Source organism: Heteronotia binoei, chromosome 6 (assembly GCF_032191835.1).
Source record: "Heteronotia binoei isolate CCM8104 ecotype False Entrance Well chromosome 6, APGP_CSIRO_Hbin_v1, whole genome shotgun sequence".
In the NCBI taxonomy this organism is placed as follows: Eukaryota; Metazoa; Chordata; class Lepidosauria; order Squamata; family Gekkonidae; genus Heteronotia; species Heteronotia binoei.
The window spans coordinates 78348999-78633018 of NC_083228.1; the positions used below are offsets into that span (position 1 = coordinate 78348999).

Genomic DNA, 284020 nt, shown 5'->3' on the forward strand with positions numbered 1-284020 from the left:
ATGTAGAGTGTAAAAGAATAAAAGAAGAAGCCAGTGGCTGATCCTCTTGCCATTTAAAAATGGTGATTGGAATGATGAGGCTAGAGGCAAGCGGGATCAGAGAGCAGCCGCCTTCGCTGACACCCCTGATCTACTGCTCAAGCCCCCTGCCTTCCGGAACCCTTCCTGGGCCCCAGAATCGAGTTGTCCTTCAGGGGTGACTCCTCTTCAGACTGATTTGGAAGCAGCTCTGGACACGTCGGTCCAAGCCACTTCCAGCCACGTGTCGCCAAAACAGGAAGTCATTTGTTCAGGATTAGTCTCTTGAGGAGTTTATAACAGAAGCTCAGAAGGGAAATAGGACTGTAACTTTCTGCCAGAAGTTTTGGTTTTCCAGATTTCAGAATAGTAACTACCTATGCATTTTTGAATTCCCCTGGGAGTCTTTGTGTTCTCATGTCATCTGTGAGAAACTTTGCAAGCCACTTCTTAGTGAATGTACTGCTGTTGATCAGGAGCTCATTATGGATGCAGTCAAAGCCTGGTGCTTTTCTGCTCTTGATGTCCTTCAGTGCTTTGGAAATCTAATTAGCACTTAAATCCCCTAACAGCTCACAGTCTTCAGGACAGGTGCGTTTCAAAATCTGGAGTTCTTTTTTATCCTTATTGTAAAATCTCAATCCTTCAGAGCTCTGGATAGGAATACTAGTAGGGCTGCCAATCCCCCAGTTTGGAGGCCCTCCCCCTGCTTCAGAGTCATCAGAAAATGTGGGGGGGGGGGCATAAAGAAATGACTGCTGGACACTCTATTATTCCCTATGAGACCAGTTCCCATAGGGTATAATGGATAATTGATCTGTGGGTATCTAGGGCTCTGGGAGGGCTGTTTGTTGAGCTAAAGGCACCAAATTTGCAGCATAGCATCCAATGCCTCCAAATACCCTCCACATTTCAAAAGTGGGTCCAATTGTATGAGCCCAAAAGAAAGTGCCCCTATCTTTCATTATTTCTAATGGAAGGAACGCATTTAAAAGTGTGCAGTCACTTTAAATGTGATGGCCAGAACTCCCTTTGGAGTGTAATTGTGCTTGTCACAACCTGGCTCCACTCCCAAAGTCCCCAGATATTTCTTGAAATAGACTTGGCTACTCTAGGGATAGCAGCTTGGGGATGGAAAACCTCTGGCACAGACAGTTAAAGGCTTTCAGGCTGCAGAAGCAGCTAAGAAAGATCTTTCAGCTCCAGGGATCCTGGACAGCCACTGCCAATCAGAGCAGACAGTACTGAACTGGATGGATCCATGCTGCACCATCAGCTTGGAACCCATCAACTTCTGATATTCATGAGATCTATTAGGCCATAGCTCAGCAAATGGTGGGGGGGTGTCATTCTCCAAGCACGGTGTTCCTGCACCGGTGGCACCGGTGACATCATAGCGAATGAAGGTCACGTTGCCCTTCGCGTGAGCTCCGGGCCCGAAGAAGGGGTCAAACACTCACTCCTCGACGCACGCGCAAAACCTTGGAGAGCGCACGTGCAGATTCTGGACCTGGCATTGTGAGCATGCGCATTATGCGAAGCTTACTACACGCCCGGAGACGTTTAGGAGCCGTGGACGCCTGCGTAGTGAAATCGTGTGAAGGCTGTGCTTCCGACGCATGCGCTTTGTGCGGCAAAGCTGCTTCTGTCCTCTTAGCGCGGTGAGAGAGAGAGAGATAGAGTCTTCTGCACCTCTTCTGACCCGATTTGTTTCCGGCATGGCGGCTGCGTATAGGCTCGTTCTCATTCGGCACGGCGAGAGCACCTGGAACCTCGAGAACCGGTTCAGTGGCTGGTACGACGCTGACTTGAGCCCTACGGGCCAAGAAGAAGCACAGCGCGGCGGAGAGGCGCTGAGAGGTGAAGGAGGGGCGGGAGGATGGAAGCAGGGAACGAGGGGAAGATGCTCTGGCAGCAGGATTAGCCACTGCTGCGCTATACCGGGGAGGAAGGCACTTGAGCGAGGGTTGATGTCAGCTTGGTGGTGGAAGGAGGGTGTCAGCTCTGATGAGTAGTGCGTGCTAAAGGGCCACTGGGGAATGGTGGCTCAGGAACGATACTTTCCTTTATTCTTTTTCAGCCACGTGGTGGCTTTCTTTTCTCTCGCGCTCCGTGCAATGGGAGTGGGCCACCTGGGGTCTTCCATTGCAGTTGTTCGCGATAAAAGCCCTGCGCTAGTAAGTCCCATTGAGTGTAATAATGAGACTTGTTTTGTAGTAAGAGCGCATGAGGTTCAGCGCGTTGGTCAATAGAAACCAGTTTCGTTGGGAACGATGCTTTCTCATCTTGCTGTTGCACATTTTGTGGGCGACGATTGGGGAGGGAGGAAGTCCCCGGATTTCTGAGGCGGAAGAGAGCAAGATAGGCGAGAGAGAGCTAACACTCAGGCTCTTGCCCAATAACCCTCTTGCTGTGGCCCAGACTCAGAACCTGACCTGACTAGCGGAATCTCTTTGCAAAGCAGAGAGTGTCTTTCCCCCTGTGCGTGCGATGTTCCTTGCACTCACTACTCTGAACTAGATTCAGGTGGGGAAGCTTCAAAACAAAGTTTCGAGTCCAGCGGCACCTTCCCATGCCTGGAGCTGCCACCTCCTCTTTCAGCTTATTTGTCTGAAATGGCTGATGCTGAATGGCCATTTCTGTGCACAATAGGCCCTGCTGTGGGTTTTTGGTATTAGTTTACCGGCTCATTCCTCTAGGAAGTAAGAGAGGGTGGCTGTGGAGATGTATTGCATATTTTCTCTTCCAGGGTTGCTTAAGTAAGAGGCACATCCTATTTTTTCTGTGTGTTGATCAGTGATAGCCTCTAGGTATGTTCTGCAGCTGTGCCACTGTCTGGTAATAATATTGGGTAGGTCACTTTCCAATCTCTCCAACAGGGCATTGTTTCTGCCTGAACTATTTGCATTGTCTCCGAAGCCCAGCCATAGCCTAATATGGTTTGAGATGTTCTTGCTTAAGAAGCAGCTGAACATGTTTCTCCTTCCATCCCATGAGGTAGCCTGATGATTTGGCTGAGCCATTCTGTGGTGCTGGGCAAGGGAGAGGGAAGCTCTGTACAATTCTTGCTTTAGGAAATCATGGGAGACAGTTGCAGAAAGCAGCTAGTGACTTTGTCTTCTGCAAGGTCACCAAACCTTCCTGTTTTTTCTTTGCTGCTGGTGTTCCAGGAAAGGGGCTAAACTGATCTTAAACCAAGATTAACACATCCTAGAAAGGGACAGTATTGATTAATGCAGCTGTGTTATTAAAGGGATCAGGTATAACAAGTGCCTGATGCCTGCACAGTCCACTGCACTCCTGCCTTGCAGTTCTTGCCTTCTCCAGTGCAACAGCTGGCACTTCTGCACAGAGAGGGGTGATAGTGCACATGAGAACAAACATTTTGCCACATTCTTTCTACAAGTTATTACAAGGAACAGAGTTGTTAGTGCTGCTCTATAAGATAGTATTGTAAGAGAGGAATGACTGGTTATTTCCTTTTGCACAGCATGGCTGCTACTAAGGGCAATCCCCCCCCCCCCCCGGTTATATAAGCATCACAGCTTTCTGCTTCACTGGGTCGCTGTGTAATCTGCAGGCATGATCTGGCTGAATTATGGTATAGCCTTGTATGCTGCATGACCGGGGATGCTCAGCTGTTTTGCTGGGTTAGGTTCATCATTGGCAGTGTGGATACAAAGATGCAAGACTTCATAATATTGGTTAACTCACAGAGTAGTGGGTGCCTTATCCACAGTACATTGGACAGTGAAACATTGAATGCACGGATGTGGAGCTTCTGCAGTGAGCTTCTATTCCAGATGTTTAGGAAGCCATAAATCCTGAGATTAACTGAAGAGTCTGGGTGGGCTGCTAGCACTAACCTACCTCACAGGGTGCTAGCTGTGAAAAAGTGGAGGGGAAGTTATTTTTGTTTTCTTGGCAGTTTTTAGATACCACTGGAGAGATGTGGGATATAAAGATGTGCAAAAAATACCATGCCTCTGGGATGGGGTTAAAATCAAATGATTAAATGTTATAATTTCTGACGTTCTAGATGCTGGCTATGAGTTTGACATCTGCTTCACATCTGTGCAGAAGAGGGCAATTCGTACCCTCTGGACTGTACTGGATGCTATTGATCAAATGTGGCTGCCTGTTATAAGGACCTGGCGTCTCAATGAGAGGCACTATGGTGGCTTAACAGGCCTTAACAAAGCTGAGACTGCTGCTAAACATGGAGAGGCCCAAGTGAAGATCTGGAGGCGTTCTTTTGATGTTCCACCACCTCCAATGGAGCCTGACCATCCCTTCTACAGCACTATCAGCAAGGTGAGCTGAAAATGTCCTTACTATAACTTTGTATGGAAGTGGGGATTCTTTTGTTGTGTGAGTCAAATGGATTCTTTTGAAGTGGTGACCAAGATATAACTTCATACTATCATTGTTTTGCTGATTCCCTTGCAATGGAGTCCACTGGGCTAATTTCATTCATTTTCTCCCACTGTTCAGCTCTTGCTCATGAATAAGCTTGTAATTTTTGGAAGCCGTACAGCTGACCTTGCTGAATGCAGGTCTGGCATGGGATGGATTGGTTTGTTGTGTAAATGTAGCAGGACTTACTTGCTAAGGAAAAGAGGTGGTCTCTTCTGTGCCATTAATCATTTATGTTGTGTCCTTTCATGGATATTTGTATTGCATGATGATGGCAGTCAAGGTTCTTTCCAAAGTATTTATTTTCAATTTTTATCCTGCCCTCCCTGCATGCAGGCTCAGAAGTGACTTTCAGCTATACAACATTTGTTAATGACTTAATTATGAAAGTGACCAGACCATAAACCCTAAACAAGATCTTATAAGCCTTATACAATATTGTATTCCAGATTGATATGAACAAGCTAGTAGTATATTGTTCTATTAAGGTGCCAGTTATAGGCAATGAAAACAATATCATTCACACTTTTACCAGATGAATTGATTATAGTTGTACTACTAAAGAGGCACTCAGATCTACCTTTAAGTGAGCCTAGGTATGCATTCTTAAATGGGTGCATTTTACTAAAGGGAAGACGTTTGTAGCTCAGGAGGGCCAAGGCCCAAAGTAATATTCATAGCTGTATGTTACACCATGATCACAAAGGGAAGAATCCTGCCCAGCAAATGTTCTATTGATGAGCACCCTAGTGTTGAACAAAGGCACTGTTGGAGTGAAGGGCAACAGTAAAGTGCCTATTCTAAGTTTTCAAATACAGCAGGCAATTTGTGAGCATGGGCATTGCTGGACTGCACTGTAGCACAGGCCAAAGAATCAACTAAAGCAGCTTCTGAGATGAGGGTTTTCCTTAGTTAAAGCTCAGCAGATGGTTTTGACAGACCCCAAGAAGCAGGAGTAAAGTCTAATGAGTGCCACTGCACATTCTTTTGCAGGATCGTCGCTATGCTGACCTCACTGAAGATCAGTTGCCTACATGTGAGAGCCTGAAAGACACCATTGCTCGTGCTCTTCCCTTCTGGAATGAGGAAATTGTTCCTCAGATCAAGGAGGGCAAGCGTGTGCTCATTGCTGCCCATGGTAACAGCCTCCGTGGCATTGTCAAACATCTAGAAGGTGAGTTTGCACAAGCCTGTTCAAGTCTCATGGTAAACTCTCAGGAAGCCTGATATAGCCAGGTACTTTGTAACAGTTCTTGAGAGCAGCAATAGAGCCAAGCTCCTTGAATGATTCATCCTTCTTTTTTGCAGGAATGTCTGAGGCAGAGATCATGGAACTCAATCTGCCCACTGGAATCCCCGTAGTCTATGAGCTGGACAAAAACCTGAAGCCCATCAAGCCCATGCAGTTCTTAGGTGATGAGGAGACTGTTCGCAAGGCCATGGAAGCAGTAGCAGCCCAGGGCAAGGCTAAGAAGTGAGGGTGGGGCAGCCAAGCAGTAGAAGATCCCCCTCCTTAACCCTTTTCCTTCCCAGCACACATCTGCCACAGCCTGAGGAATGGGGTTCAAAGAGCCAAAGGAGGTAGTTTCTTGGGACCATATCCCTACCTTTAGGACCAATTTCCTTTCACATTCATTCCTCCGTTAGGTTCTGGAGAGATAACCACAAGGATGTGGTCCACCAGGGGCTCTGGAACTGCATCTAGTCAGTCCATGTGCAAGGGACTACAGTGCTTCTAAAATCAGGACAGTAGGACCTCTGGCATTTCCAAGAGAACTAACCCACCTTTATTCCACTTCATGCAGCTGCTGTCATTAAAATCACTTCATTTAAGTGTCGTTTGACTTGATTTGGGCATTCACAGCTGTGATAAGAGTAGGGATGCTTCAGAGCACAGTGGTGATGCAAGGACCACACCTCTGTTGCAGCTTTGTCTTGTGCCATTGAAGGGCCATACCATATTTTGAATTATCTCGAACTATTGGTTCCATGTCAAGTAACAATTGCCAACATATTCCATTGCCACCAAACCAGTATGAAGCAATCAGGCTAGGGAAGGGAAGAGTATCCACCCTGGAATCCTCAGATGTAGTCCCATAATCTTGCTATGTAGTGCCAGTAAATCCAAATACTATGTATCATTCTGTATTGCTTCTCAGCCCCACAATCTCCGTGGTATCCAAGCCTGTCATAGGATGGGTCTGCACTGGAGCTCACTTCACTGTACAATGGCTGAATTTGCCCTAGTCTCAGTAAAATAAAGGAATTATGTGCAATATCTACTGTGTCTATGTCACTTAAAGTATGGTTGAGATAGCCTTTACCATACCAATGAAAAAAGATACCGCAAGTACTTCCAGTTTACAGCTCAGGCTTCAAAGGTTAAGTGAGAGAGAGCTGTAATAGAATTGAAATATTTGGTTACCACTTGCCCTCCCACTAGGAGACTTCCCTGCTCCTTTTGCTGTTTAGTTGGTGGCATACTGTATTCACTTTAAAAGACAACAACTTTGAAGGATGACTCCCTTAATTTCATACACAAAATACTGGATATAGCTTGTATGTCAATCCACAGATAACACTACTAGAAGAGCATACCCTTGCTCAAAACTATACCAAATGTAATTTTTAAATGTAACTATTAACACCATTCAATATTCAGTCAGCTCAAAGGCTTTCTGGAATAGAAACAACTTCATCTTAGTCTAGAACAGAGGTGTCAAACTCATTTGCTATGAGGGCTGGATCTGACATAAATGTAACATTTTATGGCACATATGGCCCAGCCCAACAAAGTAACACAAGATACTGGAGATACACGGTAACTTTTATAAAGGCGATTTCAGATGCTGAATTACAATAGCAGATTTGATTGGATTAGGTGTGATAGGCAGAGGGGTAGTAGGTGAGATAGCCAGCATTGGTCATGAGACAGGAAACCTAGGTCTCAATTCCGTCCAGGAGGATTCAATCCAGAAGGATGCAAAGAAGACATGGCGCTAATTCTTACATTAGAAACCACAACATTCAGTTGCTGACCTAAGAGTAGTAGTGACCTTAAAGAAATTAGACTGCTGAGTTGCAGTTGATAATGAAGCTCAAGACAATGCATCCTCCTGGACTGAACTGAGAGCTAGTTTTCTTGTCTCATTACCAATCTGTGCTATTATCTTTTGGCATCTGAAATAACTCTCCAGGATATAAGACCAATCCAAATGTTCTATTTCCTAATCAGGGTCTTTTTTTGAAAGAAAAATCCAGAGGAGGTAGGGGCCTTAGCCAATGGAAGAGCTCGGCTCTGTAGTTCTACCGTGTGATTGAGTTTGCCATGCTCAATCACACTGCAAAGCTACCGAGCCAAGCCTCTCTTCCTTCTTGTAGCTGAGGCTTCTTCCTCACTCATCTGGGGAACGAGGGAGAATCTCCTTTGCCCAGTTCCGTTGATATCACTGGAGAGATACAAAGAAAACAGTTGTAAGACCAGCAACATTTTGTTCAAGGTATGAATTTTCGCCTTGCTACGGAGAGTGTGAGTGTGTTTTGTTGGATTTGTTATGGGTGCAACTGAGTTTGCCTACCCCTTTATTCATGCTCTCATGATCCAGTCTTAATAGGAAAGCATGCAGACTGTTTAGAAGAAGAACAAGAAGCCAAGATTAGACTGTGTGTCCAGACCAAGTTTACCCAGCACATTTCTTCAATCAACCAATCATTTTATTTATATCCCGCCCTCCCTGCCGAAGCAGGCTCAGGGCGGCTAACAACATCAAATACCGTAGAGTATACAATAAATATTTAAAAATAGTAGCTAATTTTAAACAGTCTAATTTAAAATTTCTAAAATTAACATTCTGGTGCTATTTCAGCATGACGGTAAAAATCGCTTGGGCGAGTCCCTCTGTCATTTTAATCGGTGAAGGCCATCCCAAAAAGGATGGTCTTGCAGGCCCTGCGAAACTGTTCAAAGTCCCACAGGGCCCGCACTTCTTCCGGGAGCTGGTTCCATAGGTGCGGAGCTACGATAGAGAAGGCCCGCATGCGAGTGCTCTGCAGTTTTGCCTCCTTCGGCCTGGGGATCATCAGTTGGTTCTTCCCTGCTGACCTCAGTGCTCTCTGGGGTTCATATGGGGAAAGACAGTCCCTCAGGTAGGCAGGTCCTTGGCCATATAGGGCTTTAAAGGTAATAACCAGCACTTTGTAACGAATCCGGTATGTAACTGGCAACCAGTGCAGTCCGCGCAGCCCTGGCTGTATGTGCTCCCACTTCGGGAGCCCCAATAACAGCCTAGCCGCCGCGTTCTGCACCAACAGCAGCTTCCGGATTCGGCACAGAGGCAGCCCAATGTAGAGGGCATTACAGTAATCTAATCTCAAGGTGACCGTTGCATGAATCACTGTTGCTAGGTCCCGATGCTCTAGGAAGGGGGCCAACTGCCTTGCCCGCCTTAGATGAAAGAAGGCTGACTTGGCGGTGGCTGCTATCTGGGCCTCCATTTAGAGTGAAGGCTCCAGTAGAACTCCCAAGCTCCTGACCCGGTATTTCCCTCCCCAAAGCGCCACGACCTATGCAAAGGACCTCTGTCTTCGTTGGATTCAACCCACTCAGCCTTAGCCAAGTTGCCACGGCCTGCAGTGCCAGGTCCAAATTCCCTGGGACGCAGTCAGGCCAGCCAGCCATTAGTAGATAGAGCTGGGTGTCATCTGCATATTGATGACACCAAGCCCGTGCCATCTGGGCAAGGGGGCGCATATTAAATAGCATCGGGGAGAGAACTGCTCCCTGAGGCACTCCACAATCTAGTGTGCGCCTCTGGGACAGCTCACCCCCAATTGCCACCCTTTGTCCCCGACCCTCAAGGAAGGAGAAGAGCCATTGTAAAGCCGACCCCCTAACCCCTACGTCGGTGAGGCGGCGGGTCAGTAGCTGATGGTTGACTGTGTTGAACGCAGCCAACAGATCTAACAACATCAGCACCGCCACGCCACCTCGATCCAGATGCCGCTGGAGGTCATCTGCCAAGGTGACCAGTACTGTCTCCGTCCCGTGACCTGGACGAAAGCCGGCCTGGCAAGGGTCATTTCTTTTGATTTTTCCTTCATATATTCCTTTGATTGTGGATTTTGAACTTAGGCTTCCCAGACAGTAGGCTGGTACTACCCACTAGTTGGCTTGTCTCTGTTTCTGCACTGCCTCATAACAGTTGCAGTTATTTTTCTAGAGAAGACTACAGTTTTGTAAATAAACACAAAGCCCTCAGTCTGTGCCATGGTGCCTTCACATGTTCTTGACCAGCACATGAAACAGCTTATGTACAAAAGCACACGATGCCCCAGCCATCTCATCTCATATTTTCCTCTGGGTCATAGGATCAAATCATTGACCATGAGATTTCTGCAATGAATGTCAAAAAATCAAAAGTAGGTTTGCAACTCACAGATGCACACCTGAACAGCATATTCAGGATTGCTACAGCTGACAGTGTCTCCAGTTTCCGATGCAATAATTCAGAGCCAGAGGTGTCAGTTATCAGAAACTGTTGAAATATCGCAAGCATGCTAATGTTTTAAGCATGTCTTATTTTAAGTAAAAAATATTTGTTTGTCTGTACCCTTTATAAAGCTTATATCTGTTCTACCTGGCATTACATTTTATGACACATGGCCCAGCCCAATAACGTCTCATTTATGTCAAATCTGGCCCTCATAATCAGTTCGACACCTCGATCCAGAATGATGAATAATGTAGTGGCTAAGTTTGCAGATGACACAAAATTATTCAGGATGCTGAAAACTAAGGTTGACAGTAAAGAGCTCCAAGAGAATCTCCATAAATTGGGTAAGTGGGCAGCAATGTGGCAAATGAAGTCCAGTGTTGGTAAATATAGGAACAAAAAAAATCTCAACTTCAAGTATAGGCTAATGGGATCTGAACTTGCTGTGACTGAGAGGAAAGGAGATTGTGGGGTTGTTGTGGATAGCTCAATGAAAGTGTAAACCCAGTGTGCTGCAGCAGTGAAAAGAGCAAGCTCTTTGCTGGGAATTATTAAAAAATAAAACAGCCAATATTATATTACCCCTATATAGATCTATGGTGTGGCCTCATTTGGAACACCGTGTGCAGTTCTGGTCACCATATCTATCTCAAAAAGACATGATGGAAAGTGCCATAAAGTCACAGCCATTTGCCATCCTCTCAAAAGGGACATTGAGCTGGAAAAAGTATAAATGAGGTTACCCAAGATGATTAGGGGGTTGGAGCACCTTCCCTGTGAGTACAGGCTGAAAAGTCCAGAACTTTTTGGTTTAGAAAAGAGAAGACTACAGAGGGAGATGATAGTTTTATATAAAATTATTCACAAGGTAGAGAGAATTGACAAAGAACTCTTTCTCCACCTCCCAAAATATGAGGTCTATATATAGGTCTATTGCTGGCTGCCACCCCTGGGGATTAAAGAGAACCTCCATGTTCAAAGGCAGTCAGCCTCTGAATCCCAGTGCCAGGAGACAACATCAGGTGAAGGCCCTGGCATCTATGCCTTGTTATTGGATTGCCAGAGGAACTGTTTGGCCGCTTAGTGAGAGAGGATGCTAAACTAGATGGGACTACTGGTCTGATCCAGTAGGGCTCTTATGTGACTGAAGGTAGCACAGACAGTATATTCTCCTGTTATGCCTGGGAAACAAGTTCCTAAGAAAGTCCATAGATATCCATTTCAAAGTTTCTGTTATCCATATCTAGAAATAGGGCCTGTCAGACAGTCTTGCCCAATATCAAACCTTTGGAAAATAGGCTATACCAGTAGTCCATTAGTACTTTCCCTGGTTGATGTTCCTGGATGCAATTCTGTTCCAGGCACTACTGCAGTAGGAAACTGGAAACTACAGCAGAGGTTGTGAACATTATAACACAGGTTCAAAGGCTGGAATATCAGCTTCAGCTTCCTCTGGAGAGAAGATCTCCATATCTCTTGAGATTAGTCACTTACAGCTAAAGGAAGAACAAACATAAGCAGCTACATTCATTAACATTGCTATGGCTCCAGGAATTACTAGAGCCCTACAATTTTAGCCATGAAAGTGTAGACACCATGGAAAAGAGTTTATTGGCTTATAAAACAGTACAATTATGACATAAAATAGAGGAAAAGGGAGTAGTTAGGTCCTTTTTCTCTCAGGCCATTCTGGAGGTGGACGTGTACGTGGGTGTTTCATTTCTGTCTTGTACACTTAGCAATAGTTCAAAAAAGTTTCCTTTCCAGTGTCCTTTATCTCTCTCTCCCCTGAGGTAAGCCTTACCAGTACTTGTACATCTTGGGGTATGTACCATTTAGGTCTGCAGAAATTGTGGCTGCACCCGGGCTACCTTGCGCAGTTCCTTGGCATGTGTACTGGGACACTGCATTTCACACCAACTGATCGGCACCATCTGTACTCCTGAGAGCAAAATAAAAGTAATTAACAATCTAGGTTATGTTTTTGATATTCCTGCAGAAGCAGGAGTCCTCTACCAATGAAAATAACCTATGACCAATTCCTGCCACAGCTCAAGCTACCTTGAGGGAAATTTAACTGCTCTGCTTCTGCAAAGCTCTCAAAACTCTGCACCTGCCTCATTATCATAATTATTCTATTCAAATATTATTCTATTCCTACCAATGCTACATTACTACGGCTGGCAGTGCTTTCTATATAGCCATGGGTTTAAAAAGTTGTGGCCTAGAAGACTTTTTGCAATACATTTCAATCTGTGCAGAATGAAACTGTTCTTACCTGCTTCACTATGAGCCACCACTACCCCCAGCTCATTTTCAGCTGTTGTCAGCAAGTAGTTGGATTGTGCATCTCCCAATGAGATCTAGTCCCACAAGCTAGGTTAAAGAAAACTGATTAATGGCTTTCACTCTAACTAGAAGTTAACAGATTCCTAAACTGGGCATAAAAACGACAACAAAAAAAGGATACAACTTTGGCCAGAACGATGTCTCCTGGGCGGAAACTCTTGTAAACCTCTACCTGCCAGTGTGGGGGAAAGAAAGACAGAAGATAAACAAAGTTGTAAGACTAGTACAAGACTCTTATGTCACAGAGAAAATTCATGGAAGCAAGCCTACACTATGCATGAAAAAAAAATCAAAGAAATTAATGGGATCTGTGCTAAGATACTCTCAACAGTGGAACAGCTGAATAGCACCTTATTCCACATGGGTTGAGTTTTCATTAAGAAATTTTCCAAACTTCAAAAATAATTTGGGGGAGAGGGTAAGTTAGGTGATAGATATTCTAATAAATTAATAAAATGTGTAATAGTGTCAGAAAGAAATGCTCTTGGCTCCATTTGCATTAGTGTGCTCATCATATGCTGTAATTGAGATGCTTATTCCACTGACCTTGTCTTTCTCTGTAGCTCGGATATCTTCTCTCCTGTAAAGGGAGACATTGAGACCTTACCCTTGCCATCCCCTTTTCTGCCTGCTGTCTATAAGTGAATTGTAATGTGATTAGCTTGCTTTAAAAAGAAGGGTTAGCTAACTTAATAGGTAACTGCTCTGGAGTAAATAAACCAGTGACCCCCAACTAGGTGTGTACGTATTGGCAACATGCCTATGTGTTTCTAGGCGCCTGCTTCTTCCCCAGAACAAAGTGCCAATCCTGACTTTCCTCCAATTTAGTGGACAGGAAATGTGGCAGAACAGCCCAGAAGGCATCACTTTTGCATGTTTTCAGCATAGTAGGATGCTTGGGTTGGAACCTCTGAGCATTTTGTCATTGGCACCAGCCTTCAAGGTAGCCATTTTGTGTTCGCACCTCTATTTTTCAAAACATCAAAAGTGCCTACAGGTTCAGCAATATTAGGGGCTTCTAAAGTAAACAATGAACTGCTGACAGGTACGGAAAGTAAAAAATCACTGATTCCTTAGTGTTCATCAGCACTCAAGTGCAAATGATGAGAATAAAACATGGTATTTATAAAGGATAGAAGCCTAATCTCGCCTTGCCAAAAATCTCTTCCTACCGTATTGTTCCACGGAAGGGGGATTTCAGTGGTGTAGAGCTGACATACAAGATGTGGACCTTTGCAAAACGTGAATTAATGCTGCAGACCTGGGAAGAAGATTGAGAAAGAAAAAGGCCATTCACGTTTACTTTCAGGTTAAGCAAATCCAAACTAGTCAATTCAGGACATGACACACTCTGTAGAAGGAAGATGTGCCACATCTTCTGCTTAGCATCTTTCTCATTTTTCCTGTTCCCCCTCCCCTTCTGCTGAGGACAGATGCTTGCCAGGACTCACTGAGTCCATTGGAGAAAAAAATTCAAGGGCTTATAGAAAGCCTGTATATGAATAAACCACAGCAAAGGAGACAACACTGCCCATACACAACAATCAAGTTTGCAGCACTCAATATCTTCTAGTTCGTTCACTTCCTGGCACATTAATAACCAAATTAAGGATGTTTCTATCTAATCTAGCAAGATCTGCCAATATTACCTTGCATGTCACCGTGGCCCCCACATCAGGTAGAAGTTGAGAATCTGCATCCCTCATTACAGAGACTACTGGCAGCTGCAAAAAAGCAAAGAAAACTGGTCTATCATCCACTGGTCGCATTGCATCAGGCTGTCTGCTGGCACAATAAGCCAACTTTGTCTCTGATCTCTTCTGGATTTCCAAAAGATCACACACTGATTCTTGTCCCACTCGTGCATCAAAACATACAGCATATCCAAGTGAACTTTGCTTCATTTTTACCATGCCATTTTCACTTTTCTTAATGAAACAACCAGCTAGAGAGGCAAATATAGAGCCATGACGGGTGTAGGTGCCACTGCCGGGGGTTCCTTCTTCTAAGCTGCAGAGTCTCTCTCCTGGGGAATACAATATAAAGGTGAAGTCAGTGCTGGAACTCCAAGTTTGTCTGCTTGTGATAGACTGTATGCCCAGGCTCTTCCAGATAGTATCTAACAAAACATAATGTGTTGGTGGAATCAAAAGCAGCATTGTGAAATCCGGCCTATATAGTGATCACCACTGGGTTTGCATAACTTCATAAACTATTTTAAGGCCACAGTAAATGAAACAGGTAAAGTTGGTGCCATAGTGGAAGCAGGATCAGCCTAGGTGTCCCAAATTTGCCAAGGTTTCTATTGTATTATTCTGCATGTTCAGATACATCAGGGAAAAATATCTGTAAAGTGCTATTTTTTACCTCTTCCCCCAAAAACCTTTGCAATGGAAGAGGGAAGGCTTCCTGTTACTAGGAAAATACCAAAAGCACTGACACTTCCTTGAGTGATGTATGGCTGATCTTCCTCCTTCTCTTGGCTCTCACAAAGGTGGTGGTGGGGGAAGAGACAGCATGCCCACCATCTATAAGAGTGGCTATAGCAGCTCCTGAACCAGGATTTCAACAACTTTCAATCCAACAACTTGAGCCGGACCACTCTATGCAACATGTACATTTTCTGGACATCCCTAAATAACTTTGCAGTTGACACAAAAACACCACTTTATACTGAAAATCCATTGTCCAGCATATATGCCTGCATGTTTCTAGTTATTACCTGGAGCAAATAAAACAATTCATTGCCTATAGCCAGCCACTACATTACAATCTCATTTGCTCCAATCCCTCAGGGACCTGAAGGATTTACAATACCCATTCAATAAAGTAAAAAAGTTGATCAACAAAACCAGACTGTCCCCAACACTAACCTGCTACACTACAAGCCCAAAGGAGAAATAATAGAACATCACTGATTGTCACCTACAGCTCACAACATAAACCAGTCCAATAATGACATTCTCTCATTTGGGTGGCAGACCTTTCCTTGTTAACCCAAAGCAGCTTCTCATTAAGAACTACAGACTGCTTAGCAGAGACTCAAAGCATAAGAACCAAATCCAGCAACAAACCTAGACACCCGTTTTGCCCCCATGCATACTCAGGCAGTATTACAGCTAATAGCATCAGTCATACAACCCTGGGGACATCCTTCAACTGAATACATGCCATCAGGTGTCAACAATGCCCTACTCCATCTATGGGACAAAACCTAAAAACAAAAAAAGACCCCCCCCCCCCCCACCCCCAAAAGCCTCAGAAACAAGCAACAGGCACATATTAACCTCACAGCGCATACCGCGGGTCTATTTCACTCGGGTTCCTAATTATTCTCAGGATTACAGAGCCGAGTCTGAAAGATGTACAGCTCTCTGCGTGTTTTGCCTTGCCTCCTTTTAGTCCGTTCCTGGTATTTTCTTTTGCATAGCCATTTATGCTTCTAAATTTGCGCTTGCACCTCTACGCTGGCTGCCTTAGAGCCGCATACACATGGCCACCTTCTTCATCCGGCCCCTTTCAGCAACTTATTATTTCCGCTTTTTAGTACACTTCTCGCCTCCGCCCGACGGATCCTACTTACTGCCAGCCCATCTACCGCTCTAACCTAAACTGCGGCTGTTCTGCGCACGGCGAACTACACGTTCTAGGGATGCCAGCCTCCAAATGGGACTTGGGATCCCCCAAAATTACAGACCACAGAAATCAGTTCCCCTGGAGAAAATGGAAGCTTTGGAGGGGGAACGCTACGGTATTGTACCCCACTAAAGTCCCTGTCCTCCCCAGATTTCACCTCCAGTCTAGGAGTTTCCCAACCTGGATGTGGTAACCCCCGGTGGCCACGGGGTACCTGGCAACCCAAGCTCCGGCAGAATCCCCTGAGAGAAGTTCGATTTTCAATCCAACTCAGCTTTCCTCCCCCACAATCCCGTACACATTTGCCGCCATTCACCTACCAGGAATGCAGTGTCGCGTCGGAGCCATGCTGTAGTTATGGAGGACAGAAGCTGCAAATCCCGCTTCCCCCTCAATTAGACCTCCTACCACTGGGGGCAGCTGTAACCAGTCACATCATTATTTAGTCTTGCTGTCACGTGTTTCTCTCCACGCGCTCCTTACTGTTGGTTTGGGTGAATTGACACAGAAACAAGTACGTTAGAAGGGGAAAGTATGACGGCGTCGCGCGATACCTGATGGGATTTGTAGTTCCGTTCGGGGAAGTGCATGCGCAATAAGGTTTGGATAAGGGTGACCAAGACGAGAGATGTCTGAGTGGATGCGGTGACTGGAGAGCTGTTCGCCTCGTCCCAGAGAATGGAGGCGTCGGGTGAGAAACGGATCCTTCTCACGCTGTGTTCCTGCGGTGCATGCTGTGGTAGGTTGTCTTTAGCTCGGCATGCTTTTCCCCTGCCTTTCTCCATTGCTGTTAGGGGCACAGCCTTTTGCTAAGACCTTGTTATCTCCCCCCATCCTCTTTTTTTAACGTTTCTGTGAGTGCTGTTGTGTGATGTGCTGTGTGGGACACAACAGGAAATCAGTCCCCTTCGCTCCCGCAGAAGTTGCCTAGCTTATTCCCCCTGCTATTCTGTTACTATACGTTCAGCGTTGTTGCAGCGGACCTCCTTAGAATATAAAGCTCTGGGTTTATAGAGGCACTCCCTTCAGTTCTCAAGCCTACAAAGGTTGGTGGAGGATATGCCCCGGCTTCCCTCCCCCGCCCCGACTATGCACTCAGCAACCGTTATCAGGTTTGTCTCATGCCCACGAATCGGAGAAGAGAAACGGGGTTCACACAAGGGTGGAATTACAACACTGGCTGGCCTTTTTTCCATAGAGAATGTTGTGACTACAATGCACCTCAGGGAGGTCTTTCACTACAAAGTGTATTCTGATTTTCACCCACGCAGGTCTGATGAGCATTTCAGTTATGTTCTCCCCCCAGTGAAGATTGTCTGTGCTGCCATCTGCTAGAAGGGTGATGCTGGTTTTTAAAAAGATTGCCCTTAATCTGTGCCTAGGAATTATGCCAACTCTGTCCAGCTGGCAGAGGACAAGCTGGGTGATTTGGCTGCTCTCAACAATGTATATGTATATTATTATGTACTGTAATCTCCATATGAATAGACTAGTGGAGCTGGACACTCAGCATCTAGCCCAGGGGTGGCCAAACTTGCTTAACATGAGAGCCTCAGAATAAATGTCAGATGTCTGAGAGCCGCAAGACATGACTGCAAGATGTCTGAGAGCAGCAAGACATGAACATCAGATGTTTGAGAGCTGTGAGAAGAGGGAGGAAGGAAGGCATTATAGATGTGGGTGGGAGGAGAGAGAGGTGGAAAGAGAGCAACTTTATCTCTGGCTTGGTTGGAGAAGTGATTTAAAGAGAGACAAATGCCTTCCCCAAGCCAGCTGATAGGGCAGTGGGGATTTCAAGAGCCACACAATATGTCTGAAAGAGTCACATGTGGCTCCCAAGGCACAGTTTGACCACCCCTGATCTAGCCCCATGTGAACCTGACCCCTGAAACTATGCTTCAGAATATTTCACTGTAAAAAAACTGAGTGACCACATCATTATGTGTTTTAATGTAAGAAACTCTCCTATGTTATGGGAGAATTTTGGGAAAAGGGACTGGTGTACTGCCCATGAAAAACCTGGGCATGGGCAGAGCTGGCAAGAATTTCCACTATCTATAGCCAAATGCTACTGAAGTTTCTGTCATTTAAGAATTAACAGGCTTCAGACCAATACAGGTCCACACTGACCCCTTTCTTCTAAAAATCTGTTAATGTGTTAAAGGCTATGCAACAGTCCTATCCTGCTTAACATTGTACATTACTAATGGATATCATACTGGTGTTTTAATGGCCTGCTGAATCTCTTTGTCTTCTTTTGGATGATGCGTCCTTGAGATGAACCAAACAGCACTGCTAGGTTTCATATAAGAGACTAATAAAAGAAAGTATGCTCCCTTTTGATAGCACAATAACATGTTTTACCCAAGCTGGAGTAGTTTCAGAATAACTCTTCTAATGTAAATCAAGAATTTGAAATGAATAGATGGTGTGTGTGGGGCGGGGAGAGACTGCTGTCCCAAGAAGACTGAGTGAAGTCTGGAAATCATGTTTGCTGCTGAGCTAGGCTCAAGCCTGCTAGCCTACTCTTGTGAGGTGTGCTATTCTGTCTTGCCATTCTCAGTCCCTTTGTGCTGTTGCTGCCTGCCACACCTTGCTGGGTTGCTCCTTGCTTAAGGCCACCACCCCTTGAGGTTCATAAGATCACCGTTGGTTAATATTAATTGGCCAAGATCAGCTTTCTCCAGAGCTGGCCTAGCTCAGGTTCCTTCTTGCTCTTACATTAGTTGCAGCTTGACAACAGGGTTCATGCAAGCAGGTAAGCTCCATCATTTTTTCAGCCCCTCTGGCTTCTTATTTGAATCTTTCTGGCTGTGTCAGGTACAGTAGGCTGGTTTAAATGGGATAATTGTCCCATTTTAAGAAAAGAGACCAAGGCTTTAGGCGGAACCCCCACCCCACATGACTGAACTTGGTTTTGGGAATATTAATGGCTGTTTTGTCCCTTCCTTGCTTGGTGTGTTTTTCAACCTGCAGAGATTCTGCAATAGTGAAAATGAGCAGAAAGGGATGGGAGGAAGGATTCAGGCCATCTCAAGTATTCAGATAGCCATCTGAACTGTACATGTGCCCAGCTCTGTAACACATTATGTATGTATTTATTTATCACTGACCTTAATTCACCTCTTCTCCTTTCCCTCCCCAACTCTGGGGACTGCTAACAGGTCTTGAGACTTGCTTAGTGTGAATACTGTCCATATCTCTAGTTTCCTCGGTGTCACTTTTGTCTTTCCCTTTATCTTGATTGTCTTTAGTTAATTCAATAGGTTGGCTCATTCATAATGTTTTCTACTATGGTGACATTTTCCACCATTGTAAGAGAGTCTTCAGTTGGCTCAAGGCAAATTAGCAGAGAGGTTCTGTAGGATCCAATCCGATGACACTTGGGGAAGGATCCCAGAACTTACTCTCACTAAATATGCCTCTTTGGCACATAGTATCTGGCCAGCATGTTATCTCTTGAACTTAATGTGTGTGTGGCCGCACAAGATTTGCTGTTCCATTTGGGGGGGAGAGGGTAGAAGGAAATGTTAGCAAAGTCACACCTAAAACACTATTCTGGGTTGGCAGTGACCATTCCTTGCCCCTGCAGCACCGGTTGGCTCCTTTTGTTGTAATGCCAATGAATTAAGTCCAGCACAGTCTTCTGAATCCCAGGCTTCAAGCCTTTGCTCACACTCTTGAAATGTCTGAGTTACAAAGAGGGTGGTGTTAATGAAGCTGCCTCCCTCTTTCCCCAGGATTCGAGTGACAGGAATGAGGACTCGCCGGTGGATATTCTCTGCTGTCATGCGCCTCTTACTGAGGTGCCTGAGAATAGGTCAGCGCCACCGGTTCTGGCCAACCCAGAAGGTGTGGCAGCTGTGGCTATATGGACGTCTGTGCCTGCGCTCTCTGCTGTACAACTCTTTCACTGACAGTGACACTGCCCTTGATGCTCTCTTTGAGCCTGTCTACTGGCTGGTGGATCACATCACCCGTTGGTTTGGAGTGGTAAGTACCCTTAGGAAGAGGAGTGGAGCCTAAATTCCATGAGAGGCAGTTCCAGCTCTTGACTAGAGATCCTTCCCCCAGCCATTTTGAGTAGCTACTTCAAACACATGAAGATGCCCTAGACTACCAAGGCCAACATTGATCACTTTGACTGGCAGCAGCAGCGTCTCAGCCCAGTTTTTCATATCACCCACTTCCTGATTCTTGTGATGACTACTGTACGCAAAGGAGATGCTTTCCCACTGAGCTACAACCTTTTCCACCAAGCAAAGGGGAGATACAGATGTGGGAGGAAATGAAATTGATTCATGTAATCCTTTGTTTGCTCCCCAAAGTTGTTGAGCTCTTTGGGCTAATGGGAGTCCAAGTAAGCTTTATCAAAGGGATTCATCCAGCAACACTGTGCTAGTGACTCAGTCCTTTCCCTGATCTGTCTTAACAGGTGTTTGTTGCATTGGTGATTATTCTGACCAGTTCAGTGGTGTGCATTGTGTATGTTTGCCTCTTGCCACTCATACTGCGGACCTACCCTCTTCCCTGGATCTTCTGGCACTTCATCTATGGCCACTGGAACCTTGTCATGATTGTCTTCCACTACTACATGGCCATCACTACTCAGCCCGGTTGCCCTCCACAGGTAGGGCAGAGGCCTCAATATTTCTGCTTCATTCAGCAGGGGGTGCAGGATTTTGATGCCTCATAGAGGGTTTTTTATTCTGGTATCTGAAGCAGAGCTGCTTGGCAGGATTTCCCACCATTTCATGCCTTGCAAATCGACAGAAGTCAAAGGAGCTACCCTTATGTGGGACTGTTGAAGTCCTGGGTCCAAGTGTTCTTGACTCCGGCTTGTTCTGAGTGAGTGTAAGGTGGCAGCATCCTTGCAACAGAATGCTGAAGAACCTCTGCTGTTTCCTTCCTCTAGCAGTCGAAGAGTGACATCGCTGCTGTCTCCATCTGCAGGAAATGTATTGCCCCGAAGCCTGCCAGGACCCACCACTGCAGCATCTGCAACAGGTGGGCATTCTTGCTATGTCAGAATCAGTGCTTCTCACTCCTCTGGCATGTTGTGACTTGTGCTTGGACTTTAAATAGCATCTCATTATAACACTTCAGAGTAATATATGAAGCAGACCTTAAATCTTTTGCAAGGTGTAGCTGCTGAATTTAAAATAAGAACATTAAAAACAGATAATGAAGACCAATTGAATATATATCTTTGGATAAGCTAGATCTAAACCATGGATATGAGCATACGGAATTGCCTTATAGTGAGTCAGCCCCTCTGTCCATCAAAGCCAGTACTGTCTTTTTAGACAGGCAGTGGCTCCCCAGAGTCTCAATGCAAAGGTTTTTCAAGCATGAGTACCTGAAATACTTTTCCATGGACAAATTCTTTACCACTGAGCTTCCCACAGGATCTGCAGGTTGCATTTTTTATGTCTGCATCTGGGGTTCTTGGAACATCCATTATTAGCATGCTGATAGCTAAACTGGTTTGTCTTGTACAATTATATCTGCATGTTTTATGAAATCTGTTGTAGAAGCCTGTGTCTAGTACACATTGCTGAGGATTTTAAAAATCTTTTGACTTCCATATTTCCCTTCCTGTACTGCTGTCTTACCTTTCAGTTTTCTCCAGCAACTTGCTTCAGAGTAAAATGAGAGCAACATGTCCCTTTTAGTCAATACATTCTGCTTAATTTTGGCCATGAAATTTGAGTTTCCCCCAATGCAGGGCTGAATCCTATTTTATGAACAACCCATGCTTTAGAATTGAAGTACAGTGGAAGTGCTTAGCAGATTGCCCATGCAATATGTGTTCTCTGCTAAGAATGTGGCTAGGCAAACTAAGTAAGTGGGTCATGTTGCAGTTATAGATCCATCTGATCCTCTCTTTGATAGGTGCAGCTGTTATATAATACAGTAGCATTAGTTAGTACGGTTGGATCCACTGTCCCTCTTCCCTGAACAGAAGGGTGCTTCTACTTGTTGGAAGAAGCATAATTTTTGCTAATTTTCCCCTTTCCACTATAGACAGTGGGTTCATACACACTAAATAATACACTTTGCAACTAGATTTTTATTGTGAAAGAATGGCAAAATCCACTTGCAAATGGTTGCCATGTGAAAGCATCCAATGTCACATCCCATACTGTTCCTGATGGTCCCTAGCTGTCAGGAGTAGCTTTTTACAGGCAAGAAGGAGGAGGGAAAAATCTGCTTTATGAGTTGAATTCCAATCATGCTTTTTAAATACACCCATAGTTTGTCCTTGGAGCTAGGACTACTCTGCAGAGATGGCATAGTATAGGAAAAACTGAAAGAAAATTCTGTAGCACGAATATGCTGTGCAAATCTAGTACAGCTGCATTTTGTGCAGTTTCTGTAAAGCAGGCAGGGGATGAGGAGCTATATGCAGCACTGAAGCCTTGTTCAATGATTATCGGAAATCTGGATTAACTTTCCTTTGCCCTTTTTGGTTTTCTTAGGCACTGCCCACAAATGTTAAAGCCTGTAATACCACTAAAAGTAATTAAGTTTTTGAGGCTTGCTTTAATTACTATTTGTAATGCAAGCTAACATTATCAAGAAGTTGAATTTTGTGCCAGATGTATACATGTTGTACATTTACAGATCTGCAAAATACCTGTACTCCTAGCTCTAGGAGTGTTCTTAGATCAAGTAGTGTTCCCCAGGTAGTACTCCCGAAGGAAGTAGAACTAGGGGCTTGTATTGATGGCAATTAGGAGCCTAACCTAAGTGGAAATCTACAGCTTGCTTGCATTTACATGATGAAACAGTACCCACAGCAGCTGATCCCCTCTTCCATTCCTTGCTCCCTGTATTGCTGTGCTACTGCAGTAGATACATTGTGGCTAACCATTACCTTAGCTGTGTTGCCTTGTCAGCATTCCCTTTTTCATTTCTATCTCCTGTGCAACTGTACTCAAAATCAATGCTTACTTCCTCCCACAGGTGTGTTCTGAAGATGGACCATCACTGTCGTATCCTTCCATCTCACTGACAAGCTCATACTTTGAACTCAAGGGAAGGATTAGTCCTGCAGTCCAGGAGAAACTGGGCCACCTGCTCCTGGAGACAGACTGACTCCTTATTAGTGAAGCGAATATAGGGGTCTCTGAGGCTGAATGTCTCAAAGAGGGTGTCCTGCACAGTCAAAGAGGAGGAAGTTTGCATGGTGTGAGGCACAGTTCGCCAGAACTTCAGAGTTAACCATCTGTACTACAGGAAGCATCAGCCTAACTAGGTCTGGTCTCACACTTGTGATGCTTCCTCTATGAAACACCATCCTAGAGCTTCCTTCTGACTTGCTGGATTCTGGCTTAAAAGTGCAGCTCTCAAAACATGCCATTAAGTTATTGTTGCTTTTGCAAAGCAAAAAGAAATGCATTTACTTATTCATTCAGATATTTAAACCCAAAAGAGTACATTGTATTCCTCCCTTCCATTTTATCCCTATGACTCTATGAGGTGCATTTGGCTGAAAGTAAGCCCATGGTTACCCAGCAGACTTCCCTGGCAGATCTGGATCCAATACCACTTCCATAGGAACAGGATGGGATGGAGTGATTGGTGGAAGCCTTTAACTACAGTTGTCCTTAGTTGCCCTTTTGGGAGGGTTGGCTTTTTGCTTGCAGTTACAGACCTTTAACTCCAAGGGGCAGCATGGCTGAACAACTGTGTTGGGCACTTCAACCACCGGTACTTTTTCTCCTTCTGTCTCTTCATGACCATGGGTTGCATCTACAGCAGCATCAGTGGCTGGGACATGTTCTGGGAGGCCTATGCTGCCATTGAGGTGAGGTTCCTGGCTGAGCTAAGGCCTGGGGTGTTTGCCGGGGGCAGGGGCTCTTCATTTCTGGTTCTGGTGCTGCCACATGCAGCTGGGGTGAGTAGGTCAAGAAATGAGTGTGTATAACTGGCAGCCTGTTTTCCATCCGATAGAAAATGAAACTGCTTGCCAAGGAGAGACTGCAAGTGACAGCCAATCAGGTGGGGTACCTGCTCCTCATCTGCTCAAGTCAGAGACGGGACAGAGCATGGTAGAGGACCTTCCTGTTTTTCTCCCAAGAATGAATCTAGAACATTGGATGTAATGTCAGATTCCCTTTACTGGGCAGAAAGATTTCTTCCTCACAAGAGAGTTCCAAATCCCCATATGTCACTCATTAAAGAGTAGCTATGTTCTGTCCCTATTTAGCCATGATGGGAGGGAAATCCCCAGTCCTGGTCCCCATGCTCTGCCCAGTTTCTGAATCATGTTCATTGCAGTCCCTGTCTCTTAAAAGGTAGCTGTCTGCTTAGTGTGCAGTTTGTCTGGTTGTTTGTTCTAGAAAGCTGCTTCTACGTTTTGTCACTTTTGGTTCCAGTCTTCTGAGTTTCTGCATCTGAACAGGGCAACATGTCCTTTACTTTGCAGACTTATGGTCAGACACCACCACCTACTTTCACCTTCAACCAGAGAGCTTTCCACAAGAGTGTTGTGTATGCCTGGGTCCTTTGCAGGTAACTGACACGGTCTTTTGGTTGTGAGTAGTGATGGAGGAAAAGCCCTTCCCAGGACTTTTTTTCTGGAAAAAGAGGTGCCAGAACTCTTAAGTGGAAAATGAAGGAGCCCCTCATGAACTTTTAAACATTCTCTGAGAATTGTTTCCTCAAAGAGGTTCTGGAACTCCATTCTGCCTCATTCCCCCAGAAAAAAAGCCCTGGCCCCTCCCAAAGCACTTTCTTGTTCAGTTCACCCTTTGCTAAAGAGGATGCACTTAACTATATCAGTATGAAACTCTTGGGTGTCTTCATTGTGGTTATATTAGCCTACTTGTTTTTGCAACTTTCCTCTTTCCTTCCCAGTTCAGTGGCCTTGGCCCTGGGAGCCCTCATGATCTGGCATGCTGTCCTCATCACCCGGGGGGAGACCAGCATTGAAAGACACATCAACCGCAAAGAGAAAAAGAGGCTCCAGAAGAAGGGCAAGGTGATGAGGGAGGCAGAACTGTCAGCTGTTCTTTTGTCTTTAGTGCTATTCTATTTGCATTTATTTTAGTGTGCTAAAAAGACTACAGCAGGGGTGGTCAACGGTATCTCTCCAGATGTTTTTTTGCCTACAACTCCCATCAGCCCCAGCCATTTGCCATGCTGGCTGGGGCTGATAGGAGTTGTAGGCAAAAAAACATCTGGAGAGATACTGCTGGCCACCCCTGGACTACAGTTTTATATAAAATGGGTTGGACATACACTTTAATACGAAGTGAAGAACATGGGTTGCTGCACAACTGATCTGGCTGTTTGGGGGGCTTTAGCCATGGCCTTTCTGAGCAGGGACTGCTATGCTAAATGGAAGGGTGCCTGTGTTAGATGCAGCTGCCCAAGTGCTACTTCATGACCCATCTCCCTTGGCTCTAGGTGTTTCGAAATCCATACAGCTATGGACCTTTGGGCAACTGGAAGGTGTTCCTAGGTGTTGAGAGAAAGAGGTATGGTGCTGTTGAAAGGAGAAGAAATCTGGGAGTGGGGCCCTACATTACCTTTAGCTGCTTTCCTTTTTCTGTGTTCAATAGCAGCATCATAATCTCTTTGCTAGTCTGGGGTATGTAAACAAGCTTCTATATGTCTGTCTGAAGTTATCTTAATGTCCCATTCTCTTTTGCAGGCATTGGGTCACCAGAGTTTTGTTGCCCTCCACTCACTCACCTAAGGGATCTGGCTTGAACTGGGATACTGCCCTCTATGTTTCTGAACAGAAGACAGAACTCCTAGCAATATGAACTGAACAAGCAGCACACTGTATCATGTGTGGAAGATTATAGGTCACACCTTACTTCCATGGAGAAGCATAGCAGAAATTTCTATCCCTTAGAAAATGGCTGGCTGAACCACATAGTGGCTCATCAACATTGACCTGCTTCCAGCGGTTTGAGGAGGAAGGCAGAGGAAGCCCCAGCTGCAGGCAGCTGTGAGGGCAACAGGGATACTTCTTGCCCTCCCTGTTTAGTGTCCAAGCACATACATTCTAGCCTGCCTAGAGTAAATTATTGGCATTCCAGGGTCCTGCTGCTCTCCTTGTAAGAAGGCAGGGATTTTTTTAACATTTAAGAATAAAGCCATTTTAATATTAAGATGTCTTCAAGCTTGATCTCAAATAGAAAAGGAAGGTGATGGCAACGGGTGAGCAAAACTTGCTCAGGGAACTGTTGGATCTCTCTCTAGTTCATGCAACTGTGTTGACACATGCCTTGTAAGAATGATATACAGTCTCAGCTTGTTTTCTTGTTTGAATACTTCTCAGACACTAAGATGGTAAAGTAGTTACCTGCTGGTGGTTGTATACAGCAGCTGCTGATATCTTTCATTACTGATCCAACTGTTTTTTGCAGGCTCCTTTCCCCTTTAACTGACAAGAACAGACATTTCCCCCCATAGTACAGTTAAGAACAAGACTCTTTCCTTCTCACATGAGTTGTGTGTATACACAATAAGCTACCACTACTCAGCTGGAACTCATTGTACAACAGGGTGAAGGAAGATACTGCTTTCAGAGCTGATTTATGTCCAACCACCACGGAATCTGGGTACCTAAAACTTAACAGTTGTGCAGTTTATGTGAAGCCATGTATATATCTCTACCTCATAACTCCCCTACCTAATGACCCCACATCTATGATGGAGGTTAACTAATTTTGAGACCCAGCACTATCATATTAAGTATCATTACTAACTTGATGAGACAGGAAGAGCAGGGTTCCAAAGAGAAGAATTTCCTGCCTGGTACTCTACACTGAATATTCTGAAAATAGTCAAAGTACTTTTTTTTTTTTTGTAGTGCATGTTTGCACCTGAAAGTCATGTTGACCTCTGGTGACAGGGCCCTGGAGGATATCAAGGGGGTAGCTGAATAGAGCCTGTCCTTGCCTCCAGACTGGGTATGTCTCAAGAAAGTCTCCTATCCAAATACTAACCACAGTCAACCCTGCTTAGCTTTTAAGATCTGATGAGACTGGGCTTGCATGGACAAAATAGTTGATGTACTTTCAAAAGTAAACTTACATGCCTTATTCCAAGCACAGAATGTATGCAGTTCAATTGACTCCCTCCTGACGCTGCAGTCAGCTCTATGTCATTCTATCAGAACTGACATTTATATAAAATAGACCAAATTATAATTATCTAGAGCAGTATTATTTACTCCTCCTATAGCCTTAAGTCCTCAGTCAAGGGGGTCTTTCTCTGACACTACATCCCAGGATATTTTAATGAGAAGTGGCAGGTTTTAACATGGAATGTTCACTGCAAAAAGAATGAACTGTATTACTGAGGTGGAACACCTAGCTGTCAACACTCCACCAACATACCTGTACCAGGTCTGCAGTTTCACTCACTCATCTTCTACAGCAGTTCTATGTTCTTGAATTTATTTTTCAAAACAGGAGAAATGTAGTCCTGTGTACCTGATGTCTTTTGTCATATATAAAATTCAGATTAGCACTAGTAATGCTATTTTGAAATATAATCCCACAAAGTTCTCCCCCCCAATTCCTTAAACTAGACTTGACATGCTATTCAGCAGCCCAGGTAGTCTTTATTGCTCAGAAGAGCAGGTAGATATGACAGACTTATCCAGAAAGACACTGATCTAGGAAAGTGCCACAGAAGATCAGTATCTGCTGCCAGTTCTATCATATAATACTACAGTCTTACTCCTGTAAACTGAGCCTACAGAGAAAAGGACTCACTAGTCCAGGGTCTCTTTAACCAGTTTACACATTCTGCAGCCAATATAGCAGAAGATGGCAGAAGTAACAGCAAGCTTCAGACATACCCAAGCAATGTTCCCTCTAAGCTGCAGTCTTGTGAGCAAATATTCTACTTTGTGAGCTACTGCATAAATTATTGTGCTCTGGGGTCATCCTTCCTGAGCTAAGACAAAAATGTGTGAGCTGCATGCTAAAAATCTGAGCTAGCTCACGCTAACTCAGCTTGGAGGAAACATTGTACCCAAGTTCAGCTCTTGCCACTCACAGCCTAAAAACACTGCATACTCAAATCATGAAGCTGTTTCAAATGACTATCAGCCAGTATTTCTCAGGGAAGAAAACACAACAGTATTGTAAGGGTCATCCAACTGGGTAAAAACGCCCACTAACTTGGATGCGTAAATAGGATTTGTCTGAAAAGCTGATGAGGGATGAGTTATGCTCTAGCATCACATGAAAGGGCAAAAAACAATTTGACTTTTGCTAGACCACTTCTAAGGATATGTTAAGACTGTGTCACAACAAAGAGGGCCATTCTCTTCTACTGCCTTTCCTCTACAAGAGGCACCTCCTTCACCAAGGTTGTTAACAAACAGGTGTATTTATTCTTCTGACCCCCACACACTGCGCCCTGTTGGGTCTTGGCGCCTCCACATACTACTGCCCTGCAGCAGGAACTGTGGCTAGCTGCTCCATCCTACTGGATGCACATGTTGCAATTCATACTCTGCCAGCGTGTGAAAAGCAAAGTCCTCCTCCTTAGAAGTTTCAGTGCTTTGCAGAGACAGCTAGCCCCCCACTGCCATCAAGGCCAATGCCTTAACAGGGGGAGTGGGGACAGGTGAGATTGTCAGTCAGAATTGTCAGTGCAAGCCTTCACCTGCCAGGGGTCCCAAGAAGAAACCTGCAAAGAAAGAATAACTGAAATTAGTCAACAGCAGAGGGATAAGGGGAGAAATCCCAGATCATGAATTCAAACCTCTCTGCTCCTGCAGGATTCTTGCATGCACATCACCACACCTGCACTTTACATTTAGACCATCACTCTTTAAAGTACAGGATGTGCTTTAAACACTGAGGGATACTAATCATACAGGTATGTATCTTACACACAGATATGTAAAATACATAATGCCTCAGTTTTTCCACTGTCCTCTCACCATTCTCCTCGTGCTGTCACAGCTTCTTTTCGCACTAGCCGCTTCTTGTCATCCAAAGGTTTAGCCAGTGCCCGGATCACCCGTGGCTTGTAGGGGATCACCTGGCCATAAATTGAAAGATGTATTAATGAGGATCCTACAATATCTGCCTCCTCAAGGTTCTCCAAGTGAAGGCAACAGGACAGAAGCAGATACAGGTACCGCAAGCCCTATACATGAAAGGAGAATATATCACCCAGGGAGAGTGACCAGCATCTTACTACCCATAGGCAGCCCTACCACTCACCACTGGAGTGGGCAAGGAAGCAAGCGCATGAAGGCACTGAAGTGCAGCAATGCGAATTCCCTGTAATGCAAAAAACAGCCGTTAGTTATACTTTCAAGGTGGAAAGGGAGACTCTATGACTGCACAAGGGGGAGAAATCACCCAGGACTTACCATGGCTGGGCTGTCTGTCAGGCTGAGGAACTTGCCCACAAGTGTGTCAACATGCAGACTCACAACCAGCGGCGCATCAAGCAACAGTGGCTGTAGACAGTGCAAAGTTGAGAGCTGGACCACACAGTCAGGACATGACAGGGCTTCTAGCAATAAGGGGAGCAACTGTGGAGATAAGAAAAATAAGATGGGAACACACCACAATTCCCCTACTACAATAGGGCATATCCAACAGATGGTTCATGAACAAACAGCTATTGATTGCTCCCATATACCACAAAGAAGATGGATCTAGACTTTTCCCTCCTTAAACCTTTATTTCATAGGCATTTTCTCTGTTCTGTGTAGTGATCACTTCATTTCTGGTACTGTTTCTAGTCCATGCCCCATTTTTAGGACAGAGCAAAACTTGGTAACATGCTGGCAGGAGAAGAGTAGCTGGGGACATTTTACTGTACTCAGAAGTAGCTCTCAGTAAAGAAAACATGGGCAACCCATATAGCTACATAACTCATCAAAGACAAAAACTCTTCGGACCTGGATCCCCACATTAGCCCCACTTACGGTAGGCAGCTCTGTCACCAGCACTGGCTTGGGCAGGTGGTTGAGTATATGTGAGAGGCCTTTCAAGTAATTTGCTTTCACACCTAGGAAGGACAGACAGGCAGTCACTTACTCCTGCAAGTGCATGGGAGACCCTGCCAAAAGGGATCTGACACAGAGGTAACCCTAGGCACATTTGGAACTTGCAAGCATTCTCTTGATTCAGCAGCATCTGAATATTGCAGGACTAGATGTGCCAAGGTGCACAAGTTGAAGGGGTGCAGCCTACAGTGGAGAGGAAGATATACCAGCAGAGTAAGAAAGTGAAGAGGGAAGCCCTGCTTTGTTTTTTTGAACCTCTTCTCCCTTTCTCCTGTTTGTTGGTATTGTAAGCTGGTTTTGGTCCCCATGGGGGAAAAAACAGGCTATAATGAAGAAGAAGAGATTGGATTTATACCCTGCCCTTCACTTGGAGTCTCAGAATAGCTTAGAATCTCCTTTCCCTTCCTCTCCCCACAACATATACTCTGTGAAGGAGGTGTGGCTGATAGAGCTCTCCTAAGAACTGCTCTTGAGAGAACAGTTCTGCTGAGAACTTGTGGCTGACCCAAGATCACACCAGCTGCTGAATGTGGAATCAAACCTGGTTCTCCCAGATTACAATAGGCACACTTAACCACTACACCAAACTGACAAACAAAAAACAAATTAAAAAGCAGGTCTAGAATATCACACTAGAAATTCATAAATTCCACAGATGAAAGATTAGTGTTCTGATCATGTCAGACTGTTCTGAATATTTAGCATGCTCTCTAATTTGACAAGGAAAGATAACTAGGGAGGTTCTCACCAGGGGCAGCTGTGTGGAAACATTGCACCAATTGTGGCACGCACTCTGTGAAGAAGCGTTGGCGGAACATGAGGCGCATGTCAGCATGGCAACTCTTGCCCAGCACATCTGGAGAGTCTGCCATGAGCAAGGCAAAGCCATCGCCCACTGCTGGACCAAGGACTGTGTCGCCCAAGAGCATGAGGAGCTGTAAGGAACAAGAAGAGAGCTCATCAGATGAGCTGAGAGAGTAGGAGTAGGGCTATCAGCCCTCCATTCCCTCAGCTCACCTTGTCAGTCAGGTGTGTGGTTAGTGGGTGATAGCGCAACAACAAAGCCTTGCTCACCTGCAGAAAGAGAGAAATACACTCATCTCTGTCCTAGCAGCACAGAGAATGTGGCTGAATGGTGGAGACTTACCCATAACAGCAGAATGAGAGCCTGGCTTCTGTGGAGACCCTCATTCAGGCCTTGCTCCAGTTTGTCCATGGCAGCTCCCAAGAGCTTATCTAACTGAGGCCCTAAGAAGGGCAGAGGAAAAATGACTGATTGTTGTTCCCCATAATCCCCTACCAGCCAGAAAGAACATCAACCCAGCCCAGCTCTGGCATTTCCCATCCATCACAGCTGTGTCTCACCTCCCGCCTCCATTAGGACATATGCTATATCACCAGGTGGTTACCTGCTGGGTGCTTGTTAACCAAGCCTGCAAAACATTTGGCAGCAGCTGTGGCAGTGAAAAGACAGTCAGAGGAGCAGCTCAAAGCTAGCAGATCTCGTAGTAATCGGTCCTGCTGAGGAATTGGCACCTGCAGGGAAACCAGAGCTCAGGGTGACAATGAAGAGATTAATGGCAGCCCTACAAGTCAGGTAGTTGAGAATTATACCATCCACTGGCTCCTGGCACTGGCTGTCTAGGCTTCAGGCAGAATGCAGAAAAGCCACATCCAGCCTTATGACCCCCTCCCCCTTTCCCCCATTCCCAACACTTACGTTTCTTGGTAAGGAGCACACAAAGGCCATGAGCAGAGCAACTAGTTTTTTCTGGGTTTGACCTAGGCACTGCCCATCCTGTGGAGGAAACACCATTATTTTCCCTACTGAAGCCACGCTGAAGAAGCAGCCACATTCTTCTATGCACACATTCCTTCATGCCTCCACTCACCCAACCTACCTGGAAGGGCTGGAAGGTGCTCAGAAAGCTGTTTCCAGGGAGGAAAGAGAGTTCTCCATCGAGGAAGAGAGGCACCACTTTGGAGACACTCTGGGCAGCCAGCCTGGGATGGAGAAAAACAGGAAGAATATTGCCTCAAAAGCACAGCACAAGCACCCAGAAAAGACAGAGTGACTGCCAGCACACACCCTAACTCACATCAAGCTGACCAGTAAGTCAGGGTAGTGCCTGACCCTGTCTAGAAAAATCAGGGAAACTGAGACAGGGAACTAACTGCTCATGCTGGTTGATCAGGAGACAAGAGGGATGGAGGAAAAGACCTTTACTACAGTCAATACTCACTCTGGGCTTAAGTACATACAAGCAGCGCTGATGACCAGCACTATGGCAGATAAGGCTTCCTCCGTCAGCAACACTTTGCTTAGCATCGTGTGAGTGTTTTCTGAAAGCAGTCAAAGAAAAATGGATGAGTCAGGAGAAGGATGCACTTGGGAATCTCATGCTTTCCTTAAGGGGTGACCTGCTATTTGAATAAAGGTCACTTGAGAAACCAAATCAACCCACGGGTCTATCAAGGTCAGTACTGTCCAACTCTGACTGGCAGTAGGGCCTCAGGTGAGTGACTGCCAGCACCCATCCTAACTCATATCAAGCTGACCGGTAGGTCACGGTAGTGCCTGACCCTGTCTAGAAAAATCAGAGAAACTGAGTCTTCCACATAACTCATTATCTTTTAACTGGAGCTGTCAGGGACTGAACTTGGGACCTTCCGCACGCCAAGCAGATGCTCTACCACTGAGCTACAACCCCTCCCCTTGAGCTCCACCAACAGTAAAGGCCCTGTGCCATGGAAAAGTGACTCCAGGTGGGTAAAACTATACTCTGTAGGGCAGGAATGAAATATAGAAGCTAACATGGGATGCTGGGAAGAATGGATTTAGATTATGCTAGGTCTCTCCTTTGCACTCTGGGCTCTGAAGCATAAAATGCAATGTGCTTGCTCCCAGACTCAGGCTGTAAGCATGGTCCAATTCAGGGAGCGTAATGGCTTGGATCCTGTGCTAAATATTCACTAATGGCAGGCATTTCTATCAGCAGACCAAGATGTCCACACTTCCCCCACTTCTGCTCCCCAAAATGCTGCTGTTTTGGGAGCTGGGGACTCCCAGGAACAGCATGAGGGCCCCACTGGGGGCCTGCAGGAAGAAGTTAGAAGGACACACCTCTTCCATTAGTGGAAGTTTGCTGTGGGATCCAAAGCCCAATTCTCTGCCCATTCATTGACCTTACCTTGCATAGCAGCCTGTACTGCTAAGCCCATCAAGCATGGCACCACAGCCTGGTGAAAGTACCAGTAATTCTGAGCATTTTGTTGGCACTGCAATGCCATCTGCTTCAAACTCTGGCACACAGACACCACACACTGGATACCTGCTTGCATGCTGCCTGCAAATTAAAATAATGTATTAAAAACATCTGTGAGCAAAGATGGAGGTTCTCTAAGTTGCAGCGGCCCGGGAAGGTTGATCCCTTTACCAACATTTGCTGGGCTGCCACTGATGCCAGCGCCAAGGGTTAAGAGCTTGGGAGTGCTCCTGGAGTCCTTCTTAACTATGGAGGCCCAAGTAGCAGCCACTGCCAGAGCCGCTTACCATTTTTGGCAAATATGGCAGTTGTTCCCCTACCTTGAGTGCGGTGACTTAGCAATGGTGATCCATACCTCAGTCACTTCAAGAATTGAGTACTGTAATGCCCTCTACATGGGGCTGCCTTTGACTCAGATTCAGAAGCTGCAGCTGGTGTAGAATGCTGCAGCCAGGTTACCAATGGGGCTTCCCCAGCAAGAGCACATTCAGCCTGTGCTGCACAGGCTGCCTGCTGGCATACCGAATCTATTTCAAAGTCCTGGTATTAACCTTCAAAGCCCTATATGGCCTAGGACCTATCTATCTGTGGGGCTGCCTTGCCCCACATGTTCCCCAGAGAACACTTCAAATCAAGTTCTCAAAATCTTTTGGTTGTCCCTGGGCTAAAAGAGGCTAAGCTAAATTCCACCAGAGCAAGAGCCTTCTCAGTGGCAGCCCCAATAATCTGGAACACCCTCCCAGAAGCCGTCAGGTCCCTGCAGGACTTATCGCAGTTCTGCAGAGCCTGCAAGACTGAATTGTTTCCAATAATATCTGACATCTAAATGGAAGACGGCTGCCACCTCACCTGGATCTTATCTTGCATTAGTACCAGCTGCTTAAGATCCGACCGCTTTGAGGAAAGGAAAATACTATATGATCCTGCCTGAATAGATGAAGTAGCATCATTGTGATTTTATCTGATTGTTTAATGTTTTAATATTGTTTATTTTATGTTGTTAGCTGCCTTGAGTCTTTGTAGAATGGGTGGGATATAAATCTAATGTAATAAATAAGTACCATCAAGTTTCAGCTGGCTTATGGCAACACCATAGGGAATTTAAGGGAAGAGATGAACAGAGGTGGTTCTCCATTGCTTGTGTCATGACCCTGGACTTCCTTGGTGGTCTCCCATCCAAGTACTAACCAGGGCCAACACTACTTAGCTTCCAAGACCTGATGAAATTGAGCCAGCCTGAGCTGTCCAGGTTAGGGCACATTAAAAATGCCCACACCAACCTGACAAATCATAGTAATCACCAATTCCTTAAAATCTGAAGTTACCAATATACAGTCTTCATGGCCATTTAAGAATATCAAGACATCACAGCACCAATGGGAGGTAAGCTGTGACTGGGACAGCCAAAGGCCATGCCAATCCAGACTTTCCAGTAACAAACTTGGCCAATCTGTCTCATCTTATTTAGAAATTAGAAAGTTATGAGGCTGGAAGGGACCTACAGGTCAAAGTCCTTGCCCTGAGAAAAGAACTATACTTGTAAATATCTCTGACACAGCTCTAATCCATTTCCATATTATATCCCTATTACCCTTCTCCATTAGGAAACAAAGTTGCTCACATTTGTCCTATACAACTCTTGTGTTACCTTTCTGCACTTTCTGGAGATGCTGGAGAAGAACTGGGACAGTCTCCTTCGTGATACTTGGGTGGGTGGACACTGCTGCCAAGGCCTGCAGGCAACGGTCCTGATGGAACTGAGTGCTGTCCTCCTGCAGTTCTGAAACATGCAGCACATAGAACACAGCAGCCAAACAAAACATTCATCTGAAAGAACAGACCAGCAAAAGGCCACCACAATCCCCTCCAGAGCACAGATGCGAGGAACATAGTCTAAAAACTCGTCTGCCCATTTGATTTACTCCATATGCTTCAAACCAGAGACACCCTACAGAGATGCAGGTGAAAGCCACAGTGCAGTTAGTACCTGTAGTCACTAGGATAGATACCCCACATTTCTTAACACATGTTCAGTAAGGCAATGCAGAGGAGGAACCCCCCTACCTCCGCTGAACCCACCCAACAAGCATGCTATACCTGACTGCAGACCCTCCGAGAGCTTCTGAACCAAGCACCTGCTGAAGGCTTCTGGGTAGAAGGGGGTCAGGGTGCCTGCAGCCTTCATGGCAGCCAAGCTGTATAGGGATTAAGAGAAAGATTAAAAGGTGAGAGCACAAAAGAAAAAGCTAGAGCCAAACACTCACTGCCAGAGTCAAAGAAAACAGCTCCTTCAAGAGACTGAATGATAAAAACTAAAAACACAATTTATTGGGCATCTTCTTTATTGGGCATCACACACATTAAAAAAGCACTAAGTCTTACATGAAATTAGAGGGCTGGGGTGAAGGGCTACATATCACACATGTAACCCAAATGTGCTGCCACCTTAATTCATTTTATCATTTTAATTATGAGTTTTTATTGTAAACTGCCATAGTTCTTGTGGCTAAATGTGGCCTAAAACTCCCAGGGGGAGGGGAGTAACTGATCTGTCCTCTCCTGTCCTTACGTAGCAAGTCAATTTTACTGTAACAGGATAAATGACAATCTAATTTTTGAAAAGTTGAATATTGTGTTTTGTATGCACTGGATTTTGTGAAATATTTATTACAAGTACTTTTGGGACAGGATGATGGGTTAGACAGTGATGCAGATTACTTGGGCTTTTCTGTGCTTGTTCCAGTGGAGTTCATCTGGGAACCAGTCAGGGGATGGGCAGGGGTATATTCTCTCACTTCCAGAGACTAGGAAAAGGTGTCACCAAATGTATTTGGGAGCTGATCTACGACTATCAGGTTTGGACACCCTCCAAGTCAAGGGCTGGACAGGAGCTTTAGGTCAGTATGTGTCACAAAGAGCCAACTTGTAAAAACCTAAAGAAAGAGGTTCAAATTCTGAGCAACAGAATGGTTGAGAAGGTGCTGTGCAGTCTGCATGGTGATGCGTCATGGACTCTGCTTAACCATCAGGGCTGGATTTTGAGACAATAATCATATATAGCACCAACTGTCCATTAAGGAACAAAAGCTGGAACAGAGAATAAACAGTTTAGGAAGGAGTAAATATTTAGGATCACCAACTTTGTTTATTGTTCTTGATAGTATGATAGTGTTAGCATTCTTTTTTAGAAAGAGAATGTAAATGTTGGATTTGTGTGCTCATTTTAATAGTAAGTCACATCTCACAGGCCAGGCCAGCTTATGACCAATTACAAAGACAACACACACTATAATGAGATATTGTTGCTATCAGGGGTCATTTTGTAGAAAAATAGGTGGTGGAGCTCATCCAGGGATTGTTATGCAGCTGCAATACTATTCAATGGACAAGGAGGTGGAACTCTCAGAAGGAGGAGGAACTCTCAGAAAGGTTCAGGAGCTGTGCTCCTGTGAGCTCCCACTGAATCTGAGGCCTTGTTATTGTTATTATTATTGGATTTGCTTAATCGCCCCATCCCAGCTAAGGCTAGGCTCTGGGCAATGTATATCAGTAAAATAAAAGTTAAAAAACATAAATACACAGATAAAATAAAATGATACAGATTAAGCAAGAGAATTACAATAAAAATTAGCAAGATGGCAACATTATTTTTCCAAAATATTGGACCATATGTGTGTGGGGGGAGGAAATCTTCCAGGGGAGGGTACAGGAAAGGTGCCAGCCATTGCTGTCCTCAATCCAAAAACTGGGGAAACATCTCTGCCTTACAGGTCCTGTGGAATTGCCTATGGTCCTGCAGGGCCCGGTGTCATCTGGCAGAGAGTTCCATCAGGTTGGAGCGAGGACCGAAAAAGCCCTGGCCCTGGTCAAGGATAGCTGGCCTCTTTAGGGCCAGGGATCACCAGCAGATTGTTACAAGCAGAACGCAATGCTCTACCAGCATATACTCATAACATCTTGGAAGTGACCATGACAGTCTAAACCCTTGTTAATAAGGAAGAACATAAGAGACATTGCAGTTGTTAACCGGTTTTTTTAAAGTAACAGAACACAATGGTAGAACAAAATAGGAGTCAATTGCACCTTTTAGACCAACGTAAGCTTTCGTGTGCATGCACACTTCTTCAGACGAGGAATGAGGTACAGTAAGCAGAGCCACATATAGCTGGTGGGGTTTGGAATGCGAAGTGATGTAAAATTAAAAACCAATAGCAGAATAGTAAAATTAAAAAATTAGAAAACCTTTGATCTGGGGTCACATTAGCCTGGGAAACCATAAAACAGTAACATGTCAATATGTGAGAATGCCTGTTAATTATTCTACTGCTAATAAACCTGGGTATCAGTTGTTAGGCAGGAATCAGTCCCAAACTGTAACACCTGCTGTTCCTTCTGACCACAGCACTAGGCCCAAATTTGCCCCTGCCTTTCACCTGGTCTGGGAATCTTCCTCATGAAGGATGAACTGTGCCAGGCTGTCCACAACTCTGTCCATGTCTGGGAGGTCCAGGAGCCCTGAAATAGGAGAGACTGAATTCATGTTTCTTTCCTTGCCTATGCAACAGAGCACTGCTTTTTCTTTCTTGCTGTACTGCACTCCACCTCCTATAGTTCTTGTAGGGCCCATATCTGCCAACTAGCATAAAGTGGAAGAGGATCTAAGTGCTTGAAATTCAACTGTCTCTGGCTATACACACATAGCAGAACATTCCAGACTGTACACTGCAAGTATCTGTAAATATGAATAAGCCAGAAACACACCAGAAGAGAATTTTTTTCAGTAATAAATAATGCTTTCTGAGGGCACCACTCAAGCCACACAGAGAGCCACACACCTTGTAATAATCCTAAAAAGGTCAAAGCTTGGATCCCAACCAACTGCAATTGCACGTTGGGCTCAACAAGTGCTGAAAACACCATGGAGCACAGAGCATCTTTAGAGAAAAGCAGGGGACTCTTGTCTGGAAGAGATGGAGAGAAGGAGACAGTTAATGGGCTCCAGAGTTCTAGGAACTAATGTTATGCTAGAAGTTACAAGCACCAGTACAGATGTAACAGGAAGCCAACTCTCACCATCTTCCTCAGGACCCCACTTTTGCCGCAGCTCCAAGAAACCAAGCAGCACTTCCAAGATTGTCCTACGCTGGCTACTCTACAAGAGATCAAGAAGACACAGGCTGGATTAAGGAGGTCAAGAGCATGAAAAAACAGTCATGGATCAAGGCCAATGCTCTACGTAGGCCACAAGCCAAAGCAAATATTGAGGGAAGCTGCGGAAGAGGGACAGTGGCTCAGTGGTAGAGCATCTGCTTGGTAAGTAGAAGGTCCCAGGTTCAATCTCCGGCAACTCCAACTAAAAAGGGTCCAGGCAGGTAGGCATGAAAAACCTCAGCTTGAGTCCCTGAAGAACCTCTACCAGTCTGAGTAGACAATACTGACTTTGATGGACCGAGGGTCTGATTCAGTATAAGGCAGCTTCATATACGCATATGTTCAAGAGGCTGCAACCAAACTTTCCCTAATCTGCAACTGGGGCTGTTCAGTTCCAATGCCATGACTCTCCACTCCAATACAGGCCCATTCCACTCACCTGCAAATGCTTATTATACTGCTCCACCAGTAACGGAAAAACACTGCTTGTGATCTGGTAATAGGCTCGCAAGGAACCCCCTGCAGCCGCCTGCAGGAGTTTTGCACTCGGCCACACCAGCTTCATGTCAGGCTCACACAGGTGGTGCCTACAATCTAAATAAGACAAAAATGAAGATCTCAGAAGACCCAAGTCCCTCCTAAAATTCCACCAAGAAACAACTATTCTAACAAGATGCTGTTCATCTTTTCAGCATTTCAAAGCTTAGTAGAGAATTTATTCTCTGTTCCTTCTTCTCCAAGTTAACTCCAGAAGTGGTTCCCACCCCTTCCTCTAAGGCAGGAGAGATGATGTCTCCTTCCTCTACATGGCTATCACTTTCTCCAAACAGAATTGTGTGAATGGAGTCATTCAAGTGGCTGTCCAGTGTGTATAAAGTATTTATATGCTGCTTTTCTTCCCAATGGGGATGCAAAGCAGTTTACAACATTGCTCTCTCCTCTGCCATTTTATCTTCACAACAACCACCCTCTGAGGTAGGTTAGGAGAGTGTGTGTGACTGGCCCAATGTTACTCAGTATGTTTCCATAGCATAGCAAGAATTCAAACCTGGTCACCCAGATTCTAACTGAACACTCTAACCATTACACCACACCATCTCGTCGAAAGGCATACTGATCCAATTACCCTGCAGAATGCCTCTAAGGAAGGAATCCAGAAGATCTTCATCATCTGAGCTGAGCACTGAGCGAGACAAACATGTCGACAGAGCACGCAAAGCAGACAGACCCTCTGTTTCAATCCGCTCACTTGCTGTCTGGAACACCTGGCCCCAGGAGTAAGGAAGGGAAGGAAGGAGAATCAGCTCTGTACTTAAGAGTTTGCCTTGAATATAAACTACACAGAGAATGCAACTCCAGAACTCAACTAGCATTCCAGCAGGTCCTTAGGAAGCAAACTGTATTCCAGAAACATAGTTATTACACTATACTATATATCATGCTGAAATGCTCCTTTGAAGACATTTTTAGACAAAGAGCAGGAACAAAGGCCACATACACTTTCCCATAAAACAAAAGCCCACCCCACCTCCTATACAAAACTAATTCCTCTCACCTCTCTGCGCAAGGATGACCAGAGACTAGGGAGAAAATCCTTCAGCTCTTTCTGCCCATAGATCATGCAGGCAGCATTCTGTAAGAAAAAGTTGAGGGGAAGGGGCCACTGAAGGAGCTACTGTAGCTGGCAGAGACCTCAGACTTTGAATTATCATGAAAGATAAGCCAACACTGAAGCAAGGGGAAGGAAAAAACTGCATGCTTGGTCCTGAGGAAAGCTGAAGAAGCAAGATAACCCAGTCCCTGACTTGGTATTGATTAATAGCTTATCAGTTGAAAAATGACATTGTTCAAAAAAAATCCCTATTACAGGAAATTGATGTCTTTTAAAGATTTGTAGGATTATTTATCTATTTAAGTCAATAATATAGCCCAGTGAAAAAATGTATTAGCAGGCTTTTTTTTAGCAGGAACATACAGGAATGCAATTCCAGTTGGATTGGTGTCAGGGGGTGTGGGCTGATATGCAAATAAGTTCCTGCTGGGCTTTTTCTACCCAAAAAGTCCTGCGGGAAACAATGCCGATGCCAGGGGGTGTGGCCTAATATGCAAATGAGTTCCTGCTGGGCCTTCTCTTTATTAAAAAGCTCTCTGTATTAGTACTGTGTAGCGGCCCCATGGCGCAGAGTGGTAAAGCAGCAGCACTGCAGTACTGTGGTCTGAACTCTCTGCTCACGACCTGAGTTCGATTCTGGCAGAAGCTGGATTCAGGTAGCCGGCCCAAGGTTGACTCAGCCTTCCATCCTTCTGAGGTCAGTAAAATGAGTACCCAGCTTGCTGGGGGGGAAAGTGTAAAAGACTGGGGAAGGCAATGGCAAACCACCCCGTAAAAAAAGTCTGCCATGAAAATGTTGTGAAAGCAATGTCACCCCAGAGTTGGAAATGACTGGTGCTTGAACAGGGGATCTTTCCTTTCCTATTAGTACTGTATAGCTGAACAGACTGTAATAAAGTGAAATAGCAAATGCATAACAATGAGAATGAGTGTTAATGTTAAAGGAAAATAAAATTAATTTAAAACCAAAAACATTCTCTGACTCCAGTTCTGGAGCTTGTTATGTTGCAGTAGAGCTCTTACCAGTGTCTGCAGGGAGTCCATTTTGGCACTTTGTACATCAGAATCCATTTTCTCAATAAGAAGTGGAAGCAGGAACTGAGGGGAGGGGGAGAAGATGGAAACTGCAGTGTACTTTGTGGTAAAAGATATCCCAGAAGACTAGACCACCATGCCAAGGCAGGGCCCATAAACAATATACAACCTACAGAGTGAGGTCATAATCATAACTTCCAAACTTTAGTGTAATCTGTGGGATGGGGGAAATATGTACCCACCCACAAAGCACTTTTATTGCACTTTTAAGAATCCCAGTTACTCCAAACTCTTTTGAAACAGTGATTTAAAAAATACTAATTGCACCCTATAACAAAAAAAAAAAACCTTGCAAGGCATGATAGCTGTATTTTCAAAGGAGTTGATTCCAGCCACACAAATAAGGGAAATAATCTCTATAATATACTTGTTCTTAGCTGTATATTTGTTGTGTTCAGCTGTAATCATCTCTTCCCAGTTTGTGAAAATATCTTAAGTTAGTGTAGAAAGCTGCACCTCCTTCTTTTGATGCATTCTGAATGCAGTTCATAGAAATCAAATTATGAATATCACACCCTATACATTTTGTTCTACACTTCCTTCAGGAAGCTCAAGGAGTGTTCATGGTTCTCCCAACAACCTTTTGCAACAGATTGAGTAAGGGCAACTCGCCCAGGGACACCTGGTGAGTTTCGTAGCTGAGTGGGGATTTTCAGGTCCCTCAGGTTGTTGCCTAACCACTGCACCACACTGCCTCTACGCTCCAGAGCTGAATAAAAGTCAGCACTGCTAAAAGACAACTAGCTCACAGTAGAAAGAACACAGTAATCCCACAAGGCCATGGGACAGATGTGAAGAGGGGGGGGAGGTTCATCTATTCTACGTAACTGTCCTACCTCAGCAAAAGCAGGCGTGGAGGTTAGCACTGCCCGCAGGCTGGCAATCAAGTCTTCTCTCTGGATTCCGTGAGGATCATTTAGAGGCTGAAAGAGAACCAGAGGCTGAAAACTCTGCTCATAAAAGCTTCCCTGTTACAGACTGTGTTTCATGGAATAAATCTCACCACAGGTACCCTCAGCCCCAGGCATCACCAGTCATTCTGCTGCAACAGCTACAGCCCAGCAGGCAGGGATGACTAGAAACAAAGTGTGACAGCACCAGATGAACTCACTTACAGGAATAAAGTCGATAGGGAAGTAGCAGGATGTCACCTCAAATAGCTCCTCTACAAAGGGCCCTGAAAGGCAGATGGCAGCAATGTGAGTCCTCAGTATGTGCAGAGGTTGTATACTACAAAATCAAAATGAACCATAGGGTGGAGGCTGAGAAAATGTATGACCTGGCCTATTCATTTGCAGCCCACCCGATGTATTGGCCTGGGTGACACCACCTTTGCTACATGCTGGTGGCTTAGTTGTCCTGGATCCTGAGAGAGGACAGTATTAGCCGCTCTCAGGGAAACTTCCCACCCTCTTAATAATGCTTATTTTCAAAACCTGGGTTGTTTCTTCCCCCCACTGGAAGCCAGGTGCAAGATGGCCTGGCTCATCCAAGTATTGGGGATAGCTTAATTAATCATTCTTTGGGCTTGCAGCCAGCATATAGGGTATAAGATGCCTAGTTTTAGTTACGCTCTTGGTCTGGCTAAGCTTCACTGTGCATAGCCTGAATCTACATTGTTAACTCTGAGGCATTATTAAAATTCTCGTAAGTAAACCCAGATCTCTTGTGTGGGTTCTCTGTGAACTTCTGTGAACCTATGGAGTCTCTGGCTAGTATCCATAACATCTGATTCTACTCTTATAACAGCCAACAAATAGGGTGAAAAAGTAGTTCAGGGGCTTGAAAGCAGTTCTCATGCCAGATGCCTCCACAGGCATTTTACACTCAAGTTCTGTGCTTTCACCCCCACCCCAGTCTTACACTAAACAAGCATGGGCAAGAAGCCTAACCAACTGACTGTTTGCCACAGAGGGCTCTCCCTTAGGCAGCCAGCCAGCCTGATAAGTAACTTACCGAGCGCATAGCCCTTTACAATGATGTCTCGCACAATCTGAAAGGCTACTAACAGGTTGCGAGGGTCCTTCTCCCCATCCATCACCTGGATGAATCCAAAGGTGAAATCAGCACCCAGACTCTTCAGCTCTATGGAAAGAAGCAGCAGATATAGAAGGTGTCAAGGTGCTCAGAATGAATTTCTGCTTCCAACTCAGCTCCTTCCCACAGCTGTCTGTCTCACCTGCCTCTCGGCTGCTCATGAAGTTAGTGATGATGCTATAGACTGTATGGCGATCCAATTGCAGCAGAGACTACAAGATAAACACACAGATGAGGAATAAGTTATTAACACAGGCATACTGTCTTTTATATTGAGGTTTGTTGTGTTGCTTGCATTTTATAATTTCATTTTATATTTTACCTAGGTACCCATTTGGAAGAAAGGTGATCAACATAAAAGTTAGTTCAAATTTCTGTACACACAGACAATCAGGCACATGCATGAACGGACAGTGTTCTGATCTGTAAACAACAGAATGCTTCATCATGCCATAACATCCCCTCCTTGCCTTTATTTTTGCTCTTGCTAAGAGAAACTCTAAATCTCTTACTATCCTACAGAAAATCCAAAATTTGTCTGGTAATGATGTGAATGGAGGGTAAAAAATTTTCTGCTTCAGAACCTGTACACACCACTACACAAATAGGAAGTTTCAGAGAAAGTGAACACAGCCATACCTTATCTATCAGAAACAAACTACCCTCTAAAAGGGTTATGATTCCTTTGAAGGGAGTAGGTTGGTAATCCCCATGCTGGAACCACACCTTCACAGGATGCGGGGGTTGTGCATGACAACAAAGCTGAGAGCAATACTGTAAGAGACTCCGTCTAAACACCTAGCAATGTCACCCCAGGCAGAATTGTTACAGCTGAGACACCAGACTAAGATGCATCTACTCCCTGCAGGAATCAATGGCTACAGCAGCAGAAGAGAACAGACAGCTCCCATGTTGATGGGAACAGAGAATCCTTGAAGGGTAGCTACAGGGCAGGAGCAATACTAGTAGTAGACACTGGTAGAGGATCTTTCAGAGACAATGGCAGTGATGCCTCAGGTAATCCTGGATAGTACTACACAAAAGAAGGCAATGGTAAACCACTTCTGATCATCTCTTTCCTCATAAACCCTATGATGAGACAATCTAAAATGGAAAAAAAAAACAGTGCTAGAAGAAGTGTCCCTAGGTTGGATAGCACTCAATCAGCTACTGGGGAAGAGCTGAGGAAGAGTAGCAGTATTTTTAATCAAACAACTGGACTAAAACCAAAAAGACATTCAGTTGTTGATGTGAATGGATGCAAAAGGAAAGCCCAAAGCTGTTTAATACATACAATAGGAACGTGGAATAGAAGAAGCATGAATCAAGGTAAGCTTGAAATCGTAAAATGAGAAATGGAATGTTTGAACATTTTAAACCTGGGAACAAGTGGACTAAAATGAACTGGATTAGGCCATTTTCAATCAGAAAATTACAAACTGTTTACTCAGGAAAGGAGAAATATGGAAGAAATGGAGTTGCTCTGATAGTGAGGTGAGATGTAGCACAAGCAGTCGGGAACTATAACATGAAGTCTGATTGAATAATATCAATTATGATGTGAATGGAGGGTAAAATTTTTATCAATCAGACTTCATGGAAAGCCTATCGACATAACCATCATTCAGGTTTTATGCCCAACTGTAGATGCCGATGAGAAAGAAATGGAAAACCATTATGTAAGTGTCTGTGAAGAAATTGATCACACACCTAAACAAAATGTGCTATTGTTGAAAGATTTGGGCTAGAAGCAGAAAATGAAGCAGTCTCCAACCCCCCACCAGCTTTGTTCCCTTACGCTGAATGCCTTCCAGCTTACTGACATCCTTTCTAAACTGTGGCACCGAAGACTAAATACAGTACTCTAGGTTAAATCAAACAAGAGCAGTATACAGAAGTACCAGTATCTCACATTTTATTTGCCTGGGCCAAATCCTCCATCCTATCCAAGCCCATCTGCATCCTATTTCTTTGCTCCATGCTCCCTCTGACATAAGTACATACCTCCAAAATCTTGTGGGTCTCTAAGGTACTACTCGATTCAAATTTAGATCTTCTACTGCAGACCAACACAGCTACCCTCTGAAATATCCTCCAACGTAGTATTAACTATCCCACCTAATTCAGTATCATCTGCAATCTTAATGAGAATATTCTGAACTCCCTAACTGAAGTTGTTGATAAAGATGTTAAATAGCACGTGGGTCAAAATAGAACTCTGAGACACAAAACCTGTCACCTCCCTCTAGATTGATGGGGAACCACAAACGGTCCCCGCTTGAGTAAGATCTACCAACCAGGTCTTAATCCACCTAACAGTAATGGAAGTCCAGTCCATATTTCACCAGCTTCTCAACAAGAATATCATGGGGCACCATGTCAAAAGCTTTGCTAAAATCCAAATAGACTACTTACATCCACAGCACTCCCCTGATCCCCCTAGTAACTGTATTGAAAAAAAAAGACCAGATTGGTCTGACATTACTATTCCTAAAAAAAGCTACACTGAGATTTAACAATCACAGCGTGTCTCTCCCAAATGTCCAGAAACAGACCACTTAATAATCTATTCTAAAACCTTCCCTAGAATTGACATCAAACTAACTAGCCACTAATTTCTTAGATTGTCTTTCCCCCCTTTCTTAAAATCATGCAATTATTCCCTACTAGGGGATGTAAAACAGAAGTGCAGCTCAGAAGGGGTTATAAACAAAGAACCTCTACTGTGGAGGCCAAGGAACAGAAAATTAAAGACATGGGATAATCCAATCAAAGGCTCTGGGAGCATCCAAGGTTCCTTGCACCTCAGATTTCCTAGTGTTGTCTCCACACATTCCAGCAACCAGCAGAGAATGTTCAAAGGCTACAAACACCAGTTCTTGACCCTTATGCCTCAATTCTCTTCATGCAGAGAGAGAATGGATGAGCAAGTCCCAGCAAAGAATGGAAATGCTTACTGCCCTGCACTGCAGGCAGCAGCAGGCAGAAATCCAGATTAAGCTAATTCACATGTATGCTCTGGGATCAGTAAGGAAGAAGCACAGATGAAGAAATTTAAGTCCAAATGACCAGCCCAACAAGGCTCACCAAACTCACCTGGACATGAACCTCCTGGAAGATGGCTTTGAGAACAGATACCGCCAGGCCTGATGCCAACTCTGCACTCATACTCTAGAGATAGATAGGAAACATCACAAAAATTCAGGGCTCACCAATATTAGGGAATAGGTATCTGCAGCAGTTCCCAGAATCCTCGAACACTACTTTGCAAACTACAAGGACTGAATTCACCACCCAACGCCCTGGGCACAAGCCAAGTGAATCAGTTGTTTAATCGGCAATGTGAAAATGTCCCACTCATGAAAAAGGAAACAACCAAGCACTATGAAGTCTGAGCTCCATGTCCCAGGGGAGAGACAGAAAATATTACCATCTCAGCAGCTCCCAGCACCTTTATGTTACTGGGATCACACTCTCCAATCACTTCTCTTACTGATAACATTTAAATAGGGTAGACCTGCAGATATGCTGTCCTTCAATTAATGAACTGCTTGAAGCTTTTCTACTTTTGGAGAAAAGGCACCCCAACTACAGTGACAAACAGACCTGACAACCTCCCAAGTACTGTCATGCATTTTAGTGCATTAAGAGTGGCAAGAAGAACAAATTCTTACCAGAGCTTTGAGTCCCTGCAGCACAGAGGGAATGACAGCATGATGATCTTTCAGTCGGTTCTCGAAGAACAAAACCAGGTGGGTCACTGGAAGAGACAAGCATCATCAGATGTGATAGCAGGAAGTGACCCTCAAAATGGAAAATTAGCATGGAGTAAGCTGGCATCTCCACTAGCAAGAATGGTTGACAATACTGGGCCACTATAAGCTGTCCAGCTATTCTCTTCCCCCATGGTTCACCAATAAGACAGAAAATTCTTTGACAGATGGAAGATTAAATGTGCAATTGGTATCATCATGACCAAAGAAAAAGGGTGAAATCGGGCATTTTTGAAAGCAAAATTACAAACTCTGTTAAAGTCATTCATCACCTAGAACATTGCTGAGTCCAGGATGTCAGTTCAGGTCACCTCTAATCACCTGTCCCTAGGCCTAAAGGGACAAGAAACTAACCACAGATGTGTTAGCATAGAGCTGTGAGACGCACTACAGTGGGGAACCTTGGGAAAAGCACTCACTGACTGGCACCAACAAGGACAGCAACTTTTAAAACTGAGGCTAGCCATACATATATTTACGGGAAACTCAGGCAAGGGCTCTGGTGACACATAACATTCATGCAAGCCTGCCCTCTCTGTCCTGCCCTAGACTCTACAATGTCACATCAGACTATGATCTGGGGGACAAGACTCTACAGACTCTACAATGTCACATCAGACTATGATCTGGGAGACAAGACTCTACAGACTCTACAATGTCACATCAGACTATGATCTGGGAGTTTAAGTCTCCACACTACCATGGAAAAACTGCTCTCAGCCTAACCTACTTCACAGGGTTGTTGTGAGGATAAAATAGAGGAGAGGAGAATGATACAAGCCACTCTGTGTCCCCACTGGAAAGAAAGACAGGGTAAAAGTAAGCAGATTAATTTTTTTAAATGACAAAAACTAACAGTGAAACAGATTCCTAGCACTCATAATGACCCTTCTGAAGTTTCTGCTTAAACCTCTTCCCCACCTCCCATCCCTAACAAAGAAAATAGCTTTTTACTACCTATGTAAAATAACAGAACACTCCATCCTTTCAACAGACCTGAACTGCCGCAAAGTCAGTAAATGTCTCTGCTAAACTAACCAACAAATATAAATATACTAAGGTTTTCAGTAGAATCTGCTACACCTCTGTTGCTCACGTGGACTACATAGGATATGCTGGTGCTGCCTTGCCACTGAATCACACCTGACTAATGTCCCCAGATGCTGATCACCATCTTTGGTGCAATCCTTTGAGGCTAAGACTTGAAGTAGCTCTCCCCCTGACTTGCAAGGAATGAGGAACCAGTTCAGCATGAAGACATCGTATATGACCCCACCTTCTTTTTCTTGAAGTAGGGAGTAGCATTGTAGCAGGACTTCAGAGAGCATCTGAAGGCCCCGTGCACGCATTTGAGGGTCTGCATTCTCAAGCGGAGATCTGTGTTGGAGACAGAACATAAAGAAAGATTTCAAAGACTACATATGGAAAAGAAAAAAAAATAGAAAACAAGTGAGGGACCCTCATTTTTTTCTCTCCTGCCATTTCCTCTTTCCCTTCTCTGAAAGCCTCCATAGTCTGCTCGTTCCCTGCTTCACTCTCTCCTTCTCACCAACCAGCCAAACTACCTTTATGTGCCCTGGTCTTCAGCTTTCCCTCTCCTTGGGGAAACTCTGTTCAGTTCCAGCTAATGCATGGTGCAGGCCTTAAAGCCCAGCAGGGAACCTGCAAGGACTTGCTAGAGGCACCTCACTTTCTCCTGTATCCTTCTTCCCCACACAGCTTCCATTTTTTTTTCTCTCCCCCTAATAACCCCCATTTGTTCACCTTTCCTTGCTTACTTTTTTTCCTTCCCATCCAACCCAACTTTTATTTAGCTGTATTTATTATTTACTTCATTTATATCCCTTTCTCCACAACGGAGATCCAAAGCAGCTTACAGCATTCCCCTCTCCTCCATTTTATCCTCACAACAACCTTGCAAGGTAGGTTAGGCTGAGAATGTGTAACTTCCCCAAGATCATCCAGTGAGCTTCTACAGCAGAATAGGATTCAAACCTGGGTCTTCCAAATTGTAGCCCAAAACTCTAACCACTACACCACACTGCCTTTTGTGGTGTGACTGCTGTTGAAGAGAAGGAAGCAGCCAGTCCTGGATAAGTCATGGAAGTGAGGTGACAGCAAGTTCCCTGGTGTTCACTAAAGCGCCTGGCTTCATGACTCATCGTCATCATCATCATTTCTGAACCATCCTTCTCCAGAGGGCTCAGGGGTTACATGGAATAAAAACTTCAATACATAAATAAATCCATTTAAAACCAGCTAATCAATCTAATAAAATCAGTAGAATCAAGAACCTTTAATCTAGGATGGCATTCTGCACATGGTCACTCTAAAGGTGGGGTCATGGACTGGATGAGACAGAAAAAAACATTGCTGTCCTCAACCATAGGCCTGATGGAACATCTCTGTTTACACACCCTACAGAACTGTACAAGGTCCCAAAGGGCATAGATATCTCCAGATAGATAGTTCCAATGGCTGGGGCAGATGGGTGTTGTAGGCAAAAAAACATCTGAAGAGCTACTGTTGGCCACCCCTGGCCTATAGGAATGCTGAAAAGTGAAACTGATCTCCACTCCATTGAAATACACTGAAGCACACAAAAAGTTTCAAGGAAAATGTGGAATAGATTTTCCATTATGGTGTCTTCCTTGCAGCTTTTCTTCTTGCTGCAGTCAGCAAAGACAAGGCAGAAAGAGCGGAGACTTCTGTCAGCCTCAGAGCTTCAAAGGATGAGGACAGAAGGGGGAGGAGGTGGGGGGAAGAACTCTGCAGGACTGATTAAAGCCCCGGGTGAATCAGTTCTGGCTCATGGGCCAGACATTTGACACCCATGATTTAGGGCTTTAAAGGTTAAAATCAAAACCTTGAAGTGGATCTGGTGCTCAACTGGGAATCAGTGCAGCTGGCAAAACACAGGTACTATTATAGGGGTGCCTATCAGCACCCACCCCACTACATTCTGAACCAGCTGCAACTTCTGGGTCAGTTTCAAGGACTGCCTAACAGACGCCACCTAGGGCACCTGTTTCTTCAATCTACAGATGATGCTTCTATTATTTTGGTGGGCTTAACCTTCCTCTTTTTGAGATTTCAGATTTTCCTGCAAACTTGGGGTTTTTCTCAGGTTTGTAGAAAGATCTGTCTTGTCTGTTCATGGCTCTAATGTCTGGATTTAAGTATCCACAGATGGATCAAGAATGAGATATTTTGATATTGTGTGTGCAAGGTCTGAACACTGAATCTGGTTTAGCAGCCAACCAGTGGCATGCATCCTACCACTCCGCAGAACAAAATTTGAAGGCTTTTTCTACCCAAAGGATATTTCTTCCAATTTAGCTCTTGCATTGGAGGAAGGGCCACTTATGCTGGAGGAAGACCCTCCAACCTAATGTTAAGCAAATGCCATATTTTTCTAGGAGCCAATAGCAAAGCTCACACCAAACACAGTATCTCAGCATCAGAGCTGCTAAAAGATTTTCTTTTCAGTGCAGGATTTCAGGAAGAGAACAGATGGGAGGCTGATTACTCAGCAATGATTAACAAGGCTTGGTATTGTTCACTATAAAGGAGTGGTTTCATGAATCTTGAGCTTGATCATAATATGGACAATGCATTCCCTCCACAGAAATTCTTCCTCCCAACAACACTGTGAGATGGATTAGATACAGAATATAGAACACAAATATAGATATGACTGGTTCAACATCATCTACAGTGTAATCCTGTAAGAATGCTTTACTGGGGCTAAGGCCAATCGAACAGACATTAGGATTCTAAATAGACCCACTTAGAACTGCTTTTTCAAAGAGCTTTAACCTATGCATGCTTACTCAGAGCTGAGCCTGCACAGATGAATAAAAAAGACATAATCCTGCTAGCTATTTCCTAGGTCCTGCCTGCCCATGTGCCAAACAAAAGAGTGTGGGGAAGATCAGGAGCATGCATTTCACAGAGATTCATGAGACATGGAAGAACAGAAATTGTAAAGCATTCTTACAGGATTACACTGTAGATGATGTTGAACAAAACTGTGCATTTTGTTCCAGTGTCCAATGCAGATTCCCAAGATCCCTCTTTCCAAAAACAGAATGACTGGGCTGATGGATGGGGAGAAGTCACTTTCACCTTCACTCACACAGACTAACAACTTGACCTGTGATATCAGCCATTGAACCTGCTATACCAGGGATATACAAACAAAAACCCTAACAGTCAGCTACTCAACCAGAACTCTTTGATGCTCAGCTAAGAATGGCATCATACTCAGGCGTTTCATTCACCCCCTTTGCTTTTGTAATTTTCCTTAGTCTGGTACACTCGGCTGAGGAACATCAGCATGGATGCAAGGATCCCCTCAATCCTCCTCTAATTCTTTGACTCTGTCATGACTTGGATTCCACTACACTTGCCTTCTAACAAAAACAGAGATTTCTGGAAACCTGATCATGGGTATCACACAAATATATTTACTGCTTTGTGTAAATAAATGACTTTTCTAAAAAGAGATTATGTGTTTTTGTTGCCTTTTCACACAAGCATAACAGAATAAAAGAAAGCCCTTCAAAACTAACCATCTGCATGCTAAAAAGGCCATAGATAGGGAAAGTTTTATGGTGTTTCAATTTGGAGGGGGGTTGTGTGGCAGAATTGTGCAATTCCATTTCTCTGTAACATAACAAACAAAACTTGAAATCATTTATTTGCAGTTTTTTAAAAAATTATACCTAAAGGTTAGTTCTGTGCAGTACCAGAATACTTTTCTGCAATATATAAAACCCTTCAGCAATTAAAAATGTTTTTCGGCACTCCTAGGGCGAATCTTGAGGTTTATTTCATTTGTGTGTGTGCATTAAAGGAAATACATTTCCAGAAGAACCTTGGACTGTGACATGAATTCCACTCTAGTAAACATTTACAATTATATAGAACCTCAAAACCGGGAGGGGGGGAATCATAAGCATCTCTAGAAATCTGGAGGAGTATTTGGTGGAGATTCAAAATGTCTTGAAGGAAGAGAGAGTATTTGTCAGGGTCTAAGGCAGACAGCAATACTCTTCACTTTGCTTGTGTTGGCTTCAGTGTTGTTTTTCAAACTTACGGTAGGGAGGGAAGAAAAGAATATAGGCTTTGAGTGTTAACACTCCTCCTCTTGGAGTCAGTAAAGAAGGCTGAGAAAGCAGTCACTTCCTTGGCAGCTCCAGTCACTCCTCTGCCTCTTTGTTTATTTAAAACTGGTGAATATATTTGATGCTGTACAAAACATAGATGCAGGCATTGTGTGATAGGTACATGGGGATACTCTCCTTTCCAACTGTAAATACTCCTAATCATATTGAAGTGCTTCAAATTGCTGCCACAGTTTCTCCTCTATATATAATTCATCATTACAGAATTCTGGTTTCGGTCTCCTATTTTCTCATTAGTCCTTTATTTCTCATTATTTTAAATAGCACAACAAGCCTCAGAGGTGCTTCTCTTGCTGGTGACAAGAAAAGCCAGCAAGTTTGTACCAGAAGGCAACATTTGAGCCAGGGGCTTCTAGGCTCAGAGCTCTCAGCTGCCTTGATTCTGGGCTCCACCACGCAAGGCAGCCAACAGCTTATCCCTCCAAACAATCCTGGAGTCTCTCTTCAAGGGAGGAGCTAGTACCACTATGTTCTTCATCAAGGTCACCCTGGTGAGGGCCATGGAGACAACCTCACCTCCAAGATAATTAGGGACATACTGGGAAGTTCTAGTGAGTTCTAATGAGCAAGTAACAAGAGGTCTTGGATTATATAATTCAGCTAAAATTCATATTAGAATCTGGTCAGCCAGATGTTACTTTCATCAACAAGTCCAGAGCCACAGTGAACGCATCTCCACTCTTCAAGCATTTTATTTACACAGAACTTTATAGCAAAGTAAGAAGTCCTCTCTTGGGACAATGAATTGGCTGGGATCTCATAAAAGTTCCACTTACCCCAAGGTTTCCACAACATCCAGTATGGTGCAGGTCCCAGCTTTCACACCTAAAAAAGGAAGATACAAGATGAAATTCTGTCCCACAGCTTATTGTGCTAAAGGTGGCAGCAGTTCCTACAACAAAATTTAGAGATGGAAATACATGTAGCTCAATGCAATTTATTGCCTTCCCTGCTTTCACAGCTCAGTTAAAATTACTTCTACCTCAGACCTTGGAAAGCTGCTGTCAGAGCAGCCAATAATGGCAACATGGGTCAAATGAAGAAAGCTTCATGTGATCATGAGTTAAGAAGAATTTATCTCAAGGCAATTTCAAGATGGGAAAGTGACTTGCTCCTTCCCTAATCATTTGGTGCCCCTGGCAAGAACAGCACTGCAACCCTATTTCAGATGCCTGGGGTAAGGCTGTGGCTCAATGGTACATCATTTGCTTTACATGCAGACGGCCCCAGGTTTAATTCCTGGTATCTCCAGGTAAAGGTTCAGATAGCAGCTAATATGCAAGACCTCCATTTGAGACATTGAGATTGCTGCCAATCAGAGCACTAACTTGAATAGACTTGGAATAAGGGAGCTTCATGTGCTACTGAACTGAGATACCCTTCAGAGCTCCTTCTAATCACAGAAAATAAGTGCTGCAGCAATAATATTAATTGTTGAACATGCTCTCTTTCTCCTCAGGTCCTTTAAGACCAGAAACAATGATACAGGACTATCCCAGCTGACTCTCCTGGCTACAAAGGGAGAAAACAGACAGGTAGGATAGTATTATAGTACAAGAAAGCAAAAGGGCACATGAATGGTGAGGAAGGAAGTGATCCATGGCTATTTCTAAAGTAAGTCTAATGACATGAGTGAGCTATACAGGGACTTGAGGACTTTTAACTAATTTTTCTGCCCCATTTCCAAGATACCAGGCTGATCACATTACCTGTGTGGCTCGTCCAATCATGCATTCAAATAATTAAACTGACAAATTATTGAATGCTCCTTAATAAACACAGGAGCCACAAAAGTGATAATGGCTTCACTTCCTAAACTATAAACAGAAGCAGCTAAAATATGCAGTTCACACCAAACTTCCAATTAGTTCCTCCCTGAGGTTAGAATGTCTTCCAGGAAAGTAGCTTGCCGGATCATTGTTCATGCAACCTCTAAAATTCAGGCTCATGTAGGCAAACAGGAATCCATATCAGATTGGCTTGCAAGTTTTTATATCTTGAATTGCAAGACTGGGATATCCAGGAAGCCTAAGGCAAGCAGACACCCCCCCATGACAACATTTCCATAATAATCTACTTTCCATTTACAGTGGTAAACACAGAACAGCCATTCACATCCATTTACGGTACTTATTTTGCACCAGTGCTTAATTTAAACAACTGTTGAGAAAACTTTTAATTTTTAAAAAAATACTGATGCCGAAAGTGAGTTTAATTTGGATTATTTCTCCAAACTCAAGTTTCATGCAAGATTTTAAAAACCATATTTTAAGTACCGTAGATCAAAACTTCAAGTATAGAAATTTCAAACCAAGAAAAAAATAAAATAAAGGGCACTAATATGCCCATTACACCAGAAGCATGCCATAAAAACTTCTTAGCTGCTAAACAGTGAATAAGATCTACCTCATTCGAAGTGGAAAAACTATACAGGGAAAAGAAAGGAAACTAAAAGCAAGCATGAAATAGCTTGTCACCTGAAAATACAACATAAACAGACAGAGGAGTGGGCAGATTGCATAGGCACAGTACAGCATCTCTTCAGTTACCCATCAGCCTGGCACAACCAGCTGTTAAAGAACTAGAGGAGCAGCATGAACAAACCAATGATAACACATTTTATCACTGCCTTGCTCTCAAAAGCACAAGATCTTCAAGATGTGTTTTCTTAAATTGCCTCTTGGAAACGTGGCACTCTTGGTTTTCAAAGAACACCATTTCTGTACTTAAAGGTTGGTCCAGTGCTTTCTATGGAGAGCTTTCATTTAAAAGAAAAGGGAGAAGAGACATAACCAGAGCACTCTGTCATGGAACTCCTTACTACTGTGCCTCCTCCATCTCTTCTGTGCAGGAGCACAGTCTACTAAATAGTGCAGAGGAATGTAACTATGATCAGCATATCACTCACTCAATTAGCAAAACAGGTTGTCCACTGTACAGAAACACTGGGCAACAGAGCAGCCTTAAGGAGAAGGCAGAAAAAAATGCTTGCATATTGGGACATAGAAGGGCTCTTCTGACCAGACAGGGCTGGCATCAGCACAGCCTGAGATGGGGCAGCTACAGCGTCCACTGCTTCCAATGCCCCCTGCAATAATCACTTACTAGTGCTCCACAACACATGTTCTCTGATGCTTGTGCTGCCCAGTGCCACTGGGGAAATGGCTGAAAGCAGCTATGAGCATGGGTAATGAAAGGGCGCACAAGTGTGTGGTAGTGAAGAAGATGAATCAGCAGGGGGCCTAGTGGTAGGCAGAGTATGGGAGAGAGTCTTGGGAACTCCCAGGGCCCCCCAAAACCTGGAACCAGCCCTAAGTAGACAAGGAGAGCATAGACCTATTCTTTGTACTGTTTCTTTTTGACCCTCTCCACAGTTTTGTGTGTGCAGATAAAAAATGGTAAAGGTAGTCCCCTGTGCAAGTACCAGTCATTTCCGACTCTGGGGTGACGTTGCATCACGACATTTTCATGGTAGACTTTTTATGGGGTGGTTTGCCATTGCCTTCCCCAGTCATCTATACTTTCTCCCCAGCAAGCTGGGTACTCATTTTACCAACCTCAGAAGGATGGAAGGCTAAGTCAACCTTGAGCTGGCTACCTGAACCCAGCTTCCACCAGGATCAAACTCAGATCATGAGCAGAGGGCTCAGACTGAAGTACTGCAGCTTTACCACGGGGCTCTGTGTGTGCAAATACACACAGTATTTTTAATCAAAATAATACTCTATTTAATTTATTGTAAAAAAAAGTGTGCATGTGTGTGTGAAAGAAGGGGTATAATAAAAGTATAATTAAAACACTTTTTCCAGGAGTCTAGAATTATACTTACTATTATAAATCTGGGTAGTGTTAAAATAACAGAATGACAGAGTTGGAAGAGACCTCCAGGGTCATCTAGTCCAAAACCCTGCAAAATGCAGGAAATTCACAAATACCTTCCCCCAACACACATCCCCAGCGGCCCCTGCTCCATGCCCAGAAGATGGCAAAAACCTCCAGGATCCTTTGCCAAACTGGCCTGGAGAAAAAAATTGCTGACTGACCCCAAAGTGGCAATCAGCATTTCCCTGGGCATGCAAGAAAGGGCCATGAGAACTAAGCACTGATGCAACCTTTCCTGCCCTCCCTCTCATGATGTGCCCAATTCACAGAATGAGCACTGCTGTGATGGCCATCTAGCCTCTGTTTAAAAACCTCCAAGGAAGGAGAGCCCACCACCTCCCAAGGAAGCCTGTTCCACTGAGGAACTGCTCTGTCAGGAAGTTCTTCCTGATGTTTAGCTGAAAACTCTTTTAATTTCAACCCGTTGGTTCTGGTCCAACCTTCTGGGGCAACAGAAAACGATTCTGCACCATCCTCTACATGACAACCCTTCAAGTATTTGAAGATGGAGATCATATCATCTCTCAGTCATCTCCTCTCCCAGGAGAGTCAGTTTGGTGTGGAGAGCCAGTTTGGTGTAGTGGTTAAGTGTGCGGACTCTTATCTGGGAGAACCAGGTTTGATTCCCCACTCCTCCACTTGCACCTGCTAGCATGGCCTTGGGTCAGCCATAGCTCTGGCAGAGCTTGTCCTTGAAAGGGCAGCTGCTGGGAGAGCCCTCTCCAGCCCCGCCCACCTCACAGGGTGTCTGTTGTGGGGGAGGAAGGTAAAAGAGATTGTGAGCCACTCTGAGACTCTTCGGAGTGGAGGGCGGGATATAAATCCAATATCTTCTTATTCTTCTAAACATACCCAGCTCCTTCAACCTTTACTCATAGGACTTGGTCTCCAAGGAATCCCTAGTGGCTCCTGTGCAGAGTATTTTTCTTACTTGACTTCCCCTAACCTTCATTGAGCCTTCATGTTAGTTGGTTTTATGTCCTTCCTTCTGCTGTGTTGTACAGGAGGTTTAAGAAAATTCCGTACTCCAACAGGTTTTGTGTTTGTGGTTTGAAGCAGGGCTTTTTTTGTAGCAGGAACTTTGTTGCATATTAGGCCCGACTGTAAGCTCCAGAAGGATTGACTACATCAGGGGATGTGGCCTAATATGCAAAGGAGTTCCTGCTACAAAAAACCCTCTGGTTTGAGGGATATAGAAAGTACTGAACATGTTCTCCTGCCCTGTACATTTTATTGTGATATTCAAGCCATTTACTTAGATCCTCTTCTTCAAAATCATGAAGGGCAATCTGATGGTTGCAAGGCTCTCTTCCTATTATCCACTCATAACTCTGAGATCACTGAGACTGAGGCTAAATTTCTGTGTTGTGCTTCTAAGAGGAGAGGAATGTTTCAAATGCTGGAGTAATGGATGTTTTCTTCCTTGCTGATTGTGCAAATTTATGCTGTTTTGCCAATAAAGGCAGTTGTTGACGTGGTCTCCAGACCCCTCACCATCTTCATTGCCCTCCTCTGAACATGTTCCAGCTTGTCTATTTTCTTCCTAAATTGTGGTCCTGAAACCGAACACAATACCCCAGGTGAAGTCTAATCCGAGAAGAGTAAAGCGATACCATCATGTGATCTGGACACTACACTTCCGTTGATACAGCTTAGAATCAAATTTGCCTTTTTAGCCATCGCATCACACTGCTGACTCTTTAGAGGGCTGCTTATGGCTTCTTTAGGCTCCTTCCATTTTTTCCTTCTCATAGGAATTGTTTGTGATTGTCCCTTCAATATTTTGCTTTTAAGAAACTCCCACCCCTTCCTTCTCTTTAAGTATTTCTGACCATGTGATTCTACCCAGCATAACTTTGTCAAAAAGTCTGTCAAAATTTGCTTTTCTGAAGTCCAACCTATATGTTGTCAGCGGTGTCAGAAAGCTATAGTTATAACGGCACTGAGCACAGCATTGTCACAAAAACAAATAAGATAAGCCATGCATAGTATTATATCAGAAACAGTGATTAGCACTGCTTAAGTACTTGGCCTTGTGAGAGTCATATGGCCAACTGCCCCCTTCTTTTTAGTTGAAGAAAAAGAGCTCTTCTTTTCTGAAGTACTATTTATACATCAACTCCTTTTTTAGTTGAAGAAACAGAGCTCTCTTCTTTTCTGAAATACTATTTATATATCTACCACATTCTTAATTTTGTTTCCACTTTACTCTGAGATGATTACAAAGAACCCAAACCACACAGGACGTACTGCTTTCTGTATTATTCATTACCAGTCCTTTGAACTGACTACCACCTGATCTTGCTAACTTATGTATTTTTCTTTACTGGCACAAACATATAATTCCCTGGTGAAAAAAATAAACTTACAGACAAGTCAGAGCAAATAAATAAACGGGGGGAGGGGAACCCAATACTTCACCTGTCTTCAGATTTATATTTCCATAGGTTCTTTACAGTATATTCATTTGCTCTGCCTATGGACAGTTAGAATAGCAAGTAAGCCCTGTGCAGGTGTACACCAAAGATACATTGGCATCAAGTGTGCCAGTGTTTGGCTGGTGTAATTCTGACGTGCCAGTGTAGAACGGGGTGATATCAGGGTTTTTTCAGGGGCAGAGTGCGGCTAAGTCACCTTCCTAAGCTTTTGTAGTCCCAGCTGTTTCCCTAATGCCAGCATGTGATGCCCCTGAAAACAAACATCCCACAGAGACTGATGCGTATGAAAATCCAGGTATTCCACCTCATCTTCAAGGCCGCCCTCCCTTTCAAATATTAGTGCAACTTAGGATACCGATTAAGTCTGTAGTCTATCACAGTCCTTCAGTGAACTACATAAACCCCAGTCAGACTCCCATAGCTCAGATAGGGCACATTGCCTAAGGCTACAGCATAATGTCAAGCATACTTAGAATACCCACAAGAGGATTTTGATGATAGGAACCCCACAGATGGGCACACTGCACAAAAAGGGAACATTAAGCTCAAACAGCCAATGTTGTTGTAGCATATGTCTCACAATGGCATTCCATCTCAAGACAGAAACTTTCAATGGAACCCTCCATGCTTCCCAGTAGAGATGCAAGGACAATATAACCCACAGGGGTAATCAAGGAACAGAAGGTTACCCTAAGCTGTGGCAACAACCCACCTTCCCTCAATGGCTGCTTGCTTGTAGTGCGCACAATGAAAACAAATGGGAAGGAAGCTTATAAAATATGCTGGCAGATAGGGTTGCTGACAGGTCTATTGTGGCAATCCCAGCAGCAAGCAGCAGCAAAGAGCAAGTGAGCATCAAAGGTCTATATATGGTCCACCTGCAAGGTATGCAGTTTTCTCCTGTACCCTGAAGGTTCCCATTTCTTGTAGCGGAACTGTGCCTGTTCTGACTGCTGGGGCTGTGATTCTGCAAGGCAACAGGCATCTTGGGTGCTTGGACAGCAGTAGTTCAGATCAGAGCAGAGTGGCTGCTATCTATCCTGCACCAGTAGTTGTGCTCCCTGTATCTCCTACTTGCAAGGGTCTTTCACTGGTATGACATCTTGCTGACTGCATGGTGTTCTATGTAGAATGTTACCCATTGCTGTCCTTGGATATTTTTGGACTCTTTGCAGGCAGCCATCCATTAGGGGGAGATAGTACATTGCCAACCGCCTGCCAAGTCTACCACACTGATAACAGCCATAATGACCAGTGTACCTCCACCTGCCCTGCCGTGGGGCTGCCAGTTCTCCTGTTTGGGTCTAGCTCTTGCGTCACTCCAAGCTGCATAACAGAGTGCACTAGCTGGCTGTCTTAGTCTACCTATCACAGAGTGGGTAACTGGAGGTGTGGCTGCTATGGATTCTGTTGCACCCTGCTGGAAGAGTTTTTGTCACATACCTCCCGCAGTGGTGGAGACACAGGATACAGACTAGTGGTGTCATACTGGTGTGTTGGTTGTCTTAGAATTGGGCTATCAGTCACTAAACAAATTTAAAATTATGCAAGCTACTTGCAAGTGCTGGTCTTTACCAGTTGGGCTTTATGACAGAGTCAAGTCCAAAACCACTTTTATAGACCCATTTATGAAACCAGCCCATACAATCACAATGCATTTTCTCTTAGTTTCCAACTCCAAATGAAGCTGCTCACTCAGGCAGGTTTTCAGTTTAAACAGCCAGCCAGATGCAAGTTACTGCTGCCAACTCTCTTTTAAGCCAAGCGTGGGTTCAAATGACTGTTAAGGACATGATGGAGTTCTTGCTCTTGCAAGGAGAGTCTGTAATATCTGGCCAGATGGTGAGATGAGCTTCACTGCACTCATGCAATCTGTTGTTGTTGTTGGGGGAATGATAAAACCCACCTTACAGTGTGACTGGATGCTATGACTATCTATTGGCAATCCCACAAACTGAAAACACAGGGTAGCAGGAGCATGGTAAAAGCTCACTTTACTGTATAGCTAGATGCAACAGGACAGCTATCTATACAGTTGCAGTCAAACCATGATTCATCAGTGGTCACTGTACCACAAATAGTAATCTGAGGAAAAATAATTCTGTAACTATCTTAGAGAAGTAAATGGGACAGTGCTTCTAAGAGCAGAAGAAATGCATGCTTACAAAATGAAGGAACAGAAATATGGGTTAATCAGCCTTTAAAACTCTTTAGCCTGTTATGTTCAAAAGAAGTTTAAAGGGTGGATCTTCCTTTATTTTTTAAGTGTCAAAAGGCAAGTGAGATTCAAAACCATATTTGTGAATTTGAGTACAGAACAGAAACCATAGTGAGTTAATTTATTCAAGGTAAAGGGGACTAATTTTGAGTTATGTCGGTTCTCTGCCGATCACATCCTGGTGAAGCAAACGCTGGGGCAACAACACACATTCAATTTTCATCTCTATGTGGTAGCAGCAGCTAGAGCACAGCAGCACATTCATACCCGCCTTGCTCTCAGTTTCTGAAATCATGGAGGGAACTCAGCTTGCCCCTAACTGCTCATGTTAGGAATCATACCTTGACATCTCACCCCATAAGCACGGTGCCTCCACTCACTGCTAAACCACAAGTTACTAGCAATAATTAGTCCGAGCTGCTTCTTGATAGTGCAAGCACTCTGTGGTCAGGGAAAAGCACGCTGTACAAGCTTCGATGCTTCATTACTTTACGTGCCAGAATTCCAGGGATACACTTGGCATCAGTCTGAATCTCAGACAGCCTTCCGCCTCATACAACCCCAGCTCCGGTTCTCCCCACCTTCCAATGGCTTTCTAAACTCCGCCTTCCTTCCGCTTTTCCCATCTCCCGCACCCCCAACAGTCTTCTAACCAGCCTTTGCGCCGCCACTTCCTTCCCTGCAAGCCCCACCTCATTTCCCACAAACACCGCAGCAGCATGCTGTCTATTCTCCGGCCCGTTTTTGCTTTCGGCTGCTCTCTTCCCCTTTCGTCCGCATGCCCATACCTTCAGCCGCTTCTCGGGCAGCGCTTTCCTGTTCCCAAGATTGCAGCTGGGAACCAGGCGCGCCTGCATCAACATCTGCCCCTCCAGCCGCCATCATAATCTGAAAACGGCAAGGGGGAGGAGAAGCGCAAAGTGCGCGTGCGCATCGTCTCCATCACGTGTGAAGGGATAAAGGTAGTGGCGGACAAGATTAGCCGAGTGTACAGCTCCAAAACAGGCGTGGCCTGCGGGAGGCAGTAAATAGGACTATCAAAAATCAGAGCAGGCGTTTAAATCCGATTGGGAGAGGATCTAGGTTTTACTGCAATAGTTTAAATGCTCGCCTTTACTAGGCCCAATTTACAGAAAAAGCGAAAATAAGCCTTTTTTCTTTCTGCCAATATAAGTGTACAAGGAATTATCATAACGGATTTCAAAGCGTCAAAGGAATGTAGAGATTCATATGGGTAGCTGTGTTGGTCTGAAGCAACTGAACAAAGTTTGAGTCCAGTGGCACCTTTTCAGACCAACGAAGTTTAATTTTAGGTATACACTTGTGGTACAAACATGTTCCATATTTGAAATGCAATTCTGCATCCATATAAATCATGACAGTGTAAGAGACACCCCCTCCATATTTAAGTAATTAAATATTATTTGATGCTATACAGTTGAATTGCTTTTCATTGACTCATTTACACTGGGCAAACCTAAAAATGCCAGACAAACAGCAGTGAGGAAAACCTAAGTCCAAGGAAGGAAACAGATTCTTTCTCTGTGGAATTCTTGCCCCAGGTGCTGTGCAGGCACAAACATAAACTGTGACCAGAGGGAACTGAAAGACACTTGGAAGTGTGTTGCAGGTAGAAAGAGGATTTCACAGCTTGCAGATGTTCCTTCTAGCAACTGAAATTTAGTATTACATCTCTCAAAACTGCTACTTGCTGCACTAACCATGGAAGCTGCAGAGAGCCAGAAGGAATGCCCTCCTTCCTCCTTCCCTGGATGTAGGGATGCCACCTTCCAGTGGGACCTGGGGATCCCCCAGAATTATTGCCTATCTCCAGACTACAGAGATCACTTCCCCTAGTGGAAAGGACTACTTTGGAGAGTGGACTTTATGGCATTGTGCCCCACTGAGGTCCCTGTCCTTCCCAGACTTCACCCCCAAATCTCTAGGAATTTCCCAACCTGGAGCTGGCAACCCCTATGCCTGTGGCCAAGGGAGACCTGCCAACCCTACCTGGATGTCTGGTTTTAGGAGGAAGTGAGCAGCCCTGTTCTCTTCTAATACTACTGCCAAATAATGGCCAGTCCACATATTCTTATGCAGCTGTGTTCACAAACTGTGTGTTTTGCTTGAAGAGATGGCTGCCAGTTAAGTGGTGGAGATTGTAAATTTAGGAGAGAACCTCAGTTCAAAAAGTCTAAAAGACACTGAATTGGGGTTATTCTTTTTATATGTAATTTATTCACTATGTCAGTTTTCAAAAAGCACCTAATCTTAATCATACATCTGATTCTGAGCCAGGCCATAACAGATGGATGAAAAAAATCCACAAAATAAATCCAGAGACAGACAGCTGAGATTTTTCCACAAACCTAAAGAAAGCCCCAAGTTTGCAAAAAGAACCCCTGAAATTTAAGAAAGGAAAATATAGTGAGAGAGATAAAACTTCCTGAAATAACAGAAACAATACCTGGAACTTTAAGAAAGGAATATCTGCTAAAACCACGCTTTGAATTCTGTGTGGCCCTTTTTGGGTTGGCTGACTAACCATTACACTATTGGCTAGCCTTCCAAGCCTTGGTTTTTGTGAAGCAAAACCCTAGGGGAACAGACATGGACTAGGAGGCCAACCCACATTTTCTTGTCATGTCCTCTGGTGGAAAAGACTTTGCTAGGGATGAGCCAGGCAGTGACTACTGGAAACTCACTTCCCATGCAACTTAGCCAAGTCCATGAGAAGTTGCTGCCATGCAACTGAGCCAGACTTTTTCCTGGGGGTGGGGAAGAGGCTGCCAGGAAGGAGGGAAAGCTGAAGGTGAGAAGGCACAACAAGAGTACTGCTGGATTGGACCAGTAGTCCATCTTGTCTAGCATTTAGTTTGGCCAACTAGTTGTTCTGAAAGGCCAAAAACAGGGTCTAGAGGCCAAGGCCTTGTCTTGATTTGCATCCTAGCACTGGTATTCAGAGGTTTACTGCTTCTGAATGTGGGAGCCAATAATGGCTGGTTGGCTGGCAGGTTGAAAGGAGAGACAAAAGCAGAAAAAAAAGGAAAGGCTACAGAGGCTGCCAAGGGAGCAAAAGAGAAACACAGTGGGGAAGAGGGATACCAGGGAAAATAAGATGCTCCCTGAAACCCTTATATGTCCCTCACTTGTATTATCGAAAAGGCAATATCTTTGTGAATACTGTAGGCTTTGGAGGACCTAGAATTGCATCTGGACAGTGTAACAATCAAATTCCAAACTCACTACTACAAAAGTCCTGATGCAATTAAAATGCAAATAGTTTAACATAGACTAAGACATGAATAGGATGTTGTACACTAGGGCCACAAACAATAAAAAAGAAAAAATCTCAAATCTTTGTAATGTGTCTGCTTTTACAATCTTTAGTGGTAAATACATCTCAGCAAGGTCATCCTCCCCACTCCACCTATCTGCCTTTGCTAGTTAAAATTGCTAGCTTGTTAAAGTCTTTAGGAAGGGAAGGTGGCATGGTATAGTCTGATCTTGTCAGATCTCAAAAGTTGGGATGGTACTTGGGTGGGAGACTTCCAGGGAAGACTCTGCATTGGAAGGCAACAGCAAATCACCTCTGTTTCTCACTTGCTCAAAAAGCTCCTTCCAGGAGTTGCAATAATTTAGTTGCAACTTGAAGGCACTTAAGTACATATGTAAATTCTTCAGTGAGAAGCAAGAAGCAATTCTAGTACCTTACACAAAACATAAATGGGTGTATCATACATTCTTCAATTGGAAAGAGGCACTCCTAATATTCTTCCCTGAGCAAAGGAAAGAGAATTAAATAAGAGTGGTGGGACTGCATCAGTGATACAGAACCAAATTCCCTTTTGGTGCCAGGCTACTACAAAGGAAAGACTGGAACCAAAGCAAAAGCAGCAAAGGGATACGAATGTGGGCTCAGCCAATCTTAACAAGAAGCGCTTGTGCCATTTACTATCTTTTTACGTTCAGAATCAAAATAGGGATGAAACAATCTTTGACAGAGGTTGGTACAACAAGCACAAGATGAGTAGAGAGATCTATTATTTTGTTCTTTACAGGCCCAAGCTTATGCAGAGGTCAATATACTTAACTTTGCACAGAATCAGGCTGCCAGGACATCTAAATTTAAGCTAAGCCAGAACTGACTTACAAAAAATGTTACACGACCACCATCCATGAAAAGTCATGTCACAAGCTTCCATACATGCCTTCATTTCAGAGGGTTATAACTGGACAGACCAGTAATTTTGTATTTTGCCCAGCACCTAAGATGGCCCTGAGCTTACAATGCCTTCTACATTGCACTGCATCCTATATTATGATCTAAGTTCTGGGACCAGGGTCACTCCTGTTAAGTTCTGGGACCAGGGTCACTTGAAGGAATTGAAGTGCAGGTTCTGCCAGTTAAAGGCTTTAAGACTGGCAGCTCCAAGAGTGCTTCGCACCACTCCCTCCACACTAGATGCATAGACCTTTTTTTTTACAAGCTATATAGTTGTCTCATTCAAAAAGTGTTGTTAATATTGTTTTGTGACATTTACAAAATATTTTTTTAAAAAAATACATCGTATATTCCAAAAATGAAAGACCCAGGAAAAGGCAGTGAATAAAGGGAGAAGCAAATATAAGAGCAGAGACAATGGAGGGAAGGAAGATGTAAGAGCAAGAGGAATAAATTACAGGGGGGAAATCCCATGAAAAATAAGGCACATTTTGAGAAGGGAGGTTATATTTCATATTTTGTATGCAAACCTGTAGAAAGATGAACGCCCTCCTTGGTTAAAACAAAAGATTTACAGAATCTTGATAATGGAAAGGAAGGAAGAATGGCGGCACTATTCAGATGTTTTAGAAGAGGTATGCATGGGGAAAGCAGAGGCCTTCCACTGAAAACACGGCAAGCTGCCACAAAATCCGAAGGCCATCAGCTCCCACCCCCCAACAACCTTGCCTTTTACAACGAAAGTCATTGTTTGGGCCTTGTGTGGAGTCAGGCCCATCGACTTCCCTTGCATCTTTAACCACGACAGTTGGGCCCTTGCAAATCTGGTTTCCTTAAATCCAGCCTGAGGTCTAGCCTGTGGAGAGTTCCGCTGCAAAAAGAAGGCCGGAGCTGGCAGAGGTTGGCAGCTTTGTGCTGAAGTCCGTTTAATCTCCAACCGCCACTCCCCGGGCCGCTGTATGTGCCCCTGTGCCTCGCCCCCTCTTCCCTGCAGAATTGCAGCTAGTAGGGTGGGACACGGCCGATCCTCTTCCAGTGCTTGGCAGCGAGAAGGCGGAGCGGAGGCCGGACTCCTGCGCCGAGTCACATGCTCACCTGGAGGAGGAGGAGTCCGAAGTGCCTCCCAGGGCCGGGGACCCTCCCCGGCTCAAATCCCAGCTCTCGGCGGGGCTGCGATCGTAGCAGCAGCAGCAGCAGCAGCAGCGAGCATCGGAGTCGCTGGGCCTGTCTCGGCTGGATCTAACCTGATCAAAACAGAGCCTAATTCCCGCCTCTAGTTCCGCAAGACTCCAGACCTGCCTGAAAGGAGGAGAAGGAGGAGGTGGGAGCCGCCCTGCAGAAAGTTTGCGTGCTTGTCCGGACGGCGGATTGGGGATCCGGCCCCATGCGGAGCGGGAGAGCCCTGAGCAGGGCTCAGGCGCAAGGATCCCTTGGAAGCGCAACCTGGGGGTGTCGCCATGGGCAGCTGCGTGGGGAGACAACGCAGGGAGCGGCCGACCACCCCAGGGCACCCGCGCAAGAGAGCAGGTGAGCGACACCGGAGTACGCCCCCCAGCGCTTCCCCAGCCATACTCGACAGGGGACTTGGGCCTTTGGGAGTGTAAGCGCGTCCTGGCCCCTGCAATCCCACAGTGTCCTCACTGGAGAGCGACACTTCTCTTCCCCTGGGCCCACCCGGCTTGAGAGTAGTGCCAAGCTTGGGAATTGGGTGCTACTATATTATGCTGTTTAAGCTGACCGTTTAGAAGATTTCTGAGTACCATCCGGAAGGGTATTGTGGCCGAAATCAGTCTGTAGGCGAGGACTGTGTATGCTGTCCCCCATTGTGGGAGTGAAGCCTCTCAGTTTTAAGTGGTATGAGTGACTGTGGTCTGCATGTCCCATGAGAGGAGAGGGAGATGAATGTCATGTCCTATAGGTAATATAAGCCCCCTGCCATCACTCCCAGCCATCCAGTTTCTCCAGGTCCTTTAACTTGGTATCTAGCAAAAGTGCAGGATATCCCGGAAATTCAGCCTCTTGCTTTATGTAAGAGCCGGTCCATCCTGTCTCACCAGATGAGGTGGAGGTGCTGACTTCTGTGCCTCTGCTGACCCAGGTGCACTGGGTGGGTAGGGGCCACTTTCAGGCTCTGAGCTCCTTGAATAAGCTGTATCAAAACTCAGTTCAGTGGACATGTCAGAATGATTTGGGATGAGAGCCTTGTCAGATCAGGACAGCAACTTCCTTTATGGTGTCTGATCCAAAGCTGGCCCTAAAGTCTGCAGCAGCCACTTAAACTTTAAGACTATGCCTTGTGACAGATACCTTTGCACCGGTACTAACTGGTATTACTGTGGAATGTTAAACTGCTCTGAGACTGTAAAGGAGAAGATAAAGTATAAAAATGTAAAAAAACCAAACCAAAACTCCAAAACAAACTCTGCTTGTTGATCCAAGACAAACTGCTTGCTGGGGGGGGAGGGGGGAAGAGCAGAGCTTGGGATCTTAGAGATTTCATCACTACTCTGCAGTAGTCCAGCTTCATCCGGAGTACTGTGCCCAGTTCTCCAGGCCACTCTTTAAGAAAGATCCAGACTAACTGTAACGGGCTCAGGGGAGTGCAACAAAGATGCCCAGGGGTCTGGATAACCAGTCCTATGAGGGAAAACTTGAAGAACCTGAATATGTCTAGCCTTGAGAAGAGAAGAGTGATGGCAGCCGTGATTGCACTCTTTTAATACCCAAAGGAAGAGGACAAAGATTTATTCTCTGCTGTTTCTGGGGGCTGGATCTTTTAAAGTGCTTACATTATCGGAGGGAGCATTTCACTTGAATGTTAAGAGAAACTTCCAACAATGCCAGTAGAATATTAGAACTGATGATTTATTTATTTCATGCATTTTTTAATCCTGCCCTTCCTCTGAAGAGCCCAGGGAAGTCTCCCTTCCTCCACAACAACCCTGTGAGGTAGGTTAAGGAGAGAGAGAGAGAGTGTGTGATTGGCCCAGGGTCTTAGTAACAAAGTGGGGATTTGAATCTGTGTCTTGGTCCACCAGTCTAACCCCTACACCACACTGGCTTTTGGGATGGGGGTTCTTCATCACTGGAGCTTTTCAAGCAAATGCTGGATAACTATCTGTCAGGGACATTCTGACATTGGATTTTCTGGAATGAACAGGCTGTTGGACTAGATGGTTTAAAAAGGCCTCTTCTGTTGCTACAATTCTTGTAGTTATGGCTTCAAAGCCTTCTGACTCTTCTGCAAGATGAGAGGATTGGCTCTGGCATAGGCATAGCCTTTCCTGTTACACTGTGGTATGTCCAAGTGCACAAGACTTTGTGGCCTGGCCTGACTTTTCATAGTCTACATCAATCAAGAACACAATCGGTACTATCTTTTAATGGCTCGGATCTGTCTCATTTTCCTCTGCTGCTGCATCAGTTGGATCAATAACAAAAACAGCCTTAGCCCAGCAAGCTCATCAGCAGTACTTGGCATCAGTATACACATATTGATGCAGGGTTTTTGGCGACAGAACAATCCCAACATTTCAGCAAAAGAGAGGTCTTTGGGGTCATGAAAGCCTAGTTCTAAAGTGTAGTTTCTGTGCTAGCAGCTTAAAAACTGTTTTAAAAACTTTAATAACTCTTTTAAAACCTACTGATAATGTAGTGGTGCAATAACTCCATTTGGCCATATCCTAGTGCCACAAAGCTGAGCTCTCTCAACTTGGGAGATGGCAATGATGCTGGACAGAAGTGGATAGAAAATAGGCAGACTGGCCAGAGAGACCCTGCTCCTATTTACTTTAAGGAAGTGTACTGTAGAAAAGGTTGTGTTGCAGTTTCTGGGCAATAGCATCGCACTGACTGTCCTGACGTTCCCCTCCAAGATACAGTGAGACCTCAAATACAACTTTACTGAGCTAGAACCCATTGGTAGTATGCACTGCCTACTTGGATTCATGCCATCTTACATATTTCTGTGAACAGAGCAGGATCTAGCCCATGGTAGAATAGGGTGAGGCTTGTTGCTGTGCTCATCGCTATGCAGTCTCCTGAGAGCTTCTGTAGCGGTATTTTGCTTCACAGAATTACTTGGCCAAAGTGCTACAGTACCTTAATAGCTGTTTTACTGGGCATGAACTTTCATTGGCAACGACCTACTTTATATGGTGTTTGGGTGCTCATGTCATGCCTATGGTTTTTTACTATGAATGTGTCTACCCATAATAAATCAGTCTCTAAGTGTGCAGGATTTTGTGATCTTGACACTGTAGGCCAGGGCACTTGCAGCTACTTATCTAAAATTTATTTCTTGGAAGATTTCAGCATACACTTTTACACAAAAATATTTAATGTAATTTGCAGTCTTGCTTGGCTCACTGTTGTGGGTAGCTCTGGAATAGCTTGATGGTAAAAAAAAAATGTAATACTTGGCTCTGTATTGGGGAAAGGATATAAGACTTTGTGGCTTAATACCTTTTGTAGCAGACAGATAGAACTAAGGAGGGGTACCCCCTGGAAATTATATATTGTTCTAAAAGAAATACTTCCCCCCTTTTTGCCTCCTGTGGTTAGTCCTTTTATTTAAGAGGATAGACTGTAATTGTGTCAAACTTTTATTTTGTATCCATTCAATAGGTTTATACTGCACCTCTTGACTGTTTGCACAAAAAGTGGCTTTTCCTTTCTTCAGGGGATAAACCCCTTCTCCCATAGAAATTGGGAGCTGCTCTGAAGCTTCCTGGTAGTGTTTATCTTAACTGCTTATAAAAAGTTGGGTCGGCACTCCCAGTGATGTATAGCTGGCATTTTGCAAACGCAGGCAGTGTGAGCTCAGCTGAGTCTTCAAGAAACTGTAGAAACATGTCCTTCTACTAATCATCTGAGCGTGTCCACTGAAAACAGCACTGCCAAGCCATTGCCCTGTAGCTTCTGGGTTTGTCCTGTGTTCTAGTCTCAACAATTGTGGACTTTTAAAATATGTAGGGTTATGAGTTGTGCGAAGGCTCAAACTGGCAGGGAAGTTCTTGTAAGTGGACTCTTTTCTCATTAGAAGGGGGAGGGGAGATACCATCCTCACTGTTTAAAGTAACTGAAGATCTCATGGTACGCAGAAACAACTGGGATCTTGAGCCCTGGTGCCTTCACCAATTTCCAGAACTATTTTTGGTCTCTAATTATGCTTCAGTGTCAACTTAGATGGTATTATCTCTGCTTCCGGCCCTAAATTACGGGGCCAATGTTGTTAGTCAGTCATTGCATTCCGCCTTAGAGATGACTACATTTGTGTGATGGGTGGAGTGATAGTGCTGGCTTCCTCTTCCAACTTTCTGAGGCTCAAATCCATTTTGAACATTATATTCTTGTATATTTAGGCTTCTGTCTCTTTTCTCTGAGTATGGTGAAATGTAATATGTAAATTGCTACCACATGGGCCTGATTTACTGATAGGCCTATGAAATCTCATGACTACTTGCACTTCTGGATTTAACAGGTCTGCTGATGAGTCAACTGCATATGTTACCAATCTACACGTAGCATTTCACCATACACAAAGACACATATGCCAAAATCATAGTGTATGAACTCAGCCTGGAAGAAACTCATTAGTTGGTCTGAGTGTATGTTATGTGACTGACTGAAGTTTTCTTTCTCTGCAAGTAATACGACTCTGAAGTACACCCTATGATAACCAGAAACTGGCCCCACCAAGGGACTACAAGACTGACTCATGCCTGTATGCTGCTCACGCAGCCACTGATTGCAAATGCCTGTGTTGCTCCCAGCAATAATTACTGTTTTGTAGGAGGCAGAAAAAGAGAAACAGGAAGTGAGGAGAGGTGGATAAGTAGGTTGAGAGTAGGACTTGTAAGCTACACCTTCTTAGAAAGGAGTCTGACTACATCTGATCCATAAAAGACACACAGGCAGGATTACATATCATGTGTTTAGAGGAAGGCACAGGGTAGGGGTTGTGCTGGATGACCAGCAGGGGCAGAAAACATAAATTTAGCTTTGGTAAGATCAGACTTTATAAGATCACCCTAAATGTCTTGTCCCCCATTACAGTATTTATCTAGGCTCCAAGTCCAGGGAGCAATATATTTTATATTTTAGCAATATATTTTCTGGTTTTGCAAGTAATCAGGCAAAGTTTGTAATGCTGGAGTAAGAGGTCCTAGATATTTGTAGTGACCTACAGTGCTTTTTAAACTGCATAAAATTGACCTTGCCTGAATTTACTAGGGCATTTGTGTGTACCCCCACCCCTCCAGGTGTCTGTCCAAGGGAAGTTAATGTATGGGATTTAAATTAATGATGACTAACTTGTGTGACAAAGGTTGTAGTCCTACGCACACTATCTGAGATTAAGACTCACTGAACGCAGAGGGACTAATTTATGAATAGATGTACATGGGATAAGGCTTTGACTTTCTCTGAAGTTGGAGCATTTGATGCACTTGCCTAGCTGCTACACGACCCAGGCAGCCTCTTCATTACCTGTCCAGATCCTGTTCCACTCCTTTGTATCTTCCTCCCTCACTAAGCTTCTATGCTTCAAGCCCCGTTTCTTAGAGCCACTGGGGTCATGCACAAGGTTGTTCACCCGTTAGGATGTTGTGGAGAGCAGGTTCTTTTTACTGCTTCCCTGCAGCATCATGGTGCTTTCATGTGCCTCCACAGTTCTTCACAGCTTTTCTGTGTTCTTTCTAGAACTGTTTTTTTGGAAAGGTTGCAGTACAGCCCAGATGGCTGCCATGTGGATGGGAAAGTGAGGATCAATCTCCTGTTCAGAGTACCTAAGCCTGCAATGCTATCTTCACTCCTTTTCAGAGATTCTTAGGGGAAGCAATGCCAGTTCTGGTTTGGGAGATTCCTAAAGGTTTGGGGAGGTTTGCTGATTGCTGCAGTGAGGAGATCAGTTGTAAATCTGGGAGAACTCCAAGCCCCATTTGAAGGATTGTAACTCTACTGTGATCTGTGCTCTGGCAAATATTGTTTATAAATCCAGCAGCAATAAGGCTGGCAGTGAGACTGCTGTGGTCTTTGGTTGATTTGAAGAATGTAGTGGTCAAATTGTTTATGCCCTTCTCCTTCATGCACATGCCCTGCATTCCAGAGAGCCAAGTTTGGTGCAGTGGTTAAGTGCGTGGACTCTTATCTGGGAAAACTGGGTTTGATTCCCCACTCCTTCACTTGCAGCTGCTGGAATGGCCTTGAGTTAGCCATAGTTCTCGCAGAGCTGTCCTTGAAAGGGCAGTTGCTGTGAGAGTCCTCTCAGCCCCATCTACCTCACAGGTTGTCTGATGTGAGGGCAGAAGATATGGGAGATTGTAAACCACTCTGAGTCTCTGATTCAGAGAGAAGGGCGGGGTATAAATCTGCAGTTCTTCTTTAAGAAGCACTGGCTTAGGATAGGTATATGAAAGAGACTTTGAACAAAAGTGTGCTAATGAGGTGGGAAGTCCGTCATAGGCCTAATGAAGGTTTAACATCTACTTTAAAAGATTGTATGTAATTCCAGCTAAGGGCCTGTCTGTATTAGTGAATATTTTCAGACCTTTCCTTCTTTGTTTTCTTGTCTTCTGTGTCTGACCTGTTTGTTCTGTCTTGGTGCCACTGACCTGGTCTAAAGTGACAGTGGACCACTCATTAGCAGTGTAGCTGTGACCCCTGTGGCAGCCATTGGTGTAGTTATTCTGATGTTAACTGAGGCTTGCCTGCCTTAGCTGAAAAAATCTGAATTTGAAGGGCCATGGTCATCCAATGTGAAATCAAGCCACTGATCTCCACTAGTGTGGCATGGCCTTTCAAGTGATGCTTTGTAAGTGTAATCAGTTGAGTATCATGAGCAACGATGACCATGCGGGACCCTTGCCCGAGTTGGCAGCCAAGCCTGTAGCTGGCCCCTCTAGCGCTCCTGAGGTTGACAGCTTGCTGCCACCAGAGCCGGCATTCCCCACACCTTACCCGGCAGCAGAAGAGAAGGCACAGCTGCAAGCAGGGAGCCTGCCAACTCACCCCCGCGGGTAGCTCAGTTGAGGGAGCAACTCTGCCGAGACTTAGCAGCTCATCACAGAGATGCATGGCTACAAGGAAGATGGTCGCTGAGTTTTAGCAGGAGCTTCCCTGCTTGCTAATTGGGGCATCACCGGAGGCCCCTTTAGCCCCTTGTTTAGCTCATGGAAGCAACAAGTCGCTTTCGTGATGACTCGCGTCCACCCTGGCTCTTGCACTCTTGCTTGCACTCTTGGGCTTTCTGACTCCTGGCTCCAGATGACCTTGCTCTCTGCCCCCTGACTCAGCTACCTAACTTGGCTTCAGTTTGAACTCGCTGGCTTGACCCCAGACTGGAGTTGGACTTTGCTCTCGCCTGCACCACATTGAGCCATATTGGAGCCTTTTCCTAGATAGATAGGCAGGGGGTCAAACATTTCCTTTGCAGGCTAGAGATTTTGAATTTAGACTTCCCAGATGGTAGGCTGATACTGACAGCTATACATTACTGTTTCTCTTTTCTTGCACTGCCATATAGGAACTGTAGTTATTTCTCTGGGGAAGACTATAGTTTAGTAGACATACTCATAGCCTTAAGTCTGTATCACAGTGCCTTCACGTGTTCTTGACCAGTACATGAAGCAGTTTATGTACAAAAGCTTGCAATGCCCAGCCATTTCATGTTTTCCTCTGGGTCTTTAGACAGGGACAGTGCTAGGGTGCACCACTGTGCCTGCCACCCCAGGCAAGGCACACCCCCTAGCCCTCCCCCCTCAGGCACCTGGCCAGCCTCGCTGCCTTACCAGCTGCTGCCACTGGAGCTCCTATCTCGCTGTGGTGCAGTGCAACCAGAACTGAACAACACCTAACAGCATATTCAAGATTGCTACAGCATAGACCAGGGGTGGCCAAATTTGCTTAATGTAAGAGCCACACAGAATAAGTGTCAGATGTCTGAGAGCTGCAAGACACGAGCATCAGAGTTTGAGAGCTGGAAGGAAGGAAAATAGATGGAGGGAGGGAGGGAGGTGTGGAAAGAAAGCAACTTTAACTTAAAGCTGCCAGGTGGCTTGGCTTGGAGAATCGATTTAAAGAGATAAATGCCTTCTCCAAGCCAGCTAGCGGGGCGGTGGGGGCTTTGAGAGCCACACAATATGTGTGAAGAGGCCACATGTGGCTCCCGAGCCACAGTTTGGCCACCCCGGCATAGACATTGTCTCCAGTTTTTGATGCAATAATTCAGAGCAAAAGCTGTCCATTATTAGAGACTGTTAAATAAACAAAATATTGCAGGAGTGCTAATGTTTTAAGCATGCTTTAATTTAAGTTTTAAAAAATCTTTTATTGTGTTTGGGTCCTTTATAAAGTTTATATCTCTGCTACCTGGCATTACACTATGACACATATGGCCCAGCCCAACAAGGTCTCATTTATGTCAGATCTGTCCCTCATAACAAATGAGTTCAACAGCCCTGAAATAGGGATGGACAACTGCAATCTTAAAATAGTGGATCACCATAGTGGTAGTAATAGTAGCACCAGCCCTGCTGTTTAGAACAGAGAATTGGTAGCCCAAAATCCGTTGCTGTTGTTGTTATTGTTATTTGATTAATCGCCCTGTCCTGTCTTATGCCGGGCTCTGAGAGATGTACAACATGTATGATAAAACAGCATACAAATTAAAAACCAACATAACAATTTCAATTTAAAAAATAATTTAAAAGCCAAGATGATGCCCTATGGGTTTTTATCTACATTTCTGGACTACCAGGGTGTCATTCTTGGGAAGGTGGAACTTACAAAGTGTCTGGGGGTGTGTGGAAAATGGAAGGTGCCAGCCAGATGGCAAAATATTGCTGTCCTCAGCCAAAGGTGATTGGAATGATGATGATGTTGGTAGTGGGGGGCCTACTGACACTGGCATGTAGCAGACCTGGGCGACCAGGTGATTGGGGCCACAGTCTGTCTGCTGCCTTGGCTCATTTGTGGGAATGAATTCTATGTGTACTTGATTGTGCTTGTTGCCTGGCTGCATTGCAGTGCCACCATCCCTCATGCTCAAGGCAGACTTTTGCCCCCACACATTTGGGTGCACAGCCAGGAGATGCACTCTTTCTGTTTAACCTATTCGTTATTTGGTGGAAGGCCTACCTCATTCTGTCTTGGGGGCTTGTAAGAGCAGTCTGTGTCTTCCATCCTCTTCCTTTGCCTCTAATGAGGCTGGACTTGCCACCTGCATGCAGCAGCTCCTCACCTCAAGCAGGCGTTAATTAGTGCCCAGCCCCCATGGCCCAGGCCTGCTTGTTTGTTCAGCTCAGGAGGTGTTGCCCAGATGTCTCCCTGCAGAGCAACCTATGTTGAGTACACACCTGGGAGCCTAAGTTTAGACTGTGCGGCTTGAGGATACAGCATTCCCACTTCCCCTAGAGAAGAGAGAGGTTTTCGGATTCAAAGGCCAGCCTTGGGAGATCATGTTCCATGACTCCCAGGTAAGATCCTGTGCATGAGGTTCCTGTCCTGCCACTTTGCATCAGTAGGAGGAAGGTTGCCGGGCTGTCTCTAAGATGGGCAGGTGCAGTCCAAGTGAGAGTTTGGGCACCTTTAATTTCATTAGTTCTAGCTTGTCATGGCCCTGTGCCATGGGGTGGGGAGAAAAGCCCTGCCCTCATTTGCATCTGGTCACTCTAGCTGCCTCATAAGCTCTGGTCTTACCAGCCAGCTGAAAGGCTGGTGCCTGTTCATTATAACCCTCCTGTCTGCTGAGCCACACAGCCCCTCCTTAAACTGCTGAGCCAGACAGCACAGGAGGAATGGTGCCAAGACGGTGGTTGATGTCCCTCCCCAGCAGACTGCTTTCTTTCTTTGCTTGTTGTTGAGCTATGGGGTCAATTTTGCGAGGTTGGTGCTGAAAGTCTGCTCTGGCTTTGCCCCGTTTAAACCAAAAGACATCTCTGCGGGAAGGAAATAGCCCTTGTGACACAACTCCAGCCTGTTCTGACACTTTCCACAATCATGTGACGTTCTTCAGGGTGCTGGACTATCCATGGCAAACAGGTCATATGCTTACCAGTCCTGGTGGTGGGTCCTTTTAGAAAATGCTGATTCCTCTTCATTTTCTTGCAGAATTCCTCTTTTGTGCAAATGGCAGTTTGTCTTCCTAGGGCTTTGGCAGGGCAGGAGGGAGAGAGTGGGCACAGCTGTGCCTGAAGGACATGTTCAGGCGAGAAATTAAGGAGCAGTGTTTATAAGGCATATATGGTATCTTGCTTCCAACAGCACAAAAAAGCAAAATGCTGTATAGGCTGTTCCCTTCAGTAGACGTGACACTTGTACTGTGCTGTCCCCCAGTGACGTCTCCCGTGTGTGTAGTATCCTGGCTTCTAGTCTTGTTATGATGCTTGCTTATGTATGTGGCTAGGGTGCAGAACTTGCACACAGGCAAATAGATTTGTGATAATGGGGAATTGCTGAGTTGTTGCAGTTTACTGCATTTACCCAGCCACAGCTGGCTTTGGCATACTTGGTATCCAGAGAAAATGTTCAGACCATTGGACCACTACGATCTGGAGTCCAGGAGCTCTTCCTTATTTGATTCTTGCCTACCCAGTAAGAGCTAATTCACATGCCACTTATTCCCATAGACACACAAGCCACTGCTTGCTGATGTTCCCAACCAACTAATTCCCAGGCCTTTTTCTCAGTTTTCTCAACCAACTAATTTTCAGGCCTTGAGAGCCAGTTTGGTGTAGTGGTTAAGTGTGTGGACTCTTATCTGGGAGAACCTGATTTGATTCCCCACTCTACCTCAAATTTTCTTCACAAAAACCGTATTCATATTCTGTTAGCTACCGCACGCCTTACAATTGCGTCAGTATGGAAATCTCCATCTCTTCCAAGTCGACAGGCCTGATTCGATAAAATCTGGGATCAATTTGTTATGCAAAAAATCTCAATAGTTGTGGTCCCTATTCATTCTGGTTATAGTAAATTTGTTTCTACTTGGGCTCCAGTTTTAGACTTTATGTCCAGAAATGATTTTTTCCCCATCAAACTGTTCATATCATTCTTGGTTATATTTTTAATTTTTTTTTTGGGGGGGGGGGGGCGGTCAGCAGGATTTTCCACTACTGAGTATTTAGTCTTTTTATTTTATTTTACTTTAGATATATTTGTATTCTTATGATGCCTCATATAGGAGATGGCAAATTTTCGTAGGCTGATATATTGTAACTTGCATCAATACTCCTCTCATTTTCACTGAAGGTTTTATTGTTTGTACACTTGTTTATTTGCTACCTATATACTCATCTTATGGAGCTTGCTGTATTGCATTCTTCTCCTCTATTTTTGTTATGTTGCTATTTGCTTAAATAAAACATTTTTAATTTAAAAAAAAATTTAAAAACCCAAATTGTTGTTTTATATGTTCATTTATCATAATATTTTTATTCCACCTTCCCCCAAAAAGATCCAAGGGAGCACTTAACAAATACTGCAAGGCAAAACAAAAAAAACAACCTTACACATAATAGGAAATTAAAAGCATTACAGTAATTACTAGTCTAGTATTAATTACAATAGAACCATTAGTAATATCAGAAGAGATTTAGCCCCATAGGAAAAGACTAATTTACTCAGTTTCCTAAAAACAGAAGCTTAGTTGGGCAGATTGTTCCATAGAATTGGGGTATTGAAAAGGCCTATGAATGGGCCGAAGAAAAGTGTATATGTCTAAAAAAAAAGAAACTGATACCCAGAACTGATCCGAGGTCTTCAGTTGGCCTACTAGGCACAGGTGTAAAGCAAGGCTGCGTTCTCGCGCCAACTCTCTTTACGATCTTCTTTAGCATGATGCTTCAAAGAGCCGCAGTAGATCTAGATGATGACGATGGTGTCTACATCCACTATCGCACCAATGGCAGCCTGTTCAACCTGAGGCGACTAAAGGCCCACTCCAAGACAATGGAAAAACTCATCCGAGAGCTACTGTTTGCTGATGATGCTGCACTCGTCTCCCACTCGGTATCAGCTCTGCAGCATATGATGTCCTGCTTTGCAGAGGCTGCCAAGCTATTCGGCCTAGAAGTTAGTCTGAAGAAGACAGAAGTTCTCCACCAGCCTGCACCCCAGGAAGATTATCACCCTCCCTGCATCACTGTGGGTGAATCAGTTCTGAAGACAGTCCAGCAGTTCAGCTACCTGGGGTGCATCATCTCCTCAGATGCTAAGATTGACAAGGAGATCGACAACAGGCTGGCAAAGGCAAACCGTGCCTTTGGCCGACTGCACAAAAGAGTGTGGAGCAACAAGCATCTGAAAAAAGGCACAAAGATCAATGTTTACAAAGCGGTTGTGATGACAACCCTCATCTACGGCTCCGAATCGTGGGTTTTATACCATCACCTGCGACTCCTTGGGCGCTTTCATCAGCGCTGCCTTCGCACCATCCTCAACATCCACTGGAGTGACTTTGTGACCAACACTGAAGTTCTCAAGCGGGCGGAGGTTACCAGCATCGAGGCACTGCTGTTGAAGACGCAGCTGCGCTGGGCAGGGCATATTTCTAGGATGGAAAACCACCGCCTTCCCAAGATTGCCCTGTATGGCGAACTCTCCACCGGCCATCGAAATAGAGGGGCACCAAAGAAGAGGTACAAGGACTCCTTGAAGAAATCCCTTGGCACCTGTCGCATCAACCATCACCAGTGGTCTGACCTAGCCTCAGATCGCAAAGCATGGAGGCACACCATCCACCAGGCTGTCTCTTCTTTTGAGAACGCACGCATAGCTGGTCTTGAGGACAAAAGGAGATTGAGGAAGAATCGCACTGCTACAGCACCAACCCTAAATCAGACTTTTCCCTGCAGCCACTGTGGCCGGACCTGCCTGTCCCGCATTGGTCTTGTCAGCCACCAGCGAGCCTGCAGCAGACGTGGACTATTGCACCCTTCTTAAATCTTCGTTCGCGAAGCCAAGCCGAGAGAGGATCATATAGGAAGAGGCAGTCCTTAAGATATGTGGTTCTCAGTCATGAAGGGGTTTAGAGGAATGAATCAATTCCTCAAGTTTAACACAGAAACAAATAGGCAATCAGTAAAGTTGTTCAAGAAAAGGTGTAATGTATTTACAACAGTGGGTCTCAGTCAAAAGATTCACAGCTATCCTTTGCTCTAGTTGGAGTGTCCATGTTGTCTTCAAGGGCAGCTTCGCATACAACACATTTCAGAAGTTTAAATACAACGGCATGGAGCCAAGTTAGCTAAATTCAGGATGGATAACCTTATGCACAAGACATAAGTGACAAGAAGGTACTCATAGCAACGTAGCCTGCTTTTCTAACAGCAAGGCTGGTCAGTGGTTCCAAAGGTATCATCAAGGCAGAGTCTGAAAAAAGAAAATGCCTTCCATGTGCTGCCGCTTATGTGGCCCCTGAGATTCTCCTAGGAATCCCAAAATTGGCTTTAAGATTTTTAGTGATCATTTGGAATAGGTTAAGTGCTGAACAGATAGAGAAGACCTTGCATGGTATATGAATATTCTTCATGACACATAAATACATTTGGGTATCACCAGTCATAAGTATTGAATCTTCTGCCCTGCCCCCCAGCATCTTCTTTCTATTATGTGTTGTCACCTCCCTGCCTTCAAATGGTCAGCTTGTGCTCCTTTCCTTCAGTAGGAGGTTTGCTTTTAGGTACTTTGCTCTAGGCTGACTGTGACTGCTTTCTTACATGTGTGTTGAAATTTCAGTTTGAATATACTTTATAGGCACAACAAAACAAACAAGTGTTTCCAATGTAATTAGGAAAACATGTCCCTCTTTATCTGCCAAGAAACCGGAGCAGATAGCACCTGACCCAAGAGGTGCACAGATCCCACAGTTGTGCTCCAAGTTCTTTATGCCCTTTTTTCACTCTGGCTGCATGCTTCGTCATTTTAGACCATAGGGATTTGGAACTTCCGGTTTCAATCTGAGGAACAACTGTATTTGCCAGTTGTGACCAAAACTACAAATACACCTATTTGTGGCTGTACCTACATATTTGGTGAGCATGCTTTAGTTTTGCATATTGTATAGTTGCAATAGCAGATGTTTTCTGACCCAAGCTTTGTAACAGTACTACCTGCCCTAAACATTACCTCTTTCTGGCAAATTTCCTGTTGTATGTAGTTTTTTATTTACTTGTACAGAGGAATACTTTTAAAAACAGCTAGGACTTCTGTAATGCACATCTATATTTTCAGGAGGATTGTACAGTGAATTATGACCCCAAAGTGAATTGTAGCTCTCTCTCACCTGGGTTGTGAGGCTCAAATCCTTGAGCTAAAAGTGGAGGCTGTGCCCCTCTTTTATCCCTGCAGTAGGAAAAAAAAAGGCAAAGCTGCCACATTCCCTCCTCCTCTCTTCCTTTACCCTGCACACCTATTCATTCCCAGGAGTACATCACTGCAGCCACCAGTGATGCCAAAAGTGATGGACATGCCCTATGGTCTGCAGTGCTGGGTCATAAAAGTTAGAGTTAATTTAGAATGGGTTCCCACTTCAAATAAAGAGAACTACTAGAACCCAGGGCTTTTTTTGCAGAAAAGGCCCAGTAGGAACTCATTTGCATATTAGGTCACACCCTCTGACAGCACAATTGTTTTATAGGGCTTTCTTTGTAGAAAAAGCCCAGCAGGGACTCATTTACATATGAGGCCACACCCCCGGTGCCAAGCCAACCAAAACTGCGTTCCTGTGCATTCCTGCTCAAAAAAACCCCTGCTGAACCTATTGTGGACATAACCAGATACTTTTAAACTCTTCCCCCCACCCTCATATAATTTACATCCCACATTCACGGCTATTCAGGATTGGGAGTGACATGAGGCTTATTGTTATGTGTTTTTGCTTTACAAACAGTACTGTTTTAACATCACATCTCAAATAATGCAGAACTCAACTTGTTCCTCTTGTAATATGTAATTATGTCTATGAGGCATGTCTTGTCTAAGTCATTACTTCTTTCATTATTAAGCAAGACTGTCAGACATGGGCTTTACCTGCTTCCATTCTGGTGTGCGACAGACGCAATACCCTTGCTGCCTGTAATGCTAGAGTCCCAGCAATAGTACTGGATATTGTGTTTCTGAGAAATAAAGGAGCAATGATACTGAAGAGGGGAGGGAGGGAGAGAAAGAGGGGATCATCATCATCTTAGATAGGCATAAGCATAGACATGAACACAGACAATCATTTATGGTCATCTACTTCACATACAATATCTGTTTCCTACATAAACTACAATATTACACTGATCTATTTATTACAGTTGTCAGTCAGAACTTAGTTGATTGCATAGGATTTGTTCTTCATTGTTTCATATCTAACATTTCATTATTACGAACATGTATTGCCTGACTCAGTTTCTTACTCATTCTCCACTTTAGAAGAAGAAGATATTGGATTTATATCCCGCCCTCCACTTCGAAGAGTCTCAGAGCGGCTCACAATCTCCTTTACCTTCTTCCCCCACAACAGACACCCTGTGAGGTGGGTGGGGCTGGAGAGGGCTCTCGCAGCAGCTGCCCTTTCAAGGACAACCTCTGCCACAGCTATGGCTGACCCAAGGCCATGCTAGCAGGTGCAAGTGGAGGAGCTATGGCTGACCCAAGGCCATACTAGCAGGTGCAAGTGGGAGGAGTGGGGAATCAAACCCGGTTCTCGCAGAGAAGAATCCGCACACTTAACCACTACACCAAACTGGCTTTAACTTTTTAGTCCTAATTTTGAGCTATATAGTCAAAAAGTACATTCCATTTTTCTTGAAACTTTGAATTCAATCTATTTTGTCAATAAGTTGTTAGTTTTTGGCATTGTCACAAACTCAGTTAGTTTGTTCTTCCATTCCATCAATTTTTGGCATTTTTTTGTCTTCCATTTAGACACAAAGGTCACTCTTGCTGCTGTTACCATGTGTTTAAATAGTTCATTATGTGTTCTTGTAATAGTGTTTAATATATTTTTCCTAATAAATGTTTTATGTTTTCTATAATTAGTTGTCTGTAGGCTGTTTTCTCTCTTAAGGAACCGCTTTTGGAGATGTGTGTATGTGTGTGCTAGCTCATATCAACACATGGGAAGCATTGCACAAGTTTGCAAATACCAGATTAGTGTGAGGTGGAGTGTGAGGTGATGTATAAACTCAGTATGAAGCTGCTGTGGCAGTAGGACTCATTTCCTCTGTTTGGCTACTGATCAATAAGAGGCTTCCATGGAAACAAGTCAAATTCTGTTGAAACATAACCACATTCATAGCATGTTCTGCATACTTCCTTAGTGCATGTGTGCTAAAAATGTGTAAAAGATTTTCAATGCTTTTGTGAGGGTTTTTTCCTCTCTTTTAAATGGTATAAGGAATGCTTTCTTGTCTTTAAAGGCTTACAAGTTTATGTCAATAAAAATAATTTCTACATAAAGTTTTGAATTTGTTTAAACCACATATGGGGCTGGATGGATTGGAGATGAATGTTTCATGGGCACAAAGACTACCCATACAGTTCAGTTTTACTGCTTCCTTCCTCCTGCAGCAACCCAAAGCCCCTCAATAACAGGAGGGGAGCACCTGGGGTGAGATAGGAACATAACTCTCTATGTGTGGAATCGGGATGTCCTTGCACATGCAGAATCTTTAGTCCAGACTGATCCAAGCCTTTTTTTTGGTCCTAATCAAATATTTCAATTGAAATATGTTATGCTATTGGGATATAACATGCAGTTTATTTAAATTTTCAATTACCAAATAAAAATAAATATGCAAAATCAGATAATGCTTTATTTAGGACATTAGAATTTTTTCTGGAACATTTTCCAATTTAGATTTTTCTGGGAAACCCACATCACTGGGAAAATACAAGTGAAATGTAGAACAAAGAAAGATAAGTTGACCCATAGTTAGGCCTTCCAGAGGCACCAAAATGCCCTAAATTCTTTGTGTAACTCAATGCCAGGTGTCTACACTGTCCTTGTGCAGTATGTTAAGCATATCAGTGTAAGTACACGTGTGTGTGTGCGTGCACAGATGTCTTTGGAATACACTGTGTCAACAGGTTAATACATGTTTTGTAATCCCTTCACCCTGTTTTGTTTCTTGTATGTTGCATACTCCTTGCCCCCAACAATTCCGCAACAAAAACAGATGAGCTGTTGTTGCTCACATCGTGGTTGTATGGAACATGGTACAAGAGATGGGCTTTCTCTCATCAGGTACCAGACTTGTGAAGCCTAGAGAACTATCCAGCTTGGCAGATACATTATACTTGACACAGTGTATTGCAAAGCCTTGGAAGCTGCATCAATAAATAGCAGCCAGCTTAACACTTTGCTACCTGTGTTAGATGGCTTGGTAGTGAGTCTGATGGCTGCTTAGAGGGCTTAACCCCTTCCCTGCTTCATGGTCATAGATTCACAGCACAATCCGAGGGGGCTGAAAGTGCTCTGGGAGTGGACATGCCACTACGTGTGCACCAGGAGCATTTGCGCCAGCGTACGACTGGCGCCGCCACAGTGGAGGGGAGTTACGTGGGCGGGGGTCTGCTCCGCCCAAGAGCAGCGGTGCCTGAAGGCTGCGCCCGAGCGTGGGTGGAAGTGAGGCGGAGCGTGATGCTCAGGCAGAGGAGGGGGTGGAGTTGGGGGCGCGGCCAGGCTTAGGCAGCTTCCTGAGCAGTTTGGGCCATGTCACGCCCCCCCGAGAGGCGCAGCGTGTCCCATAGGCACTCGTTGAACCAAAAACAAAGGTTGCCTCCACCACGGCGGAAGCTTGCAAACTCCTTAGGGAGCGGCGTGATTGCCTCACCAATCCCCTCGCGCCTCGGCCTGGCAAGCCCCCTCCCCAGCGCCCAATCACGGTTCCCCCCCTCCTAGAAATTCTTCCGCTCTGCCTTGCACAACTCAGTTGTTAGGAAGAGAAGCACATGGCGGGAAGTTCTTCCAGCGAGCTCCCTGCCATACTGACTTAGAGCAAGGGACAGGCAGGCATGTTGGTGACGGGTTTTGCAGTGCGCCGTAGCTTTGACAGTATCTTTGACTTGCGGGGGGGAAGAGTGAGGTCTCTCCCCTGGGGCTAACTGCTCTTGTTTTCAGGTCTCCACAGCTTCCAGGCTCGCGGAGGCTCTGTATGAGAGCGAAGACTGTTGCCCATGGCTGGGTAAGTTTCACTGTGCACCCCCACTATCCTCCCCCTCCCCTCGCTCTTGGCTGCTTGGTATGCGAGCGTCCCTGGCACTTGAACCAGGCAGTTGGCTCCGGCAGGGGGCATTTGCTGAGCCTGCTCTCCTGTGCTGCTGCCTGCCCCCTTCCCTTGGTCTGCCTTCTGCTGCATTTCCAACCCTTGGAAGGGCACGGGGTGGTGGTGGTGTGTGGCAGCTGCCCCGATGCGGGAAGGTGGGTCAAAGACTGTTGTCCCTCCTGATTGGCATCTGCTGCACATTCCCAAGGCAACCCCCCCCCCCGTCAGTGGCCTCTGTAAGGGAATGCCTAGGAGGGTGGGCAGACTTGGGTCTTGGGGGGGGCAGTCTATGAGTTGCCACGCTGTCCCCTGCGTGGCTGGACAGGGGAGGGGGGGTTCTGCCCCTCAGCCTGCCCGGGTTGACGGCCTACCCAACCGCACAGGGATGTTGTGCGCAGGGCCGTAAGGGGGTGGGCTGCTGAAGTGGATCATGCCCATCAGCTCGCACTCTTAATTCTGTGGCCCCCAGGGGAAGTGTTGCTTGCACATAGCAGGGGGCGACAGCAGGACAACACCGGGGGGGGTCTCCGGGTGGTGGTGGTGGTGTCTTTTGGACTTGTTCTGTCCGCTCCCAGACACACATTCCAGCTGCTGTCTAGGACAGCGAACTCCTGCACTTGGGACTTCCTGCTTGTCCGTGCATGCCTCTGCCCGCCTGCCTGCCATTGGCAGAATCTCTGACAGTGGGAGGGAGTGGGGGGACTGACGGCCTCTCAGGCGCGGGCTTTCCGCCCCCTCATCCAGTCACGTGCAACAGGCTGGCCAATCCCATGGTCCCGCATGAGCCTGTGCCTCCCCCACCTTGGCAGCAGGCCAATAGCGTGCACCTGGGTGGAATCACCATGGCAACAGGTTCTCTCTCACTCGTCGGGCCACTCTTCCCCCTCCAAGCGTGGTGTGCCATCTCCCCTTCGGGAGCCGACTGTGGCCATAGATGCTAGTTCTGCACTCGAGCGCAGCTACATGGCGGTTCTCTGGATTGGGCTGCCAGAGGCTCAGCTTAGATAAACTGTTGCTAACTCATCTTGTGCTGTCTGGGGAAATCAATTTCAATCAATCCTATATTGTACCTAGTAAATTTTTAATCAGTCTCAGGTTAATAAGGGCAGCATTTCAGTATATAATGGTAGTAGTATATAAACTTTCTCATTTGCCTTGGTGTTGTAATATAACTTGATTGCGCAGCAGTCTTATAAACAACCCCATGTTTTGTTGTTGTTGATGCCACAATGCAGGTGTGGAACAATTTTTTAAAAGCTGGTTGAGTACAAGTATTTCTCCATTAACATCTTTTATTTATAATTCAGATTTAAAAATTGTAAATTCTTCTGTCTAGACAAAATATATCTGCTTTATTGTTATTATAAGTGATGTTCTTTGAAAGAAAAATAAAATGCAGAATAATATTTGTTTATAAAACTATAGAAATGTGTAAATTCAAACCTCAGGGAATTTGAAATTCAACTGACAAATTCTGAAGAATTAATAATGAGATCAAAAGAGACACAAGGTCTTTTATCAAAATGTTACTAGCTTCTGTTGGAAAATGCCATCTTCTGCAAAACTGAATTTTAAACTGAGAAGGGGGAAATGACTATCATAACAATTAATGAAACTGAGTTAGAAAATATATTTACTTAAAGACCAGCTAATGCAAGTTATCACTATAAAATTTTATTTTATGGTATATGACTCCTATATTAAATGTATGGAAGTAGCTCTAACAAATGTTGGAAATGTGAACAAGCCTCACTAAATTGTGTATGTTGTGATAGTGGCCTGCTATTCAAGATTATTAGAGAAAATTACAGCACAGATTTTAAAAAATGGTCAAGCTACCAGTGGATTTTAAAGTTAATCTCTTGGGACGTTAACAATTGTAGTGTTTTCCATACAGGGAGGAGCATATGTGGTTCTGATTGGCTGGTGTGGCTGCAGATAAGTGAAGTGGCAACAGGGCTTTCACATGGCAGGTTTCCCTAACTTGGTTCTCCAGCTGTGGTCATCCCCACCAGGCCACTGGTGCTTTGCACTGAAAATAATTAGCATTAGAATATAATTATATTGACATATTATTGAAACAATAGGAATATCAGGTTTTGTGAAGCCCCAGTTTTCATGAAAAAAGTTAGTATTTCACCTTATATCTCCACAAGGGGTGGTGCTAGAGACTTACTTTTTAAAACCAAAGCTGAGAATTCAGAGAACCTGTTACACATGTTGTTACAAAAGAAGATCAATATAAACGCCTCCTGGTGACAGGGAACAGGGTTGCTATATCTAGTTTGGGAAATTCCTGGAGATTTGGGGTAGAGACTAAGGAAGGTGGGATTTCCTTGTTTTTGACCTACAGCTGAACATCTGCTTCATGAGAAATTATGCTGAAAGAACTTCCTCTTGAGTGGTTCTATGTTGGCCAAGGTGGGTTTCCTACAACTCACAGTCGACCCAATGGCTCTTAAACTTCTCCGAGCCAAACAAGAGCAGAGTCTAATCCTGATTTCATAAGACATTTCTATTAGGGTCAAGATGGTTGTCATGTAATTGAGGAGAATTTGTCTGTTGCTTTAAGAGCTCAGTGGTAGTAAGTGAGTAGGCAGCAGAGGAAGCATATCCTGAGTGCAAGGATCTAGGAGCAAGAGGTATTCCTGTGTACTCTCTCACTGCCTCCATGTTGTCCAAGTGATGGGCAGAGTATCAGAGTTCATCCCTGACAACCATATGCATTGTCCTTAAGTGGTGGCTGAATAGCGCATGGATGGACACAGGTGTATTGATGCTGGGTTATAGAATAGTGGGCTGGCCTCTGAAAGCAGTAGTTGTATAAAGTCCATTCCTGAAAGTCTGCCTGTCTTCCCTGAAGTCAAATGAATGGTATTTTCTGTCTATCACGATGCCCACCGCACTACTGATCCAGTTTTTCTAAAGCTAATTTAGCTGAGAAGCTTAACATAGCTGGGGTTAGGAAGAAGGCAGGACAGTCTTCCCCAGGGCCCATTTGGGCCTGCGGCCCTCTATGTTCAGCTGGTGAACAGAAGTTTCTCTTGTTTCCACATTAGAAGAAGCTCCAAGAAGGGTGTTTTCATTTGTGGGTTTCAGTAGCTCCTGCTGGACCTCGCCTACCATTGTCTCTTATCTGTCAGTTAAAGATGCCACATAACTGATTTGTACTGACCTGATAATTAGGAGTTCAGTGTTTGTTGTAGTCCAGAGTTCATGCTAAGCAATAGGAGGTTTTTAAAGGGGAACATTTTAAAATTACCCGATAAATGAAAAAGTAATAGCTCCTCTTTAAACCATGTACATACGGCAGTCCTATTGCCAGGCCTGTCTCCAAGCATCTCTTTACCTTTGCTGATAAAGTTCCTGTAACCAAAGGGCTATTAGTCTAAATGACAAGTTCCCTTTACCAGCCAGGAAAGGCATAAAAAATGAGGAATATGTTGGCCTCCACAACATGCTTACATGTTGGGAGACTGAGGATGGGCATTGTTAGGCTTTTGCCTTTTCAGTATTGTGCTTTCTTTCTGCAAACATGCCTTGCCGTAGCCTTTTCTCTCTTCCTGACCACCCGTAATTAGACTTAAACCTGCAGCACAAGCTCCTTATACAGCTGGCTTGAAACTAAATCTCCTTGCAGAGCCAGCCAAGGCAGGGTCAACTCAGGAAGCTGGTCCTCTTCTGCCTCTTTCCTAGGGGACAACTGACAGAGCAATATATCTGGGAATAAGTGTGCCCAGGGTTTTTTTTTAGCAGAAACGCACAGGAAAGCAGTTCAGGCTAGCTTGATGTCAGGGGATGTGGCCTAATATGCAAATTAATTCCTGCTGTAGAAAAAGCCCTGTGCAAAACAATAGTGATGTTGGAAGAGTGGCCTAATATGCAAACGAGTTCTTGCTGGACTTTTTCTACAAAAAAACATCCTGAGTGTACCCACCGGGAGGGCCCTGTTTTCCACTGAATCTGCAGAAGATTTTCCTGGTGAATGAAGGGGCAAAAGGATGTATTAGGGAAGCAAGGGTTAGGGTTGCATGAGGATCTGCAAAGCTACATGTAACCTGAACCTGTTTCTGAATTCAACGTCCTGGGAAATTCTCAGTTTTGACTTAAAAATATTACATTTCTAGCTCTTAGGACTGCAAACAAAAGCTTGAACATGCGCACAGCAGTGAAGAACTTCTTAGAAGCCTGAAGGGACTGTTTGGGACTTCCATGTGGTAATGGAAGAAAGCTTTGGGGTCTCCAGTATGACTTATTTCTTCCTTGCATGTACCATTACTGCAAATCTCCCTACCCTTTCCTCAAACCTTTAGCTAATAAAATTAAATTACGTTAAAATTTGCATCTTGGAAGCAGTATAAAGTATACAAAATAGGCAAATATGTGCATAATTTCCATAATTCTGATCATTGAATTTAAACTCCGGTGTAGAATATTGTTTGTATGTGTTCTGCCCACCTTTCAGCTACTAAGTATCTAGACAGAAGCATTTTTATTGATTTTTCTGAAACAATTAGTGTCTGCGATCTCTTGTCCAGGATTTGGTGACCCCCCCCCCTAAAAATACACTTCCTGGTAACCTAATGATGATTCAGATTTGTGGGTTTTTGATGGGCAGGAGTCAGCAGAGATTAAAGATGCATTCAAGCAGCCCTCTACTAAAATGTGAGCACATGCTTACTGCATTTCAAACGTACAGGCTTAACGAAGCATTACACCTTCACATTTCTATCAGTGAGACTGAAGTGTGAGTTACCTTTCTGCTGGACTGCAGTAGACTCTGGTATGGATGAATTCAGAACATTGTCAGTTCCTATACAAAAGGACTCAAATCTGCTAGGCTGAACTGGTATTTGCCTTTTTTTAGTGGGTTTCCTTGCAGGAGTTGCTGTCTTACTGTCCATTTTATACCTGAACTCTGCCACACCAACTCCTCTTGCAAGCCCTCTGCAGTTTCCCTTTGTGTGAGTATGTGTGGATCAGGAAGGAAATCACATTGTGTTGGTGGGAATCCACACTGTTCATCACAATAAAAACCTGTGATAGAGAAGTGGGGTCAATCTGAGAGCCAGTTCATGTGTAGTGGTTAGTGTGTTAGACTAGGATCTGGGAGTTCCAGGTTCAAATCTTCACTTGGCCATGGAAGCTTGCTAGGTGATCTTGGGCCAGTCACTCTCTCTCAGTCTAACCTACCCCACAGGGCTGTTGTGAGGATAAAGCGGAGGAGAAGAGAACAATGGAGGCCACTTTGGGTCCACATTGGGGATAAAGGTGGGGTATAAATGATGTAAATAAATTAACAATGTCCTGAGGTGGGGCAGTGGCCAGTGCTCAGAGCCTCTGGCGTGTCCCAGTGCTACCACCTCTGCCCTTGCTTGCCCATACATCACACATGCAGTGCCCAGCACTGTTGGGGGAGGATCATATATGGTTGGAAATGTAGACAGTGTGAGGGCATATGGGGGGGGGGGGAATGCATGGGCAGATGATGAGGAAGTCATATGGGTGAATGGGAAGGGGCGTGAGTAGGATGCGCAGTAGCAAAGAAGGGGCCCCTTGACACTCTGTCCATGCCCCCCTAAAATCTGGAACTGGCTCTGTGCTGATTAATCTAACACAGTGGAAGTAGAGGAATCGCATAACCTGGCTGCTCCCCTTGACTCCACATAGCTTAGTGATCTCGTGAACATTTAAGTAGTATTTGCTTGGAACACCACTGGGAATGGTGTAGCCCTAAGAGGGTCATGGACCATGGCACTTCATGCTGCTCCCTGATGCTTGACATCAGGCTAATGATTCTCCATCCTGTGGCTAGAGTGCAGTCAGTTCCCCCACCATAGTGTGATTTTTTTTTTGCTTGTTCGGAAGGCTTGAAGACTGTAAGAAACCTTTGAGCCTGTACGGCTACTGACTCTGTTTCCTTACATATGATGCAGGGCATTTGGTCTCTCCAACCATCCTCAGTAAGCTGCAGCCAATCAATGTCTTCCTGCCATCTCCAGTACACTAGAGATTATGGTTCGTTAATTGCTTTCATCCTGGCAGTATTTCCACTGACTGCAGCTAGTGGAGATGGGGGTGGGTCAGATCAAAATAACTAATTCCTGCATGTGCCCTCCCCTCCTGCTCCTCTTTCCAAGCCACATTTGGCTATTCTCTGCATAACATAGCTAGGAAGCTGAAGATGCTGAGAGGTTCCGGGCAAGCAGAGGGTATCTGAGGGCTCTGTGTGAACTGGGAATAAATGGTACTGAATGCCCCTGGGCTTGTCTGATTTTTGGTGTCTATTTCCTGCTGCTCCTTAGGGTCAGCTATCTGAGTGATGTGTATGGGCAAGCACTTCCAAGAGTGATAAGCTGCACTGTGCTTGGGCATTTGATTCATGGGACCACTTGTCACAAATGTGTATTTAGAGTCTTAAGAAGAGATTTTAAAATTCCTAGCCTTTGACCTAGATTGTTCCTTAGATCATCATGCAGAATATTCTGGGATCTCCACCTCACTGAATCTCAAGGCTTCTTGTTTGAAGACCAGCTCTTCTTGACCAGTAGTCCTCTGAACAATCACAGCAGCTGTGTAAGCACAGCTGCCTTTGTGGGAGAGGGGAAGCCTGAGAAGACTCCAGATGGCATGACTGCTCCTTAATGATCCCTCCTCCTCCATGGTAGCCATGAGCATCAACTGCCCTGCAAGAGAGGATAAGGCGAGGGAAGGAGTCAGACTGGCAGGCTAAGGAAGCACCATCACACGGTTGTCCTTGGGTCAACTGCTCAGATCTCTCCTGGACTACAGCAGCCAGGGATGTTCTGTTTCTGTTTGGTTGAGTTCAGCATTTTAAAATACTAGTTTTCAACCTGATTCCCCCCTCCATCTCATGGGTCTTTTTGTTTTATGTTTTGCATTTTTACAGTGTTAGGCTTTAGAATGGAATTATGCTTTGTTTAGACATTTATACCCTGGTTTTCTCCTCAGTGGAGGCCTGAAGTGCCCTTACAGCATCATGCTCCTCTCCTCCATTTTATCTTCACAACAACACCCCAGTGAGGTAGGTTAGGCTGAGAAAGAGGGACCAGTTCAAGGTCACCTAGTGAGCTTCCATGGCAGAGTGGGGATTCGAATCCAGGTCTCCCAGATCCTAAATCCAACACTCTAACCACTATACCACTTTATGAATGTCAGTGAGCCAGTTTGATCAAAAAGTGGGATCTGGATATAAATCTGAAAATAAAACAGTAATAAAAAAAATACCAAGCAATGACTAGTTTGGAGGCTTTACAGAGCCTGTCTGCATATCCAGCATTATAATGTGACGGGTTTCAAAATGTCCTTTTTGCTATGTATTCACTTCTTTGCTTTGGAGCCCAGAACATTCCTAACCATTTCAGACATCCCCCATTAATTATGCTCATAATTTTGGCTCTGTTTGCCATATCATTATACGTGGTAGCAGGTGGCAACCCCTGTATTAGTGTTCTGAGTAACAGTTACATCCTGAGTCTCAGATGTGTGTGTTAATGACTAGAACTAGATCTAAGAATGTTTCTGGACATGCCAGTCTCAAAAACAGCAAACCACGCCAGCCACAAACAAATGTCAATGTTTCTACATCCTTGAGGGGCTCCTCAGATGTTCAGAGAATATGAGGTCATTAAATAACAAATTATCTAAAAGAAAACGGGGTTCTCAGAAACCAGTCCTGATAGGGACTAAGGAGGCCCCCAGCTTGTTTTATTTAAAATGGGATTCACTTTTTATATAACCGCATCACTGAAATTGGTTCATGTTTGGTTTGCTATTCTGCATCCCCCAGACCCTTCTGTGCAATGCTGCATTCTACGTAATAGATTTATACATTACTTGTCTTTTTTTGTTTGGGGAAGCAGCTGTTGCATTTCATTCTTGTTAAGTTCTGAGTACAGGTTTTCAGTTTATTGAGAATTTGGTATATGTTCAACCTTTCCTTGCTGTGTGTTTCTTTTTCCTCCCAGTTATATACTTGAGTAATTGTGATCCACACTCTGTGTTGCTTCATTAAGGGGGAATTACTGTGTCCTTGAAAGAGTTTTTCACTCTTTTGTGTAGCTTTTTGATTTGTATTGGTTGTTCCTGAGCTAGCTTGTGGTGTACGGTTGTCGAATGACATAATTTCATAGACAAACCTGGAAAGATTTAAATGACAGAAATAAAAGATAAGACCAGGGGTGGGATTTTAGCAGGAGCTCCTTTGCATATTAGGCCACACACCCCTGTTGCCTTGTAAGCTCTTGGAGGATTGGCTATATTAGGGATGTGTGGTCTAATATGCAAAGGAGCTCCTGCTAGGATTCCACCCCTGGATAAGACTGAGAATGCAACATTTTTACTGAGGAAAGAGGTAAGGAAATCAACATCTTCAGAGCTGGAAACTGAGGAGGGTCATAGTGAAAAATGTTAAAAGCATTATTATGAAAATTGGGAAGAGTAGAGAAACAAGATACCTCCAAACTGTAGAAGATCAGACAATGGAACCAGTTGATTTAAAATGCTACAGGACTTCTTTGTATGAGATGTTTACAAAGAAGTGTTGAGTAAGTGTCTGTCAGAGACTATTTTGATCTAGAAAACCCTGTCTTTGGCAAAACAGTAGGAGTGAAAGAGCTACTCAGGAATCAGTGGCATGATTAGAAGAGAGCCCAGCTGAACTGACTTCAATCTTCATGCTTCCGCCTCTCCTTGTGTCTTTGCCTTCCAGGAACTCAGCCTCCCCCAGTTTTGCAAATTGTTGCCACCCATCAGGATGCAGCCCCATGGCTTATTCCCTGGCTAATTCTTTGAGCTATAAATACTGTCCAGGATGGAAAACTCTCTTAAGACTCTGGGCAGAGAGCCGGGTGTGTGTGTGAGGAGGTAGAAGAAAGCTGTGGTTATTGGCTATGTGCAGCTCATTGCAGGGGGAGTGGAAGTACCACTTGCCAGAGCTAGGCTGTGAAGAGATGGGACAGTAGCCCCTGTAAACACAAAAGAAGTTGGGTCCAGCAGGTGAAGAGAGTTCTGTCTTTGGGGCTTCATTTGAAATCTCTCTCTACCATTGCAGGTCGCAATGAACCTCTAAAGAAGGAGCGCCCCAAGTGGAAGAGTGATTACCCTATGACGGACGGGCAGTTACGAAGCAAGCGGGATGAGTTCTGGGATACAGCGCCGGCCTTCGAGGGTCGAAAAGAGATCTGGGATGCACTCAAAGCTGCCGCCTATGCTGTGGAGGCGAATGATCATGGCTTAGCACAGGCCATTATTGATGGTGCTGGTGTTACCTTGCCCCACGGTATGTTGGGTGAAACAGGGTTGAGTCTTTCTGCCCCCATCTCTAGTGCCGAGCAGACACAGTGTCTTATACTGTGGATTTGTCATGACTACACCTTTCTCCTGTACTACAGTTACCAAACAATACACCTACAAAAATGCAATGTGTGTGTGCAACAAATGTATATTTACGAAAGATTATAAAGCCATGCCTTTCCACCATGGTGCAGAATGCATGTAATGGACTTAGGTTTTGTACATATGGAACTTTCATTGGGCTTTGTACCTATGGAACAAAGACCACAGTCCAGTGGGAACCTGGCAGACAAAAATAGGTTCATATCTTCTTGTTATTTTCAAGAAGAAAACTGAGAACGGCAAGCTTTGTCCCATCCCTGCTAGCGAACCCTCCAAGCACAAGTTGAGCAGAGCTTGGACAAGATTGTTCCACCTCTTTCCATTGCTCTTCTGAATTCAACTGCAGGATAACATGACTTTGTGGAGTTCCCAGGAACTTGAGGGTGGCATTTCATAGTTACGGAGAACTTTCTTCTCTCGTCTTAGGAAGTCTAGGCATGATTACACTAATCTCATTGCTAAGAGGAGACAGTTTGAACTGGAGACTGGACAGTCTTATATCCATTTGTTCAAAGAGATTGGGTTCAGATGATTCAAAGAGAACAGGGAGAATCATGCAGTTGGGGTAATTGGGTACTGCCCCTAAATTAGTGTGCATCCTAAGGCTGGGGACAGGAAGTGGTCTAAGACTGCATAATAAAATTGGGGAATATCAGAACTAGAGAGAGAACTGGAAGGAATTTAGGACATAGGAGTACATGAACAGATGCAAAGGCATCAAGAAAGAGATTTTGGTTTGAAGGAAAAAATTGAAAGTCTCTATTTCATAGGCTTTGGAGACTTCAGTATAGAAATCCAGGAGTGTCTTAAATTGGCCTGCGGAAAGGCATACTTTTATCCCAAGCTTCTCATGCCCTCTGCTGGTTTCTTCATTCTCCTGCAGGCTCCCTTACTGAGTGCTACGATGAATTGGGGAACCGTTATCAGCTTCCTGTTTATTGCCTTGCCCCACCTGTCAACCTGATTATGGAGAGAAGTGAGGAGGAGGGTGTGGAGCCCCCTGAGCCAGCACCCAACACCCGGCGTGAATTCCCCCTGAAAGTGCGCCTCTCCACTGGCAAGGACCTGCGCCTGAGCGCCAGCATGACTGACACTATTGGGCAGCTCAAAAAGCAGCTCTTTGCCCAGGAGGGGCTGGAGCCTGCCTGGCAGCGCTGGTTTTTTTCTGGCAAGCTCCTGACAGACCGGACCCGCCTTCAGGAAACCAAAATCCAGAAGGACTTTGTCATTCAAGTAATCATCAATCAGCCACCTGCGCCAAGGAACTGAGTTGGAGGTGGCTGACTCAGGGCCCATTCTGTGGCCCAGGGGCTGAGCTTCAGCTCATGAGCACAAGGCTGCTCTTGTGCCTGGGGAAAGCAGACGGTATTCTCCAAACTATGGTGGGAAGATTTTATGGTGGCCCTTAGAGAATCGCACATGTTCATTTGCTGCAGGGCACAGACAAGGGGTAGCAAACAGCACAGGTGGGGAGTCTTGACGGTGGATTTTTCCCATGGTTTGCCTCTCATGAAGATATTGGATTTATATATTCATGACCATTAGGGCCATTTTTTTTACCACCCAGACCACACCCCCCCCCCCGATTGACTGTCTTTATCCTCTATTTCTAGGTTGGTACTGAAACACATGCCTTCCTCCTCTTCTCCTTGGCTTCAACCCAGCTGGAGCTGTCTACACTGGGCCTGTAAGCCCATGTGAGGGATTGTGTGTTTAGTCCCTTCAGGGACTGAGCATAGATCTTGCCACTTGGGCATCAAGAAGCTTTTCTAGGGCATGTGAGACCAAAGCATCCCCCACAAAAAGTACCATGCTGGGCAGAGGGCCAGGATGCCTTATCAAACATCCTGCAGTATCTGGTTCCCAGTATCTGATCTAGTGAATGAGGCCTCAGTAATACTGAGATTGGTCCTGTTTGCATAATCACCTGTGATGAGCCAGTGGGACAGATACACATTCTGGTTATACAGACAGCCTTTCAGCTAGATGGGGGAAATGGAGGATTGTTCCTGTATGTATAGATCTCAGTGTAATTTATCAATAAAACCTTTTCCAACTAGCCCTGAACCTGTCCTGTTGCCTGATTCAGCCTGAACCTGGTCTTCTTTCTTATCTTAAGAAAGCTTTTAACAATTTTCTTAACTTAGAAAAGCATTCATATGCTTAGTAGGAAGAAACAGACTCATTAATTAGACAATCTAAGTTCCAACTTTGGCTGGGGAGAAATACTTACCAACCTGGCCTTTGTAGGTAAGGGAAATCGTGCTACCAAGGGGGAGATGGGCGATTTTTATGAGAAGAGTCCGACATGGACATGAAACTGCCATGAAGTCCAAGACTATGTTTCAGGATGGAACTAGAAATTATTTAGAAATAACAGTGGAGGGGGAAGTAGTTTATAAGGGAGGATCAATGGATGAGAAGGAAGCGTAACTTTTCTTGCATTCACTGATTCCCCTGTATAAATAATTGCTCACTTTCAGCTTCATACCTCATATGGGGAAGAGATAAAGAGGCGGAAATCTGTAGCAGTAGAGAAAGGGTTAAGAGGGTTAACCACAATAGCCCTCAATGGCATTATGTTTTATTTATTTACATTATTTATAGTTGGAGGGAAACAGAAATGATAACAGATTTTGGGCACAAGTGGTTCTTGAAACAAATACAAGAATAATATGTTGATTAATATTATCTAATACATCCCAAGATCACTTTAGAGCTACACCAGTTGTACTTTAAAAAAAAAGTGGGGGGAAGAGCACTTGGCAAGGCTCTGTCTGTTGATCTACAGTATTTGATCAGGTGTAAATTGCACACCTGCAAGCTAAAAAGAAGGGAGGAAAAATAAATGACATATGTTCAGTTCAGGTTTATTATTACAGTCTGACCAGCTTGCACAATTGAATCACATAAAGCTTCTAAAATGACATATGAGATCACGTTGGCCGTTTTTGTCAGGATGACATGGCTTCTTGATAGGTCAAGCCCAGACACAAATGTACACCAATCCACCCAGATGGTCTAAACATTCTCCAGACTGGAAGCCAGTAGCACCTAAAGACTAACAAGATTTTCAGGGTAAAAACTTTTGAGGGTCAAATCTCCCTTTGTCAGATGAATATACGCTGTGTCTGAGGCTTTCTAGCCAGTTAATCTTAGTTAGAGGTTTACATAAACTATTAAAATTTCTCAAGTAGATTTATTCACAGTACACATCTGTCAAGTATTGTGTGAACTGGCGCACATGTCCTGTTATTAAGTAATAGAAATTTTATCTTTTTATACCAACTAATGTTCAGTATAGCAGAAGAGGAGCTTTGTTGGGTCAGAAGAACAATTTTCAGTTAATTTACCCTTCTGTTTTCCAGAGCAGCCAACCAGAGAGCTCACAAGCAGGGGCATTAGCCGAAGTCTCCCACAGCTGCCGCTGCCCAGCAAATGGCACACTGCCTTGGAATGTGGAGGTCCCCATTCAGCCTTACCTTACAATGACTGGCTTGTTTGGGTTAAAACTGGTTATTGTAGGCTGGGGTAGAGACAGCTCCATTGCCATGTGTCTTCTGAAAAAGACTGGTTATAATAGCATCCGTGGCTTTGAACTCCATTGGAATGGGGTCCAAGATATGTTTGAATATATTGACTTTCTTCCTGCCTCCTTCTCTAAACAGGGGTGTGTGTGGCTCAGCTAGAGTTGTAACAGAAATGAATGCCAAGGTATTTGAAACTTTTAACCTGTTCAATGGATTTGCCATTGAATGGTCCAATCAGTGGGCTTCCAGTTCTGCCGAAACACCATAATTTTAGACTTCTCAAAATTTAGGAAAAGTCTATTCTTATTGCAATAATTTAACAAAATCTTTCCCCTGTCCTTTGGAGGGGCACCTAGGAGCTCTCAGGAATGAGTTCAATTGCTCTGCTGTCATGGTACAATTTTGGGGTAATGAGACTGTGAGAGACAGAGTGGTGTGTCCGTCACCACAAATAGCTCCCAGCTCAGCCCATCCTGGTGCTGTCCTCTCCCCTGCCCCCAGCTCACCCAATGTTATTCAGAGTGTTCCAGGCTTACTGTTCCAGGCTTTGTGCCTAAGTTAGCAGCTTGGCAGGTGGGTAAGCTGTTTCCTGGCGAAACCCAGCTGCTTGAGTGTATGTCCATGCAAGTAGACTCCTGGGGAGCACGTGGCACCCACAGCAATGGGCTAAAAATGTAAAACGTAGCTAGGGAATGGCACTGCACTTGGAAAAAGTGCTGTAAGACATTTTAAGACTATAGAACAGAGCAGAATATAAATCAAATAAGAAACATTTCACTTCTCATACTGGCAGAAAATCTAGTTGGGAGACCAGAGGGACACTTAAACAAAGCTATTGAGGACATTTAGAATAAGATTACCACATGCCCCCTTCTGGAGAGAACTGCACATGATTCCAGGATTTCACAGTTTTCACATGATGGCTATATCTTTTCATATCTGAATGTTATAAATGTTCATATTTTGGATGCTGCAGTTTATACTTTTGAACTTTCAGCTCTGTATTAGGACTCTATTTTCGGAGGAAGTGTGTCAGTGTGCTTATGGGTTTGTGGGGTAAATGTATGTACAAATGTATGCATGAATGACAGACAAATCTACCAGGAATGGTAATGACTCACAGGACAGTACCTGGGCATGAAGCCACAATCTTTGTCCCCTTTCTAACCTGGAGGGAGACAGCAGTCTGTGTGAAATTGACAGGATTCTAAACCAACATTCCATCCTGCCATTCACCACCACCCCCTCACCATACGAGTGTGGGGAACAGTTCTTTGAGTGTTTCCCTTTGGGGACAGGGATTCTTTGAGCAGTAACTGGCCACTTTAGGAAGGTGACTTCTGGGCAGCTGGACAAGGAAAGAATGTGACAGGCTGAACTCATAACAAAGGCGTGTGAGGGGAGGGAAGTAGGGTTGTCACTTGAGACAGAACCATGCATCAGGTCTTTATAGCAGTGGCTGCAACAAGACTAGGTCAGGACCAGTGAATACTGTATAAGTGCTAGGAAGATGGCTGAGCCTGGCTTTCAAAGATGTCAAGAGGATTTACAGCTCCGTGACAATGCAGAAAACATGGCTGCTGCTGATCAGGGAGTGAAGTGGGCAACAGAATTAATTGAACAGAAGCTGGCACTTGAGGAAGAACAGGAGGTCAGTTTCTAGGAGACATGGGCTAGTTTGCTGGAAGCCCAAAGGCTAGACCAGGTTATAATAGGACTCCAGGAGTGGGTGTATAGCGTCCTTGACAATGATGGAAGGGACAGTCATAGTATGAAGTAATTAGCTACTTCAGGTGTAAAGATGCCAAGGAGAGAAAAGGTAAGTGTTTAAGACTTCAGCATTTGTTCATCTTCTGTATGTTTCATTCAGAAACACCGCTCCCACCCCCCTGCAAAACAACAAGAAATGGCACGGATGGACTTTCCACAGCTGGAAGAGGAAAAGAGGCATGGACTTTTCAACAAAGGTGTCGAGGGGCTTAAGGTCAGAGGAGTTGGGGCCTTCAGCATGGTTTTCAAAGCTTATTCCATTTCATGCAATTATCTTTATCTGTGAACTCATTCCACTAGAAGTAGCACCCCAAACATAATCCATTGGGCACAAGTATTAAGTATGTGCATTTTGTTTTCTTTACATAACTGAATGCTTTTACAAATTGTCTTATGCTAATAACCCTTGTAATACCCCATTAGACACTGATGGGAACATAATTCTATAGGCAAATAATGGGCTGGCTTGTGCCTTCCATTACACTCCCTCTCCCTCCCTCTCTCTCTTTCTCTTTGTGTGTATGTACATCAGCTATGGCAGGCAAGACAATTAATTTGAAATATTATATGCCCCCTATGCCTAGGATTGTAAAAGATGCCACAGCTCTTTTACAGTCCTGGAGAGCCAGTTTGGTATAGTGGTTAAGTGTGTTGGTTTGATTCCCCATTCCACATGCAACTGCTAGAGTGACCATGGCAGAGGCTGTTCTGGAAAGACCAGTTTCTGTCAGAGCTCTCAGCCCCACCTACCTCACAGGCAATGTTACCTCTAAGCTGCAGAGTCTTGTGAGCAAAAATTCTGCTTTTTGAGCTACAGGCATTAAAGTGGTGAGCTACTGCTTAAATTATTGTGCTCTGGGATCATACTTCTTGAGCTAAGACAAAAACGTGTGAGCTGGAGGCTAAAAACCTGTGAGCTAGCTCACGCTAACTCAGCTTAGAGGGAACACTGATCACAGGGTGTCTGTTGTGAGGAAGGGAAGGGAGATTGTAAACCACTCTCAGACTCCTTTGGGTAGTGAATAGTGGGCAGGGCCGGCCCTACCACTGGGCAAACTAGGCAATTGCCTAGGGCACTGGCCTTCTGGGGGCACCAACTTGGGCACCTCTCCATGTGATTCAATGACATTATCAGTGCAGGAAGGGCACCAAACCTAGCCTTGCCTAGGGTGCCTGACAGTCTAGGGCCAGCCCTGATAGTGGGGTATAAATCCAATCTCCTCCTCCTCCTTCAGTACTGGCTTAATGAGAGTATCTCACTTGTATTCACCTAGTACTAAACACAATTCTTCCAAACAGCAAGTCTTCTGTTTCATTATAATCATCTGCACCTAAGTTTCTCCAACCACATCCCTGAGCCCTGTCATGTTGTTCTTGTAAGATTCATCTCTCTTTCTTGACCCTAAGATAAATTTCTAGGTCTCCTAGGTTTGCCCAGAGATGCAGTTAGGTAATTTCAGTCTGTAGACCCAATGGTCTTACATTCTCCTCCCTTGAGATGATGGTGAAGACTTAAAATGCAAGGCTACAACCTGCTTCCCCTCCTTCTGAGCCTATGTCTTGAGGACCTGGACTTCCATCCCAATGTCCAATTCTGCCTACCACTATGGTTCTCAACATAGTTTATACTTGGCGAGATAGTATGTTTTTTTTACTAGCATGACTGCTAGTAAGAAACACCCTGCATTTGCACCAGACGAGTCACCATCACAATCCAAGAGCAAAGGGATGGAAATCAACGGGATGCAACCGCTGTGATTTCATTTCGCAACAGATGCTGCTCACGGCAGCCAAGAATCACGGCAGGCTTCCTTCATCAGACCAAAGGCTGGCTACTCTACAGGGAGATGGATTGTATTCGTATTATTAAGGACAAAAGTTGACATCTGATTTTGTATTATTAGAAATGAGATACTAGCACAACTGTGCATTAAGGGACAGCTATACAAGCTGAATAAGCAGTCAGCAACTGACCTCCACTGTTCCTTTAGTAGCATACTCTTGTGTGGGAAGGGGAGGCAGATTGGCCTTCTGCCACCTGGCCACCTAGTGGGGGGGTGGCAGAAACAGCCCCAGTCTCCCTCCTCCATTTAAAGACCCCATGGGAGGCAGTGAAGGGGCACAGGCAGGGGGCATCCTGGGGGAGCAAAAAACCCCAACACCCCCCTCCCACGCACATACACTGGTCCGTGAAAAAAATTGTCTTCCACAAAGTCAGTCCATGGTGCCAGAAAGGTTGGGGACCACTGGATTAGATGACCCCTTCCCTTAGGGCTGTTCAAACAAGTATGGAGATGAAGGTGGTATCTCCATGGGTGAAAGGAAATAATCTAATCAGCAGGACACTGTGTTATTAAATTTGGCATTGTGATAAGTCAAAGACATTGTAGGAAGTCAGCAAAGACAAAAATAAGCCTTTGATCAGCATGTCCTTGGCTACAACTGGAAAGCAAAACAAAAAGGGGTTTACAGTTACAGGATGAGGAGAAGATAATCCAGTAATAACCCAGAGAATTCTTCACAAATCTCTCTCCTTCTGCCTTCTATCTCTCCCTCTCACTCTCTGTCCTTTACAGGGCCAGGAGAGGGTGCGAAAGAGCTCTGTGGACCTAAGGCGGGAGATCATTGAAGTTGGTGGCACTCAGTACCTCTTTGAGCTACGCAAGAAACCCAAAAAGAAGGAAGAGAAGAAGCCAGAGCCTGAGCCAGAGGAAATTGTAAGGGAAATTCTGTTGTCAGGGTTGTGGGAGGTGGGAGCTCTTGGGAAGGAGTAGTGAGATCTCAGAATTCATCCGCAGCAGATTTAGTAAGCAGAAGCAAGGCAGCAAAAAATCTTCTCCCAAAATGGGAGCCTCTGCATGCATGTCATCCCTATGATAAGCAATGTCTGTATTAAGTGTTTGGAACTGTGGATAGGGGATTGGGAATAATTATGTCCATTCTCAGAGTTTAAGGCTTTCATTTTAAATTTTTTTTTTTAAACTTGCTATACTTTCTGAGCTTTTGCAACACCTACTGAACCATCAATCCTTTCCTGCAGACAGGTCCTGTGGCAGAAGAGGATTTCTTGAAAGCTGCTGTACAGGGCAAGGTGCATGTGATAGAGAAGTTCCTAGCAGATGGAGGTTCTCCAGATACCAGTGATGAGGTATCACAACACTCAGGGAATACCATTCTCCATTATCTTTCCTATGTTTATTTATTACTGTTGCCATCCGAGCTATGAATTAGAATGTGCGGTAGTAACAGTGTGGTAGTAAGTAACCTCTGCATCTAGGATTGTGTCTTAGCTGGATAAGAATGTAGAGTTCCGGGCAGGACAGTAAGGGAAAATGAAAATACTCAGTGTCCTAAGAGAATATAAACTTGATACATGGTCATGTCACTTTTTTATAAGTGTAACAAATGTGTCATAATGTCAGACCACTAGTCTTTCTAGCACATAGCACTGTTTCTTCCCAGGCACCAGAACATCGTTTCTAACATCTGTGATCTGAGACTTTTAACTGGAGGTACTGTGGATTGAATCTGGGACCTTCTGCATACAAAGCACATGATCTATCATTAAGCTATTGCTTCTCTCTGAATAAATCAATTACATAATTTTTGAGAGGGGGGTATTGAACACCATCTATTTTTTAACCTGAGAAATAAATTTTCAGTTTAATATGAAGACATGTTAAGTACTTAGATACGTTGTCTCAAAGAGCACCAATACGCGGGTGCGGGGGGGCTAGGTGAATGGCTTCTTGAAACACCTCTGGTCTTTAATCTCTGAATCCATATATGCCAATTTAGTACAAGAAGTGGCTAACTGGGAAACATCAATGGAAACCAATGCTCCCTCTAAGCTGTGGAGTATTGTGAGCAAAAATTCTAGTTTGTGAGCTACTGGCATTAAAGTTGTGAGCAAGCAGTTTGGCTACTGCATAAAGTAATTTGCTCTGTGGCCATCCTTCCTGAATGACAACAAAAATGTGTGAGCCAGAGGCTAAAAAATTGTGAGCTAGCTCACACTAGCTCCTTAGAGGGAATACTGCATTGGGAACAACCTTGTGAAGTCTGCAAGAACAAAAGCCTCAGTACTTCTGTATATATAGTGAACATGAAAGAAATTTCACAAACTTCCTTTCAGCAATGTATGGAAATGTTTAATAAGTACTGGACTGGTGATGTTGTGGTGGGAAGTGGGGAGATGTCTGGAGCAAACAAAGTTTTAAAGAAAAACACCAGGAGATTTTGTGCTATAGTTAATTGGTACAGGACTTTTTTATTTTTTACTGTATCCTTTATTGAAGACTTCCTTTCTCTTTCACTTAGTTCCGCAGGACAGCTTTACATCGTGCCTCACTTGAGGGATACACAGAGATAGTGGAGAAGCTTTTGGTCTATGGTGCCACTGTTGACTTGAGAGATCGAGTAAGATACCCCTCCTCACATCCTTCCACATTCATGCTTGCTTTCATTTCAACCATTCTGCAGTTTTGGCAATCCCTTTCTTCTGTTCTCTATCACTATTAATTTCCTGTCTAAAGAAAATGTTAATTGGGTTTTCTGAGGATCAAAATTGGCTTTGAAGCTTTCTACTAGTTCATGTGCAGCTGGAAAGTACAGGTGTATGGATGCACAAAATTAAACTCCAAGGGTGGATGCAAATGAGTATAGGTGCAAGGTGGAGTGGCTCTCCTCTACTGACAGATGTGTTCTTCCTGCTGACAGCTGGATGCCACTGCTATGCATTGGGCCTGCCGTGGTGGACATCTTGATGTGGTGAAACTTTTGCAAGAGAAAGGAGCCAATTTCAATGTCAAGGACAAGGTGAGTGAAGGAGTAGGGATTCTAGAAACTGCTTTTTGAGAACTGGGGTGGAAGAAGAGCATTGTGGTAAAAATTGAAGTCAGCTGTTGGGGGAAAATGGTTGAACTTTGTGTGAAAGCATAGGGGCAAAAGAGGATTTTAGAAGGGAAGTTGTGGTTGCATTGCATTAAAGTAACTGGAATATGGGGCACACTGATGGGAAGGATTGGGTTAATATAAAATAATGTTTCTTCCTTTTGGCTTCCGTCCTATATTTGTTCAAACACAGCTTCTTAGCACTCCTCTGCATGTGGCCACCCGCACTGGTGTGACTGAGATTGTGGAACATCTGATTAACAGTGGAATGGATATCAACTCCCGTGACCGAGTAAGACAAGAGCCTTGAAAAAAATCGCATGCTATTTACTGCAATGTGTATAGCTCACCTCACTCCAGTCAATTGCTTAAGGTGTGCAACTGCAATGCTGCACCAGCAGATGAGACCTTGTCCCTGAAATTTGTTAAAAAGCAACAAAATGAAAGGAAAATAAATTTGACACTAGTAGAATAATTTAAAATGTAAGCAACCTTATCAAACCTTACTAAATTCGGTTCTTGAGTATTAGGACTAGTGTGCTTGACCCCACTCCTCTTTTCAGGGTGGGGCTGAGTTGTTTCATAACCCGGTCCCTTCCATACCTCTCTAGTAATTTCCAGCCAGCCAGGGATGCACTGAGTGAAAAGTACTCCATATGGATCCTTCAGCTAATTAAGCAAGCAAGCTTCATCGATAACAATGGTGAAACTGCAGCCCTTCCTACTAAGGACAGGCAGAAAGATTCTGTTCAGCTAGCCTGACTAAAACCATCGAGGGTACTTGGTAACATTCTGTCTCATTAGCAAGTTGGCTAGTCTCTGCCTCCAAAGCTATATTTAGTATATCAGACTGCATTTGCAAAGCACTTGAGAGATCTGAACTGGAGGGATGCTCCTCTGGCTGCTAAAGCTTCCCTTATTCTTATGTCAATATTAGTTCTGGTGCCTGATTTCTGTCTCTCCTCACCTTCCACAATGTGCTGTTACTGTATCTGTTGCAGGAGGGAGACAGTGCCCTGCATGATGCTGTTCGTCTCAATCGCTACAAGATCATTAAGTTGCTGATTCTGCATGGGGCTGACATGATGGCCAAAAACCTGGTGAGTGTTGCCCTGTTATGACCCAACCAAGGGATAACATTTTAACACTTTACTGGTGATTTTACCTTCAGCTTAGCTTATAGATTAAAGCCTACTGTCTTGTCAGTTCAGCTGCTAGCTACATCTAGGTCATGTTGCAGCAGTTGCATGATACAAAGATACTTACCTTTCTCACCTCTGTTTCCTGCTACAGGCTGGGAAGACTCCTACAGACCTTGTGCAGCTATGGCAAAAAGATACGCGGGAAGTGTTGGAGAAGCAAGAGCCAGACACAGCAGAGATGCCAGCATGAGGCAGATGAGGGGAGGGAAGTCTGGTGGGACTCAAGCCAGGATGACTGTGGACTCCAAGAGGCTGTTGTTACCACCCAAGTTAAAAAAGAAGAAGTAAAATCTAGTTAATCCACTATTTGCAAAGCACCATTGCAATAGTTGGAAAACTTCCCACCACCATATTATCACCAGCCACACGTGAATTTTCTGTTTGTCATACAGTTGTACACAGCAGAGGCACCCTGCCAAGCAGACAAGTTCCAATTTTGTATCCATAAAACTGAGTAAAACGCATGAAGCTGCCTTTCACTAAATCAGACTTCTGGTCAGTTAAGGTCAGTGATGTTTACTCTGACTGGCAGCAGCTCTCCATGGTCTCAGGTAAAGGTTTTTCCCATTTCCTCCTACTCAACCCTTTAACCTGGAGGTGCCAGGGATTGAACCTGGGCTGGGATCTTTTGTATGAAAACTAGATACTCTGCCACAGATCCACTGCCCCTCTTGTGGATTGAATGATAGATAATGCTCATCTGTCTCAACTGCGTGATAACTACCCTACAAGATCCTAAAATCAAACTACTTGCAGTATATTGGGTTAGTGCTGTAAAAGTAATGACTCCAGGTGTCTTCCAGATATTCCAAGGTAAAAGTGCACCTTGTCTCTGTGCAACCAGGCACACTTGTTTCCACCAATGCAGTCTGGTTTGTAATTTATCATCTGACTTGTCTGGTTGGTATCGTCCTTTCACTCTATGCATGGTCCCTCCAGCACTATGCTTATTCTAGACTCCTTCTACTTATACTTTCTGAGCTAACCCCTTGAAGCACCTGAACCAGGCCAGTACTAAATCAGCGTTGTTTGCTTTGTCTGGCAGCAGCTCTCCACTAGCTTAGGGAGAAGTCTTTCACATCAGCTCCTGTCTACCTGGCCCTTTGGGATGGTGAATTATGAGCCACAGGTTTTGCATGCTAGGAAAGTGCAAGCACAGACAAACTATTATACTCCTTTCCTTTTCCTTGGATTTTTCGGGGGGGGGGGGAAGGGGGGGGATTGTTAAGGCTGGAATCCGCTGCATACCTACTGGAGAGTAAAGTCCATTGGACACAGCAGGCTTACTTTCAAGCAAGGAGGCTCACGACTGGGTTGTCAGTGGGAGGGGATCCCCTCTGTCCCGCTCCCTCCCTGGAAGGGAGGTAAATCACACGCACGGGACGCAGGACTTGCACCTCGGCCTCTTGCAACGTAAAGGGATTTTCAGGCCAGCGCTTGGCTGAACTATGTGACCCCGCCCCGTGAGGCCGGTCTTGTACATTCTCTCCGCCTTCAAGCCGGGGCTGTTGGGTCAGGGGTTCCAGAGTGCAACGCTGGCAGCTGCAGCGCAAGGGTCAAGCACGCTATGCGAGCCCAACGGATCCTGCCTCTTCTCTCGCCTCGAAGCCTTTGCTGGCGCCCCGCCAGGCCACAGACGAGGAGCGCTCCTAGGATGTTCGGCGCTGTTGCTGGTGGAGCGGCGCCCAGTCGGCGGCTGGACCTGCGGGGTATCTACCCGCCCCTGACCACCCCCTTCACCTCGCAAGGAGAGCTGGATTATAGCCGTTTAGAGGACAACATCCGCCTCTACGATAAGACCCCCTTCCGAGGTAGGATCGGCAGGCAGGGCTAGCTAGACACGTCGCGGGGTCTTTCCTGAGAGCAACAGGCAGTGAAGCCCTCCGCAGCCCCGGGAGCCTTTTGTTTCAGACTCATGGGCAGAGCCACAACGAACTCATTTTTGCGCCGGCGGAGGGCAAGCATATAAAATTGCCCCCCCCCCCCCGTACTTTCATAGTGCTCATTTCAGTTAAAAAGTAAAGACACAGATAATAAGAGTAATAACACAACGTTTATTTTAGCCCTGCCCAGCTTTTTCCTGCGCTCCCCACCGCCAGCTTTGTGCCTGCCTCCCACTTGCCTTGTCCTTGCCACTCTGCTCATGTAGCTGCTACTCCTCGGGAATTAAAACGGGCATCCACTGGCATCTGGCACTGGCACTTTCCTGTGGCCGCCAGGGCCAAACTAGACGTTAGGGCCAAGCTATTTTAGAATTGAACTCAACTATTTAATTTTAAAAAGCCCCGATGGCCCGATCCGGGATCGTCAGGTTTTGCCTACACAATGTACACTTTTTCAAGCGCACTGTGCTTGTTAGGGGCTCGCTCTTGGAAGGCAGCCATTCCAGAGCACCGTTCGTTCCTCTTAGAAAACACCTTTAACCCTGACAAGTCACTCCGTGCCTTTCAAAGATACATGTCCCACAGAAATCCAATAGGCAAGTTGTTAGAGTTTTTGAATTTCTGCCTGTCCTGCAGGTGTGACAGGTGCAAGAATCCCTGTCTAGAACAGGTGGCAGTTCTTCCCTGCACACCATAAGGTATCATTGGAAGTATTTATCAGGCAAGGGGGGGACAAACACACCATCTAATCTTCAGAGGCAGTGTTGCAGCTTCTACTACAGCAGTGGCTTTAAAGCTAGAAAAATGGAACTTTGTTGATTCTTGCAACTGAATCATTTCCAGCAAATAGAAAGCTGAATTAGCAACTATACTGTCTTCAAGGATACCCATGGCTGCCTGCCTGGACTTTGGGCCCATTTGCTGCTTTGCAGGAGATGTACAGTTAGCGGGAGGAATCTGTCTTCAGGATCTCCTCCCTGCCCCCAAATCATGCTCTTCTGCTGCTGCTGTCCCTTCCTAAAGTATCCTTGGCCACCCCTTCTCAACAGGGGAATAGCCACATGCCAGCAGCCAGAAGCACCACAGCTAAGCAGCAGATAAAGCTGTATTGCCTTCAGCTGCCCTCCTGGCACTGTACCCATTATGGTAACTCAGTATCCCAACAGGGACTGCAACACGCACAAAAACAGCATCTATTTTTTGCAGGTTTTGTGGTGCAGGGTTCCACTGGAGAGGCTCCCTACTTAACACAGCAGGAACGTATGGAAGTGGTGAAAAGGCTGCGACAAGCTGTGCCCAAGGAAAAACTGCTGCTTGTTGGGTCTGGATGTGAAAGTGAGCAGTGTGGAGGGTGGGCCAGGGATTATCCATCTCTAGTTGCACCATGCCCTGAAGGGAGTTTCTAGGGTTGGGAGCTAACCCTGTGTGAATCTTGTTCACATGGGACCTAATTCAACTTCTGGTGCATGGTTCCTAATCTGACAGGGCCCATCCTCTGCTCAATAGGGCCTACCCTTTCATGAGACCCTTGTAACTGATCTTGAATATAACTTCCTTCCTCTTCCCCCAGCAACTCGGGGGACTATTGAGATGACAGCACAAGTGGCTGACAAAGGGGCTGATGCTGCTCTTCTGGTGACTCCATGCTATTACAAGGGGAGCATGACCAGTGCTGCCTTGATCCATCATTACACAGAGGTGAAGAATGGGACTCAATGCTGAGAGTGGGAATTGGGATTTGAGAGGAAGTGGCTAAGGGCACTGAGGAGACTGTTTATTGATAAGTCTATGGAGGCTAGCTATTTCTATAAGTATGTGTGTATGTCAAGCAAAGTAGAAAGGCTGCAAAAATACTTCTAATTTTTCTGAGATGCAATTTCTGTTTTGCAGCCTGAATTAATTGGGGTTTTATCAGAGGCTCTTGTGCTTGTTTAGTTTACCATATAGCTATACCCAGCCAGAAAATGTGGGTTGAATAGAGAGCTGAATCCAGCGGACCAAGGAATGCAAAAGTAGGAGGGAGTGCATTTGATAACTATCTGCCTTGAGTTGTAGATGTGATCATGTTTTCTATTAATGCAGTTATGATTCTTTTACAGGGCTTGGCTTCATGCTGTATGTCTGCTTGCTTCTTCTTTGACATCCACAACTATTAGCATAGGACAAACTGTAAATCAGAACGAATAAATTAATACATGCATTGCTTCCTACAAGTACTGTTCCTTCTCATTCTGAAAAGTGAGGCTGATATTTATTTAATTCATTTGTACCCCCAGCATTCTCCTCAATGGAGACCCAAAGCAGCTTACACTGTTCTCCATAAGTTTTCTAGCCTATGAGGAATCATTAATAGGCAATTTAAAAACCCCAAAGTCAAAATACTCCTGTGGTATCTTCACACAGTACCCTAGGAGACAATGACAGCAATTCCTACTGTATTTTGTGTTTTGAAAAATTGACACTCTGACCCTGTCACCAGTAATCAGAACAAGAACCCCATGATAATTCTACCACTTACATCCAAACAAGACTACCACTGAGGTAGCTGACCTAGCTGAACTGTATAAAAATTCTGTCTGTCAAACTGATCTCTTTCCTCTTCACTCAGCTTTCTTTGTGTGTCTTGTACTTTTAGTTTCTAATCCTGAGAGGCAGGAGCTGTCTCTGTGAATGTAAGCCACTAGGGTATAAATATAACAGATAAATATAATACAGTTCAAGAAAAATTTCACACTTCATTGCCCTGCATTCTCTTGTAAAGAGAAACACATGAGATTCTTAAAGCAGACGATGTTGACCAATAAATGCATAATAACAAACAGTACCTGTATTTGTAGGATCTGCCATATCAAGGGAATATCGTGGAAGAATGAGATTTTACTTTGCTAAGGGGGAAGACTTTGTAAATTCTTTTTGGTAGGGTTTTTCAGCAGAGTAGTTTATGGACATATGAAGCTGCCTTATACTGAGTCAGACCCTTGGTCCATCAAAGTCAGCATTGTCTACTCAGACTGGCAGCGGCTCTCCAGCTGAGGTTTTTTACACCTATTTGCCTGGACCCTTTTTTGGACATGCCAGGGATTGAACCTGGGACCTTCTGCTTACCAAGCAGATGCTCTACCACTGAGCCACCGTCCCTCCCCAAAGTTTGTTGGGAGCTTCTCATTTTATGTGTAAAGGGCATGGATTATTTCCTTCTAAAATTCATATGCTAGTACTGGATTGTTTTGTATCTCCCAGGTGGCTGATGCATCTCCAATCCCTGTGATACTCTACAGTGTCCCAGCCAATACAGGCCTGGAGCTTTCCAGTGATGTGGTGCTCACCTTGGCACAGCACCCCAACATTGTGGGGATCAAGGATAGTGGTGGTAATGTGAGTTAAAGGTGGGGGACATATGCTGAGTTCATCTGATGCTGTATGCTGGGATGATGACGGGCATCCCGGTTTGAGGACCTGCCAGCATTTGATAGATGAAAACTGGAGCTCATGTTAAGTAAGCAAATGGTTTGCTGGAGAATTTGAGACCTGCTGATTTCTCCTTCACCTCAGGTGTTCAAATATTAACTTTGAAGTAATTATTTCAGGTCACCCAGAAGGGACATTTGAGGCATAGTCAGGTGACAGCTTCCCACCGTCAAGGTGTAGCACTTGTAGCACATAAGAAAAGCCATGTTGGATCAGGCCAATGGTCCATCCAGCCCAATACTCTGTGTCAGACAGTGGCCAAAATCCATGCTGATTCTTCCTCAATAGCTTTAGCTTATCAATGTGCCTACTAATTCTATCTTTAATAACAGATTCCACCAATTTACCCAGTATTGACGTTAGATTATGATATGGCACTTGGTGTGTTATCTCCCTTGAGTCTTGTTGACTACAAATCTGTAGACTTTCCCTAGCCAGACTGTCAGCTGCAGCCTTTCCAGTGCCTCTACCCATTAAAAGCATTGATTACACTTTTCCTTCCTTCTTACTGGAAGAGCATTCTGTTTATGTGTGGTTCCCAGATGATCTCTTATCTGGGAACTCACCAAGCTGAGCATGACCAATGTGACATCATTGTGTGACTCTAGGCTACTCTCTGCTTAGAATTGTAGGCCATCCACCCCCCTTCTTCTTGCTTGGTAATATCTAATGCAGCCACTGTATTAGGTCAGTTAAGTGAAACAAAAAGAGTCAAAGGGCTAAACGGGACATGATGGCATCCTTGTGGCTACCATGAAGATGCCATCATTTTAAAGTAATCTTAAAATGATCCTGAATAGGCCTGCAGGACAGTTCTTATCCCCCCGTGCCTTTTCAAGTGCTGAAACAGAGGAGCAACCATCTGGGCACTTGATAAGGCATCAGGGAGGAGGATGACAAGTAAGCCTCAGCCTGCCATGCTGTGGGCCCAATCAGGATGGTGGTGGTGGTGTCCTCATGGTGGCCGTGAGAATGCCATCATATTTAGACCAGCCCAGGCCCAAAGACATCCCATCCTAGAGCTTGACTTTTTTTCAAGGATGGGGACCAGTATAATAGACGGGGGGTGGGGGGGGACATAGAAAAATTGAAAAAGCAAGCTCCATACAAAGAAGGGGGCACCAGGCAATAACATACCATTGTTTCTACCATATATTTCCAGTGATCACGCTTGCCCTAGCAGGTGTCTTTATAATTACTGTCCTGTCTAAGCTCCTGGCATACTCCTGAGGACTGGCATCCCAGTACTTGATCTCTCACTATCCCAGAAATCCCCCCCCCTCTTTTTTCTCCAGATTACTCGCTTGGGGCTGCTTGTCCATAAGACTCTGCATGAAGATTTCCAGGTACTGGCAGGATCTGCTGGTTTTCTGCTGGCCAGTTACATTGTAGGTAGGTGACATGAGGAAATTCATCTTCATATGGGGCTGTCCTGCAGAATGCAGATGGATGTACCAGGAAGGACCAAACTAGGATATGTTGGGACTTTTGGAGGTGAGACAAAATTTCCTCCCCATAACATCTCTTCAATAGAGTAGCACTGGTTTGAAGGCAGCTGAGTGAGAATACTGGGACTTGTGAGGACAAGGCCTGGGTACAAAGATGTGTTTCCAGTGAACGGATGTCCTTTTTTATTGGGTCTGCTCCAGGTGTCGTTGGAGGAATCTGTGCCCTTGCCAATGTGCTTGGTGCACCTATTTGTGAACTTGAGAGTCTCTGCCATACTGGAAGTTGGGACAAAGCCCGTGAATTGCAGCACCGACTCATTGAGCCAAACCTAGCAGTAAGAGCCAGAATACTGGGGGTGGAGGGGAGAGGGATGACTGAAGCAGGGCTGGATCTGATGGGGGGGAGGGAGAGGGGGGTGCTTGCCCCGGGCGCCGACAGGGGGGGGGCGCCAAATTGGGTATAGAGTCCATTGTATTCTATGGGACCATAAGATAGAATGGCCCAAAAGGGGGCACCATTTTTTTATTTTGCCCCCCCCCCTCAAAAAATATGTAGATCCCGTCCTGGATTGAAACACCTATATTGCCAAACTACAGGAAGTTAAGGGTTTGCTTCTGTGGGCAGTGTTGTCCTTCAGAGACTGAAACAAGGCCAAGGGGCCCTGTCTTATCCTTCCATGTTCTTGGAGGAACATTTGCTGTGAACTAGGCATTCCATAAACCTATAACCAAATCAGTGACATTACCAAGCAATTGCCTAGAGGTGGGTGGGTGATCTCTTGGTTCACCTTCAGTGGTTCTGCATTTTATCCCCTTTGATTTTTGAGACTCAGAAGATACTTCTGGGTGGGTTTGGCCATGAAATATTGAGAATCCTTTGTAAAATATCTGCTTTGTTCTTCATAGATTTTTTTCAGTTTTTGCACAAACATGATTTGCAATCATGAACACTTTTTTTTGCCATTCTATTTCAACTCCATTTTAATAATTACAAAAAACCTCAAAAAAAAAAAAAAACAGGGCTTCTTCCTGAGCTATTCTACAACAAAGAAGGCATTGGCTCAGTGGAAAAACACATACTTTCTATGTATAAGGTCCCAGTTTCAAGTTCTGCCATCTATAATGAAAGGATATAAAAAAAAATAAAGCACCCTCTACTGGGGCTCCTATAAGAGTTTCTGTCAGTGAGCAGCATGGTCAGATAGACATTGACCTGATCCAGAAATACAATTTCTTATATTATTGTTCTGGTAACAATAATCCCAGGCCATGTGTATTCCAGGAAAGTTCAATTCCTTGGTGGCATACTATTATCTTAAAATGTATGTTAGTGGAATATGATGTGCCACATTACTATCTAAAATTTAGCAAGGGCCTGAATGGAACTGCTGGATCCTAGCACCCACTATACTAATATGCTTGACATTTTTGACCAATTTTCAAGATGGTTCATGGTTGAGTGACTGCTTCAGTTTCTTCCAAATCCTCTGAGCTTGGAATGGTATAGTACTTACATGAAAAGTGAATTCATGCACATTACCTTTCAGTTGTTGGCCTTGCAGCAGTTTTTAGATCCTCACATTTTCTGTTCCTACAGGTGACCAGCAAATTTGGAATCCCAGGCCTCAAGCAGGCTATGGAATGGTTTGGTTACTATGGAGGACTCTGTCGCGCCCCCTTGCTCCCATTAAGCAAGACACAAGTGACAGAGTTGCACCAGGATTTCAGCTCTAATGGTTGGTTGTGAAGGGCCAAGCAATGACTGGAAGTCTGAGATGGTCTACATGGTTTTTGCTATTTCACCAGGCATCAACTTACGCACACTCCTTGCAAATTAGTAAAATACAACTAATTCAACCTATGGTGTATACACTGGTGTGCTTGAAAGATCAAATGCTATACTAGCAATAAAACAGAGGAAGGAAGTTTCAAATGCATGCTGCTTCTCATAGACTTTCCTCATATTGGCTTTATCCCTTGCCTCTTACAGTTTCTAAACAGGGGCAATAATCTCTTGCATATATACTATGGTGACTATTCTTTGCTAGCTTTCCCCTAGCCCTGCCCAGAAAATGTTCTTCAGCAGTCAAGTTCCATTCAAGTTTCACTTTTATAGGGCTGTGCTTCCACATTCCTACTGGACCAAAAATGGTTTGATCTTTAAGGTTATGGTGCTGACTGAAGTCAAAGGACTGGCTGGTAACAGCACTCCTTAATCATAAAGCAGCTGAATTTCATACCCAGTGCTGCTTTATGAAACTAAGCTTCTCTTGTCCCCAGCCCCCAATGAGACAGGCAGCCATTATGGTATTGGGAATGAGTCTTAAGAAAATCTCTTTTCCAAATAAAAAATTATTTTGTGATCTACTCATTCCATTGATAGTGGTACCTTAGAAGAAGGGGAGGCATTGGTTAGATTACTGCGGAAAAGAGGTGTGCATTAAAGTAAAGCAGCAGAACATTGCCTGGAAAAGTTATTACTGCATTCATATAATTCCAGCATCCCTAAGTATGTTTATGGCAGGTGATCCATGGCAGCAAGAAAACAGTACCTGACCATGCATCTTTCTGCCTTGATGCTATCTACCAAACTGAACCGATGTCCAATTGTCTATATTATCATCATCGCAAAATACATTCAGATTTTTAGGATTAAAAAGACATCCTATGGGAAGTGCTTTTGAAATTCAATGTATTACATAAAGACTAAAAATTACTTAGAAAAATCAGGAAGTTTCCCTTTTCTAGAATCTAACACATGCCTTATAGGCAGGTTGGTACATCTCCCAAGGGGGCTGGGGGAGATAAACTTTAGTAGCCATAAAAGAACATATGCATATTGAAAAATGGCTGCTCACAATTTTTACTGGCAGCAGCTTTGTATGCATGCAATCTTGTATGAGTTGTGCACTTGGACTGTACATTCACCTTCCCCTTACCGTTTCACAACCTCTTCCCAACACTTGCGGCACAACAAAGACATAGAGGCAAAAAATCCAGCAATTCTTTATTTGGCCAAGGCCCGTACATGGGCAGAGACAGAAAGGCACGAGGGTGGCATTGACACGCAGACATTCAGTGTGGAGGTGGGCTGGTCACGCAGGCTCCAGCATGGCACTTAGGGACACACACCATGCGGGTCAATGCTTGGCTAAGAACACCCTCAGTCTCAAGACAATCCCATGATTGATTCTAGTGCACACAAACATGAAGTGGCTGCACAGAAACAGAGTAGCTCTTCAAAGACCATTCAATCTCAACTCTCCCTTGTCCTCCACCATTCACTTTCAGTCTTTCTTGCTGTCCACCCACAACTGATTTTCCGTATTACCCCAGCCCTGCATTTCCATTCAGCCTATATTTTTAAAAAGAATCTTACCAGAAGACTTCCACAGCTTAGCTTGCACTTATGACTTAGGGATGGCCATCAATCTTCAAACTGTACATTATTGTAAGTTGTCCCACTACTGTAGGTTCCAATATTTGCTTCTCTCTCCCACCAAAATGCTTTTAAGGGGTGTGTGTGGGAGAGTGAGGAGCTGCATGAATATCAGTGCAATCCTAAGCAGTTACACCCAAGTCATAAAGTCAGTGGTCTTAGAAGGGTGTAATGTTGCTTAGGATTGCACTATATATCTGGGAACAATAATCACATTAGACCCAGTGGGCAGAAGAGGGATGGTAACCACTTAGGCTGGGGATGTACAGGGCCACGTGCATGCCATGATTCCGTGACTGTGTTACAGAATTCAGTACTGGCCATCAAAGTCAGTATTTTGAGGATCTCAGCTCTGGTTATTTTTAAAGCAAAATTCTAGTTGTTCAAGCTGCAAAAATAGGCTAGAAAGCTAGTAGGCAATGTCTGATCAAACTTCTAGCAGTTAGGCTCCAATTTTCTACCAAGCTCATTGCCTCTTCCTATGACTACAAAAGCAGCAGTTATGCAAAATAAGCAGCTTTATGCATACTTATTATTTTGTATAATCAGTGCCATTTACTGCATACAGCATTCCTGGTCAGAATTTAATTTTTTTTCAAGTTTAGAATATACACAGTCCCTGCCTATGTGACACTACAGTGCATGGATGCCATGCAACAGTGCTGGAGGCAAAATTGATCCCTTCCTTCTAGGCCCCCTAGGTCAAGTATCCTACATAAGGAAAGACTGTTGTTAACCCAGGGAGCAAACCAAACACTCACAGTGAAAGGGCTCACATTAACAGGATAAAGAAGAAGCAGAAGAAACCTACAACAAATAATGGCAAAAGGCCCCAGATACATTGGGTAACAATATGGGCAGGCAGCGTAGCTCAGGCTTCATTCCCTGTACTGATCTACAAGATTGGGGAAAAGGCACATTCAGAAGGTCTAGAATTCTACTCTACAGATCAATTTTTCATTTCTTTGTTTTTGACACAGATTGAGTCTCAGAGTGGGGGGGGGGGGGGAGAGGAGGAGAAAAAAATGTGAGACCCAGAGAACTTAGGAAGGGAATGAATGATGTGCTAAATGCAGATTCCAACTCTGACCACTGAAGACCAGCACAACTAAGTCACAACCTCCCAGCTGCACTGGTTTCAAAGTGAGGAAAGATGTAAACTAACCTTATGCATTCCCATAATGTACATTAACAAGTCACTCCTCCCTTACCAATTGGGGGGAGGGAGAAGGAAGAGGGTACGAATACAGCAACCTTCAATGTAGCCACCATGGCTGTGGGAATTTAGCACTAGCAGACCTTCTATAGAGAATACTCCCAACAAAGGGAGTGTAACTGCCTCAGGAATGGCAGATGCTTTGTCTGGAAGGGTTGTTCTGTAACTGAAGTTTGGCACCAATGCACACTATGAGGGCCAGGATGTTTTAAAAGCAGTCTGGGCAGGCTGTCCAACTGAGCTGGGTTGGGGTCCTCTACCTTAAAGAGATGGTATTTGTCTCTGTAATTTCTACACTCCACATTCCTCCCAAACCCTGGGTCTTAGTCTGCAGTTTCATGGGAGAGTCCCAGGGTAGGGCTGCTTAGAGCTTGTCTCATCATGCTGTGAGACCATGCGCCAGTTTGGAGGCACTCTGTGCACGCTGAACCACTGCCTGGCACTTCTCCCGTCGCAACAGCTTGTTGTTCTCAAAAAAGCCTTCATTGCGGGGGATTCCATGGGAGCCATCAGGGAAAGTCAGAAGTCCTATGGGGAAAAACAAAACAGCATTTACTGACACAAGTATAGGGCTCAGGCACCAAGTACAGTAAAGGAGCAATTTCACATAGTTAAAAAGAAAAAGATAGCTGAAAATGCAGGGTTGTGTGATGGAGGGGCCCTGGTGGAAACACAAGACTAGACTAGCATGAGCTGGAAATGAGTCCTGGGAAAATTATGAGTACATGGCACTTTGGAGGACAAGTCCTCACTAGCTGGCATCCCACACTGCAGTAATTGTCATTAATCAAATTCAATCTTAGAATAGTATTGTGCTTGGATGCTCTCACAAGCAAGAAACTCTCAGCACTTACCAAAGCCATCAACACGACCACTCTTGAATTCTCCTTCAAAGATCATGTTGTCATAGCGAGTGAAGACTCCAACACCATTGAACTTTCCCTGGACAAACTCTCCTTCATACCTGCAGAAATAGTAGGATTGTGTCAGAGTAGGGAATTGCTAGTCCTTGCACTCAACCTATGATCTAGTCAAAGATTGTAAGGCTTTTGAAAAAACATGGATGAGCACACTTTTCTGGACAGAAAAGAAAGGGTCAGGAGAGTCATCACTGGAGGGTCATTAATCAAGGCTGTACACTAGTCCAGGTAACTACAGAGTACTTATGGTAAGGAATGGTGCAGTAACTAACACAAAGAAGCTTTGCTTATGGTTCTGATCACATAGCGATGCATGCATACAAAAAGGGATTCATGCTGGGTGCAGCAATGCAGATACATTCTCCAAACTCAATTGTGTAGCCAAGGCAGCCAGAGTACAAAGATCCATTCATTTTCATCTTCCTGGGGCTGTTTAGGACATGCTTATGCATGCTCACTCCTTGCACTGGCCCAGAGCAGTGCATTGTGCCCACAGTCCTTTACCCACCTGGAGCCATCTGCAAAAGTGAGCACCCCACAGCCATTGAAGAGGCCATTCTCAAAGTGTCCCAGGTAAACGCTGCCATCAGCAAATGTCAACTGCCCAACACCGTGCCGACGCCCTAGTCAGAAAGAACAAGCAGTATTGCTTGTATATGAATTGTCAAAACTGCAATGAAGCCTCAAACCAGGATCTGTAGTTGCATCATTAACTTCAAGGAGGATGCAAAACAGTTCCTGAGGAAGAGGGAGGTGGTAGAGTCCATGCCAGCAAATCCAGTTTGCAGACCAAGACTGTAGCAGAGGCCTGACTTTGCTTGTTCCAACCCACAACCTTTCCTTGACAAAAGCACACTGCTTAACATTATGTACAGAGAGACCCACAATTAAAGCCCACCACACTTTCTAAGGGGACTTGTAGACTTCTGGAGCAGGACTATATTGCTGACTTCATTACATCACAGCCAGTCAGCAAAGAATCTCAAATGTAACACTGCACGTCCCCAAAGAGCAGGCATTGCCTTCCAGAACAGTACAAAGGCAACAGCTGTCAGTGGGATAAGGGGGTCAGGAAGGGCGTTCTTAGCCTGATAGTTTCCTGATTGGAGCACCTGGGAACTTGTTAATCAATTGTCAGAAGGGGTACTATGGTGTCAAGTCAGCTTCAAAACTCTCTCTGCCTGGAAATACCTTCCTTTAAGAAAAACTGCAGGATTAATGGCAGCAAATCTTCCTTTTACCATGATGTTAACTCTAGGGCAGAGCTTCTGTCTAGCCTGGTTGTTAACTTTTATGGAGCAACATTTCTTGCACAGAGAGCAGCAGAACACAGTATGGTGGGTTGGGCATTGTGCCTAACATACACAAGTCAAGATTGACAAAGACCTTGAAGCAGGGATGCTCTTGAAGCACTTTGAAAAAGCAGCATAAGCACTTTACTTGCTAACTTGGCATGATACTGGTATCCTGGGACACTCATTAGCTACAGTGATTGGTTAGCTACAGTGATTTTCTCATTCTATGCGCATTCCAGGAAGAGCAGATCTGGTCCACCATAAGAAGGCTGAGAGTCCCTCAACCTGCCCAGCCACACTTACCTTCCTTCCACTCCCCACGATATTCCTCTCCACTGGAATAGGTGAAGGAACCTTTGGTAAGGGTCATGGTGCTAGCTTTCGGGGAGGCAGGATAGCAGCTGCAAGGAAGGGAGCAGGGGTATGAGAGCAGCATAAGACAGGTTTGAAGAGGATCAGTGTTTCAGAGACTGGGGCAGTGTTTGAGAGATTAGTGGCACAGGAACAGAGGGTGAGGAAGACAGGAGAGCACTGTCCACACAGTGCAACCAACTTGCACAGCAGACAGCAGTGACCCAAACACCAACTCATAGCTGGAGATCAAATGCACAATTATGAAGCCATGCTGTTCTCAGCTGAGGGGCTACAAACATGCATGTGTGACATTCATGGACATACTGCTAACAAGATTCTGAAATACTTTACACTGTAGTAATCTGAATATTAATAATCTGAATACTAATAGCTAAGAATACAAAAATCAGCCTGATAATATAGGATGATACAGATTACAGAGCAGAGACTGGGCTAAACCTCAATTCATGGAAAGACATGAAATTGCATCAGAATATCCACATAAAAATCAAAGCAGATTTGGATTACCAAAGGGCCATAGGACAATAGGTTTCATCCTAGTAATCCTATTATTGACTGTGGCAGAGATATTGAAAGCTCCAGTGACTGGTCGGGGAGCCTATGCTAGATGGACCCTTGGATTGATCCAACAGGATTCTTTTAACACAGAGTAGCACAGGGAAATAAAATCCAGAAACAGAGATGACATATTTCTGTAATAATGAATGACACACCAAAGGGCAGCTCTGATACTACCCACCTCTTGTTCTTCCTTGAAAACCTTTCAGTCTGCAGTTTTACCCCAGCAGGAAGATTCTCTAATCCCCAGACCTTCCCGCTCCTTGATTCTCTCAAACATTGACAAAGCAGAGGGCTGAGAAGCTACAGAGCTTTCATTTATAGGGACTGGCTGTTGAACTGTTTAATTTCAAAGGTCTTCTAAAGAAACAGCAGTAGTCAATGACAGAATAAATGGCCACCCAAAATGGTCTTGAGCTGTTTTCATTGCCATACTGCAAAGTAGCACCTCAAGAGTAATGAATGGGCAGCATCTTGTCACCCCCAATCTAATGAAGAAATACCTGAAAATACCGGAGCAACACAGGCTGTGCAATGTTATCTCTCATGTGGGATTCACCCTCAGGTACAGATGCATTTGGCTGCAGCCAGAGCAGTTTACTTCTTTGCCTCTCAGGACTGACCTGGAGTTAGGTATTTTGTGGACTTCTGTCCTACTTTCCCATACCAGTGATACACAGAGCTGCAGACTCTAGTCTGACTGCCTCTAACAAATGAGTGTATCCATTCCTACCACAGGAAATTCAAGCCTTATAGCTCAGGTTGCATTTACTTGTTGGTTTTTATCTCATCAGACTAGTGTCTCCAGTTTGAACACCAAGGACTCTACCTAAATGAAATATTAATGTATGCAGCCCATCTGGACTAGCTAGGGATACAACTTGGTGTGTTTCACCACAGGGTCTAATTCAGGCCTCCCTTCTGCCACCAAGGAATTCAAAAGGCTGCAAAATGGCCAGTCCCATTTGTAACACTAACATGCATACCCACTAGGCTTCCCAATCCCCAGGTCCCAGAGGGGGATCCCCCGGTTTTACAGGCTTCCCCCCTCCCCCAGCCAGCTGGCCGGCGGGGGAAGCCCCACCCCCACAGCCATCATGCACCTCCATGAACAATTCCCATAGGGAATGATGGGGAATTGATCCGCGGGTATCAGGGGCTCTGGGGGGGCTGTTTTTTGAGATAGAGGCACCAAATTTTCCGTATAGCATCTAGTGCCTCTCCCCAAAATACCTCCCAAGTTTCAAAAAGATTGGACCAGGGGGTCCAATTCTATGAGCCCCAAAAGAAGGTGCCCCTAAACTTCATTATTTCCTATGGAAGGAAGGCATTTAAAAAGATGTGCAGTCCCTTTAAATGTGATGGCCAGAACTTCCTTGAAGTTCAATTATGCTTGTCACACCCTTGCTCTTGGCTCCACCCCAATGTCTCCTGGCTCCACCCCCAAAGTCTCCTGGCTCCACCCCCAAAGTCCCCAGATATTTCTTGAATTGGATTTGGCAACCCTAATACCCACCAACAGAGATCATGGCATTTGCTGCAGGATAGTTCTTGATGATAGATGTTGGGCATGCTCACTACCCTGCATTACACTCACCTGATATGAACAGGCCAGAAATTCCTGTGGCTTTTTAAAGATAGGAATCATTGTGCCAGGCCAGGTGAGTACCGTTAGAAGGAAAAGTACATACTGAGTCTTTACTCCTCCCTGTCTAGGGGAACAGGTAATAACACATTTGTCAGTGGACTGGCAGTTCATACAGTAAGCATGATATGGTGGGGTAAAGCAGTGGTTTCCGAGCCTATGGGAAGGGTGCCAAGAAAATGGATGTATGATTTTCCATCTCCTCTTTCAACATGGTTTATGTCTACTTACAGATGCAGAGGCAGAATTCTCCTTAGTGGCAACACTCAGTACAACAAACACACCAAGATGTTCATTCATGTAGTAGCCAAGTGCTACATTTATGTAGCTGAAAAACAGGTTCTTGATAACGTAATTCATGGGCCAAACATGAATAACAAGGGCAAATAAAATGGAGTTCTTGGCAGAGTTTTCCTAACTTTCAAAGTAGCTTGCTCTAGATGTTTGACGAAGTCTGAGAATTGATCTAATTTGCAAGCTGTTAAATAATAGAATATCTGGAAAATACTACATGATCAGCAAAAAAGGCCGGTTTTTAGCCACATCAGTAGCTTACATACTCTTCTCTGTTAATCAACTATTTGTTATCACTTTCAATAGATAAAGTGAGTAAATTCTTGTTCTTACACAGAATACCTGAAGGATCTTCTTTAGGGCGGGGGGGGGGGGAGTCTATACCAGGGGCAGGAGTCTTAACATTTTGGTTTGCATTTGTGAGAAATGGACAGATTTCAGTATGGGAAAACATTCCCAGCAAAGTTCTGAAAGGCCAAACTTATAGCTGATTAGTGCTGTACTTTGAGGCTTTGAGGGGTCTCCGGGAAGAGTTGCATTTTCATCATCTGCAGAAGTTTTCAGAGTCATTTATTTGACATAAGCTCAACAGAATCCTAACCTTCTTGGACATTGCTAAACATCTAAAGCTACGCAAGACCGGTGGAACCTTGGATAATTGGAAGAGAAGGTACAGATTACTATCTTTCACTTCGGGACTATTTACAATTTAATGGAGTAAATTTAAAAGGTGGGAAATGAAAATCTATAAAGCTTGGAAGAAGAAGGGAAAAAGAGGTGAAATTTGGACTTTGTAAATATAAAGGACAGTGCTAAAAAGTGGAAAGGAATTTATTGTTTGGTCTATTTGCGGTTTTGAAAAAAGAGCACCATAGTCACAGACCTGCAGCATATTTAAGCAGAACAGAAAGTATGTCAAGTATCATGAGATCTCCTGACTAGTGTGAATGAGACTTTGTGGCAAGTAAACCAGGAAGTAGTGAATGGAAAACCTACTCTAGGAATATAACACCATTGAGAAATAGCGGCGGCCATTGCTTGGAGGTCAAAATTAAAATAAGGTTTTTAAAGTGTTCGGGACATTAAAAACTGTTGGAATTAACTGTTGGAATTAAGAGGACAAGAAGATAAGTATTATTGGACATATTATGTGTGTGGACTTTAGAAGTTTTTAAAAGGGAAAAAAAATTGTAAGGAGCAGCAAAAAGTCGCGACTGCCATTTTGAAACATTTAAAGACTTTAAAAATAAATATCTTGATTTTGGGAGCTTGGAGGATGGCAAAATTAGGCTTATTATAAAAGGCAAGTCCTATTCTTTTGAATCTGATAGTTGAATTTGAATTTGGTGAGGTCTAAATTTTCGCTGTTTTTTAAATGTCAGAACACAAGCAACCCCGTACAAGGGCTACTTCATTAGAAAAAATGCAGGACTAATTAGAAGCAATAGAGGCCAGAATGATGAGAGGTATGAGAGAGATGATAACTGAATCGAAAAAAGAAATTATTGAAGAGATTAAAAAAAGATATGGAGGATCTCAGAAAGGAAACTGAGGAAACATCTAAGAAAGTGCAGGAAGTAGAAGGCAGAATGAAAGTATATGATTCCACCTTGTTGAAAATGCAAGAAAAAGTGACAATCCATGACTGCAAACTGATGGAGACTCAGATACGTCTGAGAGGAGTACCCGAAAAGGAAGATGGTGATCTAAAAGAATATATAATAAAAATAATTGCAGAATTTTTAGAGGAAGATCCTGAAGAGACTAAACATGTATGACTATATGTATAGAGTGAACTCACTTTATGCCAAGAAAAATAACTTACCAAGAGATGTTGTCATAAGATTTATGACAAAGGAAATGGTGGGAAGGATCATGAATAAAAACTTTGAAAAGACACTGATAGTGGGAGGCAGCAGAGTAAGAATTATGAAGGAGTTGCCAAGGCAAGTGATAAATGATAGAAGAACATATAAAAAATTGACAGAAAAATTAAGAGATAGTGGAATAAGATTTATATGGATAATACCTGAAGGTCTGAGCTTCGAACTTCAGGGGAAAAGAATCACAATTACAAATGTACAGGAAATGCGTAGATGTTATGAAGAAAATAAAGAATTTGCATCATGATGGATTGCAAATTATTGTCTTGGAATGTAAATGGACTAAATTCACCACAAAAAAGAAGGGCAACATTTCATTGGATTAAGAAATAAAACTGTAATATAATTTGTTTACAAGAAGTGCATATTAAACAAAAGGATTACAAATTTTTATGGAATAAACAATTGGGACTAGAATTTTTTTCATTGGCTGAACAGACAAAAAGGGGAGTGATTTTTTGTATTAAACAAGAATTGGAGCCAAAATTAGTGTTTAAAGATAAAGATGGGAGATTTGTAGCAGGAGAAACAATATTAAATGGAAAGAAAACGTTGCTATTGGGACTGTATGCGCCTAATGATGCAAAGGATGCTTTTTAAAAAGACATTATACAACAGCTTGATGAAATGACCTATGATCAAGTTTTGATAATGGGAGATTTTAATGGAACAGTTAAGAACTCATTGGACAGGTCTGGAGGGGGAAAAAAAAGCAGTAAAGAAGGAAAACTGCCAAAGTCTTTTTTTGAATTGGTTAAATAAGAAAATCTAGAAGATATATGGAGGAAATTTAACTCTAGGGTGGCCAGACCGTCCCGGGAGCCCGGGAATGTCCCGGTTCTGGCCCCCTATTCCCGCCTCCCAGGCTGGCTATACCGGGACCATTTAGAGGTCCCGGTTTAGCCAGCCCCGGAGGCGGTGGGCCGCGGGCGCCGGCGGGGAAGGCGGCGAGTGAGGGAGGGAGCGTCCCTGCGCCTGCACCGCCTTCCCCGCCCGCGCGCGGGGCCCGGCGGCGGTGGTGGAGGCCTCTCCGTGGCCTCCGCTGGTCGCTGGAAGCCCTCCAGAGACTCTGGAGGGCCTCCAGCGACCAGCGGAGGCCGTGGAGCACCCGGCGCTGGTCCTGGAAGGCCTTCCAGAACCTCTGGAAGGCCTTCCGGGACCAGCGCCGACCAGCGAAGGCCTCCCCGCGGCCTCCGCTGGTCCCTGGAGGCCCTCCAGAGTCTCTGGAGGGCCTCCAGGGACCAGCGGAGGCCGCAGGGAAGCCGCGGAGCACCCGGCGCTGGTCCCGGAAGGCCTTCCAGAGCCTCTGAAAGGCCTTCCGGGACCAGCGCCGACCAGCGAAGGCCTCCCCGCGGCCTCCGCTGGTCCCTGGAGGCCCTCCAGAGTCTCTGGAGGGCTTCCAGGGACCAGCGGAGGCCGCGGGGAAGCCGCGGAGCACCTGGCGCTGGTCCCGGAAGGCCTTCCAGAGCCTCTGGAAGGCCTTCCGGGACCAGCGCCGACCAGCGAAGGCCTCCCCGCGGCCTCCGCTGGTCCTCTGGAAGGCCTTCCGGGACCAGTGCCGACCAGCGACCCCCCAACGTGTCCCTGGCTGGCCTTCAGACATTATGGTCACCCTATTTAACTCTGAAGTTCGGGACTATACTTTTTTTTCAGCAAGACATAAAACTTTTTCTAGAATTGACATGTTGTGGGGAACTAAAGAATTAGGTCTTATAACAAGGAAAAAAAAGATTTTACCTAAGATTGGGGCTGACCATAACCCAATAATGTGGATTACAAAATTGTCCAAGAAGTTGAAAAGATGGAGATTGAATGAAGATTTGCTACAGAATAAAGAAACAGTGACATACCTAGAAAATGAAACTAAAGCCTTTTTCCAAATGAATGACAAAGAGGACATAGATTTCCAGACAGTCTGGGATGCTTATAAAGCAGTAATGAGAGGAATGTTAATTACTTTGAATAATAAGGGTAAAAGAGAAACAGAGAAACAGATGTTGGACATTCAAAATGATATAAAGAAAAAAGGGGAGTTGAGAAAAAGGCCAAGGAAAAAGAAAATTATAAGGGAAATTACAATATTACAAACTCAAATGAGACATTTGTTAACTAAAGAAGTGGAATAGAGTTTGCAAAGATTGCAGCAGAAAACCTTTGAGGGAGCAAATAAACCGGGAAATTATTTGGCTTGGCAACTGAAAAAAAATAGGGAAAGTAAAATTATTAATGCAGTTGTGGTAGATGGAAGAGAAGTGGTTACCCAAGAGGGAATAAAAAGAGTATTTTTAAGTATTATGCCAAATTATTTAAAGGTGTTAAAATAAAGAAGGAGAAGATAGATGAATATTTACAAAAGGTAAAAATAGGGACCTTAACTGAAAATATGCAATAAGTTTTGAATGATCCAATTGAAAAAATAGAAATTGAAGCAGCAATCAACGCAATGAAAAATGGAAAAGCACCTGGGCCAGATGGATATATAACTAAATTTTTTTAAATCTTCAAAGAGGAATTAATACCAAAGTTGCAGAAGTTGATGAATACGATAAAAATGAAAAGGAAAATCCCAAACACATGGAAGGAAGCTGTTATTTCGTTGATACCTAAGGAAGATAGAGATGTCACGAATGTAAAAAATTAGAGACCAATTTCGCTATTAAATAATTACTATAAAATTTATACAAGAATCCTGGCAGAATGGCTTAAACAGCATTTGATAAATTTTATAAAGAAAGATCAAGCGGGTTTTCTTCCCAAAAGGCAAATAAAAGACAATATTAGAACTGTTGTAAATATTGTAGAATATCATGAAAGACATCCAGAAAAAGAAGTAGCATTATTCTTTGCAGATGCAGAGAAAGCATTTGACAATTTAAACTGGGACTTTATGTTTGCAGTAATGGAAAAAATGGAGCTTGGAGAAAGCTTTATAAGAATGATAAAAGCAATATATTCTGAACAAAGCGCAAGATTATGTATAAATGCAGATCTTACAGAAGATATGAAAATCAGCAAAGGTACTAGACAAGGTTGTCCACTTTCACCATTGTTGTTTATAATGACTCTTGAAATAGTATTGATGCAGATACAAGAAGAAAAAGACATAGAAGGATTAAGAATAAAAGGATTTACTTACAAATACAGAGCTTTTGCTGATGATATAATGTTTATAAATGAAAACCCCATACACAAGTTACATGTTTTGGTTAAATGTTTTAATTAATTATTGATTGGTTTTAATGTGATTTTAATGTCTTATTATTGTATTGTTCACTTTTAAATGTTGTTAGCCGCCCTGAGCCTGCTTCGGCGGGGGAGGGCGGGATACAAATAAAATTTTACTTACTTACTTACTTATCTTTGTTGTTAGTTAAAATACAAGAATATGGGGAGTTGGCGGGACTTTGTATTAATAGAGAAAAATAAAAAATTCTGTGTAAAAATATGCAGATAAATAAACAACAAGAATTGCAGAAACTAACGGGCTGCGAAGTCACCTCCAAGGTAAAATATCTGGGGGTGGAGATAACAATGAAGAATACTGATCTGTTCAAAAATAATTATGAGAAGTTATGGTGTAAAATGGATGAATACATGTTAAAACGGAACAAGCTTAATTTGTCATTGTTGGGTAGAATAGCTGCAATAAAAATGAATATTCTACCAAGAATAATGTATTTGTTTCAAACTATTCCTATTGTGAAGGACAGTAAACAATTTGATAAATGGCGAAGAAAAAATTCAGAATTTGTGTGGGCCGGGAAGAAACCAAAGATTAAAATGAAAATTTTGACAGATGCAAAAGAGAGAGGTGGATTTCAACTACCAAATTTAAGATTATATCAGGAAGCAGTTTGCTTAGTGTGGATAAAAGAATGGATAACGCTGTTAAACAGAAAACTTTTAGTGCTGGAAGGTCACAGAAATAAATTTGGCTGGCAAGCATATTTGTATTATGGAAAAAAGAAGATGGATGGTTTTTTCTCTCACCATTACATAAGAAATAATTTGTTAAGTACATGGATGAAATATAAGAAGTATGGAGATGAGAGAAGACCATTATGGATAGTACCGGCGGAAGTAATCAAAATAACAGCTGAGATAGGGGAAGAAAAGTGGTTGTCATATAGTCAACTGTTAAAAATACAAAGTGGCAAAAACCCCCTGAAAACTGCTGAAGAGTTGAATAATAAATATGATTGGTTTCAAAGGCAACAAATAAAGAGCTTGGTGGAGAATGATATTAAAACTGAAGGAATAAGGAAATAATGGGAAAAGTTCTGCTTGGAGACAATGATAAATTAATTTCAAAAGTATATAAATTACTTTTACAATGGTCTACAGAAGATGAAGTAGTAAAATCTCAAATGATTAAATGGGCAATTAATGTAAATAAAGAAATACAGATGGAAACTTGGGAATATTTGTGGAAGAACTCTATGAAACTCTCAACATGCCAGAATATCAAAGAAAATTGTTTTAAGATGATGTACAGATGGTATATAACTCCTAAAAAATTGGCAAAGATGAATAATAAGATGCCAGACAGATGTTGGAAATGTAAAAAGCATGAAGGTTCTTTCTACCATATGTGGTGGACTTGTGAAAGAGCTAAAATGTTTTGGCAGATGATTTAGCAAGAGATTTCTAAGATCTTGGGATACGAATTTAACAAAGTTGAAGACTTTTCTGTTAGGATTACAAATGGAAAAATTTCCAAAAGAAGATAGAACTTTAATCTGGTACTTGCTTTCAGCTGCTGGGACATTGTATGCGCAGTTGCGGAAGCAAGAAAAAATACCAGAGAAATGGGATTGGATTGTTAAAGTTATGACATGGAGTGAAATGGGTAAGTTAATAAGAACTTTAAGAGACTATGATTTAGAAGTATTTAAGATGGAGTGGAAGAAGTTCAGAAGATACGTAGAAAAAGAATGGAAAATAAAAGGACATTGGACAATCTTTGATAATGATTAAGTATAAGTGGGGGGGAGATATGAACTTTGGTTCTTATTAATTAGGGGTACCTTTTAAAATGATGTTTTGAATTTAGTACACCGGCGTGGGTCAAGTAAGGGGGGAGGGGTAGGTAGAAAGTAATATATGGGATTTAAAAAGTAGTTATTAATTATATAAGAAATTGAATATATTGCCATATGTTACTAATAAAAGATTGTTTGAAACTGACTGCTAAAGGTCTTGACGGTCAAAACCAGTATCTTGAACTGGGTCCAGTGCTCCACTGGAAGCCAGTGCAGCTCACACAGCACAGGCTGGATATGTGCCACCTGAGGGGTCCCCATTCTGGATCAGCTGGCGCTTCTGGGTCAAGCACAAGTATAGGCCCACATAGAGCGAATTACAGTAGTCTATCCTGGAGGTAACTGTTGCATGGATTACCATGGCTAGGTTGGGGTGAAACAGGTAGAAGGCCAGTTGCCTAATCTGGCACAGTTGGAGAAATGCCAGTTTGGCAGCCTTCACAACCTGGACCTCCATAGATAAGGTGGTTTCCAGAGTCTTGCCCAGGCTCCTGATGGTCAGAGTCAGTGATAGAAACATACCATCAAGAGTTTGGAGCTGTCAACCCAACTGTGGCTCCCCCTCATCCAGCCATGGAACCTCTGTCTTACCCATATTCAGTTTCAGCCTACTCTGCTTCAATCACCCAACCACAGCCTCCAAACCCTTGCTTAAGTTAATAGGAATGGCTTCCGGCCACCCACCCATCAATTGAAATAGCTGGGTGTCACTGGCATATTGATGACACTCTAGCCAAAAATGCTGTGCTATCTGGGCAAGAAGGTGAATGCAGACGTTAAATAACATCAGGGAGAAAAGTGCCCCTTGTGGGATGCCACATTCCAGTAGGTACCTTGGAGACACTGTCCCTCCCAATGCCACCCCGTCCCCGACTGTGGAGAAATGAGGTGAACCATTCTAGAGCTACCCTATGAATTCCAGCACCGGTAAGGCTGTGAGTCAACAGATTGTGGTTGACTGTGTCAAATGCTGCTGTAAGATTGAAGTGACACAGAATATGATAGCCAGTTACAGTGACCGAATGTCTTATTCTGGTATCTCTCTCAGATACTAATATTTCTTAATCCCCTTCATCCCATCCATCCTTCATATTTATGTGATTGATTAGCAGTGTCTATTGGACATTGTCTTATTCACTTCTCCACATAGCAGTAACTGCTTGTTTTAGCATTACACTAAGCATTACACTAGCATTAACTGAGAGTGGGGAGGACATTGAGCTATTATGATTTCTACTTGTGCTCACTGCTCAGTATTAAGACCATACACAAAGTCCTTGTGGGGTGCAGTGATGTTTCTACTTGTGCTCACTGCTCAGTATTAAGACCATACACAAAGTCCTTGTGGGGTGCAGTGATGTTTCTACTTGTGCTCACTGCTCAGTATTAAGACCATACACAAAGTCCTTGTGGGGTGCAGTGATGTTGGACAGATAGACCCCTTCATATTGCAAGTCTCCCTAAATGAAGACATTTGAGATAAATAACAAGCATGATGTATGTGGCAGGGTGTATGTGTTTCATATCTGCTATTATACTTCAGAACAAAGACAATGGACTGGGTCATAGCATTTGTTGAACAGTATCAGTTGTGAAGTAAATCCTGAAAGCATCACAGAAATATACAGTTGTTAACTTTTTTGAGTAGGCAGAACTGGCCATTCTAAAAGCTACATTACAGCGACAAGTAATAGGTGCAGCTTTCTCCATCATAGCATCCTCATGCTAGCTACTGCTACACAGGTTAGATTCTTATATATCATGCACTTTAGAGAGGCACAGGAGCCCAGAGAAGAAAAAAGATGGCAACCCCACATACGAACCACTAGTTTCCCATGGGTCACTGTGGGTTTTGTTGCTTTTATAGACTTTGCTTGTGGCCTGATTGGCACTGCTTCTGTAAGTGCCAATGACCATCTGGTTGTATGCAGAAAGACAAGAGAGATGGTGATAGAAATGAGTAATGGGTAGCAACTGCAACAGAGAAGAACTGTGACTGGGTGCTTATCTGAGATTTGCAACTGTGCATTTGAGTACTGTTGCTTTTCCATTTTGTACATCCCAGCCCAACCAGTAGTCTTACTGATGTCTGAAAATTCCCTTACTGGGAGAAAAGTATTACCACTGAGACAATATTCCCTCATCCAATGTAAGGAGTTCTCTCCTACTTGAGTCCTGGTTCTGATCATGAAAAGCAAAATGTGTCTTGAATGTACCAATAATAACTGCACTAATAAATGGGGTAGAATACCCAATATTTACAAAAAAATTTTGGATGGATTTTCCACAGCCTTCACCAGTGTATGGTGGGAATTTACTTGGATGCATGTGTGGCAAATTACAGCCAAATTCCCCTTCCTTCATCGGCACAGTGCAAATTTACCCTGTATCCCCTAAAAGTGAGACTCTACTGTAATCTGATAGGTGAGTTGTTAAGCAAGTACACAGTCCTCCATGTTGCAGGGTATACAAATGTATTTGTGTATATTTGTGTGGCCTGCAGAAACCTGGGGTGCTTCAGGGGGAAGGATGGATTGTATATGGAGGTATGGGCTGGCTTCATGTGAAAGCTTACTCTTGCTTATCCGTGCTTTGTTTGTCTCTGTAGTCTTAGCAGTAGCAGTGCAGCTGAGGTACCTGGCAAGGTTCTGTGAGAATATAATTTGTTCGCCTGTTCTGCTGACTTTGTTGTTGGTCTTATCTGGTTGTACAAAATGTTCTCTTTCAGCAAAATTCCACCATATATTCATGGTTCTTAAACTGTGGAAACAGAATGATATAGCCCCAGGCAATATGTCTTCATCTGTGTTCCCTACTGCTGGAACTACATTGGATTCTGATAGTGAAATCTTATGCTTTGACAGGGTTATGGAAGTGGAGAGAGTCATCTGTGGCTCTCAGCTGACTCTAAAATGGGTGTTTTTAGTTTTACCCTCTTTCTTGCTAACATAACATTATACCATCATTGGGGGTAGGACCAATTCCTAAATAAGCATAAGATCTCAAACAAGTTACCTTCCTCCCTTGTCATTCCACTGACTTCACTCCAATTGTACTAGCAGCATCCCAGTAGCATAGGGGTTATGCTTGCTGGCACAACACCAGCATCAGTTCTGTGTACTGGTGTAACCTTTTCATCTTTCAGCACAGTGGAATTTAGTAGCAATCATACCCTCATCCAGAATATAGCTATGTAAATATGTATAACCACCCTGGATCTATGAGGGAAAACTACAAGGTATAAAGTTGACGAAAGTTCAATCTCTACCGTTTTTGTCGAAGATGGCTGAGACCTTAAATCAGACAGAATCACAACTAAGAAAGTAAATCCAAAGGGGCTAGCCATGTAAATCTGCTACAGCAAAACAAATAAATAGGCTGTAGTGTTTTAAATATTTAATGGGATTATTATAACGTATGCTTTTGTGAACTAGAGTCCACTTCGGACACAAGTGGACTCTAGTTTATAAAAGCTCATGTGATAATAAATCTGTTCGTCTTTAAAGTGCTAAATGGACTTTTTTCATTTTGGAAAAGTAATTGTTGGATATATGAAACACATGTTTACTCTTTTCTATACACAGAATAAAACAAACAAATCTGTTGTGGCTTATGAGAAATTCAGGATAAAAGACTGCATAAGAGGCTGGTTAAGAGATTAATAGTGCCATCCTAAACAATATTACATCATTCTAAAGCCACTGATTTGAATGGGTTCAGAAGGAAGTAACTATGTTTAGGATGGCACTGCAAACTTGCCTATTCATCTAGAGGCTGTATGAGGATTGCTGTTCCCCTGGAAACAATTACAACAGACAAGTGGAGCAGAGCAACTGCAGCTGCCAGCCATCAAAACATGCTTATAGCAGATCCTCAAGCTGTCAGGCAATTCTGCCCCATTCTGCACCTTGTAGAACTGGGCATACACACTTTATCAGGGATACCAGGTTGGTATGGTTCAAACAGCCAAGGGCAGCATACATTCCTCTATGTTGCTCTTTGGCTCATACGGAAAGATTTCTCATCAGTTATTTGCATCAAGGCTGGTGCTATCTGTCTGTGGCTCAGGTCCACATGCCACATCCGTGCCTTTAACACAGTGTCAACTGCATTCCCCCAACGCTCCACACATAACCCCTACAAATCAGTTACTACCAACTTCAACGCTAATCTCCACAGTACTCTAGTTTTAGCCTTTAATTCTCCTTCTGGCCAAGCTTCGTTAACCGAGTTCACGTCCTCGCAGTATCCTAAAGTCAGGCCATGCAGCCCGAAACCACGCCCATCTAGCCAAGCTCTCGCCGCTACTACTGCTCACTAATGCATCTCACAATCACCGATCTTCTCTACACGGCTCCTCTCAACAGCAGCCCCTCTCGAATGAGTTCGTAAATCTCCTACCGCCTCATCCTAGGTGACTTCAACGCGACCCCAGGCATTCCCGGCACGCCTCCCTTCATCCCTCCTTCCTAACGGCCGCGCCCCTCACCTGGCTTCCGAGCGTCTCAGCAGCGACCACCAGCCCCAAACCCCTCCGCTCTCCCCCCATCGGCCACCGCCTCTCTCTTTCTCTTCACTCCGTCAGCTCTGCCAGGCTTTTTCCACCACACCCGCCACCGCGAGCAACCGTCCACCAGGATCTATCCCTTCACTTCGTTGGCTGTTACCCAGGCAACCAGCAGTAAAGCAGCTACTCATTGCCCAACCTTCCCGCTACCCTCCCCCGCCCTTCCCTTGGCAGCCATCTTACTGAAGGGCAAAAAAGCTTCCTGCAATTATACGGCCATGCTTATGAGGGGCAAGATCCCCTTTTCGGTTTCTATTGGCGCCGAGGGACTGCCATATTGAGACCCTCTTCTGCTTTCCTCTGAGGGAAGGTTGTTTTAACAGTTCTTAGTATACGTAATTCAAGGCAGAACGGGGAAATGCTGAAATAACCAGAGCAGTCAGAGAAATTTCTGCGGTCAAGGAAGCCTTTACAATACAAACCGTTATCTGGGTATTGTAATAAATAATAACATTAATAATTTAAAAAACTTATTTCTGTTTTCTTTTTGACCATTGCACAGATTTTACCTGTTTGGATTTTGTGAGAAAAGATTAAAATGCAACGTATCAACTATGTCATTTCAGATAGGGTTGCCAAACCTCCAGGTAATAGCTAAAGATCTCCCACTATTTCAGCTGATTTCCAGGAGATTATATTTTACCTGGAGAAAATGGCTGCTTTGGAAAGTGGACTGTAAGGTATTATACCCCACTGAGGTCCCTTCCCTCTCCAAATCTCGCTCTCCTCAAGCTCTACCCCAAAACCTGCATATATTGCCCAACCTGGAAGTGGCAATATATTTTATGTTATTAGGGTTTGTAGAATCTTTCAGGATCAAGTGCCGTGTTCTACTGGAGAAAGTTTTCCTTCCAGACGTTTCGTTCTCAGCTGCGGAGAACATCCTCAGTTGCAGTGCAGCTGCAACGCCACTTGATCCCGAAAGATTCTACAAACCCTAATGATGTTACCAGCCGTGAAAACCTGAAATCTTTGATATTTTATGTTACATCTATATTTTATAGCAGAATTTTTATTCAGCAGCATACTGTTTATATTGTCATCCCTTGTTCTTCTTTCATGTCCCTTGATCCCCAAACCTAAGGAGTTCCTGGTGACTGCATTCCTGGGGGCTTGGCAAGAGTGCTGGTGGCAGGTCCTGGGCCCCACAACTGGGGCCAGATGGTAGTGGGGTCCATGACACTCACCACATAGCACCTCAATGTCATAGCCACCCACCACCATGGTGTGTGTGTGTCACCACCTGCATGATGGCCTCCACTCCAGGTAGACCCTCCTTCACTGCCTGCTCATAGGGGGTACCCACAGCAGTGTTTTCTCAGCCTTGGTCCATTTAGACTGGCAGGGGCCATCACCTCTACTAGATATTGCTGCAGCCATGCCACCCACACACAGGGGAATGCAGAGGTGGACCAAAGCAGTGTGGTAAGACTATGATCCCCCCCTTCCTGCTCTGTTCCCCCCATATTCCCACCATGGCCATCACCCAGCAGGGCGCTGGGGATAAACCCGCAGAGAAACAGGGTGGGTAGTGCTCAAGGGAGGGTCCAGCACCAGCCACATGGAAGAACATGCTATAGACTGGCTGATGCATTGTGAATACTGCCCCCATTTTTCGCAGGGCCTGGCCAGCCACTTTCAGGATGGTGCCTCCTTCTGCCTTTGCCACCCATACTAGGTGTTCCTCACATTCACTTACCAGCATTTTATGTCTGGGTGGCACAGCAATGGTAGAGAAGGCACCATGCCCACTGGTAGCAGGCTCGCATCAGTACCTCATGTCAGTTGGACAGCACCTGCCTCTATTGGTTTGGCCTGAATAGAGCTACCATCTATGCCCTGTTCAAGGAGCGGGGGCCATCACTCTAGGGCCAACCTCCCTCATCCCATGCCATTCCTGTCTTGCAGAAGGTCCTGCTCATCCTGAGGTTCCTTGCCATCATTTCCTTCCCAGAGGTTGTGGCGGAGGGCCTCAAGGTTTCTCAGTCCTTGGTGAGCTGCTCCCTGCACAACTTTCTGGATGCCATGCCCACCGACCTACAGGATCATGTGTGCCTTCTCAAGGAGGCCCCCATCAGGGAGGGTTTTTGGCAATTGCTGGCTTCCCCAACATCATCAGCACTGTGGACAACACCCACATTGCTCCCCGGAGGAGCTGCAGCTTGCAAGTCTACACTTCTACAGCCTCAATCTTCAGGCCTCCTGCAACCACCAGGCAATGTTCCCTCTAAGCCGTGGAGTGCTGTGAGCAAAAAACTACTTCGTGAGCCAAAAGAACTACTACCATTAAAATTATGAGCGAGCCTACATTTTACTATTATGTAAATTCATTTTTTAAAGAAGATTATTACCATAACTTTGTAAAAATCTCAGAATGAATTCTTTTAAACTATATTTTAAGAATGATTTAAACATTACAAGTGAAGACAGAATAAAGTCGAATTTCATTACAGAAAAGGTTTTAAGACTTTTTAAAGATTCAGGGGAATTATAAAGTCAGTTTACAGATACATTACAAGAGAAAAATAACAGTTTCCTCCAGCAGAGTGCCTAGAAATAAAATGTTCATGACAGATTTCAGTTTTGTGGTGGGCAAATGCAGAACCTTTATGGGTGGTTGGTACACAATAAAAACATAATGGATTAATTTGAGAAGACAGTATTATTACCTTTTGTTCTTTAAATAATTCTTCCCTTTGTTGCCTTTATTTTTCAAGGCCGATTTTTCTCTAACAAGCCAAAATAATGAAGAAGCAGGGTTGGGGGAGAAAAATCAAAGTGTGATTGCTTGCAGCCAAGAAGGAACATCTGCACTGAATCTCTACACAGCTACTTTACTAACAAAAACTTGGAGGTATGGAAATAGTATCCAATTTTTTCCTAATCTAAATTCGCTTCTAGGTAAAATTAAAGGTGCTGGTTGTTATCTATGTAGTTGACGATATGTAAAATGAGGACTCATGGATTATGAAGAAGACATCTGCATGTTCACAACTGTTACAATTGTCTGTGTCAAGCCAAACTGGGACTTTCTAGCTATACAAAACCCATTGGTTGTAGCCTGCAGCATACAGCAACCAGATCTTTACCAGTACATTGCAGAATCAAGCAATATTGGGCAATCACCACTTCATGAGCTTAGAAGCCTGGCAGGTTTGTGCGTCTGAACTCCCAGTTAATTAGAAAAGTTAATGGGTTCAAAGACAGCCTTGGCAAAGTTGTTGACCAGCAAATTTAACTTCCTGCAGTGAGTTAAATGAGGGTGAAGAAAGAGAATCCGAAGAACTGCTGCGAAGGCTAGGGAATGACATTACATACATTTCAAGGTTAGGAGCTGTTTATGCTGCTTGCTTTTCTGGCTCTTTGCTTCGGCCTTCCTAGAGGTTGGGGATTAAATTGGCCCCAGCAGCCCCTCCTGCTGACTATGGAAGACACATACAACCTGCTGCAGAGCCATGTAGCCTCTAGCAGTGGCCAAGCTATTTGCCTTTTGTGTGCTGCTCCATAACAATAAATAGTGCCACTCCCCCCACCCAAACATTCAGCTTGCACTGAAGCTCCACTGGTACTCAGCCACAGCACAGCTGCACTGACAGTTGTGAGCTGTGCAGTGGTGCTAGTGTTCTGCACCAGCATAAATGGTCCTTATGCCAGGGTGACCTGGAGTTATGCTGGCGTTCAGGCCAGTTGACTCCTTGAGCTAATTCCATCCCTCTTTAGGATTGTGCTATTTGTCACCTATTTCCAACATCCAATTTTTTGACAATATATGTCTACCAGTCATCTAGTTCTCTTCTTCATATGTGTTACTTTCTATTTTTTTTTACCTTTTGAAAGATTTAAACTAAAGCACAGACACACAAAAATGGTGCAGATGTTGCTGGTGGGGCACCACCTCAGATCATAGTCTGGCAGACCTCTGGACCTGCAGTCATGACTGTAGAGGCAGAGCTTTTATGCTTTTAGCTTGTATTTTAGCTGTTTATATTGTATTTTTAATCTTGTTTTTATTGTCTAATTTTTGATGGAACCCACCCTGAGCCTGCTTTGTGGGAAGGGGGGATATAAATTTAATAAAACAAAGGAAAGGAAAGGTCTCCTGTGCAAGCTGGGTGCTCATTTTACCGACCTCGGAAGAATGGAAGGTTGAGTCAACCTCGAGCTGGCTACCTGAAAACCCAGCTTCCACCGGGGATCGAACTCAGGTCGTGAGCAGAGCTTAGGACTGCAGTACTGCAGCTTTAACACTCTGCGCCATGGGGCTCTTGTAATAGATCAAATAACCAAGCAAATGAATAAATGATGTGACCCAGTTGTGATCACAACCGGCAAGCTGTGGGAAGGAAATTTACTAGGGTTGTGGGTATTGGATGAACATAAGATCCATTACCACTGGAAGGCATGTGATACCTTATTACAGAGGATAGGTAAATATCAGGCAGCAGATCAAAGAATTATTATTTTCTTCTTCCCAATGACCTAGAATTAGGACTAACTGAAGCCATACTGGTAAACTATGGATCATATGGGTCTTCTGTACATTATAGGAAACAAGTAGTAATGTAAGATTCAGCAAAAGGACCTAGACTTATGTACTGTTCATCTCCTATTCAATATTTCATGCATCAGAGGAAGAGGCAAACCTTACATTGGAAATGTGGATGCCATATGCTTTTCCATATTGGCTGCATTTTCTGTTTAAGCCTTCACCTTGCTGTCGTTGCAAGCACTGTTGTTTCATTGTGTGTGTGTTATTTTAGCAGTGGTTTATTTGCAAAAGATCATATTTCACATTGAGTTAAAAAGGTAAAGGTAGTCCCCTGTGCAAGCACCAGTCATTTCTGACTCTGGGGTGACATTGCATCACAATGTTTTCATGGCAGACTTTTTATGGGGTAGTTTGCCATTGCCTTTCCCAGTCATCTACACTTTACCCCCAGCAAGCTGGGTACTCATTTTACTGACCTCGGAAGAATGGAAGGCTGAGTCAACCTTGAGCCAACTACCTGAACCCAGCTTCCTTCGGTATCGAACTCAGGTCGTGAGGAGAGCTTGGACTGCAATACTGCAGCTTACCACTCTGCACCACAGAGCTCATCACATTGAGTTAGATTTGTCTATAATTTCTTCAGTAGATTGTGGCAGCCATGTTGGCTCCAAAGTCTATAAAATACAAAATAGGTAAAAGAATATACTCAATGGGACTAATTTCCTGATGAAAAATTCTGTGAAGCTCTAAAGATTGTGCATGGGCATATTGGCATGGGCATATTGTTCTGAGTACAGTAATGTTTCGTGTAGTTTCTATTTTTTTAAATATCTGCCTGGCCAGTGAAGGAAAGCAGAACACTCCTGATCCCATTGCTTTGTACAAGTTATTATTTTAAAATGAAAAGACAAAGCCTCAACCTTTTCATGGCTTCCTTGGTAGAATGTGTTGGGAAGCCACAACTGAAAGGAAGAGCACTGAGTCAAACATTCAATTTATGGTCCAGGTGAGCAGGTGTGTTGATATGAAGCAGCAGAACAAAGTTTGAGTCCAGTGGCACCTTTAAGACCAACAAATTAAAGCTTTTGTGAGCATCCACAAAGTATCTGAAGAAGTGTGCACACACACAAAAGTTTATACCTAGTTTAAAATTTTGTTGGTCTTAAAGGTGCCACTGGACTCAAACTTCTACTCCATTTTTGAAAATTCTAGATGTCGTAGTCAGATTATAGCAGGCCGTAGAAATGTTGGAAGACTACATCATTATAAAAGTATCAAAACAATTAAAAATTTTTTAAAACAAGCATTCTTCTCAATATTTCAAAAGAATCAAGGATGCAAGTGAATGGACAGGATGGGGAATTTCCAGAAATGACTACAGGCCTAGCACAAAGAAACAATATTATACAATAACGGTTATGCAGTCCAGCAGCTAAACAGGAAGATAAAAGCAAGATGTACTGGGGTGTGTGTAGTGAAGTACAGGACTTCAGACAATTTGTATCTTCCTTCAAAAGTTAAGTGAAAGGAGAACATGACACAGGCAACTTTTAGCTACCAGTTAACAGCTGTTCTAGAATCTGTATAATCTACCTAGGACAAATCTGGTGCCTGGTTCGTTTTGCAGAACACACCACAGGATATGGTTTGCTCTCTCCGTTGAAGGAAAAGTTTGTGGGTTTGCAATGTAACCTATGTATGTGATTTCTAAAATCAAGATAGTAACAACAGTGAAAGGAGGGATTGTTTAGCAAATAGCCAGTTCGTGGTCATTTGGGTTTTTTTAAATAATGGAGAGGTGGGACGAGCTATCTGGAAATAAGTTTCTCAGCTGACAGGGAGGGCGGTACTTAACGTGACAGCATGGCTTTTTTGTAATACAGTATGCAGGGTGGCCCTGTGCTTAATTGCAGAGTTGTACGGGCTGTCATTTGGTGAAAGAAGCAAGCACCATTTCGCAACGCAAGGACCGGAAGATACTTTATGCGCATATTTTACCTGGCATGATTTAGCTACGCAAAGCGAGGAGGCACCGCTCCACATAATGAAGGGGCGTGGCTACGGAAGCCAACGCGACGGACTTTGGGAGTGGGCAGAGCCAGCTTCGCGAGTGGACGCTTGTCTCTCTAGTGGGCGTGGCTTCCCGGCACCTTGTAAACAGGGGGCGTGGCTGCGCCGCGATTGGCTAGTGCCGCTCTGGCGGAAACGGCGGTGGCCGCGGGGCCGGTGTCAGGTGATCCAAGCTTGAGCAGCGCTGAGCCGGAGTGTGTGGGGCCCGTGTCTGTGCACCAGTGCCCGGCTTAGACCGCTGTCCCGGCCCGGCTCAGCTCATGGACGAGACGAGTCCCTTGGTGTCTCCTGAGCGTGGCCCAGCCCCGGGGTATGGGCTGCCTGGGGGAGCCGTAAGGTCCCCTTCCTGCTCCGCCGCCCCCAGCGTTCCTTCCGGACCTTGCCCCTGTCCCTCCCCGCCGGGGTCTCCCGCAGGTGGCCGCGACCGTGAGCGCCAGCCCTTGCTGGATCGGGGTGGGGGCGCAGAGCGCGGGGCGCGGGGGGTTGCAGGAACTGGCGGGGTGGCCCAGGCTCAGGCTCAAGCTGGGTCGGGGTCCGGGTCAGGGACTGCTGTGACCCGCGGGGAGCGGGAGCCCCGCAACGACTTCCCTGATGACCCGGAATTCGCTGAGGTGGTGCGGCTGGCAGAATTGGCAAGCGAGCGCGGCATCTACCCCGAGCGCATCTCCCAAGGCTCTAGTGGCAGCTATTTCGTCAAGGACCCACAAGGGGTGAGATATCAGGGTTCAGGAGACATATGCAGACCAGGATATGAGGAACAAGAATCCTGAAGATGTGTATGGGAAAGTGTGCATGGCCGGGGCGGGGTGGGGGGGAATAACCTAAAAGAAGGGTGCCTTCACTTTGCCAATGACAGCTCTGCCTTCTATGGGGATGGAGTGTGCATGCATGTATGCAGTGCATCTATGTCCAGCTCTGAAGTACCATGTGTTTGGGAGGGCGGGGGGTGGGGGGAGACTCACTTGCCCATTATCAGATGGAGCCAATCCCTTACCTATCTCTCCTGGTTGGTGTTCCTGTGCATCTTTCTTTTGTGGCCTAGGAGGTAATTTGTTCTTTAGGGTTTGGGGCTTGATCCTCACGGTGCATGATATCTGGATTACCTTAATGGCTTTATATGCTGTATAGGTAAATGCACACTATTATCTGTTCATTAAATAGATGTATCCAACTCATCTGACAGAATCAGCCAGATGCAGGCCTTATTTTCAGACAGGACAGATTGAAATATAATTGTAATGAATGGAGCAAATTGCCAATATTATGGCACAGTTTTCATAAAGCAAATGTAGTAACAGTGAGAAGGTTGCATCAGTGTTTTATGGCATAATTTCGGATTCACTGATAGCCTGTGAACATAATTGCAGGTGGGTAGCTGTGTTAATCTGTAGCTAATGCTGGAGTAATGTTGTTAGTCTTTAAGTGAACTTCTGTGGACACAGGAGTAGTATAAGTTAATTGTATTTGAAGAATAAAATTAGGGGCATATTGAGATGCTTCTGATAGCTGGATGGAAAGTATCTGGAGTGTGTGGAATGACTTGTCCATGATATTGGCATGCATTTGTGCCAGTCCAGTGTCTGTTGTCCTGAATGGGTAGACCCCTCATTTGTGTAGGTAGAAGGGTATCTGGGTTATTACCCAGCCCTGGAATTTGTTCTGGCTTCTTGGACCTCATTATAAGTTTTTCAATGATTGGCTGACTTTCTGGCTATGAATAAGGTAGTAGATTTGTCATTGTATGTTATTGGTTCAGAGTGCTTGGTAAGCTTTTAAGATGCAGGAATGTTCCACAGAGTTTTTACACTGGAAAATAATATGGGTTGGAATTAGATGAGCATAAGGTGATTTGCCAATAATATGTGTTCCTGTTGGAACGTTTGAGATAGTTCCAGGTATAGGATTGTTTTGTAATACTTCTTGAGAGCCTCTTACTTGTGGTGCAAGAAAGCTTACTAACTTGGATGTAATCACACTACAGCTGGACAGGAGTACCTCCACTTTAAGTACTTGCTAGTGCAAGATCTGTTTATTTGTAAGGCAAATAATTCTGAAGGAGGAGGCTATTGGTCAGTGAAAAACAGCTGTTCAACTTCTCTTCCTAGTAACCTACTCTTTTGACATTTTTTTTAAAGTAAAGCTCAGCAGATTTTGCTTTTAGGCCCCAGACTGTCTATGAAAGCTGGCAAGAGCTCAGAAACATGAAGGGGTTGATTTAGGAATGGAAAGTGGAAAGATTTAGGCAGGTCTACTGTGTAGAAGCCTGAGTGTAGTGTAAAGTATTGTTTTCAAATTGCCCCTTGTTGGGAAAAATTTAAGCCAGCCCTGCTGGTTTTGACCCAGCTTTCAAATCTCTCAGTATCATGAACTCCTTTAGTAGTATCCCATGAACAGTGTTTGATGGCTAATAATATACATGTTTGGCATCCAGGTTTTTAGACAGTGGATTAAAAGTTCTACAAAGTGTGGAATATCAACTGCTCTGTTGCTGTTTTAAATGGCAAATGCCATATTTTTTGTTGTAACTCTGTAAATTGCTGTCTGCATTAATGGTGCTACATAGATGTTGTTAAGAATATGATGGGAGAAAATGGGATCGTATGCATCAGATTGGGTTAAACCTTCTAAGTAATAAGCATTCCCAAGCAGGGGAACATGTACTCCAGAGAAACACTATGCTTCATGTCACTAAATGTTCTTAGAAAAAATAGGTTTGCTTCAGGGAAGGCCAATGTGTATGTATTTATTTATGCTTGTGCATGCTCTGGAAAGGGGACCTTTTGTATTACCATGTGCCCTAGTTTTAAGATTCTGGCCCATACTGTTTTTATTTATCACACATACATGTTTTTTTATGCCATGTGTCCTCAGAACTGTTTACAAAAGATAAAAAATGTGGTACTGGATTCTGTGCTCTTGACTTTGCCTTATGGAGCTTATACCTCTGCCTGCAGGGACTTGGGAACCTAATTTTGTGCTGGGTTCAACTTGGTGAATAAGGGACTTTTGAATAACTAATCAAACTGCAAATGGTTTACTGGAGTGGCATGTGTCATGGATCCAGTCAGCTGCCATGCATTCTCCAGACCTGTCCTGTGTGAGAGCTGATTGTGCTGATGGTGCACATGTCTTGTGGCTCTCCTTGTGACCCACCATAACTAACCAGACTAAGTTTCACTTCCTGCTTCTCTGTCTCCAGTGTTAACTGTATGAAGCCATCTCACCCACATGCCTTGCCATTTCTTGCTGTTAGCAGTCCGGCCAGATTTTTCCCCTGGTTCTAGCTCTGAATTCTCTTCCCTTTTTGGTTGGTTCAGGAGAACTGCTGCTAGGATGAATCAGACTGACCTTTGCACTGCTGCTTTAGGCAGGCAGAAAGCAGATGAATTGTTGCAGCATCATTTCTTCCAATTTTGTTGATTACTAGAGAGGAGCAATTGTAGTTGGTGTTCAGCAGTAAGGATAAGACTTCTGGGATGATTGCCCGCTCCTGGACCTTGTCTGTCTACATGTACATAGAGATGATAGGACAGTGTGTGTGGGAGAATTAACTAGCTTTCTGGGAAGTGGACTGTGTTTGTTTGCTGGGAGTGTTATAATCTATGCTATTGACCCTGCATTCTTTCTCCTAACGGTAACACAATCTCTTTGCGTGCTGTGCACCATGCATTAAATTAAGAGTTATCTTGTGTACGTACTTGGCAGGTGTGTGTATCAAATGTATAGGTGAAAGATCTTTCCTAAGCAGTACTTGCTGTTGTCAGGGCAGAAGGCAGTATATTTCTCTCTGACAGTCTGAGGGATCAGGAAGTACAAGGGAAAATGTCAGGTAGTTGCCATTGTGTATCTCATCTAAGTTTACAGGGAGACTGAATAATATTCTCTTTTCAAGAATGAGGTTGGCCTGTTACTGGTGACATTTTGCAGAATTAGGCGGCCTGGCTAAGGGACAAACCTCTGTGGAAACTTGGATGTTCTCATCATAACAAATAGTTACCATTTTTTCCTCCCAACTATTTGCTATGATTCTGAATTCTACTTGGTGTTTTTAGAATTCTGTGCAAAAATACTATTATTTTGCCACCATCTAATTTGTGTTATGTTTCTGGAATAAATCGCGCAGACTTGCATTCTCGCATCTTTGCTCAGGTGAAGAATTTTCAGACCTGTTCACAAAATAGGAATAGATGGCAGCAATTCCTGCTTCAACATAAGGAGTAGTAAGTGTTGAGAAGCTTTGGGGATGGGGGTTGGATTTGTGCTGACTGAAGAAGCCCTGCCCACTTAGCATTCCTATGCTGATTTTCAGAGCTTTGACAGAAATATCTATGCATTTTCCATGGTTTGGTGTGTAATCATGAGGTCTATAATGCTCTTTCATGAAACAAAGGCTCAAATCTCACAGTAGATGTCATGGCTGCCTCATGTGATGCAGCTTTAGCTATACTGAATGCTGGATCTGCTGGTAATGTTGCCTCAAACTGAGATGAGGCTATAGTATGTACAGTGTGATGCTTTTAGATAAGCAGCAATGAGATTAAATAGTCCTCCATCCAGTCTTTCCCCCTTCCTCTCCAGTTCATGAGAAGCCCTGGAAACAGTGTTGTTGAGGTAGATTTGCCAACCTCCAGGTGGGTAGAAGAGAAGAAATACCATGAATTAATAACTAAAAACCATTATGATGTACTATTTCAAATATAACCCATATTAATGTCAATATTCATTCCAAAATATATAAAAAGTCTGCAGAGTTCATTCCTACTCATATTCATTCACATAGTTCCAAAATCTCATACCCATTAGATGTCCCAACAAGTTCTGAAATATTTAAAGTGCTAGTACCAGTCTTTTCAAGATTAAAGTGCAGCCAGCTTCTTTTTTTGTATTTTTTTTTTGTGTATGTGTACCTGGAACTCCTGTCGACCTCTAGTGACTGCCCCCTACTGGGGGCCTGGAAGATATTAAGGGAGGTGGCTGAATAAGCCTGCTTCCACCTCTTGACTGGGTATTTCAAGGACAGTCTCCCATCAACCATTTATTTTGGAATAAAATATTGACACATTAATATTGGTTATAAATATTAATTGAAATTGTACATCATAATGGTTGTTGGTTATTAACTCACAGTGTTTCTTTTGTTCTATCTTATTTCCGTGAATCTTTTGTTGTTGTTGTTGAACCGCCTGGAGATCTCCTGAGATTACAACTGATCTGCAGACTCAAGTGACAAGTTCTCCTGGAGACAGTGGGTTCTTTGGAGGGTGGACTTTGTGGTGTTATACCCCACAGAGGGGGTGTATGTGATGTTACACCTCTCCCCAGGCTCCACCCTCAAATCTCCCAGAACCTCCCAAACTGAAGTTAGCAACCCTAAGCTGAGGCTGTCAGGTTGATATGGTCAAGTACCGTGCGGTGGCCCTGACCTGACACAAACTATCATGATCTTGTCAGACCTTGGAAGCTAATCAGAGCTGGCCCTGGTTAGTACTTGTATGGGAAACCACCAAGGAACTCCAGAGTTGCTACTCACAGGCAATGGCAAACCACCTCTGAATGCCTCTTGCCTTGAAAACCCTATAGGATTGCCATAAATCGGCTGTGACTTGACTTGATGGCATATTACACATGTACTGTGTGGGGAGAGGCTGGGGCATATAGTATGTTAGGTTTAGAATGTGGCATCAATCATATTTCTCAGCTGCAAATATGATTGATAATTTTGTGAGATTAGGAACTTTCAATAGACCTTTTATGAGCTTTGAAGTGATTCTTGCAGAAGTCTCTTCATCTATTAAAGGTCTTTTGATTAAACTTTACAAAATTTTGATGAGTTTTGACTCCTCTCCATTACACTATCAAAGAGCTTGGGAAGAAGACTTTAATAAGACCATTTCTCCTACTTGGTTAAAAATCTGGAACTCTAAAGTTCTTCTGTTTTCAATATTAGAATGCAAATGTTTAAGATCATGTCCCGCTGGAACTATACCCCCAGGAAATTAAATCAGATCAGTTCTAGTCTCAGTTCACTTTGTTGGAAAAATTGTGGCCTGGTAGGCACTTATTTGCACTGTTGGTGGGAATGCCCCCTTATTCAGCAATTCTGGCTTGATGTTTTGATACAAATTTCACTAATTACATCCCAGGCTTTACAATTGTCACCTGACCTTCTGTTATTAGATCTTTGGGAAGAGTCTACCTCAAACTTTCTTCACAAAAACCTTATTCATATTCTGTTAGCTACCGCACACCTTACAATTGCGTCAGTATGGAAATCTCCATCGCCTCCGAGTCGACAGACCTGGCTCGATAAAATCTGGGATCAATTTGTTATGCAAAAAAATCTCAACAGTTGTGGTCCCTATTCATTCTGGTTATAGTACATTTGTTTCTACTTGGGCTCCAGTTTTAGACTTTATGTCCAGAAATGATTTTCTTCCATCAAACTGTTCATAACGTTCTTGGTTATATTTTTAATATTTTTTTGGGGGGGGAGTGTCATCTGGATCTCCCACTACTGTGTATTTAGTCTTTTTATTTTATTTTACTTTAGATATATTTGTATTCTTATGATGCCTCATATAGGAGATGGCAAATTTTCATAGGCTGATATATTGTTACTCGCATCAATAGTCCTCTCATTTTCACTGAAGGTTTTATTGTTTGTACACTTGTTTATTTGCTACCTATATACTTATCTTATGGAGCTTGCTGTATTGTGTTCTTCCTCTCTATTTTTGTTATGTTGATATTTGCTTAAATAAAACATTTTTAATTTTTAAAAGAATGTGGCATGAGTGGGAGGGTCAAATCTTCCTGTACATAAGAATAAAAATTCCCTACTTTCCTATGTTTTCACTTGCTTGGCTTGTGACTGAGCAGCATACTGCTTAGAGTCCTCCTGATGTAAGAGTCAGGCAGATTCTAGTTTGTCACTGATGTAGAGAAAGGCAGGGTGATCTTTTCCTGAGATTGAAGAATGAGATTAATCATTTTTGGGGGGTGAGGGGAACCCTTTTTGTTTAGGTATTTTTAACTTTATTAGAACAAGGAAAACATTTATAAGCAGGCTTGATATATGTGCTAATTATAAAGCAAATAAGTTGAAATTATGAAATTAATGTTAACTGTTAACAATGTTAGGTAAGTTACTGCTATCATGAGCAGTTTTGCTGAATCGTTTTTCTCTTTGGTTTTTATCATGGAACACCAGGGTTGCAAATTAATATTGGTAAAAATGAAATTAAAACAGAAATAAAGCCACATAACACACAACTACTAAAAAGCAAAGTCACCATTTAAAGACAGCCATGCTAATAAGTAACACTTTAATTAATGCAATTAAATTGCTTTCTATAACATGAATTCCTAGCTTCATGGAATGTTTGCAATAAATTGACCTAACCCAGTGGTCAGGGCACATAGTTCATATGGTATTGCTCACTATTTTCCTCAAATCAAGATGATTACTGGAAAATGGACAGTTAAGGCAGTAAGAGTGCTTGAAGATCCCCATGTGTAGGACTCGAGCAAAAGTCTTCGTGAGACCTTGCAAAAGTTGTAACTGTTCTGCACTTTGCATTCTGGATGACCATTTGCTGAATGTGTTACTGTTCTGCTGTTGGGAGGAATTCAGATATTGTTCGGGCCTTTTCTGATAGCTGTCCACACTTTTCTTAAGAAGTCTATCTGAACTGCAGACAACTGCTCTGCTGCTCAACATTCTGAGATTCTCAAGAATGGCATTAGGAACATTATTTTATGGACATCTGTATTGCTTGATCATTATGCAGAAAAGGGTTCAGAAGGTTCTTCTAAGAAGTTATCAGTATACCTCTCATATTGGTAGGGGATGTCATAATTGTGGTAGGTTATGGCAGAAGAAGATGATGATGATGATATTGGATTTATATCCCACCCTTCACTCTGAACCTCAGAGCCATCACAATCTCCTTTACCCCCCCCCCCCCAAACATGCAACAAACTCCCTGTGAGGTAGGTGGGGCTGAGAGTGGAAGCTGCCCTTTCAAGTACAACTCCTACGAGAGCTATGGCTGACCCAAGGCCATTCCAGCAGCTGCAGGTAGAGGAGTGAGGAATCAAATCTGGTTCTCCCAGATAAGAGTCCATGCACTTAACCACTACAACAAACTGGCGGGAATGACTGCAGTCACTTTCATCTGTTTGGGGTTGCATATGGCACAGTTGTATCCTTTTTCAGGGGTGTGGGGATTAGACTGGCAGGAAACTCTTCAAAGGAGAGGTTGATAATTGAGCAATAGTCAGGAATAGCTAGGGTCAACAAGCTTTTGTTTCTGGGCAAGTTTACTTCCTGGTGAGGGTCATATGTACACATATGTACATGAGGTGATATATGTATGCTAGGGCTACTGGGATTATACTGATCTGTAATGTAAATTGCTGAGAAATGTCTCCGTTGTACTCATGCTTCTGATGTTTCAGCTCACCCTGAGGGTGCCAGGATTCTTAGGGTGTGCATGAGGTAGGAAAGCCTGTACTCTAAAGTTGTTCTGACTGTAGAAAATTCACACACTTCCAGGCCTTGCCTGTAGGGACACTCTTAGCCCCTCTTGTTTCAATTCAGGAGGGTGAAGCCCAGACTAGGCTTGGTAATGACAGTGACTATGGGGCAAGCCTCTCTGTACTGTGTGTGTATACATGTTTGGTGTGGAGAGCCAGTTTGGTGTAGTGGTTAAGTGCGCGGACTCTTATCTGGGAGAACCAGGTTTGATTCCCCACTCCTCCATTTGCACCTGCTGGCATGGCCTTGGGTCAGCCATAGCTCTGGCAGAGGTTGTCCTTGAAAGGGCAGCTGCTGTGAGAGCCCTCTCCAGCCCCATCCACCTCACAGGGTGTCTGTTGTGGGCGAGGAAGGTAAAGGAGATTGTGAGCTGCTCTGAGACTTCGGAGTGGAGGGCGGGATATAAATCCAATAACTTCTTCTTCTTCTTACACACAAGTGGAATGCCAAGGTTCTGGGCAAGAGAGGATTTTCCCCTTCAGCAGCAGATCCTGAATGATTTTCTTCCTATCAGCAGATGTTTTGCATTGCATATACCAGATTACAATTCCAGTTTAGAAAGATGAAGAATGTTGGATCTTCTTGCCAGCCCCCACGCCCAATCTTCTTTGCAGATGGCACAGTTGTATCACAGACTGCAGATGGCACAGTTGTATCCTTTTTTAGGGGTGTGGGAATTAGACTGGCAGGAAACTCTTCAAAGGAGAGGTGGATAACTGAGAGAGCCAGTTTGGTGTAGTGGTTAAGTGCGCAGGCTCTTATCTGGGAGAACTGGGTTTGATTCCCCACTCCTCCACTTGCACCTGCTGGAATGGTCTTGGGTCAGCCATATTTATCACAGAGGTTGTCCTTGAAAGGGTAGCTGCTGTGAGAGCCCTCTCAGCCCCACCCACCTCACAGGGTGTCTGTTGTGGGGGAAGAAGATGTAGGAGATTGTAAGCCGTTCCGAGTCTCTGATTCAGAGAGAAGGGCGAGGTATAAATCTGCAGTTCTTCTTCTTATTATTATTTGTTGTCTGGTTTTAGGGAGATAGTTTTGTTATAGTCTTTATTAATGCCAGTGTTAGATCAGGGTGCCAGTTTGCAGTTCCTTTTGCACCCAGCAAGTTGCACATATGTGTGAAGCTTCTGTGTGCTCATTTGCTGAACAGATGGTTTCCAGGGGTTGAGAGAACTCAAGAAGTAGAGTAAACTGGAGAGCCAGTTTGGTGTAGTGGTTAAGTGTGTGGACTCTTATCTGGGAGAACCGGGTTTGATTCCCCACTCCTCCACTTGCACCTGCTGAGATGGCCTTGGGTCAGCCATAGCTCTGGCAGAGGTTGTCCTTGAAAGGGCAGCTGCTGTGAGAGCCCTCTCCAGCCCCACCCACCTCACAGGGTGTCTGTTGTGGGGGAGGAAGGTAAAGGAGATTGTGAGCCACTCTGAGACTCTTCGGAGTGGAGGGCGGGATAGAAATCCAATATCTTCTTCTTCTTCTTCTAAATTGGGGATTGTTGTTGGTTAGTGACACTTCCTAACATTTCTCCCAACTAAGGAAGTGAAGTTTGGGAGATGGATATAGTTGTCCTGCTTGGCTACAGGTGTTGGCCATTTTGCACCTGGACTGATGCTTCACTTTAAGAGCTTAATTTGCTGTGTAACAGAAGCTCTTCTGTGGCTCTTAGGGGTACCCGGGCCCTTGTGATGTATGAATATATTGTAAGAAGGAGTGTTCTTGCCATAATGTGACCATTTGGATTTGTACGCTTATACTTGGCTTGCCTGGTTTATATTAACTCATCCTTCCCATTTGTTTCTCTCTCCCACTCCAGAAAATCATTGGTGTGTTCAAACCCAAGAATGAAGAGCCTTATGGGCAGCTGAACCCAAAGTGGACCAAATGGCTACAGAAACTGTGCTGCCCTTGCTGTTTTGGGAGAGACTGCCTTGTCCTCAACCAGGGATATCTATCTGAGGCTGGTGCTAGTCTTGTGGACCAGAAGCTGGAACTGAACATTGTTCCCCGTACAAAGGCAAGTCAGTGATATAATCATAGAGTTGGAAGGGACCTCCAGGGTCATCTAGTCCGACCCCCTGCACAATGCAGGAAACTCACATATACCTCCCCCCAAACTCACAGGATCTTCATTGCTGTCAGATGGCCCTCTAGTCTCTGTTTAAAAACCTCCAAGGAAGGAGAGAAAAGAGAAAGAAGGCCTAGGTAGATGCTGTTTTGCTGTCTGTGCTCTCCAGTGTGTCCAGAGCCAGTTTGGTGTAGTGGTTAAGTGTGCGGACTCTTATCTAGGAGAATTGGGTTTGATTCCCCACTCCTCCACTTACACTTGCTGGAATGGCCTTAGGTTAGCCATAGTTCTGGCAGAGGTTGTCCTTGAAAGAGCAGCTGCTGTGAGAGCCCTCTCAGCTCCACCCACCTCACAGGCTGTCTGTTGTGAGGAGAGAATATGGGAGATTGTAAGCTGCTCTGAGTCTCTGACTCAGAGAGAAGGACGGGGTATAAATCTGCAATTCTTCTTCTCATTCCCAGACTATAGAATCCTGCCTTCTGTATGGCCCTTTAAATATAACTCCCATTTCTGTTTCATAACCTCTATGTCAGGGGTGTTGAACTCATTTGTTATGAAGGCCGGATCTGACATAAATGAAACCTTGTCAGGCCAGGTCATGTGTGATTTATATATATAAATTTTAAAACATGCCTAAAACAACGTTGGTCTTAAAGGTGCATTTTTTGTATTTCCCCCATGAGATCCAGGGAACTGGGCAAAGGAAACTCTGGTTCTTTCCTTCCTTCCCCAGGGGACCAGGAAGGGGAGGAGCCTCAGCCAATAGAAGGAAGAGCTCTGCTGTGTGATTGAGAGAGCCTGGCAAAGCAAGTTCTGCCTCCCCCCCTTCCTCGCAAAGGGAGGAGCCTCAGCCAATGGAGAAAATAGAGGTTTTGCTCTGTAGCTCCTGTGCGATTGAGCAAGCCTGGCAAAGCAAGCTGTCATGCAGAAGGAAGCAAGATAGAGGAGAAGGAAGCAGATGACAACCAGTTGCTCATGGGCCTGATAGGAGCCCTCCAGGGGGCTGATTCAACCTCCGGGCCACATGTTTGACACCCCTGCTCTATATGCTCCTATTAGTTCTACTGGTTTTCTCAGTTCCAGTCTATGGACATATCCTGGGACTGAGATTTGGTTGGAAGTGGGAAGAATGCATAAGTCAAAATCATATGAGATGTAAATCAAGAATAATTATGCCATTATTTTGAAAAGTCTAAATTCTGTGTTTAGATTATGCATATTACTATAGTATGTGGCTATGCTGACTTTTTCACTTCCTTGCTCAATATGCAGACTTGATTCCTAATTTTGAGTTCTTTGCAGAACTTTTGGGTTAGGAAGGGCATGTAGTAGCAGAGGTAGGAATTGTAGAATATGACTAGAACTGGTAAAGAAGAGCTTGTCCTTGGATGCTGGAGATCTTTGCAAACACTGCCTGCTTCTTTTTACACAGCTGTCAGAACAGGGATTGTCTTCAGTATTTAGCAATTTCAGCATATGTAAATTTCATTCCAGATCCCAAAGTCTCTGGCACTTGTTTTAAAGGCAAAATATATGAGGATGTGTGCAACTTTGTCTATAGACTTATGTGTGTGTATGTATATATGTGTGTGTGTGTGTGTGTATTAGACTGTTTACAAATAATTCTTCCTTATGCCCACAGGTGGTATACTTGGCTAGTGAAACATTCAATTACAGCGCCATTGATCGAGTGAAGTCCCGGGGCAAACGCCTGGCTCTGGAGAAAGTGCCAAAAGTTGGACAGAGATTTCACCGAATTGGTCTTCCTCCAAAGGTAGAAGACATTTAAAGGATTGGGGGAGAGTGTTAGTAGCAGTATGGCACACCTTGTTCCCCTTAACCCACTTGCTTTTGTACTCTTAGGTGGGCTCTTTCCAGCTGTTTGTGGAATGTTACAAAGATGCAGATTACTGGCTGCGGCGCTTTGAGGCTGAGCCACTCCCAGAGAATACTAACCGCCAACTGCTGCTGCAATTTGAGAGGCTGGTGGTGCTGGACTATATAATTCGCAATACTGGTAGGTTTTGTTCCTGGCCTTTGGTTGGTGATGCTAACTATGATGGAGGGAGGGTGGAGAGCAATCACTAGTACCAAGAACACTGGAAGGGGCTGTGACTTAGTTTTAGGGCATTTGCTGTACATGCAGAAGGCCCCAGCATCTCCAATTATAGAAAAATCAGGTGGTAGGTGATGGTGAATGCTGAGACTCTGGAGAGTTGCTGTGAGCCAAAGTAGACATTTCTAACCTCAATGAACCAATGGTCTGATTCAGTCTATGGCAGCCTCATGTGTTCACTTTGACTTGTGGGGAGAGGAGTGCCTTCTGAACTGTACGTTGCTCTGCCAAATACATACTTTCCTTGGGGTGCCAGTTGATAAACCTCTTTCCCTTCCTGGTGACACTCCTAAATCATCAGCTCTGTGATGGGAAGTCTGTTCCTGAATTCAGCTTGCAGGTAATTGGCTGTAGGGGCTGCTGTTCAGATTTTCTTCTCTCTCCCCTCCAACAGTTCATATCCATATGCAATTACTAGGCTTGGGAGTCCTTGACAAATTGGGAGCCCTTTCCAGCTCGAAGGCTGGACTATTTTCCAAATGTAGGGTTCACCAAGCCTAGAACTTGGCATGAAGGAAGGATGGCAGAGATTCACTCTTGTGTTCTCATGTATGCTTCCTGAGCCTTCTTGAAGCCTGGGAGTCACTTAAGTTGGAGGAAGGCATCAAAGCTCAATGGAGTGCTAGGACAGATTAAAGCAAAAAACCAATTGTCCTTCAATAAATACACAAAAAACAATACAGATAAAAGTAAGGAAGCTATAACAAAACAGACCAAATGTGTTTCATATATAACTGAGAGATCAAGAGTATTTATTAAATAACATGTTTTGATTTATTGTTTGCTGTGTTGGTTGTAGATTCCCCACCTTTTTTTTTTGTGGTCTCCTTTGATAGGATACATGTCATTATATATAACAAAATAGAAGCTATAATGTCCAGGCTGAGAGCTGATGGGCTCCTCCTTTCAGTTACTGAGGGAGAGTAATTGCAGAAAGCCCTGTCACCTGTCAGGTCACACACTCCAGCATAATTCCCTCACCCCACTCTTGCTATGGTACTGGGCTGACTCAGTACTTCTCTGGCTTTCATTAGCACATTTTTGTTCTCCCATAGACCGGGGTAATGACAACTGGCTGATCAAGTATGATTGCCCCTTGGATAGCACAAGCATGCGGGTAAGTGGGGCAAAGAGCCCCTTGATGCTCTGGTAAGATGAAATGGGACCTGTTTGTTTAAAATACTTATACCTGCATGTCTTAACAAAATTGTAACCAAGACAGCTCATAATATTTTAAATATGACATAGCCAATTAAAATCTTTCAAACAGCAGCCTCTAAAAATGACTTCGACCTAATATATATGCTAATAGAAGAGCCTACCCAAGAGATGATGTCCAGTAGTAAAACAGCTGAAACTAAAGAAGTCAGCATTACAGATCTGCAGAGCTATAATAAAGTCATAAGTAAACAGGTGGGACGGTCAAAAGCCAGAGTAGATGATCTGAAATGCTTTGAAAAAAATGTCTTAAAAGATGTGAACTTAGTCCCAGATGATTCTGTATAGTGAGTGAGTTCCACAGTGCAAACCTCACTACTAGAGTTGCCAACTGCCTAGAGAAAAAAAAGATAATTCTTGATAGGATCAGGCCTTGAATTCAGCAGGAGCTCACAGGAGCACAGTTCCTGAACCTTTCTGAGGGTTCCTTCTCCTCCTCCTCACCTACCTTGTCCATTGAATAGTAGGTGCAGCTGTATAACAATTCCTGGATTAGGAGAGTGGGCAGTCATCCAGCCACCAGGAGCTTTGCCATGCCCCCAGCAGCCCTCACTAACCCCTGGAGAAGCCTACACCACCCTTTCTCCACTTGTCTGATTTTGGGTGGCAGGTGGCTTGCTGGCCTTTTGACTGGGGTGGGGGGCGACCCTGGAGAACCCCAGGCAGGATCTCTAGCCAGCTCAAACATGCCATGCTTACCTGGGGGTCTTCTTTCCTGCATCAGGTTGCTTTTGGCTGGGGGGGGGGGGTTGGAATATGCTAATGAGTTATGCTAATAAGCTCCACCACCTATTCTTCTACAAAATGACCCCTGGATAGGATGTTATTTATCTGATGTCATGGGAAAAGTCATCTGTTCATTTCCACACATTAAGTTTCTATTAAAGAGAACAGCCCTTGTCTCCAGGCTTGATGTTTGGCTTCTGTTTTGCTTTTGGCAAAACAGAATTGAAGAAGGGCTAGGAATAGGAGTGCCAGCAATCCTGGAGAAAAAAGTCCTCTTCCTTTAATAGAGGGATAATGTGTGGAAATGGACAGCTTAAGCTTTTCATGGCATGAGGTGAATAACATCCCATTAAACTTTCATTAAGGGGGTGGGGTATCTTTTTTCCCTCCAGGTAGTTGCCAGTCCAAGGTAGGACAGAGCTCCTGGTGGGATGGATAATAATTATTGTATTGCCTTTGGTGAGAATAGTTCTGGAACTGTCCCTCCAAGCTAATGTGGGGTGATTGCTGGTGTAGTATCTCTTCCTGGCTCAGTGTTCTTTGCTTTCCCTGCAGGACTCAGAATGGGTAGTGGTGAAGGAGCCAATCATTAAATTGGCTGCCATTGACAATGGCCTGGCTTTTCCCCTCAAGCATCCAGACTCTTGGCGAGCCTGTAAGTACTTCCATATGAGCTCATTAAAAGTGTTTCTGGCTCATAGTGGGTGTTCTTCAAGGTCTCACCACTTACTGTCTCCATTTGGGGTATGTAATGCTCAGGCCTTGAGGGTATAGGACTGATATGTCTTCTGTATGTCAGAGCATGTTAGCCTAGTGACTGGCTTGATTTATCTCTAACTTTGTTTTCTGCCTTTCCTGAAGACCCTTTTTATTGGGCATGGCTACCACAGGCCAAGATGCCCTTCTCGCCGGAGATCAAGGAGTTGATCTTGCCAAAGATTTCTGACCCTAATTTTGTTAAGGATCTGGAAGAAGATCTCTATGAACTTTTCAAGGTAAGCACAGGCTGCTGGGTAAGTAAATGTCTGATTCTACTTCCTTAGCCCACGAGCAGGCTTTTGTGAGGATATTCCAATCCACATACTCCTTCCCATAGAGAGGAAGGGGAGAGGGGTGCAACACCTGCCCTAATTGGGTTTGTTTCTCTCTCTTTTGTAGAAGGATCCTGGTTTTGACAGGGGCCAGTTTCACAAGCAGATTGCTGTCATGCGTGGCCAGGTATGTTACTTGTTTGCTCTGTAACTTGTTACCTGTTCTAGGTGATATTTGGCTGTATTGCACACTGTCCTCAAGCCTGTATTTTCAGCTGGGGCATCAGATATTACTAGTACCATCTTATCCTTTTCTCTTTTCAGATCCTGAACTTGACACAGGCCTTGAAAGATGGGAAGAGCCCACTTCATCTGGTCCAGATGCCCCCTGTCATCGTAGAAACTGCTCGCTCTCACCAGCGCTCGGCCAGCGAGTCATACACGCAAAGCTTCCAGAGCCGCAAGCCTTTCTTTTCTTGGTGGTAGCAGCTGAAACCTTGTTCAATGAGGAACTTATGGGAGAGTGCTGCTTGACAGCGGGCAGTTGATCCTCCAGACCAAGACAGCTGTGCTGTAGCCAGTGGGAGATGTATGCCAGAGCTCCCGTCAGCCCTGACTTGGAACATTCCCAGCAGGAGTGGAGGGGGTCTTTTTTAGACCGATTCCTACTCTCTCCTCACTGTGGGTTGGACATACCTCCTTCCCGGCCTGGGCTTGGCAGCCTCTCTGAGCAGGTGCCTGCATGCAGCACTTTTTGGCTCCTAGGTACTCCCTTCTTAAGTCCTTTGCCTGGGAAAGTTGGAGGCAAGGGGAGCATCTCAGTTGGAGGAAAGTGCTATTGCTCTGTGTGAAGCTGCCAGCCTTGATATTCTTCCCTCTCTTACTGTATCCTCTTGCTTACTCTGCTCAAGAAGGCAGGCACCTCCTGCCCAGTTGGTCTCGCTCTGCTATTCTTGGCCCCCTACAGGTCCTGCTCCTAGTGTTACTTGTATTAGTACTCTTTTGGGGCCATCTGTATGGAACAAGGCTATAACTGGCTGCTACTGGAGGAATTCAGGTTAGGGGGGAGAGAAGGATTGGACCTGTACCTCTTGTGACTGCTAAATGCTTGGGGGCACAGGCTACTGTAAGGGAGCCTGCAGGTGGGACAGCCACCACTGTGCTTTGCTTTCTCCATACAACAAGAGACTCAGTGCTTCACCAGTAGATTTTAATTTAGTTTTAAATAATTTGGTCCATGTGCACACTCTCAAGTGCTCCACTCTGTCCTACAGCAAGTGAGAGGGAGGTTAATCTAATCTTTCATACTCACCAACTTTCATACCCTAAAGTAATTTTAATAGCTAGCTCTTCTCTTTAGACAAGTAGGGTGTTTGTAAGAGAAAGACCAGTTCATTGCCTGAGACTGTTCTTTCAATTCCTATGGGATGGGAAAGAGAAAAATACCTTCCCCAGTCTAGGTTTGAGCGCTGACAATCGTGGGAAAGATGCTCTGCCCCAGGACCAGCAGATAATCTGAGGTTAAGATTACTATCATTTTGAGACTGTGCCAGGTGTATAACTGAATGATATGATGAATGCTGCTTCTCTATAGGCTACTGTGCTAACGCCATGGCAACAGAAACTTCCCATTGGAAACTGTCAATATAAGCATCCTGGCTTCTCCTTGGGTGCTGCTCCCTAAACTGTAGCCCAGGACTGCAAGGAGAGGCCATGTGCCAAGTTGAGCCCAGCTTCCTTCCTCTTCTAAGCAGAGGGTCTGGTACCCCGTAGGTGGGGTCTGCCATTTTCCTCATGGTCCTGGCTGGAGTGTAGGCTTCCTGCCCACTATGCCAGGCTGAAGCTACTGCACTTTGCACTAGGGGATACTTTTCATTCTGTCAGCCTGAACTGAAATGTATCATTCTTATGCACTGTAGAAATGTGTGTAATATATTTAAATCAATGCAAGTATCTTCATAACAGGTCTGCAGTTGCAGCAGTGGTCTCCTGTGTGCATTATGTTAATAGGCATGAATCTCTTTGCTTCCCATTATTTCTCTCCCAGCTGCTAGTCATCATTGTTTCTACCTACAGTACTCACCACCTGCTTCCTATTCAGGTTGAATTCTTCTGTTGTAGCCTATCATATGTCCTTCTGTGGAAAATCTCTCGTCACCTTTGCTGTATATTTTGTCAAGTATGTTAGGGGAATCTGTCCTGTCTTATGGACCTCCTACTACAATGTAAACTGCCTTCTGCTTCTTTCACTGCTATGTAGGTAAATCACACATCAAACTAGTCATTGGTTTAGATAGCCCTGATTGAAAGTCACCCACAGTTCTGGTGCATGCTATCCTGGACCTCATTCCTGCTTTGGCTGGACAGGTCAGCCACGAGATACCACTGCAGCCAACATCTTTCTCTGGCAGAAGAGGTTGGTGCACAAGACTGTTTTCACTATTCATTTAGTCTTGTGCTTAAATACTGTCCTTGTTGCTGAAGGCTGCATTCACATTCTGTGCAAGAATAACTATGTCATATCTTCCCCTTTGTCCTATAACCACTAGCAGTCAGTCAGAGAGCTGGAATTGTATGACACTTGTGTCCTTCTTTCAATTTGCTGGTCCTATTGACTTCTGTAGGGCAATGCTTCATATACTGACAACAATTACTTCAGATGCCACAACACTTCATGGTAGGAAGTGAAGTAATGACCTGCTTACTATAAGGCTAGTACAAACCCAGCTTACAGTGAAACTCACTGCCCAGGTTTGGGCCTCTAGCCTTTTTCAGTGGAAGAGATAAGACAGTCTTTGCAAAAGAAATACATATAAGCCTTTATTAAATACAGGCAAGTATATTTAGTAAATTTAGTGTTTGTGCTCTGCCAAACCAAGGGCATTGCCTGGCTGCAGCTGAGAAAGTGTTGATGGTTTCAGGTTGAAGTCATGATCCCCTAAACTTGGGGCAATTTTTTTTTTTAGAATTGTGCAGAATTGCCCTTGGGCATCTTCTGTGTCAGGCTGTTCCCATTCTGCACAGTGCCCTAGGCTGACAACTGTGTTGGTAAAAGGGGCTGGGTTCAGCTGCTCACTGGTGGAGCTGGTGCAGATAGCCTGCAGCTCCTGTACCCCTTCTCTTCTGCTTGTAGTAGGAGGCAGGGCATGAGCTGGTTTGACCAGCCACATCTGGTTTCTTGCTACTGTTGGGCTCACTGTCTTCAGTATAAGATGTAGTACAGTCTTCAATCCTGTAGGACAGCAAAAAATCCCTATTAGGAATTGGAGTTGACAAAGACTAGTGTGTAGGACAGAAAACAGCTGCAATGCCAGCTCAACATAAGGAAGGAGCTCACAGACAGGGCCTTTTCCTGTCCTTGAAATCTTTCTCCTTCCAGTTTCAAGTGTGTGCTGATGATCAAGCAGTATAATCTTTGCTTTGTAAAAGCTACTTTTTTTTACAAAGGAAGATTAATTTCTGTGTAAGAGACCAGTTCTAGCACATGCTACCATTGATATTTACACAGTACAAATGCCAAAGTAGTGGTAACCACAGGGTAGCAAGATTCTGACTGGTGGAATGATTTACAGGGTTAGTCTAGAGTAGACTGAGGAATATGCATGAGGGAAAAATAGAGGAAAGCATTAAGGCATGATGATATTCAGAGAATGATGAGTAGGAGTGGAGGCATGAATCTGGTTTTGTGAGGGAGAGAGTGATAGAAGTGTTGGACCAGCAGCTTCCTGGGAAGCAGTGGAGGATAATGAAAGTGGAGTATATACCGTAAGTGGCTGAAGTGCTGTAACTCCAGGAATCCAGTTCTACTTTCTGACTCCGAAGGAGACTTTTGGTGGGGCTGCAGCCTTAGTTTTCTCTGCTTTCTGTGCAGCTGTCGCAAGGCCTGGGCAATACACCGATTCCCTGCACGCTCCCACACCAGCTGGGCCCGCTCCTCTGCTTGTGCATCCCCACTGCTGTGAAAGAGATGGTGTAACTGCAGCAGCCCAACTCCCTGAAAGATGTTGGCAGATGCTTTTTTGCGAGTGCAACTCTTGGGTGTCTGAGGGTGGGGCAAGTCACAAGCAATGGAGGCAGGAGTGCCCATGTGGTTAGGGTCTCTCCACTCTGTAGCTGGAGGTAATTCTGTGAAAAGATATGGGGGAAAGGATGAAGTAGCAGCATTAATCGCTTCTGGCAGCTTTTGTTTTCTCCTTGTGCCTTCACATGTTTCCTCTTTAGCAAGTCTTTGCAAACCAGGTCCTTCCACAATCATGTTCTGGAGCACCTACATTGTCTCTGTCTAAGCTGTACCTGTCTCACACAGCAACCAAGCAATGAGTTCTGCCTCCTTTCCTCAAAACAACTCAGAAAGAAAGCTACAGCTGGCCAGTCGTTTTCAGCCATTCCCTTATGGCATCAGATGCTGTGTCCTGGAAGAGATCACTAACTTTCTCTGCCATCACCCAGAAGCCACTGTACAAATCATAGTGTCATATGAATGACAGGTCAGTTCTTGCAGGCTACAGCTGTGCTCAAGCAGGAGAAGGGAGGAGCTGCAGGAAAAAAACTTCAAGTGATCTGAATGCCTGCAGGTTCTAAGTTCTCACATTCTTGGAGTCACTGATGGTACTAGGATAATCCTCTTAGCAGTTTTTCATGTTCTGACACCTCTTATTTGACAACACTGCCATAGCAGTTATTTCCCAGTAGGTAGCTGGAGAAACTCCTCCCACCCCTTTCAGTCCTGAATGGATCTTGTTTGGCAGTCTGAGCCCTTGAGCTTAGCTGCTTCAGTGTCTGTCCAGGAACCGTATAGGTGCTCTACCGCCCAAGGTCCCATCTGTTCATTGGCTCACTCAAAAAATGGCCCTCCATATATGCAACATTCATATCAGTCTTTAAGATTTCACACAGGATCTATCAACATTTAATTTAGCTGTGAAAAGCATCCGCGGAGGAAGACTGAGCTGTAGTGCTGGGGAAGGGAAGGGTTAACTCATCCCCATGGTGTTTGCCCACTGTGGGGTAAACACTGGGAAGAATTTCTTTTTCCTTGATGAGGGAACAAGGCATAGGAGCTCAGGACAATGTATATACTCTCTCCTAATTTTGTTCCCACCACAATCCTGGAAATGCCAGGTGCCACTACCCTCACAGCAAGCACTGAGACAACTGCGGGTTGAAAGTGAAGTCTGGAATATAGTCTGGGAAGGCTAGGGTTCAAACCTCCACTCCGTCATAAAACTTGTTGGGTGACTTTTGGGTTAGTTGTTCTCTGTTAGCGGAGCCTACTTCACAGAGTAGTACAGACATTTAAGTAGGTTAAGTCCTATAAACACCACTCCCTGAAGAATATACGCTCTTCTCTCTGCCCTAATGCTCACCGAGTGGTTTTGAGTTAGTGTCATAGCTTAATATACAGTGCAAAGACTGCTGTTCTGACCTTGGGGAAAAAAGGCAGAGTAGCAATGTAACATACCCCCCCCGGGGGGAGGGGATTAAAACTTTCCTCTTATAAACGAGCCAGCATACTCCGAACTCCCCCCCCCCTCCGTTTTCTCTCTGGGTTCAAGAATCCTTTACAATGAGAGTTGCTGTTTCCAGAGCAGCTGCCTAGACCCAGGTGGACTCGGGTACTCACAAACCTAGCGGCTGCTGCTGAGTTTGGCACCGCGGCACGCTCGAAGAGTCCTTGAGCCACGCCACCGCGGGTTCTGTCAAGCGCTTTTGCGGGTCTCTTCTCAAACCTATTCCAGTCGTTCAGAAGCTCTTACAGGGTGACTCCTCTTCCTCCATTGAACAGTGTGGACAACAGAGACTTCAACCAATCAGCTTCTCCAGCTCCTCGACTCCTGCCTTCTGAATCCGAACTCCCAAGACAACTGACTACCCAATCCGGTGAAGGGAAGGTGGGACTCCAGGACTTCTTGTGGGAATGCGTGGCAGCTCTAGTATTGACGTCAGCGAGGAGTTAGCCTCCCAGTAGGAGAGGGCGGAGCTTGGGCGGTTGGTCTCTGCCCGTCTAGGAACGGAGGCGTGGGCCGTGCCTACCCTGCGGCGGGAGACCGTCGTCTGGCCTTATTCTGAGGTAGCCCTCGGGCAGAAGAAAATTAAGATTTCTAGCGTGTTTTTACAGGTCAAACCTAATCATTCATTGTAAGGGACGGCGGATTCCCCCCCCCCTTCTCTGTCCGCCTCCGCTTTCTTGTCTGCCTCTTTATATTTATTCGACAATAATATACGTCAAAGCCTGCCTTTCGTTGTTTGGATTTACTAATTGCAGGTATTTCCCCAGCCTAGGCGCACTGGAGACTCGGGTTAGCGCCTAGAATCTGGCTCACTGCCAGTGTTTTGGAAAGAGTGCTGCTAAGAAAGGTCACTAGCCTGACCGCCACGTCTGGTTTTCCAGACTCGCTCGTCGCTTAGCCGTGCGAGGTCTTTCTGGTAAGGCAGCAAAGGATTTCGAGAGACAGCCCGCTTCACTCTCTAAGCCAGGGGATCCCCAACGTGGTGCCCGTGGGGACCATAGTGCCTGCTAGCACTTTTTCCGGTGCTGGCCAAGCGCTTCAGAAAGTGGGTGGGGCTTTTGCCCAGAAAGGTTTCTGATTGGCCATTGGAGATTTAATTGGCTGCACAGATAAGTAAAAATCTTGCTTTGGCGGCAGCTGCCACCACTGACAGTACACTGCAGCAGCCCTTGGCTCTGCCTTCTGCAGCTGCCGTCCCCTGGCATCCATTTTATGGCTGTGCCGCCGTGCTGTGCCAAAATTCCAAAAGTGCCCACAAGGTTAGAAACGTGAAAAAGGTTAGAAACCCCTGCTCTAAGCAGTCACAGCTAGACAAGTGCAAAAGGGTCGATCAGGAAGGAAGGTCGTGCTGTCCACTCAGCTCCTGCATGCTTGGGAGCCAAAAATTAGATGGAACCCACTATTATAAATTCCTGCTGTTGTGTTATTTGGGGAAAGCAAGAAAAAAGGCTGTTTGACTTTATTCACCCTTGATAGTTGGGATTCAGGAAGATGCAAGAGAGAGGCATTTGACATTGGAGGAAAAATAGAGACCAATGCTGTTTGTTTTATTTTTACATTTTCAGGGGAAGAAATACATAGCCCTGTTTCTATGCAAACCTAGCTCCACAGAATATTCTAGAACACAAATTACAAGTAACATCTTTTTTTTTTCACTGCCAGACTTTAAGTGGGGTGGTTTTGATGGGAGGAAACTGCCCCTCCCCAGCTCATCCTCTGCAATTTTTTTTTATGGAGATCCAGCCATGTGTAATGTGTTGCTTCTCTTTCCCAATCTAATTTGGAAGTTAAAAGCATTTGCAGTGACATCACCCTGTGACTTAAGTGCATGCCTGAAGTGTAGCATGCAGAACATAAAATAGGGTTGCCAGCCTTCAGGTGGGGCCTGACATAGGCAGCTTTGAGGGGATTGGATAAACATATGGAGCAGAGGTTCATCAGTAGCTATTAGCCACAGCGGATTGATGGAACTCTCTGTCTGGGGCAGTTATCTGTATTCTTGGTGCTGGGGGAGCAACAGTGGAAGGGCTTCTAGTGTCCTGGCCCCACTGGTGGGCCTTCTGATCGCACCTGGGTTTTTGGCCACTGTATGACACAGAGTGTTGGACTGGATGGGCCATTGGTCTGATCCAATATGGCTTTTCTTATGTTCTTAATTAAACCAATCTCTAGGCTACATATATTATTTTCAATTTATAACCCGCCCTTTCCCAAATGGGCTCTGAATGGGCAACAACAGTCAATAATACAAGGTTAAAATCAGATACATATAATAAAACAATATATAATCTGAAAACATAAACGTCTAAAAATAAACTCCAATTCAGCAGTTGGTGGTATCAGTTGCCTCCACTCCTTTCATACATCCCTCAGCTGATATGAGATAAATGATATAAGATAGTTCCCCTGGAGAAAATGGCTGCTTTCCCTAGGCTCAACCCACAATTAGCCTGGAATTTCCCTACACCGAGTTGCCAACCCTAAACATAATGCCAGTAATTATGCACCAGGATCCATATGATCCAATTTAGTTTTTCTTAAATATACCCATTTCAAAGCAATCCTTGCCTAACATAAACTAAGTTCAGTTACTGACAAATTGTTAGCCGCTTATAGGGTTAGTGGCTCATTAATTCATGATATTTCTCCTACACGGGTATGTATGTTCATATGTAAAAATGTTGCAAGTGTTAACACAGTTCCATGTGCTTGCAAGCTACAGCAGTAACTTCAAAATATATTGTGATGAAATATCCGTAAATTATTTTCATGGAGACTGTGTAGACATTTCATACAACTTTTCTATTCCAACCCAGGAAAATTAGTATGTGCACAGTGGTCCTATGGTACTGTGTGCAGAACTCACTGCTATGAAAACCAGGAGTTCTACTGAGTATAAAATAAAGCATGACAGACTCTTACCACACATGGCACATGTCTAGAGGGGACTTAAACCCTGTGCTGTTTTTATAACTTGAAATGTCCCCTATGGGGAAACTTACATTTAGTCCCCTAAAAGGCAAGTGCCCCCTGAGGTCAATTACAGGTTGGGGAAATGGTACTGGAGGAGGCTTGTGCCCCCGTCTTCATGTGCCATGACACAGGGCAGGCCCTTGAGCATCTGAAAATTTCATTGAATTTGCAGCGTAGGTCTGGTCCAACAGGGTTGAGGTGGGCAGGAGAGACACATGAAGACAATATATCATATATTTAAGCCCTGATGGGGTAGATTATGGATTTTAAAAATAAATGCTGGGGCTATAAATCAAGACTTGATAAATCCCAGGTGCTGGATCACCATAACGCATAGAAAATTTATTTGGCACCTTAGTATTTTCAGCAGTGATTTTAGTGAAGTGTCCCTTAGTGATCCTCAGTAGAAATACAAAGCTTATCCAACATTTTCTATCAGAATATGTTTTGTATGACAAAAACTGCACATATTGGAAGTTTTTGTCAATCGTTTATATGCTAGGTTTATATCCTTCAGTGGTACTGAGGAATTCATTTATGAAACAGTTTCTTTCTATACTGTTTCCATCATTCAATTTAATAGATCTTTTAAAAGAAATAATAAAATTATGAGAAACTGGGTCTTGTGTTAAGGTTAGAGGTTAGCTTTTTGTTATTGTGATAATAACCAGCATCACTCCTGTATTCATTTATATACTACAACACTTCTGTCACACGAAACTGTAAAGAGGTTAGGATTAGGTTTTGTGAGCAATAATTAGAAAAAAAATGTGGTTGTCACATGAAACCCTCAAGGCTAAAAAATGAGTCTGCTTCTAAATTTTTGGGCTGGCTCCTCAAACAAATTTGTCAAGCCCAACTATAGAAGAAGAATATTGGATTTATATCCTGCCCTCCACTCTGAATCTCAGAGTGGCTCACAATCTCCTTTATATTCCTCCCGCACAACAGACACCCTGTGAGGTGGGTGGAGCTGAGAGGACTCTCACAGCAGCTGCCCTTTCAAGGACAACTTCTCCCTGAGCTATGGCTGACCAAAGGCCGTTCCAACAGGTGCAAGTGGAGTAGTGTGGAATCAAACCCGGTTCTCCCTGATAAGAGTTCGCACACTTAACCACTACACCAAACTGGGAGTGACATAGTTGCTTTAGTGGGTAGATCATGCCAGATGGTGATGACTGTATTCTTAAAATACAAGCACATGTAGTTTTGTATCTTGTTTTGCTTTCTGTGTAATTATCAAGTGGATTACTGATGGAAACTGGTCAGCTTTGGGATCAAGGTTTGAACTGCCCAGGGAACTGACTGATAAAAGCCTGAAAGGATATAGATGTGGCTCAAAGCAGCTCAAAGGTTGCCTTTGGACAGTCTAAGGAAGTGCTGAAGGGAAATGTATATGTATAAGCAGCAGGTAAAGATAAAACAGACACATTTCCAGTCTTTCCAGTTATGTTTTATGTTAGGTCAAGAGTGCAAGGGTGTGGGGGGGGAGCACAAATTACTTATTTCAACCCCTTCCCCTACACACCTCTTTAAAACAAACTACTCAGAATTGTGATGGCCAGACCACACCATTTGGGGGATGGAGGACAACTGACCAGGGTCAGAACAGAAGTTCCAAAGTAGTTCATAACATACAGTGCCTTCTGAGAGAAACTATACCTGGACCTCTTTCCATACAGCAGGGTGGGGCAGCATTCTGTGCCTGCAGGCCAACCTTTCTGTGCAGGAACAGCTCAAGAGGCAGGCTGGCTGCTAGTAGTGATGACACAGAAAATTCTAGTGCCAAAGAAGCCAGCTTTAAGTGATATTCTGAGAGTGTAAACTCTAAATTGGGACTGCAGGGGCGTGGAGGAGAGATGGAACCAGTTATTAGCAAAAAGATGAAGAGAGAGAGAGAGCCGCCCAGAGCAGAGGAGGGGACTGGGAGGGGCTGAGGCGGGAAGCTGAGAGGCCCCAGTGCAGGAAAGACCGTTAAGCTGCAGATGTTTGGCAGCTGCAGGCAAAGGAAGTGCCTGAGAAAGAGAGAGTTAGACTCCGCTGGGCTGCAGAAGGGATTGGAGGCCTGACTTGCGCTCTCCATAGACAGTATGCCTCTTCCACCACCTCCTTCTTCACCTCCACCACCTTATCCACACTCCAGAGAGCCTTTGAGCATGAACTGGCCCTTCCTGCGAAGTCTGTTGGGAATTTTGCGCGTATTGCAGCTGGTGGCTGGTGCTGTTTGCTGGATTACTTTAGCAGCACACAAGTATGAAGGGGCAACCTACTTTGCAGTCTTTGCTGCAGTCCTCGTGTGGCTGCTCACCTTAGCAATCTTTGGCCTCAGCTTACTGGGTCGCTGGGCTCTGGTGCCAGGGCTGGGGAGCCGCTGGCTTATCACAAATATTGTGCATGATCTGCTGTTTGGGGTCATTCTCTTCTCTGCTGCTGCGGGCATCATGGTCCATAAGGCACAGGATGTCAGCTACTGCAACGTGAGTGCCTACAAGTTTACCTGCAATTACAGTGCCTACCTGAGTGCTGCCATCTTTGCAGGCATCACTGCCGTCTTTTACCTGCTTTCAGGACTCTACTGTCTGGTACGCCGTTCCCGGGGGCACCATGACATCATCTGAGAGATGCAAGAAGATCAGTACACAGGGATAGACACACCCTTCTGCAAACTGATGGACAAGCCTCACACACATATCATCCCACAGTCAAATTGCTCCTTGCTTCAGACACACCAACTTGCCTTCCTAATGGAGAGTCAAGACACCAATAGACTTTTTCTGTAGAGAATCTGACCCCCTCACCAGCAGATGGATGTGGGCTTTTGCGACCCTGACTCAAACTGGAATGCTCTTTAGGTGAAATCTGGGACCTGGATTGTGGGCCCTCCTTTCTTTTCCTCCTTCATGTGGCAGGTGGGTCTTTCTGGGTTTGTGAGGGTTTGAATGACCTGGCTTGTGATGCAAGTAAGTGCCACAGGGAGTCAAGATCATCCAACGTGTTTCCTAGTTCTTACAAGAGCAATTTTAGTTTAGCATGTAGTCCTTGCCAATACATATATATTTATGCCTTACACTTAAGATCCCACTTTTATATTAAAATTAATTCTATGAGTTAATTGAACAATTGAATAATCATCTACTGGGATGATCCTCTGGTTTATTCTTTTTAACAAAAGTTTTTGATTGCTCTTTGCCACTCTGTTTTTAATCATATATTTATAAGTAATATTTTTTAAAATTACTTCTATATTTTGGATAGGACCTTGATGTTGATATTGTAGCCTTTCTGCCATTGCAACACACCTTCCAGGATTTTGTACTCTAAACTGGAGCCCTGCTCTGTAACCCAGCCCACGGGCTCTGCCTCTTGAGACATTAGGGAATGCACTTTGTGTATGTTCAGACATGCCATCTTTTGATTATTGTTATGTCATATATCTCAGAGATGACACCAGAGAGAGGATCCTGGGCTCAGGTCTTGTAAACTTTCCTCTCAAATTAAGCCGTGCTTCTGACCTTGGACCATAACTGTTGCTTTCATTTTTCCCTGTGCTAGTTCTTGTATCATTTCTGCAACACCACAGGGACCATTGCTTCATGGAAAAGGAAGCCAGATCACAGGCTAATCAGTCATGGATAATAGGGAACATTTGAAGCATTTGTTTGGGGGGGAGGGGATTGATGGTGGGACCATGTAAAAAAGAGGCCCCTTGTGGCAGGGAAGGAAGTGCTGATTATCAGGGTTAGGATGATTGCCTCATATATGAGGACCCCCCACCCAAGCTGGCTGGGATGACCAGTCTCCATTGCAGAGGATCAAGACCTATTAAGACAGATTTGTAACCTAATCCTTGACTCCTGGAGGTATAAAGATTAGGCTTCCACATAAGATCATCCCTTTCTAATGAGATAGGAGTAACATTTGAGAACCAGTGTGGTGCAGTATTTGACCAGGATCTTGGAGACCCAGGTTCAAGTCCCCATTATGCAATGAAAGTTTGCTGGATGGCCTTGGGCCAGTCACATACTCTTAGATTAACTTACCTCACTAAAATTGTGAAGATAAAATGGAAGAGAGGATGATGATGTAAGCCTCCTTGGGTCACCATTGGGAAGAATGGCAGGTCATAAATGAAGTAAATAAATAATTTCAGACTGGGCTCTCAGGGTGAAACAGGCTGTTGCAGCACTTTGTGCCAGGGCTATGCATTCGCCTACTTTCCTCATAATCTGGAGAAGCCTGTTCGGTGTATTTTGCATTGAGCACTGAGATATTACCCTGTATAAGTAGGAGAGCACATGGTATTTTGTGGCTCTAGGGCACCAAGAAAAGAGAAGCTTTGAGCAAAAACAGGCAAGCAGAAACTGACATTGGAGAGACCTGAGGGAAAATGTGATTGCTCTAAAAAGGAACAGTTACATCTAATGGAAACCCTCAGGTAGGATAGGTATGCATACTGGGTGAATTTCAAAGCTTAACAGAAATATCAGGCCCATTGTTGCCAGGAACTGCATTTCCGTATGCTTCAGACCAAAACAGCTGCCCACCTGGATTTCTGTATCATGTGAGTCTGAATTGATTTATGTGACAGCTATAACAATTCAAGCCCTGGTGTGTTTATGTTTCTGGACTGGCATACATTGGATTTTAACACTGCCTGCTCCTAAAGGAAGAGATGCCTCAGAAATACTGAAATGCCAAATAATGGATCCCCACAGACAACTCTCCTGCTGTGTGTCTAAGTCAAACTCATTTAACAGCTGCCAAAACTGCCTTGTCCTAAGATGCTACAACTAATGTGCCTTTTGTTCCAGTATTTTTCAAATGGTGGGAATGCTCATTTTTTGGGTTGGAGTCTCCCTTACCCAAACAAGATTGTATTCCAGCAATAGGACACAAGCTGGTAAATGTAATTACTTCAACAGAGAAACAAAAAACTCCCCCAGAAGTCCACCTCACCTGTCCTTCTACTACTCAAGACACCAAACAATCCTGCTTCAGCCTCTGGAGATTACTGACATTTTTTTTTCTTCAGAACATCAACAAAAACACTGACCATCTGCTTTCATCCTCCTTATGGTGCCCTGCCAAACATATTTCTTAGCATGGGGCATGGAAGAACTGCTGCCTGTCAATTGCTCTGAAAGGAAATCCACCCTTTCCCCCTTGAAAAGTCCAAGACCGATCCTATGGGTGGGGGAAGTGACTTCTGCAAAGACCTATGACCAGAGGAGCCCTTGATACCTTGCAGTTCCTGAGGTAAGAAACCAGGGTTCAGGAGGGGAAGGTGTGCACTTAAAAGCACAGGTGAGGAAGCAACTGGCCCCAAAACAGGCCCCATTCTTAGTGGACAAGGAGAATAATAGTACACTGTTACAATGTGCTGTGCTCTGCTGAGTAGGTCACAAATGCCGTAGGTGCTTACTAGGATTCTAGTGAGATCAAGTGATGCCCACAATTAGGGTTGCCAATCTCCAAATGGGAGCAGGGGATCCCCCAGTTAAGAGGCCCTCCGCTGCTTCAGGTTTATCAGAAAGCGGGGGAAATGTCTGCTGGGCACTCTATTCCCTATGGAGACCAATTCCCATAGGGTATAATGGAGAATTGATCCATGAGTATCTGGGGCTCTCGGGAGACTGTTTTTTGAGGTAGCGATTCCAAATTTTCAACATAGCACCCAGTGCCTGTCCTCAAGAACCCTGCCAAGTTTTAAAAAGATTAGACCAGGGAGGTCCAATTCTATGAGCCCCCAAAGAAGGTGCTCCTATCCTTCATTATTTCCCAATGGAGGCAAGGCATTTAAATGGTGAGTGGTCCCTTTAAATGTGATTGCCAGAACTCTCTTCAGAGTTCAGTTATGTTTGTCACAACGTTGCTCCTGGCTCTACCCCCAAAGGCCCCAGATATTTCTGGAGCCGGATGTGGCGACCCTAAACCAGTTGCATGTACAGATAAAATTGGTTTATTAAACACAATGACACACTCATCTAGCAATATCAAATAATCAAGAAAAAGTATACAATCATTAGTATTTCCTCACACACAAGAATCAGCAGTACCAACTGAAAGTTATCAGGTGGTCAGTTGTTCATTTCAGAGGTAGAGAGCATGCTTGGTCTTCTTAGGGATGGCAAGGAGAAAGCAGACACCCAAGGTTGTGCCTAGCTTTACTCCTGCTTTGATGAAAAGTGTGAAAACGAACTTGGTTTCTTGGAATGGTACGTCTTGAGTGCCTCACGTCCTGGAGTGTTCTGAACCCCCATAGGCAAGATGGTTCATATTTTAAAAACACGTTTTCAATGAAAAGATGTATACCATCTTCCCAGTCCCTTCTGCATATGCTGTAACCATGGCTGATTTCGCACTCACCTTACGCCTCTCTCATGTCCGTTTTCTCAGCACGGTGTCCTCCCAATTTCCCATTATTTGCATCGAGGCTGCAGCAAACATCACGGTTTTCATGCAGCAAATGGAAACTGGTTTTTAGTGGTTTCTGTTAGCTGTGCAAAAACCGTGATGTTTGCTGCAACCCCAGTGCAAATAGTGGGAAATTGGGAGGATGCTGCGCTGAGAAAACGGATGTGAGAACAGCATAAGGATGAGTGTGAAATCAGTCCACATTTGGTCAAGACAAGCTTACTTTCATGCATGTGAAGAAACATCTTAAGCAAGATCTAAAAATTTCTCATCACTTGTATTCCATCTTCCTTTGAATTATTCTTGTATGTTGCTTCAAGCAGCAGTTTCTGTTCTGATTATTACTTTGCATAAGACCCCCCCCCCCCCCTTTCCAGACATTCATGCAGGGGGATGACTGTCTAAACTTTGGCCAGTTTTTTAACCACAAATTGCTTAACCTATCTCTTGTTCCCAGGTACCTACCAAAAGGTGTTCTAGTCAATGGCTCTGTGCAGTTTAACTGGGCTCTAGGGTGGGGGGAAATGAAGCCCCAAGTGTTAGGATTTCCATGCAACAACAGCCAGCAGGACCCTGACACTGGCTTGTAGTGAGGATCAGTGGCCCCTTTTGCTGGATCATCCCAACTTGATGGCAAATATGAAAGTAGGCAAATTAACATTTCCTGATGCAAACCAACATGGGGTGGGGAGGAAATGATGGAACACTGTCAATCATGAAGAGCAGAACCTAACTGTCATAGCAAGAGGGACTTGAAGGCACTGTCAGCCGAGGAAGTTTATTTGGGAGGAGACCATATGTCAGTAAGAATGGTGGTAACCTATCTGAGGTGTCTGTGACTGTCTTTTCCTTCTAGGTGGCGAGGAACCTATGGGGTCATGAGCCTCACACATGCTGAATCCAGGACTTCATCTTGAGGGCATTCCCACCCATCTGGTACAGAAGCCCCTGAGAAGAATTGGGGGAGAGTGCAACTATGTTAGACTTTCATTATCTTTTGTGTTTTTGAGAGGGACATCACAGGCTTTGCAGCTTCCCTGGAGTCTGCTTTGTGCCTGCTTGTGTCTCACTGTGGAGTAAATCTCAGCAATGGCTGTGGCATCAATTCAGTTTTTAGTACCTCCTGCCACAGTGTGCTCCCAGTGTGCTAATTTGGGAAAAGAAATCAGTGCTGTCATGATGGAAGGAGAAGCACTCTGACATGAGGCTGGCCAAGATATTTAAGGCTTTTCAGACAATTCTTACTTTTCAACATTTCACTGTTTGGTCCTGGCTCCTATCAGTTTCTATACCGGAAGCTAATCTGAATATGATTGTGTCCAGACCCTTCTCCCCACTTTATAAGTAATATACATTTTAATAAAGGTGTGTGTGGAACAAAATCTTTGATATGTCAAGGATAGAATCACTGTGTTTCTCTCTTCATAACAGAACATTCATTCCAAATTCAGGGGCAGATCCCCTCCAGTAGCCCTGTAGATCCCAAATGTGTATCTCAAGAAAGGAAATAACTGTTTCTACCTTAGATCAGCAATAAGTCTTCCAAAAATGTCCAGAGGCCACATAGATATTCACAGAGCATGATAATGACAGCCATCAAGGCCTACCAAGGGTGACACCCTCTTTGAAGTCTCAAACAGAAGAGAGATGCTGCTTCTCAAATTAAGGATGTACTTTTGACTGCAATGAAGAACAGTAAATAGTAAAATATTCCTATATGTATTCTTCATATTTTCTGTTTGAAATTGTCACTGACTGATCTGGGTGGAGAAACTATAGTACTCTTATCTCAGACATGTAGACGTCCAGAAGGAATAATCTCTCTCAAACTAGAATTTCACTGCCATTGGACTACCGAATGCCCTCACTGATAGGAAAACCCTTAAAAGAAATCTGATAGTTTTCCACAACTTATATGTTAATAATTTACTCAGATATATTGATCTTCATGTATTTGTCATTCCGTTTTAAGTAAGGGGCAAACCATTCTACTGGTGCTGTGTTGCTGCCATCACATGAGTCAAAATGATGACAGGACCTTTGAAATTGGCATACAATATGAGTACTGCAGACACTGGCTACTAGTCAGTCATGAGAAATAAGGGGATGACATGGGCATATGAATAGTTCAAATGCTGCATATTATTTTTTTTCTGTATGAAACATTTGGAACAGTCCTGTATTCTGAAAGAGGTTTATATTTTCTAAATTTACCATTTGAATTATTTTCAGGACTATGACACTGACAAAGCAAATAATGAAACTCATACCCTTTATTTCACCTAGTAGCAGCTCTAATTTGAAGTTTTTATTGATGTATATTCATTCTCCAGGTACTTCTCCAAGCACTTCACACTAGCTCATGCAACAGCAGCATAAGTTAGTTGCACAGTTTGGTCAGCTCAGGGCAACTATGAGATGGCTAAAAGACAGCATGAATCTAAGCTTTCAAGATCCCCATAGATTCTGAGATATTGTCTCCAAATTATCTTGGCTGCTTCTCGGCTAGTTTAAAGGAAGAACTGGAAATTTTGGCATTTGACATTCAGGCAGGAAGAACAGAGCAGCCTCTGAGCAAATTGGTGGGAAAAGGTCAGGCACTAAATACAGCCCTGCTACTTCCTCAATTAGCTGTGGCATTGTTTATTAGGAGTAGATAGACATGTTGAAAGATGAAGTTATTAACTTATTGCACCAGCTTACTTTTGGAGAAGACCCTACAAGCATCTTGGTTTCAGGGACAGAGTGCACATTCCAGCCCATGATTGTCAAGCTTTAAGGCTTGTCATATGCTCCCCAAACCCCAAAGAGGCCCACAACTGCTGCCTTCATCATTTCCTACCATTATTGTCTCTTCCAGTGACTTTGTCTTCTCATAACATGACAAAAGTACAATGGCTTCAGTTTGGTCATTTTCACTTCTAGGGAGAGTTCAGGCTTGATTTGGGCTAGAACCCACTTGGGGTTTTTTTGGCAGTTCACGATAACCACAGAACTCTTCTACAACACCACTTTCTTGTCAGCTTTCTTCATTGTCCAACTTTCATGCCCATACATAGTAATGGGAAATACTGTGGTATGAATTATCTTGATATTGGTTTCCATTGACACATCCTTACACTTAAGAATCTTTCCTAGCGCCTTCATGACTGACCTTCCCAGTCTCAATCTCCTTCTGATGTCTTGGTTGTAGTGTCCCTTTTAGTTGATGACTGAGTCAAGGAACAGAAAATCTTGAACAATCTCAATTTCTTCATCATCAATATTTAAATTGTATAATTCCCCAATTGCATAATTCAGCATTAACACTTTCTGCTTTCACCTTCATTGGGAGTAGTTTCAAGTCTTCCCTATTTTCTGCTAGCAATGTGGTGTCATCTGCATATCTCAGATTGTTAATGTTCCTTGCACCATTTTCACCCCGCCTTCATCTAAATCTCATCCAGTTTTCCTTATGATATGTTTGGCAAATATATTGAAGAGATAGGGAAATAAAATCCATCCTTGTCTGACACCTTTGCCAACTGAAAATAATCTTGTTTCTCCATATCCTGTCCTAACAGTAGCCACTTGTCCTGAGTACAGGTTGCACACCAAAACAATCAGATTATGTGGCACACCCATTTCTTTTAAAACCAACCATAGCTTTTCATGGGCCACCAAGTCAAAAGCTTTTCTGTAATCTATGGAACACAACCTGATTTTCTTCCGAAATTCTCTAGTATGCTCCAATAACCAACGTAAATTTGCAATATAATCTCTAGTGCCTCTTCCTTTTCTGAATCCAGCTTGAACATCTGGCATTTCTCATTCCATACAAGATAACAATCTTTGTTGTATGGTGTTGAGCATCACTTTACTCATGTGAGGAATTAATGTGATGGTCCAATAGCTGCTGGAATCTTTGACATCTTTTTTTTTTTGGAACTGGAAGTAAATTGAGTATTTGAAGTCTGTGGGCCACTGTTCTGTTTTCCATATTTGTTGACTTTTGTTGACATTCTGATGGACTCAATTTCTTTGGCTTGGAATAGTTCTAATGGTATCCCATCTACTGTTTTTTCCCAACTGCTCTCAGCACAGCTCTCATTCCACTTTCTAAAACTGTAGATTCTTCTTCCAAAGATTCTTGGCATGAATCTGTCATCCTTTAATTTATTTTATATAGTTCTTCAGTGTATTGTTCCCATCTTTTCTTTATTTTGTCTTGTTCGGTTACTGTATTACCGTATTGATCCTTCAGCGTGACTAATTGAACTTTAAATTTCCCTTTGATTTCTTGGATCTTGTGGAACAGACCTCTTCTTCTTTGTGAGGACAGGATTAAGCTGCTAGTCCATTCATTGGTTGTGTTTTATTTAATCAGTTGATTAAACCTGCACATGAACTAAACAGTTCAGAAGAAAAAGCATGATTTAATAGTGCATTTACTTGTTCCAGCTGGCATTAGACGTATTCCTTCTTATGTGTGATAAAAGACAAGGGCTATAATGGTGCCTGCTATTCATAGTTGTGTTGAGTCATGTTACTGTAAACAATTATTTTTTAAAATGCTCCTAATTAATGAGAGGCATCTTCTAAACCAATTAACAGACTCTTAGACTGCAATTCTATGCAAAATTACCAGGTTATAAACTCAATTAAACAAAGTGAGATTTATGTTGTTTAAATACACATAGGTTTGCATCATTTAACTTAAACAAATTAATGGTTTATTGGATTTATATCCCGCCCCCCCAGTTGAAGCAGGCTCAGGGCGGCTCACAACCAGTAAAATCACAGTAACATTCCAACACATGACTGTGGAGAGGCTCATCAACTAAAAGATGTAGTAGGTGTGAAACAAGTAATCCCGCAGCTCCCCAAAACTGGAACAAGGGTGCATAACATGCTTTACTTAGTATCAGACTAGTGTCACAGAGTTAGTTCCTCCCTTTCTGCCTGCCCAAGGATTTCCCAACAGGATAAGCCCAGGCCCACCTCAGCTTTTAAGCCCTTCAGGATGGGACTCTACACTGACCAGCCCCTTGACCTTAGATAACCATTTTCATACAAAAAGATATGCCATCCTCCCCTTCCCCCCCACCGGTTGCTTCTGATCATCAGACTTTTGCCTTGTTCCCACAATCAAGAGAACCAGATGGGACAGGAATGAGAGTGCAGGTATAAATTCGTGCAGGATTGCATTTTGGAATGCTCTTCTTCTTTTAAACTTCCAGCCACTGGAAAGCCAGGACAGAGAACAAAGAGATGGAGGGTAGAATCGTTCTCTCTACTGCGCTATTCTACTTGCATGTATTCCCACCCCACCCCCCATGGTGCGGTCGATTTTACCAGCTCAGAGCTCGGGTTGAGTTTCTGCCCCGGTGCGTGAACGAACCCTTAGGAAAAAAAAGAAAAAGCACTTCAGCAAGAAATTGTCACAAAACTGTTGTATCTATACTACAGATGTACGTTAAAACAGCGCCCCCCCCCGGAACTACAACGACCAATTTAAATGGAACAGAAGTAACAGCGTATAAAACTCCTTTAAATTTTCAGTTGCTTTCCTGTTCTGGGAGGGGCAGGAAGCCTTGAAAGCCCCACCCTCTGACCACCAATCGTCCTACTTATTCCCGTTCCTAGTTTGTGGTCCCTGAGATTTCACCCCGTATTACTCATGCTTGCTTTCGTCGTCTTCCAGGCTAAAACAAACAAAGCGTTTGCTTTTACAACGCGAGCGCATGCGACTCCCGCCCCAGTGATTACCAGAATGCTGAATACCGAGTCCTGTTCCTGCCCTTATTAGATGTGGTTACAAAACATACAAAGCCGCGTCTAGAGTTAAAGATGCACAGCTCAAACTCTGAAATAGAGCGACGGTGGAAGGGACTCAGAGATGGTGAATACAAACCAGGAAAGATTGCAAAACGGGACCAGGCCATCTGCTTGGGAGCCAGCCTGAGAATGCTTAATAATAATAATAAAAAGGCTTGAATGAGGCAGTTTATTTCCGTGTGTCGTTTCAGCTGCTTTTCTGTCGTAGTGGGCTATTTTTGTCAAGGTTCTGTTTGTTGTTCATGTTTATATTTGTGTCAGTTTAGGGTAACTTCATGAATCTGTCAAAGTAGGCTCTGTCTCAAAAAGGTGCACTCCACCATACATTTGTTAATCTTTAAAATATTCTATTGCTCTTTGTTGTTTTGGCAGAAACAAATTAACACTACCCTTGGAAATTTAGAACAAAGTAGGAGTCAAGCTGTACCTTTAAGACCAACGAAGTTTTATTCAGAATGTCTTTTGTGTGCTCTAAGCACACTTCATCAGATGAGGAATCAGGTATAGTGAGCAAAGCTACATACAGCTGGTAGGCAATAGTTTAGAATGCAAAATGGTACAAAGCTAAGTTCCAATGACAGAACAGTAGCATGAGCATGTATTTTCCTGCGTGAAACATGAAAATCCTCTTGCAAATAATCACTGAAGTGCATTATCTAAGACAGCAATAAAAAGCAATAAAACAGTAACATGTCAAAATGTGAAAATGTCTGTTAATCACTCTGTTGTTATAAACCTGGGCCAAAAAGAGGGCATTTCTTTCTCAGAAGTTTTTCCCATCCAACTAATTTACCTTTTAACATGTAACATACATATAGTTTGCCATTAGAATAAAAATACATTAAAATATAGTGGAAAATGAGTTTAGTATATGTAATGAGATAAACACCCAATATCCCTATTTGAGTATGTCAATACAGCTGAAAGAGAAATAAATTGGATAGTGATGTTATTGTCCACCTAATTTACTTTTTAACATGTAAGTATCATTCTAGTTTGAGCATGTTAATACAGCTAAAAGAGAAATATATTGGATAGAGCATCACTATCCAGTGTATTTCTCTTTTAGCTGTATTTACAGGGATTAGACAGATTCATGGAACCGAGGTCCATCAATGACTGTTAACCACAATTTAAAGAGAACTTCCACATTCAGAGGCAGTAATCCTCTGAATATGGGTATTAGGACTAGGAGGCAACATCAGGTATTGGCTTCTGTTCTGTGCCTGTTTGTTAGCCTTCCCAGGGCACTCTGCTGGCTACTCTGTGAAACAGTATCCTAGACTAGATGGACTAGTAGTGTGATCCAGTAGTGTGATTCCTTGTGCTCTCAACACAATTCTGCTGTAATCCTGCCCCTAGAAATGCTAGTCTCTGTTCGCCTCTCCGGCTATTTGGCCTGGGCTCCTACACTTCCGTTCATGTTCTACAATCCGGAACACAGCATCCTTCAGATTTCAGCGTACCAGCAGATGTACTGTTTGCTGTACTGTTCTGTATTTTCCTGGAGCGTGCGGGTCTCTCTGGGACCCCCAAATCCACCAATCGTGTTACTGTACCCGGGAGCCCTAGTAGGTTGAGTACAAGGCGTTCCCGAAGATGACTGGCTAGGAGGGCATTGAGAAGGGTGGGGGGATTCTAACTCATTTATCTCCTCGTGCTCAGATCCAGTACCCAACATTGTCAAAGCAGGGCGCGACTTCAGGGCCGAATAAGTTAGGCTGGAAAATTGCCAGAGAGGAAGGACTAAGCTTCGTACAGGCTCAGGACATCCCGACTCTTTAGCAACAGAAGGTGGAGCTTTTCAGGGAGCGGAACGGTTTCCTTCTGCTGTTGATTGGCTGGCCACATCAGATGGGAGAGCCGGACTGTCGATTCCCGCAAAACGCGTACTGCGCAGTTGCGCTCCGGCACAGCCGGGTCTTTGTCCCCAGGAAGTGGCGGTAGCTGTGGCGACTTGGAACAAGGAGCGAGGTCGGGCAGTGGGGAAGCTCCGCCCTTTCCCCATATTTGGGGTTGCGGTAGTTGTGGATCGGGCCCGGGGCAGCTAGCGTGCTTGCGCTTCCCTTTCCGTTGGGCATCTATACCTGTCGTAGGGAGGGTGCAGCTTATTCCTCTGGATCTCTGTACGTGAGACTGTGTAGGATCTAGGCGATCGTCTCTTCCCGGCCAGGGCTGCTGTGCCTTTAGTAACTCAGCATGGCACGCAGAATCTTAGCGGGTGGGTCTTCCTGGAGACGAAATGCTGGGGAGAATTTTACCTGCTGAATTTCTGCGGCCTGAGGCAACTATCTGTTAAAGCCGGAGGAATCCTTCCAGGGGGAAAAAAAGGAGGCTGGCAGTTCCTATGTCTGGGTCTACAAAGGGCGATTTTTGGTTCTTTGCACACTAAACAAGCAGGTCAGAGCATCTCCCGTTTTTGCTGGTTTGATCTGTTTTGGAGAAAGGGGTCGAACGATGAACCCAGTAGTGGGATTGTATGTAGTAACTAAAATTCAGAACAAAGCCTGGTTTCCTGTCTTTATGCCATAGAAGATCACCCCACTTCTCCTGTGTAGGAGGATCTCTTTGCCTGTGACCTGCTGGAGTTAAAGGGTATAGGTAAAAAGGCAGTGCAGAAGTTCTATATCTTTGTGATATAGTATGGAATATAGGGATGTGATTTTGTGTATGTGGCATCAGACTGTGGTCAATGTTGTCCACTGCCTATTTGATAGCTTTGCTTGCACCCTTCTGAAGTTTGAAGCAGAAGGCCATTGTCCTTCCACTGTCCTGCAGCACTTGGATTATAAATGGATTTGTGCTTTGGCACTGTCTGCCTTAAAGGCTCTGAAGTCCCAGAGGGATAGCAAACTTAGTTAAGACATCTCCACTTTTTCATGATTTGCTGAGGAGTTGTAGTGAAGGTAGCTTCTTTGTATGGAGTTACTGAGATTGTGTGGATGCCCTCTTTATGACCTGTTTGTGTGACTGTTCCAGGTTTGTTGTTTTGGTAACAACTGATCTTCCCCATCTATAGTATGCAGGTGTCAGAGCGTGAAAGTGGGACCTCCACAGGGAATGGACTGGATAGCCCAACAACATCTGATTCCCAGCCTGTTCCCCCCTCATCTCCCAAGCCCCCTTCATTGGACCTCTTCAATTTAGTGGTGTCGTACAAACGGCTTGAGCTGTACCTGGAGCCACTGCAGGATATTGTTGAAGGAGTGTGGTTCCTCCTCAGGTGGGTGTCAGTGATACCTTCAGGTGGTGGGCTTCTTGCATATTCTCATTCACAAGGGCAGACAAGCTGCATTTTTTCTAGTACCACTTTTGCTTGAGGGAGGAGGAGAGTAGGCTGTCCTTTTGACCTTGTATTCATTTCAGAAGCTGTAGGCTATGTCTTGTGCCAAGGGATTTTAAATATTACTATATTGGGCACTCTGAATGGTTGGGCTTAAGGAAGACCTGCTACTAGCTTTGTAGCTTGCTAAAAGATCCCTGGTACATGGGCCCTCAGCTCAATATATGGCAAGGGCTTTAATGCCCATTTCCTGAAAACTGATGTCCTTTTCATTTCAATCCCTCTCTGTAAATTACTACCCTTCTTCCTTTCCATCTCCCATTAGTCTCATCTTCATGCAGCTGAAATATTTCACTCCGTTCCAACAAAATATTTAATCTTACCTGTGTTACAGTTGGCAGATGCCTGTCTGCTCCCTTCTTACCTGCCTGGGCCTCAACTTTCTGCTGCTGACTTTGAGTGAAGGTGAGGAGAGTGGGCTGGGGACTTGAGTGATTTGTCTTTCAGGAATGAGGTATGTCATGGGAGATTGGGCCTGGTGGGCAGTAGAGTGATTTCAGTGGAGTAAACTGAGAGCTGGCAAAGGCATAGTGTGGTTGGCAAGCAGATTGTGGTTTGAGGTGTGGTAGTGCTGTGGCTGGCTGTTGACTAGGTAGGCAGTGGGGTCACCTAATAACTGCAGTCTCCTTTCCATATCAGCTGCCTGGTATGGGCTGTGTGCCCTCCTGATCTCAGTGCCTGCCATGCTGGGCTACCTACAGGAGACATGCCGTGTCCGTCTGACTGAGGAAGAACTGGCACGTCGTAGGTACCACAGTGTGCGTCGTGAGGATGTCAGAAAAGTTCAGCTTTCACGGCAAGAGGCTGTGGCTGAAGTGAAGGGCTTGTAAGTATTGTTGGGGGGGTGGTGGTAAATGTTGTTGGGGTTGGAAAGGGTGGTTTTGAAGTGCATGATTAGAATGCTGTTTCTTGTGCTGATAAGGACTCTCACATTTTATCTGTTTTTTAAGTTACAGTATTCCTGTTCATCCATTGGGGGGCATCACAGATACTTGCCATAAAAACTTTGGTATTGACATGCCAGGGCTCAGAGGCAGAGCCTAGCAAAGGTCCCAGATATAATTCCTAGCATCTCCACTTAATGAATATTGACTTGTAGATGCTGCAGAAAGATCTCTCTCTGCCTGATGTTCTGATTAGCTGTTTCCAGTCAGAGGTGGCAATGCTGAGCTTAAATGGACCAGTAATCTGAATTGGCATAAGGCAGTTTAATGTATGCTTCTTGGGTTTGTGACAATGGGCTAGACAGAGGAAGGGTTACTAAGTATTTATATTGAGTCCACGTCTGTGCTAGCCATTCTGTGTTCATTCTCATTTATTTGAGAAAGGTGGATCAATTTCAATCACCAAGCAAGAAACCTCATCTTAAAATAATTGATTTTAATCAACTTTTCCATCTGTACAGTTATTTTTTTCCAAAGAAAAGTGTGTTTCCATTGCTCCATGGAGCTATTAAACACATTGATTTACAGCTAACTGCAACCATTACTCCAGATGTGGTACATATATTAGCTTCATATGAGGAAGACACACTATTGGCACATGCATTTGTCTAACCGATTTTTAGATCCTGATGTTTTTCAATTTTAATAACTGACTGCATGGTTTTTGTGAGCATGTGCAAACAAGGTTTTTCAAGGCTGGTTCTGGAAATGTCAGAACTGTTGTGAGTTGAGGGTTGATGGACAGATTACTGTTTGATCAGGACAGAAACTTCCGTGGGTGTTGTCTACACAGAAAGTAAAAGGAACTGGTATTCTTTTGAGGTGATAGAATGGTTCATTCCACTTCAGAATATGTGGTGGTGGAAGGTACTATTTTTGGAAATATATTCCAGATATTTCACAATTTTTTAAAGCCCACAGCAGAGAGATATTCCAATCCAGTTTACCCCTGGCCATACCAGCCTCCATTTGCGTGACTTTTAAAGAGAATTCAGTTTTATTCTCTTTGTTAAAAAAATGCTATCCCACTTGCAGTTTGAAGTGGGTCAGTCTGTTTTACCACCTCAGAAGTATGCAGTCTTATTCTGCTACATATGGAGACCACACATTAGATTGGCATTCTTCCTATTCACAGTAGATGATTCCAGTGGTAACTCTGCCAGCAGCTTGCGTAAGATATCAGTACTTGATGGAGTAACTGCCCATATGTCTCATAATTTGCTGTGCTATTGTAAGACTTCAAAACATCACCCCATCGTTTCCTTTCTACAGAAAATATAGACTCAATCAAAAAGTTGAAAACAGGATGCCACAAGCTCTATCCATGTGACAATTTCTGAAAAACACCTGAACTAATTTCTTTCAATCCCATAATTTCCAGGATGAATGTGAATTTTAAAAACCTTTGCAGTTTCTTGTTCCTGCAGCGCATTACAATGCTCCAGTAGTGTGTGTAATGAACTCAATAAGGCATTTATTGAAACTGAAATACTTAAATGGGATTAGAAAGATAGAGGAATGAATGCAGGGCTTTTGTTGAGCAGGAATGCACAGGAACACAGTTCCGGCTGGCTTGGCATCAGGGGTGTGTGGCCTGATATGCAAATGAGTTCTTGCTGGACTTTTTCTCCAAAAAAAGCCCTGAATGAATGTATAGCAAAAAAGTGGGGTGTAGCTGACAGTTTATACTGCACTTTTAGACTGTACTGATTACTCTCTGATATATCAGGTCCTGAAAAGCTAGAGTCTCCTTACCTCATTATATTCTTGAATTGATTCAAGATGAAAGTAGTTATCTGACTCAAGGTTCATGGTTTTAACCTAAAAGATTCTTTGTCCCATTTCTCTATTGTTTCTCTGGTGAATTGCCATGCCACCATCATCTTAATCCCTTTACCTTCCATTTTTGACCCAATACATATTTTATCTGAGTGGAATGGGACAGGGCTATTTGCCTGGCCTCTAGAGATGCATGGTTTTGCGAGTGTGATGGAAGACAAGGGTTTTTCAGGTAAAGAAGGGCCTAGTTTAAGGCTGCTGTTTGAAGTTGGGATTATTTCCTTGGCATGACTTGTGTTAATTTTTGTAAGAAAGATCAAAATCTCTTATTATGATCTAACACATAAAATAAATTGATTAATAAAATGTTACATTCTTAGTGAGCAGAGGACTTTCAGATCCGTATCTAACTTACTTTCAGAAATGTGAAGTTATCACTGTTTCTTACTGATGAGAAAACTGTAGCTGTGACTTGTCCAAGGAAGCCTAAATAGATTTTTCACAACTTAGTAGAGGTTTGAACCCAGATGTCCTATAATGTCTAGCATTCAGATCATGCTAGTTTTCACCCCAGATGCCAACACTATATGATCTCCTCCTGTGCTCATTTCTGTTTGTAATTGGCTGAGATAAGTGTTTCCTTCAGTGCTCATTCTGGGCATGCTTTATGTGGATGGAGGCATCTGTTTTCATCTTGGCTGTGCTCACTGAAAGGGGCCTTTCTGTGTGTTTATGTTGGGATAGATAGGATAGTAGGGAAAGCCTTTCTTCATGTGTACAGCTACTGGAACCTGCATTGTTGGGATCTCTGTGGGACTGTGAGTGTGCGTAACACTGGTCATTTCTTTTCAGCCTGATCCAGTTGGAGGCCTTCCTGAGCCGGCTATGTGGTGGCTGTGAAGCAGTCTACCGCGTCCTATACTGGGAGAACCCCTCTCTGTCCTCCCAGTGAGTGTTGCCAGTAGAGTATTCCATGGGAGCTGGGATATTGTTGCCTTAACGGGTGGGTGGACTTTGCTGCTTCTCTGATCAGACTCGGTCACCTTACAAAAGACCTTGGTTTCCCTTCCCCTCTCAGTGTTGTGCTGTGGTGTTCAGAAGGATGCTGTCTGGGGCCATAAGGAAGGTGAACAGGTTGCATCGCTTGAGGGGAAAGTGTTGGATGGCGGGTGGGCATATGCAAATGATGTTAGTGTTTGGGATACTGGAATGAGGAGAAATCGGAAACACCAGAGCTTCTCTGTGGATACTGGCTGTTGCTGATTCTCAAGTATGTCATGTGGATTTTGCTTCCCCCTCCCTTACTTTCCCCTCCAGGTTTTATGGGATGCTGATGGGTTCAGTTTGTGCCCTCTACCTGCTGCCCTTATGCTGGGTCTTCTTTCTTCTCAATAATGCCCTTTTCTTGGGCAACATGGCATTTTTCCGAGGTACAGTAATTTCCCTTCTTCTCGGGAGACACTAATCTGTCACATGGGAGCTGTAGGGCAGAACAGTCACACTGAAGTCCAGGGGCCCAAGGTGTGTGCATGTGGGATTCAGGGGGTCCTTGTTGCTTCTGTAGCCTGTAACAGGGGTAGGTTGGATTTCCTTTGTTCTGCCTCAATCCTGCATTCCAAACTGTCTAGCACTCTTGGGACCCAAATAGTGAATTAATTCCCAGAGCACAGCTCTGGCCTCTTAGTACTGGAAGCCTCTTCCACTGAGAGATGTCCTTGTGGGGAAGCAGATCTTGGTAAGAGGGTGATAGACTGCTGGGTGGGAGGGCAACGGTTTCACATAGCAATGGTTTCAGGCATCATTTTGCTCCAGCAAAACATGCCATCCCTTTCAACATTTTTTTGGGTGGGGGGGGGTGGAGGCAGGGAAGGAGAGGTGTTTCAAGCAAGGTTGAATGTATTTGCAGTATAGTTCCTTCTCCATCCTCTTTCTGGAGTGGAACAAGACTTCCTGTTCTCACCCTGAACTGGCTTTGCAGTTTTGCTGGAGCAGCAGCTGAGAAGGGTAATAAATATTACTGAACCAGCAGCTCCCATTAGATAAGTATGGGGGCATTGTATTAGGGAGCACTTTAACCCTCCATCTCCAAGTGTTGTGTTTTCTAGAGAGTATTTACTGCAGTACTGTAGATGTGCTATTTTTCTTCTATAATGTGGGAATGAGTAGGTAGTTCCTTGTCGTTCAGTTAGACTTTATTAGCACTGAGGTGGGACCTCTTCCACTAACTCCCCCTGTCAAGATTTCCTTCAGCAAAGAAAGGACTCTGTCATGAAGAAAATACATTCTCCACTGGAAAAAAAACATTTTCCTTTTGGAGGAAGTTTTAGTGGAAGAGCCATAGGATCCAGTCCAGTGACCTACTCCTGAGTGGGATTTCAAGCTGGTTTAGTAGGTACTGGCAGAGCAGAGCCATGCTCACGTTGCAGTATCTACATCCTGGGTGTTTGGGCTTAGATGAAACAGTGCTATGGCAGTTCATAAAACCTGACCATCTGCTGGAAGGATTTTCCTGGCCTCCCAGGGCATCCTTCCATCCCTCTTCCTTCCCTTGCCTTCTTCCAAGTGGTACTGGAGCTGAAGTCAGCTGTAGAACAACGCCTGGGCCTCACATCTGTTTCTAGTAGTCCTGAGCTTGCTGAGTTGGATGCAGGAGAAGGTGGTACTGGAGTCCTGCCAGACCAGACACCCACACCCACCAGCACAGAGGTAAGTCTCAGAGGGCATAGTGAGGCATGTGTGAGTGTCTTTCAGCTTCAAGCACTTTGAGAATTGATTTGATTGAGTTTGGGTCAGTCATAACCCTCTCAGAGCTGTTCTACTCAAGAGCAGTTCTGGGAAGAACTCTCTTAGCCCCACCTACCTTACTGGGTGTCTATTGTGGGGAAGGGAAGGAAAAGGAGATTGTAAGCTGCTTTGGTAGTGAAGGATGGGATATAAATCCTATCTCCTCCTCCTTTGTGGAGGTGGTTGGAGAATGTTTATGTTTTGCAAACATAAAATGTTGTAGTTCGTCCTGGCCTACAAAATAGTGCATCAGCTCATTTCTTTGCAGTTGGTTCCAGTCTTTTGGATCTGTATCTCAGGCTGGGGCATAGAAGGCCAGTTTCTGTATCTTGCTTCTGGCTGGAGATAGTTACTCAGCTCTTCTTCTTCCATGCTGATGCCTTGTTATTAGCTGCAAAATAAGATGATGGTGGAGGAGGCAGGAGGATTTAGGATGGGACTCTAGGTCTTGGCAGAAACTCTCCAAAGCCCAGCACTAGGCCCGTGGCCTAGAATTTGTCTTTATGAATGCTTCTTTTTGGGGGGTGGGCAGGAGGGATGCCATCCTTTGCTCAGTGTTACCCTTTCCTACTATTCAAAAGTGGCTAGACATTTTTAGACCCAGTTTGTTATGAGGATGTAGCACTGGGGTGCATCTGGAACCCACTGTTAAGAGATGGAGTTACAGGGAGGTGACTGATGGGATCAGATTTGAATCTGTTTTCTTTCTTCATTCTTTTATTTTGCTATTTAAAATATATTGTACATTTTCAAGCTCAGCTCTTTTATTTATCTTAAAAAGGAGACTTTGAGCCTCCACACACACTTCTTCTGATTGTCTTTACTGCCTGCTTCTACAAGTGTTGCCATCGCTAGGAATAACAGTAACTGAGTCCCAGACTTTCCCATTATTTCTTGAGGTCTTCAGTGAAAGCTGCCCATCCAATAAGAAGGTTCAGGAGGGAAGGGGAATCTGTTCTTGAGCTCCATGTGACCTTTCATCAGGGTAGCTAGAAAGGTGTGGGGTCCATCTTGGCTCGAATACCACCATCTCAGATACTGCAAGGTGTTTGCTTCCTTCACATGGTAATAGCAGGTATTTGCTTTCTCTGCAGGATCTGACCCCTGGCAGTGTGGAGGAAGCAGAGGAGGCGGAGCCTGATGATGAGTTCAAGGATGCTATTGAGGTCTGTGTCAGAAGGTGGGGGTTGGGGGGGCTAAGTAAAAGGGCCTGTACTGATCTGTGCTGTGAAAAAAGAAACAAATCCTGATGTGGGGAAGGGGGAATAATAAGGAAGATGCATGTTCTCAGGGGGTGGGTGGGGTGAGGGTAGCTTGAGCTTGGTCCTTTTGCTTTCTGTCTCCTGGCTATCATTTCTTATTTTCTTCTCCATGCTGCGGGAATAGGAGACACAGCTGCTGCCAATGGTGAGTGCAGGGGCCAGACCTCCCCATAGGTCCCATTTGGAGAGGAAAGCAGGATATAATTTTAAATAAATCTATAAACACTGCTTACTTCTCTTTCTCGGACTATATGCCAGCTGATGTCTGGCATCTGGCTTGGACTGGAGTCCTTTACGCTCATTTTGTCCCATTTCTTCCCCTACACTTTAGCCCCTTATGCTGTGACTTCCTCCCCCCTCAGAATCTGGATCCCCTCCTGCTTTTTGGGTCCTTGTTTCTCCATGTCCTTAGAGCTGTGCCTTTGGACAGTGGCTCTGCTGAAATTCTCCCAGTCTGCCCCTACCCAGCTGCCTCAGGGTGTTCTTGGTCGCTGTATACTAGCTTCTTCTGGACGAGTTGTCCTCTCTGCTTTTACTCCCACCCAGGAGGAGGAGGATGTCTCCCAGCGCTTAATCGAGTATGAGCCAGGCCATTCTGTTAGCACCTTCTTGACAAAGGATGAGGTGATTCGTGTAAAGGTGTCACGACTGGCGGAGCGTCTACGCAAGCGCTACCCAACAAGTAACCTTGGCACTGGACTGGGAGGTAGGATGGTAGAACCAGCATAGGGAGAGACTCTGGTGATTGGGAATGTAGCAGGATAGTGCTGTTGGTGGGTAAAAAGGGGGCATTTGGCCCAGTAGCAATCACTTAAGTGGTGAGAGCTGGCAAGTGTGCTGAGTGAGTCTTAGGTGCCAAAAATGTTGTTCTGCCCAAGGGCCTAGACACTTTGTACTTTAAAAAATCAGTGCTTCATTCGACAGCATATATAGATGTGAAAAATACATACTCTTCACATATGCTGGGGTGGATCCACTGCTTTTCTCAGCACAGTGTAAAGCCTTCATTCAACTTCAGTGGCTCTTCCTTTGGAGGAGCTTGGCTTGTTTTGCATTTCTTGTTCTATGGAGATGAGTGGGAATGAAGTATACTGAAGTGATATGAAGAAAATTAAGGGCATGAAGGGTACTGATCCATGGAAATCTTACCCACCTTCCCTCCAACCAGCCCCAAATTTCTGAGGCTTCATCTGGTGTTATTTTCAAGCCAATCCCTAAAGCTATAAGAAATGGAAAACTTGATTTAAAAAAAAAAAACTGTTTGGAAGAAGTTGGAGTAGAGTAGGTGGAGTCTGATGTTTATACTCACAATCACCTTGTGAGTGGTCTGCTCAGGTGAGGACAGGATCATGTAATACAATGAAAACATGGGGCAAGCAACTGTTAGAGAGGCAATGGCCCTAAGCTGGTTACTCTTTTAAGTCTTAAACTTCAGTTGTCTTAGAAGGGTCCCCTTCTCCTTAGGATTGCAGTGCTAGCCCTGGAAATGCTTCCTCCTTGGCCACTTCTGTTTTTTCTCGTTTCCCTTCCCCCAGCCAGATCCCATAACCCATCATAAACTGGACTGAGGGAATCATGATGGGTGGGCAGGCATTTACAGGGAAGACATGTTAGTCAGGAGAGGTACTAAGGAGGTGCTGGTAGAGAAGGGCTGTAGCCAGTACTGGTGAGGGCCAGGCCAGTCCACACAGCTTAAGAATAGGAGATCAGCCTGAGTGAGCATCACACGGACCCCCTATTTCTTTCCTTGCAGCAAACTGCACCAACTGTTCAGCCACCTTCTCTCTGCTAAAGAAGCGGGTAAGTCCTTGGCCTCCCTAGGATACCCAATCCCCTCCTCCATGCTCCCTTGTCTTGTGGGTATCATGCTGCATACTGCAGCCCAGTGGTTCACCTTCCTGTGTCCTTGCGGCTCCTGCAGCACTGGAGGAGGGAGGGGAGAGAATCATAATGAGTTTCTGATGGGTTCTTGTTAATACGTTCCGTGGCTCTAAGTTCTTTTTTCCTCTTGCCTCTGAAGCTGGCAGCAGGAAAGGGGATGGCAAAACAGCTTGAGAGCTGAGGTGGCGCTGCATTTCCTGGGACAAGGCACAGCTTCTCTCCCCACCCCCCACCCCACCTATTCAGTATTCAAAATGATCTCCTTTATCCATTTCTGCCTGGATGGCGAGTGGGATGGCATGCAAAGCTTGGCCACCAGGGAGAGGAGAGCCTCCCTTGAGGGAAGAAATGACATTTGGCTTGAGGAGAGTTTCTTCAGGTGTTGTCCTTATCGCTGTTTCTCTCTGTTTTTCTCCCTCTTACCAGCGAAACTGCAGTAACTGTGGGAACAGTTTCTGCAGCAGATGTTGCTCCTTCAGAGTCCCCAAGAGCTGTATGGGGGCTACAGGTGGGTGAGATGACTTTCTGTTGGGCAGTGAGGGTGGTGCTCTCCCTCTTTGGGCATTCTGTTTGGGATGCTTCAGTTCTGACCTGCGCTAGAGTTGTGGAGCTAGGAGAAAATCAGAATGCTTTTGGTCTCTCCAAACGTGTAAACGAAGTCATAAACAGATTTTGTCAGCGTGGGATGTGTATGTGAAACTGCACAGTGCTTGGTGGGCCTTGAATTCTGACAAATGCTTTCTACCACAGCACCTGATGCCCAGCGGGAAACTGTCTTTGTTTGCGGACACTGTAACCTAATACTCATCAAGTGAGAAACTGGTTCTGAGTCCTGTTCTCTGCTGGATCCGCTCTGCACCTTCGCCTGTACATGCTGATCCTTGTGGGACCGAAGCCATGACCTTATGCGCTCGTGCGGCTCCTCCCTGGAACTGTGATAGGATGGGCTGGCACGCCTGACCTCCTGCATACCCTGGATGCACCTCTCCCCTGTGACTGGCGAGTGAGCAGTTGGGGAGGGGTCCTGCAATCAGGCAGAACTGGACAGGAGGTTCCTTATGTGTTAGATTACTGTAAGCTTCCCCTTTGCTACTAGCCTAGGAGGAAAAAAGAGGTGGTCCTTTGCCTTTCTGAAGCGGACTTCCTCCACCCCCCCTCCCCCAAAATCCCTGTTGCTTTTACAGGAGCTCTGCTGTCTCCTTTTTGCAGGAATCTTCCTGGCTTCTGTACTGCCAGGGATCCAGAAAAGTCTGTTTCACTGTTGGGTGAAATACCAGTTGTTCTGAGTCTGAGACTGGTGCTTCCCTTGGATGGTAGCTATGGCTGGCTCTGCTGTGTAAAGAAGTTTGGCCTCTCCCCCCCACTTTGTCCCCTTGCAGCTGAGAACATTGTGCAGCTGGATCTGCTTTCTCTTTCTGCATCAAACAGAGACAGTAGCCCTCTTCCCTTCCCCTGTTCCCCATGCTATTGTCTTTGCTCATCCTAGGTAGCGTGTAGTCAAAGCTTCTCAGTCTGGCCTGAAGGGAAATTAGACATTATGCTCCTTCATTTGTGCACTGTGAGAGCAGACACTTCTGCAGATATCTGGGATGCTCATTAATCACAAAACTCAGGTGTATGGGGTACCTGCTTCTGTAGGGGCTGGATCACAGAAGTGGGGAGTATATGAATTGTTGCTGCTTTCTAGGCTCTGTTATCAATAAATAATGTTATTAGAGACTGGAGCTGGCACTCCCAGTGTCTGAAAGAGGTTTTGATATGAGGTGGCCTAAGTATGTGTCAGAGTTTGGTATGAAGGGCCTTTGAATGTAGTCGTGAGACAGGGGTCACAAAACCCAGGTTTGCAGATTTAGGGAAGGAGAGGAGGTTGGCACACAAAAGATACCAAACTGGGAGAGTAGAAATGCAGTGATTGGACTGCCCTGTGAGATGCAGTGCAATACAGGAGAGAGTGGCAAAGGTATAGAAGTTTGTGGAGAGGACAGCCCTCTTACAGCTTGCAGCTTCCTGTGCAGCATGCGCCAGTGCTGCAGAGTGACTCACGGTGGGTGTGAGGGTGCTATCCTGGGAGTGAATGCTGATGTATTTCTCATCCCCTTTTCTGGGAGAGTGCATCCAGGAATGCAAGTGTTATATAATAGTGTGTTATAGTCATAAAAATCTGACTGGAAATAGATTTAGGAAAGGCTGCAAGAAACACTACTTCACAATATTTAACTTATGATATGGAGTTAATTTTTCACTGGCATTAGTGGTGGCTTTAAAAAGGATTAGGCAAATTTTGGGAGGATAATTATATCTATAGCTTGGATTCAGTGCAGAATTTCAGCTTGCACTAGAGCTCTGTGTCTCATTCTATTGATTGCATTGGCTTCCACTGTGTAATCTTCCATGAGTTTCCGTGAGAAAGGTGGGCCTTAAATAAAATAAGAAAAATATCTCAGTAGCTACTGAGTCATGCTTGTGGTATCCTCACTTGAGTTTCTGATTGCACAGGGTCTTGTACAATCAATTTCTGGTTACTGTAATACATACTGAGAAAAACTCTAGGTGTTGCACAAGGTCTTGTGCAAGCAGAACTGCTCTAAGTCTGTTTCATCTTGTGCATTGCTGGATCAAAGCCAAGGTCTGTTGGGGTTGCTTAGTAAATTAGACCACCATTTTAAGAAGGATAACTCTTTGTCTGTTGGGTTTAGTCAATAGGTAGATTCTGCTGTGTATTAGAAGCATCTGTTTGGCCATTGCTGGAGAGCAGATGCTAGACTACACCAACTCTCTTGCCATTCTGAAGTACAAAAAGACTGTATCAAAAAACCTCACAATACATTCTAACCCTATTAGAATGAAAGATAGAGTGTTAGGTGTCAGAACTCATAGGATTTTTAAAAATTTTATGTGTTGCACCTTCGGTAATAGCTCTGTACTCTAAACTCATAAAAGTGTAATAATACTCTTGATTCTTTGATTCTTTGTTTCATACTTCCTTCTGCCACATCTTACAGGTGCCTGATTTGAGCTTTGAAAAGGCTGGATTGTATGTTCTGCTTTACAGAAAGGAGGATAGCGGAGGCCAGCTGAAGGCTCTCAGTTTGGACATTCTCCCATATATCAACTCCATTGTCTCCCTCCCTCCTACATTGGTTACTCCCTTTTCTTCATTATTTTCAATGAGAGGATTCTCCAGATTTGGATAATTGGTGTGACTGTCTTGAAGTTCAAGGTTAATTAATCTGGTGTGTTTTTCATCTGTTTGTATGATCACAAGATTTCACATTTTGCCTGTTGTTTTATAGTTTACTTTCCTTTCATGTTTGTGCAGGTTGCTACCAGGTTCCTAAAGCCATAGTTGCTGTTACTGTGTACAAATGGTCAAGGTGTAGCACAGTATGGGGAAGGTGGAGTATTCTTATTTTTTTGCTTCTTTGGGAGCAAACAAACATTTAAAGAAGTCCATAAACTCTTGATGTCCTACTGAGGCATCTTGTGAATATTCTGACTTGTAATGCAGAGTCTTCTTTCTGTCAACCTTATTTTTCTCTTGTCTCAAACAAAATATGACAAAGTTTGTTGGTCTACTGTGAAGTTAACCACTCTCAGCAAGTGAGTGTAGCCGAGGCTTCAGAAAGAACCATTTGGAGAAGGTCAGGTTTTGTTATGAGTGCGCAAGAGGTGACTGTAGAAAGGAGGTAAAAAATGTTACCAGGAGTTCTCAAAACTTTAGGGTCTCTTCCTGCTGCTTATGGTATGTTCTACCACTTAGACAATCAGGACAGCACTCAGTTGTATTTTACTCAGTTGTGGTTGAAACAGTATTTTTGGTATAGTAGCTACTTGCCACTCTACAGTGAATTTATTGTAGCAGGATATTTTAGCTGTAAAGTGGCAAGGCTGAAGAGTTGCAGCTGCAAGATAAAGCATGCCCCACCCCTTGGCAGGTTGCTATAGCTCATTGGCTGTCTGCACATTTTGCCCTGGGTCTAGTCTATAAGAATTGGCCACAGGTCAGTTGGGAATCTGAATCCCATCCATTGGAAAGGCCTTTGCCTTGCTACAGTCAGGAGCTGAGCAGCATAGCAGTGGGTGGGTGCAATTTCTGCTCCCTAGCTGGCTTAAGACAAAAATAGCAATGTTCAATCAATATCAAAAGTAATCTCATTAAAGCTTATGGAATGCTAATCAGCCCTGTGCAGGAGCTGGCTGCTAGGAGGATTGCAGTGCGTCTGCTACTTTATTTACAGATCCCCTACAATTGGTACATTATTCCACAATTGCACATAATAATCTCATAATTTCTTGCATCATTGGCACAGGGTGACATTTTAAACTTCGCAAGATGGCAATTTTTGTAAGTGAATGGAGCACATCATAAGACTGCATTGGAGTGGATCAATATGCAGTCTCATATATATTGCTGTGAAGTGGTATTTCCCAAATCGTGCCAAACTCTGCTGGGAGAACATAAAGCTTTTATTTTGTTTATTGCTGTCTGATCACAGATGGAAGGAGAAGGTGCTGCTGCAGCAAGCTAGGCTCAAGAGCTACAGAGATATTTTGGGAAAGCTAATAGCAGCAGTGCCTCTGTTGTCACGAGTGGGGGGAATGCAGAGTGGGGTACTACAATGAAGTGAGGAACTGGAGTTTCTGCTGGTGCCTGTCTTCTATTTACTTTAGATACTTACACCCTGATTTTTCCCCCAGTGCAGACACCATTTGCTTATAACACAAGTAGCTTATAACATCATTCCCCCCCTTCCATGTTATCACAACAACACCCCTGTGAGGTAGGCTGGGCTGCAGGAATGACTGGCCCAAGGTCACCCAACAAGCTTCCATGGCAGAATGGAGATTTTAACCTGGGTCTCCCAGAGCCTACTCTGACATACCACTACACTACATAGGCTCTCTGGTATGGGCAGCTTCTAACTTTTTGACAATACTCACATGGCAGATTAAACCTTCAGCATAGTTCTGACCCTGAATAAATGCAGCATAATAGGATAAAACTCATAAACCAGAAAGTATTTAGGAATGCTTGATCTGTGAGTGACCTGCAGCCATTGCACCAGCACCACTTCAAGGAAGATGGAGTGACAGTCAACACTGCAGTGAAGTTCCCAGTGCACAAGGAACAGAGCAAAGGAAAAAATATTTGATTAGCAGGGCCAGGTAACTAGACCACTGCTGGGAGGGGAAAGGAGTCAGCTAGGAACAATGACAAACAGCACCAGGGTGCATTGGGATTATTTAAGTAGATATTGTACATATAGATCAAAATCCATTTTTTTAAACTGGGGCTTATTAACAGTATTCATTTATATTTTGCCTTTCTCTCCAATGGGGACATAATGTGGCTTACACATCTCTCCACCATTTTATCCTCTGAACAACCCTGTGAGTTTGGTTAGGCTGAGGCTGTTTGATACTGGCCCAAAGTCACGCAGTAAGCTTTCATGGCAGAGTGGAGATTTGAAACTGGATCTCTGGGTTGGGGTCCAAAGCTGTAACTGCTACACCACACTGGCATGCATGTTTCAATTTTATGCAGAGCTCCAGTTTAATCCAGCTGAAATAAATGGATTTTGGAGCAATTTAGCAATGGCTTGCAGTTAGACTGATACCTTCAGTTAAGAAACTAAAACTTACAATGTTTGGAACAAAAGTGATTATTGGAAAATGACCAAGTTGGGGAAGTTTCCACTCAGTAAAATGAACTCCATAACTAGATGGTTTGGATCACAAGCCTTGAGATCTAGTATCTGTGAAATAGGTGAAGGTAGCTGCTTTCCTATTTCATTGTCCATTGTAGCACTGAAGAACACATGTGCAGAAATAGCCATCTAAAATACCATTTCCATGACATGATGTATGAAAGTGAATGTGGTCCTCCCCAATAGATCCAATGAAGACCATCAATAAAATCACAATGTCGAATGTTGCCAGGTGGCATGGGAATCTGTGAACCCCAAAATGGTGTGAAAGTAGTACAGAATTCACAGAGACCTCCAGGATTTCTACATGTAAATTTGTAGGATAAGGGATTGGAGTGATAATTCAAGGAGGAAATGGTCCAGGTTCCTGAAATGTGATGTGTCAGTAGTTCTGGTATGGTGACTTCTGTTGATGTCAGACTGTTTAGGGGGAGGGAAGTCAGCATTGACAAGAGAGCTCTGTGTTGTATTAACTTCAAGAGCAAGGGGGGTTAGTTTACTGAAAAAAGTTCTTAGGCTTGGCTTGAGAACACAGGCTAATCTCAAGATAAGAGACAAACGCGGTAAGTGATATTTAAGGGAAGAACAAATGGAAACCCTTGGGGCAACCTGCTGTGTTGTTGAGTGTGGCTCTGTCCTCTAGATGGCATACATCTGATGCTTGTAGCTTTCGAAAGGGGAAAAGGTGCCTAGACTTTTTCAAAATAGTTTTACAAGGAATAGGTTTGACCTATTATATATGGCTCAAGAAAATATGTCGGGTTGCACCAAGACAAGTTATGGAATATATGCTGGGACAGCACAATGTAACTGAGACATATGTTTTGCATGCTGTTTTCTATAAGTCATTTGGCCTGTTTTTTCCAACAATATATGCTATAATTTATTTCAAAATTCAAATGTGCATTTGATTTTTAAAATAAGCTATAGTAGATGCTGCTGGAGGTGGGGGGTGTTTGGAGCCATGTAAGGAACGCATCATATTGGTACACTTCTGGAACTGAATACATGAGTGTGGTGCTCCCAGGAAACTTGGGTGAAAACAGTGAGCTAGAAGTTGGTTGTCTTAACATAAGGTTGTTCACTATGGCCTACAGAGGGGCTACTGGCTTCCACTCAAAACTGCCAGATCTTAAATTCAGAATCTTCCAAGCCTCAAATGGAGGGAGGGAGAGATGATCCAACAACACTCTTCATATAAGCACCATGAAGACTTAAACCTTAGGGAATTGTTGAAGGAACACTGCTGTTCCTTGGTGTTTTATTCTTATGTCAGGCTAAGGAATATTTGTGTTCTCTGTCACCCACCCTAAAGACATGAAAATTCCTCTCAATTTTTTGCTCTTGACAAAAATAAACAGCTGTTTTCACCTCTCCCATAGCATGGCCAGAGGGAAGTAGCTTGAAATCCACCTGCACAAACTGAGAAACATGAGTTATTCCCTTCTCGAGCACTTTGCTATTAAAGGTGTTAGGGTGAGTGTGTGTGTATAGAGAGAGAGGGAGAGGGTGAAATTCTACTAGTTTTTAGCATAGGCGTCACCCTTTTTCTTTTTTTGGGGGGGGGGACATTATCTATTCCTCTCATTTCTCTGTGCATATGTTGTTGATGCTGCTAGGAACTGCTGGCATGCTCTCTGAGTTAGTGTTGCTGCACCATATCTAATTCTGCAGTGACCCCCAAAATATGGCCCTTATTGTGTAGATTTACATGTTGCTGGGGGTTCTCTAAACCCTGGGTGGCTTTGGCAAGAGGTTTGAGGGGGGAAGTGGTGATGGGGAAAGCCAGCAAGCAGGCAATGATGGGTGTGTGAGGGGAGAAAGAGGCTGGTGGACATGGATGTCCCATTCCACATGAGTCCTTGCAGCCCCCCCACCCCTTGTTAATGTATATTAACAAGAATGGAAGAATGGAAAAGATTTTGTGTGTGTCCCAAACACTCTTGATTCTTGTACATATTTGGTTGTTCTCATGCATATAGTTGCAGTGCTTTTAGTTGGCCTGATTCTTGGGAGCAAGCAATAGACTGCATGGGTGATACCTTAAATTCAGTGCTTGGAGGCAGATGTGATTCTCTTCAGCACAAGTGAACCTTTGAGGACAGCAGTAAAAGGCCATGCCCAAAAATTAAAGATTCCTCTGCAGCTACTAGACGGAATTTTCTTTTTAATCTTGTAGTCATTTTTTTATTTGAAATCTTCAGGAACAGCAGGACTTGATAAGCTTTTGATAGCCTTTAGGGATTACTCTCCAGGATAGTCACTTTTAGGGTTCCTTTTGCTAGCACGACTCCTGTTTTTTGTTAACATGCATGAATTACCATCCTTTCTCTTGTAATAAAAGTGCCCTACAGTGAGCAAAGGGAGCTTGCAAGAATATGGAGCCTTGCTAGTTGACAGAGGACAGTGAGTCATGAGGGGCAGTTGTAACCACTGACCACAAACCCCATCTGTACTGTGTGTCATACTGCAAAGCAGTTCATCAAGAAAGTCTGAGGGGCTGGGATTCCCAGCCTGACTGAGAGGTTTCTTTAAGGCACTGTCTGCACTGTTCCTTCTATCAAGGCAAAATAAAAGTTGGAAGGCTGAAAACAATTTAGCGTTTTAGGAGTGAAGAAACAAGCATCTGCCTCCCTTCGAGTCTGCGCCCAATCCTGTCTGCACTGACCGTCGTTCCCCCAACAGATTTTGGCTGGAAAGGAGGCTGGGCTCAGTCTCAGATGTGTTGGACAACTCCCACCTCCTGTCCTAAACTGGCATGCTGCTGCTATAAATATTCATCCCCAGATAAGCTTGCCAGCCGATTCCAGAACTCAGAAGGTTGGGAATATGCAGGCCAGAGGGGCCCCAGGGAGACAACATCTACTCTGTGTTTGCCATCAGCTGGGCTCAGGTGGTGGTCTGGCGTCCTGGCTGGAGAACACAACCACCCAGTTGCTGGTTTGGCATCCTCACTGGAATGCATACAGGATAGACTTGCGCTCCAGTAACAGTTTGTAGTAGCACTTTGTAGAGTAGCAGCATTTCTACAAACTAGAAACAGGCGAGTACAAAAGACAGAGACAGAAATTGATGGAGCCCCACTTTCAGCGATGTTCCTCATCTAGGGAAGTTTATATGAGAATATTTCTCATCTAGGGCCATGAAGAATTAACATTTATAGATGACTTAAATTCCATTGGTTTATAAGACACCATGCCTTAGCATTTACATGAGCACTCTGGGAGCAGGTAGCTTTCATGCTATAGCCTTGCTACTCACTTGAAATTGCTTAGAGTGTTTTTAAGGGTGAAAAAAAAACTGCCTGAGTTATGTTCCTATAATTCAAAGCAATGATGAAGACCCTGTGTGTGTGTGTGTGAATAGGATAATAAATTATCGTGTGATAGCTAAAGGGCATCTTTAGTTAAAACATATTACATCTATCTCAATTCCACTATGTAAGTATGGTAAAACTGTCAAGCTTCTTGAAATTTTGCTTGACTTGGGGTCAAAGACGCCAAAATCAGGGATTGTCAGTTCAATGACATTCTAGTTGGACATTATTGTTCCAGCAGCACAGCTGGTCCTGACAGTCTAAAATCTTTTTAGAGCAAGCAAAATTTTATGCAAAACTTAAAAGAACTATACAAATTAATAACTAGAAAGGTCAGAGCATAGATAATCCTGCTCATTATATTCCCTGATCTTAGATTGCTCAGTCATATGGGCTTTCATGAGTCACTGCTCACTTCTTCAGGTATCTGAAAAAGTGAGCAGTGACTGACAAAAACTCATACCCTGCCACATGTTAATCTTTAAGGTACTCCTGAACTCTTGCTCTTTTCTGCTGCTACAGACAGACTAACATGGCTACCCATCTTGATCTGCTCAGTCATAGGAATTAACAATAGGTAGCTATAAACATTTGCAGCTATTATGTTCTTGCTAAAATCCTGGGCAATTCAACTGCTATTAGAGGAACTGGGACTGAAGAGTTGTTACACCTGCTCTTAGTTCCCAGGTGTTCAAGATGAAGGTAGTTCTGCAAGTTCTCTAGTGTTAAGGAGCAGCAAGATGGACAGAGCTCTCATGAAGATCTGGAGCTATGTGAAGTTTGCACTACCGAAGGAAGAATCCTTAGGGATGGGCACTTCGAGTGGATGGGCCTGATGTGGATGCTCATAGAAGAAGGAAAGGGTATGTAGTGTTGTGAGTGAGAAGGACCAAGACTCTCAGAATGAGTGACAATTCAGTGGGGCTCTGCCCCATAGAAGAAGGGATAATGCATGGAACAGGGGTAGGAGAACATGAATTTGACAGCAAACTTCATCTCTTTGTTCTTCTTCTCCCAGCGATAAATGGCCAAGACCAGCAGTCTCCCACCCACCTTCCGACCCATCACCAGGAAGCTGCCGCTGAGGTCATCAAGCTGGGGGCAGGGGCAAGCGCCTGCATTCTTCATATGTAGCACCAGCTTCTTGGTGTCCTTGCGCTTCAGTGGCCCCACTTTAAGTAGCTTTTTCTTCTTTTGAGCAGCCACCAAACGTCTCTCCCCATTCTCTTTCTTGATCTCCTTGATACGCATCTTCACCACTGTGCAGGAAAAAATGGTAATGGATTAAATGATATGTCTTTGTAAATGCAAGGAATAGATTGGTTTGTATGCCATCCCAACCCCTGACTGACTGTATAAGAAAGGAGAAGGGATTTGGTCTGTAGAAGCAGGGGATCCGCAAGGACTTGAGGGGGTATCTCATATTCGCATTCACCACTATTTCCTCTTTCCCTATAAGCCCCCATAGCCTCTCCCCTTTTCTGGCTTCCTTTTCTTCTTCCCACCCACCAACCAAGCTAACTCATCTGCCTGCTGTCTTCAGCCTTCCCTCCCTGGCAGCTTCTTCCTGGGGAAACTGCTGAATTCCAGCCACCCTGCAGTGCCACCCACTGCAAAGGGTGAAACCTCACTTTCATCCATATCCCCCTCACTGCACTAGTTCCCCCTTTCTTCCTCCTGGCAAACCCAATATCCGTACTTTCTCCATAATGGGGACTGAGGGTGGCTTATGTCATTATTCTCTCTGCCATTTTATCTGCACAACAGCCCTATGAGGTAAGTTAGGCTGAGAGTGTGTGACTGGGCCAAGGTTATCCTATGAGCTTCTGTGGCAAGTAGGGACTTAAACTTGGGCCTCCCAAATCCTTGTCTGAAACACTAACCACTCTCCCCACACTAGCTCTTGTGGGGTGGCTGCTGTTGAACAGTAAGTAGTAAGTGGCCAGTCCTGGCTGAGTGACACAAACAAGGTGGAGGGCAAGGCCAAAACAGCCTTGAGGAAACGCCATATCCCCTGCCTTTGTTGCCAAAACCACGTTTGAAGGCTGGCCATACTGTGTGGTTATTTAGCAATGGCAACAGAGGACATTTGTTTCTTAAGCTACAAGTGCTGCTGATATTTTGAGTGGTTTTTAACCCTTAAAAATCATATTCTTCTGTGTACCTGGTACATTTTTTAGATTTGTAGAGATTTGTCGTGTCTGTTCATGGTTCCAGTCTCCAGATTTAAGTAGCCACAGATTTGGTCATGTCGAAAATTATGTATCTCTTCCCATGAGTATCGTGGTTCCAGCCTCACCCTCCATGGTCATAGTACCCATTGGTGAGCCCTCTGTGACTCCTGGCCTCCATCATCAGGCTCCTGCCCTCCACACACCCCAACCAACACTGATGCTGGGAAGCCCAGTGCTCCTGCCCCCTCACATCACCAAGACTCCACTATCCCTGCCTCTGCTGCTAGGCCCACCACACTCATGCTCCCTCAACACCCCTCCACTGACACTGATGCTGATGAGCTCAGCATGGCTTCTGCCCCCCAACCCCCCATCATTGGTGGCAGTGAGTCCATTGCCTCTAGTACCAGGTTCTGTGTGGCTCCAGACCTCCTCCACCCTTGAGCTGCCTCCAGCAAGGACAACGTGGTTCCCAAAGAGGGCTTGGGGCAGATCGTGAGTAGGGGTTGGCCCTCAGAATGAATCTCAAGGGAGGAAAAGTATATCTGATACTGGGAGACCAGAATATAGGATATTGCAGGGTACCTTGTCATCCTCGTCAAGTGCTGTTTGTAATGGAGAGAAGGCAGGAAGAGAGAGTGATTTGTCCATCTTTTTGCTATTCTAGGTGGGGGGGTGGGGCAGCAGCACGCTGGTACCTAAAAAGTAATGCGTTTGAGCAAGAGAGTTCAAATCCCCTGCCTTCATTGCCTTCCACTCTGTCTGGGATGATTAATCTAATTATAAAACGGATCAGTCCTTGCACGACTGTGAATGTGATGACTGCTGCCAAAAGGGAGTTAGTCTTCTTGGAAACCCAGTAAGTTGTACTGAGGGCTGTAGGAAATGAAATTGCAGCACATTCTCAAGAGTGGTTTAGTGAAGTGCCAGTTTCAGATGACCCAACTAGAAAAACACTTTGTTGTTTCAGAGGAAAGACTCACCAAAATCACTGGAACACATCTGCTCCATTATGCCATCTGCTTTGTGCTCCATCTCACATTGGGTGCAGATCTTGGACACTGTCAGTTGGAAGAATAGCAAGTTAGTGCCCACCAGATACCCGGGACACTTTTTAGTCATCCCTACCTGTGGCCCTCTAAGGAATCTCATCTAGTTTCCTGGCCCTTTTATATTCAATTGCAATCAGCTCCTTGTGATAATGTCTATTCCCAGTTTGTCTGCATCATCATCAAGGGCCACTGATGAGTCATGACTCATGAAGGATTCTGAAGAAGTAGAAAGACTGGGAAATTGGCTCATTCAGAAAAGGGTGCCAATAATCTTTATGGGAAAGGCTTTGTGTTAGCTTCTCAGAAAACATATTTATTGCTCATGGAATTGAAGCTTCATCCACATCAGTGTTTCTTTCATATTACACGATCTTTTTCCTTGCACCAGTTAAATATGATTCTATTTAATTTTGCTTGGGCAAAAGTGATTTATGGTAAATGTAGAGTTAAGCTGAATATTAAGATGTGCTCCTCTCTGGTTTGAAAGCAAACCTGCCAGTGAAGGACCTGGACAAACAATTTAATACATCTTGGGTGGAAAGAATAACCTCAAGTTTAGGCTAACTATTGCAAGGGTAAGGCTGGAGCTGTTTTGGATAAATGGGGAAGAGCAGCCTTCCACTGCAGCTCTAGCTATGTAAACTGGGATTAGATAGACCAATCCAGGTTAATTAGGTGGTCCCCAGGAAGCTTTAGAGCTTCAGATGGAGGCTCAACTAGGTACATATCCTGACAAAGACAATTGCAACAGAGGTATCATCACCACGTTTTTCTTTGGGGGAGATGGAGAGAAAAAGTCAGCAGGAGAAAAAGAAGGAAATCCAAGATGAGAGGCAGGTACAAAATAAGATAGAGTTCCTTAATTTATAATTATTTAGAACAGGGATGACCAAACTTGCTTAAAGTAAGAGCCACACAGAATAAATGTGATATTTGAGAGCCGCAAGACATGAATGCAGCCAGACTTGTTCTGGCCTGCCAGCTTTTGATATGCCAACCATATCCTTATCCAGTTCACTGTGCCATTATATATTATTACACATACAGAGAAAGAGAGAGCATCAGGCAAAAATAAAAACAGTCTTCAGCTGCTGGCACAACATCTTATTTCAATTTTTAACTGATTTTGATGGTAATAAACAGACCTACTATATAACTGGAACTATGTTTCCTGAATTTTTCCTTGAAAGTTATATGTTTTGGCAAGCTCCCTTAATTGGAAACAAATAAGAGAGAAAGAAAGAAAGAGCAAATAGAGGGGAAGGGAGGAAGAGAGAGGGAAAGGTGAAAAGAAAAAGCAAATAGATGGGGATGGGAGGGGGAAAGAGAAAGAGCCAGAAGCAAATGTGAGGGAGGAGGAAGAAATGGAGAGACAGAAATGAAGGAAGAGAGAGTAAAAGAAAGGTGGAAAGAAAGCGAATAGATGAGGGAGGAAGGAAGGGGAAAAGAGAAAGAATGCAAATAGGAGGGGAGGAGAGGTGGAAAGAAAGTACCTTTAACTTTAAATGTGTTCTCCAAGAGCCCCTCCCCCCATTCTAGTGGGCTTAGCTTGGAGAAGGGACTTAAAGAGACAAATGCCTTCTCTGAGCTAAACCAGCTGGCGCAGTGATGGGGCGGGATTTGGAGAACACGTTTAACTTTAGAGGGGGAGGGAGAGGAGAAAGGAAGGTAGAGAGAAAGCAAATGGGGAGGGAGAGGGGGAAAGAAAGCAATTTTAAATGCTAGCTGGCTTGGTGAAGGATTTAAAGAAACAGATTGCCTTCTCCAAGCTGGCCAAGGGAGTGGCAGGGGCTTTGAGAGACACAGAATATGTGTGAATATTGGGACACACCCTGGCTTAGTTTGGCCACCCCTGAATTATACCCAGAATTAAACTTTGTAGGTCTTCAAGATGCCACTAGACTCAAAGTTGATTCTGTTGCTTTGGACCACCATGGCTACCCACCTAAATAAGCAAATAATTGCTTATTTTGGCAAGTTCAAACAGGTCTAGGGTTGCCAGCTGGTGACTAGCACCTGACAGGAGATTGGGTGAGGTGGGAACATGGGGGGTGTCAGAGTAATGGTGTGATGTAATTTCTGGAGTGAGCCTGGAAACATCACCATGCTGCTGTAGGGTAAAACCATAAGAGTTTCTGCTGAATCACAGAGCAGCAGCACTTCTGAATTTGTCCCAGAAACTGTCATGCTTTTTTAAAGTATTCTCTTCCCTGTTGATCTAGGAAGTGGCAATATCAGTTGAGGGGGGAGGTTTGCTGGCAGGAGGTCTTCCTTCATAGTGGGGGACCTGGCAGCACAGTCAGATACCCATGTTTGGAAATGAACAGTTTTGAAAATTAACTTCAGATAAATATCTAGTTGTTCTCAGTGGCATGAAAAGGGATATAGTCAATGCTTGCTGTCATGCAGGGCTTTTTTTTAGCAGGAACGCACAGGAATGCAGTTCCGGCTGGCTTGGTGTCAGGGGGTGTGGCCTAATATGCTAATGCTTTCTTGCTGGGCTTTTTATAGAAAATTGGAAACATCAAATTCCTCCCTTCCCCTCTATTTGCTCTTTCTTTCTCTCTTATCTGTCTCCAATTAAGGGAAAAATGGCAACATCAAGGGATGTGGCCTAATATGCAAATGAGTTCCTGCTGGGCTTTTTCTACAAAAAAAGCCCTGCTGTCATGGCATTTCTAGTGGCATATGGGTGGAGGCATAAACTTACCAAGGTAGGGAGTATGATTGTCATCCCTGGGCAATAATGCAACTTCCAGCATGGCCTGTAAATAGCAGCATTGTGCTAGAGGTGATGCTGTAGCACTTGTCCAAAAACTCTATAGCAGGGGTCAGCATAAGAGCCACAAGACATGAACGGCAGATGTTTGAGAGCTGCAAGATGGGAGGAAGGAGGAAGGAAAGCAAATAGAGGGCAGGAGAGGTGGAAAGAAAGCACCTTTAAATGCTGCCACTCAACAGGGTAGTGGGGGCTTCAAGGGCCACACAATATGTGTGAAAGAGCCACATGTGGCTCCTGAGCCACAGTTTGGTCACCCCTGGTTAAGAAAATAACATTTCAGCAGATCTAGCTTCTCTCATACCTGCAAGTCAAGTGGACTCTGCTTCATTATCCTCTAATATAGCAAGGCAGAAGTATTCTACCCATTTTTCACCTTTTGTTATTCTAGAGAGAGAGTGGGAGAAGGAAAAGGATTCACATGTCCAGGGCCGGTGCTAGGGTTGTCGGTGTCCTAGGTGAGCTGCCCACTAGTGCCCGCCCCCAAAATTTAAAAAACAAAGAATTGCAGGAGAAATGAAGAAACTTGAAACTATTTACATTTTTAATTTACGGTTGTTTATTTTAAATTTTATTTTTTTAAACAAATTGGGAGATTAAGCAATAAAAATTGTGAGAATACTACTCGATCCTTTTAGCTGGAGGTGCCAGGTACAAGACCTTCACATGACCATTTCTACTTTATCCTTTTAGTTGGAGGTGCCAGTGGCAAGACCTTGTGCATGCGAGAAAGATGCTCTACCACTGAACTATGGCTCCCACCCCATGGCTCCAGGGCTGGATTAAACCCTGTGGAGGCCCCTAGGCAGTCATATCTGGCCCTCCCCCCTCACAAATTATCTCAGAGTTGGAGCGGCTGCCCTGCCACATGTGGCCCCTGCTGCAGCCTGCAGACACTTTCCCAAAAGCTCTCCTGTAGGGGAGAGGCAAATGTGGTGATGATGCCAGCATCTGCCACACCAGGTGAGCAAAGAGCGGCTCAGTTGCTGACTGCGTGTGCAGACTGGGAGGGCTGCAAGCAGGGGGGAAACCGGGGGGGGGGGGGGTCCCAGGGCCCCTAAAGGTGTGGGGGCCCATAGGCCAGTGCCTACTTGGCTGAATTGTTAATCCAGCCCTGCATGGCTCTGTTAAAGTACAGTAGGAAAGATGAGTGGCAGCATACAACTTCAACAGGAGCCAATTTTTGGAAACTGTAATTGGCTTTTCTTCTGCTTTTACAATTGGTTAATTTCTCCCTGCTGGACTCTGAGGAGCACACTACGAAGGCGTCATCTGCTTTTGTGTTTCCCGGGTCTGTAACAGACCTAGGGAATGCAAAACCAGTCAGGCAGTGTCTGTGCTCCATGGAGCCTGCTTTCCTTTGGGGAAGGCAGGCTCCAAGGAGCTCTGATGGTACACTCTAGGCCAAGTGGCGCCCTAGACATTTGCCTACATGGCATACTCCCATGCACCGACCATGCACATGTCCTCTAAGAAGTTATAAATTAGTCTGTTGTTTCAGGTTTGGATCAAAGACGGTTCTTGGGTATGAAGTGGATGATGACTGTTGCAGGAGGATATTAATTGTTTAACCTTTTAAACTCCCTTGTTGGCTTCTTACGTTATAACACCCCTCCCCCTGGCCCTCTACTCCACAGGTGAGCATGCAGAAATCCTTACGTGGGATTGTGTGTGTGCAGCTGGTTAATGCAGGGGACATGGGTTGGGTCACTGATCCAACTTTGGCATTAGTGAAGAATAGACCAGCGTGTTTTTCACCCGCTTTTAAATATAAGGTCAAGAAAATGCGATTAGGATAAATGCCAGGTGTTCCCAAGGATGATATATCAAAGGGATTGCAGTCACCATGCAGAGTGTATTAGTGAGGGTCCTCTGAAAGGACCCGCCAAGTTTTCATTTGATGGGGAATTTATTTATTTATTTATTTATTTATTTGGGATTTATATCCCGCCCTTCCCACAAGTGGCTCAGGGCGGCTTCCAGTGATAGATCCAACAAAATTACAATATTTAAACATATAAAGGGATCAGCATTTAAACAGATAAAAACAGATAAAACCATGATTATCAATAAATATTAATAAATATAAATATAAATATTTCAACTGTATATAAAAGAAGTCCGGCAAGTTACATTAAAATTCTCAAGCTAGGTATAGGCTAGCCGGAAGAGGGTCGTCTTACAGGCCCTGCGGAACTGAACAAGGTCCCGCAGGGCCCTCACCTCTTCCGGCAGCTGATTCCACCATGTAGGGGCCATAACAGAGAAAGCCCTTTCTCTGGTGGATTTCAAACGGGCTTCCTTCGGCCCAGGGATAGTAAGGAGATTTTGTGTTCCCGACCTCAGTACTCTCTGGGGAACGTGCGGGGAAAGACGGTCCTTCAGGTAGACAGGTCCCAAGCCATATAGGGCTTTAAAGGTGATAACCAGCACCTTGTACCGGACTCGGTATATTACTGGAAGCCAGTGCAGGGTCCGAAGACCCGGCTGAATGTGTTCCCACTTTGGGAGACCCAATAACAGCCGGGCCGCGGCATTCTGCACCAGCTGCAATTTCCGAGTTCAGGACAAGGGCAGCCCCATGTAGAGGGCATTACAGTAGTCTAACCTCGAGGTGACCGTGGCATGGATCACTGTTGCTAGGTCGTCGCGCTCCAAAAAGGGGGCCAACTGCCTTGCCCGCCTAAGATGAAAAAACGCGGACTTGGCAGCGGCTGCTATCTGAGCCTCCATCTTTAAGGAAGGCTCCAACAGCACCCCCAAGCTCCTGACCCTGTCCGCCGCTATCAGCGGCGCACCGTCAAAGGCTGGTAGGGGGATTCCCCTTTCCGGACCGCGGCGACCCAAGCAAAGGACCTCTGTCTTCGCAGGGTTAAGCTTCAGCCCGCCTGCCTCAAATTCTTCTGCTGCTGCTTTGGTACCTCATATTCCTTTGACAGATGCCCCCTCCTTCCCTAGCCCTGTTCTATACTTGAAAGACTGAGGTGCTAGGGCCTTCCTGGAAAGCTTACTCAGGGTTATATATGAGGACAACTTATGAACTGATAGTGGGTGGGTGGGTTAAAACAGTAGACTTTCACTTCCAAGGCCTACATTTGCTGTAGTATCTATGCTGTAAATGAACAGATTTACACATACAAATCTCAGGTGCTCATTGTTCTAAGAAAATTGGTCCTGCAAAGGCTGTGCAAAATTTCCTACTGTTTGGGAAATGAATTAATCTACTATCTCAGCAGACAATTGTTAAGGGGTTCATGAGAAGTTTGCATGGAAAACGGTGTCCAGTTTTCAAAAATTAGAGGGATTTCTCCCACTATACCTATAACAAGACTCCCAGAGACTATAATGAGGAGTAATGACGGAGACTAACAGAGTAATAACAATCCACTGAGTGTACTAATTCATTATCACTATAGGAGAAGCACTGAAGTTCAGGAGTTCTGGCTTTTATTTCAAACCTGGCCACTCTTTGAATGTCCTTTACTACTCTGATAGGTTGAACACTGCCTCCTACTGGTTGCTGTGCCAAAAATTTGCTAATGACTTTAAACTTAAAGAACTGTGATATAAACTAAGAGTCTATTTAATACAGGTTGCCTGCACTTATTTGACTAACATTAGCCAATTCTTTTAACAGAGTAGCCTGTCTCCAACACCCAAAACTGATTTCTTAGCTGGGATTTCTTTTTGGAGGCTACAACCTGTCCCGAAAGTTGGATGCCTGATTCACAGAACTTGCACTGGGACTTGGGGGGAGAAAGCAATGCCTGCAGGAGAACAAATACTCGAGAAATTCTCAGAGGAACTCACTTGATACAGGTTACCACTGTTATGTAAAGCCTAGGGTTCTTTTTGGAAACAGGCAAAGGGAATTTTTCAAACAGCTTGTTCCTAAAATAATGCAGCAGCATACAAATTTCCAGAAAGAATAAATCAAATTATCATGCTGGACAAATAATTGTAATATACAACTTCATTACAATGAAATGTGGGAAACGATGATGAGGCTTGAACAATGGAACATCTTGAGATCTTGAATATAATGCCTTGCTGTAAAGCTCAATACAAATTGCCTAGTACTATCTCAGCAGAACTGGGAAGGTACCCCAGTTGCTACCATAGCAGGAATGGACTCAGATAAGCAATAAACATGGAATAAACCTCCAGGCCAATCTTGTGCAGCCTGTTCTCACACCATCCTTTTTGTTGTTAAAGATTCTGAACCATGTCCTGGATAGCCTGGATAGCCATGTCCTGGATAGCCTGGAAAGCATTTTTGCATTTTGCAATGCCAGTAAAGCCACAAAGTATTTACCTGGATAAGCCAAGAGATGAAAAGACATCAGCCTAGTTTGAAAGATGTGCAATATTCTGGCTGTAGGAACCAAGGTGTAGTAGGAAGAATAAGTGTGGGAAAGGCCATGGAAAAGGCATTGCCTAGGGCACAATTTTAACTCAGGCTTCCCTCCCCTCCCAAAAAAGCTATTACCTGGTGGTTGAGTAGCCTGGCTGTTTCCAAACTGCACGGTGATACACAGGTCGTTGTCAAAGGGGAATTTGTTGCAGCTGAGCATGTCAGGCCATGGGAAGCCATAGGATTCCATGACAGGTGCACATGAGTCACGCACAACCTCACAAAGAGAGCGGCATGGATAGATGGGCCGGTCCAGGCAGACAGGTGCAAAGAGAGAACACAAAAACACTTGCGTGTCTGAATGGCACCGCTTGGCCAGCAAGGGCACCCAGCTGCTGGCTTGCTGCTTGACCTCAGGCATAGACTCATGATCTAGCAGGTTAGGTAGGCGCATGCGCTTGTAGCCCACATTGTGACAGAGCTGCAAGTCAGCAGGGATGTCCACACACTGTGGCTGCTTGGTGTAGAAGCGTCCATGCTGGAAGTTGTCTGACTGCCAGCTGTAGTAGTCATACTCCTGACTTGTGGCTAGTGCCCAGCCCAGCATCAGAACTAGCAGCCCTGTGCCCAGGGCATTCCACTGACAGAGTGACATCATGGCTCACAGACACTCCCCTTAATTCTTCACCAGAAGGCACGTGAGACTAGGTTGCCACTGGATGTTGATGGAAGCCAGATCCTGCCCAAGTCAAGTAGCCAACACCTGCCGCTCAGAAGCAGTCTGTTCCTGTGAAAGCAAATCTGTTCTCTCCAAGCCTATGTGTTAGTAACTGGCCCTATCGGTGGGATGAAGTGAGCTGCAGCTAGATTAAGTCAAAGTCTCTGCTCTGGGCTGTTTAGCACCACCCCTTCTAGACTTACAAAGCAGCCCCTTGGGGAGAGACAGCAGCCAATCTTTACCAGGCACACTCCCCACCCCCAAGGTTGACTTGGGAGCCAGCCATGAGGTTGTCCCCACCTCCCACTCTGGGCCGTTCCTCCAGCCTTTTCATTCCTCCTCCCCTCTTGTTTTTATCTTCTGCTTTCTGCTTATTTTCACCAATACCTTCTTGCACTTACTAGCTTTTCCTTGCATGCAAATACAAGTGTGTGCATGCAGCAGGTACCAGCAGACATGCCATGGACCTGGACAACTTTGGACCACAGATGTGGACAGCAGATTTCAGTAGGGAAGGCAAGGAAATGGCCTCTCTCTGATGTGCCATTACTAAGACCTCCATTCCAGTGCAGCATATGTGCTTGATTTTAATTGGGGGTGGGGGGGTGGGGAGGCAGGCTTCAGGTGTCAAAATGTCCATGGCTGGGGGTGAAACACATTTGCAAAACCTGTCAGCTGCATTCAGTGGGCTCTGTGATGTGCAGTGAATGTCTAACTAGTTAAATATTGAAACAATTGTGTATGGATTCTTGATTTATGACACAGATTACAAATGAATGGTGGGGGGAGGCAACAGTTCTTTTTGCAAATATTGCTTGAGTTGGACAAATGTCAGAAAAAGAGCTCTGAGCTTGCAGAGGCAAAATTGTTACAATCTGAGCTCCTTGGGTGAATGTTTCAGCTCAAAGCACAATTACATTCTGGTTTTCTGATGAGGGGACCTTGAAGTAGATATAAAAAATGCTCATTGCAGAAGGATGAGAGCAGCAGATTAATATCTGGATGTTTTCAAGGATCCATTGGGCTATGTGGAGCAAGATGAGGCTTGGTAATGTTGGCTGGGAGCAAAGAGATCTCAGATTATGCTTGAGACAATCTGCCCCAGCCTAGATCTAAGCATCTAGAAAAGACTGGATCCAGTCTGCAGGTCACAGTGGGAATGGCATCATAAGGATTTGGGTGTTCAATCTGGAAAGATCAAGGTAAAACTGATTAAGATTTCAGGTTTGCTTTATAGACAAAACAAGCAACCACTTTCATCTGGGGCTACTGAACAGTTAGACATACCCCTGGGGCAAGAGGAGGCGATTTTAGCTGGCAACCAGAACCTGAAAAGTGGGGACAGGCAATTGTAAGGGTCACGATGGATATCAATTAAGTATCTGATAAATGATTGAAATTTAATAATCAGTGGGTGTAGGAGTCACAACATTACAAGAAGAGTGCGAATGGAAACAGAGTGCAGGCCTCTTGAGACACAAAAATAGCCCTCATATCGATGATTTCAAACTAGTGGTATGAAACTGAGTATTGGATCACTGGAAACTGCCAAGTGTGAGTAGTGCATGTTGAGAACAATGTGCTCCATCCAAGGTTTGCTTTACACTAAGAGTTTATACTTGTTGTAGGGTATGCAGGAGAGATCAAGGATTCTGCTGTTGTGCTGACCGCCTCACTGCCTAACATACTTCCTGGCTAAGCTGACAGAGGTAGTCTCAGGGACAGTAATGAGGTCCATTAGACTTCTGATCTTGAGTGACTTCCACATCCACAGAGAAGTCCCCTTTACAAGTACAGCGAAGGATTTTGAGGTCACCATGACTGCAGCACACCTGCCCTAGGACATTTCTGGCACTAACACATCCTTTTAAAATTTCTTCCATATCCTTACATCTGGTAAATGTGTTTAAAGCAGTGTGTGGGGGATATTACATGCAGACATGAATGTAACTGGTGGGCTAGAACTGGTGATGGGTCACTGGGGCAACCCAAGACAATGACTGCAATGACTAGTGTTCTGGACCAAGTGAAGTTTCTATTTTATCTTCCAGTTAATCAGCAGCTGAAATTTATTGAACAGAGATAAGCACTGGCACCTGCCTATCAATCTGCTGTTTAAATGCACAGGGGCTGGACAAATAAAGTGGCCATCATAAAACGTATGTCAATTACAGGAACACAAAGCATTAATTCATATGGTACACAGTCAAAAGGGACAGTGCTTACATTTTATATGGCAAGAATATCTCTATCCTATTTTCAAGCCCTGAAAAATGGTGACCACAATTTAACCCAAGGAACTTCAGCATGCTTAAGTATGTGTGCTGAAATTTTGGGGGTTGCATTGGACTCTGGCTAGTCACTTAATGCACAGATATAAGCAGATCTCTGCCTTCAAAATCTCATTCTACAGTAAGCAATTCACCAGCCACAACCCATTCCTATTGTTGCTGCTACAGATGAATACAGCTGCAACCAAATTTGTTAATGGATTTTAGTTCTGTGACCTCCTTCTAATATAATTGTTCTTTAAATCTGCTGTTTAAATATAGCCTCACCCAATCACTGGTACGGAGAATTAAGAGAAACCAAAATGTTCCTGCACTGGGAAGACACCAATACACTCATGAAGGAGAAGAGGCTATCACTGACCACTTCAGATCCGGTGTTCTTGGAGGCTGCGGAAAAACCTACATACCTTTGTTTCCCTGGAAACAGGCTTGGCTGAACAGGGCACCCCTCTTCAGACCCATTAGAAAGTGATTTTTCTCCAGCTATCAGTGACCCAGCCCTTGTGATGACTGGCTGCTGGGAAATGGAGTGGTGGGTGGTGGTAACAGCAACTCTTGAGGATTAATTAGTCATTGCTTCTTGCTCTGACCTTTGCTCTGTGAGGAGGGGATGCTGGATAACAGTGAAAGGCAGTGGTGCACCAGCTATGGGAAGAGAACTGCATCCCTGTTCACATTACGGTTTGCAAGGTACTGCTCGATCCTGAAACTGACTCAGGGGAGATGAAAAATCCAGGCAAAGCTTCATTTTGGTGGGATGGCCTCTGAGATCCTTTCTCTGCCTAGCACTGGTAATCAAAGGTCATGGAAAGCTTAAGTTAAGGCTTCTCCTAGCACTACTTCTGAACCTTTCTGACAAATGCAACAGGTGTAGGTTCCTCCATGTACTCATTTGCTGAGGTTGTGCCTCTCATACATATCTCCCAGAGTTTGTGTTTGTGTTTTTAAAAAACATGTTTGGACTCCTGGCCCCAAACAAAGGGACAGACTTCCAAAAGAAATTTGATCTTCCAATGTTGGGATAGGAGAGCCCTGTGCTGGATCAGGGCATCTCAGAGTGAGATTCCGTCAGCCCATTAGTTTTAATAAGTGGATAGAAGGCCATTTTAAAACAGAGATTTCCCTGTGTGTGTAATAGTGCGGTCATACCCTTCCAGGTTCAGGCTGAACTTTGTTGTTTTAGACACCCCCCCCCCCGCCCTGCACCCCCCCCCCCCGAGGTCAAGCCACTGTTTTGGAGGCTTCTTCATCACCCCCAGCACATTTAGAAAAAGAAGAAAACTGCAGATTTATACCCTGCCCTCCACCCTGAATCTCAGAGTGGCTCACAATCTCCTTTATCTTCTTCCCTCACAACAAACACCCTGTGAAGTGGGTGGGGCTGAGAGAGCTCTCACAGAAGCTGCCCTTTCAAGGACAACTCCTACAAGAGCTATGGCTGACCCAAGATCATTCCAGCAGCTGCAAGTGGAGAAGTGGGGAATCAAACCCAGTTCTCCCAGACAAGAGTCCGCACACTTAACCACTACACCGAACTGGCTTTCTTAAAAACATGAGAAGAGCCCTGTTGCAGTGGTCCATTTAGTCATGTATCTTGCCTCCTTACAGTCACCCACCAGTTGCTCTGGAGGGCCATCAAATAGGGTAAAAAAGCCTGCTAGCACTTCTTCACCCGCTTCCCTTTTGCTTTGGCTTAAAGTCCAACAAGATGAAGACTTTAATGAATCTGAAAGTTTCTCATCTCATTCTGCCTTTTTAGTTGGGCCTAATGAACATGTTATGTTGTTCTTTTTAGGTTATTTACGCTTCCTCAATCAGTGATATAACAATAACATTCAATCTCCATAGCTTTTGTGAAAGGAGCTAAGCAGCAACATAGAATTACCATGGAGAACAAAGCCCAGTTAACAATAAAACAGAATTCGGCAAGTCCATTCACAGAAGAACTGTTGTACTATCTCAGTGTCTCATCACTGAAATATATGGACTTAAAACAGACTCTCTTATATGTACAGATTTGAGGTGCGCCTTTCACGTTTTATAAATGTTAAAAATAGACAATTTGATGGCATCAAACACATTATTTTAATCTCCAGGACTATCACCTTTTATTTTCTAAGGATTATTGCATTTTTATTTTCTAAGTGATTATGAGCTCCTCAGGACAACCACTAATCTCATAGAAGAACAAGAAAGAGTGTTCTTTCTGTTATCAGAGACCAGGCAGGTTTCTCACTTTAAAAGAAAGCAGTTTTGACATAACATGCAGGTTCTTCCCACTGGATCAGGAATTATGAACAAAGGAAATAGGCATTTCTGGACCCAGCCCTTCCTGGGTGTGCAAATAGCACACCAGATAACACTCTAAGGCTTATGTGACTTTCCTTTATCTTTGAGCAACATTTGTGGAGTTCTTTTTGAAGAACCAATGAAGTAGATTTATTCTTGAAGCCATTTAGCAAATGTCACTGTTGTTGGGTATCTGCATGTTCCATCACCTGCATGCTGTCATGTACCATTCCTCCATGCACATCTTTCAGTCCATGCTTAACTTTTGTGTAGACATGTACTCTGAGTAGACCAGCCTTGTCATTGCCAGCATTACCAGAGGGACACCCCCCACCAGTCTCATTAATCTGTGGCTGCCACTGGAGTTCAGATAAGATAAAGCCATGGCGTTATCAAGCCCACTGAGGTGAGGGGAGGTGGCTTTAAGCCCCCAGTTATCACAGGTAGGAACTAGATAAGCCCAGCAGCCTCTGGTACTGACAGAAAATCACTGGCTTGTGATGAATGCACTGGGATGGATCTGGTAATGAGCTGTATTCTTGTTGGGGGAGGAAGGGGAGAATGACAGACCTTGGGGAAGTGTCACAAAGTGGGACTGTGCATGTGGGAACTTGTAAGGGTGTGAAGGTGGAAAGATGTGTGTGTGAATCAGCATTTTCAGATGATTTTTGGAAGGCTGCCGATTCTTCTAAGGAAGAAGGGTTTTGGTTTTGCAGGGCTTCCCCCCCTCCCCTCCCTTTTTGTCTTGGAAATCTGCCTGGCCCAGGTAGCCTGCAGACCCACCAAACTAAGTAGGTGATCCCTGTCATTCTACCCCTATTATTCTATCCTGCCTCTTCATGAATGACTATGGGTCTGGGAATTCCTAGGCAAGAGTATGAGGTGCTGTGCATTTCTTTTTGTGTGCCTTGAAAACTCTGTGCGACAGCACTTCCTACAGGCTTCTCATCCCCTTGCCTTCGTCCTTCTTGGTCTCTGCCAAGAGGTAACCATTTCCAGATGCTTCCTTGGTGAGGAGAGAAAAGCCTTGGTAAACCTGGGCCAAGGGTGGGGAGAAATGGAGAGATCCAGGAACAGGCCGTCCTGCCAGGGAATATGACTTGGCTTTGTGCTTGGTTCATGCACAAGCTCATGTTAACACATTTCATAGGCGTGCACCTCAAAGGCCCTTGATCCCCCTCTTAACATACAACTCATTTCTCCAGACCGCAGCATAGGGATAAGCTCTTTAACTATTCTTACAGCTCACTGTGGGAGCCAAGGGCAAAGAGGGCTACTTCTCAGATCCTTTGGAGACAAACATTTCCACAGCTCCTGGCTGTAATGCAATGAATTGTTTTGCCCTGGGGTCTGACCTATGTCTCACACAACTACAACACCAAACACCTGACTCCAGTAGCCATTTTTAAAATAATATTGATCATGCACACGTGTGTGTAAAAAGCTCAGAGGAGCAAACATGGGTGCTGCTGGGGCTGGGATACTCATACTCACTATGCACAGCAGGCAGGTAAGTTTGTGTGTGTGTGTGGGGGGGGTGTTGTATGCCAATAGAGTAGAGAGACAGAGGCTGAGAGAACCAGATGTAGACAGTCCTGGGAATTACCTGTTTGGAGGAAGAGCACCCCACATTCATTTAGTGTGAGAGCTGCCAGGGAGAGGAGTCTGGAGCATGAGTGCTGTTGCTAGTAGATGGGGAGAGGGAGCCTTGAAATACCTGGCATAGGGTTGCCAAGTCCAATTCAAGAAATATCTGGGGACTTTGGGGGTGGAGCCAGGAGCAAGGGTGTGACAAGCATAATTGAACTCCAAGGGAGTTCTGGCCATCACATTTAAAGGGACAGCACACTTTTTAAAATGCCTTCCTTCCATAGGAAATAATTAAGGACAGGGGAACCTTCTTTTGGGGCTCATAGAATTGGACCCCCTGGTCCAATCATTTTGAAACTTGGGGGTATTTTGAGGAGAGGCACTAGATGCTATATGGAAAATTTGGTGCCTCTACCTAAAAAAAACAGCCCCCCCAGAACCCTCGATACCTCCAAATAAGTTCCCCACTATACCCTATGGGCGTTTTCGCACTGACCTTAATCAGCAGCGACGCCCCTCTTCACCGCGCAGGATCGGCGCGGATTTCGCACTAATTGCCGCAGAGCACCCGGAAGAGCCGGAAAGTCCAGCGGCTTTTGCGGCGCAAATGGAAACTGCTTTTTTGGCGGTTTCCGTTTGCGCCGCAAAAGCCACGGGACTTTCCGGCTCTTCCGGGTGCTCCGCGGCAATTAGTGCGAAATTCGCGCCGATCCTGCGTGGTGAAGAGGGGCGTCGCTGCTGATTAAGGTCAGTGCGAAAACGCCCTATGAGAATCGATCTTCACATAGGGAATAATGAAGTGCCCAGCACCCATTGCCTCTGGGACCTGGGAATTGGCAAGCCTAACCTGGCAGAGGAGGCAAGGAATAGTTTGGCTATGCCCAGGCCTGGAGGGTAGGAGTAGAATTAGCAACAACAAAGCTCTCATCCAGCTGAATAGAAAATAGCCTGGCCCTCATTTATCATTCCTCATCCAGAGATCTTACTCCTTCTGGAGACCCCAAGGGGAATGAAACCCAGATCAGACCCTATTCAGCATCAGTGCAGGCCAAGCCTGGGAACAAAGGGACTTCCCCTTTTCATGCGGGAGGTATAGAACAGTCCATGCTTTTTTCATGGTTTGCCTTGCAACCCTCCCCTAGCTTTCTTACAGGTCCCACCTCCAGCCATTCTATATCCAGCCTGCATAGTCTGGTCTCAAATGTTTCATCCCAAAGGAAATGGCGGGAAAGTTTTGCTGATGCTCGTGGACCAATGCCTCTAATGCAGGCAGCATGCTGTTCACCATCACCCTCATGCACACTTAGTCTAAGAAGGAAAGAGTTAATCCTGTGCTATAAGGAAGAAAGTCACCCATCTTCTGCGACTGGCTAGAGAAAGAGCAGGGGTTAATTCTTGCTGCAGGAAGGGATAGCTAGCAAGACTCAGACACTGGCTGGGAGGGGCAAATTGATTTCCCTGTGGGGTCTTTATGTTTGCTTTTTTGCTGAGAGATGTTATTGTGAGACAGGATGACGCCTGCCTGGAAATGAGGAGAGGGGCCTTGGGGTACTGCTTGGAAAGAAGAATTGAGGTAGTACTGCCTATTGGCAGTTGTTTGTGTTATGGGGGAGTCCTACCTATTGCTAGATCATCTTGCTAAGCATTTGTATTACAATCTGCTAGCTTGGGGACAGCCAGCACTTCTGTTTTTCAATGGCATTGAAAGCTTAGATAAGCAGGGCTGACTCTGGCAATATGAGAGATCTCCTTGGAATACCAGCAGTTGGAAAGTGGTGGCAGTTTTATTTAGTCACCTCTTTGAATATTCTCCAGGTCCTCAGTAGGGGTCAGTCATCAGATGTCACCATGACTTCCAGGTGCACACACATACACTCACATAAAACTACAAAAATACAGAGAGAGAGAGAACCACAACTATGCTTTTTCTGAGGTGGGACTACATGGCCATTTGCCAAACAATGGCATTAACCACATGGAAACCTGATCAACCATGCTGTTGACTGAATGTTGTCATGTTCCTGCTATTTCTCCTAAAACCAGGGTGTGTGTGTGTGTTGGACAGGAATGCTAACAGGAGGTTAGCCTAGTGACTGCAGGATATATATAATGAGATTTCTGCATATGCTAAGTCTCTATTATATAGAATACAGACATGTGATTCCATCCTACGTTGCCAAGCTCAGAATTTTGAGTTCCCATGGCTCTTGCCTTAGACAGTGACAGAGTATCCATTCTATAATGAAAGCAATTTCCATTATCTCTGAATTTTAAGTAACCTGGTGACTTTTATCTGCATTCTGAAGGAACTCTCAGGTTCTGCTGAGGTACCATTCAGACACTGTTACAAACCATTGTAAATATGGTCCTTGTTGACCTTAAGTGGTTGATTTGCCTTTGTCAGTGTATGGGAGTAGTTAGACTCTAACTACTCTCACACACTGACAAAGGCAAATCAACCACTAAGGTTAGAGTGTCACATGAGTATCTGGAAGACCCATGTTCAAGTTGCCACTCAGCCATGGAAGCTTACTGGATGACCTTTGGCCAGTCACATACTTTTAGCCTAACCTACCTCACAGGATTTTTTGGTGATAAAATGAGGGAGAGTAGGACCATGTAAGTTTCTTTGGGTCTGCATTGGGGAGAATGGCAGGGTATAAATGAAGTAAAAATTTAAAAATCATGCAGTTGTATAAGTATGACTACAAATGGTTTCTTTGGCTGAACTATGGAGACTTTTCTCTGAGCTCCCCCACAACATCATTGCTGATTTGTTGTCTTTCTATAGTTTCCTTGTCATTTTTCTGTGGTTTTTTTTCAAACCAGCTTCACTTCTTTTGAGAAAGCACAGTGGAGTAGTGATCAAACCAAGAAAGACAACAAATGTATAACAATGTCACGAGGAAGTCTGTAGTTGGGCACCCAAACTGTGGCAAAACCTCCACATGAAAAACTTCTGCATTCAGTTCTGATATGAGGCTTGGATCTAGCTTCAAATCTAACACTATCAGAGTACATTTCCAGCAGATTCCATTTTAAGAAGTGTTGTAGTAGAAGACATATTATTAAAACTGATGGCTAATTCCAACACCAATGGCTTCCTGTACAAGGTAATTCTGAAAAGTCACAAATGTGGCACATGTGTTGAATTAATTTGGAGAGAGTTTGGCAGATAGTTTGATTACAAGCTCATCCACATATACCATACAACTAAGCAAATAAAATGTGGGGTGAGTCAGACTGAAGAGGAATCACACAAGTCCTTTTTTTTTTTTTTAACCAAGTAGCAGATTCTGCATGGGCTTACTTAGCACAAATGTGATGGTCGGTTTGGCTATGTAAATTGCTCTCAGAGATGATAACTCTAAATTCTGATCAGAAAGGTTCTTCCATGTAGAACTGAAGCTGGATGGAGACTGGTTAATGCTTTGGTTACATTCCTGGAGATAGATTCCAGTTTTATCACCCTCTGCATTCAGGCATACAGAAATATGGCTACAAAGATGCAAAAGATTCTTTTGGCTACTTAGCAGAACTGTATTAAAACAAAATTTGATTATTCAACCCCACCTGGTGCTCCTCAGACTTGAAGCTAGGGAACTGTGGCTAGTTTGCAGCTCTTCCCATTAATAAGGGCACTGACAATTTGGAGAAAGTTCAGAGGAGAATAAGTGAGGAAGATGACTGGGTTGGAATGTAAGACCTATGAGGTAAGGTAAAAGAACCAGGCCAGATAGTTAAAGAAAAAGCAGAGGGAAGAGTAATAGCATGATAACTGTTTGCAAATAAATCAGAGGCTACTTTGAGCCGGATGATAATTCTGAGGGCACTGAGCCTGGGACTAAGGGAGATGAGTTTTTGCAGGAGGTGAAAATAATAAGTTTTTAGTTATTAGTACAAGTGGGAGATCCCATCACTGGCATCTGGGGTTTTTTTTGTTTTTTTTTCACACAAATACCTTGAAGGGTAGGATTGGGTCAGATTGTTCCTGTTGAGATGTGAGGCATGTGGACTGCAGGGTATCTTTAAGTTCTTTCTTGCAATAACATGCTGCACCTGTTTGGTTTTGGGGGGAAATCAGGGACTCCCTGGAAAGGGGCTATATATTAGGTTTTACTAGGCCCTTGTGTATAGCCTTTCATTGCTACTAGGGCTGCTATCATTTTAGATCTATCAGGATTCCTGTGCTTATCCCTATAACAGGCAGAAATTCAACAGGTAAATCGTTTGTTGAATTTCTGCCCTACTTGCTGTCCTCCCTCCTGCTACCATGGACACTTTCATAAATGCTAAAAAGTGCAGATTCAATCCACTTAAGTGACTGTTTGCAAGTGGATTTTGCCATTTCACACAGTAAAGTCCAGTTGGAAAGTGGATGGAAAGTGTGCTATTTAGTGTAGGTGAAAGCACCCATTGGTAAGAGCACTGTCCCTTGTATTAGATGAGTATTCTAGTTCCCTCTCTCTCCTTTATAGGGTGCTCTGCCTGAGATACTCCTCCCCAGCCTCGTTAGAGCTGATCTGTTTCCTGTCCATCAAAACTCAGCCAGGCCTAGGGTCGCTGCAATTACTGTCTCCTCAGAGAACGAAAGCAAGCGCATTACATGTGCCTGCGGCTCAGCCAGCCAAAAGACCAATTAGTGTAACTGGCTGTGAACATCATGGCCAAATTTGGCTGCTTCTCTGAGGAATAGCTTCCTGCCACACTGCTGTCCCCTAGTGCGGCAGCTGTGGCTTGGGATGAAGGGACAGTCTCTACCGCACTTTGCTCTCCCTGTTCTGTCTTTTCCTCCTGCATCTACACACACACACTTCCCTATTTTCTCCAGCTTCATGACTGCCTGAAAGGATCACGTTTGGGGATTCAGGTATGCAAAAGAAGACTGTCTTTCTCTGGCAGAAAGGAAGCTACTTCCCATCTTCCTTTTCATGAGGGAATCTATGAAATGAGCCCCAGTTATAAGGTCTGAATGACAAAAATGAGGCATCCCCAAGGAATTATGTCTGTGGTTTTTCTTGCCTAGTTAAATACCAACTCGCTGTCTCCAGGGTTATAACTAGTCCTCCAGTGATGAAGGGGGTGCCCTGGGGAAACAGGATAGTTGGTGATTATTGGAGGAAGGGAGGTATGATTTATTTTATGTTATTTTTATTTATCAGATTTATATCCCGCCCTCCCCCAACAGGCTTAATGATGATGGTTTAAAATTGTATACTAGACTATGAAGCTCTAAGGTAAACTGTTATACCTCATTCTGTTTTCCCTAGGAAGTGGTATAGAGCCCTCTAGTGTCACACTAGGAGTATGGGGTGGCCCTGACTCTGAGAGGAAGAGAGTGTCCCCTGCTGTGGTCTAATTTCATTTCTGGTGGCACAGCCCCCTCACCCCTGAACATCTTGATGTTCATGGCTGAGATTCCTTTCCAAAGTCCCAAATCTGCTTTTGCTGTGGTTTCAGTTTCTTAGTCCACCGTGGGAATACAGGGCCCAGTCATGAGTTTTGCAAAGGTTTTGAAATAGGAGAAGGAGGGATGAAAGGCATACCTGGATCCCTTTTCTCTTAGGGTAGCTTCAGAGGGAAGCTGGGTTGGGCTGCAGTAGAACAGCTAGATTCAAGTCCAGTCACACCTTAGAGACCAAAAAATGGTGTGACTGGACTCAAACCTAGCTTTTCTCATGGGATGTCTTTTGGTGCTTCTGAAAAAGCACACAGGATTATCACTTGATTCGACTCCTGTTCTGTCTCTGGTTTTATTTCCTGAGATTTTACTTCCTTTCTGATCTCAGGATGCCCTGAATTTCAGCCCTAGCCATATGAAGGCTGGTTTCCTGCCCCTAAGCTCCACCACACTTGGACTTTCCACTTCCCCAGATCCCCAGGCAGCAGCACAGAAACTGGGAAAATCTAAAAGCCCTCATGAGGCCACCTTTTTGATTAGGGGATTATGAAAGGCCTGTGTGGGGTGGCTCACAGCCAGCTGGCCTCTTTCCCCTGTCTGTCAGGACTCCTTCATTACTGTGCCCTCTCATCTCTTGGCATGGCAGCAGCGGAGGGGGGGATTAGTGGCTGGGACCTTTGGGAAGAAAGAAACACTAGTCCAGCTGGATCTTGCTGCTTGCCTTAGGATGTTACTCACATAGGGGACATCCTTTCCTATATCTCAACTCAGCCATTCTCCCTTTTATTTTCTACATTACATCCCATGGGTGCTTCTTCCTAAATATCACAGCACCTCTTGATTTTGGAAGTTTAATCCATCATTCTTGTATTTGAGCCCCCCACTTATGGTGCCTTTTTTTCAGAGAAGCATCAAAATGATTAGATTCCTGCAAAAATCCAATTGTGCTATCTCTGATAGGGTTGCCAACCTCCAGATAGGGCCTGGATATTTCCCAGAATTACAACTGACCCACAGACTAAAGGGATCAGTTCCCCCTGAAAAAAATGTCTGCTTTGAAGGATGGGCTCTGTGGCATTATACTCTGTGGAGGTCCTTTCCCTCCCCAAACCCTACCCTTCCTAGGCACTACCTCTACATCTCCAGTTATTTCCCAACCCAGAGTTGGCAATATTAATCTCTAGGGTCTCTTTTGGTTGTTGCAATCATCCTTTTCCTCCTCCAGTATCTGCCAGAGGTGTGAACAAACATTGGCTTTATTTGTTCCATTTATATTTCAGTTTCCATCCTGCAAGGGAATTTAACATCAATGTATGTAAAAACATAAAAATCAAAAATAGTATCAAAAATCATTACAACCAGGTCATCGTTGGCCCTCCTAAATGGCCTACAAAATCTGCAGTCTTAACTTGCCATTTCATGATCTGAGGGAGGTAGGCAAGCTTCCCTTGGGAGTGAGTGCCAAAATCTTCATGCTAACACTGAGAAGGCCCTTCATATACTCACCCATTGCACATCAGATGGCAGGAGGATATGGAGCAGGGCTCTGATCATGGTCTATGGATTTATATCGTTCTTGGCATCCTGGCTCAGGCTACTTTGGGCTTTGAAGGCCGACACCAGCACATTAAATAGTCCTGGAAACAAACACAAAGCCAGTGAAAAAGGCGTTCTGCACTGTATACATTCTTGTGGTTGCAGTCTGGAATAGCCATGTTTTCCAAACACCTTTTGAAGTCTGCTCCATGGAGGGTGCCTTTCAGTAGTCTAATATGGACATTTCATGAGTGATAATGGCCAGATCCAATAGGTGCCAGTTGCAGAATCCCTCCTGAGTGCTATCCCTCTCCTGACCCAGATTTCATCCTAAACCCCCCTTCCAAGAAAAGTATAGGAGTCACCAGCCTTTGATTTAGGACTTTGGCTCAGTGGCAGAGCATCGGATTTGCATGCAGAAGGTCCTAGATTCAATCCTTGCACCTGCAGTTAAAAGGATCAAGTAGTATGTGATACCAAATGTCTAGCTGGAGTGTCCCTATGAGCAGAATTGGGTCAACTATCTTTGGAGGCCAAAGTCTGGCAACTGATCTTCAATTTGTACCTTAATGTGCTCCGTAGTAACTCTGGATACCTATCTTTATTAAAAGGAGATTCTCATAAATCCTCTTGGTTCAAGATTCTTGACACAAAACTTCTTGGGCTGGGCCATGTTGGCCCAGGCCATGTGTATACCTATTTAAGATTAGGTAGCAGAGATATAAGTTTAGTCCCATGGTGCAGAGTGGTAAGCTGTGGTACTGCAGTCCAAGCTCTGCTCATAACCTGAGTTTGATCCTGGTGGAAGCTGGGTTCAGATAGCCGGCTCAAGGTTGACTCAGCCTTCCATCCTTCTGAGGTTGCTAAAATGAGTACCCAGCTTGCTGGGGGTAAAGTGTAGTTGACTGGGGAAGGCAATGGCAAACCACCCCATAAAAAGTCTGCCATGAAAACATCGTGATGCAATGTCACCCCAAAGGAGGAGGCTCAGCCAATGGAGAAAATAGAGGTTTTGCTCTGTAGCTCCTGTGTGATTGAGCAAGCATTGCAAAGCAATCTGTTATGCAGAATAATAATACTAATAATATTACTACTACTACTACTACTACTACTACTTAATTTTATCCCGCCCTCTCTGCCGAAGCAGGCTCAGGGCGGCTGAGGAAGCAAGAGATAGGGAGAAGGAAGCAGATGACAGCCAGTTGCCTGATAGGAGCCCTCTGGGGGCCTGATTTGGTCCCTGAGCTGCGTGTTTGACACCTCTGCTTTAGAGATTTCTTATTGATGTAATTCGTATTCCTGTTGTTGTGTCCTGACCTTGAGGCACAACGCAATAGACTGGGAGGATCCAAAAGATCTGCTACTTAAACACATGGGTTTTGACTGTTTAAGACTTTTAGTCGAGGAGTTTTAATCAGATGAAGGAAATTATGTGATATGAAAGATATCTGTCTGAGTCCCTGGAGAGATACTGCCAATTAGAGTAGACAATAATGATTTGAATAGACCAATGTGACTCAGTAGAAAAGAGCTTCACGTGTTCCCTGGTCTAGTTTGCACTTCAGTTTCTCATTTTTCTTTTCCTTCTCCACCATGTAAATGCATTGCAACTTCAAGGAGTGGGGTGGAGGCTCCAATCTGAACCAGATGCCACTTGTGTCTGTACTTCTCATGTTTCTCTTTCTACCCTGAACACTGTCTTAAATTTTTGAACTAGCACTTCATGGTGAACTGGCTTGGAGGATGAATGACAGGACAGTTTAGCAAGCTGGTCTAGCAGAGCACCTGTGCCTGTCAGTGTGTCTCAGTTACATGCTGGGATCAGCCCACCAACTCAGCAGGGCAGTATGGGAGACAGGAAGAGGAACTGTGCTTGCTGTAGGTCGATGGGGGCTGGAAGATCCACTGGAAATGCTGAGTGTCCTCCAGCTGAGACTGAGCCGACTCTTGCAGTGCAGGTACCACAAAAGCTTCCTCTTCTCTTTTTAGCAATGTTGCTGTCCTTGTTTGCAACCTGACTTGTTATTGTGTAGTTGTTCAGTTTTAGAGGGCCAGGGACTAGCTGCTATGAAATTCCTCCTCCTGAAGCAGCCTCTGTTTTGTCCCTGCTTCAGGCTGCAGCCTGTTATGCCAGCCTGTGAACAACCCCTCCCTCCTGTATGCCAGAGGACCCTTGGTCCAGCCAACAGCCTAGTCTCATATCACTCCACTGGCTCTGATGTCTCCAGGCCCTGATTAGGCACTCCCTGCTGCTTAGATATCTGGAGGTCACTGATTGCATCTGACTGCTCAGACCTGAAGGGAGCAACAGAGACAACTGCAAGGGGGGGGGGGCGGGAAGGGAGTTCAGGACTGAGATGGAATCCTTTTGGCAGGGCAGAGGAACTACGCATAAGAGAGGAACAGCCAATAGACAGGGGTTGGGTTGTGTGGAGGCATCCCGTGAACAGTGGTGGTGATACAACCTCTATGGGGTTAGGACTGTATGGAAGGATTGTAGATTGCTCTCCTCAAGGCCTTCAGAGAGCAAGAATAACTTGTCTCTCCTGGCACAAATTTATGGCAGAGCTGATACTGGCTAGACACACTCTTTACAGAGCCTCTTTACTTGTGCGCACACTCACACCAGCAGCCTCACACTTCTCTTGGCTCACCTCACCTCTGTGATACACATGTTCTCTTGTCCCTGAAGCTCTGGAATGTGTCCTTGGCTGAAGCTCAGCCTGGCCGTGAAGAGAGTGAAATGCATTTGCAAGCTGCCCAGCTTGTGCTACACCAGGTTGCAGCTCCTGCTTCTCATACTAATAAACCCTGGCTGGTAGAGGGACTACGGAGATTGCTGTCCACCGCCTCTCCTGTTCCCCACCACGGCTGAGGGGGCCCCTGGATTATGTTGAGGTGAGGATGACTGCTGCTGAGGGCTTTGGACAGCATGGATCCTTCCTGCACCTTTGGGTTACAAGCCACACAGACACTTTCCCTGCTCCAGTTGCATATATAATGTGTTCCCTGTTTCTCAGAGCTGGCTGGCTGACAGGCAGAAGATGAAATATGAATAGAAGAGTTCTTTGTGCTGAGGGGAGTCCCAGAAGGTGAACTAGATGGATTGATGCCTTATTCCAGCAGCACTGCTACCTTACTGGGTTCAAAGACTTTGCTGAAACCCAACCCTCCCCTTGTGTCCTTACCACCTTCCTGTGGGAATGCAGGGGAGTTCACTTGGGTTTCCCCACTGCTGTCTGGATGCTTCTGGCACCAGAGAAGGCACCCCTCCATTTCAAGGAGGTCCAACAGGGGATGTAATGGATACAGCACAGGTATTGAGGCAACACAGGACAGACTGGGCATGGAAGAATGGCATGGGTCCCCTCACAGGACTATGATGATGGGCCATGAGATCTGGAGATGGCAGCAAGGACTATATAGATAGACACTGCAGTTTCACATAATCACGTTGAATTCAGATAAGACACTTCTTTATTATATCAAAATACTTTGCTGAACCCTCTAAGCACAATATATTTTGACATGGCAGTGTGAACTGGCTGCCCACCTGTTATGGTTTTCTCTTCCAACATACCCAGAATCTCTGAATGCCTATGCAGCACTGGTCTCTTTTTTGTCTAGATGGTGTGTTTCTTGGCGCTCTGTCAAGTTGTTGTTGGGCCTCCTACTCATAATTACTTTCTGGTGATAGCTCTGATATTAGTGCTACATTATCAGGATTGGTAACTCCTGTTAGGAATGTTTGGTGGAAGCAGCATCAGCAGCTATGAAGTACTGTTTTGAATGAGAAAATATTCTCGGCTGGTAAAATTCCATAGATATACAGCCGTACGCTAGCCCTGATTACACCACAACTGGTGTGAACTTTTGTAAGGGACAGTGTTTATGATTAGCACCTCTGTATCCAGGGCTTTTTTAAATAGCAGGAACGCAGTTCCAGCACCAGGAGGTGTGGTCTAATATGCAAATAAGTTCCTGCTGGTCTTTTTCTACAAAAAGCCCCATGTGAAACAATGGTGACATGTGCGTGTGACCTAATATGCAAATGAGCTCCTGCTGGGCTTTTTCTTTTAAAAAAAGCCTTGTCTGTATCATTGATCATGTGCCACTGCTGCTAATGCTATTGCTGTGAGTTGGGTGAAGTTCTCTAATTTACTTCTTCAACATTTTCTCAGTTTCTCTGGCAGTACACACTTGAATGATAAATTATGCATATCACCTCAGCAGGGTGTAAGAAGACCTTCCATAAAACAGTTTTCCTATCAGGGCAGCTCTGCACTCAGTGTGCCCCTGTCATGACCATCATCCACAAATAAGTTAATCTTCTATCTGCATGGATGACAACCTACCAGGACTTGGTTGCTGCTTCCTGTTTTCATCAGATGCCATCACTTCTACAGAGACTCAGTGGATTGTTTTAGACCAAGCAGGGACCTTTTGCCTCCAACACCAAGGTCTGTCCAAGTTCAAGCCTTTACCAGGAAGTAACAGTTGCTTTCCCCTTCTCCCATGACTCATGCTCTGCCTAGAGTCCTTGTGCCTGCATGGAGATGATTTCGAATGTATGTATCAGAGGTGAGGAAGGAGGTGAAACTAGCTTTAGAGCATCTTGCAAAGGTCATGTATCTTAAAGTATCAACCAGGCACAAAGGTACCCTTAGAAACAGGTCTCTGGAGATTCCCCTTCCATATGCACCTGGTGCCTTTCTGGAAAGGTCAAGTTATATCTCCAGCAGCTTCTGCTATTACTTGGCTCAGCAGTTGTGTCTCCCTTCATCGTAATGATCCAGTCAGAGTTGGCCCCTCCCCACTCTCTCTTTTGAGTGCAGCTGATAGGCTCCTGGCCAAGCAGCTTGTTCTTTCTATTACTTTGAAGAGGGCTTCAGTGGGCAGTTGATGACAGCCTAGCCACAGTGGGTTTAATGAACTGGGACAGCAGCTGCAGGTGGTGATGAAAGCATACAAGAATCAGCAGGAAGCTGCATGTGACAGACAAGAAAGGCAGGGGGTGGAATGTTGAGAGTCTCTGGTTCCAGCTGTTCCTTGGAGGATGCACACTCAGTTAAAAGCTAATGTGCCCAAACACTTCTACATCAAACAAGATGGCCCTATAAATATATATATATATTTTTTAAACCTAATCTCTTGGACTCAGTGCCCCCTCCCATGATACTGGGCATTTGTAGCTTTCCACTTTACTATAGTTCAGCACTCATTCAAAGCAAATTCCATTGTCTACCTGTATGTAGTAAAGCCCCAAACACAAATAATTTAATGGTAAAGTGAGATGCAAGGACATGGATCCTGATTGTAATTAATAATATAAAAAGGCATCATAGGTGATGCTGCTACAAATGTCCTTGTTTTTATAAAATTTATTTAGGAAACAGTAGTATTGTTTTAATTTAGTTAATTTTTTTGTCATGGCGGAGACAGGGCAGATAACATGCACAATTTCACATGGAAAAATTGGCCTGTGAGAAAGAATGCTATGAAAGAGGCAGTTACTGTCCAATCTTCAACAGAGCTGCACCCTTTTGAGCCCATTGACTTCAGCAGACTTAAAATGGAGCTCACTTCCTCTGGAGAATTGCAGCTTCAGGATGTGGACACTCTGGAATCACATCCTTGCTCCCTCCCCAGACTCCACCCTCCCCAGGTACTATCTCCAGTTCCCAGGAGTTTTCCATGTGCAGGGAATAGAGGAATGTTCAGCCATGTGGGCCCCCACCTGATTCGGTACTGTCCAGATTTAGGGTTGCCAACCTTCAAGTGGGACCTGGAGAGTACTTGGAATTACAACCGATCTACAGATGACTGAGATCAGTTCCCTTGAAGGAAATGGCTGCTTTGGAATATGAACTCTTCTATAGCAGTGTTTCCTATGTGCAGGGTCATGACCCGGTACAGGGCCATGCAAGCCTCAATACCGGGTCACCAGGGGTGGCCTGACAGCACCCCCCCTCTCTATTTATCTTTGGCGCTGCATGCCGCGCTGCACTCCAGCCCCTGCCCCAATGCCACTGCCTGTAGCACTCAGAGAGTGGAGTCCACAAAGCAATCCAGGTGGTACCTGGCAGTCTCCTGCTATTACAATTAATCTCCAGATGATTAAGACTAGTTCTCATGGAGGAAATGGCTGCTTTGGAGTTTGGACTCTGGAATTATACCAGAGGTTCCCCCCTCCCCAAACCCCACCATCCCAAGGCTTCACCCCCCCTCCAAAAAAAAAATCTCCAGGTATTTCCCAACCCAGAGCTGCCAATTCTACTTATAGAAGATACCTTTGTATCTGAACAGGTCAATATCAGGCAAGGGAATGTGATCTCATTGTGAACTGTCTTCTCCAACCTTGTCTCATGCAAATCACCCTGTTCTGTTAGTCAAAATATAAACATCACTTTCCCTTTTTGGAAGTGTGATCTTCCTTTAATTATCTTCTTAGCAAAAGATTGTCTACGCCTCTCAATGATTCTTGGCATGGAAAATTCTTACTGTCCAAATTAATAAGCTTGTTCCCCAAGGGCAAATTGCTTTCAAAACTTTCTTGTGAGTTGGCAATCATACAGATAAACACTGAGAAATATGCATCCTGAGCATTTATGCCTGTTCCCATTGTTAAACCTGTTTAAAGACGCCTATTTTATTGGCAATAAAGTTGATTGTGCCAAAATAATCCAAGAGTACTTAGCAATGATTGGCCAGAAGTTTTGTGAATATGTGGGTCATAGTCCCCACCCCCTACTTACCTCTTTTATACATTTGCTAAAGAATGGGTCTTTTTCTTTTTGAATATATTGCAAGTGTTCCAGGGTTTTGGGCATCTGTGCTATGTTTGGAGAAACTGAACAGTCAGCATAGTATGATAAGTGATAAGTACACATTAATACAAGCTACATCTTAGTGAAACTCTAAAAATCAGAAATCATTAAAAATGCATTGATATATTGGCAGGATTAAAAGGAGTATATGTAGCTTTAAGAAATCAATACCCTTAGTGGTTATTCCTAGGCAACCACCAGCAGTACTGTCAGCTTTCATTTCTCAGTTTTTGTCAGGAAAACATGTGGGGAAGGTTCAGGGCCCTTTCTAGGGCTGTTTTGCTCTGTGACTGAGGAGTTGCTGGGGCTAAACCTGGCAGTAACCATTAAGAATAGGATTGTCAGCTCCGCATTGGGATTGGGAAATATTTGAAGGTTTGGGAGGTGGAGCCTGAGGAGTGTGGGGTCTGGGAAGCGGAGGGACTTCAATGGAGTATAATACCATAGAGTCCATCTTCCAAAGCAGCCATTTTCTCCAGGTAAACTGATCTCTGTCACCTGGAGATCTGTTGTAATCTCAGGCAATCTCCAGCCACTATCTGGAGGTTAATATAATAAAAAATAAACATGCACAAATTAGTTAACCACAGACAACAATAATCAATTCATGGAAAACAAAGTATATTTGTTATCCCATCTGGGGGCTGGCAACTTCCTATCACCTGACTTGGGTTTCCTGCTCCCCTCGCCTTCACAGCAAGGGGAATTCAGGGGGACATTCCAGGGGGTGGGGGTGATGCAATGACATCATCCAGAAGTGATGTCATCATGTTGGCAACGTTGCATACAACACTCTGGTTTTTAGAAAAAACTCTATGGTTTTCCCCTTCAAAACCATAGGGTTTACCCTAAATGTGCTGACCAGCTAGAGAGCGATGTAGGAGATAGTCTTGGGGTGTCCCATGTAAGATTCTGGATTTTGCACCATTATTTGAGAAGATATTCAACACAAGCACTCTGTTGAACTGGATAAGTTTATTATACTAACGAACAGAATTTTCATTGTCATTTTCAAGTTTTTGTATGGATTATGAACTATGAATGTTTCTGATGATATTTATGAATTATATTGAAGAGTATTTTTGTCAATAATCAGACTATGGTCTACTTTTGTGTAATTGGTTATCTATTCTGTAGTTCTCTCCTGTATATGCCTACAAAGTCCAGGCAGTAGTTAAAGAATGCCCGAGCTTGCAGTTTTGGTTCTTATCTTCATTTGGAAACTGTGTGTGCTAAAACAACAACAGAACAAGAGAACAAAAAACAAAACACTGCATTGCCACAACAATAGTCCTAGTGCCCACATAAAGGAACTAAGGGAAGAAGGACCTTTACTACAATGTGAAAGCAGAAGATGAGAGTGGAGGATTTATCCAGTTTCATTTTGGCAAATCCAAGCATCCTAATTGGTTAGGATGGTGTGGGACTGCACTTCATCAGCCTTTGGCCCATCAGACTATTAATCAAGAGTTTTTGCATGCCATTGGTTGAGTCTGCTCCTCTGGTTGTTGCTACACAGCAAAACTGATTCTGTCGGTAAAATGCAACCAACCTTAGATCTGGCAGTTACTGGCTCTCTCAATTACTGGAGGAGGAGGGAGACAGCCAGAGAAAGTCAGAGAGAGGTGGTTGGTCACTAAAGGTCTCTGAGGGAAAACTCATTGGGACCAGTCCTGACTAGGGCTGTCAGTTCCAGGTTGGTGGAGAATTCATGGAGATTCTGTGGTAGAGTTTGAGGAGGGCATAGGAGTTAGAGCTTCAGAGCAGGGCCTGCCAAACCCAGGTTCTTGCTGTGGAAGCTGACTGGGTGATTTTGGACCAGTCACAGACTTCAGGCCTCACCTGCCCCACAGGCCTGTTATTTAGATCAAAGTGGGCAGAGGAGAATGATGTAAGCTGCTCCCCCCATGAATAAATACTGTCCTTTTCCTATGTAGAGGCTGCCAGGAGGGGGGAGATGGAAACCTGAAGTTGGAGGGGCAGGTAAATGGAAGGAGATAGGGTTGCCAACTCCAGGTTGGAAATTCCTGGATACTTAAGGAGTGGGGCCTGGAGAGGGTGGGACTGCAGACAGATACAATGCCATTTCCTCCTAGGGAACCACTTTGCCAATCTCCAGGTGAGGGCTGGATGTCACTCAGAATTACAACTATTCAACAGATGGCAGAGATCAGTTCCCCTTGAGGTGTGTGTGTGTGTGGGGGGGGGGAGTGAATGCCTTCATTTGGTGGGTGGGAAGACAGCAAGGGGGGCTCTCACTTGGAGCCTCCTTCTAGAGCCCATTGTATTTTTCTTCACAGTGGGCCTTACTCCTAGTGTTTCCATAATTTTAAAGTGGGAAACCAACTCCACTCTCTTGGCATCTGCCACATGCAGAATAGCTTCTCAGATGCAGACCAGATAAAATCTGCTGTCTTCAATTTACTAGAATCCCCAGTCTTGGAAATGCTTACAGGTGGCAAATAAGGCCATCCACCACAATTTATTTGAATGAGGGGCACATGCCCCTACTGAACTATAAGCAAACTTGGGCAATTGTGCTGTTATTCGGAAACCTTCTTAGCCTGCTACAAAAATAAAAATATTTTATTTTCTCTATATGTACATTCAATTGAAAACATATCCATAAACATACACAGGGTCATGGCACCTGGAGGTCTCTCACTATTGCAATTGATCTTCAGATGACCAAGATCAGTCCCCCCTGGAGAAAATGGCTGATTTGTAGACTGTATGGCATTATACCCTGCTGAGATCCCACTCCTCCCCAAACTCTGCCCTCCACAGGCTTCACCCCCAAATCTCCCAAGTATTTCCTAACCCAGGGAAGACAACCCTAATGTGGGGGAGAGAAGCCCCCTCCATAGCAGCCATTTTGTGATAGTGCGCACTACTCTTTCTCAGAATCTCCAAAAGTGCCTGCAGGCTCAGAAAGGTTGAGGTCCCCAAGATGGCTGGGTTGGCAGAGTAGTTATTCTCAGCCACCATATTCTAGTTAGTGACATTATGGAGTTCCCATGCATGCATAATACAATAGTGGCAGACATGGCTGATATCACAGGGAACAAGTTGGGCCCTCACAGAGGGATCACCACTGACCCAAGCTGCCTCTTTCTGCTATTCCTCTTGCTTGCTGTGCCAAATTTCCTCTGTGGCACAGGGTGTGGCACAGCCATAGGACTGAGGAAGGGACACAGCTACTGCTGTGCACTAGTTTCCCCTTTTCATCAGGCTGGGATAGCGACTGAATAGCAGTGAGGAGGAGGAGGAGGAGCAGCAGCTGCCTGTGTTCTTTCTTGCCAATCTTTGTTGCCACCTAGCTGTGGATGGCATGGGTGCAGACTGGGGAGAGGCAACAATTTCTCATATTTTCAGATTCCCAGCAACAGTCTGATATGTGTATGTGCAAAGTGCCATCAAGTTATAGCTGACCTATAAATAACACCGGCGGGGGTCAAGTAACGGGGGGAGGGGTGGTTAGAAAGTAATATATGGGATAGATAAAAAGAAGTTATTAATGATGCAAGAAATAGATATTGTTACCATATGTTACTAAATAAAATTGTTTTAAACATACGTAAGTTATAGCTGACCTATGGCAACTCCATAGTGTTTTCAAGGCAAGAGATATTCAGAAGTGATTTGTCATTGCCTACCTCTGTGTAGCAACTCTGGTCTTCCTTGGTGGTATGAACCAGGTCCAGGGCTGACCCTGCTTCGCTTCTGACATCTGACAAGATCAGGCTGCCATCCAGGTCAGGGCAACAGTCTCACTTGAGCTAGCACTAATACAGTATTTTTGAAGCAGTCAAGGTAGATATTGGCTGGCCATGCTTTTATGGCAGGGGTCACATGCTGAGCAGAAGTTCACTAACTTCCCCCAGTTCTGCATATGTGTGTGTGTGTGAAAGAGAGAAAGGGGTGTATGCATGCAAGTGCTGAATTAAAGTACAATGTGTTGTATGCTGAACTTTATACTGGAGCTCGCCTACATTCCATACCACACCTCCCCTTTTCTTTTTGCACTGTAGAGCTATATTCATTCAGAGTCAGGTGCCCTGCTCTGCTAATCATACATTGCAGAATAACTTGTGTGGTCATTCAGTTCTTTATAATGTGCAGGTACTTTGCATTCCTCCACAATGGTGAATATGGCTATTATTCCCAAGTCACATGTTAAGAAAATTGCTAACCATGTTCTGAACAGTGGGAAATTTTGAAGGAGTCCCGATTGAAAAGTGTACCTTCCATAAAGCGGTATACTTGGATTATATTGCCAGAGAGGTGGCCATTTGAGTAGAACATGGTTGCCAACCTCCAGTTGGGAACTGGAGTTCTCCCAGAATTACAACTGATGCCCAGTCTATGTAGATCAGGAAATGGCAGTCTTTGAGGGTGGACTCTATGGCATCACATCCTTGATGAACAATCTCCCCTCCCCAAACTCTGCCTTCCCAGAGGCCGCCCCCAAATCCCCAGGAATTTCCTAGTCTGTACTACACCCAACTGTATAGTTAGCATCTCTTGTCATCCCTGGTTTGTAATGGCCTATGGCTAAATACAAATAAATAAATGGTATAGTTTGCATAGTGCAAGAGTCAGTCCCTCACTGATGAAGGACAGTGTTGTAGGCTCCTCTGAATGCTGTTTCTTGCCCATCCCTATGATGCCCCCCCCCTTCTTTAGCTCTAGCGCTGCCTTGGCAATAGTATGCTAGGGAGGAACACCTGGGAAGGAGCATCCATCTGTCAGGTGTTGTGCAAGCCAATTCATTGGGTGTAAAGGGAGCAGACTTTTATAATTTATCATGGAAGCAGGTTGGGACTACATCATTTTTGCCTGGAAAAATGCATGTTGATCATCAGGCATGATAACTGCACATGCGACGTTTCATTATGTGTCTGCATGCAGGAGAACTCTTAGTTACTTCTTCCTAGATCACGTGTATTGTATACAGTTGTCACATGTGATAAACTATGTGCAGTTTACGTGCTTTTCCTATACAAAAAAGCACTTCTTTGTAAGAAATATATGACCTATGAAACGGATCTTAAATATGACTGCCTGGAGGTCTGAGAGAGGTGGCAAGGGGTATTAGATTTCCCATCACATTTTTGTTGCTGTGGTAAAGGAAGGATTATGTAATTTATGTTCCTGTTAGGACCTGCTAAATTCTGTTGAGAGCAATCTCCTAATCTCTGTGAATTTTGTAGCATCAGTACATTTTTTAATTCATCCCTCTCCCACAAGAGCAGCCCTGTGTGGCTGTGTCCCAGAGGAGAGAACAGACATAGCAGTTATAATAGGCTTTTTGAGGCCAAACAGGCAGACAACTTTAATTATACAGATTGCAGTACAATATATTCCAACTAACTGCCAGCTATTTCCCTAAGTACCCACAATCTCCTGGACTGCTATAAAACCTGGGATGGATTATGCTGGAAGTGTTACAGATCATGGTGGTGGGGGGGAACCTTTCATAAACATTACACTGAGTCAGTGCTGTATCAGGTTCCAAAATAACTCAGCAGGCCTAACCCAACAACCTGTGAACACCCTCTCCCCCTTCCCCCAGTACATATTGAGTGGCAGATTCCAGCTCCTTGGTTTGAGATGGCATCTGGCATTCAAAATGAAGGTGAAGCACAGAGAGGACAGGGAAAACTGATCAGGCTTTTTAGGTAATCGTTCTCTATATAATAATGGACCTCCATCAAAGGTGTCCCAGCTGACATAGCTTCTTACAGCTCATAAGATTTTCTGGCAGTTGCCCACTCTCATACAGATCTTATCCCATATGTATTAACTGCAAATAGCTTCTTAGCCCAGACAAAAGTGGTAACCTTCTAATGGATAAAATCAGTATGCAATGACATATCTTGTCATGAAGTGCACAGTTGTTAAGAAGGGCGCAGTATAACATTTCTAGAGCCATAGGGGAAATAAGCACACTATTCACTCTAGAACACCTTTAAATGACAAAGTCACTTATGAAGTTAGAGAGCCAGCAGGGGAGACGGGGCTATCCAGTGTTTTGCAGGGAGTGCCATATGTATGATTGTCTACCCACTGGGCAGACATTGTGAGTGTGTGCTCGCTGCATGGAGTTTGGGGCTCTCAGAGACAGGAAGCAAGTCCATTCCCTTGAGGTTAGGGCTGCTGGGGCATTCCAACGTGCAGAAGCTTTGATTAGGCAGAGTTTCTAATAGAAGAGCCACTTAAATAGGAGGAGGTCTCTTTAGGCTGAAGGATCTTCTTCCAATCTATGGTAGGATGCCATCCATTATTGTGTTGTACACTGTTGGCAAACTTTTTCATGAACATTCCAAAGCAAAATTAATGTTTGGTTGACTGCATGTAGTAACTCTATCCACAAAGTTGGCCCCATTGCCTGCTACTAAAACATATTAAGAGGACAAGCAGCTGATGCACCTTCATCCACAATACTAATATGATTTTTTACAAAGAATTTATTTAAGATCTCACTGGGAGTCCATGACCCCCAGAGGGACAGAAATACTCTACTATGAGTAAACCAAAAGTGGAAATTTATTAAAGATTTACAGCACAATCCAGGGGGGGCAGAAAGCCTTTTGGGAGCAGACGAGCCGCTACGTGGGTGCAGGAAGGGTTTGCACTGACGTACGACCAATGCCGCCACAGCGGTGGGGAGTTACGTGGGCAGGAGGCCACCTGAGTGAGAGACTTCTCTCTCCCCTGGGGTTAACTGCTCTTGTTTCCAGGTCTCCACAGGTTCCGGGCTCCCAGAGGCTCTGCATGCGAGGACTGTCGCCCATGGCTGGGTAAGTTCCACTGTCCCCACCCCCAGCCTCCCCCTCCCCTCGCTCTCGACCGCTTGGTGTGCGTGCGTCTCTGGCACTTGAACCAGGTAGTGGACTCCGGCAGGGGGCATTTGCTGACCCCACTCCCCTGTGCTGCTGCCTGTTCCCTTCCCTTGGTTTGCCCTCTGCCGTGTTCCCAACCCCTGGCACGGCACGGTGTGTGTGTGTGTGGCAGCTGCCCCGTTGCGGGGAGGTGGGTCAGAGACTGTCCCTTAAAGGGAGCGCCCGGCTGAAACACAGCCTGCTCTTCCAGCCGCCGCTCCTGCAGGTGCTCTTGATCTCTATCTCCATTTTGCAGGTGGGACTCCAACACGGAGGCTTCCGCGTGTGTTGCTCCACCGCCCCCCCCCGCTCCTTCAGCTGTTTCTGCCTGCCACTCAGAATGGAGCCCCACCCACGGTGAGACTGCCTAGTGCATGCCAGGAAGACTGTTGCACTCTGTTCAGGAAAAATAAAGTCTGAACTGTGCCCTCTGTTGTCTCTCCTGCTTGGCATCTGCTGCATGTTCCCTGGGCAACCCTCCTCTCTGTCAGTGGCCTCTCTGAGGGAATGCCTGGGAGAGTGGGCAGACTTGGTTTTGTGGGGGGGGAATGGTCTATGAGCCGCCACGCTGCCCCCCTGTGGCTGGACAGGGGAGGGGAGTGCCGCCCCTCAGCCTGCCCGGGCTGACAGCCTACCCGACCCCACAGGGCTGTTGTCTGTAGGGCACTAAGGGGGGCTGATGAAGTGGACTCAGAATTCTGCGGCTGATGCACTCGCACTCTGAGTTCCGCGGCCCCCGGGGGGAGGTGTTCAGTGTACATGGCAGGGGGCTTCAGGGCAACATGGGGTCTCTGGGTAGGGGGGTGTCTGCTGCTGGGCTGCTTACTCCCAGACACACATTCCAGCCACTGTCTATGACAGCGAACTCCTGCACTTGGTACTTTCTGTTGTCTGCCTGCCATTGGCAGTCTCTGACAGTGGGAGGGTGTGAGGAGATTGATGGCTTCTCCATGATCCCGTGCAGGCCTGTTTTGCCCTCACTCCTGTTCAGTCCCCGTGTTGGTGGGACATCTCTCCTTTGTCTGTGATGATCTGCCCATCATTGGCTCCGTTCTCTGTTTGGGGGCGGGTTGGGGATGGCTATTAACCTCTCTGGGGCCGCCTCTCCCCATATCTGACTGTCATGAGCCGCGGTGCATGCACCAGGACTGGCTAATGGGGGTGGGTGGGCTGGCCCTCCTCTCCAGCTGCCTTCGCCTCCCTTGTGCCTACACCAGTGGCATTGCCATGGTGACCATCTCCCTCACGGCAAGCTACGCCTCTCCCCTATCCACGCTCCAGTATGCCGAAGTCCTCAGGAAGTCTACTTGCGCCGCGGCTGCTATGCCGCGGCTGGCCGCCACTTATGTCTGGATTGGGCTGCTCGGAATTTAAAACTGGAAAACATGGAAAGAAATAAGTTTACCAAACTGAAAAAGAGCAAATAAATATAACATACAAATTAACACCCTGATCCTAAAACATTGGAATCAATGGAACTGTTGCAATTAATGTTTAGATAGGCTTGAGAATTTGGTAGCAGATGATTGTTTTTTGGAGAGTGAAGGTAATTTTTAAAAAAGCGTTAATTGCTTGGGTTTCTAGACATTCCAATTTTGCCTTTGGTAAACAATTGTAGCTGTTTTTATATTGCTTGTCTTGCAATTGCCTGTGATCAGATAGGTTTTCGAAGCAATTAAAAACATGTTTGATCAGAGGCAGTGGTAGAACAACAAAAAAGTGTTCATTATGGGAAGCAAATGCTTCTCTCTAACTGCTTCCAACTCTCCTAAAAACTGTCTGCAACCATTATTTCCTCAGCTGATATTTCTACACAACAGGTAGGCTGCCTTCATGAGTTATAATCAGTCACAATGATTCCACTTTTGATTTGAAATCTGAACCTTGGTTTCTCAGTAGACAATCTCACCACAAATTACATTAGGTTCTTTATTAATAACCCTTCAGAATATTTATATTTAGTCTTCATGTTTCATCTGCTTGGGGTTCAGGATCTAACTATATGATACATTGTTCTTGTTGCCCCCCTTCTTGCGATTGCCATGGGCCCTCCTGTCTACCAGACATGTGCTGGAAGTTCCACACTTGGAACTGAATTCCCAGGTGTGCAGATGCCCAACTTGTATGAGGACCACAGAAGATGGGGAGTGAGGGATTCCCACCACGTTATTTTCCTGACTGGAAATGACCAAGGGGAGCTGCTATTTGCCCCACAGGAAAAACTTATGTGTATTGATGGTGTACACATGTATCCATAGGCTAAATACAAGTTCTACCAATTGGGCAAACAGTGGCTCCTTGGGGCATTACCATTCAGGAAACAGCTTAAGCCTCTTCTTCCCACTTGTCATGGTCCTGATTCAGATCAGGCCTCTGCATTTCTGGGAATCCAGTTCTTAGCATGGGAGGGAGGAGGAGGGCATGAGGACAATGTATCTGGTAGGTAGGCAGGTCCCCAGAATTTGTCTAGCGTTGAGGATGAATTTTGGAGAGTTGAGAGTAATCACTCAGAGAATGCCTTTGGCCAGGTCTTTGTTTTGGGAACCTGACCATGATTCCTTCAGTGCAGCCTAAAGAATGATTCTTGCAATGGACTTTTGTGTAAGAGGAGTTTGAGGGATCCTCTGCTTGTGACTTATTTTCACGTCTGACACAGTAGCAGAAAGAACTGATAACAGGCAAAGCTGCTTGACTGACTCCATCTAGCCCTGTGCAAGATCTGGCTGAAGCTTGCTTCACTGTCACTCGTATGAATGATGGATGGCTGAGCAATGCATCGCAGCAAGGGTTCTGATGTGACTGGGAGAGCCCAGAAGAGCTTTTCTTAGGGAGGATCACTAATTCAACATCCTGTTCTTTCCAACAAGGCTGTATTCCCACATACACAGAGATCAGATTATGACTTTGGTTTTTCAATTTGTGACTAGGTGAAGGTGCTTTTGGGGTCTTCAGCAGCATGAAGGAGGCTTGAAGGTAGGCTTATGCCTTTTCCATACACACACATACGCATGCACAAATGATAAGCTAACTTAGATTCCTTTCCATAGATGTTATCACTATTGTACACAAACAAGGACTCATCTAAGAAGTAGATATCCAGAGCATGGGGATTTTGTGGAGGGGGGGGGGGGAGTTTCGCTCTGGAGAAGGAACTAAGGATGGGCTGGAAAAGCTGTTAAGCCCCTTGGCTCCTGCTCCTGGGAAGGAACTGCAGGCCACTGTGAGTGTGTGTAAATCTTTTATTCATATGTCCCAAGGCAGAAGTGTTGCCATAGCAACACAGCCCATCTCTTTTTGCCAGGCAAGGGAGAAGACTCCCAGGTGATGTTAGGAAGGGACAGCATGCGAAGAGCATAGGAAGGAGTGGGTTAAGGGACTAGGGGCATGAGGGCCTTACAGAAATGGGAAGAGCATAGGAAGGAGTGGGTTATGGGACTAGGGGCATGAGGGCCTTACAGAAATGGGAAGAGAGGGTGGCCTGGTTGTGTTTTAGGTAGGAATGAGCACAAACCACATTGTGAACTAAAGTTCACGACAAACTTTGGCCTGCTCATGGTTCATAATGTGTCATTTGTGGAAGACGTCTGTCACAAACATTTCATGAACTTTGTGACAGTTCATGATGATTTGTGAATGGCTATATTTGTAGACTGTTGTTGATCAATTAAACTCCAAGGCAACGGGGGGGGGGATTCTCCATCCTTGGAAACACCAATAAGAGTCTTCCAAAGCTTGACAGGCACTGCTGGCTACCAATAACAGAGCTCCCATTTGGCTCTATGGGATCTGAAACCTATATAGAGCCCAAGCTGAAACCCAGCTCCCTTTTGTTGTTTTTTTCAGGGAGTGGAGAGGAATAGAGCAGATAGAAAATGATCAGCTTTAATTTTTGCATAGGTAGACACAAGGCTCTGAGTCAACTAATCTCTGTGTTCATGCTGAGCAGTGGGGCTTATCTTCTGCTGTGGGTTCCTCTATAGAGGGCCTATATCCCCCCCCCCCCACTCCTCCGAGATCTGATTGTGATCTTCGATCTCTCTGCTGGTGAGCTTTGGGTATTAGGTGCACTCAGTGCTCTGATTCACACAGTCTCTTCTCTCATGCTGAGCAGTGGGGCCTAGCTGATGGGTGCCTTGGCTGAGGGCCTATGTTTATACACACCCACACCCACCATCCCTCCTGTTTGTGATCTGCTCTCTCTGCTGCTGATGGGCTTTGGGTGTTAGGTGGGCTTAGGGCCTAGCTGGTGGGTGCCTCAGCTAAGTGCCTACATTCATACACACTCCCCTGGGCTTGGATGTCAGGACTCAAGGGTGGTCAATGCCATAAGGGTGAAAGTGGATAGAAGGAGTGTTTGTTGCAGGGGGGGAAGCCCTCCTCCCCCCATGAACCAGAAGGCCCTTTCTGCAGACACTAAACACAGCCCCTCCCCCTGGAGGATGGCCCAGCATGTCATCATCAGGGGTCTCGAAGCCTCCTTCCCCAGCTCCATCCACGAGGCTCCCACAGGACATAAAAGAGTTTTTGGCACTGCCCAAACAGCAGAAGTTGCTAACACTGTTTGGAGGGGGGGGGTGGGACTTCAGCAGCAATTCAGAGGGGTGGTGGTGGTGGTGGTGGTGGTGGTGGTGAAGCATCCTCCCCTTCCACATCCCAACTCCCTGCTGCTCCTGCTGCTGTCATTAGTAGCCCCCTCTCTGGCTTTTCCCAGCCCAGTGCCAGAAAGCAGCTGTGCCTCCAACCTGCTTCAACCATGGGGTCATGTTTCCAGGCCACTGTGTGGAAATACTTCTACAGCTTCCCCAGTGACCTGTGTGGTGGACTGCCAGGTGTGCCATGCCCATGTTCAGAGGGGCACAAACACCCAGCATCTGTCCTCCACTGTTCTCCAGAGACAGAGACACTTGCAAGTTTGTCACCCAGTTTGTCACCATCAGAGGAAGAAGGCCAGTGGGAGGCAGAAGAGGCCCATTCCCTCTCAGCAGGGAGAAGCAGGGGGAACAGGAGGCCCTTCCACAAAAGGCTCCCCATTGTCTGGGCACCGTGATTGGGACCCCAAGGCAGGCCACCTTACTAGAGGTCATGGACCCAGGGCCAGCCAAAAGGGCAAGGGGGAGGGCTGAGGAAGTTCTCACTTGCCTCATTGGTGAGAAGATTGCCATGGATGGCCAGCCCTTCTCCTTTGTGGAGGACATAGCCTTTTGCTGGCTGCTTCACCACCTGGCTCCTTAGTACTCTGTCCTCTTGAGGAGGACCATGAGCTGATGAGTCTTGCCTGCCATGCATCACTCTGCAGCAATGCATGTCCTCAAGCCCTTCCAGGACATCACCAATGTGCTCTGAACCAACATGGCCATAATGAGATCAGTCATCTCCCTGATTTGAGAACTAGACAGGGTGTTGGCCTCTGCACTGCAGCTCGGCCATGAAGGGAAGGCTGTTCTTCCATGAGTCTGGACCTTGGCAGAGAGGTTGGGGCATGAATCACTACTGGGTCACATCCTCTCTGCAAGGCTGGCCTGTGTGAGCAACCTGCAGATTAAAGGCAACTTCACTCTCTGTAATGCAGAGCTCATGGAATATGAGTTCTGTAGAGAGGTGCTGAGGTTTCAGGCCAGCAGACATGGCCAGAGGGAACAGCAGGCAGAAAAGGCTGGGGAGGGGGGAGGGAGGATGAGAGCACACACTCCTTTAAGAGCCAGGTAAAGCAGAAGCCCCAGTATGGGTTGTTGTTGAAAGTCTCAAGGTGCCTGCCTTCCCTTTGCTCTTTTGGATACTGGCTGCATGAGTCCGGGAGGGGAGGTGTTCCCTTTGTTCCATGGCTCCAGAGCTATCCACTTTCATGTGCACCACTAGCAAGATGGTTGCTGCACATGTCTAATGCTTCTGGAGTGTTTGGTGTGGGTCATAAATCTGCATGGCCATGTCTAGTCCTGCCCTCATCTGCCTTTCCATCTGTCATTCTTATACTGACTGCAAGCCAGACCCTAGGTGGGGGACATGACATATTGATTCAGGAGTCTGCAGGGCCTTCCCATTGTTCCATGGCTCCATAGATATCCTCTTTCACTTGCACTGCTGGCAAGATGATAGTTGTCCAGGTCCTATCCTTCCAGTATGTCCTATGAGGGTCACTAATCTGAGACAGGATGTTGGACTAAATGGACCATTGGTCTTATCCAGCAGGGCTCTTCTTATGTTCTTATGACAATAATGGTTGCTGATATATTGTGAAGGGCAGTGCTTTTGTGCATGCCCAGTTTTGGGGGGGAAACTGATGCAAACCTGTTTAGAAGATGCTGACGTGTCCAGCTCATGTATGATCACCCCAGTCAAAAAAAGTAAGGGTGACAGTCAAACACATGGAACATGAAGTTTGTGGCATCCCTACTCCAGTTTTTTCAGGGCTCCCCATGGACTCTTGGAGGCAATTTTGGGCTTTGGGGCCGTTGTCACAACCCACTTCCTACCAGCATGTAGGAAGTAGGTCTGTGGCCCCCTACAACCCCGCCCCCCATCTGCCAGCAGCGTCCCTATACATTTATACAAGTCTCTTGAGCAGTCTCATATCTCATCAGCAGCAAAAAGCTTCTATATGTTCAGCAAGGACAGACAAATCTTGGCACTTTCCTCAGAACTGGCTGCACTACTGTGGCAAGTGTCCAGCTGAGCAACCAGGGCAGGAAATGCATATGATAAAATCTAGACAATTAAATGTGCGGGGTTACTTAGAATCTTGTACCCCATGCTGCCCTTCTGCTCCCATTTGTGGTTGGGTCCAAACTGCCTGACTTTCTAAGCAGCAAGCAGCTCTTCTGTGATAGCCCTCAACTTAGTGCAAACTGAGCCTTGAGTCATCCAGTGCGCTGGGCCCAGGGCAAGATTTTCATGGGCAAAAGGACTTTTGTCCACAAACTGAAATCTCCCCATGGTATCCCAAAACATCCCTCCCCCCAATTTTTTTTTATCCTTTGAGTCCCCTCTCCCCCAGGAACAAGACTTCATGGGGCATTTCAGGCTGTCAAGGGGTGGGGGGTGGGGAGAATCATTCTCCATGGGCAGAAGTCACTGTGCCCATGGAAACATCTAGTCTGGATCCAAACCAGGATCTATCAGAAATATGCAGTTTCTGTTGACTGCTGTGAATTAAGACCGTCTCTCCCCATATATGCCCCGGAGGTTGCTTCGTTTGGCCTCCCAAGAACTTTTGACCATCCCTGGCCCAAGAGATGCCCGCCTTGCCTCTACCAGGACCAGGACCTTCTCCATCCTGGCCCTGACCTGGTGGAATCAGCTCCCTATGGAGATCTGGGCCCTACCTGGCTTGTTAGCCTTTTGTAGGGCCTGTAAAAGATAGCTGTTCCACCAGGCTTTTGGATGAGGCAGTGGGCATCTACTTGTTAGATTGGTTGGCCTCCCCTGCAGTACCACACTGCTGTACCATCTTACTATACCATCCTGCTGTACTATTAACTAGTTATTGTAACTGATTTTATTGTGATTTTATTATTATCTGTATCGATGTACTCCACCCCGAGCCCCATGGGGGAATGGGTGGAATGTAAATAAACTAATAATAATAAAAAAGAAATGTGCAGCAGCTGCTGCCTTGATCTATCCCAGGTCTGGTTGTGATAGCCTGTCCTCATGTAATGGATAGGCAGGGGGAAAAGTTGCTTTGCTGTGGAGGAATAGTTATGGGGGGTTTGGTGGTGGGGGGTAGTGTGCTTGCCACTTCCTGCTCTTGTTATTAGGTTAAGTGTGTACACTTTGGCGATGGGGAACACACACACACACACATGCCAATTAGTGCTAAAAGAGTGGGGAGAGGGAAAGCAGCTTCCAAATGACTGGGTATTGCTGCATGGAGGGAACTTTCATTTTATTTATTTAATCTCATTGTTCAAATGGGCTATCAGGGCCATCTATTCCAAAAACCCTGCCAGTGCAGTAACTGCAACTGTATTATCCCCCAACATGCAGGTATCCAGTCAGTACCTGAAACCTCCAACAATGAAGAAGCCACCACCTCATGAGGGAGATTTTCAAAACCAAACATACCTTCCCAATACCATTAGGAAGTTCTTTCTCAAATTTTGATGAAAGTTCCTTTGCTGTAGTTTATATCCATTAGTCCAAGTTCTGCCATCCAACACGACTGAAAACATTTCCATCCCATCCTCTGCATGGTATCGCTTTAGGTATTAGAAGGTGGCCATCAAATCACCTTACAAGCATCTCTTCTTCAGTGTAGAGATTCCCAGCTTCTTCAGCCTTTCTTCATAGGACATCGTCTCCAAACCCTTCACCCACTTTGTTGCCTTACTCTGAACTTCTAGTTTATTGACATCCTTCCCAAACTGTGGTGGCCCAAACTAAGTGCAGTCTAACAAAGCAGTATGCAGTGGCACCAATACCTCATGTAATCTTGACGCTGCACTTGGGTTAAGACAACCTAAAAGTACATTAGTCTTTTTTACCACTGCATCACACTGCTGGCTTATATTCACAAGTAGTAGTACCCAGTTAGGTTTCACCCATCCAGTGTTTATATATATGAAATGTATTACCCAAGTGCAACGGTTTACACTTGTTCCTAATAAACTTCATTTTATTTTCCTGGGCCCAATCCTCCATCCTATCAAAAGTCTAGCAGCATTCTGTTTCTATCCTGCAAGGTACTAACTACTCCACCAAACTAGTAACTCTACTGGAAAAAAGATGGAATGAGGGGAATACTTTGGATAGAGATGCCAGCCTCCAGCCTGGAAATTTCCCAGAATTACAGTTCATCTCCAGACTACAGAGATCAGTTTCCCCGGAGAAAATGGATACTTTGGAGGGTGGACTCTATTGCATTGTACCCCTCTCAATATTTCTTAATTCACTTTTTAAAGAAGTCACTGCAGAGTACTAGTTTGGTCAGCCCTATCACTCTTTTTTAAGAACATAAGAACATAAGAACATAAGAGAAGCCATGTTAGATCAGGCCAATGGCCCATCCAGTCCAACATTCTGTGTCACACAGTGGCCAAATATATATATATATATATATATATATATATACACACACACACACACACACACACACACACACTGTGGCTAATAGCCACTGATGGACCTCTGCTCCATATTTTTATCTAACCCCTTCTTGAAGGTGGCTATGCTTGTGGACGCCACCACCTCCTGTGGCAGTGAATTCCACATGTTAATCACCCTTTGGGTGAAGAAGTACTTCCTTTTATCCGTTTTAACCTGTCTGCTCAGCAATTTCATCGAATGCCCACGAGTTCTTGTATTGTGAGAAAGGGAGAAAAGTACTTCTTTCTCTACTTTCTCCATCCCATGCATTATCTTGTAAACTTCTATCATGTCACCCCTCAGTCGACGTTTCTCCAAGCTAAAGAGCCCTAAGCGTTTCAACCTTTCTTCATAGGGAAGGTGTTCCAGCCCTTTAATCATTTTAGTTGCCCTTTTCTGAACTTTCTCCAATGCTATAATATCCTTTTTGAGGTGCGGCGACCAGAACTGCACACAGTACTCCAAATGAGACCGCACCATCGATTTATACAGAGGCATTATGATACTGGCTGATTTGTTTTCAATTCCCTTCCTAATAATTCCCAGCATGGCGTTGGCCTTTTTTATTGCAAACGCACACTGTCTTGACATTTTCAGTGAATTATCTACCATGACCCCAAGATCTCTCTCTTGGTCTGTCTCTGCCAGTTCACACCCCATCAACTTGTATTTGTAGCTGGGATTCTTGGCCCCAATGTGCATTACTTTGCACTTGGCCACATTGAACCGCATCTGCCACGTTGACGCCCACTCACCCAGCCTCAACAGATCCCTTTGGAGTGCCTCACAATCCTCTCTGGTTCTCACCACCCTGAACAATTTAGTGTCATCCGCAAATTTGGCCACTTCACTGCTCACTCCCAACTCTAAATCATTTATGAACAAGTTAAAGAGGATGGGACCCAGTACCGAGCCCTGCGGCACCCCACTGCTTACCATCCTCCACTGCGAAGACTGCCCATTTATACTCACTCTCTGCTTCCTATTACTCAGCCAGTTTTTGATCCACAAGAGGACCTGTCCTTTTACTCCATGACTCTCAAGCTTTCTAAGGAGCCTTTGATGAGGAACTTTATCAAAAGCTTTCTGGAAGTCAAGGTAAACAACATCTATCGGGTCTCCTTTGTCCACATGCTTGTTCACCCCCTCAAAGAAATGTAACAGGTTAGTGAGGCAAGATCTTCCCTTGCAGAACCCATGCTGAGTCTTCCTCAATAACCCGTGTTCATCAATGTGCCTACTCATTCTGTCCTTGATAATGGTTTCTACCAACTTTCCCGGTATTGAAGTCAGACTGACTGGCCTGTAATTTCCCGGATCTCCTCTGGAACCCTTTTTAAAGATGGGGGTGACATTTGCTACCTTCCAGTCCTCAGGAACGGAGGCAGATTTCAATGAAAGATTACAGATTTTTGTTAGAAGATCCACAAGTTCAACTTTGAGTTCTTTCAGAACTCTCGGATGTATGCCATCCGGACCCGGTGACTTATTAGTTTTTAATTTGTCTATTAGTTGTAGGACCTCCTCTTTTGTCACCTCAATCTGACTCAGGTCTTTCAACACCCCTTCCAATATTAGTGGTTCTGGGGCGGGCAAACACTTCTCATCTTCCACGGTGAAGACGGAGGCAAAAAATGCATTCAGCTTCTCAGCCATTTCCCCATCCTCCTTCAGTAATCCTTTTACCCCATGGTCATCCAAGGGCCCCACTGCTTCCCTGGCTGGTTTCCTACTTCTAATATATTTGAAGAAATTTTTATTGTTGCTCTTTATGTTTTTTGCAATATGCTCCTCATAGTCCCTTTTTGCCTGCCTGATCACAGTCTTGCATTTGATTTGCCACTGCCTGTGTTCCCTTTTATTAATCTCACTTGGACTGGTTTTCCACCGCTTAAAGGAGTCCTTCTTACCTTTTACAGCTTCCATTACTTTGTTTGTTAACCATGCTGGCCTCTTCTTATACCTGTTTGTGCCTTTCCTAACTTGTGGTATGTATTTTATCTGAGCTTCTAGGATTATAGTTTTAAATAGTCTCCAAGCTTCCCCAAGGGTTTTGACCGTATTTACCTTTCCTTTCAGTTTCCTCCTCACATGCCTCCTCATCTCAGAGAATTTACCCCTTTTAAAGTTAAATGTGGTTGTGGCCGTCTTTTTGGGGAACTCCCTATTTATACAAACGGTGAAATCAATAACATTATGGTCACTGTTCCCAAGCGGCGCAATCACTTTTACGTCTCTCACCAAGTCTTGGGCATTACTTAGGACCAGATCCAGGATCGCCCCACCCCTGGTAGGTTCTGAGACCATCTGCTCCATAGCACAGTCATTGAGAGCATCAAGAAACTCAATTTCTTTCTCTCGACCAGAACACATATTGACCCAATCAATCTGTGGGTAGTTAAAATCACCTATTACGACACAGTTTTTACGTTTAGCCGCTATCTTTAATCCCTCCATCATATTATAATCGTCCTCTCTCTTTTGATTTGGTGGGCGATAACAAACTCCCATAGTTAAATTTCCTTTTGGGCCCTCTATTTCAACCCAAAGCATTTCTAAAAGGGAATCTAATTCTCTGACCTCAGTCTTACTGGACCGTATATCCTCTCTGACATACAGAGCCACCCCACCTCCAACCCTTCCCTCCCTATCCTTCCGATATAACTTATATCCAGGAATCACCGTGTCCCACTGATTCTCCTCATTCCACCAAGTTTCTGAAATTCCCACAATGTCTATGTTTTCTCCCAACACTAAACATTCCAATTCACCAATTTTACTTCGGACACTTCTAGCATTTGCATACAAACATTTATAATTTCCCAAGCAAGCTAGGCCCGCCACCTCTCTCCTGCCGCCTCGAGACTCTAGCAGACAGTCTATACTGTTTGTCACCATCACAGTGGACAACTCTGATCCGTTACTCGGTAGAAAAATAGAAGCCAACCCTTCATCTCTTTGAGATGAGTCCTCCCGAACCAGAGACATTCCATCTCCTGTCGGCTTTCCCCCAAGATTTAGTTTAAAAACTGCCCTGCCACCTTTTTGATTTTAAGCGCCAGCAGCCTGGTTCCATCCGGAGACAAGTGGAGACCGTCTCTTTTGTACAGCTCCGGCTTGTTCCAGAAAGCATCCCAGTGCCTAACAAACTTAAACCCTTCCTCCTTACACCATCGTCTCATCCACACATTGAGACTTCTAATTTGCGCCTGTCTCTCCTGCCCTGCACGTGGAACAGGTAGCACTTCCGAGAAGGCCACCTTGGAGGTCCTGGCCTTAAGTCTCCCACCTAGCAGCCTAAATTTCTCCTCCAGGACCTCACGACTGCATTTCCCCACATCGTTGGTGCCAACATGCACCATGACCACAGGCTCCTCCCCAGCACTGTCTATCAGCCTATCTACTACACGCGTAATGTCCGCTACCTTCGCACCAGGCAGGCAAGTCACCATACGGTCAATACGCGGTTTCGCCACCCAGCTGTCTACTTGCCTAAGGATCGAATCACCAACTACCAAGACCCCCCCTCTCTCCCTGCCCAGGGATGGTTCCTTGGCGCGAAAGGATACCCGCTCACCAACCGAAGAAGAGGTCCCTTCTGAGGGCGCATTCCCCTTATCCTCAGCAAGGTGCCCTGTTCCCTCTAGACCCTCACGCTCTCTGGCAGCAACGGGGCTGCCACATTCAGAGTGGGGCTCATCTAATACGCCCCCAAGAGTCTTCCCCAATTGCCTAACTGACCGTCTCTGCTTCTCCAGGGCAGTCACCTCGGCCTCAAGGGTACGAACTCGTTCCCTGAGGACCAGGAGCTCCTTGCATCGAGCACACACCCAAGACTTCTGTCCTGTGGGCAGATAGTCATACATGTGACACTCAGTGCAAAACACTGGAAAGCCCCCACCCCCCTGCTGGCATTCTACCTTCATGATATATATATTAAATATACAGTCCTCTTTAAATGCTGTTGTTTACGTGGCTCCCCTTCTGGAAGGTCAACTTACCTTATTGGGAGAACAAGGAAATCTGGGTTCCTGGTCCTTAGGAAGCCACAGGCCAAGAGCCCTTTAGCTCTCGCCCTTCGGCTCGCGCCAAAGGCTCGCGTCTTTGGCAAGGCGCAGCTTAAAATGCAAAGAGGGTGGAGCAGACCACTCCTAAGCAATCATCAACAATTACTCTCAATCAATCAATCAATCACTTTCACCTTTAGCCCACTCACCCAAACGTACAGCAGTTCCCCAGCTATCACAACTCAGCCTTTTCAGCAGTCACCCAAGCCTCAGAATGAAGTCTTTTCTTTTTCAGATGCTACAGAAATCGGGATAAACTCATGGACATGGGGCAAGTAGTAGCTATAGGTATATACAAGGGTTACAGGCTGATTTCAGTTGCCTTCAGCAGATCAATCAACTAAATCTGCAACTGCAAATTAAACTTTTCAATCTGATCAATTGATGAAGCTGAAATTAATGGGGAGCCACCTTGCTGGCTTTAGAGATATCTCTGCCAAATTTGATAAGGAGGGGGAATTCCATATACTTTTCTTCCAACTTATATTGAGAACAAGCACATATTTTTCACTTTAGGCAATTTATTTATTTATTACATTAGATTTATATCCTGCCCATTCTACAAAGACTCAAGGCAGCTAAGATAAACAAAGGCAACATAAGAAGAAGATGATGATGATACTGGATTTATATCCCGCCCTATACTCTGAATCTCAGAGTCTCAGAGCAGTCACAATCTCCTTTACCTTCCCCCCCACAACAGACACCCTGTGAGGTGGGTGGGGCTGAGAGAGCTCTCCAAGAAGCTGCCCTTTTAGGGACAATTCTGCCAGAGCTATGGCTGACCCAAGGCCATTGAAGCCTTGAGTCATTAACCCATTAGTAAACAATATTAAAACAATAAAACAATCAAATAAAATCACAATGGTTCTACTACATCTGTTATAGGCAGGATCATATAGTATCTCCCTCTCTCCAAAGCCATCAAATCCTAGGCAGTTGGTACTAATACAAGATAAGTCCAGGTGAGGTGGCAGCCCTCTCCCAATTGAAGTTGACAGTTGCAGCCAATGTCAATGAACACATGAAGGTGCCTTATATAGAGCTGGACCAGTAGTCCATCTAACTTGTTAACTGGTAGTGACTTTCAGGATCTCAGACACTGAAAGCTCTTTTCTAGCACCTGAGCTTCTTCTAGCTCGAGATGCCAGGGATTGAACCTGCAACCTGCTGCATAAATAGATGCATTTCAAAGAAGTTATGCCCCCTTCCCAGTTATGTCTTTTAAATCTAGAGCTTCCATAGAATGGATTACATTCGCAGTTGGAAAAGGGTTTAAATTTTTTTATCTGATCTATTTCATTTATAAGTATATATTCTTGGCAAGTTAAAAAAGAAAGTATGAATGATTCCCCTACATTCTAGCAGGTTCTGTTACCTTTATTTTATCAAATTGTATATTATCTCATGCCTAAATAAACAATGCTGTTTTTTTAGGTATGCCAAAGGATGAAACTAGAAAATATTACAAAACACACAGGATTACTGCTGAAACTGTTGAGTTCTCCCTGCATGCAATATATAATGCAACTTACCCATGCCCTGTTACCATTATGCTATATTTTTCTCTGGGTTGGATCCAGGCAGCTTTTTCATTCAATTTCACACAATTCCTCTCCTTACTACACTTCCAGTCTCACAAGGCTCCATGAAGAATAGGCCTATTGATAACTGTTAGCCATGGTGACTAAAGGGAACTTCCACATATAGAGTCAGTAGATCTCTGAATACCAGTGCCAGGCCTTGGTTTCTATGTGGGACACACAGAGAGATGGCTATTTTACAGGTTTATTACTCTGATAATCTTAATTTAACAGATAACTTTTTGCATGTTAAATTCTGTACACCCAGGGTAATAACAGACAGGCATTTTGAGGCAGATGGGAGGTATCCTAAATCGGGAAAAAGAGCCATCCTGAAGCCTCCACATGCTCCCCCGCAAGCCATCCCCATCACATCCATTGGGCAACATGGGCATGTTCAGACACACTATTCCCATTACTCAGCTTCTCCATACATTTTCAGTAGTCATGTACACATTTCAGTAGTCATGTTCAGTAGTCAGCCCAAACTGCCAGTTGTCATGTTCTCAGGGTGCAGGCAGCCAGGAGTCCAAAGCCAGTCCAAGGTCAAAGTCTGGGAAGTCAAGCAAGAGCCAAGGCACCAATGCAGAATCACAAACTGGAATCAGAAGTCAATGTCCAAAAGCCAAAAGGTCAGGTTGCCAAGGAAATCAAGCAGGTCAGCATCAGGAAGGAGCATGGATGCAAGGCAGAGAATAGACTTGTTGCTTCCACAATGTTACCAGGTCCTGGGTGTGAGCTATATGGGAGTCTCAATCAGCCTGCTCCCTGAGTGGCAGTGACTCTGCTAGAACTCAGGGCTGAGAGATCTGAAGCATCGGCATGCCTCATATCTTCACTCTGAAAGTTCTTTCCGGAGCCTGCTTTCAACTCTTGAGATGGGAGGAGGAGAGCTTGGAGGAGATTGATCGTCAACAGCTGACACTGGTGCCTGGAGAGTGATTGATGGGCCAGCTGCTGTTTGTTCAGCTGAGGAACTGGCTGGCAACTCTTCCATGTCTGTTAATCCTTCCAGCTCCTCCTCATCAGGGTTCATGACACCGGTCTGTAATCATCGCTAGTGACTCTAAAAATGTACATAAATGGTTTTGTCCTACACTGCAGGTCTGTCTTATGAAGAAAACCTCAAATATTACTTCTATGTCAAAAAGTTCTTTTTATCATGCTCATTCTTAAAATTTATTTTATAAAACTGCCATGCAAAATGGGTAGGAATCTATAGATATAAATATATATATTTCCTCTGCACCTCTGTTTCTTTCTTCCTGGCCTCTTTGTGCTTAATAATTCTGTCTTTGATTACAGTTTCTATTAATTTGCCCAGGAAAGATGCTAAACTAACTGGCTTGTAATTTCCTGGCTCCCCCTGGCAGCTGTTTTAAAAATTGGTGTAATATTGCTACTCTCTAGCCAAAATTATAATGTCTCTCTGTGTAGTTCTATGGTACAGCTTCATTTGTTGGCCCTCCAGGGCAACTGGTTAGCCACTGTGTGAGACAGCATTCTGAACTAGGTGGGCTGCTGGTCTGGATTCAGCAGGACTCTTCTTATGCTTTTATGGAACTCCTGCCCTTTAGCTGCTCACCTGTATCAAATATGCCCTTTTTTATGTAAAGGGAAAACCTTATTTTTTTCTCTCTGCCTCCTCAACTCTGATTTTTTGAAAGTGAATTTTCAGAAAAGTCTGTTGGTTGCTGTTGACTTTTGAGGGGATGGTTTTGTCAACGTTTATATAAACGTATTGATGCTGCTCTGTTTCATTTTATGATTGCTGTTTGTTTTGACTATAAGCTCATTTCTTTTATGATGTTCTTAGTATTTTTACTGTGAGACTGATAGTGTTTTTATTCCACATTTGGAAGCCATTTCAGGTGCTTTCTTATGCTGAAAGATGTACAATATAATTGTTTTCAGAAGGTAAACAAATAAATCGGCCAAGTATGTGAAGATGTCCTTTGCTGTTTGGGACTCACTTTCCTGCCGTGCTGGTCCATTCATAGACATTGCTTTGTACCCTTTTGACAGTGAGTGCTGGGGAGGTGTCTCTCAGGCTCCTGCCAGTGCAAAGCACAGTGTGTCTGGCAGCTGCAGTCACAACCTGAAAAGGCTGGCTTGAACCTATTAGGCAGCAGGCATAATTGCTTGCCATAAAGTCACTGATGTTGGCAGATTCCTCCCTCCAGTGATCACTGCGAGTGATTTGTGAGGCATGCTTCCTTCCCAAGGGCAGCTTAGGTCCTGTAGGGAAACTTGTTTTTAGATGTCAGCAAAATCTGTGGGGAAATGACAGCAGTCATGGAAAAGGGTACAGTTTGTCCTAGATACACTCTTAATAGGCTGAGTTGTTTAGGCTTTCTTGCCTGGTCTGTGTAGCTACATACACATTATGAGAACAGGCAGTTTAGATTGTAAAGTCCTTGGAGCAGGGACCAATTGCTTTGTTTTCGCTACTCTGTAAAAGGCAAGGTGATAGTTCATTATCTGTCTATCATTGTCAATGTACATGCTGTGTGGAATTTGACAGATTAACATAACCTGTCCTGGCTCAAGAAGCTTACCACTGGAAGTTCCCTGCTTTAACAGTATGCTTGAGCATGAAGCTAAAATAGAAGCATTCTGTCTAGTAACTGCCCCATCACAAGACCATACTGCTCTCCCCACCACTTATACAAAGGCCATATTTCATATGATGGGCTGTTACCAGAAGGGGCCAGAAGAAGCCAGAACAACCACTGCCAAACTATCCAGCATGTACTCAGGATGGTGTGTGCTCTGTACTTTTTTTAAAAAGTGTAATTTTATAAATTATTCAGGTTAAGCATATAAATGTATATTTACAAAAATATATGCATATGTTTGATTACTTAATTCTGCAAGTTGGGGAAGGTCAAGAAATTGTGAAGGATACTGAAATCCCAAGCCTTGACCACTAAAAAATTGCTCCTCCTCTTCGAGATTTCATCCAGTACAGGCGAAGCAGAACCTGCCAATTATATTACTCAACTGTGCCTCCTGAGGCCAAGGATTGTATAGTTCTGTTAAACCCAGAGCCCCATCCTCTCTGGGCTCAGATGACATTGGTCTATAGTGTCTTACCATTTCATGGTACTTTCCAATAACCCAGTGCCCACTATCATGTTGCTCTAGTCCAGGCTCACTATAATCAGTGCCATGGATTGTTGACCCTGCTTACCATGTCTGACTTCCAGAGGCTGAGAGTCAGCTAAGGGGAAACCAGAAAGGGGGAAATTAACATAATTAAGCCTCTGGCAGTTTATAGAGTGCTGGAGGGTGGGGAATGGAATTTCCACAGCCTTCCCCCCTAGACACACACTGCAATTGCTCATGGGTCACAATCCTAGCTTGTTTTACATAAACCAGAAATGAGATTTGGCGTCTACAAGTGCTGGACATCAAATATCTTTTGAAGCCATGCTTATTAATAATAGACTTCTTCCCACACACTCTTCAGCTTTTCTCTGGAGTGAGCACTGATGTTCATGATGACCTGTCCAGGCAGGATCTTTATTTATGGGCTTTTGGTTGCAAGTCTCTGCATTTACTTAGGGCTGTTCCCAGATTTGCTCTTCTTCTCAGACATGATTCCTTGTGCTGAATTCCAAACACCCCAGCTCTTTATTCTGCCTCTCCCCTTGGTCTGCATAAGGACTCTGCCAGTTACAAATACTATAGGCCTCATCTGCACATGCAGAAGAATGAGGGCCATACCACCTTTAGACTGCAGGTAGTCTCACAATTTTTAATGCTCCTCACATGAAAAACTTTGCACAAAATAGAAAACCAGCACAAGGCTCATTTAACCCCCTCTAGTTTTCTGTTTGTAGAGCTTGCTTCCAGTGGAAGGTTCAGAAGTTGTGTACTGCACTTGGAATTTAAGTAGTACAGTCCATTCTACAACCTCACTTCCACATCTGTGGCATGTGCACAGGGGTCGTTTTGTAGAAAAATAGGTGGTGAAGCTCATCCAGGAATTGTTATGCAGCTGCACCTACTAGTCAATGGACAAGGTAGGTAGGTGGGGAGGAGGAGGGGGTCTGTCAGAAAAGGTTCAGGAGCTGTGCTCCTGTGAGCTCCTGCTGAATTCATGGCCTGCATGTGCAGATCCAGTTTCTGTTCAATCTCTTGGCAATTTTTCTGCTCACATTAAGCAGAGTATGACTAGCAGATAAGAGGGAATGTTTCAACCTCTCTTGCTGATGACATTTTGTGCAGTGTAGACTGAGTTTCATTTCCATATCTTTAGTTTTGAGAAAGGACATTGAAACTGTTCTTCAGATTTGTAAGCAGCATGTCTGAATTACCATTGGTCCTGACTCTCTGCTGATGGGGAAATAAAGAGCTCAACTAGAAGTGACAGGCTTCTCAGTGATCCATATCACTCTTTAAGTTTTCCTGAGTTACAAGACCCTTTGGGAACATGTGCTTTTGCATAGTATGCCTACCAGGAATCAGGACAGCATTAAGTGAGAGGGAATGGGAAAGGGCAAAGAGGCTGAGTGACAGCTATCTTTCCATGGAGAAACAAGAAGAGCACATGTTTTGGCTTGTGGGTTGGATGTAAGGATTGTACAGATATATATTTGTATATTTGATGGAATTAGGAAAGCATCTGAAGTGTTTGTGTGTGCAGATTTTTCAGTGTGGATGTGTTGAGGATTTCTTGTACACAGTGAGCCATTATTTCCAGATCTTGGCATTTCCTTTTTTCTTTCTTGCAGTAATAGACATTTTACACATTCACAAACATACAGCCACATATACTGTATAATGAGTTTTTAAAATTACTTGCCTGTGTCTGAGCTCCCTAAACATTGGCTGTGTTGCTGTGATGCTTCAAAGCATTTAGGAACATTCTAAATTCTCATATCAGAGCTCTCAATAGGAAATTGTGAAAGCTGGAACAACATGCAGAGATGATGTCTGGCAGCATTTCCAAAGCTGCAAAGGGATGGGGTGGCATTCAGAAGTATTTGTAGTGGTCAGGAAAGTGGCATTGTCCCACTCAGCTTTTTGCATAAAATAAGCAAATATATGCAAATCTGCAGGATTCAGTACAAGTCATTTGAATTACCTTGATACTCAGCTTATGACCATGTGGCCAAGTTTGAGAGTACAGTAGATGCAGGATGAGGGGTGCAGGGAAGGGAGAAGGAATTCAGAGGCAGAATTCAGTGAGCAGTGAGTTGAGAAACCTTAGGGAAGGATGGGCAAGCAAGTTTGAGGAGGCAACAGGGACTAAGCAGCAGGGACTGAATTACACCTTTTTATCTGAACCTACCAGCTATACATCTGATTGAATGTTATATAGTTAACTAAGTTTGCTGCCTCATAAGGATGTTAAACATTACCCAGCTCTGAACTGGGGAAATAAACATTTAATTTCAGAGTCACTGAAAACTGATGAGCATGCCTTTTTCTGGGTGTTGTTTGAGATGGGGTGGGGATCTTTCTGGACCTATATGAAGATTATTCTGCAGTCCAAATACATTGTTTGGAAACAACAGATAACACCCCACCTTGAATGTCTAGTTCTAACTGGGCATGAGTACCCAGAGAGCATTTCTGGGCAGATAGTGTTGAGAACAAGGCATAGTGCAAAAACCCTCCCCTCCCAACGGATGGTTAGACAATTATCCCTCCTCTAGTGTGTCCCTGCGCACTAGAAGCACCTACGATGAACTAGCCGCCCCCCACCCCCGCCTCTTCTAATTATTCCTTGGCGTTGGCAGAGCGGTGGACGTCACTGGAGAACTGGAACCCTGCGCTTGCCAGATCAAGGAAAACTGCGTTCAAGACAGAAGCGCAAGTGCTTCAGGTAGCCCGCATGCTGACTCTCCGAGGACAAGCAGGAAATGAACGCTGGTCGACTTGCTCTTTTCCTTGCTTCATAGGGCTCCGCCTCTCTGTGTCCCTCCCTCCCCCGAGTCAGTGCTGGAGACGGAGCCCGGCGCTCCAGCGTGGGGACGCCCTGGGGGGATGCGGCTCCCACGAAGGCAGCCCGCCCGCCCGCCCCCTCCCCTTGTGCCTGCCAGTCACCGAGCAAGCCTGAGGTTCGAGGCGAGGGAAATGGGTCTCTCGACGCGTCAGCAGCGCAGGCAACCCTAGGTGGGGAGCTCACTCCAGGTCCGGTTCAGTACCAAGGACAGCGCCAAGCTCTGCGCCCATTCCTCAGCGCGTTTCCACACTGCGGACGCCGCCCCAGCGCAGGCGACTTTCCGCTTCTCCTGGTGGTAACCGTTCAGAGATTTGAGCACTCCCTTCACCTGCAGCGGCAGGAACGGCGCTCTTCGTCCGGCTTCGGGGGAAATCAGCCCCTTCTCCCAGCCCTTGCCTCGGTTCCCGGGGCTCAGTGTGGATCCACCTCTCCGGCACAACATGGCAACCGAGGTGAGCAGTGCGAGGAAAGCAGCAGCACACGCGGGCACAGGCGGCTCCGGCTCTGTTGAGTCATGACAGGCGCCGGGCAGAATCTCTTCCTGCGGGAGGCTGCTGGGTTTGCCAGCGTTAGTAGTGCCTGATGCTGCCAGAAGGCATCAGAGCAGGAGCCCCCCCCCCCCCCGCCCAAGTCTCAGCCAGCGTCGGCTGCCGCCGCACAGCATCGCTGGGTTTGCATTGAAGGCCGAACGAGTCACTTGCGCCTGCGACTTTGTGGCGTCTGCCGCGGTGAAAGGAAGCTCGCGCCGGGAGAACCTGTTTGGGCTAAGGACGCCATGACTCCCTCCGAAATCTCAACCCCGTTTCCTCCTCGATTCGGCATTGCCCCTGCTCCGCAGCCCTGAGTCAGAAAGCAAGAGTGGGAAAGATGCCTTGTGCGCTCAGCTGTGGGTCAGGGACCAGGCGTCTCTCAGGGATCACCAGCGGGTCTGCCTAGGACATGTGGAGCACATGGCAGCGCCCGCCAGGGAAAGACAGGGAGGTAGCGGGTACAAGAGGTGGCAGGGCCAGGATAGCAGCATCTCTGGCACCTCACCAAGTTGTCCTTTGGGTCTGGCTCTGGGGATGGAAGATAGGTGGGAGGAGAAAAGGGATACCTGTGGCGTAGCCCTCAGGCTTTGGTGCGCTTTCCATTCATCTGCAGACTCACCAAACCATTCACTCTCTGTGCGGAGCTAGCTCAAAACAGCCGGCAGAAGCGGGGGTTGGGGCCCGGGAGAGAAGTAAAGGTGAGGAGTTTCCCCCCTGTGCAGGCTCAATTGTACATGCCCACACTTCCCCAATTCAGCCCCAGCATGTCACACTGTACCCCTTCTAAAGGCTGCCGTCCCAATCTGCAAGTACAACGGCTATGGGGACTCCCCCCCCCCCCCCCCCCCAAGATCTTGTTTCCCATTGCTCTCAGGCCTGTGTCATTGGAAGATGCAGCCCCAAACAGGCGATGTCTGGCTGAACCGGAGCGGAAGTAACTAGCGGGCTGTTACTAGGGGGAAGAGGGCAGCTTCTGAAGGGGGGAGGTGGAGATGGAGGCAGCCTGCTAAAGCCACAGCGGGATGCCTCTGTGTTGAGGGAGCCAAAGCACTTGACAGGCTGTGGGGGTTGAATCCCCCACCAGCAGGCACACTTTATTTAGATCCTGTGTAAAACAGCTGCTCCCCACAGTGGAAAGTAGGTCTTGGTTCTTTGGGCAGGCAATTGACTTCTGGGAGGAGGTTGCTTAACTTAATCCCAGACAACCAGATACCCACATTTCAATTTTATCTGCCAAAGCACATATGCAGAAGCCTAGTCCGTGTTGCTATGGTTTTGCCTTTCAAGGGCCCATTTAAATTCTCTGCTCATGCTCCAGTTCAATAAACCTTGAGCCCAAATGTAAGAATTAGGAGCCCAGGAGTACCTTAAAGACTGCTTTGTTATTTAGCCTTTAATGTGCAACTAGACTAATTTTGCTGCAAGAGATTAACAGGGCAACTTCTGTGAAACTAATAATAATAGAGATGCTGGGAGATTCAGCTATAAATCAGCAAATCTAGGGTGCTTTTTCATCTGGATGTTCTGAAGATTCAGATAAGCAAAGCAAGTGGGCCAGAAATGATCTGGCATCTTGTAAGGAGATGGTGAGAAGGATGGAGGTATGAGCTTCCCTCAGGTAGGAAGGATACATTTTAGGGAGAGGCTTTCTGTGGCCAGAAGTAACCTGGGCCCTGACTGAATGGTCATGATGACAGATTATCCCATTCCTGTAGGAGTTGGAATGTAGCTCTGAAAGAATGCAGGTTAGAAGGATTCCTGTACTGTATCTCTTGGGTGGTTGCAGATGGTAGACTGTTGCATTTCCTTGAAGCTCATTAGAAACTGGAACCAGTGGGATGGGCAATGGAACTACCTGGTGTTGAAGTCCAGAATGCTTAATTATTATGAGGGAAAAAGTAGATTGAGATACAAGATGAGCTGCCAATTTATGGGTAATCAACTCTGAACTACTACTGTTAGCAAGCTGTGTCAACCCACTGTCTTTACAGTAGGTATTATTTTTCTTCTATTGGGTCACAATTACCATCTTTCAATAGTGTGTTAAGCCTTTTTGGTTTGTCCTGCCTCATTCCAAGTTGGAGGACTCTTCAGTGGCTTGGTGAGCTGACTTTTGCAGGTAGAGATGGATGAATAGAGATTTTGTACAAAAGGAAGTCCTGCCCTGCTATCTAGTTGCATCTGACAATCAGTGTCTAGTTATACTAATTTAGGAAACTTCTTGTGTAGCGGCAGTCTGCTTCAAAGGCAGTTTGGTGAGATTGGGTACTGTACAGTGAATTATACTGGCACAATGTGGTGTAAATACAGAATACAAACTCTTACACCTATAGTACAAGTTGCTCAGGTAAAGCACTGTGGATGCTGTAACAAAGTTAAGATCTATCAGGGGTGTCAAACTCATTTGTTATGAGGGCCAGATCTGACATAAATGAGACCTTGCCGGGTTGGGCCATGTGTGTCATAAAATGTAATGCCAGGTAGCAGAGATATAAACGTTATAAAGGACACAGATAAACACAATTAAAGATTTTTTTAAAAAACAAAACACTGTGCTTAGAAGATTAGCATTCCTGCAATATTTTCTTTATTTAACAGTTTCTGATAACTGACACCTCTTGCTCTGAATTATTGCATCGAAATCTGGAGATGATGTTTGCGCTGTAGCAATCTTGAGTATACTGTTCAGATGTTGTTCGGGTGTGTGTCTGTAAGCTGTAAACCTACTTTTAATGTATTAACATTCATTACAGAAATCTCATGGTCAATACTTTGAGCCTAAGACCCAGGGGAAAACATGAAATGGCTAGGCATTGTGAGCTTTTGTACATAAGTTGCTTCATGTGCTGATCAACCAATGGAGAAAACAGAGGCTTTGCTCTGTAGCTCCTGTGCGATTGGCAAAGCAAGCTGTGATGCAGAAGGAAGCAAGAGAGAGAGAAGGAAGCAGATGATGCTAAGTTCCTCACAGGCCTGATAGGAGCCCTCCAGGGGCTTGATCTGGCCCTCAGGCCACCCATATGACACCCCTGATCTAGACAGTATGTAAAATGCAAAGAGGGCATTTGGGAAAGGATAAAGGAAGGTATTTGCGTTTAATTATTAGGCACATTGGACAATTCTTGAATGGCTTGGTTCTCTCAAAGGTTGGCTATGAATGTTGGCTATGAAATTATTTTGTCAAAATACACAAAATGAGTAAGGCCAAGATGCTTAACATATTCAATACGGCAAGTGTGTAAGATATGCAATTTAATATATTATTTAACATAACATAAGAGAAGCCATGTTGGATCAGGCCAATAGCCCATCCAGTTCAACACTCTGTGTCACACAGTGGCCAAAAAACCTAGGTACCATCAGGAGGTCCATCATTGGGGCCAGGACACTAGAAGCCCTCCCAAGCACCAAGAATACAGGTCAAATTAACAAATTACATGGAACCCATGGCAAAGATGGGACATGAACTCAGACCTCTCAAAACCAAGTCTAATTTTCTAGCCACTGAACCACATTACTAATAACAAGTGTTTCTGTTACATAAAACATGCAAACAAAACCTTCATCTTGTAAAGGGAGAGGCAGGGTAGAACTCACTTTAGAATTGCCAAGCTGAATTCAGCTACGAACTGGCAATGTGTGAACAAGATATGTTAATGTATTCACACATTGAGAGAAGGTAAATCTATTGATAAAATGTTTATAATCGCTAAGTTTCAGAAAGGATAAAAGACCTTTACTCCCTAAAATTAAATGACAGATGCCTGCAGCATTTCTAGTGCATTCTGCTCTGGAAATGGAGTTCCTGACACTCCCTTAAGTAAGAAGAAGAACACTGCAGATTTATACCCCACCCTTCTCTCTGAATCAAAGACTCAGAGCAGCTTACAGTCTCCTATATCTTCTTCCCCCCCGCCCCACAACAGACACCCTGTGAGGTGGATGGGGCTGAGAGGGCTCTCATAGCAGCTGCCCTTTCGAGGACAATTCCTGTGATAGCTATGGCTGACCCAAAGCCATTCTAGCAGCTGTAAGTGGAGGAGTGGGGAATCAAACCGGGTTCTCCCAGATAAGAGTCTGCACTTAACCACTATACCAAACTGGCCCAAAATTCCAGTGGCACTTTAAAGGCTAACAAAATTTATTTTTCAACATAAGCCTGTATAAGTCAGAGCTCAGTTCATCAGATGCATTAAGTGTGGACACTTAGCACTGCAAGGGTTGTTCTATGTATCAGGCCAAGGTTCATGCCTTTGAATGCCAATTCTTTCCTTGGTTTATCTATTATCTGGACCTTCAGCTGGAATTAAAAATGAACTGACAATGTGCTGTTGTATGAGGCTGAATTTGGTTCCTAATTCCTTGTTTGCAGTTCCAAATACAAATATTAATAATATCTAAGAAAACTCCACACCCCAAAATCATACATATTTGGCCTCAGGATCTATACCCTCCTCTGGAGTACAGTCCCCAGAATCTATAGGTACATGATTCCCAAGTGGGCCAGACCTTGTTTTTGGGTACAGCTGCCTCCAGTTTCTTCATCTTTGTTTCTCCAGTGTGTGTGGGGGGAGGTATTTTGGAGTCATTCATGCTAAATCCAGACATTTGTCCAGGGAACAGCATCAGTTCTTTTACAAGGCAGAGTGCCCTGAGTCTGAAGGTGTGAGATTTGGGGGTAATTAAAAACTTACTTTAAAGTATCATCATTTAAAGTTTTTAAAGTATCATCAATATTTTATGGTTTGACACTCAAATAAGGAACTGTGAATAAAGAATGAACATCAACATCATCTATGCAATGAGTTTGTGTTTTCAGCTTAATCATTTTTCCAATTCAGCTGGCACTTGTGCACAAAACAGTTTCAGGAAAACTGCCTTCTGGGGACCTTCCATGATTTTTTAATATGTCCTTGGCAGTCCCACTCATACTCATATAGGCATTCCTTTTTTTGCTTCAGGGCTATTGTTTATTTTCATATATGGAATTAATTGCATTTCAGATATTCCCCCAGCTTCCTGAGAGCCTCTTATCTGCAAAGTCTAAAGGGTATATAAAGAGCACAACAATGAGAGTGTTGTCACTGGGGGCAACCTCATTAAAGAGTAAAGCTCTCACCCACTTTAAGAAATTAAATAAATTAATCCTATACATTTTCATCAATAAATCAATTGATTAGATTAAAAATTTAAAAATTGGGTGATGGCCTTACTCTTCCTGGTGGTATTAGTCCTCCTATTTGTCAGGATGCCTTCCTTGGACATCTCAACCTGGCCTTCTCTTAGGAAAAAGGGATTAAAATAAGAGAATTATCATGGAAATTTTGTTGGTTGATGAAATCGTTTTTACCACTAAAAATCAGCAGCCTTGTTTCAGTGAAAAATTGACTAGGACAGAGTAAACCACCTGAATACCCATGAGAAAAGACATATATCAGCTATTTGACCAGTGGGTGTCAGGAAACGGAATAAGCTGTGAGCTCCACACATGGTTCTCCCCAATGTTTTGCCTGTTGAAACCATCAATCTCTGTTTTTTTCCAGGTCCATAATCTGCAAGAACTACGGCGGAGTGCCTCATTGGCCACCAAAGTCTTTGTGCAGCGAGACTACAGCGATGGGACCATGTGTCAGTTCCAGACCAAATTCCCCCCAGAGCTGGACAGCCGGGTACAGTCAGTTATCTCATGGGCTTGCATAGCTCACACTTTGACTGGCAAAGAATCTGACCTTTTATCAGAACAGTAAACTAGAAGTCAGATCAGAGTGTTAGTTGATTAATATTCTAGATGTTCTGGAAACCTGGGATAGCTTCTGGAGCTCACTTCAACTGGCTAGCCTTTGTAACCATATGCAGAATACATAACAGACATACCACCCCTGCCATAGGTATGACATGCACAGTCACACAAATGCTACACCACAGCATAGCACCTTCTGCTCTCAATATTTGTTTCTCCATGCTACTGACACTTTTTACATTGGAGGAGAGGGTCATCAAAAGTCTTCCTGGATGTGCCATCATGGTGTCTTCTCTCTTCTTCCTCTGTTAAAGATTGAACGTCAACTTTTTGAAGAAACAGTGAAGACTCTCAACAACTTCTATGCGGAGGCTGAGAAAATTGGGGGCAGTTCCTACCTGGAAGGATGTCTGGCCTGTGCAACAGCCTACTTCATCTTCCTCTGCATGGAGACCCGCTATGAAAAGGTTTGGAGGCATAATGGGGCAAGGAGAACAACCATTGTCACACATGGACCCAGTCTGTAGGTTGTAAATTTGATGAATCAATATAAGGACCAGCATCATAATTATTTGCAAGAACTGGTCCCTGAACTGCTATAAGTCCCAAGGAGGAGGGGAGAGACGTATATTATGTCCACATTATGATTAGATTCTCAGACATGTTAAGCTGCAAAAAAGAAAGCAATGAAGGAAGAATGCTGGTTTTAAACATATCAGGACTGCAGGACAGGGGAGGAGGCATTTAACTTGTTCTTCACACAGTTTCTCCAATTGTTAATCCCACCCCCTCCACACACAGCTGCTTAAATCCTAGGAAGGGAGAAAAGCTCCTGTATTGTGTATACCCAGCTGGGAAAAATCCTTCCCCACTGCAGTTGCTTCAGTACATATTGCCCCCAGCTCTTTTTGTCAACCAAACCTGGGTCCCCAAAGTGATGATGAAGAAGAAAAAGAGATTGGATTTATACCCTGCCCTTCACTACAAAGGAGTCTCAGAGTGGCTTTTCTTTCCCCTCCCCACAACAGACATTCTGTGAGGCAGGTGGGACTGAGAGAGGTCTCCTAGAACTACTCTTGAGCAGAACAGTTCTGGGAGAGTTATGACTGACCTAAGGTCATTCCAGCAGTTGCATATGGAGGAACCACATTCTCTCAGATAAGAGTTTGTGCACGTAACCACTAGAGTCAGTTTGGTGTAGCGGTTAAGTAAGTGGACTCTTATCTGGGGAGAACTAGGTTTGATTCCCCACTCTTGCACATGCACCTGCTGAGTGACTTTGAGTCAGTCACAGTTCTCACAAGTTGTTCTCTCAAAAGCAGGTCTGGAAAGAGCTTCTCAGCTGCACCTACCTCACAGGGTGTCTGTTGTGGGGAGGGGAAGGGAAAAGAGATTGTAGACTGCTCTGAGACTTCAAGTGAAGGGCAAGATATAAATCCTATCTCCTCCTCCTTCTTTGGCTCACCAAAGTGGTGTCTGTGGGTGCCATGGTGTTCACCAACACCTTTTATGGTGCCTGCCAAGTGTTAAAAAGTGGACAGGTCCACTTTAGGCCTTTGCTCCCTAAGGCTTCTGATTGGCTGTGCAGATTTTAAAAAATCTTGCTTTGGCAGCAGCTACCACCACACTGTGTGACTGAAGGTAAGCTGTGGCAACCATTTGGTGGTTGGCTACATCTCCTGTGACAGCCATTTTGTGGCTGTGCCCACCACGTTATATTGAACTTTCAAAAGTGTCTGCATGCTCAAAAAGGTTGGGGATCCCTGAGCTAAACTATATATCTCAGGAGAGCAGCTGACCACAGATCACCAGGAGCTTGTTTGGCTCTAAAACACACCCCTCTTAAAAGGATCTGTGTCTTCCTATTATGGGGAGAAGGAATGTTTCAGATAGCATGCAAGAGTGCTGTCTATGTAACAAATTGCTTTTTCTAGGAGGCTACCTAGATATGGTGGTGCAAATGGAACACATAATCACGCATCTCAGTCTCAATAAGAATCCATTGGGTTATCTTGGTTACAAACTGAATAGGGTGCCATGTGTGGTGTGGTAATGTGGCCAGAAGCAAGCAACAACACTTTGAACAGCAAGTTCTCAATTGCCATTCTCTCCTTTGGTTAGAATTCTTTCCTTGTGAAGAATGAATGTCTCTGTAGCCTACAAGAACTGCAAAATGACTCCCTTCTGTTATAGCAGTGTTACAATCAATAAGCTTGGCAACAGATATATCTTGTCATCAAACAGGTGGTAAGGTAACCTGAGAATTCCATTCAGTTTGATTCTGTTAGTCTGTCCTTCTATGAGACTGAAGTTGGTTCCCAGTTTCCTGTTCACTGTTCCTGGTTCCTCAGTCTCCAATCCAACCACAAATATTAATGACATTTAAACAGCCCTGTTATCACCAAAGCAAGCTTTGGATGTCCCAAAATCATATATTGCCAGATCAGAGACCTGGCCACAAAGCCTTGTGTTAGTGCTAAGAGCTCCACATGGGATTCTTAAAGACATTTGCTCTGGAGCAGAAGCAAGTATCACATAGATACACTTGTCCAAAGACTCATGATTGTTTGCAGCTCTCTGCCAAGTGTACTCACAGTGTCCAATCTATGTCTGTCAACTTAATGTATGGAAGTCCCTCCCCCCAGGGGTCAGAAATAAAGAGTATATGTAGGCCAAAGAGACAATTTTATCAGTATGAAGAGTAGTGGGCTGTGGGTTGACAAGCTTGGCAGCTTTCTGGGACACAATGTATAGGGGATAGGTCTGGCAGTTGTTAAGCTGATATACAGTAAGTCAGCCCATATAGAACTGTGTGTCTGAATCTAATGAAACATGTATTAAAAATGGTCTTCTAGATTATAGCTACATTTTCAGTTGCCCTTTTATGCCAAGAATAATAATTTGTGAACCTTGAAAGAGAGGAAGATTGAGACTGAACAAAAGACAGTGATTCCATTCCAGGAATGGAGGACCATATCCTAAGTTGAAATACATGCAGCTGTTACAGCAGAGTTTAAAATGTTGTTGGGGTATTAGTATTGTAAATAGTGGAAGAGGTGGTATGGTCTTGAAATCTGAATTCTAAGCCTGGGTCTGTACAGTGATTTGAAGGCAGATTGGAAGCTAAACCAGGCCATTTATACTCAGCTCTGTTGTTTTAATTATTTTTTTACTTTATGGTGTGGGCTCTGTGCACCCACATGAAGTCTTGCAGACAATGTGGTCAGCACTGACTCTGCTATTGTCTCTGGTACTTGGGTGAGAGACTTGACTCTCTCTATTCATGCTGCATGCAGATTTCACGACAGAAAGCACTCAGTGAACACATCCGGGTCCCTGGAGATTAACACACACACACACACACACACACACACACACTGGCCCGGTACCTTGATAGGCACTACCTTGTATTTCCATGCCTAGGGAAGAATTCTGGTAGAACAAGCTGAAGTCCCATGAGAACCTGTGAATCACAGTAAGGAAACAATTTGGAAAGCCCCTCCTAGATATTGTGAACTCTTAAGCGATTAAGCAGGCAAATTTCCCCTTCTCTCTTTCAGGGTATAGACATCTCAGTTTCACGGACTGGCGGAGAGTGGGGGGGGAGGCTGAATCTGGTCCAGGTCCACACTTAGTAATCTATATTAAATTATTTAAATATGAAATTATTTATATTTTAAAAATATGCCATCAACAATCATGTGGTTTTTCACTCATAATAGTCTGTTCACCACATTGGGACTGCACTTGCATAGGCCAGCCACTGGAGGCTCTCTTACATCTACTGTGGTACTTATGCACTGGAGGCATAAGTACCACAGTACTTATGCCACTGGAGGCTCTCTTACATCTACTGTGGTACTTATGCAACAGTCCTAGGGGAGCCCCTCTCTGCAGAGCTCATTAGAGGCAGTTTCCCCACCCAAAGGTCATGTGCTCTACAGGAAGGAGCCCCCTCCTTTCCTTCAGTCCTTTCTTCACTGCCACGTTGGTTGGACATATTTTTCTTCAATTTTGGTATTTGTGAGTTCATTTCAAAAATGCCCATTGTTATTGGGATCTTTTCCTTTTGGGGATATGTCACAGAAGACTTTATTTTAAAAATGTATCCAGTTCGGTACAAAGACGACCTGTTCCGATAAACACCTCTTCTGCCTTTTCTGTTTGGGTGAGGTCCATAACACAACCACATATAAAATTTGCCTCCAATTTACCCCCAAAGATGGATCGAATGGCACAATTAAAGACAAGCCTATGGGAGAAAGAACTCTCTTGCTCTGATAGCCCGGCAGCGAATGCATCTTCCCTGGCAGAGCACACTCAGTGCCTACCATCAAAATCACCAATTAGAACCAACTGCCTTACAAGTCCACTATCAAGTGTCTTGATTCCATTTGTTCCGGGTACAGAACCAAGTCATCAGACCTGATCACCTATCCATTCTTTGATGTTTGTTGAAACCACTGCCTAAGAAAACCAACTCCAAATTGAAATATAAGGAAAAGCACTGGTCCGGTTCCAAGATGCCCCCAGAACCAAACTTGTCAGTTCCAACATCTTCAGTTCATATGGAATGGATGGATGTTCCTTCACCTTGAATGCCTTCACCACATGCATCCATGATGTATTCATGTTCTGAAGGGGAAATAGAGCCTGGCCAGGGTGCATTGGTGGTTTCAAAGATTAGCTTCCCTTCTGAACCATTCTTCCCCATGGCAAGGCTATCTGTACTATTTCACTTCTCCCAGTCCTCAAGAATGAGGTGACTGCTAGTCACAAAGGGTACCTCCAGAACCAAAGCCAACTTTTTCACAAAACCAAGATATGGCAGCTCCACTAGTTTGTTACCCTCCTATAGCCTCTACCCAATGCCTTATGGAACATTCAGATTCTGATAGAGAGGAATTGTCAAGGACTATTTCCCCTTCTGGTCTAGGGCCAGACTTGCCATCCAACCCCTCCCCTGATGATACTATAGGGGGCCTGGATCCAGTCCAAGGATCTAAAGCTCTATGCAGAAAAATGATGCAAATGTCTAAATCACTAGACATAGAGGTGACCTCAAGCAACTGTAGACCTATCAGTGCCTGAGCATTGTTTTGCCTGCATCTCTTTGGCTAGCGGGGATAAAGCTGGGGATGACTGGTCCTGCACCTGCCCTGTGATGCAAATTCTGAAAAAGGTCTCTGTTTAGGATGCTGTGGCAAGCAAGGCTGCTGGTGTGAGTGCCAAGAACGTGGTTGATGGAACTGTGACTGATGGAATTTGTATGACTTCTAGAGATCTGGCAGTGATGCCAAACGAATGAATTATTTGCTGGTTCTTCTTGATTTGTGACAATAATTATCAGTCAACAAAGCAAATAGTGTTGTACCCTCAAATCGAAGATCTTCAACCTTCTGTTGGGTGTCAAGAGGGAGGACTGTGGAGCACAGCCAAGTGTGCCTTCTCAGTACAAGTGCTAAAGCCATGGCCCTGGATGAGAAGTCAGCGGCACTAAAAGGCTATAGCCTTTCTACCAGTTGATAGAGCTTTACAAATTAAGGCATTGCTTGGGCGTCTCTCTAACAATAGGTTTCAGTCAGCCCTGTTCTTTCAGAAGCTAAGTCTAATGGCCTCTACCACAGCTACAGCCTGCTTGCAAATTTTAAAAAACTGGTTTTAAAGTCAATTTTGTCCCACTATGTGTGTTCAATGTAATAGGTTCATGGTACCTAGGACCATAGTAAAAGGGTAAAGGTAGTCCCCTGTGCAAGCACCAGTCGTTTTCGACTCTGGGGTGATGTTGCATCATGACGTTTTCATGGTGGACTTTTTTACGGGGTGGTTTGCCATTGCCTTCCCCAGTCATCTACACTTTCCCCCCAGCAAGCTTTTACCGACCTAGGAAGGATGGAAGGCTGAGTCAACCATGAGCCAGCTACCTGAACCCAGCTTCCACTGGAATCGAACTCAGATCGTGAGGTGGAGGTGTGTTAAAACTTCCTAACTGGAGTGCCATTCAGGGGTAGGGCATCTCAAATTTCTGTCACTCTAATGCATCGTTGCAGGGTTGGAGAGGACATTATGGATCACTTTTGGTTCGGAATGGGTGGTCACCAGAAGAAAGGGATTTACATATTAATCTCTTTGAGTTAAGTGCAATACATTATGCCCTAATATTCTCAGCAGGATGGGACAATCTGAACATGAGTGGTCCCTAGGGGAAAATTAAATCCTCCCGGGTTTCCAACAGTGGGGTTTTTCAAGACTGGACCTTTATGCTACCTGCAACAATACAGAAGCTCCAGCATTCTGTTCCAGGGTGGGCTTCAACTATCTTTCTCTAGGGGATGCAGTTCATATCAGATGGACAGGCACTCTGTTCTATGTTTCTCAAAAATCAAACCTGGTTCTTCCAGATAAGAGTCCACTCACCCACTACACCAAACTGGCTCTCACCATTCCCACTTATTTACAAGGTGTTGACCAGAATCTGGGAGGAGAAAACAATACACGGTGTATCTTGATCACTCCCTTTTGGCCCAGACAAATTTGGTTTCCAACGCTTTTATCGCTGATCAAAGGCTACTATATATATCTGTCCCTAGCTGTAGACTTGCTTTGTCCACCACAAAGTACACAAGATCAGATTGACAGCCTGGCCACTGAATGAATCCCAGTTCAGCTTCTCTGACCAGGTAGCCAATGTACGTAAAAATGCATGAATGAATCCCAATTCAGATTTTTTTTGCCATTCATATATGAAAGGAAATATTTCCTCCTCTCTTCCCTCTTTTCCTCACAACTTAGGCTGAGTGTGTGACTGGCCCAATATCACATAGTGTGCTAAGAGAGGATTTGAACTCTAGTCTCTCCAGTCTTAGACCAGCACTCTAACAACTACACCATGCGCATACTGGATGCTCAATATGAATCTCCAACAGTCTTCCCTCAAGCTGAGTTAGTGTGAGCTAGCTCACAGATTTTTAGCCTCCAGCTCACACATTTTTGGCTTAGCTCAGGAAGGATGACCCCAGAACACAATCATTTATGCAGTAGCTCACAGCTTTAATGCCAGTAGCTCACAACTTTAATACCTGTAGCTCATAAAGTAGAATTTTTGCTCACAAGACTCTGCAGCTTAGAGGGAACATTGGTCTCCAGTGCATCTCTGAATCTACAGTAAATTCACAGTAAAGATTCCCTTACCTGAAATGATGGGAGCATTTTAGTTGAAGCAGGATCTAGGACAGTGGAATTACCTCATTGTCTGTATTTTGTGAACCAGTTTTTGCCACCACCACCCATGTGCAAGTGCACAGGGACAAAAAAGATGGCTATTCCCATAAATTCCATTTCTTTTTCTCTAAAGCTGCAAGTCTTGGGATATCAAAATCACCTTAACTTCTAGCATTTAAACAGCAGACCTAAAGATAGACATATTCCCATCTCCTCAATTTCTTTTTCACTAAAGTTGCAAGTCCCAAGATACCAAAATCCACAGGTTGAGAGTTGGGGCTTTTTAGGTAGAACTTCCAAAGAAACAAATAAGGGAAGGCAGTGTGTGTGGGGTGCTCCTATATAGCAAGTAAATGTCCCAAAGTAAGAAAAGTGGAGTTGAGTTGGCAGCCTCTGTGCAAGTGGAGAGGATGAGCAGGGGTAGTCCTGGGGCACACTGCCCAAACTGCCCACTGCCCTCCTCTGAGGTGCCACCACCTGCCCCTGGGGGTGCACGTAGGGACATGGAGGGCACCAGGGCAGCTCCCCGTGTCTGTTCTGCACAGAGAAGTTGTGCACCAGCCAGCTTCACTTTGCCTCCCTTCCAGTTGGAAGGGAGGTGGAGCGAAGCCAGCCAGCATACAACTTCTCTGCACAGAACAGAGACCGGGAGCCATTCCAGCACCCTCCCTGTCCTACTTCAATGCATGTGCCCTGGGGGAGGAGGTGGAAGGATGTGGGTGGTGGGTTATGACACTGCAGGGTAGTGCCATGGAAGAGAGGGTGGGGGGCAGCAGGACAGCCCTCGCATTTGACTAGGACACCAGGAGGGGGGAGGGCCCAATTTGGCACCCCCCTGGTCTGGTACCATAGGCAAATGCCTAATTTGCCTAGTGGCAGGGCTGCCTCTGAGAATGAGAGGCACAGTTTAAGTTAAAGCAGCTTCATTATGCTACCTGGCAGCTGAGGGGGGGGGGGCATTGCCTCCTCTGGGAAATCTGGGGGTGGGGCTTGAACACAGCTGCCCCTCATAGTCTACAATCCGTGCCCTCTTGTTCTTTATTGGACTCTCAGCAGCTCTCAACATTCTGTCCTTTTAGGAGAAAAGAATGAATTAAATTCCACCAGCTTTTTCAGTCAATCTCACCCAGTTCTCTTCCTTATTACAATCCCCATTCCACATGGCTTCTGTCCATGCAGGTCCCACAAATAACCTTTTTGGTAGCAGAAAAGCCAATTGGATCCAACCCAGTCAGTCCTCACCAAATTTCTCTCTCTCTCTCAGTAATCTACAAAGTTATATTTTCTTCATATTTGGGAAATCTATCAACCATTTAAACTCCACTGCATTGTCTGTGGGTAGTCTGTTTTTGTGATTAATACATGGAGCAGCCACTTTATAATTATACATGGTTCTATAATTGAAAACATTCAAATGGAAAATAATGTGATTTAAACTGACAAGCTTTCTCTGATTCAAGTTTAAGGAATGCTCTCTGTGCCAGACTGTCTGTGAGATTTCCCATCGTTCATTTTTTTCAGGGCTAGAAAAACCAACTGCCATGTTTCCAGTTTTTGTAACCCAAATGAATGTAAATACACCTTCTTGCTTTGCCTTCAGTTGCTTAAGACCTGTTTTCCTGTATATTCAAAATGCACTGCAGTAATAGCACAGAAGAGAATAGACAGCACATAAGTAAATAGCACAGAAGAGAATAAAGCATATATTTGAAATTGCCCTGAAGTAAATATTAGGAGTAAGTGTCAAAGCAGCTAGGCAGTAAGGAATCAGAGAAATGACCATGGGTCAAAGATGGGAATGGGGTACCTCAGCCAATATGAGCTTCTGTTGGTGAATAATTTAGGCTTCATGAATCTCTCTTTCAGTTTGGAAGCAGATGACAACTTCAGACTGTCCAGTTAAAGGAATCCTCTTCCCCATTTTGAGTATCTTATTCTTTAAGGTCATTCACTGAACATCACCTTTGCTGAATGATTCTCTGATTCTCTCCCTAGGTTCTGAAGAGGATCTCTAAGTACATCCAGGAGCAGAATGAGAAAATCTATGCTCCCCGGGGGTTGTTGTTGACAGATCCAGTGGAACGAGGCATGCGGGTTGTATCCTTCCTGGCTGTCCAAATGTGAAACCTAGCCCCAATTTCTAGCTCTTGTATATGTGTCAGATCTAGTCCGCTACTCCCTCAGCTCTACCTTCAACCTTGCAGAGATTTTTGTTCCAAAGCCCCCCCACTCTAAAAAAAAATGTTGTAGAATCAGGATGGATAGTTTATTGAGTACATCAAGAAGCTGCACACCAGCCTTCAACAATGCAAAGCTTTAAGAATTATTGAGAGGTAAAAATGTACAGGAAATCTCAATGCATTCATTCACATATTAAGTACATACTGAATTCAGCAGAATTTACTCCAATGCCAGTGTAGGCTTGTATCCTAAATAAATTTGGATTATTTGACTCATAAAAGATGTAGTTAAAGGGAGCAATTAGAGTAGTGCTTGAATGGTGGGGGAAAGTGAAAAAAGAGGAAGTGTCTATCACTTGCTTTCATATTATTAGAAAAAGTTCCCAACTCAGCATGAATACAGATGAATGCCATGTTGTGCTGCACCTCGCAAGGGCGTACAGTTTTGCTATTTAAGTAAGTGGTGGGGAAAAGCAATATTGGGGAAATGACAACTGAGCCCACACAGTTCTTCTCACTCCTCTGGACTACTGAGCAATGGCTTATGCTCATTGAGAAACATACCAATGAAGTGAGATAAGCTGAGGAAGCTTGTGGGGAAATGAGTAGACTGACTGGGGGTGGGATTTGGCTGCTATGAATGTAAATGACTGTAAGACCGTTATAGGTAGCTTGGCAGGGGAACCAGAAAGGTCTGAGAGGATTCATTGTGTTTTTTTTTTACCCTCTCTCTCCTGATCATTCAGTGGTATGGGTGTGACACAGACTGAGTGTGTAAGAGGGATAGACCAAGCACACAAGCAGCTGCCTGAAAAGTGGGCTGTCATTCTGGATTTGTGCAGCACATACCAAAATGTCTAAGGCTTCAAATGTCCCAGAGGGCATTTTTATGAAGGGAATAAAATGGTAGTATAATAGAACTGCACAGGAGGTTGCTTCAGTAAGGTACATCACTGTAGTCTTTTGCAGTGCTTATTGTATGGATCGCTTCCCTTTTTTTCTTGAAATGTCCTCTACCTGGGTAACCCCCTTTCTTCATTATGGTATGTCATCATGCCTTAGACAGGTTTGCAATGCATTGCTTTCCAGTTCTGTAATCCTAGTCCCACTGCATTATTTATTGGAGATATTTGCTGTTTGAGTGAATTGCTTTTCATAGTTTGTAATTTGCCTTCATTCTCAGTGAAAAGTAGTATTAAATTAATACTACTACCACCACTAATAATAATAACTGCAGTAGGTTTAACAGCCAGTCACAATGATATCATGCAATAAAGCTGTACTTATATTGGAGAGTAAGCCTATTTAGTTGAGTGGAGGGGGGGGGGAGAGTCCCACTTTCTCCTCCATTGTCCTTAACCTCCTGCCTTCAGATTGAGATCTCCATCTACGAGGACCGTTGCAGCAGCTCCAGCTCAGGCAGCTCCAGCAGCACCAGCAGCAGTGCTGGTGGTGGGGGTGGGGGCACAGGGGGTCGGTGACTGGCAGAGAGTCCTGGCAGGGATTTGTACTGCCGGGATGATGGTGTCTCCGAGATCCGCAGACTGCGCTATCAGAGCACCCGCTTCTGAGCTCCCCCAGGGGGGTCAGGATGCCAAAGAGTGTTGTGACACCCCTGGGGTTTGTAACAACCAGCAAGGGCAAGGTCATCCATCAGGGATGAGTCAGCTCTGCCCAAATGGAGCTCACACCCACATAAGCCCACGGTCAGTGCCTGGGATCCTGACACCTTGGGGTGGGGATGCTTCTTGGGGGCTTCTGGGGAGACGGCTCTCCCACTCCCCGGGTTTTCTTCTATCCCCTAGAAGTGTCAATGCTCATTCTTGCCCAGATGTGTCATTGTCCAAGTTCTGTTCACCTGAGCCTTGGGCACATCACCTGACTAACTGTGCCCTTTTGCTAAAGGTTGAGCAACCAATGATGATCAGTCCAGCATGATGAGCTGGGTTGGGGAGGGGGATGGTGTCTGGGAGCCCCTTTAAGTCCTTTCGCTGAGCACCAGCAGTCAGTTCTCACCTGAGTTTGCACTGACAGCATCCTAGTTCCTGTCTTTGCTTGCTGCTCTGCATGCCATTCTCCTGGCACTTCAGGTATGACATATGCTCAAAGTACTCAGTGCCCATGGTGCTATAATTCTGCCTCTGCAGGTGTCCACACTATCCCCTATAACTATGCTGTACAGTGTGGGTATCTGTGTTGGTAACAGCATACCCTCTCATGAATGCCAGGGCAGTACTTGTTTTCAGGTATTACAGAACATATCCTGTGTTCTGCATCCTTCCAGGGCACTAGAAAGGAATGGTTGAATATATGAGGCCAGAGTCGAGTGGGAGATTCCACTGGGCCCTCCAGTGGAGCAGAAGTATAGGTACAGCTGAGGACTGTCAATTCTTCTGAATTTGGAAGACTGCACCATACCAGCTCTGACTAATTCCAGTGGATTCTAGTGTATTCTGCCATCATGGAGGTTACTAGAAGATGGGAGATGCTGAAGGTGCAGGGTGGGTGGGGAGCTTTTGTCATTATTTGACCAGCCCACTGATCATCTTTCAAACATGTGTGTAAATATTCAATATTCCCCTAGCTGGCAATGCTATATTACCACAGTCCTGTTTCTTCTGGCAAAAAGACAAAGAAAAAGGAGGGTGAATTTCTAAGGTGGGCATAGTCATATCTAACCTATGGCACTTAGCACTCCTGTTCCCCATCCATACTAGTATTCAACAATATCACCATATCTCTTTGCATGCACAGGTTGTTTTCTTGCTGCATGTTCCCTCCCTATCCCTTTGTAAATAGCTCACTGGGCCCCACATGTGTATTAGTCTCTGTCAATGGTGGGGCCACAGTACAACTTCTCTGAGTCCCCATGTGTCACTCTGTGAACCAAGATGGTAAAGCAAGGGCAGAGGACTGTATCAGATCACCCCAAGGACATTTATCCAAATAGTGAACAACGTCCACCTCTTCCAGCTCCTTAGATGCTTCCAACTTCTCATACACTGCAAACCTCAGACATGGGCAGATTTTATTGCTGAGATTGCCACAGAAAAGAACAGTTCATGTCTAATGTGGGAGAGAGAGACTTGTAGAATCATGGGGGAGGATTTCCTTCTGAGATGTCCCACTAGGAGAAGATGGGAAAATAACTGAATGCTTGGTCTGGGCAAACTCAGCTCCTTCATTAATATTCCAGACAACTTGATCTCAGAATGGGACCTCCTTTGAGTAGGCAGAGATTTGGGGTGGAAGAGAGCTGCAGGGAGGAAGACAAATGTATGGAGGTTTGGCCATTGTGAACCTGGGTAAACATTCCTCTGTGACCAGATGCCTTGAGCAGTCACTCACCATGCCATGTTTTGGACATCATAAATGCCATTTGGATCTGGTCTTGGTTGTACACCTCCATCTCCATATGGAAACTCCTGACAATAAATGGCAAGTGAGAGTCTACCAATGTGGTTTTCTTCATAAATGGTACATTTGGATGCTTGCATGTATTTCTTTCACAGCCATGTGCTTTTTTGTAGTCTCAAGGCTACATAAATTGTTAGAAGTAGTGGTTCCTATGAGTTATATTGTGAGAATGAAGACTGCCTTCATATTCAATATTCCCCTAGCTGGCAATGCTATATTACCACAGTCCTGTTTCTTCTGGCAAAAAGGACAAAGAAAAAGGAGGGTGAATCTCTAAGTTGGGCATAGTCATATCTAACCTATGGCACTTAGCACCATGCCATGTTTTAAAAATACAGATCTCAGTAAATAGCTCTACAATTTTAGTTCTGCTTTAAAGGGCCCCCTAATTTCTACCCAAATTCTACTGTCAGTAGAATGTGGTGACACCCAAATTTTAATTGTTTTGTCTATACTAACCAGAGCTACATTTTGGCCCAGTTACTAGATTAATGATCAGTTGAGATATAGTTATATCTTTGAATTTATGAGCAAAGCAGAGGGATGTTTGTTTCTTGATACTAACAAAGCTCCTAAATCAATACAGATTTCCACATTGTGGTTGCATCAGTTATTGTCTGCTGTTTAAAAAATTGCTCAAATGTTGCAATGCAGCTGATGTTCAATTGGCCTGCTGCTTGAGTTGGCTGTGACAATGTACTTGTGTGTAGTCAATAGTTCTAAGCTAGCAAAGCTGATTCAGGTGCAGAAGCAGGTTATCACATGTAGAATGCTTTTGATGTTACCTGCACACACAGAGATGGATGCTGAGTGGGATAAAAAGCCCTGCTTCTAGCACCAAGGGTTATGTCCATGGTGGCCTTTGCTCAATCAGGTCATTCCCTAGCAGATGGTCACCATGGATTTGACATAACTGATTGGGCTCAATTCATGTGAAGTTCAGTCTACACGAAGACAGAATCCAAGTTTCTTTATCTCTGTCCTCTCCAGATATGGAGGACATTATCAAAACTGATATAATTGACCATATATGACATGTGCATGGATATGTCCACTCACAGCTGGCTGCTGCATACAAGACTCTAGGTGTAAAGGACCAATGAAATCCATTGACTTTATATCTTGTTTTTGTGAGAACACCAGCACTGTAATCAGCCAACTAGAAACAGCTATATAAACTATGTTAACAGCTATGTAACCATCAAGGAAGGTGACAGGCAACTCATGTTTGTTGAGTGCTTTCACCTGCACTCCACTTTGTGATTCTGTGAATGAGTTCTCACATGCATGGCCATCAACTGCATGTGTGAAACACTTATCACAGATCAAAATGCCACTGACAGAACATTCAGCTCAGCTCAAACACAATATTCCCTAAGCAAGCCAGTTCACACTTTCAGCTGTGAGTTACCAAGTGACACCTTTCGACAGCTGAAAAAACCGAATGACATAAAGGCATGTGTGAATGCACCTGTGACTTTTCCCCTCCCAAGTGAAGAAATGTTCATATTCCTCTGGGACTTACACCTTCAGGGTCACATAGGCCAGTGCAATTCAATACTCGTAATACTGACTGGACTCAGGTTTCATACTTCTGCTCTGACACCAGTGAGAGAAGCTGCTGCTGGTATCTTTCTTGGATCTGATCATATCTCCTATGCTTATTCTGTTTTTCTGCTAGCCAGTAAAGATGCTGTGAATTTTGCATCAAAATTCCTTGCTCAACTGTGATAACCAGACAATTTATTAGCCAAAGGGCCCAAAGCTAAAATGAAAAGCAGAAAGGAGAGTAGGCATCCTTGTCTTGTACCACAATTAATATTTACTAAGCCAGAAACACTGTTATGCTAGCACTATATGGTGAATAAATAGCCAAAATTGTATTATTAAATTTATTTCCAAATTCATAAGAAATAATATCTTTTTAAAATAATCCAAATTAATTGAATGAAAGGCTTTATAAAGAACCAGAACTATTAATGTTAATTCCACCTTTTTTAATTAAACAGAAAACCCACAACTTTCTTGTGTCTGAAATAAAACATTTAGGAATACATCCTTATTGATCTAGACTTATTAATGTTGGAATACAAGCTGTCAGTCTGAAAGCTAATTAGTAAAGATTTTATGGCCTGTATTTATCAATGAAATCAAGCAATAAGATTCCCTAAATGTGGGATCTTTATTTGCTGTGGATATTAAAATTAATTCAGTTTCCAACAACAAAAAAAAGGCAATGGAGCACCCCCTCCATGATCTCATTAAATAGAGGAAGAAAACGGGGGACAAAATATCTTTATAAAGCTTGTAAAACTCTGGTGTGATCCCATCTAAACCGGGTGCAGAGCCTGTTTTTAATGAGTTAATTGCCACATAAATCTGTTCTAAGATTATACTCATATTTAAAGAATCCCTACTCCTAGGATCCAGCAGGGGAATACTCGCTGAGAGACAATATTCATTAATCACCGAAGACTGGACCCCTCCCACTTTCTAAAGACTTTTGCTGAGGGTGCCATGGTATCCATGGAAGCCTTGTTGGGGAGCCCTGACGTAGATGTACAGAGAAAGGGCTGCTTTCACATGTGCATGTAATTTAATGTAGAGCATTCACAGTGACCATGGAACATCCACATGGAAGTTTTCCTTGACTTCTCTTGTCTCAATCCCTCTGTGCTGTCATCCTCCCTCCAGCTGGGGTTTTTTCCAAGCTTTTAAAAAATCAGCAGTTGCTATTGCAGTAGTACAAACTCATGTTCTTATCAATGATTCATTGCCATTCATATGTATAAAAGTAAGTAGCTAGCCCTGGGGTGGCCAAACTATGGCTTGGGAGCCACATATGGCTCTTTTACATATATTGCGTGGTTCTCGTAGTCTCCACTGCCCTACCAGCTGGCTTGGAGAAAGTTGAAGCTTTCTTTCCACCTCTTTCTCCCCCTCCCCAATCTATTTCCTTCTTTCTTTCCTTCCTTCGATGTTTATGTCTTGCAGTTCTCAAACATCTGATGTTTATTCTATGTGGTTAAGCAAGTTTGTCCACCTCTGAGTTTGCCCTTTTTTGTTGCACAGATGCAAGGAGCTGCACCTTCCCCTTTATATCTCCACAATAAAGAGGCAAGGAAATGATTGAGAAAACTGTCCTGAAGTGGTGGTGGAGGAAAAGCAACCTTTTAAAACAATTGTCTGCTGAGTGGAGCAGAAACACAGGAGGAGTGGGGGAAATAACTCAACTGTGTTGTCTGGGAATGCACATGTACAAAAAATCAGTTACACTGAACTATATCATTAGGAAGGTACACAATGAAACAATATAACAAGCAACCAGGAATGAATCTAAAGACTGGCTCCCTGTTTGCATATGGCAAACAGAGTGTAAGCAGAATTGACTACTACTCATCCTTCCCTACATAAGGCATCAGCTTTACTAACCTCTTACAAAGGCAAAACATTTACCTGGTCTTGGCAACTTGAGTCAGCAAACAAATGTCCTTGAGTTTTCATGTATAATTGAAAAAGAGCTAACAGAGCAGCCTATACACAGAATATACACCTGGGGCTGAAGTCTACTGCAGGGTAAGGAGCTCCATTTAATAGCTTAGTGCACTGTGTGAGGTATGATATTGCAGAAACCTAGCCTTATTTGAGAAAAGTGATCTAATAGAGAGCGACTCCTCAAAGAGATCTGCAGACCTACTAACCTGGCCAGAGGAGGCTCCAGGAGACCTGGATCATTGGAGTCTCCATTTCTTTTCAGTTGCTCTTTCTACAAGTCTTCAGAGTCAGTGCTGTGGTGTTTAGTGCCATCCACTGGGGGAAAACTTTCTCCAGCCCTTAGTATGACTGGCTTAAATGACTGCAGTCAAAGAATGAGGATATTGCACAAGATCAGCAGGAAATGAATTGGAACAGAATGAAGGAGGCATTGGACTTGGAATTTCAAGATGTTAGTACTGGTATTTCTCCTGAAACCTCTGTGTATATTTTAAAAAACTAGGTCATTTGTAGAAGGGCATTGACAGAGGTGTGCACCTCTGGATTCTCACTTCCTATTAGAAGTGTCCTTCACTTTGTTAAACTGGGGAAAGGGAAGAAACACTGACCCGTAGAACGGCATTCTCTACATACACATCACATTTGTGTGTGGCAAACTGACATACTAATTGTGAACCTTTGCTTGACACAAGATTATATATGACCCTGTAATTCTTGTAAATGCAGAACTGGGTTTGATGCTGGGAACTATTGTAATATGCCAAATTAAAGATATGTGATCAGATAACTGTGACATCATTGAAAAAGCATTAGTATCACAAACCTGTGTCAACCTGATCTGAGCTGTAAATCAAGTCACCCATCCTGTTGGCCTCAGCTCAGCCCAGTCCGCTTACGCTAATTTCATTTTGTGACTAAAAGAAGCTTAAATCCAAATGTATTGGCTTAACTGGATTATGGATCTAGCTGTTAGCAAACAGATATTATTTGTATGATAATCAGTGTGCATTACAGGCATCGTGATGCTTTGTGCATGCTGTGTTGATTAGAGATCTATCAGCACAATCTCAGCTTCATGATGTCACACTGCCAGCCTTAAGCTTCTTGACAATCAGCTCCATAATTTCCATTACTTCCACAAACACACATGTATTGACAGCCAGCATCTGCAGCAAGTAGGAAAATCACAGTAGGCACCTAGATGAGAGGGGAATGACAGAGATGACTGTGATAGGTACTAATACCTACTATATTAACTAATATCTAGGTGAAGATTGTTATGGTGGGTTTTCACTTGTTTAGACTGGAGTGAAACCATTTTAGTAACATCTAAAGGCAACCCTTGTTTGAATGCAGGCTAGCTGTTTTCAGATAACAGAAAAGAAATAAATGGCCACAGCTTTGGAAGTGCCATTTTCTTAATAAAAATGACCCCAACAAGACTGTGACCAGTAAGCCTTCTAGGATTTCTTGCTCCAGCTCAATCCATCACCCTTAAAACTAATAAACCTTGTGTGGACTTTATTCCAAAAGCAGCAGCCCCCTTCTGCAGTGCAAACCAAGCTCTAAGCTAACAACATCAACCAGGAGAACATCTCTACCAGGTGACAAGGTTCCCTACTTCTTGCTTTTCCTGGCTTCTTTTTGCCTTATTTAGATGGAAACATGGGCTCTCTGGCCTAACTGGGGGATTATCTGTGATTGATCCTAGGGCCCAGAGAAGACTGCATTTTCCATTTAGCACCTTTTCTGAATAAGAGGTATTGTCTGGAGGAGCCATCATGTGGATTTTCCAAGGCCCAAATATAAAAGAACAGGAGAAAGAAATGGGTGTTTGTTACAGAGGTCTGCAAGCTGTGAGGGGCCCATGACCATCATATGGTCTTTTTATGTCATTTCAGAAAGAAAGTATAAACGTTTATTTCATGGCTCATGAACTGGCTTATCTGTTTGTGATGTTTGCACTGGGGCCAAAGAGATGATGTTTGGGCTCTGAAATTCACCAGTCTACAGTCATGTTTACATTATTCTAGTAAACTTGCAGCTGGAATCCATGTTTGGTCTCTAATTAATGGCCCATGTGGCAGAACATGCCTGCTCTGCCCTACAGGCCCCATTTCCACCTTGCCTCTCTTTCACTCTTGGATAGCCTGCCACCACCACATAACCTTTGGCAGGAATAACCACAGGGAGGGTCAGGACTCCCAGCTTCCCTTCCAAGTTTGCTTTATTCTAGTACACTTCTAGTATACCAAACAAAGGGCTTACCTCTGTGTCTCTTGAAGCCCAGAGCCTGGCTGCCACAGGGACAATTGACTGTCTTGCATGCCCCTGGAGGAATGGCCACTTGCTGTCTACTTTCCCCACAGCATGCCTTTTAAAATGGCATATCCAAGACAGTGGAGGTCTATGTGGTACAGAGAACCATGGCCAGCACCCAACATTATAAATTGTTTATTAAAAAGAAAATGTTTGCAAACATACTTTTTCACTGCACCAAATTGAGCAAGGAATACAAAAGAAATGGGAAAAACAAATTCTCTCTCTCTATATATACATGCCCTATTAGATGTTAAAATAGGACAGGCTCCTTAGCTTAGGAGTAGATATGGGCACGAATTGAATGACAAACTGAACCAGGCTGGTTTGTTGGATTGTGAACCATGAGTCAGGCAATCATGTTGTTTGCAAACCACCCTCAATCCAGCCTGGTATTTGGATGGTTCGGTTTGGGTTCATTGGCCAGACATGCTGGCACCCAAGGCAATGGTGGGCTGCACCACCATGGCAGCACAACTCTCCAATGAGCTCAGAAAGCATTTGCCTACTGAGTTCACTTGCAAGATCCATGGCCGCTTTCACTGTTGTGTGTGTGTGTGTGTGGGGGGGGGGGGGAAACGGGGATCTGAGATAGGGAAAGGAAGTTTTCAACAAGGAAAAAGGGCATGGTGGATTTGATGGTAGTTGCAAGGGTTGTGTCAACTGGCCAACCCTTGGAGGTAGTAGAGGAAGTCCAGCAGGTATGAGCAGTGAAAGAATAAGGTCTCCAGCACCTCAGGAAGGTGCTTCTGCATGGAGGAGAAGGTGAAAAGGGTGTGTGCTCATGGTGACAGCAAAGAGAGAGGTTGGGAAGTGAACCTCTGGATATTGGAGAGGGTGTCCAGGAGCATCTTTTGGGTATTCAGCCAGGTACTCAGCCTGGTGCCGCTTGCCTCTAAAGCAAAATGCTGCTGGTGGATTGCTGCCTTTCTGCCACTCATGGACAATAACATGGCAAATTAATTTCAGTGTAAGTGTGAAGTGATGCACATTGGTGCAAAAAATAAAACAAAACCAAACCTTGCTCCACATAGATTCAGGTGGGTAGCCATGTATCTGAAGAAGTGTGCCTCTACACAAAAGATTATACCTTGAACAAAATTTCATTGGCCTTAAAGGTGCCACTGGGCTCAAACTTTGTTCTTCCTTCAAATATGCACTGATGAGGTCCAACCTGCTGGTAACTAACCAGGAAGAAAAATCTTGGGATTGTGGTGAATTGCCTAATGAAAATGCCAGCTCAGTGAGCAGCAACAGTAAAAAACACAAATTTCATGCTACTAATTATTAGGAAATGAATTAAAAATAAAACCACCAGTTTCTTAACGCTCTTGTATAAAGCTATGGTGTAGTTATATTTGAAAAACCATGTAGAATTCTTATCACTCAATCCTAGAAAGGATTCTATAGATTTGTAAGGTGAAAAACTGGGCAACAACATTTTCCATATGTGAAAAAGCTAAAGAATTTGATTTTTTAAACTTTAGGAAACTGATTATTAAAAGGGGGGTGTTATGATTCTTTTCCATACTAGTAGAATTCGGTGAGAATTTGGTTGATGGGTAGTACATTTGGGACAGGAAACCAGCACTTTTTTTAGGCAATACAATAATAATTTATGGAATCTGATGCCTCATGATTTAATGGTGTCTAACATAAGGTTTTAAATGGGTACTTGATAAATCTATGGTCTATTAGCCATCCTAACTAAATTAATTCTCCTCATTCAAGGCAGCACACCTCTGCAGCCAGTTGCCAGGGGCAATAGCAAGGAAGAGCTGCAATTTCATTCTCTGCTTGTGGGCATCCTGGAGGCTTCTGACTGGCCCCTATAAGAACCAGGATACTGGGCTGGATGTAGCATTATCTCCCCTGTGGGCATTCTTGCAAACAGAAGCTGTTCTGATTTTGTCCTCTAGAGGGCACTGACACCATATTTGATTGTTGCCATCACACTGATGAATGGTAACAGGGAGGAATGTGCTGTGTAGTAGAAAGGAAATGAGTAATTGCTTGCACACTTCTCAGGCTGTGCTCCTGGGCCCATATATCACCGTTCACCATAGGGATGGGCACAAACTGGAAAAATGCAGTTCATGTCTGTGATGTTCATTTGCAAACTGAACCCTGTTTGTGGTCCTGCAAACCCCGTTGAAAAGGACCACAGTCCCTTTAAATGGGGTTTTCAGAAAGCCCCCCCCAATAAAAGCTGCGTGATGGGGAGAAGCATGCTCCCTGCTGCTCAGTTGTTTTGAGCTTTCTTTCCCCTTTAAAGGGACTGCAGAAGAAAGCCTGAAAAATAGCTGAACGTTTGGGATGCACTTCCTCCTGCTCAGCTGTTTCTGTGGCTTTTGGGGAAACAGAAAGCAGGTGTTTGGGCGATACCAGATGGGCATTTAAAGCCACCCAGGGGACGGGAGGCAGGTGGATTAAAAAAGCATGTCCACACCTGCCTGCCGCCCGTGTCCTGCCCCAGTCTCATCACAGGCTTGCCAGGAGCCGGCTCAAAAAGGCACCACTTGCAAAGTGGTACCTTTTCACTGGGGCCTCCCTGGCCGTCCGGAAAGCTGGGAGGCGCCCAGGGAGCCGCTGCCAGGATGGGAGAGAATTCCAGACGCTCCTTGTGCACTCATGGCCCACCCCTTTCCTGAGTGCCGTCAGGAACTCCGGGGCGCTCAATTTCTGGCTGGTTCTCTTTGGGGCGGCTTCAAGCCACCCCGAACTGGCTGTCTGGTATCAGCCCTACTGTTCTATCCATGAACCACCACAAACTGCCATCAACTGCTTAAAAAGTTCATGATGGTAGACTTGTCAAGACCTTCAGTTCGTGAACCATGAACAGGGCAAAATTTGTAATGAATTTTGGTTCATGCCTATTCCGATTCATGGATACTTCATGAAACTACAGCCTGAATGCCCAGGATACAGCAGAGCAAACTGGTTAGTGTGGTAGACAGGATTGCCAGCTCTGGGTTGAGAAAATAACTAGATATTTTGGGGGTGGAGACTGAGGAGGGTGGAGTTTGGGGAGGGGAGGGACTTCAGTGAGGTATAATGCCATAGAATCTACCTTCCAAAGCAGCCATTTACTCCTGGTGAACCGATCTCTGTCACCTCTAGATCAGTAATCCCAGGAGACCTTCAGCCACCACCTGGAGGCTGGCAGCCCTAAGTAAAGCCAGGTGCTGCCAGCCTCCTGTCCATTTACAGGTCTCTGAGAACCACTGGTGGCTAATTTAAGGTGGAGCAAAATCCACCCAACAGTTCATTTCTATGGGCCAAACCAACATACACACAGCTTAGAATGATAAAAACACATTCTCATGAAGTTTGTGCAGCAAACACACAGCAACAGCTAGTGCATACAGCTACAGGCGCTTATTCATGTGGTCCACTCAAGCACACACATCTATGGCTACCGAGCCCTTTTAGCTCTACTTCCAATCACTACCCCTTGTGTTGATTCCATATGCCTCTTTCTTGCCTTTTCACAGCACACTGGTTTATAAAGAAATTAGAATTTCTTGTGACTTCTTCAGTTTTAGCTATATTTGATTACTTTCCCAGTTCCATGCCAATGGCTGCTAGTTGGCCACTTTTGCCATAGACAAAACCCCTGCCCTGAACCAGGGTATCCTGTCTTTAAGTTAT

At 44.5% G+C, this 284020-nt stretch overlaps 14 protein-coding genes across 25 annotated transcripts; 9 read left to right on the top strand and 5 right to left on the bottom strand.

Annotated features, from left to right (window-relative positions):
* The first annotated feature begins 1538 nt into the window (after window positions 1–1538).
* PGAM1 (phosphoglycerate mutase 1) lies at window positions 1539–6712 on the top strand. Its single transcript, XM_060241836.1, has 4 exons — window positions 1539–1878; window positions 4058–4332; window positions 5428–5608; window positions 5743–6712. The coding sequence occupies exons 1-4, from the start codon at window positions 1638–1640 to the stop codon at window positions 5910–5912; spliced, it is 867 nt and encodes a 288-aa protein (XP_060097819.1). The 5' UTR covers window positions 1539–1637; the 3' UTR covers window positions 5913–6712.
* Window positions 6713–11518: 4806 nt separating this feature from the next.
* On the bottom strand, window positions 11519–16417 carry EXOSC1 (exosome component 1). 2 transcript variants are annotated; one of them, XM_060241838.1, is made up of 8 exons: window positions 16232–16417; window positions 14186–14301; window positions 13925–13999; window positions 13448–13536; window positions 12822–12855; window positions 12397–12447; window positions 12205–12289; window positions 11519–11868 (listed from the first exon to the last, which is right to left on the bottom strand). In XM_060241838.1, the coding sequence occupies exons 1-8, from the start codon at window positions 16257–16259 to the stop codon at window positions 11762–11764; spliced, it is 585 nt and encodes a 194-aa protein (XP_060097821.1). In that variant the 5' UTR covers window positions 16260–16417; the 3' UTR covers window positions 11519–11761. The 2 variants fall into 2 exon arrangements, with proteins under 2 accessions (XP_060097821.1, XP_060097820.1); XM_060241837.1 differs by lacking the exon at window positions 16232–16417 and having other exon boundaries at window positions 14186–14449.
* Window positions 16418–16455: 38 nt separating this feature from the next.
* ZDHHC16 (zinc finger DHHC-type palmitoyltransferase 16) lies at window positions 16456–26041 on the top strand. Of its 5 annotated transcripts, none has more exons than XM_060241839.1 (11): window positions 16456–16650; window positions 19652–19904; window positions 20347–20541; window positions 20827–20918; window positions 22881–22909; window positions 23591–23724; window positions 23871–23918; window positions 24346–24431; window positions 24777–24900; window positions 25329–25399; window positions 25576–26041. In XM_060241839.1, exons 1-11 carry the CDS (start codon window positions 16643–16645, stop codon window positions 25688–25690), a joined length of 1155 nt encoding a protein of 384 aa, XP_060097822.1. In that variant the 5' UTR covers window positions 16456–16642; the 3' UTR covers window positions 25691–26041. The 5 variants fall into 5 exon arrangements, with proteins under 5 accessions (XP_060097822.1, XP_060097826.1, XP_060097823.1 ...); XM_060241840.1 differs by having other exon boundaries at window positions 16492–16650; window positions 20830–20918; XM_060241842.1 differs by having other exon boundaries at window positions 16504–16602.
* A 2217-nt stretch (window positions 26042–28258) lies between these two features.
* On the bottom strand, window positions 28259–61539 carry MMS19 (MMS19 homolog, cytosolic iron-sulfur assembly component). The gene is made up of 31 exons (XM_060241845.1): window positions 61369–61539; window positions 52819–52867; window positions 48130–48230; window positions 46755–46840; window positions 46177–46251; window positions 43223–43292; window positions 43000–43128; window positions 42159–42220; window positions 41880–41966; window positions 40972–41046; window positions 39892–39969; window positions 39463–39601; window positions 38776–38930; window positions 38259–38337; window positions 38021–38146; window positions 37619–37700; window positions 35283–35380; window positions 34834–34965; window positions 33111–33266; window positions 32163–32262; window positions 31821–31923; window positions 31640–31717; window positions 31329–31455; window positions 31067–31167; window positions 30937–30993; window positions 30668–30854; window positions 29839–29921; window positions 29275–29439; window positions 29123–29182; window positions 28837–28937; window positions 28259–28580 (listed from the first exon to the last, which is right to left on the bottom strand). The coding sequence occupies exons 1-31, from the start codon at window positions 61463–61465 to the stop codon at window positions 28553–28555; spliced, it is 3066 nt and encodes a 1021-aa protein (XP_060097828.1). The 5' UTR covers window positions 61466–61539; the 3' UTR covers window positions 28259–28552.
* Window positions 61540–65973: 4434 nt separating this feature from the next.
* Window positions 65974–95534, top strand: UBTD1 (ubiquitin domain containing 1). Its single transcript, XM_060241846.1, has 3 exons — window positions 65974–66332; window positions 93132–93359; window positions 94359–95534. Exons 1-3 carry the CDS (start codon window positions 66263–66265, stop codon window positions 94742–94744), a joined length of 684 nt encoding a protein of 227 aa, XP_060097829.1. The 5' UTR covers window positions 65974–66262; the 3' UTR covers window positions 94745–95534.
* A 2787-nt stretch (window positions 95535–98321) lies between these two features.
* On the top strand, window positions 98322–105148 carry ANKRD2 (ankyrin repeat domain 2). Its single transcript, XM_060240853.1, has 9 exons — window positions 98322–98656; window positions 98876–98989; window positions 101352–101492; window positions 101816–101923; window positions 103096–103194; window positions 103495–103593; window positions 103862–103960; window positions 104670–104768; window positions 104962–105148. Exons 1-9 carry the CDS (start codon window positions 98516–98518, stop codon window positions 105058–105060), a joined length of 999 nt encoding a protein of 332 aa, XP_060096836.1. The 5' UTR covers window positions 98322–98515; the 3' UTR covers window positions 105061–105148.
* A 1229-nt stretch (window positions 105149–106377) lies between these two features.
* HOGA1 (4-hydroxy-2-oxoglutarate aldolase 1) lies at window positions 106378–113606 on the top strand. Its single transcript, XM_060241869.1, has 7 exons — window positions 106378–106681; window positions 107960–108088; window positions 108324–108451; window positions 109994–110128; window positions 111517–111613; window positions 111871–112004; window positions 113267–113606. The coding sequence occupies exons 1-7, from the start codon at window positions 106438–106440 to the stop codon at window positions 113414–113416; spliced, it is 1017 nt and encodes a 338-aa protein (XP_060097852.1). The 5' UTR covers window positions 106378–106437; the 3' UTR covers window positions 113417–113606.
* A 1057-nt stretch (window positions 113607–114663) lies between these two features.
* On the bottom strand, window positions 114664–132905 carry MORN4 (MORN repeat containing 4). Its single transcript, XM_060241874.1, has 5 exons — window positions 132826–132905; window positions 118843–118940; window positions 117753–117867; window positions 117179–117288; window positions 114664–116852 (listed from the first exon to the last, which is right to left on the bottom strand). The coding sequence occupies exons 2-5, from the start codon at window positions 118907–118909 to the stop codon at window positions 116704–116706; spliced, it is 441 nt and encodes a 146-aa protein (XP_060097857.1). The 5' UTR covers window positions 118910–118940; window positions 132826–132905; the 3' UTR covers window positions 114664–116703.
* Window positions 132906–139543: 6638 nt separating this feature from the next.
* On the top strand, window positions 139544–157132 carry PI4K2A (phosphatidylinositol 4-kinase type 2 alpha). The gene is made up of 9 exons (XM_060241875.1): window positions 139544–140172; window positions 149812–150012; window positions 151706–151837; window positions 151927–152080; window positions 153235–153296; window positions 154679–154778; window positions 154985–155118; window positions 155282–155341; window positions 155479–157132. Exons 1-9 carry the CDS (start codon window positions 139723–139725, stop codon window positions 155638–155640), a joined length of 1455 nt encoding a protein of 484 aa, XP_060097858.1. The 5' UTR covers window positions 139544–139722; the 3' UTR covers window positions 155641–157132.
* An 816-nt stretch (window positions 157133–157948) lies between these two features.
* AVPI1 (arginine vasopressin induced 1) lies at window positions 157949–160967 on the bottom strand. The gene is made up of 3 exons (XM_060241873.1): window positions 160782–160967; window positions 158919–159279; window positions 157949–158386 (listed from the first exon to the last, which is right to left on the bottom strand). Exons 2-3 carry the CDS (start codon window positions 159239–159241, stop codon window positions 158227–158229), a joined length of 483 nt encoding a protein of 160 aa, XP_060097856.1. The 5' UTR covers window positions 159242–159279; window positions 160782–160967; the 3' UTR covers window positions 157949–158226.
* Window positions 160968–165287: 4320 nt separating this feature from the next.
* MARVELD1 (MARVEL domain containing 1) lies at window positions 165288–166461 on the top strand. Its single transcript, XM_060240854.1, has one exon. It carries the CDS (start codon window positions 165728–165730, stop codon window positions 166253–166255), a length of 528 nt encoding a protein of 175 aa, XP_060096837.1. The 5' UTR covers window positions 165288–165727; the 3' UTR covers window positions 166256–166461.
* An 11270-nt stretch (window positions 166462–177731) lies between these two features.
* ZFYVE27 (zinc finger FYVE-type containing 27) lies at window positions 177732–190811 on the top strand. 6 transcript variants are annotated; one of them, XM_060241864.1, is made up of 13 exons: window positions 177734–178089; window positions 178888–179091; window positions 179546–179616; window positions 179851–180037; window positions 182787–182882; window positions 183252–183364; window positions 184498–184640; window positions 185813–185884; window positions 186105–186125; window positions 186527–186686; window positions 187734–187780; window positions 188288–188369; window positions 188612–190811. In XM_060241864.1, exons 2-13 carry the CDS (start codon window positions 178889–178891, stop codon window positions 188674–188676), a joined length of 1260 nt encoding a protein of 419 aa, XP_060097847.1. In that variant the 5' UTR covers window positions 177734–178089; window position 178888; the 3' UTR covers window positions 188677–190811. The 6 variants fall into 6 exon arrangements, with proteins under 6 accessions (XP_060097851.1, XP_060097847.1, XP_060097845.1 ...); XM_060241862.1 differs by having other exon boundaries at window positions 177734–177994; XM_060241865.1 differs by lacking the exon at window positions 177734–178089 and adding an exon at window positions 178104–178268.
* A 4917-nt stretch (window positions 190812–195728) lies between these two features.
* Window positions 195729–208199, bottom strand: SFRP5 (secreted frizzled related protein 5). Its single transcript, XM_060241847.1, has 3 exons — window positions 207380–208199; window positions 200043–200120; window positions 195729–198144 (listed from the first exon to the last, which is right to left on the bottom strand). The coding sequence occupies exons 1-3, from the start codon at window positions 207900–207902 to the stop codon at window positions 197801–197803; spliced, it is 945 nt and encodes a 314-aa protein (XP_060097830.1). The 5' UTR covers window positions 207903–208199; the 3' UTR covers window positions 195729–197800.
* Window positions 208200–222891: 14692 nt separating this feature from the next.
* GOLGA7B (golgin A7 family member B) lies at window positions 222892–272934 on the top strand. 2 transcript variants are annotated; one of them, XM_060241870.1, is made up of 5 exons: window positions 222892–223027; window positions 261541–261666; window positions 262052–262204; window positions 270954–271055; window positions 272512–272934. In XM_060241870.1, the coding sequence occupies exons 1-5, from the start codon at window positions 222917–222919 to the stop codon at window positions 272617–272619; spliced, it is 600 nt and encodes a 199-aa protein (XP_060097853.1). In that variant the 5' UTR covers window positions 222892–222916; the 3' UTR covers window positions 272620–272934. The 2 variants fall into 2 exon arrangements, with proteins under 2 accessions (XP_060097853.1, XP_060097854.1); XM_060241871.1 differs by lacking the exon at window positions 222892–223027 and adding an exon at window positions 255819–255919.
* Window positions 272935–284020: the final 11086 nt, after the last annotated feature.

Coding starts and splice junctions, on each gene's coding strand:
- EXOSC1 (XM_060241837.1), bottom strand. CDS start 14,434: ATGCTGCTTTTGATTCCACCAACACATTATGTTTTGTTAGATACTATC. Junction 13,537..13,924: donor GGGCCACGGTGACATGCAAG/GTAATATTGGCA, acceptor TCTTCTTCCCAG/GTCTGCAGCATTAATTCACG. Junction 12,290..12,396: donor ACATCGTTCTGGCCAAAGTT/GTATCCTTTTTT, acceptor TTGTGGGACTAG/ATCTCATTGGGAGATGCACA.
- ZFYVE27 (XM_060241864.1), top strand. CDS start 178,889: ATGCAGGTGTCAGAGCGTGAAAGTGGGACCTCCACAGGGAATGGACTG. Junction 182,883..183,251: donor AACCCCTCTCTGTCCTCCCA/GTGAGTGTTGCC, acceptor TTTCCCCTCCAG/GTTTTATGGGATGCTGATGG. Junction 187,781..188,287: donor TCTCTCTGCTAAAGAAGCGG/GTAAGTCCTTGG, acceptor CCCTCTTACCAG/CGAAACTGCAGTAACTGTGG.
- ZDHHC16 (XM_060241839.1), top strand. Junction 19,905..20,346: donor TCACCCGTTGGTTTGGAGTG/GTAAGTACCCTT, acceptor CTGTCTTAACAG/GTGTTTGTTGCATTGGTGAT. Junction 25,400..25,575: donor CTAGGTGTTGAGAGAAAGAG/GTATGGTGCTGT, acceptor TCTCTTTTGCAG/GCATTGGGTCACCAGAGTTT.
- PGAM1 (XM_060241836.1), top strand. CDS start 1,638: ATGCGCTTTGTGCGGCAAAGCTGCTTCTGTCCTCTTAGCGCGGTGAGA. Junction 4,333..5,427: donor TCTACAGCACTATCAGCAAG/GTGAGCTGAAAA, acceptor ATTCTTTTGCAG/GATCGTCGCTATGCTGACCT. Junction 5,609..5,742: donor CATTGTCAAACATCTAGAAG/GTGAGTTTGCAC, acceptor TCTTTTTTGCAG/GAATGTCTGAGGCAGAGATC.
- SFRP5 (XM_060241847.1), bottom strand. CDS start 207,902: ATGATGTCACTCTGTCAGTGGAATGCCCTGGGCACAGGGCTGCTAGTT. Junction 200,121..207,379: donor CCAGGCTACTCAACCACCAG/GTAATAGCTTTT, acceptor TCCAACTGACAG/TGTCCAAGATCTGCACCCAA. Junction 198,145..200,042: donor GATGTGTTCCAGTGATTTTG/GTGAGTCTTTCC, acceptor TTTCCTGCACAG/TGGTGAAGATGCGTATCAAG.
- PI4K2A (XM_060241875.1), top strand. CDS start 139,723: ATGGACGAGACGAGTCCCTTGGTGTCTCCTGAGCGTGGCCCAGCCCCG. Junction 140,173..149,811: donor TCGTCAAGGACCCACAAGGG/GTGAGATATCAG, acceptor CTCCCACTCCAG/AAAATCATTGGTGTGTTCAA. Junction 153,297..154,678: donor TGGATAGCACAAGCATGCGG/GTAAGTGGGGCA, acceptor CTTTCCCTGCAG/GACTCAGAATGGGTAGTGGT.
- UBTD1 (XM_060241846.1), top strand. CDS start 66,263: ATGGGCAGCTGCGTGGGGAGACAACGCAGGGAGCGGCCGACCACCCCA. Junction 66,333..93,131: donor GCACCCGCGCAAGAGAGCAG/GTGAGCGACACC, acceptor CTACCATTGCAG/GTCGCAATGAACCTCTAAAG. Junction 93,360..94,358: donor TGGTGTTACCTTGCCCCACG/GTATGTTGGGTG, acceptor ATTCTCCTGCAG/GCTCCCTTACTGAGTGCTAC.
- MMS19 (XM_060241845.1), bottom strand. CDS start 61,465: ATGATGGCGGCTGGAGGGGCAGATGTTGATGCAGGCGCGCCTGGTTCC. Junction 29,922..30,667: donor TTTCCACACAGCTGCCCCTG/GTGAGAACCTCC, acceptor TGTCCTTCCTAG/GTGTGAAAGCAAATTACTTG. Junction 29,183..29,274: donor TGACAGACAGCCCAGCCATG/GTAAGTCCTGGG, acceptor TTTGCATTACAG/GGAATTCGCATTGCTGCACT.
- ANKRD2 (XM_060240853.1), top strand. CDS start 98,516: ATGGCTGAGCCTGGCTTTCAAAGATGTCAAGAGGATTTACAGCTCCGT. Junction 101,924..103,095: donor CTCCAGATACCAGTGATGAG/GTATCACAACAC, acceptor TCTTTCACTTAG/TTCCGCAGGACAGCTTTACA. Junction 103,594..103,861: donor ATTTCAATGTCAAGGACAAG/GTGAGTGAAGGA, acceptor GTTCAAACACAG/CTTCTTAGCACTCCTCTGCA.
- HOGA1 (XM_060241869.1), top strand. CDS start 106,438: ATGCGAGCCCAACGGATCCTGCCTCTTCTCTCGCCTCGAAGCCTTTGC. Junction 108,452..109,993: donor TGATCCATCATTACACAGAG/GTGAAGAATGGG, acceptor TGTATCTCCCAG/GTGGCTGATGCATCTCCAAT. Junction 111,614..111,870: donor GCTGGCCAGTTACATTGTAG/GTAGGTGACATG, acceptor GGTCTGCTCCAG/GTGTCGTTGGAGGAATCTGT.
- MORN4 (XM_060241874.1), bottom strand. CDS start 118,909: ATGACCCTTACCAAAGGTTCCTTCACCTATTCCAGTGGAGAGGAATAT. Junction 117,868..118,842: donor TCGTGGGGAGTGGAAGGAAG/GTAAGTGTGGCT, acceptor CTTTCTGACTAG/GGCGTCGGCACGGTGTTGGG. Junction 117,289..117,752: donor ACTTTTGCAGATGGCTCCAG/GTGGGTAAAGGA, acceptor CTATTTCTGCAG/GTATGAAGGAGAGTTTGTCC.
- GOLGA7B (XM_060241870.1), top strand. CDS start 222,917: ATGGGAGACAGGAAGAGGAACTGTGCTTGCTGTAGGTCGATGGGGGCT. Junction 261,667..262,051: donor CCCCAGAGCTGGACAGCCGG/GTACAGTCAGTT, acceptor CCTCTGTTAAAG/ATTGAACGTCAACTTTTTGA. Junction 271,056..272,511: donor TGGAACGAGGCATGCGGGTT/GTATCCTTCCTG, acceptor TCCTGCCTTCAG/ATTGAGATCTCCATCTACGA.
- MARVELD1 (XM_060240854.1), top strand. CDS start 165,728: ATGCCTCTTCCACCACCTCCTTCTTCACCTCCACCACCTTATCCACAC.
- AVPI1 (XM_060241873.1), bottom strand. CDS start 159,241: ATGGGCACTCCTGCCTCCATTGCTTGTGACTTGCCCCACCCTCAGACA. Junction 158,387..158,918: donor CAGCACTTCAGCCACTTACG/GTATATACTCCA, acceptor GCTGTCCTACAG/GATTGAAGACTGTACTACAT.